The sequence below is a fragment of the Cryptomeria japonica genome, chromosome 2, assembly GCF_030272615.1.
Source record: "Cryptomeria japonica chromosome 2, Sugi_1.0, whole genome shotgun sequence".
NCBI lineage: Eukaryota > Viridiplantae > Streptophyta > Pinopsida > Cupressales > Cupressaceae > Cryptomeria > Cryptomeria japonica.
This window is the reverse complement of record NC_081406.1, coordinates 323,333,901-323,622,258: the sequence shown is the minus strand read 5'-3', so window position 1 is coordinate 323,622,258 and position 288,358 is coordinate 323,333,901. Positions and strand designations below refer to the sequence as shown.

Genomic DNA, 288,358 nt, shown 5'->3' with positions numbered 1-288,358 from the left:
CAATACATGCAACCTAACTCATCGAGTTTATCAATTTCAACCTTCAGGGTCAATCAAATTTTCAATTGTTCTTAAAATGCAGGCCTGGTTTTACCAACAAAGCAAACTTATAAAATCTTCTACATCAATCCAATTTTGTCAATTTGCATTGTTTTTTTTTCTCTAAGTATTACAAAATGGAATTTTTTGGCATTTGATTTTTTCTTTTTGATATTATATAGAGATTATAGAATCTCTTCACAAAGCAAATGTTTTCTATTAAATAATTTTTTCTCCTTATTACATGCATCTTAGATTCGTAAGAAGCAAGAATGTGGAAAGGCTTACACATATCCTTTAATGAAGGATATTTGTATTTTGAAGTGTAATAACTTTAATTCCATAGAGTCATGTCTACAATATCATGCCTTTTAGATCTTGGACATGGACTTAAAATAAAACTTCAACATAAGGTATTCATGGATTTTTCCAATATTCTACTCAAACCTCCATAATTTATACTTAGCTTATTAGACTCTACTTTGCGTAATTTAATTTTTGCACACATGTCTTAATTTAAAATTTTGCATAGTATTCAAGTCGACTCTATTGATTGCATGTTCTATAGGGATTATAGAATTTCTTTAAGAAGCCAATTTTTTCTTTTCAATAATATTTTCTCCTCTTTATGATGACCTAGGTAATGAATCCTTCAAAAAATCCATATGATCACCCAATTGTTGCACAAAATTACATACCTACAAGAATCATTCCTACTGCAGCATTGAATCCGTACCAAAATAGATTGACAATAAAGGCGAGAGTCGCTACAAAGGGTACACTTCGCCATTTTAATAACACCAAAGGAAATGGAAAAGTTTTCAGTTTTGACTTGATAGATTCCGATGGTAGAAAAATAAGAGTAAAAAGTTTTAATGTTGTTGCAGAACAATTTTATGATCACATAGAAATTGGGAGAGTGTTTACCATTTTGAAAGGGAGACTCAAACCTACATAAAATAATTTCAACCATTTAAAAAATGACTGGGAAATTTTTCTAGAAAGTAATTCAATAGTTGAGTTGTGTTTGGAGGAGAATATCTTAATACCAAAATAATTGTTCCATTTTACACCAATAAGTGAACTTGAGAACATGAAAAGCAATTCTATGGTTGATATCATTGGTGTTGTTTTATCAACTAATCCAGTAAGCATAATATTTAGAAAGAATGCCACCCAAATTGAGAGGAGAACTATTCAATTGAAAGAAATGTCAGATTGTATGGTGGAGTTAACAATGTGGGGTGGTTTCTACAATAAGGAAGACCAACAACTCCAAGAAATGTGTGTTTCGGGAATTACCCCATTCTCTCTATAAAGGCTGAACGAATTAGTGATTTTGGAGGAAAATCTTTGGGAACAATTACCACAACCCAACTTCTTATAAATCTATATCTTATAGAGTCAAAGCAATTGAGATCTTGGTTTGATACAAAAGAAAACAATCTCAATTCTCATTCTATTACAGGAAACCTCATCTTCAATGCAAGCTAGAATGGTTAAAAATATTGTAGAAATTGAAGATGACGAACAGGGTAAATTTGATAAACCTTATTGGACAATAATAAAAGCTACCTTATCTTTCATAAAGGTGGACATTTTTTGTACTAACACCTAAAGGGTTTCCCAATGTGATTACTTGGTTCATCACTAACTCAACTCACACTAATTAATCCAATTAAGTTGATTAACTTAATGACATAATTATACTTAATCAATGGTTCAATTCATTCGATGGGTTAAAATGTGGGTAACATGATTAAGTTCATTCATTGCAATTTAACCATACATGACATCCATTCTTAAATTAAAACACATGCCATACATTTAATTTCCATACATACTATATTTACATTAAAAGATAATGAATATTTTACATTACACTAAACCTACATTCTTCACGATCCATATTACTGTATCTAATTAGATAACTTCATACATGCATTTAAGATTAATATCATCTAATCCACATTAGACATTTTTAACCATAATAACATTCATACATTCAAAATAAAAAGGAACTGGATGAACACAAACACCACATAACACCAAATTGATATCAGAGTTCACCCCTAATGGGCTACATCTTCAGGTTTGCTCAACTACAAGACCCCTCTAATAATTAATAGGGTGAAGAATACATAAGGTTCACATCAATTACATTTGGCCAATAAGGCATACAGAAAAAATAGTACATATGACCACATCGATCCAAAAGATACATGGATGATCCAAGAAGAAGAAAAATGATCCATCTGAATCATGATATGGAGCAAATACAAAAGAGCAACTGGAGCACCGACGAAACTAAATCCTCGCAACCCATCATAAGCAACCCATGGTCTAACATGAATATCAAGTACTCTCAAAGGCATAAACAAACAGATATGACTCTACAATAGTGCTCCAAGCGAAGGCAACACAAACTGCACACTAGTGAACATAATGGATGAGTATCATCACATAGCTTGGTATGGTTAACTTGGCAGGTCTCCATAGGTCCTGACCCCATCTACTGGGTTACCCTAGCAACCTTTCCTGAACCTCCAGCCCCATCCAAGTCTCATGTGGACCCAACACATCCTTTCATGAAGACAAGGTTGTTGGTTTATCATTTCAGGTCTTCTCACTGCATCCTAAGTCTATACTAGCACTCATCCCATGTGTGAGGCACAATTATCTTACTTAGAGTTTTCATCTACTAAACTCCCTAATAATCTATTAAGTTATCACTTATTTAGACACACTTTCGATGGGTTACCCTGCCACCACTTTGGGTGCGACCCCCACTCGAAAGCCACTCTCCCATATGACGCTTGACCACAAATCAGACGAACTCTCAAAACCAAGGTATACACAAGGACTACCATACAGAGTTCAATATGGTAGGAAAATCCACTTGGCCAAACAAGTTGTCACGCGAGGTGTACTAACTGACGATTCTCTGACTAGAGACATGACCAGCTACAGTCAACAACATCCAACACTCGCATTTAAGGACATGACTAGTTACAAATCAATCATTTGAAAACAGTCAATACTCAAGATCAAGGACATAACCAGTTACAAATTAACCACATGACAATATCCAACACTCGCAATCAAGGACTTGCCATTTTTTAAATCAAATGCGAATACAGAAAAATTAAACACGCATTAATATTAATCTATAATGACAATCATTTTTCCATATCGCTAAAAATACAAATCGATCAAAGTTTTCTAATTGATCTAAATTTCAAAATACAATATTTGAACAAAATCACCATTACATAATAATTTCAATACCAAAATTGCAATTATATGATCTTGCCTATTTTCCAATACATAAAAATAAAATATTAATAAATATATTTTCTCATCTAATGTCCATATTTCATTAAGAGAAAAAGTCATTAAATTTCTAACTATATCTATCCATCTTCAAATTTCCCAAATAATATATTATCAAATTTCAAAAATTTCCAAATAATACATTAATTAATTTTTCAAAAATTAACAAATAATATAATATTTCATTTTCCAATTTCTCGAATAATATATTATTACATTTCCAAAATTTCCAAATAACATATATTATTTCATTTTCTAAAATTTGCCAAATAACATATATTATATCCTTTTTAAAAATTTACCAAAGAACATATATTTTTTCCTTTTTCTAAAATTTGCCAAATAACATATATTATTTCCTTTTTCTAAAATTTGCCAAATAACATATATTATTTCCTTTTTCTAAAATTTTCCAAATAACATATATTATTTCATTTTCTAAAATTTTCAAATAACATATATTATTTATTTTTCTAAAATTTTCAAATAACATGTATTATTTATTTTTCTAAAATTTTCAAATAACATATATTATTTCTTTTTCTAAAATTTTCAAATAACATATATTATTTCTTTTTCTGCGAGCATATATTAAAAAAAATATACAAAACTTAATATATATTTAAAATAACATTAAATATATATATATATAGTTATTTCATATAAACATTTGGCATTAATATTTTTAAAATGGAGAGCGGGAGCGGGAGCGGGAGGGATTTCGTGCGAAGGAGTTGCAGAAGATGGGGAAGATGGTGTTGTAGATGAGGATGATTTCCTCCCTCTCCTCCTTTCACCTTCCATGTTGCGACTGTCTGATGGGGCTCTTTGTGGCTCTTCTTTGCTGGATTGGTGGGTGGAGGAGTTTGGTGTAGAGGAAGGAGTGGAGGCTACGGCAGCAATGGAAGCATTTTGGCATGGATTTTTTGTGGCCTCTATTTTTGGTCTTCAGGGGTGTGTAGTGGTTCATGTCAATGGCCTTTTTTCTGCTCTTTCTTTGGTGGGCGGTGTTCTCCTGCCTATGTCTGGGATGGTGTTTGGGAAGATCTGGGACCCTAGCGGATCTCTTGTGGAGAGGCTCTTTGTGTTCTCTCCTTTCCTCTGTGCTGAAGATTTTTTTTTGTTCTGGCCTTTGGTGCTCTGGTTCTTCAAATGAGCTTCTTTTTTTGGTTCTTCTTTGTTGGGCTACTTTGTTATTGAGGTGGAGAGTTGTCTTTGGTGTGAACCTTTGAGAGGGGTTTCTTGGCTCTTGTTCTTTTCCCCTCCTTGTCTGTTTAAAGGTGACCATATTTCCTATGGAGGTGGATATTTGGTGGAGGGGAAAGGGTTGGTTTTTGCTTGTTGCTGGAGAGTGTTGGTTGTTGTCTTTCTGCTTCATTCTTCATCCTGTAGAAGTGGAGATCTTTCCTATTGAGGTGGAGAGATGGAATGTTGGAGATTTTCAACTTTTGGTGCTCCTCTTGCTGTTGGCTATGGATGCCTGTTTCTTCTCTCAAATGTGTCTCCTTGGGTGGGTCTGGATGTTCTTTTTCCCAGACTCCCAGCTTGTCTCCTGGACTAGTTCCTTTTTGTTGTTTCTTGGTTTGGCCTCCTTCCTTCTAGTTTTTGGGGTCTTTATTCCCCCCTTTTTTCTAGTGGTGGGTTCATGGTTTATCCCACAGGCAGGCCGGTTGCTATTAGTTTTAAAGGGCCCAGTCGGTCTTTCTGTTGTCTTTGGTTTGGGGAAAATATTGTGTCTGGTGTTTTGAGCTCATTATTTAATGTTGAGGGTGCCTGGCAAAACCCCTGGTTGCTAGTTTTGGGTTCCATTTTAAAACCCAGTTTGAAGGTTGAGGGAGCCTTTCAAAACCCCTACTGGCCATATTCAAATTGTATGAATATCTGTTGTAATCTGGTGTTGTTATTGAAGGTTAGAGGTACCTTTCAAAACCCTGAAATTTGGCTAAGGGTGCTTGTTATACCCTCGATTATTACTCTTCTGTGCTATAGTTTGGAGTTGTAGCTTTGTTGGGTGTGGCGTGACTATGCCGGTTGTTGTTGGTTTTAGTCATTTTTACTGGATTTTGGCTGCGGTTTTTCATTGTTTATTTCTTTTAGTAGCCTGCTTTGTTGGGTTCTAGATCCCAGTAAAATCTATTGGGTTTCGGGTCCCTCAAAAACCTGTTGTATGGGGTTTCGGGTCCCCTCAAAACCTGCTTTTCCCCTAATCAAAAACATTAAATATATATAGAAAAAATCACTTTAAAAAAAAAGGAAGGCGGACCCCACAATCTGTGGTTACCACGGACTGTGGTTTCCACAGGTTGTGGCTTCCACAGCCGTGGAGAACCACGGTCTGTGGTTTCCACGACCATGGAGCCATAGGTTGTGGTATCCACACTGGGTTGTGGGTTGAGCCATGGCTCCCCATGCGCAACAATATATACATTCCTTTTTTTTTAAAAACAAACCCAAAACTTTCTGAGCACACAGTCACATGGATCTCTGAGAAAAATCATTTTTTCCAGAATCCCAAAATAATTAACTTTTATTTTAAAGCAACAACTTCAACACCATAAAACTGAGAAAAAGTCAGGGTGCATTTTTTTTCTGGAAAAGTACCAGCATGCCAAAATACCCAAATTGGCAAAATTTCAAGCATTCTCCACTCCCATTGAACCAAGCACAAACAAATTTCTTAGTTTAAAACCCATACCTAATTTCAATCTTGAAATCAATCTGAGCAAACCAGAAACTGATTTAGAAATGGGAAATGAATTCAAGGAGAGCTAAATTCCTATTCTCATTGCTACTCTTCCTTATTTCACAAATCTAAGAGATTTTAAAACAAAACAAACACAGATTTCTTCCAAAACAAATCAATAATTTCATTAAAACAAAGGAAATTAACAAGAATCCTACCTCCATATGCAATCCTGGAAGTGATTTGATGAAGAGCCCAACTTGCAAGCTCAATAATTTCTTCCAACAAAAAATGCCCCAAACTTTTCCATCCCAGAAAAAACTCCCCAATTTTTTTTGAAAACCTAAGTTAAAAGGGAAATTTTGACCTAAAATCTATTTTTAGGTTGAAATTATTTTCAACCAAATAAAAATCATTTCCAAACAATTTAATATCCAAAACTTGCTTTCTTCCCAAAATTAATTTTCTCAAATAAATTAAAACTAACATTTTTGTTTCAAAATGCCAAATGAGGGTAAGATATTTAATTTTCCAATTCTATTTAACCTTTCTTGCAACAATGCATATAAATCATTTAATTCACAATTTGAAAATACAATAAATCAAATTTGCTAGTAATATGCATTAAACAATTTGATTTATTGATTAATCACACAAAGGGGTGCTATCTTGTATCGAAGAAACCACGAAGGCATCTACCTAAGATGCATAAACAGAGATGAAGCACGCCAAATTATAGAGCAGTTCTATACTAAGTTTGGGACAGGTCATGGGTCAGGCTTAGCAACAGCCCACCAAATCCTCAGGGCAGGCTATTATTGGCCTACCTTATTCTGGGACACCCATGAACATGTAAAGACCTGCCATGTTTGCCAAGTAGACACAACTAAGGAGCGAACCCCAACCATGCCACTCCGACTAGTCATAGAGGTAAAACCGTTCGGCCAATGGGCTCTCGACTTCATAGGTACGATCAACCCGCCCTCCTTTGCACAGCACAGGTACATTCCAACCGCTTCTGATTATTGTACGAGGTGGTCGGAAACTCAATCTTTGAGGCAAGGCTATGCTGATGCTGTTATTAAATTTTTAGAAGAGAACATTATTACACCTTTTGGTTGTCCTCATGCTTTAGTTTGTGATAATGGTTCTGCATTTGCATCATTAAAATTTTCAAATTGGGCCTTTGATTACGGGATTACGTTAAAGTTTTCATCTAACTACTATCCCCAAGGTAACAGTTTAGCGGAGTCCACTAACAAAAACCTGGTGCAAGTGATCAAGAAGCTTCTTGATAAGAATCCGAAGGATTGGCACACCCAACTCCAATTTTCTCTTTGGGTAGACCGCACCAAATGTAAGTCCACCATCGGAACTTCACCATACCATTTGGTATATGGCCTCGACCCCATATTTCCCATACAATTGAGAATACCAACCTTGCAATTCATGAGAGAACATCTAAGAATCGACAATGTTGTAGAGGCCAGGTAGTCCCAACTACTGTATTTGGAAGAAAAGAGAGACAACTCCATAGATAATTTTGCTAAACACCAAGAAGTGGTCAAGCGTTGGTTCGACAGAAGGGCAAAGGTAAAAGCCTTCCACATTTCTGACCTTGTCCTTTGTTGGGACAAAACTCATGAGCGGAAAGGAGAGCACAACAAATTTGATAATTTGTGGCTCGGTCCTTTCCAAATTTTTGAAATTTTGAGAGAAAATGCATTCCGACTCAAGACCCTAACAGGTGACGACGTCCCCTTGCCTATGAATGGTCAATTCCTCGAGCATTATTTCCAGCCTTAGGTTTCTTTAAAGCCATTCCCTTATATATATTAGTTTAGTTTTCCATTTCCTGTTTTAGTTTAGTTTTTTGTTTCCTATTTTAGTGTTGTTTCCTGTTTTCCTATTTTGTTTTGGGACCCTTGTCAATTTTGAAAGGAAGCCTATGTCGTGTACAACTTTGGTGCGATGCTAGATTTCTGTAACCTTCTACTTCTAAGATCCAAGTTTGGGGAGGACTCTTGATTGATGGAGCGCTGCATGATGAGGTCGGGCTGATCTAGATGACCTTTCTCTACAAGATCTTGTTTTTGTCAAAACCTATCCCCGATATCATGATTACTGCACAAACACATTTTAAAATCGCATACAATTAGTTGTTAATCAAAGGGACACTACGTCGATGAAAGCTACGAAGCTCTGCTTCAGCGACCATTGTTACGCTCAATCCTAAGTAGGCTTCGCTGCCTACTATCCCAAAAAATGAAAGAGAGAGAAAGAATCCCGAGTAAAGACATTCTGAAATCAACTTGATATCAAGCTTAAGATTGGCAAATGGGAATGCAGGCATCTTTGCGGGTACAGAGCAAAAAAAAAGTAAAACTTTCTTGTCAGAAACAGAGCAATCTCTGTGAGCTAATAGGCGATAACTCTGTCAGGGCTATGAATGCTCGCTGGTAGCAGGGCTCTATCCAGGTTGCTTTTGAAGTATCAGCTCGCTGGGCATCTTGACACTGTGAAACATTGATGCCTCAACTTTTTCTAGGCTGGAATGAACTCCACTTGCACACACTAGTTAATCCAATTTGTGTGTGATTCGATTTGACCCTTGACATTATCTCGTTTTGAAAGGCCTTTTCTCCCTTTTTCGTTTGAATTGTGGTGGTTAACCGGAGATTCTGGGTTCGATTCGGACTTGCGTCCCCAAAATGACTGGAAGCATTTCTCCAGCAGAGTCGCCATTTGTTGTGCGTTGCACACGCTTCTTATTGCCGACAGGGTCCCCCTTCCTTTTTTTGGGTCTTTCTATCTTCGCCCTATTGAGTTTTGCGCAGAGCCTCTCGCGTCCTTTCAAGCGAGCCCACGTTCAGTCCGTAAGATGGGGATGTTGAACGAAGAAGCCGATGATTCCATTAGGCTAGTCGAGCCCTCGAACATGAATTCCAAAAGATTGTTCAAACTTGTGAAATCGTCTTGAATGGGCATGTGATGATGGAGATTGGCGAATTCTGCCAAGTAAAGAACATCGCGTCCGAAGGTCGCATAAGGACCCAAGTTGTCGATTTTTGCATAAGATCGATGAGAGAGATTACATGAGGTTTGTTTTTACATAGTTTACGAGATTTGAATGAATGACGATTTTCAGCAGCTGGAAGAGAAGGAGCAGTGATTTTTTTTTGCAAAGTGCCAACGTTGACAAAATCGCCAAAAATGCCCAAAAGGGGCGAATTTCGGACTTTCAGGCCGAAATGAGAGAAAACTTAAAAAATCGCCAAAATGCCCAAAAGGGGTGAATTTTGGAATTTCAGGACAAAATGAGAGAAAACTTAAAAGTTGGCAAAAGTGCCCAAAGGTCCGAAAATGTTCAAAAGTTGGCAAAAGTGCCTAAAGGTCCGAAAATGTTCAAAAGCTGGCAAAAGTGCCCAAAGGTCCGAAAAAGTTAAAAGGTTGCCAAAACGTTTAAAAGGTCCAAAATTTGCAAAAAGGGAAAAAGTGTCAAAGTTCGCACTTTAGGTGAAGACAAAGTTTAAGTTTTAAAAGGAGCTCCATATCCCCGAAAATCGCGAGTTGGAGGAGGAGCACGAGAAAAGCAAAGTTGGAAATCGGCAAAGTGACCAAATGGTGCGGAATTGGAAAATGACCATAAAGTTCTGAAGCTCGCAAACTCCTCAAAGGGTCCGAAATTCGCCATCTAGGGAAAAGTCACAATTTGGGGGGCAAATGTGAGGAATGCGAAATTGACAAAGGCCCCAAATCTCCGAAAGTTGCAGTTCAGGTGAGAATCGCGATTTAAAGGGCTTTCCGCCCCCTCCTAAACCTTGAAATTGCGAGTCAAGGTGTGGGTATGGATCTTTATAGTCTGTAAGAAGCAATAGAAAACACGTAAGGTGAATGTAAGGAGAGTCGCGGATTTACTTGGTGCAATTTTCCTTCAAGTTCAAACGCGTAAGGCAAATGTAAGGAGAATCCCATTAACCTGAAACCCCCCCAACCCCCAGCCTTTTTTTTTCTTCAGTTGCTAAAATTTCCCAAGGTAAAAACGCTAACATAAACCCTTTCAAACATTCAAGTTCAATTACCATTTCATCCAAGGTAAAAATCACTAAGTTTAAAATTCAAAATTGCAAATTCTTTTCAAACCGCAACCACGAAAATTTGAATTAGAAAGTTAACCATTGGAATTCAAAATTGCAGACCCTCCCATTAAAAATTTGCAGAACTATCCATCCGTTCTTGCACGGCAAATCGGGCAATTTCTTGCCATCCATTTTCACCAGGTAAGTACGCTTTACCTCTCACGATCGTATGAAATATTTAAAAATTGGATGGATGTCTGTGCAAAAATTGATTAAAATGCTTACTCCTAAGAATTAGAACTTACTCCTAAGAATCAGCTAGAAAATGCATTTCAAACTTAGGAAAGTTTCTCAATCTTTGTCCATTTTGAAAATCAATCCCGAAAATGCTTAAGTATAAATTCGCGATCAAAAGCTTCATAAATACTTTGGTTTAAATCAATCAAGCTTTTAGCTAGCAATATCGCGCTGTTTCCAATTCAATTTTTGAACTAGTCCTTGAATGCTGGCATATTCTCTATCTAACCCAACTTACTTCTTTTATATCACCTCGTAATCCACATCCGACTGTGCAGGATAAATGCCTAAATCGATGGTAGAATCATCAAAGACGCCCGCTATAGCCGAGACGTCGAGAGCATCCAAATCAGATATCCCACGCAAAGTTGAAAGGATGAAGTACCAGTATCAAAGAGGGGGATTGAGGGAGTCAAAAGTTCAGAGTGTCTGGGACAGTGTCGGTGATGCTGACCTGGGCCATATTGATATCCAAGATTTCAGGAATCAGGTCTTCTCCCCTAACGCCTATGGCGGGCCCAGAGAGATGGTGGAAAGTGGCATCACCCAAGCAGCGGGATTTCCTCCAGCAGTGCAAAACTATGAGTTAATGGTAGGAGTTGCCCGACATTACCAGCCAGATTCCAGATTGGTGCTCCTCGAGAACATGACCCTCGCCAACTTCACTCCTAAGGCCATTGGTGACGCATTTGACATTCCCTTTCCAAACAACCCTATAACAACAACTATGGACGAAGCACAGGGGGTGTATGATATGAATCCCGCCAAGTGCAGAAAACTAATGAATGAAGAGTGGCACAAGGAGAGAAGACCTCCAGGCGTCATAATTGGGAAAAAGACCCCTAGAAGCGACTTTCACAATGAGCATGGGGACATGGTCACACTGCTCAGCAGGATTATGGGACTTCCCCAATCTAACTATTTTGAAGAATGGATGTTTTACTTCATAGAGTAGGTCTTCGCTGGGAAATCCAAGTTTGACTAGGCCCAGATCATAAGTGACAACATCCACACTCAGCTGATAGAACTTGAAACAAAGAAATACTTCACTATGACCTCCTATTTGGTCTACATGCTTGCCAAGAACCAGCCACTGCCAGGTTTAATAATGAAAGGTCAAATTGGGAATGGGCCTGGTCAGGTAAAAGTTTATGATTGCTACCCACAGCTGCATTATCAAGATATAGCTCAAAGATAAAAGAACAGCCCGGCCTATGCGGTTGGTCAATATGAGCGTGTCAATGACGCCTTCACAATGTGCCCAGTTAGGCTAATGCAAGGAGGATTGCATCTAAGGTTCTAGGAGCAAGCTATTGTTCTGGTACAGAGATATAGAGCCTAGTTCATCCAGTTCCCAAGGTTCTCCTACATCCGGATAGTTGGCTTTGATGGTGCCCCTCTCCGGCTTCCACGGTACCCAACCGACAAGATAGTTCTTATGGAGGTCGCAAGGCAATCACGTCCGACAGGCAACTTACTTGGAGACAAGAAGCTAGCTGAATTTGCATTCCCCATGATTTTAGGCAATCAAGACGTCCATCTAAAAACCCCATCTTAGATGGAGGAATCCTTCGCAGAGCTAGCCTCGTATGGCCTACAAGAGCATTTTCTGAGGAAATGCTTTGATCGCGATAATCTGGCAAAGAGATCCTATGGCACGTGGTACAGAGCAAAGGAATCGGTTGAAGATTATTGGAAAAACTGCTCTGATGACTATGAGGTCCGAGGGCGTGAATATTCTAGGTTGAGTGTGTAGCAAATGCGACTCTTTGAATATTGTCGGGTCCCAGATCAACTCATAGATTCAGGGAATTGTTTGCAAGTCCCAGAATTTGAGGCAGTAAGGCATCTTTTGCCAAGCGTTGATTGGTCGCAAGACCCAATCATTGATTTTGAGGCAGTCATGGCAACCCCAGCAAGATATACAGACCAATGGTTGCATCAGCAGATTGAGCGACTAATTCATGAAGGAGTCAGTTCACCTACCACTTAATGGGTAGCCTCGATTCTTAGTCCTCCGAAGATGAGGGAACTTCCAGTGCACCCAGGGAAGAAATTGAAAAGCCCAAGAAGAGGAAGAAGGCTAAGGCTTGCAGAGGGACTTGGACATCCAAGAGAACAAGAAGGGAGAAGATTCCCATTAGGAGGCCAGAGGTCACTTCATCATCAAAGGACCTCAGTTCATCTGATGATGTAGTAGAATTGGATTATATACCTGCTCCTCCTTCCCAGAGTGACATCGATGCATTTGGAGTTGATTATCCTCCCGCACCCGACATGCTAGACGTCGAGCTAAGAGTCATTGAATCAGCGCAGCTGGGTAACCAAATTGAGGAAGGAGAGATTCCATCCATTCAAGAGATCAAAGTACATGAAACCACCCAACAGAGTCGCCATGAACTGCTACTCCATAACATTGCCAAAGATGACTCTACTGTTGAAGGAGTGCAAGAGAAAGAGGAGACCCGCGAGCTCGAAAAGACTGAAGAGCTACCATCACACGAAGGCACCAAACAATTGTTCAGTGAAGTAGGAGAAAACTTTGCTGCAAGCAATGAGCTTGACACCTCCTCCACTCCTCTGATAATGGAACAACTGCAAATTTGTGGTGAGATGGCTGAAAACATCAAAGAACAGAGTGAAAATTCAACCATAGCCTCAGCCTAGACTGTACCTCAGGAATGGTTGATTGCCCAAGCTCAGCGCAAGGCCGCTACCAAACCACCTAGCGATTTGGAGGACATCTTTTCAAGCATAGACCAAGCTAAAGCTAAGGGGAAGAAAAAGCCCAAGGCATATTCTAGGATGACCAAAGATGAGCAAAGGAACCGTACTGTTCACATTGCCACCCCGCCTGTAGACAAGCTAGCAGATCAGATTACACTGGTAGATTATAGCATCACGACTGTCCCCATCGGACAAGCCACTAAGGAGCAAGAAAAAGAGGAATTCAAAGATTCAGTGTAGAATATACTCAAGCAACTTGAAGAAATAACAACTGAGAAGGATATGTATCGAGCTCATGCTGAGCAGGCCGAAGGATACATTGATCAACTCCTGAGACCATTACACAATGCTTCTAAATCCCATATTCCCCCGACAACATTGGCATAGAGAACCACAACAGAATTTGAATGAGTACGGGACACCGTGAGGGTCGTCAAGAAATGGATACAAAGCATCAAAGGAAGGGGAGAACAAATCCTTGAGGAAGTAAAAGAGATGGCCCACCATCAAGAAATCACTCTGGTCAAGCTATTAGAGGTTAAGAGGAAATCCCTTAGAATGCATGAAGTGGCTGCCACTACTCTTCCCCTCATGAGAGCTATCTTCTGGACCCATGCACAGATTCCTACATTATCCACCATCCTAGATCCTTATAACATCAGCACTCTTAAGGAATGGTACTGGACTATCACCATGGAGAATGACACAAGATAAATCATTGATAAAGAACACGATGCATGCGAGACAATTCTGAACACCATGCAGGAACTCGGCAAAATGATGTTCCAATCAATGGTCTCAAGATGTTAAAATGCCCAGACCGATGAAGTGATACATCCGGACTGGAAGGAAAGACTAGGGATGGATAGGATCATCTATTCCGCTAAGGACCTAAGTTTTTTTGGTCAATTCCAGTCAGACATGTGGTGCTTCGAGCATAATCGTTCCATCTAGAAGGATGGTTTGAAGCACGTGGACCAGTACCTCGAAGACATGCAATATAAAATTCATCATCCTCCTATGCCTCCATTCAATCTGTTGTTCCAATTATGCATCAGGTTCCAGGAATATGTTCGTGTGGAACATGCGGCAGGTCGTGATCTTTGGCAGGAATATTTGCATGGTGAAGATGAGTTCTTGGAAAAGGAATCTACAAATGGAAAAAAGAAAATGCTTTCCTAGAAAGTGCTTTTTCCTTTTAAATCTTGAAAGTGCACTTTTTGGCCAAAGGGTCATGTTTGACTTCCAAGTCAACTAAATGTAAAACTTTGTGTATGCACCTTTTTGGATTATTTTTGGATAAGTTCTAATTACCTTTTGGGGTAGTTATTACTATTAGGGTTTCAAGCAGATCTGAAGCAAATATGAACTAACAATTATATGCAGATTTAAATACAAAAGATAAAGAAATAAAACAAGACACAGATAACACAGAGATTTAATGTGGTTCACCCAGAATGGGTTACGTCCACCATACACAGTCGTCCAATCTTTCTTATTATCCAGCAAAAACAGTACATCAACCTTACAATGCCTTAAGCATCCCAGCCGCTTATAACATGCGTTTTTAGGGCAACAAACAAAGTCGATCTTTTTAGGGTTTTATTACAATGTCGGTTTTCATCAACGAAAAAATGGCAAAAAAAATTTTCTCAAGGGCGTGAGTGTTCAGTACTTTGCTGATCAGTCGCCACATTTCAACAATCTCCCACTTGGAGACTGATACTACACGACACCATTGTACATGCAGCATCCACTGGATAAAACACTAAGACTTGACTGGTATAAATTCCATAATTATCAATCAAGAAGACCAACAAAAACTGATGAAGAAATCAACTTCTCTTGTGGAACTGCCTTCATGAACATATTGGCAGGATTCTCACTTGTGTGAATCTTCTCAAGCCATAACTGACCCTCCTCCAAAACAGTCTGGATGAAGTGGTACCTGAGCTGAATGTGCTTTGTCCTTGAATGAAAAGCAGAGTTCTTCGCAAGATGAATGGCACTCTGGCTATCAGTATACAATGGGCTATCCTCTTGTGTCTGACCCAATTCCTCCAGAAAACATTGCAACCAAATCATCTCCTTGCTGGCTTTTGTAGCAGCAACATACTCAGTTTCAGTGGTTGAAAGTGCAACAACCTTTTGCAGCCTAAAAATCCAACTGACTGCAGTCCCCCCTATAGTAAAAATATACCCTGTAGTACTCCTCCGTGAATCAATATCACCCGCCAGATTAGAGTCAACAAATCCACTCAGAGCAGCATTAGATCCTTTGAAACATAATGCCTTCGTAGTAGTTCCTTTTAAATATCGAAGAATCCATTTCACAACATTCCAATGTGGAGTTACTGGAACTGTCTTCTGCTTTCTAATCCATTTAAGGAGCAGTAATCTTCAAATGCTTTGCTGCAATACTCACCTCCATTATCCGATCTGAGACACTTCAACTTTTTTTCTGTCTCATTCTCAACCAAAGCTTTCCATTTCTTAAAAGTTTCAAAAACATCTGATTTTTGTTTTAGGAAATATACCCATGTTTTTCTGGTTGAGTCATCAATAAAAATAACATAATAACAAGAGCCACCAAGAGATGATACCTGAGCCGGTCCCCATACATCTGAATGCACAAACTCTAACTTCTCACTCTTCTTCTCTTTCCCAACCTTAAGAAATCTGACTTTTTTCTGTTTGCCATAAACACAGTTTTCACAGAACTCTAAATCAATCTTCTTTAGTCCTGGCAATAGATTTTTGGAGTGAAGGATTTTCATCCCTTTCTCACTCATGTGCCCAAGCCTATGGTGCCACATTATCGAATCTGTTCTTGCAACATCTATTGTTGTTGTCCCTGTAGTAACTTTATCTGTAGCAACTAAGGTAGAGTAAGTGTTAACAGTACACAGATATAATGTGCCTACCTTCGCACCTTTAGCTACTACTAATGATCCTTTAGTGACCTTCCACATACTGTCTAAGAAGGTAACTATGCAACCTTTACTACCTAGTTGCCCTACAGAAATTAAATTTCTTCTTAAATTAGGAACATGTCTTACCTCCTGCAGAAACCAGTCATTACCATTCTGTAACTTGATCTTTATCTTTCCTTTTCCAACAATTTGACAGGGCTCATCATCACCTAACTATACCTATCCAAAATCACCTTGAACATAATCTAGAAAATATTTTCTATGGGGTGTAGCATGAAATGAAGCCCCAGAATCTATTACCCAGGAATCATTAACATTATCCAAACATAAGATTAAAACATCTTGTAAAGTATTACTTGCAATATTAGCTTCCTTACTGTCATTTTCATTTTTGTCTCCTTCTTTGTTTTTCCAAGACCAACAGTCTTTCTTTAGATGACCAGGCTTTCCGCAGTACCAACAATCTTTCTTTCCTCTAGATTGAGAGCGTCATTTTTTTGACTTCCCTCGTGACTTCTCATTCCTAGGGCCTTTTCCTCTTTCCTTTGATCTTCGTCTGTTCTCCACATTCAAAACACTACCCAATGATGTTGGAGTCTCACCTGTGCTTTTCCTTCGCATTTCCTCGCTTAGGATAACACCAACAATATCATCAAATACCAAAGTATTTTTACCAAAGACAGAGTTACTTACAGCCATAACAAGCTATTTCAGCTTTCTGGCAAAGAACATAAAATCAAGAGAGCCCTAACCTCTTCTGCAAAGGTAATTTTTACCGAAGACAATTGACTGGTAATTGTATTAAATTTATTTAAGTGCTCCGCTATAGATCCTCCCTCACTCATTTTCAAATTAAACAAACGCTTCATAAGAAATACCTTATTCGAAGCCGAGGGTTTCTCATACAACATAGCCAATGTTGCCATCAAATCTACAGCCGTTTTTGCTTCTATTATATTGAATGCTACAAATGGCGCAAGACACAATCGAATTGATCCCAGTGCCTTTCTATCTAAAATGTCCCACTCTTCATTTGACATTGTGTTCGCTTTCTTTGCCTTTTCTTCCAATGGCCGCCACAAATCCTTTTGATACAGGTAATCTTCCATCTGCATTTTCCATAACTGATAATTCTGACTATTAAACTTTTTGACCTTGAATTTGGAATCCTCCATTGCTCCCACTCAAATCTGAGAGTCCTGCCAATTTACAGAATACCTCACTCTGATACCAATTGTTAGGGTTTCAAGCAGATCTGAAGCAAATATGAACTAACAATTATATGCAGATTTAAATACAAAAGATAAAGAAAGAAAACAGGACACAGATAACACAGAGATTTAACGTGGTTCACCCAGAATGGGTTACGTCCACCATACACAGTCGTCTAATCTTTTTTATTATCCAACAAAAATAGTACATCAACCTTACAATGCCTTAAGCATCCTAGCAGCTTATAACATGCGTTTTTAGGGCAACAAACAAAGTCAGTCTTTTTAGAGTTTTATTACAATGTCGGTTTTCATCAACGAAAAACGGCGAAAAAAATTGGGTGATGATGAGCCCTGTCAAATTGTTGGAAAAGGAAAGATAAAGATTTAGCTGTATCAGTTTTCCAACTATTGCGCTAGAAGGAGGGTCATATGATGAATGTCTAAACAGCTAAATCCGCATCATATTAGTCTATATTTGTGAAGAGTAACTTTATAGCTTTTTCTTTTTTTACCCTTCTCCGCGCGCAACAGAATTGGCGCTAGAAGGAGGGTCGCATAATAATGCAATATGGTATTGTTGCATGAATTCTCGCTCAACCTTCCCCTTGAACAGCCAGATCAAGGACTGAACCAGTCATATATTGCAGACTAGTTACAAACCCTTGCTTGGAAATCAGAAGCAGACCACCCTCTTTTCAGACAAGTAAGTCGCACTATTAATCAAGAAGAAGAAAAGGGTTTGCAAATAGAGATTGTGATTAGGGAAAATTTAGAAAGACAAAGGATCGCTGCCCTTCGCAAGCAAGTTCTTAAGGAAGTCCAACAGTTTTCTTTCTAGTTCGCTAATATGGTAAGTAATGGGTCTGCCCATTAATCCTCCTCAGCGAGGAAGAGACCCCGGACCAGTGATACAACTAGATTTGAATTTCAGCGACAAACAAGAAAACCTTATCACTGAATTATATAGCTTGGCGTGGTTTGTAAAAAGAAATTATCCCGACTGGTCTCGAATGTGTTTTATCCTTGAGCAGGAACAAGAAATTGCTGACCGCATCGACGCACATAATCAAAGAGATCAAGAAGAGGCTAATTAAGTTCCTACACCTGCTCTCGCACCACATCAACAAAATTGACATTGGAAATAACTCACGCTGGAATGAATTGGATCTTTCTCTTTGCAGAGATTCGAAAGAGTCCTAAGGTCTAGCCCAGAGTGGGAAAGATTTGCTGGATTTCACTTTTACAAACGCAAAAGTTATCGCTGGGTTGCAGACCCCAGTGAGTCCAGTTCTTCAAATCAGTAGTTTGTTATTTTAGCAAGTACAGTTTTCACAGCTCCAACAGTTATAACTCTAATTTCTATTATAACTCAAGTAAATCAGCCACAGATGGCACACAATCCACCTGCTCCAAATGGTGCCACTTAGTTGGTAGACAACCCATCACCCATCATTTTCCCAGCTTACCATGATATACCTAAAGCTCGGACATGTTTTGTTCTATTTTTCATGCAAATGATCCAAACAAAACAGCAGAAGAACATATCAAAATATTTGAAGATGCGTTACGCAATAGATAGATTGAGTATGCAGATGTTGCATGCAGACTGTTCCCTTATTCATTGGGGGAAGATGCATTTTACTGGTTTATCCACTTGCCAGTATCTTGTATTGACTCTTGGGAGAAGCTAAAGACAGCTTTTACGGGAAAGTATGGTATCCCTGTAACCCCTACGGAGCTATATAGACAATTTGTAGAAGTCAAAAGATAGGGACATGAGCCAATCAGCTCTTTTAACAACAGGTTTCATAAGGTCTTTACCCGATTGCAAGACCCGTATGTGGTAAGCGATGCTTCAGCAAGAGAAATCTACTATTCAGCTCTAGACTATTTAACAACTATGTTTGTCCGACAGTCACACCCCACACCGACCACGTTAACTAAAGCCTATGCTAAGGTTATGGAGATCAGTAAGGGACTAGGCCAAAACATCGCTGGACCATTGGTGCAATTAGGACCTTCTGCTATGCCTAACCAAATTCAAGAAATCAGCCAGACTTTGGCTCACCAAACGCCTATTATGAATCCAATTTCACAATTGACATATCAGCCTCAACAACCTACAAATCAATTAGTGCTCCACCCAGGACCGCCTATATCTCAACTCCCTCCCAAGCAGCTCATATACCTGTAGAATACTATAGTATCATCTAGAACCCAAGAGGAGAAGGATGAGATGCGGGAGTTGACTGACCAAATGAAGAAGTTTTCTTCTGAAGTCATTTATCTGTGAAATCAGAATAACCAACTGCAGAGTAGTCAGAGAAATCAGCAGCAAGGTCAGCACCAAAGTCAATACCAAAACTAAGGATATCAATGACCTACAATGACGTGGAACACCCGTCCTAACAATAGAGGAGTCCCTACTCCACTGGATAACCCACCGGCATCAAAAAACGGGCCAACAAACAGGGTATTCCTGGCAAAGGCAACTCTATCTAATTGGTGCAGATTGCATAACACTAACCAGCACTCAGAGCTGCAATGTGACGAGTTTCAAGTGGCAGCAAATATATTCCAGCGAGAAGTTGAGAACACAATGCCTCAACCAATACTTCCTCCCACTGGGTTTGAAATAGTGTCGTTGCCAATGTATGATACAACGCTTGTCTTAGAGACCTACATTCCCCCATTTTTCTTCTCTAACCAGGATAAAAATGAGGTGGCAGACCCAAACCAGCCCACTGATGTGAATGCATTTCAGCAGTACCAACGTGGCAATCAAGGGTATTACAATAATAACAACTAGAACAACAATAGTGGCCCTTATACTACTTCCACGCCTCCCAAAGACATTCAAGTCCCTCCAGATCAGAATGCCAATAACAACCCAAGTTATCCTAAGGCATCGCAGCAGTATGTGAGCCAAAGTCAGCCGCAGAAGATGCAGGCCCCTCCAAGAGTACTTGTTTCTCAAAATCAGCCGACCGCTGCCACAAATCAGGGCTCCAGTGATAAGCCATCTAGCAATATAGAGATTACCAAACTAGGCCAATTGGTAGCAGATGAATTCAAGAAGATTAAAATTAGCTTATCCCTTGCTAAACTAATGAAAGTTTCTGAGGTTAGGGACATGGCCTTGGGCAGCCTTAGGGAACCCTCGCCAGTTTAGTCCAAAGGGACCGATGAGAATTTCGGACAAAGAATGCCACCAGGGCAGCCCCAAAAGATCAGCAATGAGGTAAGAGGACCAACAAATCCCAAGGGTGCAACAATAAATTATGTTGCACTGCTTGAGTCCTCAAATGATCAGCCCATGGAAACTGGTTTTGGAGTACATGCACGAAGAAGAACTCAAGATATCTCAATCATGAACAATGACACCCGCCCATCCAAGCCTACTATCAATTTGTTACTGAAAAGCTAGAACCCCCACATTTCCTATTAACTCTCAGAATCTTTGGTAAGAACTTGCACAATTGTCTAATAGATTCAGGAGCTTCAGCTAATGTTATGCCTCTATCAGTATGCACTGCTCTAGACCTAACCCCCACCAAGACTAATCGAAAAGTTACTCAATTAGATAAATTTGAAGTGATAGTATTGGGAGAGTTAAATGATATACACATGCAGTTGACAGCAGATCCGCGTATCCAGATGTATATTGACATTCAGGTAGTAGACATCCCAGGAGCATATGGCATGTTGCTAAGCCGAGACTGGACCCGTGTCCTTAACGGCTGGCTGCATTCCAGTTTCACTCATATGTGGCTGCCATGGAGAGGGGTAGCGAATCAAATCCGGATTGAGTCCGAACCTAGGCTCAAAGTGATGATCACCGAATATAACCAGGCCAATGAGACCTTGTTTTTAGAATCAGATATGGGCACTTATAGGGCTCACACAGACTCAACAAATCAAGTTTTGTTGGTACAATGCTCAAATCCAGTCCAAAATCTGGAAGGAATTGCAGAGAATTATGATAAAGAGATCCCGTCATCAGAGGAAAATGAGATGTTCAGCAACTTTAAAGAGTTTTTCTGCAAATACACAGAGCAGATGCAGCATCTAAACCGTCAAGATTCTATTAAGGATTTGCTTTTAACCGGCTGGTGCAGAGTTTACAATGCCACCCATTCAAAAATAACATGTTAATTATGTAGAACAACTTTGAACCAAATATGGAAAAGACATTCAGAGGTGCTGGAAGCCCATACTCTTAGGCCAGAAAGCGCAGCTTTCTCCGAGATTCCTGAAATAAGACCCCCTAAACAAGAAAAAAATGAAGTAACGAGCTCGGGAACCACAACTAGTAAGCTTCTCGACCTGAATCAGACGTGGACTCTAAGGTTTGATGGTTCAAAATCCAAGTGAGGAGCTGGAGCAGGACTAGAACTCATAAGTCCTACCAGTGAAACCTATTTGGCCTCCCACCGACTACAGTTTCACTGTACTAACAACGTAGCAGAGTATGAATCTTTGATTCACGGTTTGCTGCTAGCCATCAAGAAGGGAGCTCAGGTCCTACACTGCTTCAAAGATTCAGAGGTGGTAGTCTGGCAAGTTCGAAAGCAGCACACATGCCATGATAAAAGACTTTGTGTTTATCACAACCATGTGTGGGATATAATTGAGAGTTTTGACGCTTTCAACATGAAAGTCATCTTCCAATCACATAATCAAGTTGCTGATTCATTGGCACAGGCCGCAAGTACGCTCGAGCCTCTGTCAATGCAAAGTTTTAAAAAATTCCTAGTAGAGTTAACATCAGTCCCATCTGTTTCGGACAATGTCACTAATTTTTCAGGTATTTGATGATGATAAGCACATCATTGATTTTATTACAAGCTCAGATGTGTTTGCGACACAGATTATTAACGAGGAAGAACCTCAAGAAGCCGAGATCAACATAGAAGGAGTCTTGAATCTCAGGACAAATACCATTCCTAGAGGTATGGTGCAGTTAGAAAGGATCTTCGATTGGGACCAGCTCAAATCTCGCAAGGAAGGTACTTCTGAAGGAGGCGCCTACGATAAGATCAACATAGACACACAAGAGAATCAAAAGAACTTGTTGATTGGCAAAGTATGTACATCTCAGGAAAGAGACTAAATCCTCAAGAACATGAGGGAATTCCCAGATATCATCGCTTGGGGGTATGATGATCTCAAAACTTATGACACTTCAGTAATAACTCATACCATACCCCTTAAGCCAGACTCAAAACCTTTCAGACAGAGGCAGCGGCCAGTGAATGCCCTCCTCAAGCCTTTAATCTATCAAGAAGTAAAAAAATTACTGGTTGCTCACATCATCTTTCCAGTACGACATTCTACCTGGGTCGCTAACCTAGTTCCTGTGAGGAAAAAGAGTGGTGAAATCAGACTGTGTCGATTTCTGCAATTTGAATAAAGCATCAGAGAAAGATAACTATCTGATGCCTTCACTTGATGAAGTCTTGCAGATGGTCAATGGTTCCTAGATGATGTCTTTTCTAGATGGATATTCTGGGTACAACCAAGTAATGGTCGAGTAAGAGGACCGACTGAAGACCGCATTCACCACCAAGTGGAGAATATTTGCTTATAGAAGGATGCTTTTTGGTTTGATTAACGCAGGAGCCACATTTCAGCGCGCCATGGACATCGCCTTTAAAGACCTTGTAGGTCGGTGCATCATTATCTATATGGATGATTTGACTGTTTTCTCCAAGCAAACAAAAGATCATTTGAATGATCTGCGAAAAGTTTTTCAGCGTTGTCGCCAATTTGGGATATCTCTAAATCCCAAGAAATGTATGTTTGGTGTGACCGAAGGTAAACTTCTCGGCCATGTTATTTCAGAAAGGGGGATCTCAATCGATCCTGATAGAATCACAGCCATATTGCAAATCAATCTCCCCGCAAGCAAGAAGGAACTTAAATCATACTTTGGGAAGATAAATTTTGTTAGAAAATTTATAACTGGATTTGCTGAAATAGTTCGCCCGCTCAATGACATGCTCAAGAAAGATGCTAAGATAGAGTGGACCCCAGTGACCAAGAAGACGTTTGAAGAGATCAAACAAGCTATCGTCCAAGCGCTAGTTTTGGTAAGCCCAAACTATCTAAGGCCATTCTACATATATTCTTTCGCTTCTGAACACACCTGTGCAACAATTTTGACTTAGCAAAAGGAAGAGGAAGGAGAGCACCCAATAGCATTCATGAGCACTCCGCTGAAAGAAGCTAAGTTGAGATACCCCAATATTGAGAAGCAAGCTTATGCACTAGTCAAAGCTATTAGGAAATTCTGCATTATATACTAAGGAGTAAGATATATGCCATAGTGTCGGATGTCGCAATAAAGACATTGTTGATGCAGAACGAGCTAGGTGAAAGGAGAGGCAAATGGGTGACCATCATCCAGGAGTATGACATTGAAATTCAACCCATGAAGCTAGTACGAGGTCACGCTTTGACGCAGACTCTTGCATCCGAATGCTTAGGAATCGTACATCAGCAATACCCGATTGAACAAGTCTCGCCAGACGAGTGGTATGATGACATAACCTTCTATCTTCTTAATAAAAAATGTCCATCACACCTTAACCTAGTACAGAAAAGGGCACTGAGGATGAAGAGCAGTCGTTTCATGCTGCAAGGTGTTGTCTTGTATCGAAGAAACCACAAGGGCATCTACCTAAGATGCGTAAACAGAGATGAAGCACGACAAATTATAGAGCAGTTCCATACTAAGTTTGGGACAGGTCATGGGTTAGGCTTAACAACAGCCCACCAAATCCTCAGGCCAGGCTATTATTGGCCTACCTTATTCTGGGACACCCACGAACATGTAAAGACCTGCCATGTTTGCCAAGTAGCTGCAACTAAGGAGTGAACCCCAGCCATGCCACTCCGACTAGTCATAGAGGTAAAATCGTTCGGTCAGTGGGCTCTCGACTTCATAGGTACGATCAACCCACCCTTCTTTGCGCAACATAGGTACATTCTAACTGCTTTTGATTATTGTACGAGGTGGTCTGAAGCTCAATCTTTGAGGCAATGCAATGTTGATGCTGTTATTAAATTTTTAGAAGAGAACATTATTACACCTTTTGGTTGTCCTCATGCTTTAGTTTGTGATAATGGTTTTGCATTTGCATCATTAAAATTTTCAAATTGGGCCTTTGATTACGGGATTACGTTAAAGTTTTCATCTAACTACTATCCCCAAGGTAACAGTTTAGCGGATTCCACTAACAAAAACCTGCTGCAAGTGATCAAGAAGCTTCTTGATAAGAATCTGAAGGATTGGCACACCCAACTCCGATTTGCCCTTTGGGCAGACCGCACCAAATGTAAGTCCACCATCGGAACTTCACCATACCATTTGGTATATGGCCTCGACCCCGTCTTTCCCATACAATTAAGAATACCAACCTTGCAATTCATGAGAGAATATCTAGGAATCAACAATGTTGTAGAGGCCAGGTTGTCCCAACTGCTGTATTTGGAAGAAAGAGAGACAACGCCATAGATAATTTTGTTAAACACCAAGAAGTGGTCAAGCGTTGGTTCGACAAAAGGGAAAAGGTAAAAGTCTTCCACATTTTTGACCTTGTCCTTTGTTGGGACAAAGCTCATGATCGGAAAGGAGAGTACGACAAATTTGATAATTTGTGGCTCGGTCCTTTCCAGATTTTTGAAATTTTGGTAGAAAATCCATTCCGACTCAAGACCCTAACAGGTGAGGACATCTCCTTGCCTATGAATGGTCAATTCCTCAAGCATTATTTCCAACCTTAGGTTTCTCTGAAGCCATTCCCCTGTATATATTAGTTTAGTTTTCCGTTTCTTGTTTTAGTTTAGTTTTCCGTTTCCTGTTTTAGTGTAGTTTCCTATTTTCCTGTTTTGTTTTGGGACCCCTGTCAATTTTGAAAGGAAGCCTATGTCGTGTACAACTTTGGTGCGATGCTAGATTTTTGTAACCTTCTACTTCTAGGATCCAAGTTCGGGGAGGACTCTTGATTGATGGAGCGCCCCGTGATGAGGTCGGACTGATCTAGATGACCTTTCTCTGCAAGATCTTGTTTTTGTCAAAACACATCCCCGATATCGTGATTACTACACAAACAGATTTTAAAATCGCATACAATTAGTTGTTAATCAAAGGGACACTATGTCGACGAAAGGTCCGAAGCTCTGCTTCAGCGACCATTGTTACGCTCAATCCTGCGTAAGCTTCGCTGCCTACTATCCCCCTCAAAAAAAGTAGAGAAAGAATCCTGAGTAAAGACATTCTGAAATCAACTTGATATCAAGCATAAGATTGGCAAATGAGAATGCAGGCATCTCTACCGGTACAGAGCAAAAAAAAAGTAAAACTTTCTTGCCGGAAACAGAGCAATCTTTGTGAGCTAACAAGCAATAACTCCATCGGGGCTATGAACGCTCGCTGGCAGCGGGGCTCTATCCAGGTTGCTTTTGAAGTATCAGCCGTTGGGCATCTCGACACTGTGAAACATTGATGCCTCAACTTTTTCTAAGCTGGAATGAACTCCACTTGCACACTAGTTAATCTAATTTGCGTGTGATTCGATTTGACCCTTGACATTATCTCATTTTGAAAGGCCTTTTCTCCCTTTTTCGTCTGAATTGTGGTGGTGTTGACGTGTATTTTGTACACTATCAAACACAGAATAAAATACCCAAGGGTACGTTATCCTCTCTTGAATAAAGCCTCTGATTGCTGAAGATGTCGCGAAAAAGGATCAATCAAGATGACTCCAAGGTTCTTCGTTGTAGGATCTCTACGTGTGGATAAGCTCTCTGTGGTATGATGTGATTTGCTGGAATCACAAGGGGACTTACATTTGATGATTGAACGGCTGATCTGCTTTGAATATTGCTGGAACACAAGCTCTTAGTAGCTTAGACTTGAAAAAAAAGGAAAAAAGGATGAGGGCGAGGAAAGGATCTAATTCTAACACTAAGAATGTAAGAGCAATGAATGATCTTTGATGAAATTCTACCTAAGTCTTGTTTTGACATCCCAAGACCATCTCCACAAGGTTAGTGCGATCTTTGAAGGAAAGCTTTATGATGTTCAAATCATCACTGCAGGCATAGACACCATCAGGTTGATGCATATCAATGAAGAAGTGACAATTGAAGTTAAGCTTAAGCTGAATGATTCCAGTTGACTACGCAAGGCAAGTCCACAATCAACAAACTGCTAGTAGTATGGATGTACAAATTCCACCATCAATCAAGCGCATTTCTTCCACTCATCTAATAACATGAAATCAAATATGAGAAGTATAAAGACCATGCAAATTGTTGAATCGACCCATAAATTTCACCATTTCTTCAATGAAGTTACAAGTATTTTACAACAACATCTTGGCAACAATCTTTGCCTTCTCTCTCTACTCTACTCTAATTGCTATTCTATCAACTAGCTAATCACCTTCTAACTACTCTCTATCTATCTTCTAACTGCTTCCAACTATATTCTAACTATATATCTTTACAAAATGAAATGCCAGGGCTTATATAGTGCCCTCAATACAATTCGATGGCTTAGATCAATTCGAGATCAATGGCCAAGATTCAACAATGAAAACCCTAATTAGGGTTTGTTACAACCATTACATAACATTTAATGCTTGACCAATGATAAAATTGTATTGCTTGGACACATGTCCTCTCTAGAAAATTCCACCACTAGATAGCTGGGGTAGGTACATCAGAGTTTGTGCCACCTTCCATGAGTTAGGTACATTGAATCTGGAAATGCTGAGGTGGACCACACTGACTGGAGAAGTGATGACTAGGATGCCACCTCGTCCGACACTTGTAACTTGGTAAATATTCAACTTGATGTTGTTGAGAAGCTAGCTTTAATTAATTCATTTGGTACTATCTGCTTCTTCAACGAACCCTTGTTCTAACTTCTTGTGTCCTTGATGTGCAGGATGATTGATGTACCTCACCTTGGAATACTGGATTGGAGAAGTTGCCCTTGATGACGTTAGTCCAAAGAAGGTCGTCCTTGTCGATGCTAGGCTAGAGGAGGTCGCCCTTGTCCTTGCTTGATCGTCCTTGGAGGAGACCGTCCTTGATCTGGCTTGATTTTACAACTCCGGGATCTCCATTTGATGCCTACACAATATTAAAGTTAGTCTTTTGAGCATCAAACCTCAAAGCATGAAATTTAAGACCTTTCAACGGTAAAACTTAAGATATTAATTTGAAAAAAGTCATGATAAATCAAGAACTACACATTTTCAAATTAATAATGAATGGAATTTGGATCTTCAAGACTTAGACTTTACAAAATTGCAATGGGATCATAATAAGTCTTGAATAAGAACTTCAAAAAAATGATTCTTCATACCTTCCCTTTGAGTATTTAAGTACAAAACCTTGAAAAATGAAGGAAGAGGACCGGATTTTGTTGGGAAAGATTTATAGTCCTTCCTTGGATGAAGTATGCCTCCTCTAGTTTGAAAAAGAATAAACTCCACTAGCCTCTTAAAAAATCTGGAAATTCGCCTTCAAATGTCTTCAAAAAATCTGGAAATTATCCTTCAATCTAGCTAGAAATTCGCCTCTCCAATAGCTTTCAAGATGAATTTCACCCTCCACTAGCCTCTCCACACTTAGTAGAAATTCGCTCCACTCCTCTGGATTTCGCTCCTCAAATTGCTCTCCAATTTCGCACTTGAAAGGATGATTGAATGATTTGAATTGTGAAACAACACCTCCAATATATAGAGCGCTCACCTTCTACATCTCCCATAGGCCGACTTGACAAAATAAGCCAAAAAATAAAATATGAAAAAAAACACTAAGAAGAAGGCCGACTTGATAAATAAAGACAAAATAATGCCTTGTGCTCAACTTTTAATTTTTTATTTCACAAAAATTAATTTTAAATGCCTTTATAATAGAAATTTGATTTTTTTGAGGCCCAAAATCAATTTATTAAATGCCAATTTAATTTAATTTTTTCAAATATTTCAAAGTTTTTAGCGAACTTGGCATCTAATGCGATTTGTAGGATATTAACGCCCAAGCATGGTAAAAAAATAACGAATGTCAATAACCTCACTCTGGTTCCTTGGAGAGGGACAGGAGCGCTCTTGCATTTTAGACCTTGTATTCCTTGCTTTCACGTTCAAAACCTCATCCTTGGCGTCCAAAATGGCATTGTTATTTGGAACTTTGAGTTTAATTCACTTGATCTTTAGAAGGAGCGTGCCTTAGAACATTTTCGCCCTGGTCCCTTGGTGAGGGACAGGAGCGATTTTCTACCTTTGTCCTCAATCCTTCATTTTTTAATTGCCAATTCACGTTGTGGGGCTAGCAATGATCCCTTTCATCCCTTCAGTGCATGTTCAACTCATTTTTTGCAAGGCAAAATTGATGTTCTAGAGATTTTCGCCCTGGTCCTTCAGTGAGGGACAGGAGCGCCTTTTGCATCCATTGCGCAAATTCTTGATCATATCAACCTCAAGGCATTTTAAACATCATTTCAAATTCGCACCTTGGCCTAGACTTGTCCAAACTTGGCGAGAAGGACTAGATATTAGGTTTTTCGCCCTAGTCCCTTGGAGAGGAACAGGAGCAATTTTGCAAATCCAAGCTTATCTGTCCTTTGTTAGCCTTCCAAATTATATTCAATGGATAAATCATGTTTTCCTTGGTCTCTTCAAATCATAAAATTGTCTTGATCCTGCAAGAACAGTGCAAATTTGAAATTCAAGCTCCGGTCCTTCAGCGAGGGACAGGAGCGAATTCTGCCCTCTAGGCCAAATCTTTCCACTTTTCATCTCGAAATTCCTTTGCTAGGGAAGATTTCACCTTACTTCATGCTATGAATAAAAGTTAATGTCCAAAAAAGGTCTAAAATTGTGCATATAAAGAAAATCGCTTTGGTCCCTTGGTGAGGGACAGGAGCGCCTTTACCTTTGTAGACAAAAACCCCATCATTTCATTGTCTTTGATCAAATCTGGATGCTCTATCATGTTCATTTCGTCCTCCACCATGCCTTTGATGTTTCAATTTGACCAAACAAGGTCAGGAATGACTCAAATAAGCCTTTTCGCCCTGGACCCTTGGTGAGGGACAGGAGCGCTTTGCCTTGGTCCCTTGGAGAGGGATAGGAGCGAAATTCGCTCTGGATCCTTAGTGAAGGACAGGAGCGAAATTTGACTTTTTGAACTCTTTATCAGGATAATTTTTATGGAATATAACATTTAAGTATAAGAAAGAAGAAAGATACTTATACTTTAAGTTATATTCCATATATACTTTCAGGATGTTTGAGAGTGGTTTCAGACCTCCAGGAGTTATATTGCAAAATCTAGTTTTTTGAGGTTTTTCAGTTTCCAGACTTAGTCAAATTTCAGGATCAGGACATTCCAGACTTAGCCAAATTTTTAGGATCAGGTCTTCAGACTTAGCCAAATTTCAGGATCAGGACTTTCAGACTTAGCCAAATTTCAGGACTAGGACATCACTCAAGCCGGACTTGCTATCCTATTGATCTTCCCGACAGCACTCAAAATGCAAAGGCTAACTAACAAAACCCTAAAAGACCAAAAAACAAACCCTAAAAAGCAAAAAAGCAAGGGTCCCCATTTGCAATGGGGCAATGTGTGAAAACGTCACAATAGGTGGTTAACCGGAGATTCTGGGTTCGATCCGGACTTGCATCCCCGAAATGAATGGAAGCATTTCTCCAGCAGAGTCGCCATTTGTTGTGCGTTGCACACGCTCCCTGTTGTCGACAGGGTCCCCCTTCCTTTTTTTGGGCCTTTCTGTCTTCGCCCTGTTGAGTTTCGCGCAGAGCCTCTCGCGTCCTTTCGAGCGAGCCCGCGTTTAGTTCGTAAGATGGGGATGTTGAACGAAAAAGCCAGTGATTCCATTAGGCTAGTCGAGCCCTCGGGCATGAATTCCAAAAGATTGTTCAAACTTGTGAAATCGCCTTGAATGGGCGTGTGATGATGGAGACTGGCGAATTCCGCCAAGTAAAGAACAACGCATTCGGAGGTCGCATAAGTACCCAAGTTGTCGATTTTCGCATAAGAACGATGAGAGAGATTACATGAGGTTTGTTTTTACAGAGTTTACGAGATTTGAATGAATGACGATTTTCGCCAGCTGGAAGAGGAGCGATTGTTTTTTGCAAAGTACCAAGGTTGACAAAATTGCCAAAATGCTTAAAAGGGGAGAATTTCGGACTTTCAGGCCGAAATGAGAGAAAAGTTAAAAAATCGCCAAAATGCCCAAAAGGGGCGAATTTTGGAATTTCAGGCCGAAATGAGAGAACTTAAAAGTTGGCAAAAAAGCCTGTTGACGTGTATTTTGTACACAATCATACACAGAATAAAATACCCAAAGGTACCTTATCCTCTCTTGAATAAAGTCTCTGATTGCTGAAGATGTCGCAAAAAAGGATCAATCAGGGTGACTCCAATGTTCTTTTATGTAGGGTCTCTACGTGTGGATAAGCACTAGTGGTCGTTGTGATTGTTGTTTCATCAAGGGGACTTACGTATCTGAATTGCAGGAACAAGATTTTCCTAATACTAATGAGTTCCAAAAAGATCAAAAGAGTAGGGTTTGCAAGAGGTAAACTCTACTCTTTTGATCTTTTTGGAACTCATTAGTATTAGGAAAATCTTGTTCCTGCAATTCGGATACGTAAGTCCCCTTGATGAAACAACAATCACAACAACCACTGGTGCTTATCCACACGTAGAGACCCTACATAAAAGAACATTGGAGTCACCCTGATTGATCCTTTTTTGCGACATCTTCAGCAATCAGAGACTTTATTCAAGAGAGGATAAGGTACCTTTGGGTATTTTATTTTGTGTATGATTGTGTACAAAATACACGTCAACAGAATTGGCGCTAGAGGGAGGGGTCTCGAATATCCGAAATCCGAAGATTTAAAGAAGAATACATTTCAAGCATGATGATGAATCACGATGGTGTTGCCGCATGAGGGATTGAATCAAGTAGTGCAACCTAATTTGGAGATAGGCAACATTCAAGAAGATATTATTTCGGGATTGAATCACCTAGCGTGGAACACAAGGAGAAGTGAAGCTGAGTATAACAGAGTGAGAATTATTTTGGAACAAGAAGAAGATAGGGCTGAAGAACACCAAAGAGTCGCAGCTAGAGAGCTTCGCAATCAAAGGAACCTACAATAATCTCCGTAAGGCAAAAACTTCACGTTGGATCGCATTGGTTCTTTCTCGCCCGAGAAACATCAAAAGATATTGAGGTCAACACCAGGCATCAAGAATCTAAGTGAGCTTCAGTTTACTTCAAGGTCGAAGCGAGTCAAAAGAGAAGACCCTCCCAAAGAATTTGAACTAAGATTGGAGGAATCTCTTGAGTCATCCCAAGCTCCGTCTCTTCAAGAACAAGTACAAGCGGTGATCCAAACAAGTATCCAAGCAATTTCTCAAACAACAAGCCATGCTAGTTCATCAAGCCCCTTGTCAAGTTTTCAAGCCTCAAAAGGTACGATGGCTCACAATGCTCCGCCTCCTCCTCCTCCTCCTCATGTACTTAATGGCGCAACTTGGCTAATCAACAACCCATCACCATTGGAATTTGCGGTCTATCATGATATGCCAAAGAATCCAGAGCATTTCTGTTCCAAGTTCAATGTCAGTGATTTCAATCGCACAACGAAGGATCATATCAAGATGTTTGAAGACCTTCTTCGTAACAGACGAATCGAATATGGGGATGTAGCATGTAGAATTTTCCCCTACTCATTAGGAGAAGAAGCATACTTCTGGTTTATTCACTTGCCTACAGGGTCAATCAGGACTTGGGACGTGATGAAAGATGCATTTATTGCCAAATTTGGTATACCAACCACACCAGCTGAGTTGTATAGACAATTTGTTGAAGTCCGAAGGAGAGAACATGAGCCCATCACTTCCTTTAACAACAGGTTTCACCGCGCATACACGATGTTATGACATCCTTATCTCATTGTGGACCCAAGGGAGATCTACTATGGGGCTTTGGATCATCTCACTGCTATGTTTGTAAGGACACATCCTATCCCAAATGATCTAAACACAGCATATTCAAAGGCTATTGAAGCTAGTAAGCACATGGGACAGAATATCACTAGGCCACCACTACACATGGGACCTGTCGCAGCTCCAAATCAAATGCAAACGGTTGGAATGGCGTTGGCCAACCAGACTCCAGTTATGAATCCGATTCCACAAGCAACATATCCGAGCGTGCAACCGACAAACCAGTTGGTCCTTCATCCTGGAGTTCTGATTTCACAAGCTCCACCAGCACAACCTGTGTACCTGCAAAATGCAACAAACTCATCAAGAACACAGGAAGAGAAGGATGAAATGAAAGAGTTGATTGAACAAGTCAAGAAACTATCAACCGAAGTAACTCATCTAAGGAATCAGAATAATCAACTCCAAAGCATGCAGAGGGCCAACCATGGACAACATACAAACAATCAAAATTTCCAAGGAAACAACAATCAAGGTTTCAGAAATAATTATCAGGGAAATAATAACCAAGGCTTTCAGAGGAGACCGTGGAATACGGCTCCCAATAATGGAAACGTGGTGACGCCACTAGATAATCCACCAAATTCTCAGAATCAAGAAAATCATTCTACTAGTAAAGTGTTTCTAGTAGAGGCAACCTTGTCCAGTTGGTGTAGACTCCACAATACGAACCAACATTCTGAGTTGCAGTGTCCTGAGTTCAAAATTGCAGCCGACATATTCCAGCAAGAGATGCGCAGTAATGATTCACCTGAAAATCCACCAACAACTGGATACGAAATGGTCCCAACCACGCGGTATGATCAATCCATGATTGTGGAAACTTGCAAGTATTCACAAGGGGAAGATAATCAAGCACAAAATGGGAGGTTTCCACCAGAATCGGCTAATGGACCGATGGTACCCCCGGGTTCCCAGTTCCCACCTGCATCTGCAAATGGACCCATTGGAGACTCAGAGTATTATTTTCCACCTTTGAACAATAGTGTCCTAGTCGAGGGAATAAAGGAGGTATTCCACCATTCTTTAGGAGGCGTAAACCAAAGGGTTTACCATAGAAATCAGAGAAATCAAGAACCCCTAACTACATCGATCCCTCCGAACAATTTCTCTACTCCTCCGGACCCACAAGCCAGCAACAACCCAGAATATCCACAACACACGCAAGGATACAAACAAAGGAATATTGCACCCCCCATGAGCAATGAAATGAAAAGACTAGCCACGTTGGTTTAGAAGAACTCAAGAAAGTTAAAGTTAGTCTACCACTCTATGAGCTACTCAAGATCTCAGAAATAAAAGATGCAGTGATCAATAGCTTAGGTGAATCTAGTACAGTAAGGTCAAATGTTCAGGACTTGACCAACAAAGCTCAAGCTACCATCAATGTGACCCAAGAGGAAGCCGATGACAAAGGGCAATCTGAACAAGACGAATGCATGGTCCAGACCATAACCTTCCCAGCCAAAAAGGAAGACATGTTAGAGGGAAAGGTGTTACTCAAAAGAGGCGAGACTAAGAAAACTCAACCTACTATCAAAGAAGGCCTCACCACTAGTCAGATCCTTCCGGAAAAGGAGATTGCCGTTAAAAAGAATGTGGTCAAGAAAGGAAAATCTCTAAACAAAACTGATCACTCGAAAGAAGAGGGTCTAGTAAAGGATGACAATTCGAAGGTCAATGAAGTGAAACATCAAGAACACAGTGGGGATTCTTCAGCCCTTTCCCATGGAAAAGATGAACCAGCCCCGTTCTTGCTGTCAGTTAGAATTTTTGGGAAATTATTACACAATTGCCTCTATGACTCAGGAGCTTCCAATAATGTGATGCCCCTAGCTGTCTGTCAAAGACTAGGTATAACTCCCGCTCCCACCAAAAGAAAGGTCACCCAGTTAGACAAGACAGAAGTTCCAGTCATGGGCGAGTTGAATAACATCCACATGCAATTGGCCGCGGATCCGAGGGTCTAGAATTTTATAGACATATCAGTAGTGGATATTCCTGATTCGTATGGGATGCTCCTGAGTAGAGATTGGTCACGAAAATTGAATGGATATGTGTCGACTGATTTCGCACATATGTGGCTACCATGGAGAGGAGTCCCAAATCAAATCAAGATCGACAGCACTCCAAGGTTGAGACTTATGATAACCGAGTATGGGGAAGACAATGAAGTCCTGTTCTTAGAATTGGATTTAGGGACATACAAACCTAAAGTAGGTGAGGTCTTGATGATACAGAACATCCAAGATAAAGATGGTCAGCAAGAGGTGATGGAGTCTACAGAAATTGTCGTCGAAAGTGATCAAGGATCCGACCAAGACGATGATGGAATGTTCAAAAATTTCAGAAGGTTCGTACATAGAAACATACAGCAAAGTGTGCAACTTGGTAACTTGGCATTTGTTTGAGATCTGCTCCTTCCCAACTGGTGTAGGATACACAACACCGTCCATTCAGAACTATCTTGTGCTTTATGTCAGACCACATTAGAACAAGTATACAAAAGAGCCCCGCAAACGTTGATTTTGGAAGAGGTTCAAGATTCAGAAGTGGAAAGCTCCTCAGAAGATGATACTTTATCCGACACATCAACCGAAAGCCAAGATGACTTAGAGACGGAAGATCAAGGAAATGCAATATGGACATTGAGGTTCAATGGTTCTAAGTCCAAACAAGGATCTGGAGCAGGTTATGAATTAATTAGCCCGACAGGAGAAACTTACCTTGCCGCTCACAGATTGCAATTTCCTTGCACCAACAATGTGGCTGAATATGAATCCTTGATTCATGGGTTATTGTTAGCTATCAAAAGGAAGGCAAAAATACTACAAGTATATGGAGATTCAGAAATAGCCATAAGACAAATCAGAAGACAGTATGCCTGCCATGACAAAAGGTTGACCAGATACCGGAACCGAGTCTGGGACCTCATCGAAAGTTTTGAGGCCTTCAACATCCAATCAATATACAGGCATCAGAATCAAGTGGCTAATTCCCTTGCACAAGCCGCCAGCTCGTTGATACCATTAGCAATGGAAGGATTAAAGAAGTTCATAGTTGAGTTAACATCAGTCCCTTCGGTCCCAAATAACATCACCAATTTTCAAGTTTTCGAAGATGACAAGCACATATTGGATTTCTTAACCAACACAGATGTCTTCCTAGCCCAGATCATTGATGAGGAAGAAGTGGGAGAAGCAGAATTTGATGCCGAAGGAGTTTTGAATTTAAAGACAAACACTATTCCAAAAGGGATGGTATAACTAGAAAGAATTTTTGATCCTGACAAATTGAAAGAGATGAAAAACCACAGCATGGAAGGAAACATGTGCGACACAATCAACGTAGGTGATGACATACAAACTAAAAATGTGTTTATTGGAAAGTCCTGCACCGCAGCTGAAAGAAATGGAATCCTGAAAAACATGAGAGATTTCCCGAATGTCATTGCATGGAGTTATGAAGATCTCAAGACTTATGACACCGCAATTATTACTCACACAATCCCTTTGAAGCCAGGAAGTAAGCCATTTAGGTAGAGACAAAGACCGGTTAATCCTTTATTGGAACCCCTGATATATCAAGAAGTTAAGAAGCTGCTCTCAGCCAAGATCATCTTCCCAGTAAGGCATTCGACGTGGGTCGCCAACCTGGTTCCTGTTAGAAAGAAAAATGGAGAGATTAGATTGTGTGTTGATTTCAGAAATCTCAACCGGGCTTTAGAAAAGGACAATTATCCGTTACCATCACTAGATGAGGTATTGTAGATTGTCAACGGGTCGCAGATGATGTCTTTTCTAGATGGATATTCAGGATATAATCAAGTTTTAGTTGAGCCTGAAGATCGACTAAAGACCGCGTTTACCACCAAGTGGGGAACATTTGCATACAAGAGAATGCCTTTTGGACTTATCAATGCCGGGGCCACATTCCAGAGAGCCATGGATATCGCATTCAGGGACTTAATTGGAAAATGCATTATTATATATATGGATGACATCACAGTTTTCTCCAGGCAAAGAGAAGATCATGTGGATGATTTAAGAAGAGTCTTCCAAAGGTGCAGAGGATATGGTGTATCTCTCAACCCGAAGAAATGCATATTTGGGGTAACAGAAGGAAAACTTTTAGGACATGTCATTTCAGAGAGAGGAATCTCCATCGATCCTGAAAGAGTAAAATCTATATCCACCATCAATTCGCCGGCTAGTAAGAAGGAACTCAAATCATTTTTCGGCAAGATCAACTTTGTTAGAAAATTCATTACCGGATTTGCTGAGATAGTCAGACCCTTGAACGAAATGCTGAAGAAAGATGCAAAGATCGAGTGGTCGCCACAGGCAAAAAGGGCATTCGAGGAGATAAAGACGGCAATTTCAGAAGCACCAGTATTGATCAGTCCAGATTACCTCAAGCCCTTCTACTTGTATTCCTTCGCTTCTGACTACACTTGTGCTGCTATTCTCACCTAGAGAAGTGAAGAAAAGGACGAGAATCCAATTGCATTCATGAGCACTCTGCTAAAAGATGCAGAACTCCAGTATCCCAATATTGAGAAACAAGCATACGCGTTGGTAAAGGTCGTTAAAAAGTTCAGACATTACCTCCTAAGGGCCAAAATTTATGCAATAGTACCAGATGCAATAGTCAAGACTCTCCTCATGCAAAATGAACTAGGAGAAAGAAGAGGCAAGTGGGTTGCCATTATCCAAGAGTTCGATATCGAAATCCAGCCTATGAAACTTGTTCGAGGACAAGCTTTGGCGCAGACATTGGCAATTGACGGACCAGGATTAGTCCAACAAATTTATGAATTAGAGGAGGTCACCCCCGATGAATGGTACAAAGATATTGTGACATACCTGCTTAATCACAGATGTCCTGCTCGCATGACACCCACCCAGAAAAGAGCATTAAGAATAAAGTGTCAACATTATATGCTTCAAGGATCCGTTCTATATCGCGGAAATCACGAAGGTATATATCTGAGGTGTGTTGGTAAAGATGAGGCCAAACAGATAATTGAACATTTTCATTCCAAATTTGGGACCGGACATGGAGCCAACCTCGCTACAGCGCACCAGATCCTAAGGGCAGGGTACTACTGGCCTACACTTTTCAAAGATACATTTGATCATATCAGGACTTGCCACACTTGCCAGGTCGCAGCCTTCAGAGAAAGAAATCCTGCTATGCCACTGAATCCAGTGATTGAAGCTAGACCATTTGCCAAATGGGGAATGGACTTTATTGGTGTCATCAACCCCGCATCTTCGGCACAACACAAGTATATCATCACAACTACTGATTATTGTACCAGATGGTCAGAAGCACAAGCTCTCAAAATATGCACTACTGAAGCCGTAATCAAATTCCTGGAGGAAAACATCATCACAAGGTTTGGATGTCCTTATGCGTTGGTTTGCGACAATGGCTCGGCATTCACATCATTGAGATTCTCGAATTGGGCATTTAAATATGGGATAACCCTCAAATTTTCATCAAATTATTATCCTCAGGGTAATGGGTTAGCTGAGTCAACTAACAAGAACCTGCTCAGTGTTATCAAGAAGCTGCTAGAAAGAAGTCCGAGAGAGTGGCATACCCAACTGAGATTCGCCTTATGGGCAGACCGAATCAGGACCAAGAACGCATTAGGGATTTCGCCTTATTTTCTGGTTTATGGCCAAGATCCAGTTTTCCCCATGCAACTCAGGATCCCGACCCTGAGATTTATTCAGGAATATATGGAAGACACTGATGCTATTCAAGCCCGATTAACACAATTAATGAATCTGGAAGAGAAGAGAGATCAAGCATTGGAGAAATTCGCAAAACACCAAGGAGTGGTAAAGAGACGGTTCGATCAGCAAGCTAAAGTCAAGGCGTTCCGGATCTCAGATCTTGTCTTGTACTGGGATAAAGCGCACGAGAAAAGGGGAGAACATGACAAGTTTGATAAGCTTTGGAAGGGCCCTTATCAAATTTCAGAGATTTTAGGAGAAAATGCATTTAGGTTGAAGACATTAACTGGAGAAGACATCCCATTGCCTGTCAATGGGAGGTATCTCAAACATTATTTCCAGTCCTAGGATGCCTACGGCCTTCCCTTGTACATAGCTAGTTTAGTTTGCTTTCGTTGTTTCTCGTTTGTTTGCTTTTCTTTCGTTTTGGTTTGCCTTTTGCTTTCTTTTCATTCTTAGTTTAGGTGTTTTGTCTTAGGTTAGTTGTTTGTCCTAAGGGGTATCCATTTGAAATTGGGTGATATTGTTATGTAACACTCTGACTTCTCGCTAGGTTGTTGGTTGCATTTGGACAATCATGAAGTCTTTTGGAATTACAAAGGGGGTTTCTTTTGATAAAACTTTGAGTCAGGTCGTATTTGCAATGAAGCAAGATTAGCTTATTGAACTCACGTATTTTTGTCCTCCAGTTATTATATCTTTTCACACTTATAATCTCCGAGTCATTATGGTTTCCAGGCGAAGCTGTGATTGGTGAAAAATCTAAAATCTGACTTCAGCGCCACCGCAATCCTCAAACCCTGGTGAGCTTTACTGCTCACAAGCCAAAAGAATTGACGGAACTGAAAAGCAGTATCAAGAGAAAAAATGATAAAAAATAAATAAAAAAAGGTCAAAAGAAAAGAAAAATGAGCTGACAAAGAGATATCAAATTGGCTAAAAGGGAATTTACGGATAACTCCATCGGGGCTATAGACGCCTGGCTGGCAATGGAGCAATGTTCGTGAGCTTGCGGCGATAACCTCGTCGGGACTATGGACGTCTGACTGGCAGCGAGGCTCTATCCAGGATGCTTTTGGAGTCCAGATAAACTACGTAGCTTATCACAGGGGAACCTGAAGATCATGATTGTCTTGTCGAGGGAAATTAACGCATTTGCACACACATGGGTAACTGTGGACTTGATACTTTGTCTCAATATGATGGTCTCTTCTTGTAAGTGTTTCTTAACTCCTAGTTTTGTTGAGGGAGGTTTTCTAAGTTTTCTTCTAGAAAGATTGATTCCCAAATGTTTTCCAACATTTCTCAGTGGTGTTGCCAGATGTTGTGACCATTTCACACATCGCCCCATTTAAATGGGGACCCCCTTTTTTTTTGCTCGGTTTTGCCTGTTCTTCTCTCTGCTTTTAGGGTTTTGGGTAAGTGAGCGAGTCATCTGGACTAGGGTTAAGCCTTAGGGTTTCCATTTTGATATTTTCAAGCCGAAGTCCAGTCATTTTTGAATGATTATTGAGCATCCTCGCGTAGGTTGCAATTTTGAAATAGGACGAGTCCGTCAGGATGTCGGGTGTGTCTGTCTAGGTTCAGTCGGAATTTTGAAAGCAAGTCCAAATTTTGCCTAAGTGTTAATGATGGAATTATAAGATTTTGTCCGGGTGATTTTTGACCAAATTTTGGAAAGTTTGATAATTGACCCCTGGCCTCGGAGATGACCTAGTAATGCCTTGTGAAGTGACTGAAAGCCTAAATTCTTGATATTTTGACCTATAGGGGTAAAATCGCTCCTGTCCTTCAGTCAAGGACTAGGGCGAAGTTGGTATTTTATACCTCTTGGTTATTAACTTGTTTCATTTGTCTTGTGCAGGGTCGCCAGGAGATGCAGTTGAACATAAATAGGGGGTTTTTGAAGATTTTGAGACTCAAAAATGGCAAGTTTCAAGGTTTAAGGTTAAATCGCTCCTGTCCCTCAGTCAGGGACCAGGGCGAAATGGCCTACTTAGACCATTTTTGGTCTTAGTTGATCAAAATTAAGGCATCAAGGACGCAATAAGAGATAAAATCAACCTAATGGAGCATCCAGACTTAGTCATTTGCAATGAAAGTTGAACATTTGGCCTTAAGGACAAAAATCGCTCCTGTCCCTCACTGAAGGACCGGAGCTTGTTTCTCAAAATTGCACTGTCTTCGCAGGACCAAGACGATTTTTGGATTGGAAGAGATCAAGGAGGGCATCTTTTGTCCATTGAATATAGTTTGAAGTAATTTGCAAGCAAGGAAATATGCTAAAATGACAAAATCGCTCCTGTCCCTCACTGAAGGACCGGAGCTCGAACACCAAGTTTGCCTTATTCTTGCAGGATTAAATGATTTCGCAATGTGGAAGAGATCAAGGAAGGTGCGTTTTGCCTATTGAATATAACTTGAATGGATCCCGAAAGAGAAAATTTACCCAAAAAGTCAAGTTCGCTCCTGTCCCTCTGTTAGGGACCAAGGCAAATTTTAAAGATAGCTCCTGTCCCTCTCCAAGGGACCAGAGCGACTTTCTCAAAGGACAGGTTTTGGACCAAGGAAAAGCGAATTTCAAGCTAGAGATGAATGAAGGGTGACCCAACCAATCCGTCAAAGATGAATTTTGAAAGTTGGCGAAACACAATTGAGCTAATAAATACAAAATCGCTCCTGTCCTTCAGTCAAGGACCAGGGCGAAATATACATTATCTAGCATTCCCTTCCGAATTTGGTTAAGTCTAGGCCAAGGGGCAGGATGGTAAAGATGTTTGGAATGCCTCAAAAAAGAACGAAGTTGTAAATAACTCGAGAACTTGATGAAATTACCCAGATAGCTCCTGTCCCTCTCCAAGGGACCAGAGGGATTTTCTTAGAGAATAATTTTTTGGCGAAGAGGAAGAAAGTTTTAAGTTTGAGGCAAATAAAAGAAGGCGTAGTCGTTCCATTGAAGATAATTTTGAAGGTTGCAAGACGCAAAGTGAAACATATTTTGTCCTAGGCGCTCCTGTCCCTCTCCAAGGGACCAGAGCGATTTCCTCATGAAGCAAATTTCCCGCAAAGTTAGAACAAGTTTCATGTTGGAGATGAGTGAAGGGGAGCATAATGAATCCATTGAAGATAGTTTTAAACGTTGGCAATGAATGACTTAGCCTATAGAGGTAAAATCGCTCCTGTCCCTCTGCCAGGGACCAGGGCGAAATTTAGATTATCAAGTTGTCCCTTCCAAGTTTGGTCGGATCCAAGCCAAGGCACAAGGTGGCGAAGATGTTGGAGGTGCTTCGAAGGAAAGCAAGGTTACAGAGACCACGAAAAGTGATGAGAAATGACTAAGGCGCTCTTGTCCCTCTCCAAGGGACTAGAGCGAAATATGCAAGTGTGCCCAATTTTGAGGTGTCACTTCCGTTTCAAACGTTCAAGAAGGAGTAAGAGACACTATTTTACATTTTGAAAGCAATTGAAAGTTGATATGATCAAGGATTAGAGCAAGGAACAAAAGTTCGCTCCTGTCCTTCACTGGAGGACCAGGGCGATATTCATTGAAACAATCATTTCCTTCCTAGACCACGTCAAGGCAAGGACATGCAAGATCGAAAATGTCTTTAGGAAGATGATGAACAAGGGGTTAACGTCGAAAGTCAACAATTTTGAGCTCAAACACAAAGTTCGCTCCTGTCCCTCTCCCAGGGACCAAAGCGATATTGTTAATATTCCAAAATCCTCCCATGATTAGGCGCCAATATTTTTGAAATGCATTAAATGCTAGAAATCGATAAAACTTGAAATATTTAATTGAATTAGCATTTAAAAATAGCGCATGAGGCATTTAATGATTAATTTAGCCTTTTTTAAAAAATTGAAATTATTAAATACAAAGGCATTAAAATTAATTAATTATTAAATTAAATAAAAAGAGAGCGCTTGGGTTTTATTTTAATGTTTTTACAAAAGTCGGCCTCCTCTTTTTATTTTTTGTTATTATTTGCCTTATTTCCAAGTCGGCCTATAGGGATTGCAAAGAGGTGAGCGCCTATATAATGAAGGTATGTGAGCATGTTTTAACCATCATTCAATCATTGTTCATATGTGATTTGGAGAGGCGAATAGGGAAGTGCGAGATCTCATCAAGAGGAGTGCGAACTTTGTTTATGGTGGAGCGAATTTGCCCTCAAGGTGGTAAAGTTAATAAAGGAGACGCATTTGCTAGAGGAAGCTCACGTTGAAGACTTCAATCTTCATTTTGCTTAGGCAAATTTCCTAATTTTGCATCCTTTTGTTAGAGTTAGCTCTCAAAGTGAGGTATGACGAAGTTCCCTTGTTCAAATTTTGAATTTTAATCGTCCTAGTCTCAGTCTTGAATTTTGAATTTTGAATTTTGAAATTTTGAATTTCCAGTAGCTCAATCGTATTTAGGAAATGATAACTCAAAGACTTATCATGAAGTTTCCTAAATTCTATCTTTAATGTAGTCTATATTTCTATATTGCAAAATCTATTACTCATTTTGAAATGTTGTGTAGGTATCAAGATGGCGACTCCCAAACTCGAAGGATCTACAAGTCGGAAGGCTCTCATCAAGGAAAATCAAGCCAGATCAAGGACGGTCTCCTCAAGGACGATCAAGCAAGGACAAGGACGGCCTTCTTTGGACTAACGTCATGAAGGGCGACTTCTCCAATCCAGTATTCCAGGGCAAGGTACATCAATCATCCTGCACATCAAGGACACAAGAAGTCAAAGCAAAGGGTTCGTTGAAGAAGCAGATAGTACCAGATTAATTAATTAAAGCTAGCTTCTCAACAACATCAAGTTGAATATTTACCAAGTTACAAGTGTCAGACGAGGTGGCATCCTAGTCATCACTTCTCCAGTCAGTGTGGTCCACCTTAGCATGTCCAGATTCAATGTACCTAACTCATGGAAGGTGGCACAAACTCCGATGTACCTACCCCGGCTATCCATTGGTCGATTTTTCCAGAGAGGACATGTGTCCAAGCGATACAATTTTATCATTGGTCAAGCATTAAATGTTATGTAATAGTTGTAAAAAACCCTAATTAGGGTTTTTCATTGTTGAATCTTGGCCATTGATCTTCTTCTGATCTGGACCGTTCATTGTAATTGAGGATGCTATTTATACCCTCATTCATTTTCATTTTGATAGATATAGATAGATAGATATAGAATTCAGAGAGAGCAATAAGAAATAGTTAGAGTTTTTGAGAAGCAAGTTATTTTGTAGCAAGATTGAGCTTTGAAGAAGGAATTTCAAACAATTGTTGTTCATGATGGCTTTGAGATCAATAAAATATTGAAGTTATGGTGTTTTATTGCAATTCTTGTGGTTATCTTCATGGTTGTTTGCTTTCTTGAATCATTCTCAGTCAAAGTAGTATTTAAATTTGAAGGACCGAGTGTTGGGCTAGATCTTTGGTGAGATTCATACTCCAAACCACTAGCTTCTTACTGAGTGTAAGGACGCCTTGTGTGGTCGACTGGAAATATTTGGATTGCAAAAACCTTCATTCATCATTGAGTCATTGATATGTACCTTCATGGTAGTACCTATGATTCTTGATGATTTGAAAAATCATTATTCACCTTAGAAGATCGCATCAGTTTCAGTAAAGTTGTAATTCCTTGGCGATATTGAAGTTGGTAGAATCTTGCCAAGATTAGTCCACGTTGGGTCATTCTTAGGATTAGATTAGAGTTTACCTCTTGCAAACCCTACTCTTTTGATCTTTTTTGGGAACTCATTAGTATTAGGAAAATCTTGTTCCTGCAATTCGGATACGTAAGTCCCCTTGATGAAACAGCAATCACAACGACCACTGGTGCTTATCCACACGTAGAGACCCTACATAAAAGAACATTGGAGTCACCCTGATTGATCCTTTTTTGCGACATCTTCAGCAATTAGAGACTTTATTCAAGAGAGGATAAGGTACCTTTGGGTATTTTATTTTGTGTATGATTGTGTACAAAATACACGTCAACAAAGCCCAAAGGTCCGAAAATGTTCAAAAGTTGGCAAAAGTGCCCAAAGGTTCGTAAAAGTTAAAAGGTTGCCAAAATGTTCAAAAGGTCCGAAATTTGCAAAAAGGGAAAAAGTGTCCAAGTTCGCACTTTAGGTGAAGACAAAGTTTAAGTTTTAAGAGGACCTCCATATCCTCGAAAATCGCGAGTTGGAGGAGGAGCACGAGAAAAGCAAAGTTGGAAATCGGCAAAGTGACCAAATGTTGCGGAATTGGAAAATGACCATAAAGTTCTAAAGCTCGCAAACTCCTCAAAGGGTCCGAAATTCGCCATCTAGGGCAAAGTCACAATTTGGGGGGCAAATGTGAGGAATGCGAAATTGACAAAGGCCCCAAATCTTTGAAAGTTGCAATTCAGACGAGAATTGCGATTTAAGGGGCTTTCCGCCCCCTCCTAAACCCTGAAATTGCGAGTCAAGGTGTGGGTATGGATCTTTATAGTCTGTAAGAAGCAATAGAAAACGCGTAAGGCGAATGTAAGGAGAGCCGCGGATTTACTTGGTGCGATTTTCCTTCAAGTTCAAACGCGTAAGGCAAATGTAAGGAGAATCCTATTAACCTGAAACCCCCCCCCCCCCGCCGCTTTTTTTCCCTTTAGTTGCTAAAATTTCCCAAGATAAAAACGCTGACATAAACCCTTTCAAACATTCAAGTTCAATTACCATTTCGTCCAAGGTAAAAATCGCTAAGTCTAAAATTCAAAATTGCAAATTCTTTTCAAACCGCAACTGCGAAAATTTGAATTAGAAAGTTAACCGTTGGAATTCAAAATTGCAGACCCTCCCATTCAAAATTTGCAGAACTATCCATCCATTCTTGCACGGCAAATCGGGCAATTTCTTGCCATCCATTTTCACCAGGTAAGTACGCTTTACCTCTCTCGATCATATGAAATATTTACAAATTGGATGGATGTCTGTGCAAAAATTGATTAAAATGCTTAAATCTTCAAAATTTGCATCTTTTTCCGCTTGTAAGGCATCATGCAAAGCAGTTGAAATAAGAACTTACTCCTAAGAATCAGCTAGAAAATGCATTTTCAAACTTAGGAAAGTTTCTCAAGCTTTGTCCATTTTGAAAATTAATCCCGAAATGCTTAAGTATAAATTCGCGATCAAAAGCTTCATAAATACTTTGGTTTAAATCAATCAAGCTTTTAGCTAGTAATATCACGTTGTTTCCAATTCAATTTTTGAACTAGTCCTTGAATGTTGGCATATTCTCTATCTAACCTACCTTACTTGTTTTATATCGCCTCGTAATCTGCATCCGATTGTGCAGGATAAATGCCTAAGTCGGCGGTAGAATCATCAAAGACGCCCGCTACAACCGAGACATCGTGAGCATCCAAATCAGATATCCCACGCAAAGTTGAAAGGATGAAGTACCAGTATCAAAGAGGGGGATTGAGGGAGTCAAAAGTTCAGAGTGTCTGGGACAGTGTTGGTGATACTGACTTGGGCCATATTGATATCCAAGATTTCAGGAATCAGGTCTTCGCCCCTAACGCCCATGGCAGGCCCAGAGAGATGGTGTAAAGTGGCATCGCCCAAGTGGCAGGATTTCCTCCGGTAGTGCAAAACTATGAGTTAGTGGTAGGAGCTACCTGACATTACCAGCCAGGTTTCAGATTGGTGCTCCTTGAGAACATGACCCTTGCCAACTTCACTCCTGAGGCTATTGGTGACGCATTTGGCATTCCCTTTCCAAACAACCCTATAACAACAACTATGGACGAAGCATAGAGGGTGTATGATATGAATCCCGCCAGGTGCAAAACACTAATGAATAAAGAGTGGCACAAGGAGAGAAGACCTCCAAGCGCCAGAATTGGGAAAAGGACCCCTAGAAGCGACTTTCACAACGAGCATGGGGACATGGTCACACTGCTCAGCAAGATTATGGGACTTCCCCAATCTAACTATTTTGAAGAATGGATGTTTTACTTCACAGAGCAGGTCTTCACTGGGAAATCCAAGTTTGACTAGGCCCAAATCAGAAGCGACAACATCCAAACTTAGCTGATAGAACTTGAAACAAAGAAATATTTCACTATGACCTCCTATTTGGTCTACATGTTCGCCAAGAACCAGCCACTGCCAGGTTTAATAATGAAAGGTCAAAGTGGGAATGGGCCTGGTCAGGTAAAAGTGTATGATTGCTACCCATAGCTGCATTATCAAGATATAGCTCAAAGAGAAAAGAATGGCCCGGCCTATGCGGTTGGTCAATATGAGCGCGTCAATGACGCCTTCACAATGCACCTAGTTAGGCTAATGCAGGGAGGATTGCATATAAGGCTCTCGGAGAAAGCTACTGTTTTGGTATAGAGATATGGAGGCTGGTTCATCCAGTTCCCAAGGTTCTCCTACATCCAGATAGTTGGCCTTGATGGTGCCCCTCTCCGGCTTCCACGGTACCCAACCGACAAGATAGTTCTTATAGAGGTCGCAAGGCAGTCGCGTCCGGCAGGCAACTTACTTAGAGACAGGAAGCTAGCTGGATTTGCATTCCCCATGATTTTAGGCAATCAAGACGTCCATCTAAAAACCCCATCTCAGACGAAGGAATCCTTCGCAGAGCTAGCCTCATTTGGCCTACAAGAGCATTTTCCGAGGAAATGCTTTGATCATGATAATCTGGCAAAGAGAGCCTATGGCAGATGGTACAGAGCAAAGGAATCAGTTGAAGATTATTGGAAAAACTGCTCTGATGACTATGAGGTCCGAGGGCGTGAATATTCTAGGCTGAGTGTGCAGCAAATGCGACTTTTTGAATACTGCTGGGTCCCAGATCAACTCACAGATTCAAGGAATTGTCTGCAAGTCCGGGAATTTGAGGTAGTAAGGCATCTTTTGCCAGGTGTTGATTGGTCGCAAGACCCGATCACTGATTTTGAGGCAGTCATGGCAGCCCCAACAAGATATACAGACCAATGGTTGCATCAACAGATTGAGCGACTAATTCATGAAGGAGTCCAGTTCACCTACCACTTAATGGGTAGCCTCGATTCTCAGTCCTCCGAAGATGAGGGAACTTCCAGTGCACCCAGGGAAGAAATTGAAAAGCCCGAGAAGAGGAAGAAGGCTAAGGCTTGCAGAGGGACTCAAACATCCAAGAGAACAAGAAGGGAGAAGATTCCCATTAGGAGGCTAGAGGTCACTTCATCGTCAAAGGACCCCAGTTCATCCGACGATGTAGTAGAACTGGAGTATATACTTGCTCCTCCTTCCCAGAGTGACATCGATGCATTTGGAGTTGATGATCCTCCCGCACCCGACATGCTAGACGTCGAGCTAAGAGTCATTGAATCAGCACAGTCGGGTAACCAAATTGAGGAAGGAGAGATTCCATCCATTCAGGAGATCAAAGTACAAGAACCCACCCAACATAGTCGCCATGAACTGCTGCTCCATAACACTACCAAAGATGACTCTATCGTTGAAGGAGAGGAAGAGATAGAGGAGACCCGCAAGCTCGAAAAGACTGAAGAGCTACCATCACATGAAGGCGTCAGACAATTGTTCAGTGAAGTAGGAGAAAACTTTGCTGTGCAAGCAAAGAGCTTGACACCTCCTCCACTCCTCCCGTAACAGAACAACTGCAAATTTGTGGTGAGATGGCTGAAAACATCAAAGAACAAAGTGAAAATTTAACCATAGCATCAGCCCAGACTGTACCTCAGGAATGGTTGATTGCTCGAGCTTAGCGCAAGGCCGCTACCAAACCACCTATCGATTTGGAGGACATCTTCTCACGCATAGACCAAGCTAAAGCTAAGGGGAAGAAAAAGCCCAAGGCATATTCTAGGATGACCAAAGATGAGCAAAGGAACCGTATTGTTCACATCGCCACCCCGCCTGTAGACAAGCTAGCAGATCAGATTACACTAGCAAATTATAGCATCACGACTGTCCCCATCGGACGAGCCACTAAGGAACAAGAAAATGAGGAATTCAAGGATTCAGTGCAGAACATACTCAGGCAACTTGAAAAAATAACAGTTGAGAAGGATATTTATCGAGCTCGTGCTGAGCAGGCCGAAGGATACATTGATCAACTCCTGAGACCATTACACAATGCTTCCGAATCTCATATTCCCCTGACAGCATTGGCACAGAGAACCACAACAGAATTTGAAGGAGTATGGGACACTGCAAGGGCTGTCAAGGAATGGATACAAGGCATCAAAGGAAGGGGAGAACAAATCCTTGAGGAAGTAAAAGAGATGGCCCACCATCGAGAAATCACTCTGGTCAAGCTATTAGAGGTAAAGAGGGAATCCCTTAGAATGCATGAAGTGGCTGCCACTACTCTTCCCCTCATGAGAGCTCTCTTCTGGATCCATGCACATATTCCTACATTATCCACCATGCTAGATCCTTATAACATCAACACTCTTAAGGAATGGTATTGGACTATCACCATGAAGAATGACACAAGAGAAATCATTGATAAAAAACACAATGCATGCAAGACAATTCTGAACACCATGCAGGAACTCGGCAAAATGATCCTCCGATCAATGGTTTCGGGATGGCAAAATGCCCTGTCCGATGAAGTGATACAGCCGGACTGGGGGGAAAGACTAGGGACGGATAGGATCACCTATTCCGCTAAGGACCTAAGTTTTGTTGGTCAGTTCCAGTTAGACATGTGGTGCTTCGAGCGTAATCGTTCTAGCTGGAAGGATGGTTTGAAGCACGTGGACCAGTACTTCAAAGGCATGCAATATAAAATTCGACATCCTCCTATGCCTCCATTCAGTCTGCTATTCCAATTATGCATTAGGTTCCAGGAATATGTTCGTGTGGAACGTGCGGCAAGTCGCGATCTTTGGTAGGAATATTTGCATGGTGAAGATGAGTTCTTGGAAAATGAATCTACAAATGGAAAAGAGAAAGTGTATTTTCCTTTTAAATCTTGAAAGTGCACTTTTTGGCCAAAGGGTCATTTTGACTTCCAAGTCAACTAAATGTAAAACTTTATGTGTATGCACCTTTTTGGATTATTTTTGGATAAGTTCTAATTACCTTTTGGGGTAGTTATTACTCCCTTTGGGGTAGTTGTTGATATTTGCCTCCCATTTATGGGTATGGGCAGCCATGTTTTATGGATGAATCTGGGCCACTTGTTTAGATTAAATCTTGGCCATTCATCCATTTTTGAAGCCTATTTAAGGGACTGGTTTTCTCTTATTTTTGTAAGAAGTTCTTGGATTGTTGCTGAAGCTCTGGCGAAATTTACAGGATTTAATGCAAAGTTAAAATGTTTCAAATTTCCTTGTGAGTGCATGGTGTCCTTCATTAATTTAGAATTTTTTAGTCATGTTTCTTTCCTTTATATAGCATTTTCAGATAAATATCTGATAGAATCCTCATTGTTCACACCATTAGGGAATGGCTAATTGTCTTTCCTTCTGCATGGTTAATCTGAACCTTTCATATGCTTAGTTCGGTTATTGAATGCTCACTGAATGAATGTAAAAAATTCTGATGTTGTATTTGATAGCATGAAAATTCAATTTTCCCTTGAAGATCGCACTAGATTGTTGCAAGTATTGTGCTTAAATGGCTGGTAATGCTTAGTCTAGTTATTTGGAGGTGTCTGTTTGTTTACCGAATCTGTTATCTTAGTTAAAATTTATATTTTCCGTAGCTCTCTCTCTCTCTCTCTCCTTTTTCCACCTTTTTTACCAAGAGAATCTGCAGTCCTGCTAAAAACAGTATCGACCCGGACTTAAACCATTTGATGAGAAAGACCATTAAAATTCTGGGGAACTCATCCAGCAATTGCCTATTTCACCGTAAGTCCCCCTTGTGTTCCAACAAAAACACATCAAACCACTGAGCAATCCCGCAATCAAGACCTAACAAACGAAACCTTGAGGTTATCCCCTTTGATCAAACGTAGAAAATAGCACTAGGGATTTCCTTATCTCAAGAGAGGATAGGATACTCAACGGGTTTATTCTATTCTGTGTTGGCCGTATGGAGTTTGTAGCAATGCGACTTTAAACACGTCAACAGACTGTTAGACCTGGGACAGCTATGTTCCTATGATTTGACTTCATGAAATGATGTGCCCTTATCTGATGACTGTTAAGGGTTGTTGTTACTACTGCCATAAATGTTCACAAAAAATAAAAATTGGGTAGTAAACAGGGGTATTATTAGATTGTGTTGGATGTTTTAGGGACCCAGAGACACAGAGGGCTATTCCTTCTATGTCGCCAATTTTTTCACATTCCTCAGACGTCTTGAAATTTATTGGGAAACCCAGAGACTTGATATATTTCTCGATGTTTAGTGTTACTGTATTCTCTAAAGGTATATGCAATTGACAACTTTTGTTTTTAATTGGGTGCATACTGCTTTATGTGATTATTCTGTATTGCAGCTGTGAAATCTCATCTAAGATTTTTTGGTGTAGTTCTTAAACATTTTGCATTCACTGGCATGACATAAGTCTTGCAGCCAATCAATTTAGTTATGAATGAATTTTTTTTAATGAATTGACTGGCTGCAACACAAGTGGCATACCAATGGATACAATTTAATATTGAAGGACCACACAGAAAAAGGCCAGACAATATTTCACAACTGTAATACATGACATGAATTGATTGGCTGCATGTCAAGTGACACAAAAAATTTAAGCACTACGCAGAAGAAGCCTGGGCAAGATTAAAAACTCCAATGGCACAAAAATCAAAGAAAATGGTGTGTAAAAAAAGTCTTAGCAATTAAGAAAAGTTGTCAATTGCAGGTACCTTGAGAGAATACAATAAGAGTGTCACATATCTTTGCAGAGTAGGGTTTTAGGCCCTACCTCAACATAGATATTCGCTTTACTGAAGCCTTTTTACAATCGCCTTACTATCCCTGGAATCTTATAACACATGGTTGCCATCTGATGTAACCTCCACAACACTCTTGTTGTCTATACAAGGTGCCATGCTTCTCTTCTAAGTCGGTGCAACATGTTCATTATTGTTCCTTTCACTCAAGGCCACCACCATAGTTGCAATCTAAAAGAAAGAGAGTGAACTTAGGGTTTTTCCTCTCTTCACGTGAGAACCAATCGAACTGCCATGGTTAACTAAAAACCAGGGATAACTCAATGCTAACAGCAATTAGATAGCAAACTTTTCTCTTGTTCAACTCTCCCTCCAAATATTGAATTAAATGAGTGTAAAACTCATTATTGACTTGATGTAATGTGGAGATTTAATTTTGAGCCTCTAAACTCCTCACACAACATGGGAAAAATGCTTTTGGAGTACTTGAATCAACAAGGAAAAAGACCTTTTGGATGCAGCTCTTTTAATATTAAAGACTCCTGATATGTCATTGCCTACTTCAACGCCAGAATGTTTTTGAAATCCTATGGGTTATTTTTCCTAGAGTGCTACTGGTTTATTCAATGGCAGGAATACTATTTTTTAGCTTCTTTTATGCCCAGTACAGCACCATCATTGTTGGGTAATTGTTATCTATTTTGACCGTGATACTCAGCATAATGTACTCTACTAACCAAACTCTTCTGCAGTCATCCTTCTTGAAAATAATGCTTCGACTGCCTTAAGGATTTCTCTTTGTACTTTCTTGACTGAGTCTCTTAAAGAAGCAGACTCCCTGCTGAACCATGAATACCTAGCACTTTTAATTCCTTAGTCACTTATTCTCCCTTTAATAAAACCATGAATACCTAGGACCCTATGTGGAAACTATTTTTGTTCTTGAAGATGAAAAACACTAATCAATAATGGAAAATTTCATTTTCTTTTAAAATTTCAATTCCTTTTAATACTACCTATTCATGAGTAGACATGAATTGTTCAACATGGGAAACCTCTTGATAGCTTTTGATAGCTTTTAAGACCTTAAACTAAGACCAAAACATTATTTGCCCCATCTCTTATTTATTTTAACAACATAATCAAAGGTTTTTTTAAAGAAAATTTTAATTTTCTTTAACAATTAACTCCTCTAAATCTCTCATTAATGGCCTAAGACCTTATGTGAGTCTATTTTTAGTCGGAAGGTGTAAAAATAGGTAACATCAGTGATCAAACAATGAAGATTGATATGAATGTGGAAACGTAAGTAGAGTTTGAGGGTTACTTTAACACATCGGTCTTCTTTGCCCTACTCTTCTTCTGCACTTGGAAATTGGGTTACAATAACCCACTTTGGTTTTTCCACTTTGACCTATGTCAAAATTTTACTTATCGCCATTCTTCTACTTGTTGCCACCTATTGCAAAATGCATGTTTCCTTTCTCTTGATTTTTTAATTTAAGACAATTAAAATAGTTTTAATTTTTAATCTTAGATCATTAAAATAATAATTTAAATGTTTAAGATGAAATATTGTTTTATCTAAAACAAATGTTCTAAATTGTCCTCTTATGTACTAGTGTTTTCGTACACAACAACAAAAAAGATTCTTCGATCGCGAAAATGATTTTCCTTTACTCGTCCCCAATTAGGGTTCCGATCATAAATTAACAAAGCCATGCCAAAATAACAAAAACATGCTTAAAAGTTTATTTCTCGTCATTCCTCTGTCTTTCCCGCCTATTGAAAAATGATGTTTCTTTTGTCTTAATCTTTAATTTAAGATAATTAAATAGTTTTTATTTTAAATTTAAGATAATTAAAATAATAATTTAATTTTTTAAGACAAAATACTAATTGCGTCTTAAAAAACGTCTTAAACTGCCCTCTTATGGAGCAGTGTCTCCAGCTTACTTACCAAATTACTAATAGTCATTTATTAAGTCATTCTTGTTTGTGTGACTAATTTTTAGTCATGATTGTACCCCATGATCAAATTGGTCATTTATTTAGTCATTTATAGTTGTGTTGCAAAAAATGACTAGAATTTTACTTGTCGTGACTAAAAGTTTTAGTCACTTGGTCATTTATTTGCCATTTTTCTACTAATGTAGTATTTTTGAGCATCTAATTTGGTCTCCATATTTCTTGAAGAGCATGACTATTTTTAGTAAGTATCAATGTTTTTCTTCATCACTGGGCCAGGAGAAAGTGAAATTATACTTTGGAGGAAGTGTAGTGGTGAGAGAAGACGATATTACAGTATTACAGTAAGATTTATTTCTATTATGATCTACAAACTTTAGAAGAAACTTGCAACAAAAATAATAGTGAGTTCAAACTTATAATTGTTATTTTGAGCCTTGCTTGGTGTCGGGGATTAAGTTGGGCACATTCATATACTATAGTTGCATGCTTGGGGGCACTGATTCAATGATAGAATGTTAATTCGAAGTTTGGTTGAAGGCTATCATTATATTCGTCCTGTTATAACAAACTTGTAACTTGATATTTTTGCTCTAACCAAGGTATTCATTGGTGAATTTGGTTGAGTGTTTATGTGGTTAAAGTGTATCCTTTATGAATGTTTAGTCATTTCCAATTTGTAATAGCAAAAAGGGAGACATTATGCTATAGAATATTAGTTTGAACAATAAGACAAAACATATTGCTGACTAAATCAAAATATGTAAATTTGCAAGGTTTTTCATATGCTTATTACTGGGTTCTTATTGTGGTTGTAATTGATAATAATTAAAAAATAATATAAGGGTGTTTTTACATTTTCTTCTTGACATCTTAGCCAAAACCTACAAATACCCTCCTCTCCCTCATTTTAACATATGAAACTATCATTTCCGTATCATTTTAACATTGCCATTGTTTGAGCTATTATATATTTTTAGTAGTTTTGTGGTTTCCTTTGAATCCCTAAAATAGTTCTTTAAGGCTCATAGACATTGCATCAAGCATTTTTCTCTCTTTGGGTCCTTATTTCTTATATTTTATCCTACCCTAGCTAGTTTCTCTTCCCAAATCCATTAAATCACTTCTTTTTTTTCCTCATGATCTCTTTCTCCAGGCTCATCCCTAATTTATTCATAAATTTTTTGTTGCCATTTGGTATCCTTTTCCTTCTTTTCATCTCTCTTTCCACCTGTTAGTTCAATTACCATTTGACTTTCAATTTGTATGCCTTGAATTTGCATGCTTCCATAGTATAGATTTGAATTGTCTTGTCTGTTTTACCACTATTATATTATGTGGTTCACATTTGAATATCTAGAAGGGGACTAATTGAGACAAACCCCCCTCTAATTATTTTATTTTACATGGTTTTCTATATTGAATTTGTGTTTGTAATTAAAATTTTATATAAGAAAATGTGAAGATCCAATAGGTGTACTTGAAGATAAAAGTGCCCAAGTTCAAGAAATGAAGGTCCTAATTTTTGTTTTCTGATATTTTCTTAGCATTAGATTGAATCGCCCCTAGGCACCTGCCATTTAATTAGATGATCTTGTGCTTTCATCAAACTGCTCCCAAATTCCATATGCACCCTTCATTAATTATTTACAATCTAGTTTAATAGTTGTAGTCTATCTTTGCTAGGTGAAATCCTGTCAACTAGTCAATTTTTTATTCTATTTTTGATACTTAGGTTAGCAACATATCTCCAATCATGTAGTTCATACGACATTTCTTGATGGTTGTCCATTAGAATAATTGGTCAAAACTCTCCCATAGACTTATTCAGTAAATTTCCAACATTTTATAGTCAAAGACTAGGTTCCTCTCTTGGACACTCTACTTTTTCCTTGGTGATATAGGTCCCATCTTATATTATTTCTAGATTCTTTTCATAAGTTCTACTTAGTTTTTCCAAGTATTTTCTTTCAAAGTCATCTCTATCTATATGTCAACTTGAATACTCTTTTTCATTGTTTCTTGCTTATTAGTCATAAATTTGCAAGTGTTTCATTTTCATTTTATGTATTATTATTCATAGTCTCTAATATTTCATCAATCTCACTTTGGTGTTTAGTTTCTCACTTCTTATTTTCTTTTTCTTTCTTTTAACACCCTAAATCCTAGTTAGTCATAAAAGCCAAAAGCATGTTTTAAAACAAGTAAAAATAATGCCTATATATATATGAAAGCTTTCTCCATCAAACTCAAAACATTCATTATTTGTTGCTCACAACAAGGAGAGTCCCATTTTCATTAATGTTATTTCATAATGACTTGGAAATTAATATTACATAAATACTTGCATCAAGAATGCGTAAAATATAAAAAAATAAACAAAAATGAAAAAATGTATTGAAAAAATAAATTATAAATAATTTCTTGTTCTAACAAGATTTCTCTTTTTAGTTACACAAGGATATTTATTACAATTCTTAATTACTTACATCTAGGTCAAGAGTACTTTGATATCTAGCACCTTCAGTGCTTCATTAAACATCTAATCTTTATTAGATTTTCAATTTTGGTTAGCAATTGCTATAAACCCAAAAAGCCCAACAAGAATGAGGGAGACCTTTAGAATGAATAATTAAAACTATCCACCTCTACTTAACAAACACACAATAAGATCAATCTACTAAGAAGATCCTTATACTAATAACAAATATAATTAAATGATTTTTTTTTTTTTTTTTTAACTTCCCCACACTCTAAAAATAAATAAACTGCATTTTCCTATCTATACTATATTAAGATTCGAAGTAATTAGAAGATAACTTTAGTAAAATATATATATTTTTTTGAAAAAACTAAAATTAAAGGAAAAAAAAAAGCAAAAATATATTTCACCGTTTCATGTACTAGTAACAATAATAACTGAATCCAAAGAAAAGGAGGGCCATCTTTTTGCTCGGAGCGCTCTCTCGAACTTCTGGCGCCACATTCCGTTCTCCAATCATCTCCGAATACAAATTTAGCAAAGCTTCTTACAGATTGCCTCTGTTTGCCTCTGCTTTAGTTTTTGGTGATGCCTCGAACCAGAGTAACAAGAGGAGGAGGTCACACTCGTTGCAGTATAGGCTATGGTGCGTTTATTCATTTTCTTCGCTATAAATCTGACTAAAGTTCAAGGGAGGGATTTTTTATTTGTATTTTCTTAAAGCCAAGTATAGGACTTTTAACGAATCTTTAATGTCCCGGACAATAAGTAGGTGATTTTCGAAGAGGTATATGATTTACTGCAAATTTTTGTGGAGTTCTACATATACAAATTATTAGAAGTTCTGCATATTTTACAAACATTGTGAAAAGTTTGCCAATTACTTAAAAATATTCCAAAGTAATACTCTATATTGAATCCGAAGTATTATTCTACATTCACCATAAGTTTACAGTAGTTTGGTTTCGGTCTTAGCTTTCGTGTCAATTTTCATAAAGTTCATCTCTCGTTTCAGTGGAAAGAGGGCACGTTAAAGCTATTCTTTCATGGAGAAAGAGAGCTTCTTATACAATTGTTTAGATGTGATCTCCAGCAAGGGGGAAAACTTTCAGTCATCTTAGATTATCCCAATGTTTATGTCAAAACCAATTCTTATACAAGGAGGATAGTTCTTAGAAGCACTATCTGAATAGAGTTGATTCTTCTTAGAGAGCTGGACAAATTAAAAACCAAGCTAAAGCCAGTCGAAGACATCAAATTACCATCATCCAAAACATCAAAAAATGAAGAAATTTTAACTCCTTTCGTCAACCAAGATCTTGCAAGATATTCTCGATAGATTTTACGGGTTTCTTCTTGTAAGAAAGATTTCATTAAATAATTCTTAAATCTTGACAATCAGATTTGGACTAGGAGGAGCCTTCATGGCCAACTAGAAACTTAAAACTGATTCTTAGGTCCTCCAAATTGAGAAAAAGATACTAGTGTTATCACCAAGATTGCATCCGAGATGCTTAAGCTGAAAGCTCAGCAATCTTGTGAAACATTGGAAGATTTTCAGGCCTGTGGGTTGCTTATGGTGGAAATCAACCTCCAGAATGAGCTGGTTCTCTTTGATGAATCTCCTGCGAATGAATTTTTGGGAAAAGGGATAGGAAGAATTGCTTGAATTGGAACCTATCCTAAGAGGTGATGCACCAAATATTTTATCTGAGATTTGCAACCTACTTAACTCACAAAACCTTCCAACAAAATAGACTTGAATCTCTCACAACCCAACTAAACAATCAGATGCATAAGTATTTCCTAGAAAGAACTGAATCCAAAGCTTGCTTGAAGGAAAACAATATGTTTTCACAGCTACAAACTACTAAAAACAGCTAGCACAACCTAAGACCTGCACCTTTTATGTATCTTCCTACACCAACCATATTTGAATGAGACATATTTAAAGGATTAAGCATAAACCACAATAAAACATCAAATCATTCATCCATGATAGGAAAAACAAAGTATTAAGAAGGAATATTGCTGCTATTTTATTAAAAAATAAAGGAACACTGTTGTTACAAAAACTCAGAAATTGAGTTACAATGCCTCATGCTTTGCCGCTGAAAGCAAAAGGCAGAGAGAAAAGGAAAACTAACTGAGAAAAAGAGAGGAGAAACAAACTTATAGAGAACAAGTCTTTGAAAGAGTAGAGAAAGAACTGCTGTGACTCCTCAATCTTAGCTTGAACTGCTGATGCTAACTTGGTCTTCTTCCTTGAAATCTCCACCAACTTGTATGAAATATCTTCCTTGGGTCGAATCTGAGAAGAAATCATGCAAAAAGGGCTTTGTAACTGCTGGAAAGTGAAGTCTAACTGCTTGGAAAGCCAACTCAAGTGATAACCAACCCTTCAAGGGTCCAAAATTGAGCATAAACTGCTATTTACTGCTCCAAAGCTCCCTTTTTCAAGGGATGAACTGATGAGGAACTGGAACTCTGCCTCTTGAACTGATTGAAAGGATAGGGTTGGATAGAAATGATTTTGCATAAATAAAACCTTTCAAATGTTTCAAAAATGAGATATTTGGGCCTCAAGCTGCTGCTAATATGTTTATTTAAGACTGTCAACTCTATTATTTCTGTTTGTACCCCTTTAAAATGCTTATCAGCTGAGGCTGCTCGGTGTTATAGCTGTAGATGCATTAGGTTGCTCTAAGGTACTGGGATTATTTTGATACTGTGCTTGTAGGTGTAATGAAGATGCTCATTGTCTCTTTTGACAGTCACTATTCCTTTGGCATTGCAACTCATCATTGACTTTAGGTCTATGCAACCCTTACCTTCTAATGTTTACCGTCTCTGTCAATGTACTGAAATCTTATCATCCTTGTATTGATCTCTTCATACTTATCTTGGATTTCTTGAAGCTCCAACTCTACTCGTGTTGTTTGTGCCCTTTGAAGGATTCTATTAAGACTGTGTTTGGTTCTTTTTATGCCTGTGTATGCACTACTCCGAAGATTCATCACTCTACTGATCACTGTCAATACTTATTGACTGTTTTCTCACCTCTGTCAAGGGCTTAGACTGTGACTGTTCACTGTGTCCTCCATGACTGCTACGTTGTAAAAAACCCTTCTATTTTACCCATTGGCCTATTCAGGAGTGACTAATGATATGAACTTCTGTCCATTCACTGTCCCTTTACATCATATGTGAGATGTGCCTTCACTCAAAACAGTGTTTTATCCTTTGGTAAACTGTGTCTATCTATCATTGTTCTTATTAAAACCTAGATCTCTTCAAACCTGGGACAATCATTTAATCCTCCACTAGTAGATACAGTCCCTTTGCTTGATATGATACTTTCACTGTAAAACAGTCCCAAATGACTGTTCTTAAAGGTTTTACTCAAAAACCCTTGTCTTTACCTTATAGATTGAAACCTCTGTCTTATTGACTTGAGGTTGCTCTTTTGCTATCACTGTCTTTGGCTGCAATATCACTGCTGCATGTGATTCTTTGATGGATGCATTTGATGCTCTTTAGAGGTTCTTGTTATAGACCTTGCTCTGTATCTTTAATGGCACTATTCTCTATGGCTATGACAAGCTCTCTAGGGTTGTAATGAATCACACTATTGCTCATGATGCGCTGTTATGAATATGTCTGTCCACCATAGGTCTTCTATGACTGTGTGATGCAAGTTTGACTCACTGTCATCCAAAATTGCTACTGCTCTTGATGTTCTTTTACTGTGTATTTCACTGCTCCATACTGTTGCATAAATGATAAGACCTGTTGACAGGGTACTGATCTTTTCATGTCAGTTCTACTTGTTTGCATATGAAGATCTTAGACCTTTTGTTACTGCTTAAATGCTTATGAAAGTCATGTTTTGGAAGATCTTCCTTAAATGGACTGTGGTTGTCACTGTGTGTCATTTGTTATTTTCATCTTTTGTTTGGATACATCTGTCTAACAATGGTATCAAGCTCTCGTTTGGGTCTGATTTTGACTGTGGACTCCTAGCTGAGACTCTGTCCTTTTGGTGATCATTCACTGTTCTATTCACTACTGTCCTTTTGGGTGTCAATGAAAGAGAAGCACCACCGAAAGAGAAGCTGCCCTTACTGACTGTCACAAGGCTGCTCACTGTTCTTGAAGGATGCAACCTTGAGAATGGTTGCTTGACTGTGCATTGGTGTGCAATAATCCCTTTTGCATGATACATGCTCATGACTATTCTTGGCCATGATGATGCTTTATCTTCATGACTGTGTTCATTATGCCTAAAACCCTTATGATTTACTGTCATATATCTTTCACCCTTTGCTTGAGTAATCACTCTTGATCTGATTTTAAACTTCTTAGATGTCTGCCATTATTACGAAGGCTGCTCTCACTGTGTATTCATGTATTGGAAATGTATGAATACTTCTGTTGTGACTGCATTGATCTTGGATTAAGCCTCATCACTGTGATGTCTTAACAGGGACTGCTATCATATTCTCAAACCACTGTATTTTCTATATAGGCTGTATCTTCTAGATAGGCTGTCTTTGTTGCCCTTTGTTCTATGACCTCTTTTTGACAGTCTTAAATCCCTCTAAAGACAGCCCTCTTGTCAAATTCCATTCCTTTAGCACTGATGTGGTTATCTTTTGAACTTTATCACTGTACTTTTCTTTGTATGGACTGCCATCTCATTGCACTTTGGAACTTATTTTGACAGAAGTAATATTGCTTTGACCATTTTGATCTCTTTGACTGGTGATTACCACCTGTAGCCTCTTATTTATTGATGCTTTAGGTCATTAATCAAAGAAATAAATCACTGTCCTTGATTGATTTGTGTTCTATCTGGGCCTTATGACTGTGACATCTTTTCCTTTTCTTTGTGTTTGTGCCTTCTCACGGTGACCTTGATGAGGTCTATGGCTTCTGATTGAAGCCTCCCTTGACTGTTTCTCATATGCACTGAGACTGATTTGATGCTCAATGTTATCTTTTTGCCAAATGGCTCTCTGTTTTGAATGCATTGAATATTGCCCTTAAGCTGTCACTGTTTATAATAACACAGTCCTTCATTATCTTAGATCACTATCAAGAAGCTTTGACAGAAACTTTGTTTCACTGTGCTGAAGCTGAATTTGTGGACTGCATCATATTTTCAATGATTACTTTGTTCTCACAAGGATCATTCACAGTATCAAACTCAGATTTGCACTTCACCTTGCCATTGTCCATTATTGTTTGGACTGCTCTTTCTTCAAAACACAGTCTTCTTTTGGACAAAAACATTAAGACCTAAAAGGATGCAAATAACAATCCTTTCTCTACAATGTAGGCATCAATCATGGTTTGATAAACCCTACCTCGGTGTGAGAGTCGACTGAAGCCTCTTTTGTTTGCTTTACTAGGTGTTTGAATGAAATTGCCCCTCCAATGCATGGATATCTGCCTGAATCTGCTACGGGTCCAAGTGAAGCTTCTCCACATGCACTTTGCATTCACAACCTATTCCTCACGTCCAATCCTTTAAAACAGACAACTAATGCCTCCAACTTGCCAATGAATCTGTAAGAACTTCCTGATAACTAAAGCATATACCAGATCCAAACACAAATCTGCTCTTTAAGCTCTTGTTGGAATTGTAAATCTTGTAGCAGCCATGCATCTCTCTGCAACAAGAAGAACAGTCCCAAAGAATAGGGTTTTCCTCCTGCTACTTGGAAATCTTTCTTTCTCTTCAATGCATGACTTTAGTTTTAAATTTTTATCCTTCCTTAATTCCCTCCAACCCTAATGCATGCTTTTCTCGATTCATTCAACGTGAAAGTTCTTTTAGAAAGCTTTTTTTTTCACTAAGCAAAGAAGAACAAATATATATTACTCACTTTATTAAATCAAAGACACTTGATTTAATCTTTTGCCTTGTTTGGAATATTTGAAAAAACTCTTATAATTTACCCAATAAGAATCAGAAACTTGAGTAACGCCATTTTTTGCCTGGAAGTCAAAAATAGGCAACAACTAGAACGTGCAAGATTAAGTTGAAAGCTACCAAACAACAGATCAATAGGGTGAAGTCCTTTCCGATTCTTTTTCTCCTTAGGGAAATGTGGATAGTATTGTAATTTATATGTAATGAAAATTTTCTAAGAATTGAAGGATCTCAAGACCTCTTTGATTGCAAGAGAGACCTTTGAATCCTAATATAATTGAGAGAAAGGTCACCAACTTTTCTAGGTTTAGAACATATATTCCAATTTATAGTGTCTTTTGTAACCTCTTCTCCATCAAACCACAAATCCTTGATCAATTTGTGCATTTTCTCCATGCAAGAGATAGAAAAAAGTCAACATGAAGTATAATAGATGCTATATAAGAGGAGAACACTTTTGACAAACGTGAAACCTCTCTTGCCAATTGCCAACCTTTTTGATATTCTTATGAAATAAGCACTACTATATTCCTTTGAAAGAAGTAATAAAGGCAATGGAAATTCTTAGATACCTAACAATATGATTTGTGCCAGCTTAAGTCCAGCCTGATTGAATAAGATTGCCTCCACCCAAGAAGTATATACCTAGTAATAAAGAGCTTGGAACCATAAGCTATTCAATAGATATCCATTCTCTTATTTATAACTATTTAATTTATCCTCATCTAGATGAAGAAATAAGTATCTTTTGCAAATTGTAGCTCGAGGATCTTTGTTATTTGGCAAAACAAGTCCCCTCGCTACAGGCCTTAAAGAAGAGTCTTTTACAAAATAGTGAAGCGATTTAGTAGTGATTAAAAAAAAGAATTGAGATAAGAGAGAATCTTGTTTGGTGGACATCTATCTAACAAAAGGATCTATGAACTTCCCATTGACCTTTACCTGATCCAAGGATTCTTGAAAGAAAACTTTAACCATTCTACAAAAGTGCTCCTTAAACCTAGGAGCTGTAAGTGTCAAAATAATAAAAGGCCACTCTATCCTATCATAAGATTTCTCAAAATTTACTTAAGCCATATAAATTTTCTGCCCAAAACTTGTTTTCCAATGCATACTCTTTCAGTAGTGATGAGATTATCAAGAATAAACATTGTTTCAACAAATCCTATATTGGTAAATGAAATCAACTGGGAAGGACTCTATTTCACCAATTAGCCAAGACATTAGACAATTTTGTGGGAATGATATAAAACTATCATAGCCCCCAATTCTTGACTTGAGTTCTACCCCCTTAGGAATGAGCTTGATAAATCGCCTATTTATGCTCTTACCAAGAAAGCCCACCATAATGGGTTTTCTATGAAGCTCTTAACAACCCATCTCTTCATCAATATTATGGGGTTTTGTAGAAATCCATCATAGCTAGATAATGATTTTTCTTCCTTCAAATGCTCAATCACAATCTCCATCTCAATCTCCAAGGCCTCATTAGAAGGACTCTTTCGAGGGACAACTTTGGTACAAATCTTCCTAATTTCAATCAGACTGCATAAGAAATATGTGAATATATGAGACCTTTATAGAAATTAAAAAAGACATTTCTAACTTTACTCTTGTTAGAAGATGCCCCACTATCAAAATCAATTTCCACAAGTATCTCTCTACTATACCTGGCTTTTAAAGTTTGAAAGAAGTATTTAATCAAAGTAATTGAAATCAATGTTTGGCTGTTTGGGCCACATAATTCTTTTAGATTCTAAGCTCACACTCATATTTTATTAATTGTTCTTGCAATGCACTAGAATTTGGATTATTTTTAATTTCTTTTTCCAAGAAGATTGATTTTTCCCACATGGTGCTGCTGAATCTTTTTCCTCATCAACTCCTTACTCTTACCCTAAACCCTGGGGAACCTTTGAGAGGCCTCTACATCCATTTTACAAGATTTTTTTAGATGAATTAGTTAGAGAGGGCTTGTTGAGGTTCCATAGAACTTTGATCCCATCTAAACAATCCTCATCCTTAAGGTGAGAGACATAAAGCTTATAGAGACCTTTAAATTGAACATTACTAGTCTCACTTGGGTGATTGTCAAAACGAATACAAGGGAGACCACTCATAACATTATCCTTATCCATAGGAGGGGTGATGAAAAATTCTTTGCTCATAAAACCTATCCAATTTGAAATACAATCTTTTAGCCCCATTTTGGTTGTTAATTGGTTACCTCTCCATAAAGGTTCAATAAATCTTGAAGTAGTTTTCTTATTAGACTAGAAAAATTATTCATTGTCCTTCTAGTCAAGCTTAAACCTTCCTAGCTTATAACTTTTGTTCTTGAGCACATTGAGGTCTCCCCAAAGAATCCATAGGACCTTCATATTCGAACTTAACCGATTTCAAAGCTCAGTTCTCTCTCTATAATCATTAAAAGCATAGACAATAACAATCCCAAATTCTCTTCATCATCCATGATGCTCATACCACTCCATTACTATAAGGAGAACATCAAAATTCTAGAATATTTTTTTTTTTATTAATGACCGGTAAAACCACAACCTGTCTTTTTCCTTTAGTATGACTAGTGTAGAAAGAGGAAGCTTTAAGAACAAAATCCACAAATTCTACTTCTTGAAGCAACAAAAACTCTAATGATTTCTTGAAGCATTAAAATCCTAACAATGGCCTTATTATGGGCCTCAAGCTCATTTGTTTGGAGTTAGGCATGTGAGGGGAATTTTACCCCTTTATACAAGTTTTCAAAACAATTGCAAAGCTTTTCGTTTTTTCTTTTCTTAGCACCTCTGCCCAACCTCTATAAAAATTCCTCAAATTTCCATTTCTTACTTTCACACTCTAAATCTCCATTCCAATTCATTGGCTTTGTACCACCATTATCTGTCTCTTTATTTTCCATGGTTACAACCACTTTTAACATCTTGATGCTACCTCTATCAGGCACAAAGATTTTTTTCCTAAATTCTATATGAACCTTAGAATTCTAGGGCTTAGTAGTAGTTAAGGAGTCTAAATTGGTAATGTTAATGTGTTTTTTATGACACCTCGAACACAAAATAAAATACTAAGTATTCTATCCTCTCTTGAACAAGGAAACCTCAAATGCTAAGATTCATGATCAAACAAGGCAACCCCAAGGTTTACGATGCGAACAATTGACTTTAATGATGGATAGACTCAGTGAATATGATGTGATTTTGCTGGTTAACACAAAGGGACTTACGTTTTGCTGGAACTGGAATCCTTAACTTCTAACAAAACAAAGATTAAAAGGAAAGAGATAGAGAGTCTAATCTAAAACCTAACAATGCAAGAAATGACTGCTGATTTGATGAAACCAAACCAAAATTTTCTTTGCCATGAGAAAACAACTACACAAAGATGGTGCAATCTCCTAAGGGTATGCAAATGATTTTCACATCACTTATGCACATCAACACCATGAACAATGAGCATAGAGTAATTGAAGTTAAGCTTTCAATATGAGTTCAGACTAACCATGCATTGCAATTTGCAATCAACAAATCACAAATCGTATGAACATATAGGCTTCGCCATTAATCAACAATATGATCTTCCATTCAACTAATCAATTCCATTTAACAAATCTAAAACTTGAGAAGCAGAAACCATGCAATATGTGGAAACAACACACAAAATCCACCATCTCTTCAATGAAATCAAATGTGTATTCCAACATAGCCTTGGCAACAATTCTTGTCTCTTCCTACTCTACTTAAGTCTATTAATGCTATCAACTATTGCTCTATTAACCTTTACAAATGAGAAGAGCAAGCTTTTTATAGAGCACTATGTTACAAATGAATGGCTAGGATTGATTACAAATCAATGGTCGAAATAACTCAAGACAAACCCTAATTAGGGTTAGTTACAACTACCAACTGATTGAGCAATGAGAGAATTACAACATTTGGGACACATGTCCCTTTTTATAATGGACCAATGAGAGATGAGGTAAGGTATAATGAATAATATTTGATGTAGTGCCACATGTCACTTGCTCTTCCTTTGATGAGTTAGGTTCAATGCACCTAGACATGCTGACTTGGCATCACTTGATTGGTTGATAATGATTGGGCGCTACCTTAGTGTAGATATCCTTTGATACTTAACACAATCACCTTTCTTGAGGGGTTGTGATGGTTCATATTTCCAAATTGCATCATCTTGATCAAGTTTCTAACTTTGATTAACTCTTTTGAAACTATCTTCTTTCCTCAATCACATTTCACTTTCGTGCTTTGGAATCCTTTGTTTTGAACGTCCTCTTGCCTTCATCTTTATGATGTCTTGAACTTGTCTTTCCTTGGTGTAGTTCTTGACTTCATGTTGTAATGTCTTTCCTTTGAAATATCTTGAATGTCTTGATGTCTATCTCGCGTTCTTGAGGTGTTCCCCTTCATGTCGTAAGCTTAAGGTGTTGATGTTCTCTTTTGCATTGTGAAGTTCTTCTTTGCCATCTTTTGAGTTTCTTAACTTCCCTTGCATGATTAAATCCTTCATGATGAATTTATCTTCTTTATGTTGTTGTGGTATATCCCATGTAGTTTTCCTCTTTCGCATTATTGTGTTCCTTTCCTTTGATCTTGGTCGATGTAGAGTCTTCCTTGTGATCCAATGTCTCGAAACACCTCCTTGCATGACTTGATCCTTTGTGAATATCTCGAAGTCCTTGTAGGGCCTTTAATTGGATGCTTTGATATTCTTGAATGTCTTGATGAAGTTTAGATCTTGATGTTGTAAGTCCTCCAAGTTGTACCTTCATCTCTCTTGAACTTGAACTTTGATTCGTCTTGTTGTCATTGTTGTAGAGTCCTTGCATCCACCTCCTTGCATAATTTGAAACCTGACTCCTCGAGCTGGTACTTGTATCCTTTATGCTGAGATATCTTCTCTCCACTATTCCACACATTCATTCCCTGCATCAGACCTGGAAAAGACAAAGGAAACACTTAAATACTGATTATAAATGAAACCATAAGCTAATGAAATGCAAGAGATTGACAGTAAGATAATGAAAATGGATAATCTCACATTCCATATTCACTTTAGCCTCACAAAACCCTTCTCACAAATCTGGAAATGCACTTTCAGGCCTGATTTCCCTTGATTTGCTTGTGGTTTTACCTGGAAAATGATGTTTTAACCTTCCTTTATGTGCACTCAGCAAATGATTTTGAAATCTGATCTCATCATTTGATCTGCTCTGTCATGAAATTCGTCCCTAACTGCTGCTGGTCTGCCTTCTTACTCTTGGATTTTACCTCTGATCCCTCCTTATTTCGCTTTAGGTCTGCTCTGCTCCTACTTCGGTCTTGATCTCTGCCTATAAAATTTGCTTGAAATTGAATTGCATTTTGATCTTAGAATGAGGTTTTAATCTCTCTTTTTCTATAGCGCTCCCATGTTTGTATCCACAACACTCCAATAAGGTCGACCCAGTCTTAAACAGTTGCAAATTTAATCAATTTAAACTACTTTAGGTGGGCCATGCCTTGTTCCTTGAATTTTATTTCATCGTAAGTCAGGTCGGCTGGCTCAATTTATGAATTTTGCCTTGCTTGAGGGTATAAATATAAGGTTGAGCACTATCACCCTTCAATCACCCAATTCCAACTTGTAATGTCCCCAAATTAGAGATACACAATTTCTGCCTTAAGTGAAGTGGGATAGGGGTTAGTGATACCAGTTACTTTGATTGAAACCCTGTGAGTAAGTTAGAAAATATACAATAATCATATTTCATTAAATAGATCTATTAATTAGGAAATACCAGTCATACATATGTAAGACATTGTCCTAATTACAAGATTAAATTATGCTTGAGAGAGTTCAATCATAGAGGGGCATAGAATAGGGTGACTAGATAGGGTGCCCTAGAGACCCTCTTCCCTAGGCCCAAAGGCGGATCTCATTCCCCTTTGGCCTTATGTGGCCCATGTCATATGAGGTGCAATACCCAGTGAGGTATCCTATAACGGTTCCCCTTAATCTTGTCATCCCTATCCAATGTCTCATGATTAACGCATTCATTCACCATGATAGAGAGCATGAGGGCAATCACAATAGGGTGCCCAGATTGTCTATCCTTCATATGCCCAAAGGCAGCACCCTTTGTACCCCTTTGCCTCATGGGAATCCCTGGTCTTATACCATGAGGTAGCATGCCTAGAAGGTAACCCCAACACCATTCCCCTACTTGTATTCCTCTCTCCCTCTATCATGGCTGGAAATGTTCAGAATATATGCAAGTATACAGGTAGACATTTGAGAACATATGCAGGAATTCATCTGACCAATAATTAACCAATTACAGAATATAATTATTCAGATTCCTATTTACTGATTTATATATGAATTAACAGTCATAGAGCATTACATCATAAATCATGAATAATGTAGTAATAATGTATAACATTTTATGCTATGCACAGAAATTCATACCAACTGTAGAGGTAGGTCGGACTACTGAGAGGAAATAATTAATGATTATATAGAATCAGAAAGCTTCGATGCTTCCCTTGGACAATGGAATGATTTCTTATATCCTTCCTCCAATGCTGAGAGGTCGTGTTCTTCCCCAAGGTTATGTGTCATTTGTGAAGAGACACCTTTTTGTGGTCAACTGTTGTCTTTTCATAATCCATGCTCAGCGTTATTAAACCGATTCACTAATTAACCAATTAACTAATCTTGATGGATTTATTAATTCGATTCAGTAATCAACCCATTCGTTACACCCTTGATTGTTAAGCAAACCCGATATGGGTCAGGACGATTGAGCCATGGGATTTGATGCCATGAAATTGTGATGTCTTACTTTGTAAGACAATTTCATGGCCTAGGTTGGTTCGCTTGTTATGACTGCTAACTCGGGGGCATGACACCTCATGCATTCAATTAATTCTCTGTTCTGCTTTTAGGTCTGATTCGTACCTAAGATGAGGTTTTGATTCCACCCTTATAGCATTTAACATGTTTGAAATTAGCCCTCCTCCAACTAGGCTGACCTAGGTGTAAAAGATTTGCAATTTAAACTTAAATTTGTCTTAATTTGAGCTGATCTAGACACTAACACTCCCTTGGTGGTTTTGAAGGGCACCGAAGAACAATGAAATGGCATGTTTGATGCCCTCTTAAGGACAAGGACAAGGGCGGGATTTCATGTTCCATAGGGACTGCTATGGGCGCATTTCCATGTGGCCCCTGGAAAATTACTAGAGTGGGGTTTAGGGGTGAAGAGGGATTCAGTTGGGCAGCTTTAAGGTGAGGAGGAGGACTGGCATAGACGGGATTAAGGTGGTGATAAGGACTTAACATGAGTGGGTTTTTAAGGGGTGTAGGGACTAATGAAGGCGAGAGTTAGCATCATGCTAGGACAACCAAAGTGCAACTTCAAAATGCCTAAGGACAAGCACTAATGAGATATGTTCAAGGACTTTATTGAGTGGACTTGAGAGATCAACAAGGACTAGGTTATGTTTGGCGCAAGTGCAATGTTGTTAGGGACTTCATGGGTGGGATTCCTTGATGAGCAAGGACTAATGAAGAGCGCTTTTGAGGTAGTGTTAGGGACAAACATGAAGGCAATTTTCCATGATGCAAAGGGATAAAGACAAGGGTGGTATTTCTGAGTGCACAAGGACAAGTGCCAGGCGTGAGTTCATGATGCATAAGGACTAACATGTTAGGTGAAATTTTAATGTTGCTAAGGACAATGCAAATGTAAAATGGAGAAGTGCTTAGGATGGGCGCATTTCACCCTCTTCATGGACAAGAAAGGGTGGAAATTCCATGTTACCAGGTACAAAGATAGGTGCAAGTGAAGGCTAGTCAAGGACAGAATGCATTCCACACTTCTACCTTGGATTTGAATTGTAACTTTGAACCTCCATACTTAGACAAGGATTTTCATAAATTTCCCATTATTTCCTATCCTGTCAAGGTCGGAAAATTGACCTTGACAAGGAATTTTCCTTGTCAAAACATCACATCCTCAAAATTTTCCTCATTTTTCAAATCTCAATCCTCCTGACAACCTTCTTGACAACTTTTGCAACATTCCTCGCACTTTTGACAACTATGACAACATTTTGCAACATTGACAACATTGACAATTTTGACAACCTTGACCTCAATTCTCAATCTTGACACTTCAATCACGATCTCCAGACTCGAAAGTTGAATTCTTGACTTGATCACACCCTAAGGATGAACTTTGCACTCTCTGTCACTTCAAGTGTCACTCAACACTTTTACTCGAACTGACAAGACGAAAACCTTTCTCACAAAAAAAGGCTAAAGACTACTAAACTATTGCCAAGCTAAGCAACTAAGCAAAAAACACTAAGCTAGAAACTGAAAAAGTGGGAATCCCCATTTGCAATGGGGCGTGTATGTTTGCAACATAACAGTAGCGCCAATTCAAAAAAATGTTCTGTTGTGCCTTGCACACTCCCCATCGTTGACAGGGTCCCCCTTTTCTTTTTGTTTTTTCGTCTCGTCCTCGCTCAGGTTCTGAGTAGGGAGTTCCGATAATTCGCAGGGAGGATGTAGTAGCTAAGAAATTCTTGAATGATGAGAGGATGACTAGCCTAAGTTCTAGGTACTGGAGTGTTTACATCTTGGAAAAAAATAGGCAAACTTTTGCATCTAAGTCAGATGACCAAGCCACCAAGGGGGTTTTGAAAATTCAGAGTTTGCGAAATAATCCTGAGGCCGAGTTGAAAATGTCTTTAGGACCTCTCAAGAGCCAAAATCGGCCCCTAGGGCCAAAATGCGAATTCAAAATCTTTAAGGCCCAAAACGTTACAATGTAAAGTTCAAAATTTGGGCTATAAAGCTGAAGTTGGGGGTCATTTAAAGAAAACTCACAAAATTGCCTCCTAGCCCGAAATAAGAGATTAGTTTGATAATCGACTTATTAGCCCGGAGTGCAAGGGGAAGTTCAAAATTCGGCCAACTAGCCTGAAAACGAAATCAAGTTTAACATCGTGCAAAAGGCTTAGTTGGGCCAAAAACAAGAGAGTCTAAATTGCGAAAAAGGAGTGTTACAACCCGAAAAACTCATAAAGGCTTAACTTGCAAAAAATAAGACCAAGGGGTAAATCGCGCAATTCGACCCATTTGGCCGAAAAGATGACATTTTGAAACTTTGCAAAATGGCTAAGTTAGCCGAAAACGTTAAACTTCACAAAGTGCCTTCTAAGCTGAAATTCATTAAGAAGCTCACAAATTGCCTTCGGAGCCGAAAGTCACCAAATCTTGCAAAGGAGTGTTACAACCCAAAAATTCACTCAAAACTCGCAAAAGAGGCCTTTAGGCCGAAAACCGAGCTATTAAGGTAAATCACACAAAGTCTTCATTTTTTCCCAAAAATGGATCAAAGGTAAAAGCTCGCAAATAGGCCAAGATGTTGAAAAGGTAGAAGGGGCGTTTATCTAAGTCATCGTAGAACTGGCCCCTAAGGCAAAGATGGAGAAATAAGAAGATCGCGAAAGAGAGGATGGAGAGCCTAAAAGGTAAAGTTCACAAAAATTTGTTTTTGTCCGAAAAAATTTCTAAAGCTTTCGAAATAGTCCTATAGGCCAAAAAACATTAAAACTCACAAACTCGGCTTATAACCTGAAATTCGCAAGTAAGTAAAAATCTCGCAAAACTCCTCAAATCGCTGAAAAGGGATGGAAGGTGATTTCAAGTTAACAAAATGTCTTTCCAGGCCGAAATTGGCGAAATAACCTAAGTCGTGCATTTCCTTGTTTTAGGCCGAAAAGATGTAAGGCTTCAAAATCCCTAAAACGACCCATATAGGCCGAAAAAGTGGAAAATGTTCAAAACATGAATATCGCCGAATTTGCCGAAGTCATTTCAAAGGGCCAAAAACTTCAAATAGTTTTCTAGATCACGCGAAACACTTTATAGGGCCGAGAATAACCAAAGCATTAGAGAATCATGAAAGGAAGTTTTAGGCCAAAAATCCACAAGATTCAAATTTCGCATTCTGGCTTTAGAAGCCGAAGATCACGAAACTCATTCACAGAGAAAATCGCGTTATTTGCCAATGGGCCAAAGATAAAACCAAGAGCTTCATCACGCGTTATACTTCAAACATCGGGCAAAGAAGGGGGCTTTTAGCTAGAAAGGGAGAAGGCTTCAAATCCCCCAAAATCTTTATAGGGGCCGAAATTCACAGAATCCCCAAGCAAGCTGAAGATCGCTCCAGATTCGTAATCGCTCAGGAGAAATATATTGGACAAAGCTATTTTCACTAGGCGAGGTTGAATCTTTTTTCTTCAAATGATTAAAATCTGAGCAAAATGAGCATGGTAGTTTACCTAAGGTTAGAATGTAAATGTAAATGAGTGAAAACTTTCAAGGTTATAAGTTAAAGAAATATCAACACAACATACAACAACAACCAACTGTCAAAATCGGCTCTCCAGCCGAAAATGTAAACTTAGAGAAATTCTAGAAGTTTCGATTTCAAACTGAAAACTTAAAATGTTGAGTCAAGCGATCCAATAACACTGGCAACTTTCATCGTCAACATCATAAATAGCAGTATCTTGAAATTCGTTCAAACCAACCGTTAACCAAACCAACTTGATTTTCAACTTTAAATTGCATTCATTTCCCAAGCGCAAAATTCCAAATGTTTAAAGAGCCTGCTTCGAAACGCTTTCAAGATTTAAATTGGCTGGCTGTTCAAACGATTTTAATGCTAACGCCGTCTTCTGGCACTACTAACCCCTATTTTTTTGCATCAAGGCCTACCTCGTAATCCATGTCCGTTTGTGCAGGATAGATGCCTAAATCGGCGACAGAGTCCTCAAAAGCACCTGATGCAACTCGAATATCCCGGATTTCCAAAGCTGATATTCCCCGCGAGGTCGAAAAAATGAGGTACTAGTACCAGGGAGGAAGAGTTAGGGAGTCAAAGGTCCAGAGTGTGTGGGAAAACATAGGAGATACAGACCTAAGACATATTGATATTCAAGAATCGAGTGTACTCTCCGAATGCCTATGGCAAGCCTAGACGGATGATGGAGAGTGGTATTGCTTAGGCAGCTGGTTTCCCTCTGGCCGTGCAAAATTATGAATTAGTGGTTGAGGCTGCCAAACATTATCAGTTGGAAACCAGATTAGTGGTATTGAAGGGGATGGTACTAGCTTCACGCTTGAAGCCCTTGGGGAAGCATTTGATATCCCGTTTCCCGATGATCCCATTGCCACAACTATCGATGAGGCTCAGGTGGTTTATGACATGAATCCTGCTAAGTGCAAAACATTGATAAACGAGGAATGGTTCAGTGAGAGAAGACCACCAAGCACTAGAATTAGTAAAAAGACCCCCAAAAGCGATTTTCACAATGAGTATGCTGATATGGTTACCTCACGCAGCCGGGTGATGGGACTTAATCTAATCTCTGCGAGGAATGGATGTTTTACTTCACTGAGCAAGTCTTCGCTGGGAAGTCTAAGTTCGATTGGGCTCAGATCATCAACGACAATATTCATACACAGTTGGTTGAGCTTGAAGAAAAAAAGTACTTTGCCATGACTTCCTACTTGGTCTACATGTTTGCTCGATACCAGCCGCTGATGGGATTAATTAAGAAAGGTCAGATTGGGAACGGGCCGAATCAGGTGAAGGTATACGATTGCTATCCTCAATTGCATTACTATGACATTGCCCAAAGAAAAAAGAATAATATCGCATATGCAATTGGTCAGTACTAGCTTGTTAATGACGCTATTACAATGCGCGTGGTTAGATTAATGCAAGGAGGATTGCATATAAGGCTGTCAAAACAGGCTACCACCTTGATTCGGAAATACGGTGCATGGTTCATCCAGTTCCCCAGGTTCACCTACATCAGAATAGTAGGCTTTGAGGGAACACCATATCGGCTTCCGCGCTATCTGTCAGACAGAGTAGTCCTTATGGAGGTAGAAAGACAGGCACACTCAACAGGTAGCTTACTCAGAGATAAAAAGCAATTGGGGTTCACCTTCCCCATGATTTTGGGCAATCTTGATGCGCACTTCAAAATTCGGTGCAAGCTGAAGAGTCATTTGCTGAATTGGCATCCTATTGCTTACAGGAGCATTTCCCCAGGAAATGCTTTGACCATGAGGGATTGGGAAAAAGGGCCCACGACAAGCATTACAGGGCCAATGCATAGATAGAGGACTATTGGAGAATTGTTTCCTGATGACTTTGAGGTCTGTCGGCGGGAATATTCCAGGTTGAGTGTTCAGCAAATGCGGCTTTATGAGTACCGCCAGGTCCCAGATCAAGTGACGGACTATGGAAATTGCTTACAAGTTTGGGAATTTGAAGTAGTCAAAGACCTCCCGCCAGCCATTGATTGGACTCAGGACCCAATCATAGATTTTGAAGTAGTCATGGAAGGTCAAAGAAGGTACACAGATAACTGGTTATCCCAACAAATTGAGAGGCTGACCCATGAAGGGACCCAATTCACATACAATTTGATGGGTAGTCTCGATTCCTAGTCTTCAAAGGATGAAGGAACCTCAAGCGCGCCGAAGGAAGAGGTTGAGAAACTTGAAAAGAAGAGAAAGAAAGCAAGGGCCAATAGAGGGACTCAAACATCGAAAAGAACAAGAGAAAAGATCCCAATCAGGAGGCCAAAGGTTACTTCCTCATCCAAGGACCCCAGTTCGGAGGATGATGTGGTTGAACTTGATTACATACCCACTCCACCTTCACAAAATGATCTTGTTGCATTCGAGGCAAATAATCCTCAAATACAAAATGAGCAAGAGGCAGAGGTGAGGATCATTGGCTTGGATGAACCTGGAAATCAGGTCGAGTAGGGAGAGATTGTACCTGATCAAGGGATTGGTAAACAGGAGCTCACGCAAGAGAGAAGGCATGAGTTGCAGCAGGAAGGTGGCAACAAAGATGACACCACGGTTGAGGGAGAATAGAAAGAAGATGCAACTCAAGATCCCAACAAAATTGAAGAGCAACCATTACTAGAGGATACCCAGCAGTTGCTCAGTGAGGTGGGGGAGAACTCAGCCATGAGTAAAGGATTAGATACTGCACCTATTCCTCCTATGCCCGATCAGTTACAGATAGGTAGTAAGTTAGCTGAGGCCTCCAAAGAACAGAGTGAGAATCTGGCAATTACATCTGGACAGACCATTCCTCAGGACTAGTTAATAGCTCGTGTAGAGCGGAAGGCAGTTGCCAAGCCACCAATTAACCTGGAGGATATTTTCTCTCTAATAGGGGAAATAAAATCCAAAGGAAGGAAAAAGCCGAAGACTTACTCCAGAATTACCCAAGATGAGCAAAGGAATCGCACAATTCATATTACTACCCCACCTACAGACAAACCAACAGAACAGATTGCATTGGCTGATTACAACGTCACGACCATCCCGATAGGGCGAGCAACCAAAGAGTAGGAGAGGGAAGAATTCAAAGATTCCGTGCAGAATATGCTCAGACAGCTCGACGAAATGACTGCTGAGAGAGATATGTACCAGGCTCGTGCTGAGCAAGCTGAGGTGTACATAGATCACCTGTTGAAACCGCTGCAACATGCCGCTGAATCCCATGTTCCCCCATTGGTGCTAGCATAAAAGACTATAACCAAATTTGAAGGAGTGCGTGACACTGCCAAGGCTGTTAGGGAATGGATCCGGGGCATCAAAATAAAAAGGAAAGAAGATTATTAATGATGTATTTGAAGTAACAATCAAAATACAAGCAGCACGGATAAAGATGCTGGAGGTGCAAAGGGAGTACGCCAAAATTTAGGAAGTGGTTGCCTTAGCTCAACCACTCATGAGGGCTCTTTTCTGGACTCACACTCGGATTTTGGCACTACATTCTATCCTAGATCCCTATAATGTCAATACTTTGAAAGAGTGGTATTGGATCGTCAGCATGAAGATAGACATGGCCGACATCGTTAAGAAAATTCGGGAGGAATGTGAGATGGACTTATCCCATATTGAAAATGGCAGTGAAAATATCCATAAGGCATTGGTCATTGGTTGGACAGATACCATGGAGGATGCTGATGTAGTATCACGATGGAATGCTAGGTTGAAGCCCGATAAAACTGCATACTTTGTGGAGGACATAGAGTGCATCAACAACCTACATATAGATATATTGCGCTTCGAAGATCAACAATCAGATTGGCGTGAGCGGCTAGGGATAGTCGACTCTCATCTTGAAGGCACATAGTTCAAAATGCGCAATCCTCCTTTTCCCCCTAATGAGGAATTGTTCCTCGTTTGTATAAAATTTCAAGAATATGTTCGGGAAGAACGTGCGGCACACTGGGACATTTAGAAAGGTTACTTGCATGAAGAGGATGAATTTTTGGAGAAAAAGTCCACCATGGGGAAGGAAAAAGTACTTTATTGAAAACATCTATTTCTTTCAAATTCTAAGTGCACTTTTTCAACATAAAGTTTCTTTCCAACTACCAAAGTCATTGTAAATTTTTGAGCTCCGTGCAAGTGCACTTTTTGGAGCATCTTTATGTTTGGTAGTTGGTAATTATTAGTTACTTTATGGTTGGTGTTGATATTTTGTTTTCCATTTATGGGTATGGGCAGCCTTGTTTTAGGGGATGAATCTAGGCCACTTGTTTAAGTTTAATCTTGGCCATTCATCTATTTTGAAACCCTATATAAGGGAGTTGGTTTCTCTCTTATTAGTAGTAAGAGATTGTAGATTGTTGCGAAAGCTCTACAGAAAGATATTCAGACAATGGAAATTAAAGCTGTGATTATTTCATGTGAGTGCATGGTCTATTTCTTCACTCTTTAAATTTATGTATGCATTTTGCTTTACAGATAATATATGCAAGTTGATATCTGATAGAAATCTTCGTTCATACCATTAAGAATTGGCTGATTGCCAGTTCCTCTGCATGGCTAGTCTGAACTTATTAATATGCTTAGTTCGGTTTTTGAACATGGAATGTATGAATCTCTCAAATTCAGTGTTTATGTTTAAAAACTTGAAAATTTGTTTACCCTTTGGAGATTGCATCAATTTTATGTAGTTGTGCGAATTGCTGGTGAAATAAAATTTGATTATTGCAAGATTTCTGTTTATCAGCTTGAAGGTGTTATTTTTAGGTAGATTAATTAGGCATTTTCTCCCTCTTTCCTCTTCCTTTTTCCCCCTTTTTTACCAGAGTTGAAGTCCGAATAGCATCGTATTAAGGCAAAATTGGCTGAAATAAAAACTGTAGGATCTTAGGGAACCTGTATGAACAAACCAATTTTGTCTAACCGTAAGTCCTCTTTGTGTTTCCGGCAAAACACACACATCAATTGTTGAGCTATCCTGCAGTCAAGACCTGACAATCGAAACCTTGAGGTCGTCTCCATTTATCAACTAAAACATCATTAGGGATTTCCTTATCTCAAGAGAGGATAGGATACTTAGCATTCTATTCTGCGTTGATTGGAGAGAGTTGTAGCAACACGACTTTAGCCACGTCAACATGTTCCTGAACTTTTCAAAGATAAAGATTCATTCTGCACCTAGAACCTTTGGATAATTCCTTCCAACCTATCAAGTGACTAAGAAACATAATTGAAAGGGAAGAAAAAATCACAAATTGGATCAAGGCATCTCATCTTTGATTACCTAGGTGTGTGCAAATGTATTTACTCCGTCTCACAAGACAATTGTAACCCTTAGAATCCACCATGATGAGCTATGTGAGTATTCCTAACTTCAAAAGCATCCTGGATATTGCCCCGTTGCTAGTTAGGCGTCCATAGCCCTGACGAGGTTATTGAGTTTGCAAGCAAAGATTTGAGTGAGTTTACAAGCTCATTGAAATGTTGATACAGGTTTCCAAGGGATGGTAGATGCCGACAAAGCTTAGGATCAACATTTTCAAGGCTCATGTGTGGTTTGCAAGTATGCGAAATTGTCAATATGGCGACAAGTAATATGGATTATGTGTTATCCTTGGTCCTCAGCTCTTGATAATTTCCTTCATATATCTTTTTGGAGTGAGTGATGTAGAGATATTTTGATTTCTTGTTTTTGGTATGAGTTATGGGGTATACTTGGCTCCAAATTCTCAAAACTCCAAAACTCCCACATTTGCATTGTTCATTCCTACCTACCTCTCTACATGACCTAGAGCACCATTAATGACTAGATTTGACATTGGAACTACTCCAAGGGACTTTTCTTTCCTAGGAATAGTTGTTTTATCTTAAGGATGTAGATTCACATGTACTTTTAGCACTGAAGGAGGACTCCATGCTGCCACTAATGTGATGGTTGATTTTCTAACACATATTGATTCTACACAAGCTCCAAAGTACCATTCCAATGAATTTTGTGGGATTTTGAATTTTTCCACATGCAACATTGATGACATCCTTTTCTCAGCTGATTTTTGAAGGGATTCAACAACCAAAGTGCTATATATACTAGTTCATCTTCTAGAACAAAGGTCAGTCATTTATCCATTTCCACATGACTATAATATTGAGCAAGATCTAGGGTTCAATCCATGCATGTCTAGTCACAATTAGAGAAGCTTATTTTGCAAATCACAAGGAGGTAGTTATCTTGTAGCAGATATTTGTAATTGAATGTCTCCTTGGACAGTTGTATATTTTTAGGGGAACTTCTAAGTGATGAAGTGTGACAGGTTCTTCTTAGCTTGGGGTTCTCTCTTGCCACATTTGCTAGTGTGAATGCAATATTGATTTGATAAGTGCTGCAACACTTCAATGCAAATTGAAAATGTTATTTGAAATGGCCTTTCCAATATTGCATATGGATTTTTGGAAGTTTGGAGAAAGATTATCAAGCATGTGTTATTTCTTTGTGTTATGTCTTTTGTCTTTTGTCACTTCTATGTGTTATGTCTTGTGATAATTGCAACTTTGTAATCCTATATAAGGCATTGGTCTTGGAAGTGTTTGACCTTCTATGCACCATTAAAATAAACAATATATCAACTAGTAGTTAGGAGTAGGAAGTTAGTTTATATGCAATTTATGATTGATTATTATTCCTAGGAAAAATATTTGAAGCAAGCCATAGCAATTTTTCATCTTGAAGAATCATGTCTCACTCATCTTCATCAACTTAATAGAGGTTATATTGCAGTAGGTTAACAAATTTTGGGACCAAGTGTACACTAGATATTACTATAACTATCTCAATTTGTATATCTTTAGTTGTCACTAAATCGTGTTATAGATTGCATTTAGGTACACCCTCTTGGGCCTAGTTTAGGCCACAGTGAAGGAAAAATTATCCACTCTGCAATTGGCTTGTCATCACTCACATTTTGTTGATGAGCTGGTCTATGTTTACTTGGGTAGTATTATGCTACTTAACATATAGAGAGAACATAATGTAACTTAAAGAACATAGAAATACCAAGTACAATATAACTTTAGAAAGATGGAGCATTTATTCCAATATGCCATGTGTACATGACAATGATAAGAGGTTCCTCACACACATAAAATGAGTACATAAATAGTTGTCCGTGGTTGGTTAAGATTACCAACTGCCAAGAACTATCAAGTAACAACTGCCCGTCGGCAACAATGAACACAATTACATAACATAGATTTATTTACCAAATAGCCGACTAACTTCTACACATTTTATATCTTCAACTAACTAGTATTTATTTATTACAATCTTGGCACACTTGGCCGACTACATCAATCCCCCCAAAATAAAATTGTCTTCTAGATGACTAATAAAACTAGGAGCTGAAACACACAACAAAACTGAAGGAAATGTCATTGAGAGGGGTGAGAAGACGTCCCTGGATGGATGAAGGATGTTGGAGTAGATGCTTAAGAGTGCTGTTGTTGGAGGCATTGGTTGGCCACCAATTCCCTATCCTTGGCTGCCTTAACCATATAGGTGGCCTCCATCAATTGCTTTTTAGTCTTCTTGAGCTCCTGGTCCTTTACCATTACCTTTTTGTCCCTCTCTAACAATTGCCATATAAGCTGCATAGTCTTCTTCATCAATTGTCTATCCTTCTTGTCTAGCTGGTGCTCTTTGTCAGCCATGGTCTTCTCCAATGTGGTAACGCAAGCATGCTCTTGGGACATTTGCTCTCGGGACTTCTGGAACTGATCTAGCAAGGCCTTCCAAGCTTGCTTGGCCTAGTGAAGGGCCCTATCCTGTGACTGAGTGGCGTCCTCTATGGAAGCCACAAGCCTACAGTAGTGAAGGAAAAGGTCTTTGAAGCACAACGCTATGCCATGGAGTGTGTTGATGTGTTTTTATGACACCTGAAACACAAAAAAAAATACCAAGTATTCTATCCTCTCTTGAACAAGGATACTTTATATGCTAAATATTGTGATCAAGTAAGGCTACCCCAAGGTTTCTTTAGTTAGGTCTTGACATTGTACATGGATAGACTTAGTGTATATGATGTGATATTGTTGCTATCACAAAGGGACTTACATTTATGAATTGCAAATGGAACTTGCAAACTAACTTCTCGCAAACAAAGAAATATCAAAAGGGAAAGGGTTTAGAGAATCTATGCTAATCCTAAGGACAATGATAATAATGGATGATGCTTAGATAGACAAACTCCTTATGGAACTACTTTCTACTTGACTAGAGATAGCTCATAGTGCCATAGAAAGAGTATAGTCTCCTAAGGTAATGAAAGATTTTCACATTGTAAACATTCATTTAAATACCCAATATTGGCGCAACTTGAACAAATACCCACAATCAAATTTAGCAACAATAATTAGGCTTAGACTAACTTTACATTGTAGCTTACAATCAACAAACCACAAAAAATATGAAACAAGGAATTCATCACATATCATCGCATTGCTCCATTAAGATCAATGAACTTTATCTGAAACTTGAATTGAAACTTGAGAAGTAGAAACCATGCAACATGTTGAAATAACACACAAAATGCACCATATCTTCAATGAAAGTAGTATGTTTATTCCATGAAGCCTTGGCAACAATTTTTGTCTTCTCTTCTACTCTACTCCTACTTAGCCAACTATTCTTCTACTACTGAACTACTAACCTTTTACAAATGAGAAGGTGAGGCCTTTTATAGCTCTTCGATTACAAATGAATGGCTCTAATTGATTTGGAATCAATGGCTAAGATTACAAGATGAAACCCTAATTAGAGTTAGTTATAACTTATAACTAACTCCTCTTCGACCAATGAGAAAATTACATTTGCTTGATTACACATGCTTTTAGGTAAAGGACCAATGAGAAATAAGGTTAGGTACACGAATTCAGTTGCTTCCACATGTGTAGTTTGTTGATGAGTCAGGTACATTGAACTTGGACACCTTGATTTGTCATGCTTTGATTGGCTTGATGATGATTAGATACCACCTCAACATGTATGTCTTGTAGACTTGATATCCCATCGCAAGCAATATCTCTTGATATTCAACATCATCCAATCCCTTGACAAATGTGATGGTTCATATTCCCAAATTGTATCATCTTCTAGCTTTGATTAACACTTCTGAAAGTATCGGCTTGAGTGATGCATTCCTTGCTATTCTTCTTCTTCCTTCATCACCTTCATGATGCCAATCCTTGTAGTTGTAGAGCCTTTCGTTGTGTAATATTGTTCTTTACTCGCATTGTTGATGAATCCTTCTTCATGTTGCAATGTCTTGACTTTGCCTTCTCTCTCATTCTTTTGAAATTTCATCTCCACCTCTTGCATTGTTGAGATGTCTTTCTTTTCCACATGTCTATCCCTTGCATGGTCTAGTCTCCTCATCTTGATCTCTTTCTCACGTTCTTGAGGTGTTCCTCGTCTTTGATTCATCATCATCTTGAATGTCTTCGATCTTTGAACGTCTTGATGAAGTGTGAACCTTGATTTCTTCACGATGTTGAGCCTTCATGTGATTATTGAATCTTTCATCCGCATCTTTGAACATGAACACCTTGAGCTGATCCCTTGTATGACTTGACCTCCCTCAATTTGGAAAATTCTCCCTCATCATGATGCCACGTTGTAGAGCTATCATGATGCCACGTTGTTATACAGGCAGTAACATCCTTGTACTCGATGATATGCAACAACGACTTGTATGCAACCAAGCATCTAATCACTTTATACAATATCAAATTGATAATCAATTATACACTAATCGATATTGTAATAAAAAGGCACAAGTTAACTAATTGTCTGTAATTATAATGATCAAGACACCGATCAAGTAAAGCAAACAAAATATATGTTAAGATATGTAATTAGTTTATAATGGGAAAAACACGATCCATTAATGAAGGGTTACAACTCTCAACGAAAAGGCAGAATGATAGTATATAGTGAAGATGGAATTCATTCAAACGGGTGCAATTTATATTTTGGATCCTCTTCGAATCTATCCTCTTCAAGAGCAGATTACCAACCATCAATTCTGGTGCAAGCATATAAAGGCAAACCATAGATCGTATCTAAGGAGTGCAAAGACCAAGAGTTATATATCAGATCTGTAATGTTCCCTACGAGGAGGCTGCCAATTCCTGTAACTTAATAATAGTTCTGATCTGATCTGATCTGATCGATGATCATGTCACTAGATGCTTTTGACTCCTTTCCTTTATATCTCTCAATGTGAGGGAGAGGTCACACCTCTTCATTATGGATGCCCTTTGGCAAGAGATGCACTCTTTCACCATTAGCACCCTTTGAAAGTGTGCAACTCTTCATTACTTCTGCCCTTTGAAAGGGACGCAACCTTTCACAATCATATCTGCATTTATTTAAATCAGATTTGCACTTCTGATTCCCAAATTATCCCCTTCTCAAAATGAGGTTCTCTTCTCCCTTTTACATCCCATGTTTGAGGGAGTCGCAACTTTTCCTTCCATGTCTTTTGACCATTCATTAAATTAATGAAATTTTAATGATATTTAATTATATTATTTTATATTTTAATTTTAATTTTTTTTTATTCTTTTCTATTTTAATATTATTATTATTTATTATTAAATTCTATTCCAAAGTGGGGACATTACAGTCCACCCCACTCAAGATTGCTTGTCCTCAAGCAATGATCATGGAATGTTCAAAATGATTCCCAATATAAATGGTTTTCCAAACACTCATAGAATAAACATGCTGCTACTTTTTTTTGTAAAAACTCTAGTTCTTGCCCTAAATCACCATTTTATGTAAAACTACAAATGAACAAGATGTGTACCTGATTGATATCCTGCAATAGGCTAGGAAACCATTGGAACTAATAATATAAATCTCTAAAGAAAGATAATTAAGCATAAATTAACTTAACTAGGTTCTGGTCCAACTCCCTATAGGATCTCAATCATAAGAAAGTGGGAGTAAGAGGAATGATGAGGTGTCCAAGAGACCCTTTACCCTAGGCCCAAGAGTGGAGTGAAAGCCAGAGTCCTCTTGGCCTCATGGGACCATCAGTCAAACTACCATGAGGTGGGCTACCCAGTGAGGTATCCTATCACCGTTCCCCTTCATCACTTCCATCCTTATCCCCTTGTTAATAATCAATTATGATAGAGTTCGGAAAGATGCAACAGGGTGTCCTGAATGTCCTTCCCCTCTAAGTCTAAGAGCGGTGGACTCTGTCTTACACCCCCTTGGCCTCATGGGACCATCGGTCAACTACCATGAGGTGGGCTACCTAGAGGAAGACCTCATCACCATTCTCCCTCTTTGTACTTCCTTATATTACTACCATGGCAGTTCGCTCAACATATGCATCATAGGGTATTCTTCATCCAAAAGATAATATGAATTACATATACATTTCATAATTATTTAATTTTAAGACAAGTTTTCTCTCATCCTTGTCTCACATCACTTCTTAAGTGGTTTGCACAATATCATAGATATCACTTAATGTTAAGAATTTATGATTAGAAGCGTGACACACATCTATAACCTCAAATACAATGTTCCTAAATAAATATGTCTATAGTAATCATAGACACTCATGGAGCAAACAATCACATCAGATATGAATCAAACACGGAGCATACACTTGAAAACACGAAGCATACATATGGATATATGCAAGCACGGAGCATACACTCAAATACTCATATTGTTAGATTCTTTCTTATTGACTGAAATGATTCATTGATTCATCTTTACCTTGAAGGATGGCAAGATCATAGCTCTGATACCATTGTAATGTCCCCTACGAGGAGGCTGCCAATTCCTGTAACTTAATAATAGTTCCGATCTGATCTGATCGATGATCATGTCACTAGATGGTTTTGACTCCTTTCCTTTATATCTCTCAATGTGAGGGAGAGGTCACACCTCTTCATTATGGATGCCCTTTGGCAAGAGATGCACCCTTTCACCATTAGCACCCTTTGAAAGAGTGCAACTCTTCATTACTTCTGCCCTTTGAAAGGGACGCAACCTTTCACAATCAGATCTGCACTTCTTATTTAAATCAGATTTGCACTTCTGATTCCCAAATTATCGCCTTCTCAAAATGAGGTTCTCTTTGTTAATGTTATAGCTATGGTCGGATCCTTCAGGCCGACATAGCAAATGAAAAATGTGTGAGTGGCCTATTGGCCTTACACATTTAATAAAGTTCGATCTCTATGCATTGCCGACCTTCATACTTATATTGAAACGATTTGCTAACTAAACATAACTAATATATGTTCCTCTACCTTGGAAGGCATGTCAATTATAATATAATTGATTCTAATAAAGAGACGTGTTGGTTGGTAAGAGGCCAACTTTTGATATAAGTCGTGTTGCTTGATCAAGACGTGTTTGGGTATATAGATCGATTCACTCCATCACCTTTAGCAATTTGATTTTCATCATTAAGCAGATCGCGTTCTTCTTCAGCAGCATAGTGATATCATTAAGGAGATCGTGTTCTTCTTCAGCAGCATAGTGATATCCTTCAGCAGTTCGTGTTCTTCTTCTAACTGATCGACTTCTTGTTCAGCATTGTGCTCTCATCTTCAAGACATATTAATTGATATAGAAATCAGATTGATCTAGATAAATCATCATACAGCATTCCTACAACAGTTCGAATTGTATACAGCAGTCTAAGTCAATCTATACCATAATATAGCTTCAAAGTGTGAAGCAATTCTTGTAAAGATACTTGCCATATTTGAAACAATAAAGATATACTTCATTGCTGGGTTTTTTACCTTCAAGAGGAAGGTTTTCCCAGGGTAAATTCTGTGCATTTGTGTTTGAATTATCTCCATCTAATCTGATCACTAAAACTAAACACTCTTCTCCCTTTTATATCCCATGTTTGAGGGCGTCACAACTTTTCCTTCCATGTCTTTTGACCATTCATTAAATTAATTATTTTATATTTTAATTTAAATTTTATTTTTTATTCTTTTCTATTTTAATATTAATATTATTATTATTTATTATTAAATTCTATTCCAAAGTGGGGACATTACAAGATCAGCATCCGTTATAAAAGTGCAAGCATCCCGGCAACCATTTGAGTCAGCATAGATCACTTTGGGCAATAATACAAAGTGGCATATTAACGTGATAAATCAGAAATTGCAGTTACTGCTGAAAGTATTATCACCAGTTGCATATTTGTGTTATTCTGAACAGACATAGCACAGTTATAGGAAACATCATATACAGGGTTTATCCCTTAATATCATAATTATATCAGACATTGCTGTTAAAACATTAATATCCATAATATCTGCATATACTATTTTATTTACATCAGAAATAACAGTTGATAATTTGAATTCTATCCATTACTAAATCCAAGTGCAAGTATTTGATAGAGTAGGTTATAGGGCAGATCAGAAAGGGAACATCACAATGGTATCAGAGCTAAGTATCCTGCCATTTTGTGGGAACCTAGTTAATGCAAACTTATCAATGTAGAAGGAGCCAATCGGCCATGGCAGAGCAGTTGGCAAATGAACTAAGGACATTCATGGAGCAGACTAATGACAAATTCGAGAAGACAAACCAATTAATCCATCGAGCTATCCAAAGCATGAACAACAACAACACGAGCTAATCCGAATCATAGAAGAGATACCCACTCTAATCATTTGGAAAATGACCACTCAACTCAAGCTTTCTATTCTTAGGCGGCCATCATTCTTGCCTAGAGAAGAACCTATGCCTGATGAAGAAGAACCAATAACTAAAATTGTAGAAGAACTAGCAGAAATTTATGCAAGATTCACTCGAGGTACAAGGGTGTATCCCCTTTAAGGAATACTATGAAGGCAAGACACAAGCTAACTCCAATAGAAGAATAAGACACATAGACAAAGATCTCAAGGCAAGGATAAGCAAAATGACTTTGCCCTACTTCAATGGTTCAGGAGAATTTACCGCTCAATCACGAGTCTAGAAACTGGATACATATCTTTCATTAAGTCCTATGATGGAGGAAAATGCCATCAAATTTGCTACACTTCATCTAGCTGGGATAGCACACGATTGGTGGCATCACGGCCTTATCACTCAAGGTCATCAAAACATCACAACCTATAGTGAATTCACTCAAAGGCTCATCAAGAGATTTGATCAAAGGCACCCGGAATGGTACTTCAAAGAATTAACTCTACTCACACAGCAAGGGACTGTAGAAAATTATGCCAATGAATTTCAAAGATTAGCAGTCATGGTTCCCAATCTCTCTCAAGGAAGGCTTACCTATCTATTTGTGGAAGGACTCAAGGAGTCAATTAAAAAAATAGTAAACCCCTTGGATCCCCAAAGTTTGGGTGAAGCAATACAAAGGGCCATTAAAGTTGAAGCCAACTACTCCAAAGAAAAACCAAAATATATGAATTCCAAAACATATGCAAAGAATCCTTGTAGAGATGAAGACCATAAAGAGAGAGGGATGCCATGCTATTTCTACAAAGAAACTTGGAAACCGGGACATAGATGCCAAACCAAAGATGGCCTAGGGCAAAGAGAGGACTTGAGAAGAGAAAATCTATGTTTCAAATGCAAAGAACCATGGAGGCCTGATCATCAATGCAAAAGAGGTCAAATACACCTAATAAAAGAAACTGAGGATGAAGGGACTAAAGGGAATCTATACAAAAGGGCAAGATTAGAAGAGGAAGAGCATGGAACATTGGTAGTTATTTCACGTGAATACAAACCTAGACCTTTAAGACTAAAAGGAATTCTAAAAGGGCAGAAAGTAATTGCTTTGGTGGATAGTGGGGCCTCCCACAACTTCATAAATAATAATTTAGTGGCAAAAGAAAGCTGGAAACCAAATAATTTAAAGGGTTCAAAGTGGTCTTAGCCAATTGAACTATAGCACATTGTATCACCATGATTCCACAACTAAAAATTAAGGTGGGAGATCATACAATACAAGGAAACTTCTATGTACTACATTGGGAAATGATGTAATACTTGGGATACCTTGGATCCACTCATTGGGTCGTTTCACCATGGATCTTCCAAATCTAGAGATATGTTTTCAGCATGATGGACGAGAGGTAACTTTAAAGGGACTATCAAATGGAGCTTCGAGAGTAGTTTCATGCAAAAACATGGAGATAATCATTCGACATGGACAAGGGGAATGGATTGCACAATGTGTGGTCTTAGACAAATCTGGCCCCAACAAACCAATGATCCATATAGACATTCATCCCATATTGGGGAAGCATAAGAAGGTCTTTGAAGATATCCCACCAGGAATTCCGCCAAGGAGAGGGTTTGAACACTCCATAGAACTTGAAGAAGGAGCCAAGCCGATGATTTCCACTCCCTATAGGCACCCTCAAAGATTCAAGGAGGAGATTGAGAAAACTATCAAAGAGCAACTAGAAATGGGGCACATTCAACCAAGTTGCAGCCCCTTTGCATCTTTAGTTTGAAGAGCACACGGTTATACTAAGAGAGAGGGGGGGGGGGCGTGAATCAGTATAACAACAAATTTTACCAAATTAAACTTTTTCAACTTTAATCACAAGTATATAACTTATCTCATTAACATGTTCATTGCATACCAACATTCATATGTGATCTAATTAATATGAACGCAAGTAGAACACAAGATGTATACGTGGAAACCCTTACAGGAGAAAACCACGGCAAATCAATGCTTTTATACAATTCTTCTTTTACAATGTTTGTAGGCACCAACCCACTAGAGGCACTAACCCTAAGTTTGTTTGTGAGCACCAATCCACTGGAAGCACCATCTCCCACTTATAAATTTGTAGGCACCAACTCCCACAACAAAGCACCAACTCAGCAAGAGACACTAATCTCTTCTTTAGGAAGCACTGACTTCCAAATTATGATTCCACCTTTTAATTTGTCGCTTCTTCAACGGATGATGGACCCACTATATTACTATAAATCTTTTCACAAATCTGCTATAAAGTTTTCTTTAAATCTGTTATGAAGTCTTCCATAAATCTGTCAAAACTGATCACTATCCCTTCTTAAATCTGCAACAAAGCTTTCTCAAAATCTCCTCCTCAATACTGAAAACTATATCCTCATATATGTGTATTTTCCTTTGACAATCTTCTTTTCAACTGACCTCAGTGCATAAGCCTTTAGCTTAATTACACACATCACTTATATCTTATTCAATAATTCTACCTAAAAAGGAGATATTTCATTGTTCACTTTATATTCTTCCTTCAAATAATCTTTTCTCTACACATGAGACTGCTGGCGCATATGAAATATATTCCTTTTATGACACCACACCCATTTCTTCCCTATCACACATCCACTCTCTAAAATATATTCTTTTTATTTCTATAGTCCATACTTCTCTAATTTTTTTTTAAATGTTTTTAATCCCTTTATATATCTTCTTAAATAAAAGGTTGTATCTTTTCAATATATACCCAATCATTCATTTATTGTGACTAAATAAGCCATAATCATACCATTTGAAATAAAGTACATGTTTTATTTTTTAAAATATGATCGCACCTTTCATATGCCACATAATCATCATTGTTTATGACAAACACGTAATCCTCTTGCAATTGCTGAATTATACCTTGCTTAACAAAGTCACAGTTTCTTTCTTATTATATGTATTACGTAATACGCAAAAAGAGTCGCTGTCCATATTTGGATGAATGTTGTCCATGATTCAATCATTGTTTTATGCAATGCTGTTCAAGTAATTTCTATCATGATGATTTGTTTCTCACTTCGAATTCTGTAGAATGTCTTCATTACTTCCACATAAATCCTATTTACAAAATAATGTTTTGTTATCAAATGGAAACAACCGCTCCCTCCAAATTGAAGTCGCACCATTCTAAAATAAAATCACACCAAAGAAGATTGACTCCTTAATATTTTATTGCTGCCTTGAAACTTATTTGCAGGTTTGTTACCTTGGCCACTTTGAAAATCTCTATACAGAGATAAAGGGAGAGATACAGTATTCCTATTGAATCACTGTTCTAAATGAATGGTTCGATAACTAAGTTTCCGGTTCTTCCCCTTTTGGCTTGGGTCCGGGTCCTAGTTCTTGCATGGTCTTGGTTCTCCCCAGGTTCTCCCTGGATTCCACCCGGGTCCTTCCCAGATGGCCGGGTTCCCTGTGGGTCCTGCTTGTGGGAACCCGGCCATCTGGGAAGGACCCGGGTGGAACCCAGGGAGAACCCAAGAGGACCCGGGTGAACCCAGGAGGACCTGCGTGAACCCAAGCCCGTGGGTTCCCAAAAACGGGGCCCACGGGTCAAAAAAACAATAAAAAACAATAAAAACCAATAAAAAAAGACTTTTTAAAATAGTTTTTTAATAATAAAACTTTAATTCGCCCCTTTATGACTTTTTAAAAAAGACTTGAAACTTGAATATTATCTTTTTTGCAAATCATGAATATGATATTAGACTTTAGTTATTAGTTTACTGATTACATTTGTGATATATGAATATTTATTGGCATTGGCAATTATGGATTTATGATTTATCATTTATGTATGGAAAGTCACATTGTATATTTTATTTTTGTATGGATTGTATGGAAAGTCACATTGTTTATATATATATATATATGTATGGACGAACCCGTACCCGTACCCGTACCCAAGATTTTTATTTTTTGCCGAATCCGCAAATCCGAACCCGAACCGGTAACTTAGTTCGATAACTAACATGAAGATTTGATCACCCCTTAATGAAGTCTTCTGATTTCCCAATCATGGACATGGATGAAGTTGGCTTGGATGGCTTGCAGATTTGCATTGTAATTGCTGTCTAGATTATTGTCTCTTTTATGTCTTAATTGCTGATCATATAAACATATGAATTAAATCATTGCTTTGTATAATTGCTGCTATAGTTACAAAGAGTCGATCATTTGTTTCCAGATCGCTGTCACTTTAGAATTACTGCTCCAATGCTAATGCTGAGTCGGTCACCATGCTGTGTATTCTTCATTAAGTCTACAATACTAAATAATTCTTTTCATGAGGTCGCTGTCTGGTACTCTAATCTCTGTGTACGGATCACTGTAATGCAGATCACTGTCATATTCGTTGAGTATTATGTTGCTGTTTAATGAAGTTGACCATGACTCATCCAAACATGACTATAATACATTATTTTTGTGTTCTTTTTCTGAGACAATTCGCACACTCCACAAGTTTTATTCAATGTTCAATACATTGGATGTAATTGACTTTAATACTGTCAAACTCTTCTCACTGATATCTGGCATCACTTTATGTGCAATCTAGAATAATTCTCCAGGCTTACGCCTCTTCACACTACCATCTTTGGTAATTGGAATAGCATTCTTTGAACTCATCATATCTATCAAATGTGAACCCCCATTTATTTGTCAATGCAGAACCATTAACTATGGTTATTAATAGTATGATGCTCACTCTCTCAAGTGTATAGTCTAAAATATATTCCATAGACTCAAACTGATACACAACATTCTAATCAAATGGTTATCATCATAACTTATTTCATCCAATCTATCTTCATAACCCTTTGACATTGATGGTAGTCTTCTCATGGCATTATTTCTTATATCCATCGTCTTCATTCTTTTTGACATCAATGACAATATTTCCAACATAGTTGTTCTAGTCAAGAAGAAGGACGACACCATGAGGATGTGCATAGACCATTGAACCCTCAACAAAAAAACAATTAAGAACAGGTACCCTATACCAAGGATAGATGAGTTGATTGATGAGCTTCATAGGGCACAGTATTTCTCAAAAATCGATTTACGGACAGGTTACCATCAACGAAGATGTACCCAAGACAGCCTTCCGGTGCCATTATGGGAACTTCGAATTTTTAGTTATGATTTTTGGCCTTACAAATGCACTGACCACCTTCCAATCATGTATGAACCATATTTTCCGTCAACGATTGAGGTAATTATTACTTGTATTTTTTGTGACATTCTCATTTACAGCAAAACTTGGGAAGAGCATCTCCAACACATCAAAGAAGTCCTAAGCATATTAGAAACAAAATTTTTATACGTTGAGGAGTCAAAATGTGAATTTGTCATGAAGGAAATACTCTACTTAGGCCATACGATTAAAGAAGATGGTGTGAGCATTGATGAGGAAAGATCAAAGCTATTAAGGAGTGGTCCATACCCAAAAGATTTACCCAACTTAGGGGGTTTGTGGGGTTATGCATTATAGGTGCTTTGTAAAGGGCTTCTCCAAAACAACAACCCCTTTCACCGACCTAACTAAGGAAGGAGCCTTCATGTGGAATGATAAAGCACAAGAAGCATTTGAACAGTTGAAAGAAACCATGAGTTCGTGCCTAGTTCTAGCTATTCCAGATTTCACCCTACCATTCGAATTACAATGTGATGCTTTAGGAGAAGGCATCAGAGTATTCTTGCAAAAGAAACATCTTATAGCATTTGAAGGCAGGAAGCTGACGGAAGTGGAAAGACACCATTCAATTTATGACAAAGAGATGCTAGCCATCGTGCATGCCTTAGCAAAGTTTAGACAATATCTAGTATGTGCGAAATTCCATGTCAAGACGGACCACAATAGTTTACGCTATTTTATGAATCAAAAGGATTTAAATGATCGCCAATAGAAATTGGTAAGTGTTGTGAGGTATTCACACATCGCCCCATTGCAAATGGGTACCCCACTTTTTTGCTTTCTCGGTTGTGTTAGAGTCTTTGCTATTAGTCTTTGCATTGAAGAGATAGAGTTTCTCAAGTATCTAGAGGGCCATCATGTTAGGTTGGTTTCCTGAGTGGAGTGAAGTAAGTCATCAAGCATGTGGTAGGAATGATTTATGGGTAAAAGACTTGAGGATTGAACAAATTGAGCAAAGTCAGGTGAAAGGACTAAGTCAAGAGTCTTTCTTAAGGATGTGCACCTTGCTCCTTCAGTGAAGCGAGATTTGCCTAAATTCCTTGACCCCGTACCTTGCTAAGGACGTAGACTCCTGTACCTTCCGAAGGATCGAGAGTGAACTCATGCCTTGTCCTTAGAAGGGTCCTAGAGCGAATTTCATGCCTTGTCCTTCTAAAGGTCCTAGGGCGAATGTCCTTGTCAAGGATCCAAAGCAAATTTTGAAGTGATGTCCTTGGAGAGGTCTTGGAGCGAACTTGTTCCTTGTCCTTGCTAAGGACATAGAGCGAACTTTCTCACCTTGACCTTGTCCTTGGAAAGGATATGGAGCGAATTTCTCCAAATCATGTACCTTGCCTCAAACTTGGAGCAAATTTTCATCTTAAGACAATGTACCTTGGCCACCACATAAAGCGAATTATATTTTAGGTCTTGTCCTTGCCAAGGTCAGAGAGCAAAATTCTTTCACCAAGGTGATGTACCTTGCAAAGGTACAAGAGTGAACTTCATCATTTGAGCGTACCTTAGAAAGGTCTTAGAGCGAAATTCTTTTGAAAGGTCCTAAGGTGAAGTTGAATTGATGTCCTTGGAGAAGACATAGAGCGAAAATTTTTACTTAGGTCCTGTCCTCCCGAAGGACATGGAGCGAAAATTTCACTAAGGTCGCGTACCTTCCAGGGGTCACAAAGCGAATTCTACTTTTAGGTCCTGTCCTTGCTAAGGATGAAGAGCGGAATCCTTATCAAACAGTCTTGTCCTTGCTAAGGACATGAAGCGAACTTTTAACTTGACCTTGTCTTTCCAAGGGTCCTAGAGCCAATTTCATGCCTTGTCCTTCCAAAGGACCTTGAGTGGATTTCATGCCTTGTCCTTCCAAGGGTCCTAGAGTGAACTTCATGCCCTATCCTTCCAGGGGTCCTAAAGTGATCTCCTCTAATTCACATGTTTTGGTGCCAAAAATTCATTCAATTTTCAAAATTCTAAAAAGGAGAGGATCAAGTCGGCTGGCATGATTGTAATATCCCTACATTAATAATAGCATTTCTACTATTTCTTTCCCCTTGCACTTAATATATGTATTAATGATTCAATAGGTTATAAATGAATTATTACTATTATTGTATATGAAATGATTATAACATTAGGTATTCATATCAATACTAATAATAATATTTATTAATCTTAATATTAACATTAATTAATCTTAATATTAACATTAATGTATGTGAACTAACAATATCAATAATATTACCATATCTACATTGAACTAAGAAATGATATTAAAATATTATCATTAAACATATATAAACCTTACATTAAGAAATAACATAGAAAAATAAAAAGACAAAGAAATATTAATAATGGTCATACACGAAACAGCACATTAGTATCTATTTTTAAGATGTGTTCTTTCCTAAAAGAAGTCACACCCATATTCAAAAAGGAAGGTGTGACTTTTCAAACACCGACGGGTATATTAAGATGGGCAAATTTCCAACCAAGGAAAAAGGAGGGAAAAGATAAGAGAAGAAGATCGCAGGACTGGGCACAAAGGGTGACAGGCTAGAGCGATCTTATTGGTGAGTATCCCTTCCTCAGTTGTTGACTGTATTCAACAGCAACTTAACTCAGTACTTTCATTAAATATGATTCTATTCTTTGTGAAGATTTTCTCATTAATAATATTAATAATGAAAACAAAGCAATAATAATGATAATAATAATTTATATATGTATTTATATAAGAATATTGGGAAGAACAATGGAAATCTGAGCAAATATATGTATATGTAAACAAATTAGAGATCTGTTCTGCACAACAAATAAACAGAATTAAAGATTCACCAATCTAATAAATACAATGGATTAAAATACCTGAAATGTGACTACAGTAATTAACTATAACATTCTGAGATAAGACTGAAAAGTCAGTCCACGGAGTCTTGTAAATAGAATTTCTTAAAACTAATCTAATCTTCAAACTAATTACGTATTTCTCCACATCCCCAAGGGAGATGGGGGCTGCTAGGGAGGGGTGGAGTAATTCCATCCAATAGGATGCCCCAAGGGTGAAAGACGACTCCTGAAATCTGGGCTGCATGCCCCAAGGGTGAATGGACTGAGTTCAGTAATCTGGGCTAACTTGAGAGTTGGTTTCAAGCGCCCTAGACAGCCAAACCCTCTTCTGGGAATAGGGACGGAACAGTAGGAAATTAGAGGATGATTTTTTGAGAAGTTCTCTTATAAGATGTGGTTAATTATGCCTAATTAAGGTAGTAACATAGATATTGTTTGGATAATTGGCAGAGTATAATTAGGGGACATTACAATTGGTATCAGAGCACCGTTCCTGCCAGCCTAAGGAGCAAAATAATTTATGCTACGTACTAGGAGGGCTACATCCACCATGAATGAACAAATGATCAATGAAATAAGAGCCTTCATGGAGAAAACAAATCAAACATTCATAGATCAGAATGCAAAAAATGCAAAAAACAAACCAAGCACTACTTCAGGCCCTACAAAATATAGGGAATACAACCTACAAAAACAATCCCTCCAATGAGAGAGATGTCAGTTCAAATCAGTCAAGAAATAATAACGGATCATCTATACCTAGAGTACCCCAACCACCGTTCCTACCCAGGGAAGATACTCCAAGGGAAGAAGATGAAATTGACCCTCCTTCCAATAGCACAAAGGAAATTGCTAGAGCATATAGAGACTTGGACCCGGAGGTTAGGGAACTCATAACATTTAGGGAGTTTTGTGAAGCTAAGAGACAAGAGGTACCTAGGAAAAGAAAAAAACAACCAAATAAGGAATTGAGGCATAAGGTGAATAAGGTAACACTTCCTAGCTTTGATTGGACAAATAAAATCACAGCTCACGCTTGGTTACAAAAACTAAACACCTATCTCACACTCAGCCCAATGAGAGAAGAAGATGCCCTCCAATTTGCTATCCTACACTTGGAAGGTTTGACCCACGATTGGTGGCACCATGGACTCCTCACCCAAGGGCATCAAAATATAACCTCGTATGAAGAATTCTCACAAAAACTCATCAAGAGGTTTGAAAGGAGACACCCTCAAGAAGATTTTAAAAGGTTGACACAATTAAAACAACAAGGATCAATAGAAGACTATATAACAGAATTCCAGAAAATATTAGTTCGGGTCTCTAGAATAGAAGAAGACAGACTTACCTACCTATTCTTAGAAGGCTTAAAGGACTCACTCAAGGGGTTAGTGAGTGCACTCAATCCACTATCCTTAGAAGATGCCATTGAGAAGGCATTAAAACTGGAAGTAACATCAGCTAGCAGCAAACCCTCTTTCAACCATGGCAAACCCTTTTCCAAAAAGAATGAAGCACACAAACCCTCCCAATCTAAGGAAGGTCATAATGAACTCAAGAAAAAGAACTTATGTTACACATGTAAAGAGCCTTGGGAATGAGGACATTCCTGCCAAAAGAAGGAAAAACTATGTTATAGCTGTAAAGAAAAATGGGAACCGGGTCACAGATGTACCAAAAGGGGTAGAGCCCAAATGATGGAAGCAACCTCTGAGGATGAAATGGAGGAAAATGATAACAAAAGAGCTAGGGCCGAAGAAGATGAACACGTAACCTTAGGCACCATCACTCATACTTGCAAAAATCAATTATTTCGCATCAGAAGTACACTTAGAGGGCAAAGAGTTATCGTCCTAGTGGACAGTGGGGCGTCCCACAATTTCATCAGTGAAGCATTAGTGGCAAGAAGAAAGATCAAAACTGAAAATTTTAGAGGGTTTACAGCAGCAACAACCACCAGAGACATGATCCAATGCAACAAAATAGTTCCACAACTGGAGGTACTCTTAGGCAAACATCCCATCAAGGAAGATTTGTATGTCGTACCTTTAGATGCTGATATAATCCTAGGTTCACCATGGATATACTCCTTGGGATGTTACATGACGGATCTTCCCAACCTAACAATCCGCTTTCAGCATGAAGGGAAGGAAGTTACATTGCAGGGTATACCTAACGGGACCTCAAAGGTAGTTTCTTGCAAAAAGATGGAAATAATTTTTGGGTAAGTTTGGGGGCACAAATATTATTAATAAAGTCAAACTATTGTTTCTTGGTAAACAAACTTAGAAGTTTATTTTTGTTGTAATATTTAGGAAAGGTCAAGGACAATGGGTAGCACAATGTTTGGTCCTTGACAAGTCTACTTCCCAAGGAAGAGTTGTGCACATTGACATAAAACCCATTCTCAAGAAGCACACAAAGGTCTTTGATGACATCCCTCCAGGATTACCCCCCAAAAGAGGATTTGAACACATAATAGAATTAGAGAAGGGAGCACAGCTAGTAATCACCACTCCATATAGACATCCCCAAAAGTTTAAAGAGGAAATAGAGAAAGCTATAAATGAATTACTTGAGATGGGACACATTCAACCTAGTTCCAACCCTTTTGCATCATCCGTGGTACTTGTCAAAAAGAAGGATGGAACAATGAGAATGTGTATAGATTACAGGGCATTGAATAAGAAAACTATTAAAAATCGGTATCCTATTCCTAGGGTGGATGAGCTTATAGATGAACTCCATGGGGCCATACCACCAAATCAGAATGAGGGAGGAAGATATTCCTAAGACAGCATTCAGATGCCACTATGGACACTTTGAATTCCTAGTCCTTCCCTTCGGGTTAACCAATGCCTCGGCCACATTTCAGTCTTGTATGAACCTTACTTTCAGGAAACAACTTAGGAAGTTTTTGTTAATATTCTTTGACGATATCCTGATATATAGTAAAACATGGGAGGACCATCTTAAGCATATTGATGAAGTATTGGGAATACTGGAGCAAGAATCTCTATATGCCAAAGCTTCAAAATGTGAATTTGGATTAAAGGAAATCCTATACCTAGGCCACAAGATCAGCGAACAAGGTGTAAGCGTTGACGAAGAAAAAATCAAGGCTATTAAGGAATGGCCTAGACCCAAAACCTTAACTCAACTAAGAGGGTTTTTGGGGCTATGTAGTTATTACTGGAGGTTTGTGAAAGGATTCTCCAAGATTGCAGCTCCCCTCACGGACCTAACCAAAAAGGGAACTTTTGGATGGAATGAACAAGCCCAACAAGCCTTTGACAGCCTCAAAGTGGCAATGAGTACATGTCCTGTTTTGGCCATCCCCGACTTTGGCTTACCTTTTGAACTACAATGTGATGCATTGGGAGAAGGCATTGGTGTAGTCCTCATGTAGAACAAGCATCCAATTGCTTTTGAAAGTAGGAAACTCACCACGACCGAGAGGTTCTACTCCATATATGACAAGGAAATGTTGGCTATTATGCATGCCTTGGCAAAATTCAGGCAATACCTTGTTTGTGGGAAGTTCTTGGTTAAAACAGATCATAATAGCCTACAGTTCTTCCTACAACAAAGGGATCTTAACGATCGACAACAGAAATGGGTAAGCAAACTACAAGCCTACAATTTTGATATAGAATATGTTAAGGGAAAAAACAATATGGTAGCTGATGTATTATCCAAAAGACCCTATCTATGTACCATAATGGATATCACGGCCGATTGGAAGCACTCCATTATTGTAGAATATGCCAAAGATCCTCATGCAAATGACATCATCGAAGGCAACATACAACACGAAGACTATAAAGTGGTAGAGGAACTCATCCTCTATAAGAATATAATATATCTTACACCAGGTTCAAAAATGAAGGAAAGAATTATTAGGGAATACCATGACAACCCTATGGCAGGACATCCAAGATATTATAAAACATATAAACAGGTGAGAGAAAAATATTCTTGGAAAGGTCTTAAGAAGGATGTATTGAAACATGTCCAAGAGTGCATAACCTGCCAACAAAATAAGTTAGAGCAAACTCATCCAGCAGGACTACTTCAGCCTTTGCCGGTGCCATATCAGAAATGGGAAAGTATTTCCATGGACTTCATAATAGGCCTCCCAAAAATTCAAGGGAAAGATTGCATATACGTAGTAGTGGATCGATTGACCAAATATGCACATTTTATGGCCATATCCACAGAATCTAGAGCCCCTCAAATTGCCGAAGTCTTCTTTAAAGAAGTGTTTAGACTACATGGGTTGCCTAAGAACATTGTCAGTGACAGGGATAGCAGATTTCTTAGCATGTTCTGGCAAGAACTCTTCCGTCTAGTGGGCACCGAATTGACACCTAGTACAAGTTATCACCCTCAAACCGATGGACAAATCGAAATTGTTAATAAGTGGATAGAAGGATATTTGAGGAATTATGGTATGGGACAGCAAAATGCATGGGTAAAATGGCTACACCTTGGCGAACATTGCTATAATACTACATACCATCTATCCATTGGAATGAGCCCCTTCAAAGCACTATATAGTTATGAACCTACTTCTTTTGGGAGTTTAATCCATCTAGACAACAGAGTACCAGGGGCTAAGGATTTTGCACAACAGAATATTGATATCATGAATGCTCTCAAAGATAACTTACATCATGCTCAGAACCAACAAAAGCTATATGCAGATCAGAATTGAACTGAACGAACATTTGAGGTTGGAGATTTGGTTTTCCTACGACTGCAACCATATAAGCAATCATCTATCAAAACTAGTGGAGCTGAAAAACTTAAACAACAATTCTATGGCTCCTATAAAATATTGAGGAGAATTGGTGAAGTAGCGTATGAACTGGAATTGCCGGGAAACAGTAGAATTCACAATGTCTTCCATGTTTCACGACTTAAGAGAGTTCTTGGACAACATACTATACGGTGTGAAGAATTGCCCCCACTTGATGATGAGGGTAAGCTCATATTAGAACCAGAAAGGGTCCTCAACATGAGGGAAAAGAGGTTGAGGAATAAGATAATTCCAGAATATTTGATCAAATGGAAGGGGCTACCTGAAGAAGATGCAACATGGGAAGGAGCAGAATTTTTTGAGCATGCTAACCTTAAATTGCTTGAGGACAAGCAATATTAGGGAAGGGCGGACTGTAATATCCCTACATTAATAAGACCATTATTACCATTTCTTTCCCCTTGCACTTAATATATGTATTAATGATTCAATAGGTTATAAATGAATTATTACTATTATTGTATATAAAATGATTATAACATTAGGTATTCATATCAATACTAATATTAATATTTATTAATCTTAATATTAACATTAATTAATCTTAATATTAACATTAATGTATGTGATTTAACAATATTAATAATATTACCATATCTACATTGAACTAAGAAATGATATTAAAATATTATCATTAAACATATATAAACCTTATATTAAGAAATAACATAGAAAAATAAAAAGAAAGAAATATTAATAATGGTAATACACGAAATGGCACATTAGTATCTATTTTTAAGATGTGTTCTTTCCTAAAAGAAGTCACACCCATATTCAAAAAGGAAGGTGTGACTTTTCAAACACCGACGGGTATATTAAGATGGGCAAATTTCCAACCAAGGAAAAAGGAGGGAAAAGACAAGACAAGAAGATCGCAGGACTGGGCACAAAGGGTGACAGGCTGGAGCGATCTTATTGGTGAGTATCCCTTCCTCAGTTGCTGACTGTATTCAACAGCAACTTAACTCAGTACTTTCATTAAATACGATTCTATTCTTTGTGAAGATTTTCTTATTAATAATATTAATAATGAAAACAAAGCAATAATAATGATAATAATAATATATATATGTATCTATATAAGAATATTGGGAAGAACAATGGAAATCTGAGCAAATATATGTATATGTAAACAAATTAGAGATCTGTTCTGCACAGCAAATAAACAGAATTAAAGATTCACCAATCTAATAAATACAATGGATTAAAATACCTGAAATGTGACTACAGTAATTAACTATAACATTCTGAGATAAGACTGAAAAGTCAGTCCACGGAGTCTTGTAAATAGGATTTCTTAAAACTAATCTAATCTTCAAACTAATTACGTATTTCTCCACATCCCCAAGGGAGATGGGGGCTGCTAGGGAGGGGTGGAGTAATTCCATCCAACAGGATGCCCCAAGGGTGAAAGACGACTCCTGAAATCTGGGCTGCATGCCCCAAGGGTGAATGGACTGAGTTCAGTAATCTGGGCTAACTTGAGAGTTGGTTTCAAGCGCCCTAGACAGCCAAACCCTCTTTTGGGAATAGGGACGGAACAATAGGAAATTGGAGGATGATTTTTTAAGAAGTTCTCTTATAAGATGTGGTTAATTATGCCTAATTAAGATAGTAACATAGATATTGTTTGGATAATTGGCAGAGTATAATTAGGGGACATTACAATTGGTATCAGAGCACCGTTCCTGCCAGCCTAAGGAGCAAAATAATTTATGCTACGTACTAGGAGGGCTACATCCACCATGAATGAACAAATGATCAATGAAATAAGAGCCTTCATGGAGAAAACAAATCAAACATTCATAGATCAGAATGCAAAAAATGCAAAAACAAACCAAGCACTACTTTAGGCCCTACAAAATATAGGGAATACAACCTACAAAAACAATCCCTCCAATGAGAGAGATGTCAGTTCAAATCAGTCAAGAAATAATAACGGATCATCTATACCTAGAGTACCCCAACCACCGTTCCTACCCAGGGAAGATACTCCAAGGGAAGAAGATGAAATTGACCCTCCTTCCAATAGCACAGAGGAAATTGCTAGAGCATATAGAGACTTGGACTCGGAGGTTAGGGAACTCATAACATTTAGGGAGTTTTGTGAAGCTAAGAGACAAGAGGTACCTAGGAAAAGAAAAAAACAACCAAATAAGGAATTGAGGCATAAGGTGAATAAGGTAACACTTCCTAACTTTGATGGGACAAATAAAATCACAGCTCATGCTTGGTTACAAAAACTAAACACCTATCTCACACTCAGCCCAATGACAGAAGAAGATGCACTCCAATTTGCTATCCTACACTTGGAAGGTTTGACCCACGATTGGTGGCACCATGGACTCCTCACCCAAGGGCATCAAAATATAACCTCGTATGAAGAATTCTCACAAAAAATCATCAAGAGGTTTGAAAGGAGACACCCTCAAGAAGATTTTAAAAGGTTGACACAATTAAAACAGCAAGGATCAATAGAAGACTATATAACAGAATTCCAGAAAATCTCAGTCCGGGTCTCTGGAATAGAAGAAGATAGACTTACCTACCTATTCGTAGAAGGCTTAAAGGACTCACTCAAGGGGTTAGTGAGTGCACTCAATCCACTATCCTTAGATATACCTGAAATGTGACTACAATCTAATAAATACAATGGATTAAAATACCTGAAATGTGACTACAGTAATTAACTATAACATTCTGAGATAAGACTGAAAAGTCAGTCCACGGAGTCTTGTAAATAGAATTTCTTAAAATGTAATATCCCTTGGCTAATCTGACCCTGTTTTGCTTATATGAACACCAAGGAATATTGTCAAACATTTGGCATACAACGTTTGAAGCCGCTGTAGTGAATTCTTTATTTGTCTTCTTTGGGTTTGTAGGCTGCAAATGAAGTTATGGAAAGCTTCTAACAATGCAAAGTTGTTATAGAAATGATATACTAGCTGTTTTAGACCTTTCCACACATATGTAATGACTTAAATTAACTAGTACAGCTAGTTGACATTAAGACAAACACTTGTCATGCATCCGAAAGTACACCTACAGCCATTAGGCATTTAAGCAAACAATTGGCATGAAAGCTAAATGGCTGATCAATGTTGAATGTGGAATATGCAAATTATATCTCCATTAAACATATGCAACCTCCAAATATTTCATGATATAATCATAATAGAAAATGATGCAATGAAGTAATGATTTTCTAATACAATGACCATAGATAGAAAACCTGGTATTTCAATGGCTGCCTTGATATATTGGTTTGATTCTCCTCATATGCAAATCCCTTGTCACATATATATAGCTGTTCAACCTCTCTAAATCCCCTTCTATAGAACTCCAACTACTGTAGCGCACTGTTCATGCGCACTGTTCACGGCACTGTAGCGCACTATTCACGGCACTGTTCATGGCACTGTAGCGCACTGTTCACGGCACTGTTCACGCGCACTGTTCACGTGCACTGTAGCAGCAAGAACAAACTTGCAATCTGCTCTTAAAACCTTGAATAATTTGTTGCCAAATAAGGATGATTCACAACCAACTAGAAATGTTCTTCAACAATAAACTTCAAACCCTTGTAGAAAACTTCACCAATTTGCACAAATGAAAGAACTGAAGTATTCTTTCCCACAACTGCAATAATTCAGATGTTATTTCACACCTTCAAAATTGCTATCAATAGGAAGTTTTCGTGTCCTATGATCAAAGAAGAAAATTGCGAAAGCCCTAGGCTCCACAATAAAAATCAATCAAAATACTATTCATCAACTGGATGCCGAGAATGAACTCTTGCCTTTCCTTTTATTCTTTCCTCAAGAGAGCTCAAACACCTTCCTGGCCAATGTGGGATAAAAGATTTATTCCCACATTAAATTATTCACTTAATGCACTTTATTATATTAAAGTGACTTTATTATTATAAAGTTACTTTAGAACTTTATAATAATATTAAATAAATCACTTAAGTCACTTAAACTTTAATATCTCTTGATGTACTTGTCTGATTGCTAAGCCGTTTGAGCCAGGAGTCGACTCTCCCTATTCTCCATGTGATTGGATGCCTGTCTAAAAATAGAAACCCTGAATAGTGACTTACTATAAATAGTAAGTATGTGGAACTGAGTCTAGAAATAGCTGCAAAGGCCCAATCAAGGTTGACACTGCCAATAAGCTCTGCTCAGCTGTCTTTCTATTAATAGGAACCCTGACTCTCCCAAAATAGTAACTTACTATAAATAGTAAGTGTGCCAATCTGAGTCAAATAACCTGTGCAAAGGCCAAAACCTGAATCCAGTTGAAGAGTAATGTCTCAAATCACCAAGTAACTGCCACACGAGGCCCTCTATCAATAATTATTAGCCTACGAGGGTCAAATAATAGGCTAATTCTTACAAACTCTGATGCTCGCAAAATGGGGACATTACAGTCTGCCCTCCCTGAAATTGCTTTTCCCCAAGCAATCTCCACTGCAAAGAAACTGCAATCCTTGGGAGGCCCAAAAGAAGAATTGTGAAATGTCCCACACATCCTTAACCGACTCCTGTAGCACCAACATAAACATAGTTGCGCACAATATCCCTGGATCCCAAACCCGGAATGGAAGTCTGCCAAGCCTAATATCCTCTGACTTCCTCTGCGCTACTCTGATCTCAACTTCACCATGCCAGAAGTGGTGAAGCAAACCAATGGGACCCATCCAATACACTGTGCCAAACCTGTCGCCTCCTGGATCCCAAAACAACTGAACCCCACATCCATTCGCCATATAGAGATAAAAATATCTGGAAGCGTCTATAACACAATATCTCTCTACAGCTCTCGGTAAACTCCCATGGATGTGATAACCAAACAAACCATCATGCCCACCGACACCATAGTCATCCTGTAACCATGTACCCATAAGAAAACTTTGTGACATAGAAGTAGCAAACCCTGTTGGATACATATCAGCATGATGTATAACTGACAGCTGTCCCTGCAAGTAATCCCCCATATACTGCTGAGTCGGGCGCTCGCAACTGCTAATTCCATCTTCTGAAGATGATGAATACCCATCCCACAAAGGATGGCATCTCGGAGCCAATCCACACGGATGCATCATCAAGTCCTCTGTGTGTGGATCAAAAGAAAAATGATGAGCACTCCTTACTGTGTAGTCGCGGTAAAATGCTCCAACCTCTGTCAATGGCTCATCACTAACAACACTTGAATCGAGCAGCTGATCCCTTTGATTCTGAAAAACAACAAGTTGGCATCCAAAATCAGCTGCATGGGATGAAGTGACAGATTTGCTTCTAGGAGATGGAAACAAATCAACATGGGAGCCATACTCCCAACTAGATGACACTCTGCAAATGCCCTGTGAGGACGGAGTAGCGTTGTGTACTACCACACAACTCTCAAGAGAATCCACCATTGTGACACAAGAGCTACCAATAAACTGTCCTGCATCAACTGTCACAGTACCGACCTCAGGAGAACTTGATGCAACTAGTGGTTCTCTACTGCTCTCAACCAAGGTACTCATCCCAGCTGAAACTTTCGTACCTATATCTGTGATAGATGTAACCACATCCTCACTACAACCAGTGGATATAAAATCCTCATTAACTGCCTCTGTATATAACTGTACTATATCTGCAGTTGGTGGAGACTGTGCCAAACTCAATTCCTCGGTAAGCTTCTCAATCTGTAACTGTGACTCTTGAAGAGCCAACTCGGCACTCTGCAATGAGTCCATAGTCACCTCAAGCTCATGAGTGAGCTCATCGACCTGCTCCTCCTTTCCCTTCAATGCATCATAACAAATGCAATCCCACTCGAGAAGAAAATCCCTATCCGCAAGTAGTTTTAGGTAATTTTGTTTCATTTCCAATTGCTTCTCGAAGTGCATGTATCTCTGCAAGGGAAAAACCACTATCACCATGCTCATCTGTCAAAGGAGTACTCCAACCATAGGTAGCCAACATCTGACGAGCAACATTAAAATGCTCAATGGTTGTGGCAATCATATTGTCATTCACTTTTAGTTGCCCAACCAAATGATGAGGATTCTGTAGCTTATGACCCCCATACAAGTTTTCCGGTTCACAATATGCACTATGATATGAGGCTGATTCGTCATCACTCACTACATGATAAGCAGCATCATGTGTGCTTTCATCCATGCACACCTCAACATCTAAGGTACTGCTGCTTTGTACCTCAAAGGATGGCTCAACTGATAAGGTAGAAGTTGCTGGTATGACAGTATCTTCACACACCTCCACTCTCAAAGTAACTGCATGCCCATCCAAAGCACGATCTTGGGATTCCGTATCAACATATGAATCTTCTACCTTGTTTTCAAAGGTCTGATCTGGAAAATCAGACTCACCACGACATGAATTCTCCACATACAATGCATCATTAGTACCCAATTTCTGAGTACTTTCATGTGACAATTCAATAGGATCATTTTGCACATGTGAAAACACTACTGTCTCATGCTCATGCAAAGTTTCATTATCGCTGTCATGAAAATCAGAAGTAGCTTCTATATTAGAAACTTCTTGAGTCACCTCTTGCAAGGATGATGTAGATAAATCATTACCCAAAGCTGTGCTAGTGTCTTCTTGAATCAAATCAGCATGTCTATCAAATTCATCATATAAATTTCTGCATACTTCATAGGAATTTGAAGATACCAAATCATTTTGATGAAGAGTTGTATCATCCTTATGTGTAGATTCTCTATCCATTTCATGTGTAAACAATTCATGAGCTATAGTGTGATATTTCTTCCTTGCAAACTCTGTCTTATGGCAAAGACTCGGGTGCAAATCCATGTAACTCATGAAAGGAAGTTCTTTCTTAATTTTTTGAGGAAGAGTGCTATACTCCTTAAACATGCTAATCACTTCTTCTTCTTTGTTTTGTGGTGTTCGACCTTTGCTGGTAGGAAGTGAATTGAATCTTTTAGGCAACCCAAACTTTGAAAGCGTTTGCTCTAAACGCAACAACTCTCGGCTGAGCTTGTATTGTGATTGTTCAAGTTCTTTCAGTGCCTGTTTATCGCTGAACAATGTTGTCATGGAGCCCATTTTCACTACCCAACTGAAAATCAAATCAAAACTGATTTGTACACGGATGATTTTCCCACCAATTGAATGCAACCATCACCCAACAGGTTGGCAGGAAACCGCTCTGATACCACTGTAATATCCCTTGGCTAATCTGACCCTGTTTTGCTTATATAAACACCAAGGAATATTGTCAAACATTTGGCATACAACGTTTGAAGCCGCTGTAGTGAATTCTTTATTTGTCTTCTTTGGGTTTGTAGGCTGCAAATGAAGTTATGGAAAGCTTCTAACAATGCAAAGTTGTTATAGAAATGATATACTAGCTGTTTTAGACCTTTCCACACATGTAATGACTTAAATTAACTAGTACAGCTAGTTGACATTAAGACAAACACTTGTCATGCATCCGAAAGTACACCTACAGCCATTAGGCATTTAAGCAAACAATTGGCATGAAAGCTAAATGGCTGATCAATGTTGAATGTGGAATATGCAAATTATATCTCCATTAAACATATGCAACCTCCAAATATTTCATGATATAATCATAATAGAAAATGATGCAATGAAGTAATGATTTTCTAATACAATGACCATAGATAGAAAACCTGGTATTTCAATGGCTGCCTTGATATATTGGTTTGATTCTCCTCATATGCAAATCCCTTGTCACATATATATAGCTGTTCAACCTCTCTAAATCCCCTTCTATAGAACTCCAACTACTGTAGCGCACTGTTCATGCGCACTGTTCACGGCACTGTAGCGCACTATTCACGGCATTGTTCATGTGCACTGTTCATGGCACTGTAGCGCACTGTTCACGGCACTGTTCACGCGCACTGTTCACGTGCACTGTAGCAGCAAGAACAAACTTGCAATCCGCTCTTACAACCTTGAATAATTTGTTGCCAAATAAGGATGATTCACAACCAACTAGAAATGTTCTTCAACAATAAACTTCAAACCCTTGTAGAAAACTTCACCAATTTGCACAAATGAAAGAACTGAAGTATTCTTTCCCACAACTGCAATAATTCAGATGTTATTTCACACCTTCAAAATTGTTATCAATAGGAAGTTTTCGTTTCCTATGATCAAAGAAGAAAATTGCGAAAGCCCTAGGCTCCACAATAAAAATCAATCAAAATACTATTCATCAACTGGATGCCGAGAATGAACTCTTGCCTTTCCTTTTATTCTTTCCTTAAGAGAGCTCAAACACCTTCCTGGCCAATGTGGGATAAAAGATTTATTCCCACATTAAATTATTCACTTAATGCACTTTATTATATTAAAGTGACTTTATTATTATAAAGTTACTTTAGAACTTTATAATAATATTAAATAAATCACTTAAGTCACTTAAACTTTAATATCTCTTGATGTACTTGTCTGATTGCTAAGCCGTTTGAGCCAGGAGTCGACTCTCCCTATTCTCCATGTGATTGGATGCCTGTCTAAAAATAGAAACCCTGAATAGTGACTTACTATAAATAGTAAGTATGTGGAACTGAGTCTAGAAATAGCTGCAAAGGCCCAATCAAGGTTGACACTGCCAATAAGCTCTGCTCAGCTGTCTTTCTATTAATAGGAACCCTGACTCTCCCAAAATAGTAACTTACTATAAATAGTAAGTGTGCCAATCTGAGTCAAAAAACCTGTGCAAAGGCCAAAACCTGAATCCAGTTGAAGAGTAATGTCTCAAATCACCAAGTAACTGCCACACGAGGCCCTCTATCAATAATTATTAGCCTACGAGGGTCAAATGATAGGCTAATTCTTACAAACTCTGATGCTCGCAAAATGGGGACATTACATAAAACTAATGTAATCTTCAAACTAATTACGTATTTCTCCACATCCCCAAGGGAGATGGGGGCTGCTAGGGAGGGGCAGAGTAATTCCATCCGATAGGATGCCCCAAGTGTGAAAGACTCCTCTTGAAATCTGGGCTGCATGCCCCAAGGGTGAATGGACTGAGTTCAGTAATCTGGACTCACTTGAGAGTTGGTTTCAAGCGCCCTAGACAGCCAAACCCTCTTTTGGGAATAGGGACGGAACAGTAGGAAATTAGAGGATGATTTTTTAAAAGTTCTCTTATAAGATGCGGTTAATTATGCCTAATTAAGGTAGTAACATAGACATTGTTTGGATAATTGGCAGAGAATAGTTAGGGGACATTACAATGATAGAAGCAATTTTTTTTTTTACTAAATCAAGTCGACCATGCACTCAAGGGACATGGCTCTTGCTTTAAGAACCTATAAAGGAAGGGTTAAAACATTCATTTCAACCATTAATTCAAGTATATTCTTCTCTCCTAGTGCGAATTTGAGAGTAGACCTACTGAATCTGACCAGCAAGACAACGAATTTTTCCAGCTAGACATCAAATTTTGTCAGCACTTAAGCGAATTTTATCAGAATATGGGTGAGTTGCTACGGCACAAGGGCGAAATTAGACATTGAAGGTGCGGACCTGATGATCAAGGAAGACAAATTCAAGCATTGAAGATGTGGATCTGATGTTTAGGGGGACAAATTCATCATAGAGCATCAAAATTAAACAAAGAAGGAGCGAATTTGTCAAAAGGGAAGCGAATTTCACTATTGAGCAGTCCAAATTCATCTAAAGAGCAGCAAATTCATCTTCCACAAGGCAAAATCCCTTCAGCTACAACAAGTTGCTTGATTATTATCAATCCTCTTTGATCAGATTTAGAGAAAATCACATAAATTCAGAATGAGGGATTAAGTCAAAATGGTAGTATGTAAAGTTTATATACCATCTATGTTTGATGCCCAATTGTTTATTTTGCAGGAGGTAAGGAAAGAGATCAAAAGGATCAGGTTGGAAGAAGATTGGAGTGAGGATCTTAAGGAGAAGTCATACAATCACTCCAAGGCAAGAAAGCAAGGATGGAAGGACTCAGCTACATCAATAATTCTCATCACCACTACTTTGAGCAAGCTAGAGAATGTTGAGTATCAAGAGATATCTCTTGATATCCCTTCATGATGATGAATCAAATCAAGTCTACAAAGTGCAAGATTGAGGTGGCATCCCAGTCGCTACTCCACCAATCAGAGAGGTCCACATCAACACGTTTTGATTCAATGAACCAAGCTCACCCATGGATGCACAAACTCCGATGTACCTATCCCTGATACCTATTGGTCCACACTCTCTGAAAGTAATTTTCTCATTGGCTAAGGAGATTTTGTTGTAACCAACCCTAACTAGGGTTTCATTGGCCATTGATGGAGAATCAATCCTGGCCGTTCATTGTAAATGAGCTCTCTATATAAAGCTCAAACTCTTCATTTGTAAAGGTTAATAGTTAATAGTTGGAGAATAGTTAATACTGAGTAGAATAGTGAATAGAATAGCAATTAGAATAGAAGTTAGAGTAAGAGAAGGCAAAGATTGTTGCCAAACATGGTTGTAAAGAACAATTGATTTCATTGAAGTTATGGTGAATTTGATTTGTTACTTCAACAACTCGCATGGGTCTTTGCTTCTGAATTTACTTTTATGTTGATTAGATTGAGTGGGAGAATTTGTTGAATGTATTCATGTGGAATCCACCTAATCCATACCACTAGCCTCTTGCTGTTTGTAAGTGTGCCTTGTCTGGTCAACTGGAATGATATGACCTTAACTTTGAATCGTTCTGCACTCGTTGCTTATGCATTAGCTTGAATGGTGATCAATGATTGATGGTATTGATTCGAACATCTTTGAAACGTCCTTAGAAGATTGCATTGAGCTTGTGTCAAATTGTTTAGTTTGATGGTGAGACCGCGCTCAATAGGATTCCACCTAGTCATTCATCTATATTCTTACATTCTAGGTTTTAGAATAGACTCTCTCAACCCTTTCCTTTTGCCCTTTTTTTCAATTCAAGTTAGTTCAGGATCAAAAAGCATCACCATATTGTAACATCAGATGATCTAAGTTCTAGCAAATCAAGCATTCAGGCATTCGAATGTAAGTCCCCTTGTGATTCCAGCATAATCACATCAAACCAATGAGCTTATCCACATGTAGTGACCCTACATTCATGAACCTTGGAGTCTTCTCAAGTGATCCTTAAGCTAATCTTCAACATTTGAGAGATTTTGTTCAAGAGAGGATAAGATACTTGAGGTATTTTATTCTGTGTTCGCATGTGCATAAAAAACACATCAATAGTAAGATCCAAGCTTATGATTTTGACATTGAATATGTCAAAGGATCCAATAATATGGTAGCAGATGCACTATCAAGGCGACCTTGCGTAAACACCATCACTAGCATTTCAGAATGGTGGAAAAATGACATCGTTGCAGAATATGCCAAAGACCCCCAAACCAATGGAATATTAGAAGGAAAGATGCCAAATGACGAATACAAGGTATGTGAAGACATTATCCTATACAAAGGTAGAGTATACCTTCTGTCACAATCAAAGATGAAAAGTAAAGCCCTAAAGGAATACAATGACAATCACTTGGCGGGGCATCAGGGCTACTACAGGACATACAAAAAGGTTAGGGAAAGATATTCATGGAAGGGATTAAAGAAGGATGTCCTTAAGAATGTGCAAGAATGTATGAAATGCCCACAAAACAAGACGAAACAAGGCCACCCAACAGGTCTATTACACCCACTACTCATTCCCAATCAAAAGTGGGATAACATTTCCATAGATTTTATAATGGGTCTACCCAAGGTGCATGGTAAAGATTGCATTTTTGTAATAGTAGATAAAATTACAAAGTATGCTCATTTCTTTGCAATATTTACATATTACAAAGCTGTTCAAGTAGCATAAGTGTTTTTTAAGGAGATTTTTAGACAGTGGCAGGGACAACCGCTGTTTAGTCCTAAATGTATAGTTGGTGAATAATCAGATAACACAGTAGTTCCTGCACATACCAAGTATTCATGGAACAAAACAATTGTACATCATAACATAAGTGACAAATGATAATAATTAGACCAGAAAGTTATATCTTTATTCCAATGTCCCGAATTGTCCACACACACTCCCCCTACTGAGGTTCCAACCAAACAATATATAGACCCGATGGTTGGTCAAGATGCCAACCGTCACCAACTCCCAACTAGCCGACAGGAACCTCTCGACAACAACATAAACATAACATAACACACTTATAACTATTATTCTTACTAACATATGCTTTTACCCCTAATATTAGCCCCCCCAAAAACGTAGTCGTCTTCCAGACGACTTAGACAAGAAAACTGAATTATATAAAAAACATAGCTAAGACCGAGAAGAGGGAGGAGGCGTCCCTATAGTGGCTGCAGTAGGAGGCTGCTGTCTGGCTTGAAGTTTCAGGTTCTTTTTTGCCATCAACTGTCGTTCCCATGCTTTCTTTACCATGTGAGTAGCTTCTAGTAGCTTTTTATCTTTCTGTTCCAGCTGTATGGTGAGCTCTGTCACCTGGGCTGCCAATGCCTGTGCCTCCTTCTCCTACAACTTGTAACGGGCCTCATAGGTAGTCATCTTCATTTCCATCTCCTTCCGCAAGCTCCTCTCCACTGTGACCAACTGTGCCTGCTTCTCGCCTTCCTTTTCCAGTGTTGTTATGTACATCTGTTGGGCCTCTTTTTCCACTTGGTGCTGCTGCATCTGTAAGTACAACTCCCGGAAGGCCCTCTCCATGCTGCGAAAGGTGGTGCCTAGGGTGCGTGTGCCTCCTATCATGTGCCTGTGGGTCCAATTCTGAATCATCTCAAGCGTACCATGTGCCGGCCAACCTTGCTACTCAAAGTGGTGCGTGAACTTCTCCTTGCACCCCTCGGGTATGAAGTGACACAGTTGTGTAGCGTCGGCTGATTTGCCTGCCTTCATCTGTCCCGTAAGCTGAGCCATGCTGTGTGCAACATCAAAGAGCCCTTGTAGCTACTCTAGGAATTGTCCGAGTGAGCCTGTTGGGTCATTCGGGTCGGGTGGTGTGATATGGAGTCCTGCGAGAGCTCCTCCGGTCCACTGCTCTGCTTGTCCCTTCCCTGCTGTTCCTGATCAGTGGATCTCTCTCTGTCCAGGTCTGGGACAGTGATCTCTGTATCGGTGGTCATGCCTGGCCCAATGGCCATGTTATGTGGTGTAGGGGAGGGGGGAAGGTGTAGGGGAGGGGGGAAGGTGTGGGGCGAGTGCGAACTGCCCTAGCCATCCATCCAGCGAGGCGTCTATATCTTCATCTGTCAGAGAATCCAAGGCTACGTCTAAGTTAGTTGGTACTGTACCAGTTCCTGCTGACACCGTACCAGTTCCTGCTAACACCGTACCAGTTTCTGCTGGCATCGTAACGGTTTCTGCTGGAACCGTACTAGTTCCTATTTCTGCTTCAAGTACGACCAAGCTTATCTGCAACAACGATACCCGTCGCTATGTCAATGGTTCCCCCTCTCCAATCTTCTGGAATAGTACCCCCACTGGTCGTACATCTCCCACTGGGCTGGCTACTGCAAGCACCTCCTGAGGTACTAGGTGTGCCGAGGATAGTTTCGAGGTTGCATATTTTACCTTCGTACTTTTCCATTGAGCCTGCAATCCTCCCTATTGCTCCTCTTCCTCTTCTTCCTGTTGCCATGACTCTATTTCCTCTTCCTCCTCTACAGTTGTGTGTCCTAACAGGTGGAACCCCTCATCACCGCTTTCCCATTCTTCCGTTTCTTCGACCTCCTCCGAATCCTCTGCGCTGCTAACCTCTTCAATCTCCACGGATGTGTCTAGTTTCCTCCTCTTCTGTGTGGGCTGCGCTGTGTCGCCAAGGGTGTCCAGGTGGATATAGTAGTACATGGTGGGTTTATTTGGTTCTACCCTTCCGCATGGTTCAAATGTCCCCCATACTTCTGGTGGTACCTGCAGGCGTACGACATCTAGGAACAAACTAATAGCATGATGGCACATGTAGAACGTTTTGTGTTCTAGTCTCAAGAAGTCATGGATGCGTTCTGCCAGGAGTTGTCCCCAATTGTACACCTTCCCTCATCTGATCCCGTTCATTAATCCTATTATCCATATAGCTATGTCAGAGGCGTGACTGGCTCCCGTAAGGTGGCTTTTGACCAGGTCCATTAACATCCTCCATTCGCCAGGTGCGATAAAGGCCCGCTTCATTCCTCTGCTGTCGGCCCAGGCACTTTTCCACTGTTCCTCCGTGAGGTCATCTCTGCACACCAAATCCATCAACCACTTCTTTTCTCTGGTGAGTTTTTTGGTTGGCTTGGCCGTGGATGCTCCTTTCTCCGGTATGCCAAATACCTGCCTAAAGTCCTCGGTTTTGAACGAAACTCGCACCGTGCGCCCTTGGAACTGGATGACTAAAGCTCTTTCTTGTGGATTATAACCCGATACCATGGTTCGCAGGACTAGCTCGAACTCTTTAATGTTGAATGTGGGCATTTGGACGACGTGGTCGACCTGTGCCCTCCTGAGAGATTCCTTCGTCACATGGTCTGGAGGGTTTTCCTCCCACCAAGTACGACATTCATTGCCAGTCACACTCTTAAATGCTACATTTGCCGCTGTGAGTCCTTCTGAGTCCTTTGGTGTCTTCAGTCTGCTCTTGGTTTTCTTGCTGCTGGCGGGGTCTGTGGCAGTCATGGCTGCACTGCAACTGCCTTTCTTTGTTCTTCTTCCCATACCCCTACCTGAGTTGTTATTATAACTGTTTGACAGATTGTCTCGTCAATTTGTACGGCCCATTGTGTCACTCTCAGTTTCCTTGCTGTACGGCTTCTTCCTTGTGTTCTGGCAGACAGGCCCTTTGCCTCTTATACCTGCGTGTTGCCTCCTTGATTGGCCTGTCAAGTACCTGTCGTACGGATAGGGTGTTGCTGCCGTATGCCGTACTCTTCTCTGTCTGCTACCGTACGGATTATGTCTTGTACGAATTCTTCTGCATGTGCTGGTGGGCACGAACCGTACACCGTACAATGAAGATATGTCTCTTCTTCGAGCTATGTTCCTACAGTAACACCGTACGCCATACGGTACCACACGTTGGCTCTTTCGTGGTTTTCTTATGCCGTACACGTATGACGAACAATAGCCTCCACCCCATGCTCCGTATGCGCCGTACGCTATATACGTACATGTGTGTGTCGTATGCCGTATGGTGATCTTTTCTCACGCTTGCACGAACTCCGTACGACGTACACGTACGATAAAATTGTGCTCTTCCTCATGCTTCGTATGCTGTACGGTGACTTGTTCTCCGACTCGCTTGTACCCTGAATCCGTACGCCATACGGTATGATTTGTTAGCAACTCTCTATAATCCGTACGTCATACGGTGCAGCTTCCTGGCGCTCGTGATTTCCTGACTGTGCAATCCGTACACCATACGGATTGATCAACTCCTCCTGGCTTTCCTTGGCGTCTGTACAAGTGGTTCTGCTGAATTCCGTCTGGCTGCCGGGTTAACCCTGCTCTCTTTCCTGCGCTGTGCCTAATGGGGTCTCGTGGAAACTTTTATAAGCACTTTTCTTGGCCAAGATTAGGGTTAGGTATACATGTTTTATTAATTTAACATAAAATAATTGCTTTTCAGCAGTCTTAATTTTTCCTTACTGTTTTTGCTTGTACTTGCCTTGACATTCCAATTTTTTAATACCTGCTGACTTGGACTTCCTTTCTTTTTTCCTGTATTTCTTCCCTGGTTCTTTGTTCCTTGCCTTGTCTTCCTTCCATTTCTTGTTTGGTTCCTGTTCAGAGTCTCCATCCCCATTGTTCCTCCTTTTTACTCCTGAGGTATTGTTGGGCGTCCTCATTCTTATTTCTGAGTCGTGTAACCATGTACACACATGTGGTAGTCTTCTGTAGCATTCTTGTGCACAACACGTCCCTACGTATTCCAGGTCCCATATCTTGTCCACTAGTGGGGTGGGTCCCACACCCTTGTAGCGGCCGTCAATGTATCAATCCCCATACTGGTGCTACCATTTTACTCTGTCTCCGTCAATCTTCGGTGGCCCAGCTGGGTTAGGAATCACCTGGTACAATGAGTTAGGTCCGGCCTCTACCTCGCCTGCTTCGGAAGCGATGACGAATAGGTCCTTTGTTTTCAGTACCATTTTTAAACATAGGCCTAGGGTTGCCCCATATTCTTCCAGGTTGAGCTCTTCCTCCAGGTCCACCGGCTCCACCTCTTTAATTATGTTCTCAGCTTTCCTCCAGGCTTCTACTTCTTCATCAATGTCATATGCTACGTATCCCTCCCGAGCTCCTTCGTATGGGGCCCGTTTTTTCCAATATCCTTAAACTCGCACCCACACAGTTGGGTCTCCAAAATACGCATTCGTGAGATGTTTGTGGGTCCTGGGAACCGCCACACCTTCCACCCTTTTTGGTACAAGTCGTTCTTCCATGGCCGCCAAGGGCTTCACCCAGTCGTCATCCCTCCGATAGGGTTCTCCTTTTACTACTGGGTCTTCCTCGACCTCCTTGCTTTGACCAATGGTCCAATGCCCTCTTGTGGTGTATCCTAGCACGTTGATCCCAATCACAGGTTTATTTCTTTCCCTGTAGATTTTTAACTTGGAACCGTTCACCAGGCCCCTGATCAGATTGTTATCCAAAGTTGCGAGCTTTATTGCTCCATTCCTACCGACCTCTCTGATTTTATAGGGTCAGAGCCAACGGACGTTGAACTTCCCTGGTCGAAGTTCGTTCCGCTCGTTATACTTCAAAACTAACTGTCTCGGCTGGAAGTTGGCCTTCCGCAAATGCTGGTCGTGCCAATGCTTTCGCCGACGTTGTGCCACCTCAGTTACCCATTGTGCCATCAGTCTCCTTTCATCCAGCTTTATCAACCCGTCAAGCCTTGCATTCAAGCTTTGTGTGTCCCCAAGTCAATTTTCCACTGCCACCCGAAGGCTCGGCACGGTGTACTCGGCTGGTACACTGCCTCCTACCCGTACATGAGCTGAAACGGGGTATGCTCGGTAGTGACTTTGTATGTTGTACGATAGGCCCATAGTACGGCTGGTATTCTTTCCTCCCAGTTGTCCTGTTCCACCCCACATGATTTGTAGATTATTGATACCAACACCTTGTTGGTTGCTTCTGCTTGACCATTAGCGCGGGGATAGTACGAACTGGTTAGGTTATGGAATATTTTAAATTCCACGGTCATGGTACGGATTACTTGATTGACAAAGTGCACTCCTCTGTCACTGGTGATTTGAAGTGGTATCCCGTACCTGGTGACAATCTGTTCGTATAAGAACCGTGCCGTACTCAGAGTCGTGTTATTCGGTAAGGCCCTAGCTTCTCCCCACTTGGTGAGATATTCCGTGGCAACTACAATATATTTACACTGGTGTAGGTTACTTGGCTTTGGAGGTCCCACAAAGTCCAAACCCCATCGTTCGAATAGTTCTTGCGGCTGCGAAGGGAAGAGAGGCATGAAGTCCCTCTTGAGAGGTTTTCCCGCTCGTTGGCAAGTGTCACATCCGATCACCCATTCTCGGGCGTCGGTGTGTAGGGTTGGCCACCATAGTCCTGCCAGAAGCACTTTCTTGGCAGTTGCATCTGGTCCCATATGCCCGCCTGCTAATCTGTCGTGTGCCTCCTTTAGTACACCGTGAATTTCCTCCTCCATGACACACCTCAAGATTTGATCAGGACCCATCTTATATAAAAGCCCATTAATTAGTTGGAAGGTTTTTCTCTTCATTGCCAGCTTCCTCCATTCTCCTAAAGGCATCTCGCTTGGAAATGTGGAGGTAGATAGGTACTGGCCTAGCTTTTCATACCAGGTTGGTAGTATTGCAATTTGGAACAAGTGTGCATCTGGAAAGTATTCGTTTACCCCCTCGACCGGTTCCCCTGATCTGATCCTTGATAGTTGGTCGGCTATTACATGGGACTTCCCCGACCGTACGACAATGGTGAAAGTGAATTCCTGTAAGAGCAGTAGCCATCGACTTACCCTCCCTTGGATGATTGGTTTATTCACTAGATACATTAGTGCCTGGTGGTCCACATAAAATGTGAACGACATAGCCAACAAGTAGTGCCAGAACTTTTGTACTGCGTACACCATCCCTAGTGCCTCTCGCTCCGTTGTGCTATAGTTCCGTTTGGCCTTTGACAGAAGTCGGCTTGCAAAGAAGACGAAACGGTCTAGTCCTTGCACCCCTACCTAGGCGAGGGTAGCACCAATTGCAAAGTTGGAGGCGTCAATGTGTACGTGAAATTCCTTGTTCCAGTCAGGGTACACCAATATCAGTGCACTCACCAGCTGGTCCTTCAATTCCTTGAAGGCTTCTTCTTGCTCTGAACCCCACACAAATGACTCTTCCTTCCTTGTCAACTTGTCTAAGGGCCAGGACACCTGCGCAAAGCCTTTGATGAATCTCCGTTAGTAGCCGACATGGCCGAGGAATGATTTCACCCCTCTTACATTCGTTGGGCTCTCCATGTTGACAATTACTCCTATCTTGTCTGGGTCTGTCTTCAATCCTTCTTTACAAACGATGTGACATAGGAGTTTCCCTTGTGGTACCATAAACTTGCACTTCTTTGGATTCAGGGCTAACCTAGCCTTCCGATGCATTCCCCCAAAGGCTTCAAATGGGTGTCCTGATTGCTAAAAATTGACCAGTCATCCAGAAATGCTCTAAAATTCCCCACTGACATCTTGTCAAAAATGTGCAGAATTATTCGCTGGAAGGTAGCGGGCGCGTTGCATAGCCCGAAGGGCATACAATTATAGGCATACACTCCTTCCACCACGAATGTGGTCTTCAGCTTATCCTCTTCCGCAATACTTATCTGATTGTACTCGGAGAATCCATCCAAAAATGTGTATATTTCGTGCCCAGAAATCCACACATATCCTTATCTGATTAGCCTCTTTTTTAAGGGAGATGACTATTGGGGAAACCCAGTCACTTGTTTCCACTTTGAATATAACCCTGCTTCTAACATTTTATTGATCTCCTCATTTACTTTGGCTGCGTAGTTTTTGTTCATCCTGTACGGCCTCCTTCGTACCAGTTGGGCTCCTGGTACGAGGGTTATGCAATGCACGCATAGCTCCGACGGTACCCCCTTCAAGTCTTTGTAGGTCCAGGCAAAAACATCTTTATATTCCAGAAATATCTTGAAGGCTGTTGCCTTCAGTACAGGGTTCCATTCATCTCCTACCAATATCACTTGTGGTTCTGCCTCATTGCCTAGATTAATCTTCTCCACACCCCATTCCTCGTACTTGATGGGTTTATCCCTTTCAAACTGGTGGGCTGGCGTGTCATCCATTCTTGCCATTCCCTCTTGGTATCTACCGTACTCTGGGGGAAAGGATTGTTCTTCCATCCCGCCGCTTGATTCTCCTATCTCACATATTTGCAGCATGTGACACTCCGGGTGGAAGACCTCATAGTCCTCCATTTGCCAATGAAAAAGTCCTGCCAGTGAACTGGTTCCATCCTGGGAATACCTGTCCAATTCCAACACTCCTTCCTCGTCGGGCTCTTTCCCTCCTCTGTCTCCTTCAGAACCCCACTCCCATCGATTTGAATCTTTTGAGTCGGAGTTCGATGACGCGAGCTCTTCGCTGACGGACTGGTTCCTTAGATCAATTACATACTTATGGCTGTCATTCTCGATTGAGAGCGTATTCCTTTTCTAGTTGTGGTTAGCTTTGGCCATGATTAGCCACCCCCTTCCTAGAAGAGCGTCGTACGCTTTCCTTTCCAGAGGAATGACTACAAAATCCAGAAGGAATTGCTGTGTCCCAATTACCACCTTTTGTGCCATGAGGGTGCCAAGGGGTTTGATACCATGTTGATCCGCACCGACCAGGTGGAAGGTTGGTGGCCAGAGTGTCGGCTTGGCGAGGCTTCGCCAAGTTTCTTTCGGCAGTACGTTGACTCCGGACCCACCATCAACAATGGTGTTTGTAAGCTTTTGTCCCAATATATCCATCTCTACCACTATGGGTTTCCGTCCGACGCCCATCGCGAGTAGCATAGGGTTCATGGCATCCGTACCAGATCCCTTCACTGGGTTCGTACCTGACTTTGCCATTGTTTGGTGTTCCTGACCGATGGTAGTGTCCTCGGTTACATTCGTTAGAGCCACCCTTAACTGTGGCATGGTCTGTAGAAGGTTAGACACTCGTACGGGTATTGTGGTTTGTAACATCTGCTTGATGATAGTCTTCTCTAGTTCCGACCGGACTAGTGTATCGGCAGCCAGGTGTGAGGCCCTCTGCTCTCCAGCCATTGCCCGCTCGATATCCGCCCTTGTCTCCTAGAGCCTTTCTTTTTCTGTGCGAGGGTCCAGGTACATGGCTTTCTTGTTCTGCAACCTTGTGATTGCCAGTACGTCTTCTCTTGATCCCTCCACATCGAGCATGTTCACCCCTTTTTGCTTTGGACAATCTATGTCCTCGTGATTTCCTGGACTGTACCAGCTGCACAACAAACTTCCTGCATCACTTCCGTTTTGGCATTCTCGGGCAAAGTGACCCCATTCGTTGCACTTCCTGCACTAAATCATGGGTCGCCCCTTCCCGTCATATTGAATTCTGCTCCTTGGTGTGTTATTATTGGATCTGTTGTTACCCCGCCAATTGTTTCTGTACCCTCAAGGTGATTGGCTTTGGAGGTGTCGCCGACGGTGTGGCTTGGTCAGGTTGGGCGTAGAGCACTTGTGTGCTCCGTGCTTTCAAGTTGTATGGGCATTCCTTAGTGGAATGTCCCATTACTTGGCAGATGTCACAAAAAACTTTATGGGACAACTTTTTTTAGTGTGTCCTTCAGTCTTGCAGTCAGTACACCATAGTTCTTTTCCTTCCCTACCACTTTCTTTGTCACCTTTTAACTCCATCATCCTCATCATATCCTTTCGGAGTGCTTGCACGGTTTTGGATCCCCCGTCGCTGTCTTCGTCCGTGCTGTCACCATTACTGGTCCGTCGCTTCCCCCGAGATGTCTTGTTTTCACTTTCAATGTCCATGGCGCGGTTGTATGCTTCATCGTACGATGGCGAAGGGACCACTTTCATTGTCCTTCTCAAGGATGGTACCAATCCTTCCACGAACCACCGCTTCTTGAGGCCATCTGTCGGCTGGTTCTCCATTTTGTTAAGTAGTTCCCTCAGCCTTCTGTTATATGTGCGTAGACTTTCGTTTTTTCCTTGTTTGGTGTTGTAAATTTCTGCCACAATTTCGTTGTCATCCTGTAGGAGTTTGAATTTTTCCTTGAAGGCCTTCTTCAGATTGCTCCAGGATGTTCTATGCTGAGCCTCGAGGTTTGTGTACTAGTCAATATCTATTCCTTGCAGAGTGGCCGGGAATGCCTTCACCCAGTAGTCCCGGTCGTCTTGGCCATTTGCCTCCCACATGGTGACGCATGTCTTGCAATGCCGTACAGGGTCCTCTGACCCGTCGCCCATGAATTTTGGGAGTTTCTGCTTCTCCAGGGTGTGTGCCATCATTCTTTTCTGTGCGGTTTTATGCAGTGCCTGGAAATAGCTATATGTTGGGAAGGTACTATGTGTCTGGGAGGTACTGTACGCTCCTGGTTTGGTCGGGCCCTTGCCAACCGGGCTTTGGTCACCTTCGCTTCTATAGTCCCTCCTTCTCGGGGTTTCCGGGTTTGATCTTCCTATTTTGATGCCCTCTGACAAGGACAAATTTTAAATGCTAGACAATGTTGCTTCAAAAATAGTGGCAATTTCCTCGTGCAGGTCTCGTACCGCCTCCTCTCCTTGTTCGGAAAATTCCGATTGGGTGCTTTGTGATTCGGCTTTGGAGTCTTCTTCACTTGACGTCGAGTGTGGGGCTTGGCCGACGAGATCTTCTTCCGCTACATCTGGAAGTGGCAGGTTCCTGGTGACCTCGACCAACTCCTTCCACGTACACGGTTTTTGCCTCTCCCGACTACGACACCGACTCACACTCCGACTTCTGCTGTGTTTCTCCGGACTCCTCGAGTTGGCAACCTCCCTTAGTCGCTGTCTCCTATCGGCCTATTCTTTTATGTGGAGAGATCTCCGTACAGTTCCCTCGTTTACTCCTTCGGTAGCAGTGGTACGTCTGTCTTTATTCGGCCGTAGGGGCATCAAGTGCCAGAGGTATGACGCCAACTAGCCTCCCTCTCCTCTTCCTCCCTACGACTCCGTTCCTCGTACTGTCGGAGAACTTGTTGCCGCCGAAGTTCCTTTGCCGTTTTCTCCCTTTGGTCTTGGAGTGCAATCAAATTCTTGGCGAGTAACCTTGGAATACTCCCGAGTAGGTCAAAGATGAGGGTGTTGACGGTGAGTTCACCACGTACCGTACCTTCCGAGACGGCTCTCTCCTGAGCCTCTCGCCGTACGTACTGCGTGACCGACACGTTCCACAACTCCACCAAGTCTGCCGTCAACTGATCCTCTCGTTCCTCTTCTGCGGTACTCTCTTCGTGCATGTCGCTGTCCACGACAATTAATTGTTGGTTAAATGATCGGCCCATTAATTGCTTCTGCCTGCTGCCATGGTTATCTCCAGGTTCGTTCAGGCAACAACACCAAAATGTTTAGTCCTAAATGTATAGTTGGTGAATAATCAGATAACACAGTAGTTCTTGCACGCACCAAGTATTCATGGAACAGAACAATTGTACATCATAACATAAATGACAAATGATAATAATTAGACCAAAAAGTTATATCTTTATTCCAATGTCCCGAATTGTCCACACACACTCCCCCTGCCAAGGTTCCAACCAAACAATATATAGACCCGACGGTTGGTCAAGATGCCAACCGTCACCAACTCCCAACTACCCAATGGGAACCTCTCGGCAACAACATAAACATAACATAACACACTTATAACTATTATTCTTACTAACATACGCTTTTACCCCTAACAACCACTTTCTTAGTCAATTCTGGCAAGAACACTTCCGGTTATCAAGAACATAACATACTCCTAGCACTAGCTACCATCCACAAACGGATGGGCAAATGGAGATTGCCAATAAATGGATAGAGGGATATCTAAGGAATTACGTTACAGGACAGCAAAAAGCATGGATTAAATGGCTACATCTTGGAGAGTATTGTTACAACATCACTCATCACATGTTCATAGGGATGAGTCCATTCAAGGCATTGTATGTGTATGAAGCCATCTATGAGCATTTTTATAGAAAATCTCAATCTAGTTGAAACCCTTGGGTGATCAAAATTAATAAATAGAAATGGGTGTAGTGTTGTGTAGAAAAGAAGATCCTTCTTTTAATTGGTTAGAGTAGCAGAAATCTTTGGTTCAACTTCTTGATGACACCATTGCCATGTTAAGGGATCAAAAGATTAGACTTGATGAGATTGGGCAGCATATTGCCACCTTCATGACTTTCATTCCTCGTGCTTTAATTGATGGAAAATGAAAGGGAATTTGAATATGATAAAGTATAGGAAAATTTTCAAAGGTTGGTGAAGGATACACTTCTAGGAGCATAACATATGGTCAATATAGATCAATTAGTTTTCGTTGTCAAGAATCTTTAGTTCGGAGAGGAGGGATTGGTAAAATAGCGACTAAGAGCAGCTATGTTTTAGATTTGTAGGTTCTTTGAATGGATTCTATGCCATTGATAGACAAGTCTTCGGTGTAGCAATTAGTACAAAAGTAGATCCTTCTTTTAGTTCGCTAAAATAGAACTTATTTTGGTTCAACGTCTTGATGATGCTATTCCCATATTAATCAAAGATTAGAGTTGGTGAGATTGGGCAGGATATTTCCACTCTCGTGACTTCCATTCCTTGTGCTTTTGTTGATGGATAATGGTAAGAGAATTGAGCATGATGAGTATAGGCAGAATTTGAAAGACTTGTAAAGGATACACTTGGAGGAGCACAACATATGGAGAATATAAACAAATTAGTTTTCATTGCCAAGCATGTTCAGTTTGGAGAGGAGGGATTGGTTAAGGTTGATATATTAGTGACTGAGAGAAGCTATGTTTTAGATATCTTGGTTCTTCATTTGTATTCTATGCCATTGCTGGATGAGTCTTGAGTGTAAGGATTCATCGATAGGTTCCAATTTTCTTAGGATGCTGCTGCTGCTGCATTAGCTTTGTCAGTCAGGGTCTAGAGTAGCTATTTTAATTCTCACTATTTTTAGATTACAACTATATAATGTCTATACATGGAGATTTTGTATTTTTGAAAGAAAACCAGGTGACAACATAATAGTGTATTCCATTTTTTGGTAGCTTGGGGCCACTAAAGTCAACATTTTTCTGCATTTATCACATTTTGTCAATTATAACAAACAATCAAACATTTAAGGACGATTCAAGCAAATAATTTGTGACATTTTCTATGTAAATTCAATGTATAATTATTTTGAATATTCAAAAACTATTGTTATCATATTTGTTTAGTTTTTCTCAATAGTTTTCTTCTTATATTTTACTATTTTTAGTAACATTTTACCATAACACATAATTTGAACTACTAATAAAATCTTTTCATGATTTCTTGGATACAAATCATTAGCTACAATATTATTGCATGGATATTTTGGTAATTTTTGTTGAATATTTTATTTATTGTTAATACCATAAATTGAGACTTTTTTAGCAATATGTTTCTCTATGTATACATCAATTTTCTATATTGTAACAATGACATCAATATTTAGCTGTAGAGAATTTTTTTGACATGGTTTATTATTTTTTCTAGTGTGTTGATTAAAGGCCCTTAATTTTTTGAATGGATCTATGTTGGTTAAATTTTTTTAAGAAATATAATATTAAAAAAACAGAAAACATGTTATAATTTTTCAAAAGCTGACACTGAGAGCTACATATTGTTGACGTGTCTAAAGTCGGTCTTGACTGTGGGATTACTTAGTGGTTTGATGTGTTTTGCTGGAAACACAAAGGGGACTTACGATGAGATGAACAACTTTCGGGTGAGTTCCCTGAAATTTAACAATCTTGTTATCAGTTGATTTTAGTTGGATTGATACTAATTCAGCTGGACTGTGGGGTTTCTTGGTTAAAAAAAGGAAAAAAGAGGGATAGGGAAAAGAGATACAAAAAATCTAATTACTTAACTAAGATAGCATGTTCAAGAAAAACAAACAGACACCTCCAAATAACCAGATTTAACACTATCAGCTATTTAAGCACAATGTTTGTAAGAATCTAGTGCGATCTTCAAGGAAAACTAGATTTTCATGCTATTAAACATAAATTCTGAATTTTAACATTCATTCACTAATTGTTTAATAACCGAACTGAGCATATGAGAGGGTTCAGATTAACCATGCAAAGGGAATGACAATCAGTCAGTCCTTAATGGTATGAACAACAAGGATTCTATCAGATGTTTATCCTAAAAATGCTATTGAAAAATAAAAGACATAATGGAATAATTTAAATGGTGAAGAAGGAGACCATGCACTCACAAAGAAATGAAAACAGCCTTAATTTTCCAATAATCCTGTGTAAATTTCGCCAGAGCTTCAGCAAAAATCCTTGAACTTACAAAAATAAGGGAAAACCAGTCCCTTTAAATAGATTTTCAGAAATAGATGAATGGCCAAGATTTAAACTAAGCAAGTGGCCCAGATTCATCTGTACAAAAAGGTACCCATACCCATAAATAGAAGGTAAATATTAGCAACCACTCAAAGGGGAGCAATAACTACCTAAAAAAGGTAATTAAAAACTATCCATAACAACTCAAAAAGTGCACATGCACAGAGTTTAAAGTTTACAGCTGACTTGGCACTCAAATATGAACTTTTGGCCAAAAAGTGCTTTTTCAAATTTGAAAGAAAAATGCATTTTAAGAAAGCACTTTTTCCTTTCCAGCTGCATATCCCTTTACTAAAAATTCATCTTCGCCATGCAAATACTCTTTCCAAAGGTCTTGCTGCACGTTCTTCACGAACATACTCTTGAAACCTGATGCAAAGTTGGAACAACACCGTGAACTGAGGCATAGGGGGGTGACGTATCTTATATTGCATGCCTTCTAGATGACGATCTATGTGTTTTAAACCATCTTGCCAGTTGGACCGATTAACCTCAAAACGCAAAATGTCTGAATGTAATTTACCAGCAAAATTCAGGTCCTCAATGGAGTAGGCGATCTTATCTGTTCTCAATTTTTCCTCCCAGTCTGGTTGCACTATGTCATCGAACAAATCATTCTTCCAACCCAAAACCATTGATCAGAGGATTATCTTACCGAGTTCCTCCATGTTCTTCAAAATTTGGTTGCATTCCGCCTGCTCTTTGTCAATGGTTTCTCTTGTCGCGCTCTTCATGGTGATGGTCCAGTACCATTCTTTAAAAATGTTGATGTCGTGGGGGTCCAGGATAGCGGGCAATGTAGGAATCTGTGCTTGGGTCCAGAAGAGAGCCCTTATGAGAGGAAGAGTTGTAGCGATTACCTCATGAACTTTGAGGCACTCCCGCTTCACTTCGAGTAGCTTGACCAAAATGGTCTCTCGGTAGTGGGCCATTTCCTTTACCTCTCCAATGATTTGTTCTCCCCTCTCTTTAATGCTTCGCATCCATTCCTTGACTGCCTTGGTGGTATCTAGTACTCCTTCAAATTCTGTGGTGGTCCTTTGCACCAATGCTGTCGAGGGAATATGGGATTCGGGGGCATTATGCAGTGGTCTCAGTAGTTGATCAATGTACCCCTCAGCCTGCTCAGCACGAACTCGATACATGTCCTTTTCAGCCGTTATCTCTTCAAGTTGTCTAAGCAAGTTTTGCACGGAGTCCTTGAACTCCTCCCTTTCCTGTTCCTTGGTGGCTCGTCCGATTGGGACGGTTGTGATGCTATAATTAGCCAGTGTAATTTGATTTGCTGGCTTATCGATAGGCGGGGTGGCAATATGGAGGGTACAGTTCCTTTGTTCATCCCTGGTTATTCAGGAATATGCTTTAGGCTTTTTCTTTCCCTTGGACTTGGCTTCACCTATGCACGAGAAGATATTTTCCAAGTCGATGGGTGGCTTGGTGGCTTCCTTTTGTTGAGCTCGAGCAACTAACCAATCTTGAGGTATGGTCTGCCCTAATGCTATGGTTAAATTCCCACTTTGCTCTTTAATGTTTTCAGCTGGCTCACTGCATATTTGTAGATGCTCTATTACAGGAGTCGAGCAAGTGTCAAGTCCTTTGCTTGCAGCTGAATTCTCTCCTACTTCACTGAACAATTGTTTGGTATCTTCATGTGATGGTTGTTCTTCAGTCCTTTCAGGCTCACGCGTCTCATCTGTCCTTTGCTCTCCTTCAATAGTGGTGTCATCTTTGGCAGCACTATGCAATTGCAATTCATGGCGGCTCCCCTGGGTGGGTTCATGCACCTCAAGCCCTTGAGTGGACGGAATTTCTCCTTCCTCCACTTGATTCTCAAGTTCGACAGGCTCAATGACCTTCACCTCTGCATTTAGCATGTCTTGTGCAGGAGGATCATCAGCTCCGAATGCATCAACATCGCTCTGGGAAGGTGGAGCAAGTATATAATCAAGTTCAATTACATCATCAGATGAACTGGGGTTTTTTGATGATGAAGTGACATCCGATCTCCTAATAGGGATCTTCTCCCTTCTTGTTCTTTTAGATGTCCAAGTCCCCTGTTGGCTTTAGCTTTCTTCCCTTTTTCGGGCTTTTCAACCTCTTCCTTTGGTGCACTCGAAGTTCCCTCATCTTCAGAGGACTGAGAATCAAGGCTACCCATCATGTGGTAGGTGAATTGGACTCCCTCTTGAATTAAACGCTCAATCTGCTGGTGTAACCACTGATCAGTGTATCTCCCTGGGGCTGCCATGACTGCCTCAAAATCATTGATTGGATCTTGTGACCAATCGATGCCTAGCAAGAGATGTCTTACTGTCTCAAATTCCCGGACGTGTAAGCAATTTCCAGAATCCGTTAGCTGATCCGGGACCCGACGGTATTCATAGAGTCGCATTTGCTACACACTCAACCTTGAATATTCGCGCCGTCGGACTTCGTAGTCATCAGAGGAATTCTTCCAGTAATCTTCAACTGACTCCTTTGCTCTGTAGCGCTTGCCGTAGGCTCTCTTTGCCAGATTGTCATGATCAAAACATTTCCTTGGGAAATGTTCCTGTAGGCCATAGGAGGCTAACTCAGCAAGGGATTCTTCGGCATGAGTTGGATTCTTCAGATGGACATCAAGGTTACCTATAATCACAGGGAAGGTGAATCCGGACTGCTTCTTGTCTTTGAGTAAACTGTTCATCGGACGTGCCTGCCTTGCAACTTCCAGAAGAACTATTTTGTGGGTTGGGTATCATGGAAGTCGGAAAGGAGCGCCCTCAAAGCTAGCTATTCAGATGTAGGAGAATCTTGGGAACTGAATGAACCGGGCACCATACCTCTGTACCAGAATGGTAGCTTGCTCTGAAAACCTTGTGTAGTCCCCCTTGCATCAGCCTGACCAGGCGCATTGTGAAGGCGTCATTGACATGCTCATACTCGCCAACCGCATAGGCAGGGCTGTTCTTTTCCCTCTGAGCTATGTCCTGATAGTGTAATTGTGGATAACAATCGTACACCTTCACCTGATTGGGCCCATTCCCAATTTCACCCTTCATGATTAAACCTAGTAGTGGCTAGTTTCGGGCAAACATATAGACTAGATAGGATGTCATGGTAAAGTACTTTTTCTCCTCAAGTTCGACCAACTGGGTATAGATGTTGTCACTTATGATCTGGGCCCAATCGAACTTAGATTTCCCGGCGAAGACTTGCTCTGTAAAATAGAACATCCACTCTTCAAAATAGTTAGATTGGGGGAGTCCTATAACCCTGCTGAGCAATGTGACCATATCTCCATGCTCATTGTGAAAGTCGCTTTTGGGGGTCTTTTTCCCAATTCTGATGGTTGGAGGTCTTCTCTCCTTGTACCACTCATTTATCAATGTTTTGCATTTGGCAGGGTTCATATCATACGCCACTTGTGCTTCATCTATAGTTGTTGCTATGGGGTTGTTCGGGAAGGGGATCTCAAACGCGTTGCCAATGGCTTTAGGAGTGAAGTCAGCGAGAACCATATTCTCAAGGAGCACCAATCTGGTGTTTGGTTGGTAATGCCGAGTAGCCTCTACTACTAGCTCATAATTTTGCATTGATGGGGGAAATCCTGCTGCCTGGGCGATGCCACTTTCCATCATCCGCCTAGGCCTGCCATAGGCATTAGGGGAGAATACTCTGTTTCTGAAATCCTGAATATCAATGTTGCCTAGGTCAGTATCACCTACATTTTCCCATATACTTTGAACTTTTGATTCCCTAAGTCCTCTCTGATACTGATATTTCATCTTTTCGACTCTGCGAGGGATGTCTGATTTGGATGCTCAGGATGTTTCGGCTGCACTAGGTGTCTTTGAGGACTCTACCACAGATTTAGACATCTATCCTGAATAGCCGGACACGGATTATGAGACGAGATAAAGGAAACAAAATGGGTTAGATAAAAGGGATACGTTAGCATACAAGGATTAATTGAAAACCGAATTTTGAAGAAAGCACGATACTTTAGCTAAAGAGATTGATTGATTTAGACATGAACATTACTAAGCTCTTTGATTAAAAAATTTACTTATTCGGCTGTGGTTCAAGGACTTGGGCGATTTCGACTGCTAAATTTGCACTTAGACATTTTAAGATCAATTTTCAAATATGGATGAGGTTTAAATATTCCCTAAGTCTGAAAATGCATTTCTGGTTAACTCCTAGGAACAGACTCTGATTTCAATTGCTTTGCCTGATGCCTTTCAAACGGGAAAAGATGCGGTTTAAGGATTTAATCATTTGATCAATTTTGCACAAACACATCTATCCAATTTTGCATACATTTTAAACGATTCTAAGAGAGACAAAGCAAAATTACCTAGCGAAATAAATGATGTCAATCCGCACAATCACAATCTGGCCTGCAGGAATGATTTCCTTTGAAATTTGAAAATGCCCCTCTTATGCCCTATGCTTTGAAAAAACAAATGCACAACTTGCAAATTTGGAATGGGAGAGTTCTGCAATTTCAAATTTTAACGGTTAACTCCCTATTTCTTATTTCGCACCTAAGTTTAGAGAAGAATGTAGTTTTGAAGACTTAGATTTAGCAACTTACCTTGGACGAAACTTCAGCGATTTTGACTCCTTCTGCAAGCTCTTACTTTGCAATTTTAGTGGTAATCTTCGGGGTTATTGCAATGTTTTTAAACTTTAACAAAGTTTGAAATCGCGATTTTCTTCTTTAGACGTTGAAAATGGGGGGTGTGGCGTTTTGAACTTTGCAAGGTTTATAAACTTCGAGATTCTACCTTACGCGAACTTCAGCGAATGAGGGAAATTTTGGTGACTTTGCGTTTTATGCTAATGATATAAACTTCGCGACTTTTCTGTTGCATGCGAATTTTGGGGTTTGGGGGGGGGTTTCAAACTTCAAACTCTGCGATCTTTGCCCTAGTTGCCGAACTTCGGCGACTCTATGACTTTTGCAAACTATGAAAATCTCGTGACTTCGCCTTGGAAAGTGGATTTCAAAAGTTTGGAAGGTTTTGGAAACTTTAAAACTTCCGCGATTTACCTCATAGCACGAACTTCGGCATTTGGAGTCTCTTTTTAATTTTGTCGAAAATCGTGATTTTACCTCTTGGAATGTAAATTTAGGAGTTTTGAAGAGGATTGCAAAGTTTCATTTTCTTGCAATTTTCCTTCTTAGTCGCCGAACTTTGGGATTTCTATTGCCTTTTCAAACTTTAACAAAAATCGCGATTTTACCTCTAGGCGCTGAATTTCGGCGATCTCAGCCACTTTGCAAACTTTAAAACTTTTAACACTTCACTCTCCGTCAGTGAAAATCGGGACTTTGGGCGGTTTTGAAAACTTTAAATTTTTTTGACACTTACCCTCCATAGTGCGATTTTCGGGGTTTGGGGATGGTTTGAAAACTTTTCATTTTCTCTTGCAATTACCCTCTATAATGCGATTTTCGGCGATTGGAGGCTCTTTTTTAACTTTGGCGAAATAGACCATTTCTTAAACTTTTAAAACATTTCGCACTTTTACCTTAGTTGCTGAACTTCGGCATTTCTGGAGGGTTTTGCCAATTTCTAGAAACCTTTGCAATTTACCCTTGATTGTCGAAAATCGGGATTTTCACCCATTTTGCAAACTTTTAAAAAACTCTTGTAATTTTCCCCCTTAGTGCGAATTTCGGGATTTTGGGAGGTTTTGTAAACTTTTGACACCTTAACATTTTTTCTCCCCTCTATATCCTTTGGCAAAAATCGACACTTTGGGTCCTTCTGCAACCTTTAGACGTTTCATCTTTTGGGGGATTTTGCAAGCTTCTGCCATTCCTTACCTAACATAGGTGATCTTACAAGTTTAAACGATCTCTTGGAATTTTAACGCCCGAACGTTAAACTCATCTTGCGGATTCCCAGGCTTCCGCTCATGACATCATCATTTCCTGGACTGATTACGGGCACGCTTAAAAGGACGCAAGACATCCTGCGCAGGACTCAACAGGGTGAAGACGAAAAGACAAAAGAGGGGGACCCTGTCGGCGACAGGGAGCGTCTGCAACGCACAACACATACCTACCAGGAACTTATACTCCAAATAACAATGACTGAAATGATAAACTCTTTGCTTCTGTACATCTCCCATTTCATTGCTGAAACCCTTGCAAATGGTACAAAAAACACTCTAGCAAGTACAAAATCACTGTAGAAAGTAAATCATTGTAGCAGATACAAAATCACTGTAGCAAGTATGAACATCATTGTGGCAGGTACATAATCACTGTAGCAAGTATTGTCACTTGTGTCTTTTCCTTCAAATCCCTTTTATAATTTACTTTGTCATCTCCAATAATTTCTGCAAACTTTCATTTCAAACTGGAAATAATATGCAACATGAATCTTCACATAAACTAAATACATTCAGCATGTCTGTGAACTTTGGATGAATTCACCAAATTCACCAAGGTTTGGCTAGGGGTTTTTTGCCCACTAAACCAATATTCTCAGGGTTTTTATCTTAGGTTGAATAGCTGAACAACAACACAGACTATCAAAGAGGGTTTCACCAAAATGAACAACCAAGAATGCCTCAAATGAGTCTCCTCAACCTCCTTTTATAAACCCTAATGGAACTTTCCGAAAATTATACTTAAAAGTCACTCTTTAAATAATAATTCTTTCTGCTTTGTACAACTTGAGTTGGCCTAGTGGTGGAGAACTTGTGCTCTTGAAATAGAGGTCACAAGTTCAAATCACACAAAGGGGGTAGGGTATGTACACCTTATCGGCTTCGGCCTATTACCTATCAAAAAAAAAAAAAAAAATTCTTTCTGCTCCATAAAGTAACTTTATACTCCAATTTAATAATTAACATGAGTTGTCTTTTAATTTTTTCTTTTTTGACAACTTAGCATTTATTATTTAATTATTAAATTATTTTTTCGTATCTCCAGCCAAGGTTATGAAAAATATTAAAATGATCTGGAAATAAAATCTAGCCATGCCAACAAATTCTTAAATGCTCAAGAAATTGAACCTTGTAAAAATGGGCGCTTTCCATAGATAGTAGGCTTCTCCAAAACTGTGGAGAGCTCCCAAAAAGTTGAAACTACATATGGAAATAGTGTTGGGTTCATTTGGTATATTTGAACTCAGCCACTGTCAGATTCCTTTTTTGATAAAGTTGGCATTCTCCAAGAATCTTGGAACTTTTCAAGGATGTTGGAATGGATTGAAAAGGGGACAGTCATCAGTTGTATCACTATCATCAGCCAATAGAGATATATGGTCACGCATGTATCCATCCATGCTGCACATGGCATCCTGCCTTCACACCTTTTCTAATACAAGGGCTAAGATAGTACTCTTTATAGCTTGGAAGACACTGTTTAGGATTGATGAACATAAATAATGAAGTAATTATTACTAATGTTCTTGTAGATGGAGGATTGAGAAAGGTTATTTGTTGATTGTTTTATTTTGCAAGCTAAATAAATTATTTGGGATGTTTTAGTAGTTGAATGGCGATCATGTCATTGTCCTCAAAAGTTAGCCATTAAATAATGAGTAATTGGTTATGCATGCAAATTTTGAGTAATTCTTGTTTTGGTCAGTATGATGAGTTGAACACTCGAGTGTGTTTTTTCCAATTTATGGTCCACTTTAGGGCATTTCGGTGAATCTTTGAAGACTCATTGAATCTTCTCATCATGAATGCTAAAATTATAATGATTGCATAGTAGGTTCCTTTAACTCTAGATTTGGGACCATATATTCAACACTATCAAAATTTGTCAAAGACTTTTTGAATCTCATCAAATGGAAGCTGATAGTATTAATGAAAATGGTAGGTTCTTATAACACTAGCTTAGGGACCATAGGTTCTAGGTCATAGAGAAGAAAATCAAATGCTCACACAAATAAATGCCACGAGACTATTACTTATCCCAAAAGAAGCAAAGGCTACCTCACTGGATCGGTTCATACCTATAGTATCATACAACAGATAATATGGGAAAACAAATTGGCATTTGTTTTTTTTTTAGGCAAAGGGCGAAGGCCCATAATATATATTAGATAATAGAAAATATAAGATTACAAATAGGAATAATGCTATGTTGAAGGAAAGAAACCACTTCAACAACTGAACCCAAAAAGAATTCCACTCTAGAATTCCATGAACTCAATCCTAAACCCAACATTTGCAGTTCGGAATTCAGCCTTTCCCTTAGATACAGATACATTACAATTCTTTGAACCCAAAAGGCACAAGAAAATAGAGTGCCCCCTATAAATGTTGGCACTTACAAAATAGAACTCCTACATCCACTAGGAGTGTAGAGCCACTGATTACAACCAAAGGGATGACAGAGGGGCCAAAAAATAGGGTCTTCAGATATATTGAACATCCCCATGGCTGTCAAAAAGAGCTCGTGAATGGCTCCCACCAACTGCAATCTGAGCAAAGGGAATCCTCTGGGCCGGATCCAACTTGAGTAAACCACTACCAACTGGATGAGCAAAACAATTCTTATTGCCCTTGATCCCCATGAAATCTTAATTTTTTTGCCAAGACACACAACATCCTCAATGACATGTTCTTTTTCGGCATGAAACATGCCTTCGGTTGTCACATTAACATGTCTCACTGAAGTCTTAAGTCACATCGAAAACCACAAATTGTCGCCAAGATCCCACAAAAGTCTCACCGACATGGGTCTTCATCGGCAAAGGAAAGTTACTTCGGCTAGCCCCATGAAATGTCTTGCCGAACAAGAATGTTATATTGAAAGCAGCTTAGCGCCAAGACGAGCCCCTTGTCACATTGAACAAAGCTAATCGACCAAAGGGCACAACATCGGTAGTCTCCTTGGCAAGTCTTGACGAAGCTTGTTGTCACAACAAAATCACAACCTGTCGCCATGCCACGTCAAATGTCTCAGCAAAATCATATTATGTCGCGAAGACCACACAAAATTCATGACGATATCGAGGAGAACCATCACATCGAATAACTGCTCATTTTTTCTCGCTAAAATCCGAAGTCAGATCAACAAGAGACACCTGTCAGCAAGACTCCCAATTCATCATTGTGAAATGAACACATTCGCCAGGACCCCAGCAGTAACCCACCGAAATCAAGCACGTCGTCAAGATAAAGTGACTTCGGCAACCGGCATGAAGGGTCATGTCGAATTGCAAGGTCATGACGAAATGGTCATTTCACCAAGATCACACCAAAGACTCACCGAAAGCAACACCTTAATCAATGTGACAAACAAGACCGTAGAGACAAAAAAGAGGCATCACAGCAAGCGATGCACAGTTCGAAGACACCCAAACAGGTCCATGATCTCACCCAATAGAACTCGAACTCCGAAGTCGCCCAGACAGCTCCATATACACATCAAGTTGACCAGAGCATTGCCAAAATACAATCCTATGACGAACCAAGGATATGAGAGATAGAAGTGTGGCTTCACAGAAGTCACATCTCTGACCAAAGTCACCCAGACAGAATAGAATAACAGCAATCATCTCCCTGCAGAATCCTCTGCTTCTTGATTATACCGCAATCTTCAAAATCGTGCGAACTTCCATCAACCAGCCATGAGGAATGCTCATCATACTCCCGATCCTTGCAAGTCAGCCACCAAGACTGCCATGTGTCAACACATAAATGCCCCTCTTTCCCCAAGGACATCCAATCAAAGTTCCCATCCATAAACAATCAAAATCCACATGAGGCATTTGTTTCAAGAAGTCAAATCGAGAATAAATTTAATAGCAATACAAGAATTGCTTAATTCAAATAAAAACCAATGTTTACTAGAAGTCTTCCATCAAATTGGATATTTCCTAAGCTTTGGATAGATGCAATTGGTCTTTGCTCCATAAAACACTAGAAGGCTGCGGCTTTAGTGACAAAGTAATCAAATGATACATACAATTGTGTCTCTACATCCAAACTCTCCGTTACCATCAGTGGACATTACGAACCTTGGTTCAACAAGAGTAGTTATGTAAGGAAATCCATGAATTTCTTACCTCTTCATCATAATGGGGGAAGCGTCCTCTGATTGCTCTAAGATTAGAGACATGAAGGTATTAATGTTATAGTATACTCATTTTTACATAATTTTTTTTGTATGCAAATCTCCACTATATGAAAAGGTTTGCATTTCAGTGTTTTCTAGGATGATTAAAATATCATTATGAAATATCATAGTTTGTCATGTCCCCTTTCTAGAGTGGACATCGGAGACGGAGGAGTTGGCCTATCATTGGAGTCTCGTAGGCTAGCAGAGGTTGATTGGGACTCATTCAGTGCATATAGTGATTGGATTTTGGCTTTACAGGCAGTTTGGAGCCAGTTTGGAGCAGTTCCTAGATTTTAGGGGGTATCCCTAAATTTTAGGAGGTCGTGACAGTTGCCAGTCGTGAGGTTATTCATGACCTTTTAGATGGTTTCAGTTTCAAAGAGATTGGGCTTGTTTCCTAAATTTTAGGAACATCCCTAGATTTTAGGGATGAGACTACCAGTGAATCCTTGATTTCCGACTTCAGTCACAGACAGGTGACAGGATGATTTTAGGGTTTGTAATGTCAGTTGGGCATTTTGTGGCTATTTGGGTTATATTTTTAATATTTCCTAAGTTAGCGTTTAATAATTAAATAAGGCTAAGTTGTTAGCCAGTTTGGAGTAATAAGGGGATTTTTGGTCTCATCTGGATGCGCATCCTATTGTGTGATAGCTTGTTGGAAAGATCTTGAAATTCTTTAAATCTTTCTCTTTGGTCTCAGGGCAATTCAGTGAGCGGATTTCTGTCTATGGGGAAAAAGGTCATTTTCTAGTAACATGACCACTTTAAAATAAGAAATTATAACATTTCCACTAGACCACGCCACTTGGAGACAATTAGGGTTCGATTTGCAATTGAGAGGGGTTATAAGGGGATAGGAGCTTCATTCTATGATTATCTTTTTACACATTTTACATCTTGGATTTGAGATTTGGCTCTGGAAGAGCTTTTCAGCATCTGGGACGCCAACCCCAATGCCTTGCCTGTTTGGGACGTAGCCCCCAATACAGTGGTTTGGATTTGTTTGCAGCTATTAGCATCTTGGAGATTGTACGGCATTCTTTCTGGAGGTTCAGCAATTCTGACAGAGTTCAGCGTGGGGTTTGGGGTTTCTAACCAGTTGGTTGTACTTGGCAGCCGTACGGCTGTACCTGGCAGCCACTTTCCTTCCCACGTGCAGCACTTGGAGGGCTGGAATCTTGCCACAACTTCATTCCTAGTTATGTTACTCTTTCAGCATCCAAGTTGGAATTATTCCTGATTGTAATCTTCCTGAAATTATTGGAAATCTTCAGCTGGTCAAATATTTGATTTTATATTCAGAAATCTGCCTTGAATCGAATTTGTTTTGGCTGTATATGAACTTCATTTTCAGTACTTTGTTCATGTACTTGTACTTCATTATTTACTTGTTGAAAAATCATCAAAATACAAAAAGAATTCAACCCTTCTGCAACTTCTGTCTATTTCTGAAAGAAAATATTAATAAGCAGGAAAAATCAATTTAAATAAATAAAAATTACAGCAGATTGGTAAAAGAGATCCATCAGGGATCTTTCATAGTTTATAGGTGGGGATACATTTTTCTTGATATTGGAGGCTACAATATATAATAAATATTATACTATAGAGTTTCTCCTCTATTGTGAAGGAAAGAGTCATCTGCTTGTGGAAGGCAGGCAGTCCCAGCATGGGAAGGAGTATTCTTCATCATATGTAGATAATGTTTTTGCACTCACTTGAAAAAAATCTATAAGGTGAAAGTTCCAATTCTTCGTTCAAATAGCATCTAAGTGTCAGCTTTGTATAGTTTAATGATACGCGTATTTTAGGTGTAGTTCGGGTAGAAGCATATTTGCTAGGTTATGATTTCAAGATTTGAGATATAAATGTATCTGTCGAGCTGCATATGATTAGGAATGGCAAGGAAAGTTTTAAAAATATCTTTAATAACAAAACATTAAGTGATAAACTATGACATGATGATATTGATAAGGAAAACTACAGTGTAGACAATAACTAACTGATTCATATATGATAATGGTAGGTAATGAAACACAAAAGGTCCATTTATAATGATCTGAAACAACAAATGGCACATTATCAAAGGCTTAAAAAATTCAAAAAACTTATACTCAATTTTCAATTGCTGAACTATATTTTGGAATCTCATGATGAATTATTAGGAGTTACAAGCGGACAAAATTCAACATTGATGATGACAATATGAGCAACATAATGTTGACCAGCTTAGATATGACAGGATCAATGATGAAAGATAGAATTATGCGTCTTTTAATTATTGAAGATTACATTAGATGATTCATATGCAGGATGATGTGTTTGCTCAATTGGGAAAGAAGCAATATTTTTCATCAAATATGGTATTTACTATGGTTTAATATAGTCAGAACCTTAGTAGTATTGATGTTGGGAGAGGAAAGATCTTGTCCTCATCTCCCTCCCTCATTAGGGAAGTACCTTTTTTTCCTTGTTGCTCTCTTTTATTGGTCAAGCATTTCTTTGTGGGACTTCTCTCATATTGATCAAGCTGGAGAGTCCGCACCCATTAGTACTGCAAAAATATATTGGTGCATTTTGACGTGTCATCAGCTTATATTAGTAATATTTCTTTATAGTTGGGATTTAGGATATGGTATTAGCTGACATTTTGGACTCTTCTCTAAATTCACCAATAAGTAAAGTAGAAATTGATTTTTCAATATTTATCCTAAAAATCAAGTGATAAATTGTTCACACCAATTTTTTTTTTAGTTTTTATTTTTTTCAATTTGGATGGATTTCCCATTATATTTTTGGCATGTTGTTTTATAATTTTTTTACATGGCTTACCTTTTTCCCTAAATTACTCTTTTTTTCGCAGCCTAATTAATTTTTTTGCTAATAGATTTTATAGCTGAGGTACAAAGAAGGTACATATGAACAGAGATCTGACATAGGCTCACTACAAGAATTACAAAAATAAAAGAGAGTTTATATGTAATTATTGTGGCAAGAAGATATATGCAAGTACAATAGGATGAAATACTATATTGAATGGTTCTATCACGGAATGAAGTGCCATCTTGGAAGAATCTCTCTTGGGCTAAGATGTGAGGCTTTGTCCAAAAATTTGACTCAAGATGGTCAACAAAAGAATTCAGGAATGCATTATTGGAAGGCTTATAAGAAAAATTACCAAACAAAAGAATGTGGACTAAGATTATTGATTTGTTTTCTTGTGAGCTATTACCGAATGTAATAGATTAATGACTCTCCTGATTTGCAATTGCTTTGACTCTAGTATTGTTCTCATGAAAAAACACTCATTCGAAAGCCTTACTTGGAATTGGGCCTATTGAATTTTCAAAGCTTTGATAGCATGTTGAAGTAAAGATTGAGCTCTGGTAGCATGCTGAAGTTTCAAAGCTCTGATACCATGTTGAATTTTTAAAGATCTGATATCATGTTGAATTTTGCACCACAAAAGATCGTAACACAACCCTGCAAGATCAAATGGCAAACAAAACACCTTCCACAAACGAGAGCTACACAAACGAATGCTATATTACTTATAAGCAAAGAATACATAATGAATTACAATTGTACAATGAGGTGCTTATTAAAAAATCACGAGCTAAAATTAGGAGAACTAAAGTGCAAGCATGAGGAGCTAAATAAAGCTCAACTCTAGTTAAACTAGAGCACAAATGCTAAATTAGAAGCAAGATTTCCTAAGTGAAGTTAAGCAAAAAAGCATAACTGGTTGTTTAAAGGCAACTAATACCTAAATATGCTCTAACAGGGCCAGAATTAGCAAGCAAGGTAAGAAGTAAGCTTTTTTTGGTACTATTTCCATATGCGGTAAGCTCTCAATATTGGCAGGTGATGGTTGATGCTAATATTATTTGTATTGTGGATTTAAAATTCCTAACTTCTGGTGATTTTAGAGCAATGCACGATGAATTTATGGCAGATGTGGGTAGATTAATTGGGGTTGGGGTTGGACTTGCATTTCAGAAATTGAAGGTCTGTGCAATTGTTTTGGATGGGTATTTTGATGGAAAATTTAGAAAACATTATTTTTTGTATTCCAACTTCAGTATTATGTTTTGGAAGGCCTTTGATACTTCAGATAAGAAGATAAGATAAAAATTGCAGAATTCTTGGGTGGTCCAATGATGAAAGTTATGTTAGGTATAAATATACTATGCTTAATTATGGATGATGCTGCAAACTATGTGGCTACATGAATATTTTACCATGGACAAAGCCCCACTAGCTCTTTGTTTCATTTGACAGCTGTACACATGGGTTCAATTTTGGAAGACATTGCAATTTGGCAAGTAAAGGGAGGTCTGCTATTGTTGGATGGATGTACTGATGGGACAATTAGACTGCCAGTAATTTTGTCTATTCTATGGTCAGTACTTTGCTGGCAAACACTATTGATGCTGTAGATAAGATGATGAGATAAACAATGCAGAATTTTGAAAAAATATTGGTAAAGGTTGTGTTGGAGGTGGCCGTATAAACTGTAGTCCAAATAATTATGGATGATGCTGCAAATTAGATGTTAACAGGAAAATTTGTTATGGAAAATGTCCTACCAATTTTGATCTCCTTTAGGAGCCCAATATCATTCTAATGCTGGAGGACATTGGCAATCAAAGTTGGGTTGAACCAGTTGTGAACAAGGAAATTTACATCTACAACTTTGTGTAATGAACTTGATGAGGAAGCACACCGACAAAAGAGAGCTTATTTGACCTTCCATCATACAGTATGCTTAAAGTTTCATTTCTTTGCATGCTTTTTATGACCCAAAAATGTTTTTTAGTGAAGAATGGATAACTTCCATCTATGCCAAGTTGACAAATAAAATTGATGAAAGATGAATTATTTACAGTTGTTAACCAGGTTGTTAAGGTGAATTCATTATATTATTAACTTCTTTCTCCTGAATTCTTCTGATTGCAGTCTAAATTTGACCAGCTTTCAGATTTTGAACCAATTTTGTAAAATTAGTAATTGAATAAGGAAACAATATGATAAAAGAAGTCATGACTTGAGCAAAGAGAGCAAGACTTCTAGATGAACTTTACAGTTCATTCCTGCTAGGATAGCTCTAAGTCCTTTGTATTTGTCAAGAGACTGAAGATCTTTTGAGAATGCCTCAAACAAAATGCTTTTAATGGTGTTCTTTGGCTCTAGTATGTTGAAATAGTAGCTAGCTCGGATACCTATCTATTGTATTTTAATGTTGTCAATGACAATTAAAATACACATGTATTATCTATTATGTAAATCGAACTTAGGGCTGGGCCCAAATACATGTAACTTGTAATTATGTCTTGCTTGGGCAAGACCTATATATAATGTAACTTGTGGATAGGACATGCCCTATAAATGTAACTTGTAATTTGGTCTGACCCTAATTGCGCGATGTAACTTGTGGTCCTATATTGAATGTAACTTGTAGATAGGGTAGGCCCAATATGTATTTTGAGAGATTATGTAATTGGGTTGGGCCCAAACTCATGTAGCGTGTGGTAAAGGCAATCAAGCAATAATGTGTTAATAGGTCAAGACCTATTTGGACGATATACATAATATTATTATTAAATTAACAAGGCAGGCCGACTTGAGACTTAACACCACAAGTCTAGTATATAAGCAAGTCATTTGCATAGCATAATGAATCAATTTACATACAAGGCGAATCATTCTTAAGGTTGTCAACACATGTAATCTTCTCTCCAACATTTGGCGATCTCTCTCTCTCTCTTGTGCGAACTTGCTCCTCATCCATTGAGATAATACACATTGTACTTTGTGGCTGGGTTTTTCACCTCCAAGAGGGAGGTTTTCCCAGGGTATTGGTGTGTCTTGTTTTGTGTTTTTTATTGTTGTTACTGTTCTGTTATAACCTGATTATTTAAGATTAATATCTGATTGCTTAAAATTAACATGGTATCAGAGCTTTAGGTTCATTCTTAATAATCAGATTATTAGTTGTTCTCCACTTTTAGTTTGTTGTTAGTTTTGCAAGATGGTTACAGGTCTGAAAGTCGAGGACAGACTTGAAGGTGCCCTAAATTTTACACCATGGAAGGTTCGTTACAGTTTGTGAAAGATAAGGATCTAACTGAACCTTTGGATATGGATGAGCTAAAGCAATTCAAGAAGTCTACTTTGAATCAGAAAGTTCAACAACAATTTCTGCCTGACAAATTAAAGGCATCGATGGGACGATAGCAAGAATAAGATTTTAGGTGCTCTCATTCCTCTATTCTCAATTATAGGGTCCACTTGGTTGGAGATTTGCATCTGATTACCTTATTGTTATTAGTGTCTTATCTAGTGCACAAGGTTCTCTTGCTTGTTAACTACTTCATCTGAGGGTGCTTTCATATGTCGGTTTGTGCATTTGTTTTCAGATCTTAGTATTGCATAACTTTCTTCCTAAGGTTTGGAACAATCACCCTAGTTCGAGCCTTGTTCTTGTGTTAAGAATTTGTTCTAATCCAGTTTGAACTATTGAAGATAGTTATGCCCTACTCTCTATTTTAAGTATGTTTAGCTCTCAACCTATTTGATGTGGTGATCCAAATTGATGCATTGATCTAAATACATCCTTGGCACTTAAGACTTCAGCATGTGTATTCAGATATAAATCTAGGAGTATTATGATGGATATAACAACATGCACAAATAGAAAGATGAATAAATTTATAGGAGATTCAGAAACATGGAACATCAGTCATTGGTGTGATAGACATCCTACTTAGTATCTATGCCCAATGTTGACCTTACTATCTTCATATTATGATTTGATCCCTTATGATACTTGCTGCATAGTTTTGATGCACTGTATTCTATCTAAGTCTTGAAATGCTCAATAGTTTTGCTGCTCTGGAATTATATACTCTTATGGTGTGTCTCTTGATTTGCATCAAATCTCTTAACATCGTATGGACTGCATTTTCTGTTCTGTTTTATGTTTGGATAAGGTTGTCATGTAGGGCTGTGACTGTGTAACGCTTGGTTCTCTTCAGCTCTTCATAATAGGCCCTCATGTTCTTTGTTATGTTGTTATTATAACCTTGCTGTGCTCCTCTTGTGTAGAGGATTGCCTTTAGCTCTAATGCATTTTCTGTCATGGCTTTCATCATCCTTACATAATATTCATTGCGATACTATCTCTTCAATTTAAGCATACTGCCTATTACATTCTTTGAAGTAAGTATTCTCTTGATGATGAAACCTAAGATGAATGAGATATCTAACTTATTGAAGTTGGCTTTCGATCATACGTTTGTGCTCAACTACAATGTGTATCCTTTTGAGTGGTCGATACTCATATCTGATTTTACGCATTGGCTGGAAAGACAATTAGGCTTATATACCTTGCTTATGGATTTTGTAAAATGTTTTCTGAAGTCATACACTTGCCTTAGTTTTCTAATATAAGCTAACTCTCTGTTATTCAACTATGGAAAACAATTTTAGAATGTTGTGTAGCTTTACACTATGGTTGAAGTTGATCATAGACTTGCAATATCCTTTTGAGCAATCTTGGCATATGTTGTCAATGGTGGAAGTCTAGATAAGTTACTTTACATGTTAATTCATTCTATTGGGATATTTTCTCTTCAAGAGTTTCTTGAATTACCATGCCTTCAAGCTTAAGAGGGAGCTTGGTTTCTTCACTTGAAGGTATGCTTTGATCATAATGATTGTACTATAGGTCCATTTTGCAAAAGTGAAGTAGGGAAAAGGTTGGCATTTCTCATCTTTGATTTATGGCTGCCTTCCTTGATTGATTCTTAGTTTATGCAACTTTCATGAGACTTGATTACCACAATTTTATATTAAGAATCAAAAGAGAGTTCCATATGGAAGTTTTTAAAAATATGAAGCTAGATGTAGTTAGAAGGAAACATTTGCTCTTGCTGCTAGATATACTAATATTGTAAATGATGTTCAATTTACATTCAATATGCAAGTTATATTCTATTACAATAATCTTGTTGTATTTATTATTGTCTTAATGTATGAATCTGACTATCTTCTTGTTTGTGGTAGGTGAGAGGAACATTTAATATTTTCTATGTCCTATCTCACAAATGCCACTCAATATAAGTATATAACAAATGGGGTACGATCAAGCAATGCCTTGATCGGTCATAACCGATCAAGACATTACTTGATCGTGCCTCTTTGTTTATACTAAACAAATGCATGTTCATCGTTAATACCAATTGGTGTGGAAGTATTATAACAATCGATGTCTATCGGTGTTCGCACAATGCTAACAGCCGATAGTTATCGGCATGTTAGCCTTAACAACCGATAACTATCGGTGTAGGCTTAACACCCGATAACTATCGGTTACTTTTTTATTATGCCACCCGATATATCATATGCAGCCCGATATTAAATGGTGTTTTGATTAATCATTTATTTATCATTAATTATGTTAATCGATATAAATTGAAATACAAGATTTTAGTAATTGATGAACATAAACAAAATATATAGTATGATTATCAATGAATAGGTTATTTATATGCAAATGTAGAATGACTATCAAAGAGGAATTAATTGCTTGAAGGTTTTATCATAGTTATCGATATGATAAATGATTGAATGAGAGACTTCATTTATCTCTCATTCAATCATTTATCTTACCGAAGCTATCATGCATTAACACTCCCTCTTAGCTAGGTAAGATGAATGTAGACAATATATTCAAGCATCACAATTCAATTGATAGTTAGCATTTTACATATTTTTAGGAAATCATACCACCAAATCATATGATATGAAGTATCACCTAAACACGTGATACTGAAGTCCATCACATCAATCTTGTGATTGACAGGATATCACCTAAGCATGTGATATCAGTATTGCCTACACATGCAATACTTAAGGATAATCATATGAGAAAGATTAACTTCTCATCTTTTCCAAGTTGTGATATGTGCACTAACACTTTATACAAATGTTTTATCACAACACAATCATGGCACATCCATGACACACCAGAGATCCAACATGATAACTGGTTTGGACATTATAAGATCGTTACCTTATAATGTCCCCATACAAGTGTTCCCTATCTTGAGAGATCGTCACCTCTTAGATATGAACCTAGGGGATAGAATCCAAAAATTGTGCTATCATTACAACACAAATTACCTTTCTATCATACCAAAACCTTTTCTGAAGTGATCAACCTTCACTCTGGAAAGAGGTTTGGTCAGAATGTCTGCAGTTTGATCTCCTGTACAAACATATTCCAGTTGGATTGCATTCCTATCTACCATATCTCGCACATAGTGGTATGGAATCTCAATATGCTTGGATCTGTCATGAAACACTAGGTTTACTGAAAGTTTTATGCAGCTCTGGTTGTCACCGTGTATAACAGTGGGTTTCATAGGTTCTCCAAACAACCCCATAGGCAACTTCCTAAGCCATACTGCCTCTCAGGCAACCATAGAAGCTGCAATGTATTCTTCTTCGGTGGAGCTTTGAGCTACAAAAGACTGCTTCCTGCTGATCCAAGATATCATAGCTGAACCTAGACTGAAGCAACACCCTGAAGTGCTTTTCCTGTCTGTCACACTTCCAACCCAATCTGAATCTGTAAATCCATGTAGGTCTATATCAACTTTCTCATATTTGAGACCAAGGTTTAGGGTACCTTGTAGGTATCTCATAATGTGTTTTACTGCAACCAGGTGTATCTCCTTCAGTTCACACATAAACTGACTTAGAGTATTAACTGCATAACAGATATCTGCTCTTGTATTTACCAGGTACATCAGGGACCCAACCATCTGTCTGTATAGAGTAGGATCAATGGGTTGTGACTATGCTGCTGCTTCTTTAAGTTTATGTAAGTTGGTTTCCATAGGAGAGGTCATGGGTCTACAGTTTAGCATTCTAAATCTCTTCAAAATATCCAAGGTGTACTTTCCTTGGTTTAGTATAATGTTGTCAGAATTCTACCATACTTCCAATCCTAGGAAGTAATGAAGGAGTCCTAAGTCCTTCATATCAAATTCTTTGGATAGATCATTCTTGCATTGATCTATAAGGTGATCATTTCTTGTGATTAATAAGTCATCAACATATAAAATCAATATTAGCATATCACCTTTATTTCTTTTGTAGTAGAGATTAGGATCTGCATCATTTTTGGAGAAGCCTAGTCTTGAGAGATAGGTGTCAATTCTTTCATACCAGGCCCTGGGAGCCTGTTTGAGCCCATAGAGAGCTTTCTTGAGTCTACACACATGAGACTCTGCATCATGAATTTCAAAACCTTCAGGTTGCTCTAGGTAGACTTCTTCTGAGATCTCACCATTTAGAAAAGATGTCTTAACATTCATTTGGTGTACCTTCCACCCCTTTGTTGCTGCAATGGCTAATACAACTCTTACTGATGTATACCTGGCAACAGGTGCAAAAGTTTCTTCATAATCTATTCCCTCCTTTGTGAGAAGCCTTTGGCTACAAATTTGGCCTTGTGTTTTTCAATACTGCCGTCTGTAGCATGTTTGATTTTGAAAAGCCATTTAGATGAAACCACAAATTTCTTGGTTGGCCTAGGAACAATCTCCCAAACATCATTTTTCATAATGGACTGATACTCTTCAGACATGGCATCCTTCCATACTTGATGTTCAAGTGCATCTGATACATTGTTTGGTTCAGCTTTAGAGAGATCATTTTTAAGGGCAACATAGCTAGTGAATTTATTAGGCCTTTTGCTTTCTCTGAAGGTTCCTAAGGGAGCAACAAACTTCTGAGCTTCTTCTACAGTTTTGGTGGCCCATAGTGGTCTTTTCTTGAGGTTTTCTCTAGGTTGACTTTGAGTTTCACTCATAGTTTCCTCAAGATTCTCCCTCTGAAGCTCATGAGTAGGATCTCTATCTAAGCTAGGGTTGGGAGTATAGACTTCAGGGTCTAGAGAGCTTTGGGCTCTTTTGAAGGCTAAGTTTTCTTCAAAGATCACATCCCTACTTAGTTCAATATTCTTTTGACCAGGTATATATATCCTGTAGGCTTTGGAGGTTTCACTATATCCTACAAAGATTCCCCCTTTTCCAGAAGGCTCTAATTTTAATCTTTTCTCCGTAGGTACATGAATCTAGACAGGGCATCCAAAAATCCTAAGGTGGCTTATATCCGGTTTTGATTTAGTAAAGACTTCCTCAGGGGTCTTATCTTCAAGATGAGAGTGAGGACATTTGTTTTGAATATATACAGCAGTGCTAGTTGTTTCTGGCCAAAGATTGATATTTAGATTCTGATCAAGAATCATAGCTTTGGCAGCTTCAATGATTGTCCTATTTTTCCTTTCTGCTATCCCATTTTGTTGAGGTTTGTAAGGTATTGTTAACTCACTCTTAATCCCTGAATTTTTACAAAACTCTTTAAATAATTCTGATGTGTTTTCCCCCCCATTATCAGTTCTTAGGGTTTTAATTTTGTTTCCTGAGCAATTTTCTGTTAATGATTTGAATTCTTTAAACCTGTTAAGGATCTCTTCTGATTCTTTACATTTCAGAAAGTAGATCCAGGTTTTCCTAGAGTAGTCATCAATAAATATTACATAATATAGAAATCCCCCCAATGAATTTACAGACATAGGTCCACATACATCAGAATGAACTAACTCTAAAATTTTACTTGTTTTCCTAGTACTACTCTGAAAAGCACCCTTAGTATTTTTACCTAGGGCACATCCTGTGCATGCCCCTGAATGATATTGCTTTAGCTTAGGTAGACCTGTGACAAGGTCTCCCATTGATGATAAAGCTCTAAAATTTAGGTGGCCTAGTCTTCTATGCCAGATTTCATTGGCATCTGTAGTTTCATGAATTAGGGCTAAGTTGGGCTCTGTGCATAGCTCATACAAGTAGCCTTGTCTGTGACCAATTGTTTAAGCTTTCTTGATGGATGAGTTCTTTGGCCAAGCCAACACTTACTTTCCATGAAGGTCACTCTGTATCCATTGTCCTCCAGTGCTGATATTGAGACAAGATTCCTCTCAATGCCTTGAACATATAGCACTCCTCTAAGTTGTAATGATACACCTGACTTTAGTTTGATGGTGCAGTTTTCAACTCCTTTGACAGGGTGTGTAGAGTCATCTTCGATGGTTACCTCCTCATAATTCTCCTCTTTCATGGAGTCTAGTACTTCTCTGAATCTTGTGATGTGTCTGGATGAGCCACTGTCAATCACCCAGGAGTTCACTTTGTTTGATGCTTGATTTGGGAGTTAATTCTAAAGCAATGAGGGTTAATTCTTTGCTTTGGATCTCATATCCAAGGGTTGCCAGTTCATCCCTTAAGGTAGATATTCGCATGAAGTAGGCATTGATTGATTCCCCTTTTATCATGGCTATATGATTTATCTCTCTTTTTAGAGCCAAGGTTCTACTGGCATTGGATATCTCAAAAGCGTCTTCAAGTGCTTTGAACATGTTGAAGGCTGTTTCATGTTTCTTTATAATGGGCATAATATTGTTCCTTACCCCATCAACTATGATTTTGATAGCCTTATCATTTCCTTCTCTCCAAATTGCTTTGTCAGGTTCAGTCTTAGGTTCTTTAGTTTCAGTCTTTACAAATGATTCAACTTTATTTTCTGTTAGAATCATATGAATTCTGAATTTCCATGCAGAGAAGTCATCACCCCCTGCGAGTCTGTCTTCAAATCTGATAGCGCTAGGCATTGATAGGATTGTGATGTTGAATATATACTTGATTTGAATTTTACGTAAAATTGAACAGCCTCAGGTTCGATTTAACTATAGCTCTGATACCATGTAAATGATGTTCAATTTACATTCAATATGCAAGTTATATTCTATTAAAATAATCTTGTTGTATATATTATTGTCTTAATGTATGAATTTGACTATCTTCTTGATTGTGGCAGGTGAGAGGAACATTTAATATTTTCTATGTCCTATCTCACGAATGCCACTCAATATAAGTATATAACAAATGGGGTACGATCAAGCAATGCCTTGATCGGTCATGACCGATCAAGACATTACTTGATCGTGCCTCTTTGTTTATACTAAACAAATGCATGTTCATCGTTAATACCAATCGGTGTGGAAGTATTATAACAACCAATGTCTATCGGTGTTCGCACAATGCTAACAACCGATAGTTATTGGCATGTCAGCCTTAACAACCGATAACTATCGGTGTAGGCTTAACACTCGATAACTATTGGTAACTTTTATTATTATGCCACCCGATATATCATATGCAACCCGATATTAATCAGTGTTTTGATTAATCATTTATTTATCATAATTAATGTTAATCGATATAAATTGAAATACAAGATTTTAGTAATCGATGAACATAAACAAAATATATAGTATGATTATCAATGAATAGGTTATTTGTATGCAAATGTAGAATGACTATCAAAGAGGAATTAATTGTTTGAAGGTTTTATCATAGTTATCGATATGATAAATGATTAAATGAGAGACTTCATTTATCTCTCATTCAATCATTTATCTTACCGAAGCTATCATGCATTAACAAATATTAGAACCACTATAGCTAATGCTACAGGCTGGAAGTTAGATATAAAGACTGTTTCCTTAATGTTGTCTATATTGAACAACCTGAAGGTTATGAGATTCATAATAGAGAAACTCACGTGTGCAAACTGAAGAAAGCTCTCTAGGGTCTCAAGCAAGCTCCTAGGGCTTGGTATGAACGAATTGATAAGTACTTAGTTAGTTTAGAGTTTTATAAGAATGATGCTGATCCTAACATGTACTTTAAATTATTTAATGGTGAAATCTTAATTCTGGTTTTATATGTGGATGATTTATTTCTAACTGGTGAAGATAGTCTCATCATTAGGTGTAAGAAAGAATTAGCTATTGAATTTGAAATGAAGAATCTAGGTCTAATGCATTACTTTCTAGGGTTAGAAGTGTGGCAAAGACCTAATGAAATTATTCTAAGTCAAGGAAAATATACTATTGATATATTGAAAAGATTTGGTATGATGGATTGTAAATCTATGTCTACTCCTATGGAAACTAACTTGAAGAAGTTGAGTATTTTTGTAGCTAACCCTGATTTTGCAGATGCTTCAGAGTACAGGCAGTTGATTGGATCCTGGATGTATCTAGTCAACACTAATTTGCTATGCAGTGAGTGCACTTAGCCAATTCATGAACCAGCCGAAGCATGTTCACTTGGTGGCAGCCAAGCACATCTTGAGATACTTGCGTGGAACAGTTGGCTATGGAATAAAGTATCCAATCAACACAGTAATCAATTTGGAAGCCTACTCTGATTCTAATTGGGCCGGAAGTGTTATTGGTAAAAAAAACACTTCAGGAATGTGATTCAGCTTGGGTTCCGCTATGATCTCTTGGGCCAGTAGGAAATAGTCCTCAGTTGCATTGAGTACTGCAGAACCTGAATACATTGCTTCAAGTGTGGCAACTAGAGAAGCAGTTTGGCTTCGCAAGCTTCTTGCTGGGTTGTTTGGACAACCTTGGGAATCCACTGTTATTTATTATGATAATCAGAGTTGTATTAAAATGTCTAATAATCCCGTGTTTCATGACAGGTCAAAACACATGGAAACTCATTATCACTATATTCGTGATATGGCACAAAAAGGAGCCTTCTAGCTGAAATATATCAGCACTGATGAACAGGTTTCTGATGTTCTCACCAAGCCTCTAGCTTGAGTGAAGTTTGAGTACTTCAGAGAGAAGCTTGGAATTGTGGAGAACACAATATTGATTGAGAGGGAGTCTCAATCCTAGTGATGCAATTTAGACTGCATTTTCCACCCTCTGCGGGCAATGCAAGGTGACAGTGTATCCTTCTCTGGGAGAAGGCTGAGGTGTAAGACCTCTTCCACCCTCTGCGGGAAATGCAAGGTGGATCCATCCTCTGCGGGCAATGCAAGATGGACATCATGAAATGAGTTCATGATATTTATGTATTTTGTTGCAGGTATACTCTATGGAGCTTATGCATTCATCCTTGCGGGCAATGCAAGATGAAGGTCATGAATAGATCATGACAAGTGGCAGCTATCCTCCCTAGCTAAGAGGGAGTGTTGAAATAGTAGCTAGCTTAGATACCTATCTATTGTATTTTAATGTTGTCAATGACAATTAAAATACACATGTATTATCTATTATGTAAATTGAACTTAGGGCTGGGCCCAAATACATGTAACTTGTACTTATGTCTTGCTTGGGCAAGATCTATATATAATGTAACTTGTGGATAGGACTGTTGGGCCTTCTTATTTCTATCCTTATTTAATAAGTTGGGCATTAATTCCCATACATAATGTAGGAGTGTTCTTTATTCTGCCCCTGAGGCTCAAGGTTCAAGTTTCTCGTCATCGCTTGCGATTACGCTCCTCTTCCCAGCGACGGTTGTTTTCTTTGTACTCCTAGAGGACCTATTGGCGTCGCTCCTCACACTGGGTTTCCTCCCTTCGGTGTTGGTGGGCAAGGGTTGCTTGGGCTAGGAGACGTGGGAGTTGGTGCAACAACCTATTTGCCACCAGAGTGACGTTGAGAGCGTCCCAGACTACACCCTCGGGTACCTCTTCCTGTGTAGCCTCCCCTCGTACGAAAGTCTCTATAGCCGCTTGGAATTGGGTCACGAAGTCGCTTGTCAATGCGTTCTCCCCTTCGTAAAGTTCTCTCAGTTGGCTATCATCCCCCTCGATGTTATTGCCAATGGGCTGGCCCATTATCCTACGTAGGCCATTCACGCTCCATGGCTACCCAGATTCAGACAGCAACGGCGCCAGATGTTTACCCCCCTGGGGTGTGTTATTAATATTGCATATCAATAGTCAGATGATAACCATAGGAGAGAATAGTAACTAGAAACTCAAAGCAATGCTTTCATTAATGCCAAAATGTCTAGTACAATAACCATTCTCTGCATCAGTGTCTCCAACAAGAAGTAGAAGAGCATATATAAAGACACGATCGAGGGTTGTGGTTACCACCCGTGGGGAACCGTCGTGCAATGGACAACTGCCCTCGACGACACTAACATACTTAATCAACGTAGCTTAACAAGTAGTACAAAGCCCATTTTACGACCAACACCCCCCCCCCCCCCCCCCCAAAAGAAAAGTGGTCTCCGGATGACAAGGACAAAAATCCGGGACTAACACAACAAAATGGGGATGAAGTACATTGTATACAATAAGAAAATCACTGAGAAGAAGGGGCTGAGGGGGCGTCCCTGAAGGAGGTAGTTGCATCGCCGATGAAGAAGATGCAGGAACTGCTGATGCCAGTCGAGCCCGGAACTCATACATCTGCTGCGTCCTCGCCTGAAAACCCTTTTTTGCTACCATCCGATGCTCAAGTGCGGATTTCACCATTATTGCTTCCACAAGGAGTTGTTTTTTCCTTGACATCACAGTCCTCCTGTGCCTAAACCAAACTTGTCTGCAAACACGCTTTTCTGTCTCAGCCTCCACAAACTGCTACTCAAATGATACTGTCTCTCTAGCCAATTTGTCCTCAATAGCCACCTGCGCTGGCCTCTCAGCATCCAACTCTTGGGTACGCTGAGCTAAGTCTCACACGACTACTGCCTCCAACCTAGTGGTCAGCTCCTCCCGATCCCTCTTTGCATCCACCAAGGCAACCTCACGTCCAGTCGAGACATACTCCGGGTTCCTCAAAGCGTACCATTCATGCCTGGAAGTGGCCACAACCCTCTGGCACAAAGGCTAGGAGACGCCTCAAATCCTCCATCACTCTCCCCAAAGGCTGATAACTGAATTGAATAACTCCTTGGTGCCATACGACTTCGGCTTATGGCTTCCCTGCCAATGCTTAGCTTCAGGCTTCTTTCTTATAGTACAAAACAACCCCAACACTTACCGTGACTTCTTTGATGCCCTTCGCCCAACTCAAAAGTGTATTGTTGCTAAAAAATAAATTGGGGGTCTGGGGCAGTGCCCTAGTGGGGTCAACACCAATTTACAACCTTCAGAACCACATGGAAGTCCATGGCGCACATCATTTTTGTGATATTTTAAGATGCCAAAAACCTTCTTCTCCACTCTAATTTTTTTAGCGTCTTGGCTCCAGACTCCATCGAATGATTTTTCAATTTGGTCGTCATTTTTTTTTTTAAAAATCAAATGCACGCTTGTTTGAATGTCGACGCATTTTTCTTTTCATGTGCCATCACCACCGTTTATCCCTGCCGTGCCGTGGTATTTTTCCTTTCACCCTTTTTTAAACCACCGCCGCCGTCACCGTGCTCCTTCAGGGCTACGGTGGTATTCCACCGCCGGTGACCTCCGTTGACGGTGGTCTCACCATGGTGGTTCCATCGTATGGTGGCCCCCCCGACGGTGGTCCCACCGCACGGCGGTTCTACCGTGGCCACCGATTTTTTTTTTTTTTTAAAAAATTTAATTTCCTAATCTAATTGTCCAGAGAGTCTTCGGCTTGGGTCCCGTGCCTCTGGGATCACCCTTCATCCTTCTCGGTTTGCCTCGCTCGAGAGTCTCCCGCTTTGGTCCTGTGCCTCTCGAGTCGCCTGCTCGGCCTCTCGGGTCCCCTTCCATCCTCTCAGGTCCCCCTCTGGACTCTCGGGTGTCCTTTCGGCCTCTCGGGTCCCTTGCGCGCTTCTCATGGTAGGGTTTCAATTTGGACCCGTTGATGGCAAGTCTATTTTCAATGGCCATCCAAAGACATGGAACCATAAATTCTACAGGGGCCACGATCTCCTTCTTGTACAAAAGAAGAATAAAGATTTTGAAGGCTGCGGCCTTCCACACAGGGTTCCAATCGTTGCCGACATGAATGATCTTGGGATTATCTACATCATCGAGGTTTGTCTCCTTCAATTTTACCTCTTGATACTTGATGGGTTCTTCCTTTGGGAACTGGTGTGCGGTGGTGTCACTCACACGGGCGTCTCCCTTCCAATATTCTCTGTATTCTGGCAAGTACACCTCCTCTGTTACTTGCTCTAGTTCCTCTACTTCGAGCCTGTAGCTCTGGAACATTTTGTAATCCTCTATCTGCCAATGGAAGAGCCCGTTCAATGACCCCATCTCATCCTCAGAGCACTCTCCTAGTTTGAGAATCCCTTCGTCGTTGGGCTCCATGCAGCCCTGTCCTTCGTCTCTCAGGTTGCCTTCTCCTTCACCCTCCGATTCCGAAGATGAAGCCAGTTCCTCACTAACCAACTGCGTCCCAAGGTCTATGATAAACTTCCTTCCCCCATTCTCCATAGACAAAGTGTTCTTCTTCCAGTTGTGGGTGGCCTTGGCTGCCACCAACCACCCTCTCCCTAAGATCGCATCATACCCTTTTTCCTTTAGTGGGATTACCATGAAGTCTAGTATGAAGGGTTGCGCCCCGATGGTAACTTGCTGGCCCATCAGTGTCCCGATGTGTTTGATTCCATGTTGATCTGCTCCCAGTAGATTGAATGTAGATGGCCACAGCATTGGCTTCCCCAGCTTCTGCCAGGTTTCTTTTGGAAGAACATTTACTCCCAATCCACCATCGATGAAGGTATCGGTTAGAATGGTGCCAAGGATACCCATCTGCACAATGGCCGGGTTCCTTCCACTGTTAACTGCCAGAAGCCTGGGGTCTATTGCAGACCCCCCAAGAACATCCGTGCGGTTGTTGGTATTGGTGCGTGGTTGGGAGAGATTATTTAGCAATGCCGTTCCTAATTGAGGCATCGTCTGGAGGAGATCGTGTACCTTCACAGGCACCTCCAGTTTTAAAATTTGATTTAGTATAACCTCCTCCGCCTCCGGTCGGCTGGAAGTATCCGTCGTACCCTTCGCCTTTGCCCTCTCTCGTATCTCTTTCTCAATTTCTTCCCGTGTTTCCCGTACCCTTCGCTTCTCCGTCTTTGGGTTTGGGCACATTGCTTGTCTGGCTTCGGTGCGGGTTACGGCCGGCACTTCCTCTTCTTTGGTTTCCTCGATATTGAGCAAGTTGATGGCGGACTTCGGGCAAGTGGCGTCTTCATGGTCTCCTGGTCCGCACCATTTGCACAAATATTGTGTGGCCTCTCCCTTCGGGCAGTCTCGAGCGAAGTGCCCCCACTGGCTGCACGCTCTGCATTGTATCATCGGTCAGCCTTTGGAGTCATACTGGATCCGTCTCCTTGTGTTGTTATTGTTGTTTCGTCCTCCCCACTGGTTATCTCGGTAGCCTCCCGATGTTGCATTGTTGTTCGCCTAGGAGCTGTCGGTACCGCCCGATGTAGTTGGTTGTTCCTGCGTAAGCAGTACTTGTTGGTTTCGTGTTTTCATGTTGTAGGGGCATTCGCTGGTGGGATGCCCCATCAATTGGCATATATCACAATAGGCCTTCTTTGGGCAGGAGCCTTTCGTGTGGCCGTCTGTCTTACATTCCGTGCACCAAAGCTCCCCTTCGTCGGTCTTGCTCGGACCTCCCTTCATAACCTTCAACTCTTTCATCATCCTCAGCATGTCCTTTTGCAGGGCTTGCACCTTTTTGCCGGACTCGCCATCGCTGCTGCTTCCCTTGGAAGAGTCATCATCCTCGGACAAGCTATCCTTCTTTTTCTTCTTGGATGTCTTGGTCTCGCTCTCGAGATCCATCGCTCTATTATATGCATCTTCGTACGAGGTTGGTGGAACAATTTTCATCTTCTTCCGGAGGGAGTGTTTCAGTACCTCCACGAACCATCTCTTTTTCAACCGATCTGCTGGTTGACTTTCCATTTTCCCCAACAGTTCCTTGAGCCGCCGACTATAGGCTCAAACCGTCTCGTTCTTGTTCTACTTTGTGCCATAGATTTCGGCTACTATTTCATTGTCGTCTCTGAGGAAGCGAAACTCAATCTCGAACTCCTTCAAGTTGGGCCATGTGCCGACTTTGGCCTTATCCGTATCAGAGTACCAGTCGATGGCCACCCCTTAAGGTTGCTGGAAATTGTGTTACCCATTCGTCCTAGTCGGTAACACTGTTCGTTGACCATATGGTTTCGCAAGTGTGGAAATGGCGGACGAGATCTTCCTTCCCGTTGCTGTTGAACTTCGACAACTTCTGTTTACTGGCCATTGATGGGGGTCGTGTCGCTTGTCGTGCACTTGCACCACTCCCACCCATGCCGGTGGTGTTTGTTGTTTGAGTGACTGGGGGTACGGTGGTTTGTACCCGCATGCTTGGTGTGATGGGTCCCAAGAGGGGGTCCTGCTTGCCGTGTGCCTGTGCCTCCTCCACACCTATGGTCGTACAGTTGCCCTCCCTTCCGTTCTCACCCTCGTCGTCTGTTCGCTCCCTTCGGTGGTCCTCCGTGTGTGGTGTAAGGGGTAAATTCTTGAACTGATCCCGGGTCTCTTCGACCAGATTTCTTCGTAGCCTTGTTTCCTCCAAAAATTCTTCATAGCTTCTCACCCTACAGTGTTCTGGCGACACGTAGAAATCTCCTTCGGCTTCTGCTTCTGCACCCTCTGTGACACCTCCTTGGTTCCCTTCGGGCAACCCTTGGACAGGTCGTCCTTCGGCAAGTTGCCTCAGCCTCCATCTACGTTCTACTTGTTGTTCCAGAATCGGGGCTCTCTGTGCGGCCTCCCACTCCTCACTTTGTGCCTTCTTATTTCTATCCTTATTTAATAAGTTGGGCATTAATTCCCGGACATAATGTAGGAGTGTTCTTTATTTTGCCCCTGAGGCTCAAGGTTCAAGTTTCTCGTCGTCGCTTGCCATTACGCTCCTCTTCCCAGCGACGGTTGTTTTCTTCGTACTCTCGGAGGACCTATTGGCATCGCTCCTCACGCTGGGTTTCCTCCCTTCGGTGCTGGTGGGCAAGGGTTGTTTGGGCTAGGAGATGTGGGAGTTGGTGCAACAACCTATTTGCCGCCGGATTGACGTTGAGAGCGTCCCAGACTACACCCTCGGGTACCTCTTCCTGTGTAGCCTCCCCTCGTACGAAAGTCTCTATAGCTGCTTGGAACCAGGTCACAAAGTCGCTTGTCAATGCGTTCTCCCCTTCGTAAAGTTCTCTCAGTCGGCTATCATCCCCCTCGATGCTATTGCCAATGGGCTGGCCCATTATCCTACGTAGGCCATTCACGCTCTGTGGCTACCCTGATTCAGACGGCAACGACGCTAGATGTTTAACCCCCTGGGGTGTGTTATTAATATTGCATGTCAACAGTCAGATGATAACCATAGGATAGAATAGTAACCAAGAACTCAGAGCAATGCTTTCATTAATGCCAAAATGTCTAGTACAATAACCATTCTCTGCATCAGTGTCTCCAACAACAAGTACAAGAGCATATATAAAGACACGGACGAGGGTTGCGGTTACCACCCATGGGGAACCGTCGTGCAAATGACAACTACCCTCGACGACACTAACATACTTAACCAACGTAGCTTAACAAGTAGTACAAAGCCCATTTTACGACCAACAAGGACAGGCCCTATAAATGTAACTTGTAATTGGTCTGACCCTAATTGGGTGATGTAACTTGTGGTCCTATATTGAATGTAACTTGTAGATAGGGTAGGCCCAATATGTATTTTGAGCGATTATGTAATTGGGTTGGGCCCAAACTCATATAGCGTGTGGTAAAGGCAATGAAGCAATAACGTCTTTATAGGTCAAGACTTATTTGGACGATATACATAATATTATTATTAAATTAACAAGGCATGCTGACTTGAGACTTGACACCACAAGTCTAGTATATAAGCAAGTCATTTGCATAGCATAATGAATCAATTTACATACAAGGCGAATCATTCTTAAGGCTGTCAACACATGTAATCTGCTCTCCAACATTTGGCGATCTCTCTCTCTCTCTCTCTCTCTTGTGCGAACTTGCTCCTCATCCATTGTGTGAAGGCTGGCTGTTAGGTGATGCTATCAAGATCTTGCGAAGCTAATGAAGACTTGCCTTGAGCGAATTTGATGCTGATGATAAGGGCTGCAATCTCCATTTTCATATAAAGAGGAATTCAGATCTGCTATCTTGCTGGTTGAACAACAATCTGAGATAAGCACACTTGCCTTGTAATTGCCTACATTTGAGATAATACACATTGTACTTTGTGGCTGGGTTTTTTACCTCCAAGAGGGATGTTTTCCTAGGGTATTGGTGTGTCTTGTTTTGTGTTTTTTATTGCTGTTACTGTTCTGTTATAACCTGATTATTTAAGATTAACATCTGATTGCTTAAAATTAACATAGTAGAACTCTTGTGATGCCAATATTTATTTCCTCTGTATATTCTTTTAACATATATGCCATTTGAAATATTTTGTAAATTTCAAGATGCATTGAATGGAGGAGTTGTTTTTGTTTGTATTGTCATCTTAGATTTATTTTAGTGGTTGTTCAATTTGCATACAAAATGATGTATTCAACAACTGTGAAGCTAAGTATTTTTATTCTCATTTTGTCATGAAAGGGAACTTATTCTGCATCGGGACTTGTTCTAAATCTAGACAAGCTTTTGGATCATGTCATACTTGCGTAATAATTTGTTTCTATAGGTTGATCCTATTATGATTCAATAGATATATTTGCTCTTTACGATTTAAAGTTCACATCAGAAAAATTGCTAATTATATCTTATGTACACAGATCAAGTAGGTGATCATAATGATTACCATGAAGAATTGCCAAGGCTACAAAGAAATCTTAAGAAATTAAAGAGGAAAGCTTATAAAGGATTAATATGGGCATTGAGGATGGATCATCAAAAAATTAATTGGGTAATAACCCATACTTACATTTTTTCAGTTTTAGTTTGTGTAATTCAACATTGTCGGGATCCATAATATTTTGTTGTTTAATGTATATCTACTCGGTGTTTCCATGTATATGTAGATGTATATGTTGTTGATGTTTTCTTATTTATTTAAACTTATGCATGGATGTATTCTTGGCAAATGCTATACATGCTCACCTTATGCACAAACATATTTATTACTTATACACATGCATTGCTGGATATGTATGTAAATATTTTCCTATCTCTACCTCTTTGTCTCTTTACACATGCAAGTACAATTTTGGATCATACATATGTCAAGATTTTAGGATAATGTCCTATGAATAATAAGAAAATCAATTTTCTCAAACACAATTGGGAGAATACTCTTCAGTAGCATTGTACATGGAGTTCAAACATACTAGGGAGGTTGTGTATTGTGTCTAGGTTGAATGCTCCCTAATTATCAAAGAAAGAAGGGTTAATACAATCCTATAGCTGCAAGCATTCATAAACATAATCTCGTAAGGTCTTATAGAATTAGGACATGAGGAAATGAAATTTAACTTAGTTCCAAAAGAGGCATTTAGGGTCTTCTAGTATTGGGATGTGAGCAACTCATCCCTATTAGATGTTATTTGCTTTTTATGACCACAGATCGATACTATCTGTTTCACAAATCTCTTTGCTACATCTGAAGTCTTATATCATAGCTTGCTAGGAAGATATTCACAACCTTGATAGATTTATAAAAGACCACCTAGCTTGCATAGTGATCTGTGATAAAAGCCATAGGTATCACTACTCATTTGTGTTCTATAATGTCATGAGTATAAAGTTCTTTGCAAAGATGATGCTTCTTAACCCTAGACAATTTGAAGAGAATCATCAGCAATGGATTAAATAATTTTCAAATATGAGGAGAGGCTATTGATATCAAGGAGAATGAGAAGTAACAAGCTCAATTCCATGTAGAAAATGAGCTATCACTAGAAAATTAATTTGATACCCAAAGCTGAGTATGCAGTGGAGTTGGAGAGGTGTTCAACTAGAGTGGAAAGTCATCAGTAACTCTTTGATAACAAGTGGATCAAGATTGTTAGACAACTTCCTCTTCTAATGGAGGAGTTGTGGACCTACCTGATTAGATCGTGTTGGAAAGTTCTTTAGAGGAATCAACCATTGATAGTCAGCCCAACTGGCAAGAGGTTAGTGCCTGTCCCAAGATGCAGCCTAATGACTTCTTCATGGGTGAGTAGAGTGATGCATATGCTAATAAAGAAAGGTGTATTTAAGACTTTCTAATTAGCAATTAATGATAACCAAGAACTTCAGTCCAACGAAAAAGGACAAAGTAGATTGAGAGATATTAGAGTCAAAATATGTTTAGTGAAGTGTTGTGCCCATATGATCGGTTGAGGGAAGGGTCTAAGGTTTAGGCATATCAACTAGTATTAAAAGCATTCAAACATGCAAGGTAGACCTTTGAAAGGATGCGTAGGATGAGAATCATCTAGAGAACCACATAGAGAATCAAGAAAGTGCAAGAGTAATTGCTAATTTGTTTAGTCAGAAATCTGAGAGGCAAACATTGCTGAAGTTCATTATTGAAGTGTAAGAGGCTTAGAGGATCCTTTTTGAAATTGTAGAAATGGCATAGCAAATTGGATTGCCAAACAAACGTTGTTGGTAGGAATCATGTTTTACCTTATTTGAAGGTGTGGCAATTGATTTGTATAATGACATCCTAGAAAATTCAAAAACCTTCAAAAGTTTTTTTTTCAATTTTTGCACCTGTTTACACTGAACATTTTGTCAAACAGTTTGCATGTATGTAGATGTGAAGGGTTTCTTTGCTGTGCTTTAAAACTTGGAGTGGGATAATAATGGTACTATTTAAAACAATATACATTGCATTGAACATTTGTAAATGACACAACAACAATCACACTTTTCTGAAAGAAATGATAATATCAATTTTTTTCAATTCAAACTGCTACAAAAAACTTCAGAGTACAAGAGGGGCATTAATAACTAATGGGCTTCAAAGAGATAGATACAAATGAACTGAGCATTAGTGACTAAGTGTGGAACTTCAAATGAGGCCCAACGTCCCTTCAATCAGCACAAACATCTTCACCACAAATCTGAGAATGGAATTTATCAACAACAATGACTGCTCCAGGTTTGCACTATACATAGGGTTTTAACCCCACACAAGTCCACCAAGGCTTAGGCAATATGATTCTAGAGTCTAGGTCCACGTACAAAGAGTAGTAGCCAGCAAATGCCCTTCAAATGTCACCAAATGACAAATTTAAATGCCTTTTCACCCCTGTGGCCTGTTCCCCTGTTGCCACCTCCATCCTTCAAGTGATTTGACCATTATAATGAATCCCTAGCACCTCAAATTTGCATTCCAGGTAATGCCTCAGTTGGAGTAAAATACTCATGCCAATCCTAGTAAAACCTATGCCTCCACACCCAACAAAGTATGGCAAACTCACATCCAACAACAATATAATCCATGCCAATATTATAATGCCTTTCATCTAACATGAATAGTTTTTCACACATAGCAAGTATGATAATGCCAATCACCCAAGATCCACCATAAGTTAAGCGCCTAGAAATTGTCAAACTGTAGTCATGGCGTCCATACTTTGAGGCTTGTAGAACTCTCTGCAAATAATAGATAAATTCTCTTGCCTACTAGATTCCACAATTTATAAGTCTCAAATCGATTATTCCAATGGGTGAAATCCGAGTGATTCTACTAGCAACCAGATATGGAGGACATTTCACCATCAAAACTGATTTTCCTTAGGGTTTTCATCCTAGGATTTCCACTTTGAGAATAATCTCCTAAATCCACAATAGAGGAAAGATAACCAAGCATATGGAAATGAGCTTTAAAGTCTTCTTTTATACTTTCCCTTAGAGCATACTTGAAGGACTGTTAAAAAATTCACACTTTAAAATACGTTAATGCACATTAATAAAATGACTTTTAATATTTCCTTTTAATTTCCACTTAAGCCACTTTATTAAATTAAGTAAAATAAAGCTATCCAAAAAATATACTTTATTGGACAACTATAATTACTTAATTTAATTTATTCCCTGATATATTGACATTGGCATACAGGAATTAAATAGGCTAAACATGTCATCCCTGCTACTCCTCAGAAGGGGACATTACAGTTCTCCCTTCTTGAGATTGCTTGTCCTTAAGCAATAAAAAATTAGGATGTTCCAGAATTTGCCTGCCTTCACAAGTAGCATCCTCCATAGGAAAATCCTTCTATTTGGTGAGATACTCCTTTAGCACCCTGCTCCTCAACTTCCTCTCTTTGACATCCAAGATAGCATCAAGAATCAAAACCAATCTCTACCCCCGTCATCCAATGGTGGAAGCTTTGATGATAAAGTGATATGCTGAGGCAAGAGACATGAAACACATAATGAATCTTATTGTTCTCAGGCAGCTGCAATTCGTAAGCTACTTCAGCAACCCTACATGCAATCGGGTAAGGGCCATCTATGCGAGGCTTCAGCTTCTCAGCACCACTCTTCTTCACAAAAGACTATTTGTATGATTGTAGATGCAAGAAGAATAAATCTTCCCCCTCAAAACTTCTCTCAACTCTGCCTATTTGCATAAATTTTCTGCCGATTTTGGGCACTTTGAAGATTATCCTTAAGTGATTTAAGCATGTTTGTGTTGTTTTATGATTAGATTAATAGCAATTAAGCGAATTAACACAATGAACACTGAAACACACCAAGATACCCTGGGAAAACCCTCCTACTCGAGGGAGAAAAACCCAACAATAATTTCTCTTCTATATTGAACCAATTCAATTACAATGTGGCCAAATGATGGGGCCAATCACAGTATTCTGATCTGCAATAATGATCAGAATATTAATCTGTTCTTAATGATATTTGCTCTGCCTTTGTTTATCTGTTCGCCCTTCAATGGAGTCAATCTGCCTTTCAATATCAGACTGTAATATTCTTCTCTTGAATCAGATCTGCACTTGTATTGGTCCTGCTCCTTATTTTGCTGAATGAATAATGAATTGATTGAGCCAAGAACAATTTCCACCTTGTATATATAGAGGGAAGGAGTCCCAATATCCAAGGGTCGTCCCTCTACATGAGTTGGCTCTCTCAACAATAAACAATATATTATATATTTAATTGTTCCTTTAAATGACTAAGGCCAAAGGTCAATTAGGCATTTTTGCTGGGTCGGCCTTAGAAGGCTCCGACCTAGCTACAAAAAATCAATAGTTTGGATCTCCTAAATCCAATCCTTTTCCTTAGGAGCTTTGTTATCCCTAAATGCCAAGTCTACAAAAGACATAGTGTCATATCCATACAATGCTCAAAAAGAATTCATCTCAATTGACATATGATAGGTGGTATTGTAGCATTGCTCCCCCAAATGTAACCATCTAATCCAAGCCTTCTGCTACCTCACAACAAAATTGCATAAATATCCTTCCACCCATTTGTTGACAATCTTTGTCTATCCATTTGTTTGGGGGTGGTAACTGGTGCTCGAGGTCAACTCTGTGTCGACCAACTTGAATAGACCCTGCCATAAGACGCTAAGAAATTTGCTATTTTGATCACTTACAATGTTCCTCAGTGACCCATGGAGTCTAAACACTTCCTTGAAGAATGAAGAACAACTCTGCAACTTGAGGTGCCTTCTACTTGGATGATAGGGAAAAGAAATGCGCATATTTTGTCAACCAATCAACTACCACATAGATGCAATCCATGTCCTACACTGTAGGAAGACCTATAATAAAATCAATGTATATATTTTCCCACTTTTGCTTAGGAATAGATAATGGCTGCAATAAACCTTTTGGGAAAGTATGCCCTAACTTATCTAGTTGACAAGTCATACATTCACGAACATGTCGCAAGAGATCATACTTGGGACCCTTTCAAGAGAATCTCTATCTAACTTGCTTGTAGGTTTTGAAGTAACCTGGATGTCCTGCAAGAGTTGTACCATGAATGGCCCTCAATTTTCTCCTCCACCTTCGATTTAGGCACCAAATAAATCCTACTCTTCTAGTAGATGACATTGTTCATGACTCTGTACTTGTCATCTTGAACCTTGCCATCCATCAATTTGCATGCAAAAGTGTTTTTGGAATACTCAACTAAGAGATGAGCTTTCTAATTAGTTGAAATCTTTGCCAGGGAACAAATATTGGGATTCCTAGAAAGTGCATATACAATAATGTTGTTCTGCCCCTTCACATATTGTATCAAAATTATATGCTTAAATTTTATTGACCCACTTTTGTTGATGCTCTTTCAGATTCTTCTGCTCCAAGAAGTATTTCAAGCTATTGTGATTTGTTCTGACAACAAATTTTCTAGCTACCAAATACTATCTAAACTTTGCCAACTCATCCATGATGGCAAGCATTTTCTTAGTAGATGGAATACAATTGCTCAGTATCATGGAGCTTCTTGCTCTCATAGGCAGTATAATACCTATTTTGCATAAGAACTGCTTCAATTCATTCCCTCACTTGAAGCATCAAACTCCAAAACAAACTAAGAGAAATCAGGTAATGCCAAAATGGGACAAGTGCTCGTTACCACCTTGAGTCTATCAAATGTGTGCTGAGCCTCATCACCCCTTCCCAAAGCTCTTGTAGTAACTGCACAAACCGATCCCCTCAATTTTGTCAATGTCCTCGACGGTGGCCAATCCAAAATAGCCTCTATCTTCTCTTGTTGAACCTTGATGCTATTTGCATTGATCACATGCCCCAAGGAAAGAATCTTTGTCAATCCAAATAGACACTTGGAAGCTTCGAAAAACAAGGACTGTGCCTTCATGATGCCCAACACCTCTTCAAAAAGCCTAAGTTCATCCTCTCAAATCTTGCCATAAATGAGAATATCATCAAAGAATACTAGAAGGATATTTCACAGCTATTTATTAAAGATGTGGTTCATGCAAGACTAGAAGGTTGCGAGAGCATTGGTCGACCCAAAGGGCATGAATTGAAACTTATAGTGCTCATAGTGACACTTGAATTCTATGTTGTGTATATCCTTCTCCCTAACTCTAATTTGGTAGTATCTTGAACGAAGATCAATCTTTGAAAAATACACTACACCATGTAACTCATCTAGAAGCTCATCAATCCTGAGGATAGGATACACATTTTTGATAGTCTTCTTATTTACTACATGGTAGTCAATGCACATTCACATACTCCCATCCCTCTTCACTAGGTCAACAAAAGAAGCAAAGGGGCTCAAGCTAGGTCTGATGTGACTCATATCTAGTATCTCCCTAATTGCCTTTTCAATCTCACTGTTGAACCTCTTAGGATTCCTATAAGGAGTAGTAATCACAGGCTAATCACAGGTTTAGGTCCTTCCTCTAGTTCAATCACATGCTTAAAACCCTTGTTTGGTGATCTCCTTGGAGGAATGCCACTAAAAAGTGAAAACCATGTTGTGTTTGTTTATAACTGTTTGGATGTCCACATGATGCTGCCCATCACTATTCGAAGAGGTTTTGGAAGAAATCAAATATTGGGTTGCCCAAGCAACCTCACATGTCTTAAAATGCTCTCCATCCACTTAGCTGTCATGACCTTGGGTGCTCCACTTGACATACCTCTTAAGACCTCTTTCTTCCCATCAACTTTGAATTTGGATTCTAGGGCTTTGAAGTTCTCATAATACTTCCTACTAAGTGCAACCATTGAACACTCAAAATAGCATTAGTATCTCTAATTTCTGCTACATAGAAATCATCTGCGACGGTATAGTTTCGTAAGGAAACGTTTAACTAAGTTACTTGTGTAGAAAAAGTCATGGTGAAGCCATCTACAACCACTACATGTAAGCCCTCAAACTCTACCTATAGGCCCCTCTTGGCCAGTAAGGCTGCATCAATGAAATTGTGAGTTGCCCCATTGTTCACTAATATTGTAATTTGCTTCCTCTGCAAGAATCCTGGTACCTTGAAAGAATTGTACTTAGGGGTAGTAGAAAGAGTAGCAATGGTTCCTCTTTTCACCTCCTTGGGTGATTGCTCATTTGTTTCTCTATGTAATGAACCCTTTTCCCAAACACCTATGGCTAGGCTCCCAAGGATCCTTACAAAAAAAGCACAACTTTTTCCTATGTAACTCATTTCTAGCCTCATCATCCAAGTTGTTCCTCTTTGGAAAATCATTTTGGAAGGGTTTCTTGTATTTCTTTGGAGGAAATGGATTGAGCTGGAATTGGTTTTTAGAAGCTAAACTCTCCATGTTACCATCCCTTTTGATGGCATCTAGTAAAGTATTTGGATCAAACGCCTTTACTCAACCATGAAGAGATTCTATCAAACCCTCCGTAAACAAAACAATCAACCTATGGTCAAAAATACTTGTCATAATAATCGAGAGTTTTTGGAAATTTGATATGTACTTGTCAACTAACCCTACTTGTCTCAGGTGTGCCAACTCCCTGAAATGCAACTCAAGATACGTCTTGTCAAACCTGTAAATCAATCTCCAAGTAAAGTTAGCATAAGATGTGATATTGGCATGACCCAAAGTAACCAATCCATGGTACCACCACTCATGCTCCTCTCCATCCAGATCCAAGGTTGCACATTTGATGGCGTTTGATTCTGCCATGGGATCTAGGTGAAACTATGTACTTAACGTCTACACCCATTAACGTGAAGTGCATCTGCTAGAACCATTAAAGCTAGGAATGGTTAATTTTCCTACCTTAAGTTGCAAATCTTGATTAAACCTCTGCCACCTGTCTCCTCTTGGTCTATTTCTATATTTGACTTGGCAAAAGTTAGCAAAGGACATAGCTGCATGAAATTCATCCCCCAAGTTGATACTCTCTCAAATAATCTGCCCAACGTTTACCACCTTCCTACTGTCCTACTTGGTCTCTTAGTGGTGCCTTTAAGAACTCAGGCGTTAAGGGTCTAGGAATAGTTCTGCTGGTTGTCCCCTCTCCTTGGTTGCCATTGTTTCCATTATTGCCATTATTATCGCTGTTGCCATTATTTCCATGATCACCTTGGTTTTTGTTATTCATTGTTTGCATCATTTGGATCATTAGCTGAATTAATTGTTGTCCTCTAGCCAAATCATTTGAAATTTCCATGGTAATAGGATTCTGCTGTTCATGTATATTGTAATGATGCCATTTTCAATCATTTCAATATTGTAGCTGCCTCCGAGTTTTTCAGCGACTGTCAGTTGTGCCAGAAGGGGTTATTTTGATGTTGCTAGGGAGCTCAGTTGGACTTGAGGATACTTATGACACTTTTCGAAGTCATTTTTAGCTTCTAGTGTGTTCTCCAATATTCTTGGATAGAGTGTCTATCTATAGTAAGCCACCCAGTCAACCTCGATCTTCATTATTCATCATTGGTATCACTCCAGTGTGGTTAGTTTTAAATTCCAACGCTTTCTGACAATTTCCGCAACTTGGGTGTAATATTGAGCTATGAATTTAATTATATACTAAGGTTGAGCTTATTTTTATTAAAATAATTTAAAGGCACCTTAGTACAATATGATGTGGTGTGGCTCATTTAGAGTTGTAGGTTGTGTGGAAAAGAGTTATTGCAGGAGAACTCATTTAGCTTTACCGCTTGGTTTCAATGATTAAAGATTTGTTGGAATTTGTGACGTCTTATTCCAAGACAAATTCTAGTGCTTTGCAGATTCGAAACATTGCTAGAAGATTTTTTTAAGTTGCAAGGTTTGAACTTCTTATCAAGTTGATATTTTTTGGGCTGACACATGTGATTGTCAGTGGCTGTTTGGGTTGAGGGTTTTAGGCAAGAGCTAGGCATGGAATTTTTCTCAGGTCAACTCCATTTCTGGCCCTTTTTCACATCATATCTGGGCGTAAGGGTTAACTCTAGCAAGGGCAGATTGTGTGCACAGTTTGGTGGCATGGGAACTCTGAGATTTTTGGTCGAATGCCCTTGGAGGATGATGAGACTGTTATGGAAACATGTTAAGGCTGTTTGAAGCATTCATTTCTTTGTCTTTAGACATATTTCAGGGGTGCTTGGCTGTAGCAGCAGGTCGTGGGTATATTATGACTAAAATCAGATATTAATTTCTGCAGACTGGTTGACTGAGGGAGCAACCCGAGGTGTGGGAATCCTTCTTAATTTGTTGTCATCCTTTTCTATAGCTATCAAGAATAAATGTTCAAGTTTGATACCTATCAAGAGACAAGTGATCTGCTAAAGAGGGATGGATTATGGGGACTCAACTTCATTGGGATGTTGAAGGTGAGTAAGATGCACCATTTTAGATAAATATTAGTGGCCACAAAATATCTAACCAAGTGGAAAGAAGCAAGACTTGTTTGATAATAGTGATTAGAGCATGGCTTTCTTTATAATTGAATAGATAGATAGATAGCATGCTTAGAAAACCAAGAGAAATCACAAACAACTGAGGTAGACACTTTGTAAACCATAAGATTCAACCTTTGATGATAGGATTTAGGACATTCCTCATGCAAATTTTGTACTACCCAAGAGACTGCCCAAATTTATGCTAAAAACAATGTGTTTATTTCTGTAATGCAAAAAAAACACGCAGAATTGAAGGAACATGTTAGGAAAGATGGATTCCATCTATAATATGGGCCTATGGTACAAGGTACAAGATAACAATTGGCTACACACCCTTATCTTTCTCTTGTACAATCTGTAAGCTAAAATACCAATTGAGTATCTAGTATCAAGTTTGAGAATTGCAGTTGAGAATAATCTTGGTGATGAAGAATGTCTCAAAGAAAGACTAATAAGTTTGATTATGGTGTAGTGGGAAGCTAGGGTCATGCAATGGTATAGGAAGAATAGGAATGAAAAACATTTGCAACATCAATTTCTAGCCCCAAGCACTTGCTTTAAATTAGTAAAACTAGGTAAATATAATTTTTGTGGGAAGCACCATTTCAAATAAACAAGATTATTGAGAATAGATTTGTAAGGTTGGCAAATTTAGATGGAACTATTTGCAAGGACATAATCAATAAATCACAGCTAAAGATAAATGAATTCTTTTAAGGGGAATTCATGTGACTATCATTAGCCAATTTCCCTTATCATTATTTTATCTAAAACATAAGTTACTGCTCCTCATTGCAAGATCATACATTACATCATCTAAATTTCTTCATTGATTCTTTCACCTCAGACATTCCTTGTGTAGTCAAGATGTAAGATGAATTTCTCTAGGGCTTATTAGTGTGTCTTTAGTCTTATTGTTGTTTTCATGGTAGAATTTTTTCAACATATTAATTTAGTTCAGCCATTGAGTATGCGGCATCATCCATATATAAAGAATATCAACACAAACAAATATCAAGAAACTAGTTGACAAATGAAAATCTCACATGCAATACTTTGTAAGCTTGAAGTTACCAATTTGGAGGTGGATTAACTACCTTCGCATTATGAAGCAATAGACTCTTATCATCAATGCATGCTTCTCATCTTGGTAGAAAATCTCTCCTAGTAGATGGTAACTCATGCAAAAGTTCTCAACTTCTACTTGCAACTTAGATTTGAATACTATTCATTTTGTTATAAGTGCAAACAAAGCCTATTTTTCTATGAGGTTATAGTTCATACTCTACATCAATATTAAACAAGTTTTGACTTGTCAAAGTTAGACCACAGATCTTGCTTGGACATCACCATAGCCTGAGCTATAAGTGGCCTCTCTCCTAACATTGTGAAGTTAACAATTTGGAAACTATGAAGCATTATATTCTTGACGAGCTAGAACCGATCTCAAAAGCGAGCCACTCTCTTTCTAAGGTAGTAGTGGGGCTTTGAGGTATTTTTGTGCAAGTCACTCTATATACTTACAGTCAGGGGATGTGTAGGTTTAACCAAAAGGACTTAGGGCTAAAATAAAATGACATTCCCCACCCATGAGGAAATTAGAATTAAATTTTGATGGGTGGCTTGGGTCAACCCAAGTTTTTTTGGTGTTCGGTTTGTAGGCTATGATTGCAATGGTAATTAATTATGGTCGCTCCTAGAAAAATCCCTCTAGCCATGAAAAATGAAGCCAAAATGTAGTCTCTATTATTGGGACTATAGTTGTGTGAAATAAAAAATATCCAAGATAATCAACTCAAAGGGGATTCCATGATAATTATTAGCACAATCAAAAGTCAAGGGACACCAAATTGGAAACTGAGGAATATTTTGGAATTTTACTAGAATTGGATGGATTAAGGTCCCACACAATTCAACTTTATTATAGAGAGAAGAAAATGGCTGACCTTGGCCAATCACACCATTGATCACATGGAGTACATAGCAGTCAATGATATTGACAAATGGGATGGAATAAATATTAGTTGAGGCCTAAGGATGGAACTATAGATATTGTCATCATGATATTGTACAAAATTTCAAGCTACTCTCCTATATGCATAAAGGAATTGCTTCACATGCTCCAGGGATTTTTGGATTTCCATAGAAATATTTTCGGTATTGCTTGTGTAATTAATTTGAGATTCCCAAATTTCCAATAAAGCTAGTAGCCATTTTCAATCTTTCCATAGTAGGAAAAATAAACAATTGCATTTGTATGCCTATAGGTAAATGGGGGGTGAGGTGCATTGGTGAATAAGATATTGGTTATATTGCATTAGCCTTCTATATTAGGTCTCCCATGGAAGCAAGAGCGTTAAGGGTGGTGATAGGATATGAAATTATGGACCAAATAGAGAATGTATTACTTTATAGTGAGGTTATTGTGACCTTTCTCACCACTTCCATGATTATGACTCAAGATGTTGGCATAGTGAAAGTATTGGCAAAAACTTATTTGCACCAAAATTAAGGTTACTAGTAATCGCATTGTGGAAGAATAAGATCTTCAAGCTAGTGAAGATGACATTGGAGGAGAATATGCAATTGATGAAATGGCATCATCAAAAGGCATAACGAAATTAGATTGAATCTTCCAAGAAGGGCTTATGGTGGGCGGTCTCAATGGCTTTTGTAAGTTGACCATGTAATGTCCTTTTCTTCAACCTAGGCATTTGAGGAGGACCCTTTAGCCTATTTCATTCCCATAGGTTAATGTGGCAATTTGGAGACGCAATATTCTAATTAATTAAATTTTAGTTGTCTTAAATTATAATTTTACAAAACTTTAGTTTAATTAATAATTTTATTTAAAAGATGACCATTTGTATTAAAGCAACTGTTTAGGGACCCAAAAATGAATTAAAAGTTAAAAGGGTCACTTCATGCAAAGTAAAATTTCTGGAAAGTTCATATGAGAGATATAAATGGGAGTTGCAAAAACGAAATTTCATATCTTAGATCATTTCATATTTTCCCAATTTGAAGTTTCGACTTTGTCAACTTAAACCTTAGGAGAAAAACAAAGGGTATTTGTCTTTGGAGAAGTGATTTCTTTCTAGTCAAATTTGGAGGTGGATTTAGACAGGATTAACAGTTACACTAAAATGGAGAAGCAGAGGTTTCTAGCCAGATTGCCCTATATTTACGAATTTACAGGATTAATAGGCAACAAATTTGTTGAAGTTTGGCAAGCAAAAATAAATTTGTAGAGCTTTCGTCTTCCATTGTGTAGGTTGATTTATGTTGAATTCACAAGCTTTAAGTTTCCTACTACAATTGTTTGGGAGACATCTTATTGGTCATAATGAATATTACTCATTCTTAATATGCTCTAAGTCAGCCACAACTTTGCATAAAGGAGGCATCTGAGTTTGGGGGCGGGGGGGCATGAGAGGTTTCTAGAGGGCATGGCCATAAATGGAAGGCGTCCAGTGTGTGAGGGTCTCCTAAGACCTAAATGCTAGCCATAGCTCTTCATGCTAACAAAAAGGGGAACCACACCTGTGTATGAAGAAATAAAAAGGGATGTGAGAAGGAGTAAAGGCAGTTGCAGGTCTGTAGACAGCTATTAATTTGAAGGAAATTCATAAGGGACAGCTCTACAAAGATTGCTAGTCACTGTCACAAGTTTTGTGTCAGATGCCTTATTCAGGATGCTTTGAACAGGGAATTTGTATAAGGTCAGACTTGTTTTAACTCTGATTTTGCATCAAATCTGTTCCATTTAGTGTTCAATGAAATCAGAAGTTTATAGGAGAAATTGTTAAGTTGAATAGATATATTTCAAAGAAGTGTCACTGCTTTCAATATTGCACAAATTTATCCAAGGTAATTTTGTCAAACATTCATGCATTATTCCTGAAAACTTACAAACTAAAAAGGAAAACATTATATGAACACAAAGAATCTAGTAAGGGTCATCACAGATCAACCATATCCCTCCTATGCTAGGATGCAAAAGATTGAAGAAAATAGCTTGGGGCCTAAACTATCTGACACCCAGCATTCCCACCCATGGTGGCTACAACTCTTCCACTAATAGTGAGGAATGCTGAATTCCTTTTTTACCTTTTATCTCATAGAAAAGAATTTGTATTGTGGGCTTGTGTGCCTTAGATCTTATGTGAACTTTAGTGCTCTAGTATCGAAGTGACTACTATAATGGCTGCACCTGTTTTGGATGTAGGGGAAAGCAATGTAAATTTTTATATACTTATTAAATATAAAGGGAGCTGATCCCAAGTCAGCATATTGTGTATCTATCTATCTACCTATCTATATGATTTGGAAAATCGTCTAATTTTTATCAATGTTCTACTAGATTGGATTCTTTGATTAGTATAACTATAAATTGCATTGAAAATTTGAATATGATTGTTATTTCTTTGGTGCAAAATCTAATAAATAGTATATATAATTCAGCAAATCATCCAGTTGTTATCAATGTTCTACTATATTGCATTGTATATGATTGTTAATTCTTTTGCAAAATCTAACAAATAGATTAGTGAGTATAGATTGAGCTGAGGAAATTAACAATCTGTAGTAGCAGAATATATACCAAAATGTATTTGTGTGCTATTTTGAATTTATACTAACTTCAATTTATGTGTGTCTGGGCACATGCTTAAATGGGCTGGATAAAGTAGGGATTATGGGATGAGATTATTAACTTTTGACCTGTTTACTGCAATGTGATTCACAACAATCTTTATTTTAAAAAATGTGTTCCTAGGGGCTTGAGTTAGCAATAGAGGAAATCAAGAAGGCACTTGATATCCCTCAAGAGGATCATAATAAAATTGTGCAAGAGCTTGAAGATGATTTCAGGTTGTTCCTGTTGCTGCTATTTTCTCTTACTTTTGTTACCATATTAGTGAAAATTCTTTATTTGTAGGACAGGTTCTGCTTACTAAACTCTGATGCTTGCAGATATTAACAATCTGCAGATTAAAACCCGTACAATCTGTGGAATGTGCCATTTCTCTAGAGTATTGCATTTTAGTCCTAGGCATATGCAATTTTTCCTTTAAGATATCTAACAAGTCTCATAGCATTCTTTCAACCCTGTTTATTTTCAGTGAATTGCTCCTTCCAACAAGCTGTAATGTTTTCTCTTCATACGTTTTTCAAAAAGTTATTTACTACCTGCAAGCAAACTCTATTTCAATCTGACAACTTATTCAAGATATATTTCATGGATGCATTTTAATCAGTTGATATAAAATGTGATCAGACAGATTGAAATAGAAGCTTATAGAAGGGAAGAAGTTTATGGAGATGATCATGGAATGAATATATATGTAATATTCTCACTGTCTCTTTTTGATGCATGTGTAACATTTATTGTTTATCTTGTATATGGTAATAAGAACATTAAAGCTTTTGGGGTTGTCTCAATACTTAATCTAGATAAAATTATTTATCTTTAACGTTTTAATTTTATCTCAGCATTTTTGGTTTCTATCTCTTCCACATTTTCCTGTAGGGATAACATATAATGGTAAAGTTCCCCATTTATTAAGTGTTTCTTTTTTCTATATTTCTTTTTTAGCACTCTAATCTTGATATTTCATTTTAGGAGGATGAAGGTGAAAATTCAAAATGTTACAATCAGAATATTGTAGGCAAATATGCATGGATAAAGTGGGCAGCAGATGGTAAATTTAAGAAGGTTCTCATCATTGACTATGATTTGGAAAATGTATGTGCATTTATCTTCATTTATTCTTCAACTTTTTTTATTTCTATTATACCCTTTTCATCATATTTGACTCTGTATTATAAAAAAGATATGTGATAAGATGATCTAATATTTCATTGAATTTAGCTTTAATTAATACATACTGGTAACAGAATGGATGAGTTCATATTACCTAACATTTATTTTTAATTTTTCAAATTTTGAGTACAATATCGACTTTCAATACATGTAGACTATACAATTTGCTTTGATTTGCTAGTGTGTAGCTTGATTTTCCTCAAATTACTAAAGTTCTTTGTCAAGTAAAAGTGTAATAACCACCCTATAGTTTTTTGAAAAATAGTGCAACTGGAAATAAGATACAAATCAACTTACTTTCCACTTTCTGATCACCCGTTTCTCAAGATGGGCAAGATGAGACCATATGTTGTTCAAGATTACAATTAAATTGAAATGTAGTGCTGAAAGGACGGCATTAGGCGGCAAGCCAACCAATACCACTTGTTTAGTGGGGTGCAAATGCATTACTAGAAATTAAAATATGCATTTTCCACTTGTCCAATGGTGAGTGAAGGGGCACATCCACTTATTTAGTGGGAAAGCTTATGGGCACATCCACTTATCCAGTGCGAAAGGTTATACAATATTGAATTGTTAAAACAAGCTTCTTCCACTTATCTGGTGGTGAGAAATATTAATGAAGCCACTTATTCAGTGGGGTAAGTATCAACAACATAAGATCCCCTACTAGGATATTCCTTATCAAACTCAAAATGTCACAATCCTAACATATAACCATTTTGTTAAACATTTCACATGCAATTGCTCACTGTGAGTTTTTTGATTTGCAACTACTTGGGGGAATGTAACAGGCTTCTTAGAACAACATTTCAACATACTTTCATCATAAAATGAGTTGGGAGATTATACCAAACAGTTGTCTTTCATTGTTTGTATTTTTTGACATAAGAAGTATGAATGCTCAATAAACTGATCTGAATCAACAAATACAAAATATATATAATGATTTTTTCTGACCTCTTTGGAGAGATGATAGAAATGTTAAGGTTAATCAGATTTTGAAATTAGAAGATTTTAATTTTATTCTTTATTGCTGTTACTGCTGATGAGAGATGAATACTAATAATTTAAATGAATTCAACTTGATCTGGTGTATATCTGAGTATCAATGTCTTTGACTTGCACTTTCGATTACTGTACTTACCAATGAATCGATACTCATCTCCATATATATATTATTTGGAGGAGCCATGTCTTCAAAGAGTCATGCCTCCACGTGAATCAGATTTGCATGGAGTCATGCCTCTTTGATGAGGCATGCTCCTCTAAATTAATCGGCTGTGATTAGACAGCGATTTAATTACATAATCGAACATCATCTTTAATATAAGATCGATACATAATCGATTCTCATGATAACGATTAGTTCTCTTCATCGATTTATATATGATCGATTTAATATAATTGTAGTATACATCACCGATTCTCTTAATCGGTTTATATGATCAAAGTGGATTAATACATGATTAGTTTATATAATCGATTCTCATAATCGATTTTCATAATCAGCATGATTAACAATTACATATAATACAATTCTAAGTTATGTATATATGTGCTTACATACATACACACACACATATATATATATAATAACACACACACACTATATATATCTATGCGCATCAATTATTAATCATGCTGACTATGATCAGTAATAGAGATCAATCATGTATATGATTTCATCGATGGTTTTACTCCGACCGAAGCTACAAATCATTAACACTCCCTCTTAGCTAGGGAGGATGATCATAAAGTATACACAAAAGAACCACACAAGGAGTGGTGAAGATATCATCTTGTGATATCAGGAGCAATGGTCTACAAATATCAACACTTATGACATTCACCAATGGCTCACAATATCCAATATGGTATGTGCACTAGCATCAACCATATGATGCCTACCATAGGGATCTAAATTTCATGGTATATCCACGGATTATAAAACACTTAACATCCACCATGACATATCTCAGTAATACAACTAATAGATATCAATCTCCATGATACCCATCACTTAGTTGATATTGTTTTAAGAGATATGAACTATCATGACATGTTCACAGATATCAACCATATGATATCTATCATGATAGATAGTAAAGTTATTGTAAAGTCGTCACTTTGCAATAACTACCAAGAGAATACAAGTGATTATCATTCAGAAGTCGTCACTTCTCAACGATGCACACAGGGATCCATAAAGTCATGAAATGACAAAAGAGTTTATATTAAACATCTTTAGAATATATTAGCACAATAATAATGCCGAGACTCAATCTCAAAATTTACATTTCAATCATACCAAGCTTACCTCTGAAGTGTTCGATCTTTGTTTTGGCAAGAGGCTTGGTGAGAATGTCTGCTGTTTGATCTTCAATACTAATATACCTCAACTGGATTACCTTTCTCTCCACCATGTTTGTAACATAGTGATAAGGTATTTCAATATGTTTGGATCTGTCATGAAATATTGGATTTACTGAAAGCTTTATACAACTCTGGTTGTCACAGTGGATAATGGTAGGATCCAAGGATTGTCCAAACAATCCTACAAGGAGTTTCCTCAACCATACTACTTCTCATGCTCCCATAGATGCCGCAATGTACTTTGCTTCTGTGGACCTCTGAGCAACTGAAGATTGCTTCCTACTAAACCAGGATATCATAGCTGATCCTAAATTGAAGCAACACCTTGATGTGCTTTTACGATCCACCACACTTCCAGCCCAATCTGAGTTTGTATATCCATTTAAGCTTAGATTTACATCTTTATACTTTAAGCCATATCCAATTGTTCCACGAAGATATCTCAAGATGTGTTTTGTTGCAACTATATGTAACTACTTCGGTTCACACATGAACTGACTGAGTGCATTCACAGCATAATAAATATCTGGTCTAGTATTGATCAAATACATCAATGATCCAATCATCTGCCAGTACAGGGTGGAATCTGCTGATTCAGAACTTGCAGCTGCCTCTCTTAACTTGTGTAAGTTTGTTTCCATGGGAGTGGACATAGGCTTACAATCCATCATTACAACCTTTTCAGAATGTCAATAGTGTATTTCCATTGATTGAGGATAATCCCATCAGTCTGTTGCCATACTTCTAAACCGAGAAAATAGTGTAGAAGCCCTAAGTCCTTCATGTCAAATTCGGATGCAAGGTCTTGTTTACACTTGATGATGAGATGCTCTTTGCCTGTGATTAACAAGTCATCAACATAAATAATAATAATTAACATATCTCCATTTATTACCTTGAAGTAAAGGTTCGGATTTGCATCATTCTTCGAGAAGCCAAGTTCTGATAGATAGTGATCTATCCTTTCATACCAGGCTTGAGGAGCCTGTTTGAGCCCATACAAGGCTTTCTTCAATTTGCAAATATGAGAGTGTTGTCCATGCACTACAAATCCTTCAGGTGTTCCAGATAGACTTCCTCCTCTATTACGCCGTTTAGTAATGCAGTCTTTACATCCATTTGATAGATTTTCCATCCCTTTGATGTAGCAATAGCAATCACAGCTCTGACAGAAGTGTATCGGGGAACAGGAGCAAATGTCTCTTCATAATCAATTCCCTCCTTTTGAGAGAAACCTCTGGCAACAAACCTTGCTTTGTATTTTTCAATACTTCCATTTGCCGCATGTTTGATTTTGAAAAGCCACTTAGAAGACACCACTGATTTGTCCTTAGGCCTAGGCACAATGTCCCAGACATCATTCTTGAGAATAGACTTATACTCTTCTGTCATGGCTTCTTTCCAGGCTTGATGTTGGAAGGCTTCCTCAACATTAGAAGGTTCTAAATTTATGATTTCACTCATTAGTGCAACATAGTTGGAGAATCTATTTGGTCTTTTACTTTCCCTGAAAGTTCCTTTTGGAGCTGTATAATTTTCAGCCTCCTCAATCATCTTCCTGGCCCATAGTGGTCTTTTCTTAGTCACATTAGTGTCTCTAGGTTCATCAGTACAGTCCATAGGTTCAATGTGATTGTTCCCTTCAATTGATTCGTGAGTCTCCCTCTGAATTTCAGAGGAGTGATCCTTTTCACTGTATTGAGGAGATTCATCATCTTTTTCATTAACATCTTTAGATATTTTGAATGCAATATCCTCTTCAAATATTACATCCCTGCTTAGTTCAATTTGTCTTTGACGAGGAATATAGACCCTATAGGCTTTAGAAGTTTCACTATACCTGACAAAGATTCCCTTTTTTCCAGAGGGTTCTAATTTAGGTCTTTTCTCCTTAGGGATGTGAATGTAAACAAGACAGCCAAAAATTCTTAAGTAACCTATGTCAGGTTTGATTCCTGTGAATGCTTCTTCAGGAGTTTTGTTATCAAGTTAGGAATGTGGACATCTGTTTTGGATATACACAGCAACACTAGAGGCTTCAGCCCAGAATGAGGTATGAAGGTTCTGGTCATGCATCATGGCTTTGGTTGCTTCTACTATAGGTCTATTTTTCCTTTTTGCTACCCCATTTTGTTGAGGGTTGTAAGGAATAGTGAACTCCCTCTTAATCTCAGCATTATTACAAAAAGTTTCAAAGTTTTCAGAGATGTATTCCCCCCCATTATCTGATCTAAGGGTCTTAATACTTTTACCAAATATATTTTCTACTAGAGCCTTGAATTCCTTAAACCTTTTAAGGACTTCATCAGACTCTTTACACTTTAGAAAATATATCCATGTCTTCCTAGAATAATCATCTACAAAAATAACATAATACAAAAATCCTCCTAACGAGGATATTGACATAGGTCCACATAAATCAGATCGAACAATTTCTAATACATTTTTGGATTTACTTTCACTACTATGAAATGTGCCCTTGGTATTCTTTCCTAAGGCACACCCTTTGCAAATTCCTTCATGTTCTTGAGTCAGCTTAGGTATCCTTGTCACCATTTTCTCTATAGAGGGTAAAGCACGAAAATGAAGATGCCCTAATCTTCTATGCCATAATTCACAAGTGTTAGAAGATTCATGAGTAAGTGCTTGTGAAGGAGAGGTGCAAAGTTTGTACAGACACCCATGTTGAACTCCGACGGTGTGTGCCTTCTTGATATTTGAGTTCTTAGGCCAAGCTAAGACTTTTCCATCCATGAAGGTGATTCTGTATCCCTTGTCTTCAAGAGCTGATATGGAAACCAAGTTGCGTGTGATGCCCGACACAAATAGTACACCTGTTAATTTAAGGGAGATGCTTGATTTTAGTTGAATGTTACAGGTTCCAATCCCTTTTACTGGGTAGTTTGAATCATCTCCAATTGTGACTTCCTCATCAAAATTTTCTACAATGGTGTCTAGGTGCTCTCTAAATCCTGTCATATGTCGGGATGCCCCACTGTCTATTACCCAGGTGTTAAGGCTGTAGATACTTGACCAGAGAGAGCTGAGTAGAATACAAGTCTTTCGGAATCTGAGTTGGCCTTACTGACTTCTACAATTGAGGCTTGAGGCTTGATCCTATCTGGGCACTTTACAACAATATGACCATATTTAAAGCATTGAACTTTAGATAGGTCCCTTCTCCTTTTGAATGAACGCTTCCCGGTTGAGTCCTTGCCTTTCTTCTTCTTGAAGATATTTTTCTTTCCTCTTTTGTGCGACTGAGAGCTTAGAACTTGCATGTCTTCATTTGTAGAATTTATTCCAATCCCTCTAGTGATCAATCTTGATTCTTCTTATATGCAATTGGTTTTTAATCGATCAAATTTGGGAAGTTTGGATCGTGCACTAATCCCTTGAATAAATGTTTCCCAAGAGGTAGGAAGCCACTTGAGTGCCAGCATGGTTAACTCCTTGCTATCGAATGTGTGACCAATTGTAGATAGTTGGTTCCTTAGCTCCGTTATCCTCATGAAATATGAAGTGATAGTTTCTCCTTGGTTCATCTTGATATGGTGGGGCTGCTGTTTCAGAGCAACAGCCCTGCTAGTATTATTTATCTCAAACATGTTCTCTAGAGTTGAAAACATTAGATAGGCTGTATTTAACTTTGAGATAATAGGGACGATATGATCTTTCACTCCAGCCACCAGTAATTTCATGGCTTTGTTGTTATTCCTTGTCCGTTGAAGTTTTTCGTCTTCTTCATCGGGTTCGGGTATAGCCTTCTCCACAAACATGTTCAATTCGTGTTCCTTTAGTGCGAGCATCATCCTAAACTTCCATGATACAAAATTTACAGCTCCTTCAAGACGATCCTCGGGTCTAACTCCATACACCATTTTGTTGAATATACAATTCTAGAAAATTTAATGGAAGTTAGTTGTTTCTTCTTGTAAATCTGATCAGATCTTTCCTCACACTAGCTCTGATACCATGTTAATGTTGATCAGATTTTGAAAGTAGAAGATTTTAATTTTATTCTTTATTGCTGTTACTGCTGATGAGAGATGAATACTAATAATTCAAATGAATTCAACTTGATCTGATGTATATCTGAGTATCAATGTCTTTGACTTGCACTTTCGATTACTATACTTACCAATGAATTGATACTCATCTCCATATATATATTATTTGGAGGAGCCATGTCTTCAAAGAGTCATGCCTCCACATGAATCAGATTCGCGTGGAGTCATGCCTCTTCGACGAGGCATGCTCCTCTAAATTAATCGGCTGTGATTAGACAGCGATTTAATTACATAATCGAACAGCATCTTTAATATAAGATCGATTCATAATTAATATAATATCAGATCAATACATAATTGATTCTCATGATAACGATTAGTTCTCTTCATCAATTTATATATGATCGATTTAATATAATGCTAGTATACATCACCGATTCTCTTAATCGGTTTATATGATCAAAGTGGATCAATACATGATTAGTTTATATAATCGATTCTCATAATTGATTTTCATAATCAGCATGATTAACAATTACATATAATACAATTCTAAGTTATGTATATATGTGCTTACATATATATATATAATAACACACACACACTATATATATATATATATCTATGCGCATTAATTATTAATCATGCTGACTATGATCAGTAATAGAGATCAATCATGTATATGATTTCATCGATAGTTTTACTCCGACCGAAGCTACAAATCATTAACAAGAAGCAATTAGGATCTATTGCAGCTTGTACCTCCCCTGCAAACTTGAGACGGCAGTCAAATCCCTGGCCAATTATTTCAATCTTCCTATAGCTATTTCAATGTTTGTGCTAGCACTAGGAATGGTTCCCAAGATCCATGCTCCTCTATGTTCAGCTCCAGACTGCAACAATTCCCACGTTCTCCTGCTGGAATGAGTCGACCAGCAATTTTATCTCTTAAACTTCTTAATCTGCCTCCATTTGGAATGCCTAGTTGTCTGAGGTTGGACGACCTGCCAAATAAACTCTATATGTCATTTCCCAAGAGCATAGCGATCAACAATCATAAACTAAATGCCTGGCTATTGATTTGAATTCTCATGCCTTATCATATGCAGCTCACATGGCAACAATAAGAGTTGGCAGTAGATGAATCCCACACCTAGCACATGAGACACCACGTCCAGACCATTCGCACCCAATTTTCCTTAGGAACGAAGCTGTATATTAAAAATTGCCTCACATTTCTTCCTCCTTTGTACAACAATCCAATTACTTGCTATGGCTCCCTTCTCCTAGTCCACATCAGCTACCTATGGGATTTTCTTCTCCTTCAATAGGCAAAATCCCAGAGCCCTCAACTTGCTTGGCCTCTCTCCTAATTGAAGCCAAAATAGATTTCTCACTGTCACACCTCGATGGAGAGGGGGCAGCCAATGACCTAGGTGAGTGTAACACCTTTCCTGGGGTAGACAGTTGTTCCCATCATCAGTGACATTTTTAGGAGTCTTATCACCAGACTTTCCTTTTAATCTTGATTTCATTTTTTCCATAGTATAATGATGTGGGGCGACATCCTTCCACCAAGTAGCCTTCTTGTCATTCTTCTGTTTGGTGCATTGAGTAGCTAAAATGACTAGTGCAGAAGCATTTGTGACATCGGAATGGGATGCCTTCATAGTTTAAAATCTAATAAAGTCCCATTGATAATCATAGAGAACAGTGCGACAGTCCCAAAAGTTGTCAAAACTACTACAAAAGACCCTTGCACACATGGATAGATTTGGAGACGGTCCTTCAAAATGGGCTGCCAAGTACTTATAATCCATTGATGAAGCTCCACCAAACTTGGCCACAAACCCAAGAATCTTTCGATCAACTTGTGTCTGACAAAGAATGCCACATTTTCATCTACTTTTGTAGTATATCCTCACCCAAATCCACTTTCATAGGATCCTTGTTTGGTAGGAGCAAATGTGGTGAATCAAGGATATCCGGGCTTGCATTTCCTTGCCCCTTCCATGCACACTTATCATCCAATCCTAAGGGCGGACGCCTATCAACACCAGCCACTGTGCCTATTGATGTGTTTTTTATGCACTATGCAACACAGAATAAAATACTAAGTATTCTATCCTCTCTTGAACAAAATCCTCTCTTGAACAAAATCCTCCCATGTGCTAAACAGCGTGATCAAATGGGGTGACTCCAAGGTTTCGAATGTCAGGTCTTGATGTGCTCTTGGATAGACTCAGTGTTATGATGTGATTTGTTGGAATCACAAGGTGGACTTACATTGAATCTTGAATGCTTGAAATGCTGTTGGAACATGGAAACTAACTTGATTTGAAAAAAAGGGAAAAAGGGATAAAGGGTTTAGAAAGCTATTCTAACTCTAAGAATGTAAGAGTGATGGAAAATCTTTGGTGAAACTCAACTAGACTTGTCTTTCCCATGCAGAGCAACTACTCTGCAAAGTTTAGTGTGATCTTCTAAGGTAAGCCTATGAAGTTCAAATCACCACCACGAACATAGATACCATCAAAGCAATGCATATGAATGAGGAAGTAGTAATTAAAGTTAAGCTTGGCTAAAATAAGTTCAGTTGACTACGTAAGGTACTTCACAATCAATCAAATACTAGCAGTATGAAGCATAGTAGCATTAATCGTTTGGGGAATTAATCGGCAAAATAAAAGTATAAGATTTTTTGAAAAAATCGGATATTTAAAAAATGTAAAAAATTATAGAAAAAGAGCAAAAATCTACTTTTTTTTAAAACATTTTTTAGGGCATTTCCATAGCATAGAGATATTGTAACCAAATAAAATAGAGACTTCAACATATGAATTGTAAAAAATAGATTTTCATTGTTTATATTCGTGTACAATAATATTAAATTCATACAAATATTTTAAATTTAATTATACAATATGTCTCTATTTATATTTAGTATTTACTTATCCATTTCAAATCAACTTAATTCTCTCTCCCCCACACATATATATTAAGACATATTACTCTAATATTAGTGAAATTGCTAATTTAATCAGTAATATTAAATAAATTACTGTAATATTTAATATTACAATAATATTTAATAAATTGCAGTATATTACAGTGATATTACAATAATATAAAATAAATTACAGCATATTACCGTAATATTTTATCTTAAAAGATTAAATTACTGATTTAATATTTTAAGATAAATTATTGTAATATAATGTAACTTATTTAATATTATTGTAAATTTATCTAATATTGTAAGTTTTTTTAAAAATCAGTAATCTATTTTAAAATATATTGCAATTTAATAAATAACAATATATTAAAGAAATTACTGATTTAAAATAATTTATATTAAAAAAATAACTTTACTATTTTTTAAAAAAATTATTAAATAATTATAATAAAATAAATTATAAATAAATTTAAATCAGTAATACATGTTAAAATATTTTACAATTTAAAAAATTACAATATACTAAAGAAATTACTGAGACTAAATAATCTATATAAAAAAATTAAACTTTATATTAAAAATTTCTTAAATTATTATAATATAATAAATAACATATTATGATCAGACAAATTTTTTGAGAACATTAGGAAAAATAAAAAAAATCTATACATTCAAAAAAAAGCATTCATGGTCCAAGGGGTTGAGCTTAACTGGTTAAAACACTGGGTTCTCAATGTGGAGACCCAAGTTCAATTCCCAATAGGGACATCTGAAGTGGAATTCTAAGTTGTGACTCTTGGCCTTCCATAGGATGGGGAAGGTCTTGGGGTCAATCTAATCAAACATAATAATAATAATAATAATAATTCAAAGATATGTAATGGGGATGGGGCCCCCTGCTGTGTCCCCATTGGTTCATAGCTCCAGTCAAAAACTATTCAAGGTTCAGCCAATTACAGATCAAAAAAAAAAAAAGCATTCATGTACAAACATTCAGAAAACATTTCAATAATTTCACCCGTTTTTGTCAACTGGGGAGGAGTTCGCCCATTCGTTCATTCCCAACCCGTCGAATGGTTCGTATCCGATGGAATTGAGGGTAGCTGGATTGGAGCTGTTCACTCGCACTCATTCCCGTCGAGTCGCGGATTCAGTCGATTCTCTCTCGTGTCTTCCCCTTGCGGCGCTACTCATTGGTGTGCCCTCACATTCAACTTGATATCCTTTTTGCTGCTGGAATGTGCTTTAACCCATGCATGCGATCTCATCTTCAAAAATTTTGCAGCATTGTTTTCCGGGTTTTTGAGCGTTTTAGGTTTTCCTTTCAAATCGGATTTTAATTGGGTTTTAACTGCATTTTTTTTTATGATTTCAATGAAAAAATCATTGACCGGGGTTGACCGATTTCTGCCGAGGCATCTCCTCGACTCCCGATTAATCGCGATTTTTTGCAGATGTTTGCTTCTTTGGTATGAACATAGGAATTCCACCATTAATCATTCACGAAGTTCTTCCATCCATCTAATGAACATGAAAATAAAGAAGTATAGACCAGGCAAATTGTTGAATAAACATATGAAGTTCACCATATCTTCAATGAAATTAATATGCTTCTTACAACAATGTCTTACTCTTGACAACAATCTCTTTTTCTCATACTCTACTCTAGCTTTTTGCTACTTCTCTACTAACTATCAACTATTCACTATTAACTATTAACCTTTACAAATCAAGAAATAGAGCCTTATATGGTGCTCCCATTAAAATCACATCAATGGCCAAGATTGAAAGATGAAAACCCTAATTAGGGTGTTTATACCCATTACAAAGCATTTAATGCTTGACCAATAATATAATTACATTTTATAGGACATATGTCCTTTGGATTTTCGACCAATAGATGGTGAGGGTAGGTACATCGGATTTTGTGTCCATGTGGTAGGTATCTACCTCGTTGGATGAGTCAGGTGCATTGAGCTTGGATGCCTTATCTTGAAGTGATGTGTGAAGGTGAATTAGTGATGACTGGGCACGACCTCAGCTTAGTTGTACACCTTGTAACTCATCACAAAGGTAAGTGATTGAGGCATATCTCTTGATACTCAACATTTCCAAGCGTTGCAATGAAAAATGGGATGATGGTGGTGTTGACGTGGCTAAAGTCGCATCACTGCAACTCTATCCGGCCAATGCAAAATAGAATGTTCTCGCCGAGTATCCTATCCTCTCTTGTATAAGGAAGCCCTAATGCTGTTTTTAATCGATCAAAGGGGACAACCTCAAGGTTCCAAATGTCAGTTCTTGACTGCGGGATGACTCAACGGTGGATGTGTTTTGCGAGAAGCACAAGGGGCCTTACGCTTTGCAACAAGCTGGTTTGCATTTTAAGATTGCGAAATAAAAGCAAAAGGGAAGGGTCTAGGAAACCTAAAATTAACTAGGCTAGTATGCGGGTAGACAGATTCAACATAACCGATCCCTGCTTGGTCAGAATGGCTCACAATCTCGCAGGAACGATGCAATCTTTAAGAGGACTAGGAAGATTTTCAAACTGCAGGAGAATGGCTAAGCACCTAATTCTGGCGCAGCTCAGACGGACACCTGCAATTGAACTAAACGCAATTAAAGGCTCAGGGTAACCATACACAAGAACATACAATCAGTATTCCTCAATGGTATGAGCTTGAATCCATCAAATACTTGCACACCCAAAAAAGAAAGATCTATCAAAATTGCTGAAAGAAACCATGCAAATAGACTAAAACCAAGATGATAAACACCAAATCAATGTCCATTATATTGATTCCAGCTGCCTATTACAACAATTTCTATAGCATCTCTATGCTATTCCTAAAATCTATCTTTCTACAAAACTCTAACCTATTCTAACTGCCTAAAAATCTAACCATAATCTAACAGTCTAACTAGAGTCTCACCCTTTACAAAAGAAAGGCCTCTACCTTTTACATATTTTACAATTCGAACCGCCAGTCAGGATTGACTGCATCCAAGGGTTGCAATCTACCTTCCAGAAGCATGGCAGCTTTAACCCATGCCTACTCAATTCTCAGTCATCCACCCAACCATTATCTCAACTACCTACAACTATTTGGCTTCAATTTGGGTCTATCCGGTAGTTGAACATAACTGACCTGTGTCCCTTTGTTTTAAAATATCTTGAGCGGGACCCACCGACAACTCTTTACAATAAAACAGTTTCAGTCTTTTAAACTAAATTTCTAGAATTTCTTCCAGCAGTGTAACCTTCTTGGAATGTGCATTTGCTGCATTCTGAATGTTCTTCGGTCTTTGGTCTAGGTGGTGGACTTCAATTTGGGGTCCATCAGCACGCTTCCCAATGCTTGGTTTTGATCTCACACTCTGCAGTGCGTTATGCATCTTTGCTCCTCGGTGTCAATCGCGATCAGGCCTCCAATTTGAACTTCAGGTTGACGCTTTAGCTCTTCTTGACGCCGTCCTGCAAACAATCAATTTCACCTTTAATCAATCAATTTGAAAAATTAATTAAATTAATTTGACAAATATTAAATTTTATTTAATGTCTGGCTTCGTCTCGGGGGAGTTTGGGCTTGAGAAGCTCTTTGTGAAATGTATCTTTAAAATGTCCCCCTTCAAACGTGAAATCTGATCCTTCGTCTTGATTCGCTCTCCAACTGAGACGAAATTCAGGCCTGAGAGGCAAACTGCGAGATGTTAAGTTTAAGCCTTTTTAAAGCATATCTAATTTCGAACGCTTCACCTAAAATTGTGAGATTTTGGCTTTCCATTTTAACACCACCCTTGGTGAAATCCAGGCTCTGGAGAAGAAAGCAAGACTTACATTTCACTTTTCAATTTTAATGAAATAGCCAAACTTTAAAACTTTCCCCTTTATAAAACTCGACAATTTTAGTTGAAATGAATGACCCTTTTTTTTATCTTGGGAATTTGGCCGTTTAGCTCTCTCCCGCGCGATTTTAACTCTCTCTATGATTTTAGGCTTATTAAGCCGAAATGTGAACTTAGGCTTTTGAAATTTTTCGGCTAAATGAACATGTTTGCGTGATTTTCGTTCTCCTAGCCCTAATGGTTTGCACGATTTTACTGAAACACCTCCATATTGAATTTGTGAGCTTGGCCATTTAAAGGAAAATACACGACCTCAAAGCCTTTCGGCCTTTTAGACCATTCTGCGAAGTCAGGATGAAGGTTCTAGGTTTGGCGCGATTTGGAAATTCTTTATCATTTTCGGCCTACCTATACGTTTTGCGAGCTTTGGCTTAATGATTTTCAACCTATTGAAATTATTGTGCAAACGCGTCTTCTTTGTTTATCTTCTATCAAACTCGGGCCTATGGGCAAATCCCGATTTTTGGGGACCTCTGTGTTTTTCGGCCCTAGAGACCGATTTGAAAGTTTTTAAGTGGTTTTCGGCCTAAATGGCTAGAATGTGTGATTTCCTCCCTTTCGGCATTTTTGGCTCATTAGCCGATTTGGCGAGTTTTCTTCTACTTTCGGCCAAATGAAGTTAAAATGTGAACTTAACTCTTCCTTTTATTTTCAGCCTACTGAAGTGTTTTGCGCGATTTATATTTGGTGTTCGTTTTCTTTCTCGCAAATCACAAGGAAAGGCCGAGTTTGGGTTCTTTGAGAGGAATGACAGACGCCTAGTGAATTCGGGATGCCAAACAAAATGTGCGATTTTGTTGAATCTCCTCATCTCTCCAAGTTTATGCAAACTTGGTTCAAAATGCCTCTCTCAATTTCGGGAAGACATGGGGTCCCCTGAAATAGGGTGGGGTGTGCAATACGCACAACAGGTGGGAGATACTCCCAAATTGCATCATCTTCTTGGGGATCAATCTTTCTAACTTTGATTAACTCTTTTGGAACTATCTCCTTGATGTATTGGAAATAACTCTTGGATTTTTGGAGGAAATTCAAGATTGTGACTTTTTTGTTCTTTTAGCACATGCACTTCCATGCTTGCTCTTGCATTCATCTCCATTCTATACTTTCTTCATCTTAAACTCTCATCTGTTGCAATCACCTTGAATGTACGGATCTTGCCCTTAGCATTTCTTCTTCTTGCATGATCTCCTTGTTAAGATGTTTGAGTCTTGGAGTGTTGCAATGTCTCGGATGGTGTGATCTTGATGTTGTAAGTGAGCTGATGAACCTTCACCTTTCCTTTCCATATGCTTTGCCAGCTTAAGCATGCTGCTCTGATCTCCTTCCAGTTAGATCTGCCTGCAAAACAAGCAAACGAATCATCAAATATGCCTGATAGAGACATGTTTCTCAAATCTTTTAATCTGAAATGCATTAAGTGTTTTAATCTCTTATTTTGTGCCTGATTCTGATTTGAACTTTCTTTCAGGTCTGGTTTGTTTGATTTTACTCGATTTCAGGTCTGAGACCTGCCCTTCCTCATTACCTTTCTAAGCTATGGATTAGAAGTACCTTCCCAAGAAGTTTAGACTTTTCAATGAGCACTAACTGAGGTGTCAAGTAGGATGGAGATCTAAGGGGTCACCGACTGAGCAAGAAAGAGATCAGACTTTTCCTACCCCACTAACTAAGAGAGGTCAGAATTTTCATACCCCTCTGACTGAGAGAGCTCAGACTTTTGAGGGGGCACTGATTGTGAGCTAAGGCAAGGCGGGGTTTTGGGGAGTCACTAACAGTGACTCAACTTTGCTCAAATTTGTGAGTAGTAGCACTTACCTCACCAACTCAGAGGGTCCGTCATCATCATCAAAGTTCTCTCATGTGGTTTAAGCCTTCATTTTGCATATATCATCTCAATTCTCATGATTGATCTACATACTTGTACTCATTATTTCCATTTCTAATGATGATGATCAAAGGAAATGATCATCATATCATTCATGGCCAAGCCTTGAGGGCTATCCAACCCCAATTCCACCTAAAGAGACAAACATGACATGATTACTTCCTGACAACCTAAGATATTGCACACCCTCAAGGGAAAGGTTAATAGCTAAAGACAACAACTAACCTAGAAAGCAGAAAAAAGTGGGGGTCCCCATTTGCAATGGGGCGATGTGTGAAAACGTCACAACAATGCCCAATGGTGGAAGCTGCCTTGCATGGGAGCTACATGGAGGCCTTCACCCAACAACCTCGACTCCATCCCATCCTACCGCAACATCTTGGAAAGACTTTGAATTAGATAGACCTCTACCTTTGCTCACTAGCTCGTAGAGAGCCATGGAGTCGCCCAAGGGGAAATTACATAGTCCACCCAAAGTTTTGGTAAAAAATGCTAGCTGCGGTAGTATTTTGGAGCCGCAACATCGGTTGCCAATTGAATAGTCTCTTATCTCTTTTGATATGCTATTTAATTTATTTTTATTTACTTAAGAGTAATGTTATTTTATTTTACAATTATTATATTTTATTTACATTATTTGCTTTATTTTTTATTTGAAGAATTGTTTTTAATTTACTTAAGAATTATTTGTTTTACTTAATAGTTTTAATTTTTTAACATACATCAGTTGTTATTTTAATTTTTATGTACACATATATGACATGAGACTCCTTACTGTCTGTGAAACCTGTTGTCATTTTATGACACCTTTGGTCCATTAGTAAGAACCAAAGTTCCCAGACTTGGACTTAGCTCGGACTCGGCAAGGCCGACTTGACTCGTGACTCGGCTATGACTCAGCAATGACTCGGCAAAATAAAAAAACCCTTGAAATTAAGAGTTTTAACAATTTAAAACTTGTTTCATGCACCCATTATTGAATAAAGCCCAATTATAATGTGTGCTAGCTTGTTATGCCATGAAAGGCATGCTGGTAGAGTATCTACTTGTTTGGGGCTTCTGTTTAGTATTTTCTTTGGCCAAATTGAAATTTTGGGAGCACCAACATGAGACATCATGAACATCTTCACTTGGAAACTGTAAGGAGTGCTTGTGTATGGTAGCATTAAATAGTGTGCTTGTTGAACTTAGGTTTTACCTTGGGACTATAGTTGACCTTGGTCTTTTTTGGACCTCTTAGTTTTTAGGCTATATATATGTTGGATGGAAGGGGGAATTGTGAGGCCAAAAGGGTTTGAAAATATGCTCCTCAGAGACATGTCCCTTGCCAAAAATAACCTTGTGCCCCATGGTGGGATTTTTTGGGATGTGGGGACAGGTAGGAAATGTCCCCAACTCACCCCCTTTTTTCCAAATTTTAAGAAACATCCCTGTTGTGAGGTACTCACACATCGCCCCATTGCAAATGAAGACCCCCACTTTTTGCTTTCTAGGGTTAGCTCTTTTAGTTTGGTTGTTGGTCGTTTTAGTGTCTTAGCCTTTGCATTAAAGGGATTGAGTTTCTCAAAGGTCATCAAATCAGGTGGATCTCCTCAAGGTGGAGTGAAGGAGGTTAGGTCAGTTGAGTGATTAGGGGTTATTTAGATCATTCCTGGGGTTTTTGTGTACTATCTGGTCACGCTTCAAGTTGCTAAATCAAACCTTGGTTGAATGCATAGTGTCCTCCTAGGTCCCGTCCCTTACATCAAGGTCAGAGTGAACTCACCTTAAAAGTCTAGAATGTCATCCTGATCCTGAAATGGCTTGAAATTTGACTAAGTCTAGAAATTTGAAGGATCTTCCAAAAACTAGATTTTGCATTATAACTCATGGAGGTCCGAAACCACTCTCAAACATCCTGACAATATATATGGAATATAACTTAAAGTATGTCTTTTCTCTTTCTTATACTTAAATGTTATATTCCATATATGAATCCTGATAGAGAGACTAACTTGTCAAACAAGTCAAAACATTGACCTATCGTGGCCGAGTATTGGAGCTTGGACTCGGCGAGTTTTGCCATAACTCGCTTGACTCGCGAGTCGGGCGAGTTATGGTCAAAACTCGCCGAGTCCGAGTCCTGAGTTAGCAAAACTCGCCGAGCTTGGCTCGACTCGCCTGACTTGCGGCGAGCTTGGGAACTCTACTAAGAACCGATCAGAGATACGATCCATGGACCAGCGCTGCCCCAGTTGATCAAGGAGAAAAGAAGAAGAATTATGAAGTGTGAGTTGTTGCCTTGCCCGGAGGAAGTTCTTCCCTTAGCCTTTTCTTCCTTCCCCGGAACTCTGGAACCTTGAGGTTCTGAAGTTCCTTCTCTTTGCCTTCTCTTGTTTTTCTTTTGCGGAACTCCGGAATCTCGAGGTTCCGAAGTTCCCTCTTCGTTTTCTTCATTCCTGCAACTCCGGAACCCCGAGGTTCCAAAGTTCCTTCCCTTTGCTGCCTCTCCTTTCTTTTCCCAGAACTTCGGAACCTCGAGGTTCCGAAGTTGCTCCTTTTCTTTCCCCCTCCTCTTTTGTTCCCTGAAACTCTAGAACGCCGAGGTTCCGAAGTTCCTTTCTCTTCTTCTTCCCTTCCTCGGAACTCCGGAACCCTGAGGTTCCGAAGTTCCTTTGCTAAGTCTCGCCTTTTCCTTGCCTCCTCCTCAGTTCCTTGGAACTCCGGAATCCTGAGGTTCCGAAGTTCCTTTCCCTTGTCTTCTCCGGAACTCCGGAACCCCGAGGTTCCGAAGTTCTCTTCCTTTGCTTCCCTTCTTCTTTCCTGGAACTCCAGAACCCCGAGGTTTCGAAGTTCCTTCCTTAGCCCTTTTTTTAGTTCTCCAGAACTCCGGAACCCTGAGGTTCCGAAGTTCCCTGCTGCTCTCCTTTCTCCTTCCCGGAACCTCGAGGTTCCGAGGTTCTTTCCTTGTCTTTCCCACTTCGGGAACCCGAGTTTTCGCAGTCCTCGGACTTCTTTCCGGCTGGCAACACTTCTGGATGGTGTGATCAACACTCAAAGCTTTAAATGCTTCAATGACTTTTGTGACTTGTGCACTTTCTTTTGTGGAGCTACAGGGGTGCATTTAATGATTTTGGCAGGATTTCCATCAAGGGAGGTATAGGGCCATGCTTGTTGTGGTAACTTGTGTCATGTCTGCATGCTCTGACTTTGGAAGGTCAGTCAATCCACCCTTCTCAGGATTGCATTTTCAGGGTATGGCTTGGTTGCTTGCATGTACAAAAAGTTAGGTGCATGCACTTCCCTACACTCCCAGATTGACATTTCCTTAAACACACAAGGGTCATAATCACTCTTGTAACCAATTTTCTATATAAAGGCTGTTAAGCCTCATTGTAAAGGGTTCTCTCCCTGTTGGCTTGAGCTATTCTATGCTCTTTCACTTCTCTTGTATTTATCTTGCATTTGTGCAACTGTAAGTTTGGCCATTGGCCTTATAATGAATTGAAATCACCATTCTTGCCTTCCTTCAACTTATGTATGCTGTGTATGTTCCCTTACCTTCATCATAGGTGTATGTTTTGTGGCTCTTCTCTCATATATGTTGTGCTAATTTATTTCTGAGTGTGACTTGTGGGAAACCTTCTCCCCTCTTGACATTCAGTGAATTCTAACCTCCATACATGTATTGGGGTCACTCATACAACTGAAGTTTGTGCATCTCTTGGGTATTTAAATTGATTCTTTGTGTCATTTCGGGTAGGGAGAGAAACAATCTCTTCTTGGTGCATCACCTTTTTTCATTTTAAGTATTTCCCTCTTCCCTTTTCTTCTGCAAGTTGTTAGGATAGGCTTAGGAGTAAGTTTTGAAGTGTTGAGTTGGTTCAACATCTGCACCTGGATTGAGAAGGAAGCCAACCTTCTTCAGAGATTCAACCCCTCGCGCAAGGTCCCACACTTCGGGGTTGTTTCCATGTTTCACAAGGTTGCGGAGTTGATAGCTCAGCAAGGGTGCAAGCTTTTGTGATAATAGTTTTTGGCATGCCCGGTGGGACTCGATTTCAACATACAGGCTAAGGATTCAGTGTTGCTCTTAGTGTCTCAGCCTTTACAGCTCGTTATTTCTCAAGCACTTGGCGACTCTGCTTAACAAGTCCATTTTCTTGTTCGTAACTAGTTTCTAACTCTGGGACCCTGAAACCCCCAGGTTCCCAAGCCATCGCAACACTTGCAACTCCAGAGGTTCAGAACCCCCATGTTCCGAAGTTCGCAACTCTTCGAACTTCGGAACCCCCAGGTTCCGAAGTGCCTAAGTCCGAAACCCCGGAACCCTAAGGTTCCAAAGTCTCTGCTCACAGGTCCACTGCCTTTCATGACTTGCTCCGGATTTCATGCCCAAAATTCATACAAGGGCGTCTTCTAGAGGTAGTTTCCAGATCGAGGAACTCTCATCTCAGGCACTAGAAGACAGAGAGGTAGACCTTCATTATCACCAGTAAGGGAGGTCAGGGTTGTAAACACTCCATCTCCCAGGTCTCATTCTACCTCTCCATTTACAAGACCATTACTATCAAGGGCTCCCACCACTCATATCAATAGACCATTGTTTCACATGGCAAGAAATCAGGTTTTTGTTACCTTCAATGGGGGGAGTTCCCTTATTTTGACTCAATGGAATGATATACTAGTGGCTGTGTTAAAGAGTATACCATACTTCACTGGTGAAACAACTACTATGCCCATTGAACACATTCAAGACATTGCGAACATCTGCTCCGTCCATAATATCACTCAGGATGATGTTGCTGTCAGACTCAGCCACATCTTTGAAAGGCAAAGCTTTGTAGTGGTATAGAGGATTGCCGTCTAGCTCAATTCACAATTGGGATGAATTGGGGGAGAGGTTGTGCAATCATTTCGAAGACAAAAGTGATCACCTATCACTTGTGGAGTAGTTGACTGCGATCAAGAGGGCATCTCATGAGTTCATGGGAGATTTCAATTTCAGATTCCATAAGACATGGAATAGAATTCCTGCTCTAGTGAAGCCTTCTCCAAATCATGCCTTCTTGTATTATCTTAGAGCTCTCAACAACGATATAGCTGTCATGGTACAATCAATGGGTGGAGCCTCTTTATCGGGTGCATATGACATAGCCATAAGGGCAGAAAATTGTTTGATTCAGGCTGGGAAGATAGCTCTAAGGCCTCCAATGCCTCTATTCCCAGAATCTCCTACTCAACAACCCACCTTGGCTCCTATCCCCATGGCGCCCACAGGACAATCATCCACACCATCTACATCCTCCAATGAGCTCCATAAGGTCAAGGCTCTATTGCCAAATTTTAGCAATGAGTTGGTGACACTAAAGAGGCAACAAGCCCAGCATAGCAGACCTTATCAAGCACAAAATCAGAACTATCAATAGAATAGGCCACCCTTTCAAGGGCAAAACCAATGGAGCAATGCCAGGCCTTTGAATAGTGTGAACCCCACAGCTGCAAGTAACTCAAAGGCGATAGTTCCAATGCAAAATAACCTCGCTCAAGAGCAAGATTGGTGTCAACCATGCAATCAGCCACACAACCAAGGTGCATGCCAAAATGGACGGTTTGTCCAAGCCTTAGTAGTGCAGGATGAATCGACCACTTCTGGCCAGCAATATGACCCAAATCAGCCTAGTGTTGGCACTCGGGCTTACTTGCAGGGTGATTCTACCTTTGTCAATTGGCAGGAGCCATAATTCTATGGTTTGAACCAAACAAATGGTGAGTCTATGCTGCAGTATACAAGGTCAAAGAAGAGAGCCATGGAGGCTGCCTCACCTTCAACATCAGCCCAAGCTCTAACACCCAATGTAGCTGTCCAAGATACAAGCCAAAATACCATGCAAGGGAGCAAGAGGCAAGAAGAGGCCCAAGTCGTCCAAAGAGTAAAAGTAGACCTTGTAGCCTCAAAGGGGCCTCTAAAATCAGCTGGTGCCCCTTTCAACATAGTTGATTAGATGAAGAAGGCCAACCTCAACGTCACTATGTGGGAGGCTCTTTCAATCCCATCTCAAAGGGATTTTCTTAAAGAGGCATTGAAAGACATCAACCAGTCAGGTGATGAGGCAGCAGTCATTAGGAAGGCAGTCTCCACTAGTTTGATGCAACCCATGGAGGAGGAGGATTCAAGTAAGATCAGCAAGCCTCCTCCCTTCTATCTCTCCTTAATCATAGGAGATAACTTAGTCCACAACTGCATGATAGATTCAAGAGCTAGTAGGTCAATTATGCCTAAGAAGGTAGCTGATCTTCTTGGCGTAGAATATGAACCAGTGACTAAAGGGGTGGTCCAATTAGATGGCACTTTTATTAAAACAGTGTGGGTTGTAAAATAATTGAATTTAACCTTGCATGCATGTCCTGGTTGCACTATTTTGCAAGACGTATCAATCATCGACCTCCCTGCCTTCTTTGCCATCTGCTTGTCTAGAGACTTCACCGCCAAGATAGGTGGATACCTGTCTTTTGATTGGTCCCACATGCTATTTCGAACAAGGTATGGTACCAAGGTTACCATAATGGCATAGCCCATTGTGCAAAACCACATTGAGCCCTACACTCCCAACCCTATAAACATGAATTGCACTTTGCATGAAGAGGGGGAGGAATGCACTGTCCGTGAGCTTGCTCGTCTTTTTCAAGAGGTCCCTGATTGTTTGCTAGACGAATGGGCCAATGCTTTTCAGTTTCATCCGTTATATGAGACTGAAGAGACTGGGCTTGGCACTTATTGTATCCATGAAGAGGATACTCCTATCCCTACCCTCGTCAAGACACAAGGAGATTCAGAGGGGTTATGGAGCATGTTTTTTGATGGTTCAAGAAACAAGAACAATGCAGGTACTGGTGTGATGCTTGTTTCTCCTGAGCAAGAGAAATATTTCTTCTCTTTTAGGCTTCAATTTGGTTGCACCAACAATGTCGCTAAGTATGAAGCCTTGATCCAAGGCCTCCAACTTGCACAAAGCAGAAAGATCAGATCTTTGCAAGTATTTGGAGATAGTGAGTTGGTTGTTAATCACATCCGAGCTCAAAGTATAACAAAGATCAACCTGCTCAAATCATACAAACATAGGGTTTGGGACTTGATTGAAGGATTCGAAGCCTTCAACATCCAGAGCATCCCTAGAAATCAGAACAAGCATGCTAATAGGCTTGCAGCGGTTGGTGCTCAATTTGACATACCAATGCATGTTACAAATGAGAAGGAACAACACATCAGGCTTGTTGTGATGCCTGCTGTCCCAGACAATCAGGTAAACTGGCAAGTGTTCGAAAGTGATCAGCAAATTGTCAACTTCTTGCAAAATGAAGCACAATTTTCTGCTAAAAATCAGTCTAAGTTGCAAGACCAGTATGGAGATCAAATCATGTAGCTCAACTCCAACAAGTTGCCTAAAGGTCTAGTTACCTTGGAAGGCATTTTCAACTCGGATGATCAATTGAAGAAGAAGATGAACTTGGCTGCAAAGAGGGGTGATTACAAAGCAGTTGTTGTTGCTGAAGGTAGGTCTCTAAACTTAGGCAAGGTGTGTTCCTCAATTGAATATGAGGCCTTTGTTGAGCTTTGCCAAAAATACGATGACATAGTCGCTTGGACCTATGAGGACTTGAAGGGTTTTGACCCTAGCTTAGCCCAGCATACTATAGAGCTAAACCCGGATGCAAAGCCAGTTAGACAAAGGCAAAGGCCAATAAACCCCAAGATTGAGCTACTAATGAGGAAGGAGTTGACCAAGCTCATAGAAGCCAATGTCATCTTCCCTATCAAGCACTCCTCCTAGGTGGCCAACCTTGTCCCTGTAAGAAAGAAGAATGGGGAAATCAGACTATGTGTAGACTTTAGGGACCTCAATAGAGCCTCCCTCAAGGATCACTATCCCCTTCCCTCTTTGGAGCAGATTCTCCAAAAGGTCAATGGCTCGGAAATATTTTCATTCTTGGATGGGTATTCAGGCTACAATCAGATCTTGGTCCAAGAATCAGACCAATACAAGACTGCATTTACTACTAAGTGTGGTAGGCTAACCAATGCAGGTGCCACGTTTCAAAGAGCAATGGACATGGCTTTCAAGGGTGTATTAGCAAAATTTGTGCTTATATACCTTGACGACATAACTATCTATTCAAAGCATGCAGCTGACCATCTTGGTCATCTTGAGCAGGTGTTCATGAAATGCAGGGAGTATGGTGTATCCTTGAACCCTAGCAAGTGTGTATTTGCTACTGATTAAGGAAGATTGCTAGGACACATTGTATCCAAGGAGGGTTTGAGTTCTAAAATTATATATAGTAGCACCTAGAGGATGCACAACAACAAACAATGCTTTAGTATAAAGCAGATTTGTTGTGCAATACACTATAGTTCTTCAACAAAACTACCTTACAAACTTAGAAATGTTCCACACCACTACTATAATTCTCACATCTCGATCTAGCATGAAGACATCCCAACACTTCAACCAATCAGCTTCAATGGCAACCTTAAGATTCACATGGTTCACATAGATGCTCACAAGTTGCAGCAATATGAAGGAAGCCACACCAAAATGAAGGAAGCCCGTGCCAAGACTACCCAAGACAAATTGAGCCCACGCCAAGATGAAAGTCAAATTGAGCCCATGCCAAGATGAAAGTCAAATTGACTTCCAACATAACCACAACGGCAGAAACTGAGGAGGATGCAAGAAACTCCAATCTGATTTCCTATGCCAAGGTCATAAAGATAAACTTTCTTCCATTGAGTGTAAAAGTTATGATGTCCAAGTCCTGAACCATCCATGCAGCTTAGGATGAGATAATGCTCGACAAGAAGAGTATATCTTTCCTCATTTTAACTTCATTCGTCCAGGTCCATATCTGAAGCCTCATGTCATGATCATAGCCTTCGTTCCTCCAACTTCAACCCAATCACCCAAACTTATAAATACAACTAAACTTAAGCAATGTGTTTAAACTGTAATTCTTGTACAACTCAAATAAATCCACAACTCTATAAATTTTGTCTTGAAAGGAGCCTTCACAAATTTGATGAACTTTGCTTGTTGAATCCATTGTGAGATCTCTGGGTGAAATCTCCAAAAACTAGCTAGGATAGATAGTTCCACTACAAAAACCAACAATCCTTTAGGGTTTTTGTCCTAGGGTTTCTAGCTCCTTAAGAAGCTCTCCAAATCCAATAAGAGAAAATAACCAAGCATGCCTCAAATGAAACTTGCATTGCTCTTTTATAACATTGTGGGGAAGCTTCTAGAACATATTACAATTTTCTTGCACTTTATAATATTTAACTTCAGCCTTAGGAAATAAAGTGACTTTGTTAAATTCTTTCATAAATAACGACTAAATTCACTTTATACAACTTATTAAATTAATTAAATAATATTACCCATAGACTAAACTTTTGTTGGATAATATTAAGTAATTAAATTAGTGAATTCCCTTTTCCAGACTATAGCCTATACGAATTAAATAGGCTAATAAGTCCTCCTGGATTACTTTATAGAAAGGGACATTACACTATCATTGTAGAATGCCTCTTCGTGTAATTCAACTATGTTTCATCTATTTCCCCTATTTCAATTTCATCTATAATTAATTTGTAATTTTCTTATATTCGAATTTGAAGTTTATATGTATTGAAAATTTGAATTGGTCTTTTGGTCTATGAGTGTATTGAACTCCAATTTTGATCTATATCAGTAATATGTGCATAAATTCAGTAATATGCATGTTTTTAAAGAATTGTTTTGTAAATTTATATTTTTTAATGTTTGATAGATTTGCCAAGTGTTTCCCCATTTTTATCTAAATCTCAAGTTTAAAATTTTATGAATCAATTGAGTAATTTGTTGAATCCCAATTTTTAAACTATAGTATGAGATTTCTCGGTGATGTCTTTCTTTCTATGACACCTGCTTATCTTGTACTGTGACCCTTATCTATCACAAATTCCTAAGCTGTAATGAGCTTATCTAAACTTCTCTCGAGTAGGGTCAAATGTTTGATAAAATGCCAATGGTTTAATGCTGTGTATTCTCTATATTCTGATTTTTGCTTTCCTGTATATTGTTTCAAAGTTCTATTGGCATTATGTTCATATCATAGAACTGTAAAAATAACAAATTGCTATAGAAATTTGCTCACAGCTGAATGAAGGATAACTATTCAATTTTTATTAACTCATAGAGCTGCTACAAAGAGACAAAAGACAGCAATAAACTAACCTTCATGAATGCACAAATATTAAATTGCACAATAGTCTTGATCGTTGGTCATTGCTTTCATCATAAGAATTTCAAAATGTTTTTTTTTTGTTTGGGGTCCTGTTGTGACTTTTTCACACATCGCCCCATTGCAAACGGGGCCCTGTTGGTGTACGTTTTATCATATACCGAACATTAGAATAAAATATCCAAGGATACTCTATCCTCTCCTGAACAAAATCACTACTTGTGCCAAGATTGTGAGAAAGACCACAAGGCGACTCCAAGGTCTATATGTGCGAACAAGCTACTTTATGTGGATAGCTTCTTGGGTAGTGTGTGCTGAAATACAAGGGGGACTTATGCTTAACAACTTGTATCATCCTGTTGACGTGTATTTTGTACACCATCATACACAGAATAAAATACCTAAAGGCATCTTATCCTCTCTTGAATAAAGTCTCTAACTGCTGAAGATTCGCATGAAGGATCAGTTAGGATGACTCCAATGTTCTAGTTAGTAGGGTCTCTACGTGTGGATAAGCTCCAGCGGTATGATGTGATTTGCTGTGTTCTTAAGGGGCCTTATACTCCGAAAGTCTTACTAAACTAAAGAAGCTTTTCAAAAAAAATAACAAAAGGATAGGGCTTGCAAGAGGTCTAATCTAATCTAACCCTAAGAATGACTTCATGTGGACAAGACTTGGCAAGATTCTACCAACTTCAATTTTGCCATAAAATAACAACTCAATTGAAATTGATGCGATCTTCTAAGGTAACAAATGATTTTCAACGCATCAAAGATCAAAGACACTACCACGAAGGTACATATCCAAGATACAATAATGATTGAAGGTTAAGTGATTCAAATATCTCCAGTCGACCACGCAAGGCGTTCCTACAATCAGCAAGAAGCTAGTGGTTTGGATTACGAATCCTACCAAAGATTAAGTCTCACACTATGTCCTTCAAATTAACACACTACTTTGATTGAGCATGATTCAAATGAATTGAACAACCATGAAGATAACCAAGAAATTTGCAACAAAACACCATAACTTCAATATTTCATTGATTTCAAAGTCATCATGTACAACAATTGCTTGAATTCCTTTCCTCAAACTCAATCTTGCTACAAAAATAAATTGCTTCTAAACTCTAATCTCTCTAATACATCAAACTCTCTCTCTAATCTCTTAACTATCTCTATTTTCTAATTACCAAATGAAATGAAAATGAGGGTATAAATAGCATCCTCAATTACAATGAATGGTCCAGATTGAAAGCAGATCAATGGTTAAGATCATGACACCTAAACCCTAATTAGGGTTTGTTACAAATGGCCTCCTTTTTACTGAACAATATTAAATGCATAGCCAAATATTAAATTTGGCACAAAAACCTAGGAGACATAAACCAATGACAATTAAGGTGCCATGTCATCTATAACAACCTCTCATCTAGAATCTTATTCCCTTTCCAATGTTCCTTTTTAGCATATGCAATGAATCTTGATACGATTCCTTCAATCTCAGCAATTGGAATCTCGGGAAGATTCTTCATACTTTCTTCCAAGTGGATGACCTGATCGAATGCATCTAGAAGAGCTGCGTCCCATGAAGATTCAAGTTCCTTTGTTCTTTCAATCAGGAGCATGGTGGCAAACATCTGATCATATTGCTCGTCTGTGACATTAGCGTCCTTACAAAAGATGACCTTGATTCTATCCTCTAATTCTTGCATATCCACATCTGTCTCGACCTCGATCCTCCTGCCAAGAATGGTACGTAGTACCTCAAATGCTCTGTCCTGGATCGGATTGATCACCTCTTCGACTTGGCTACATCTAGTACTGATGTCCTCAAAGAAAACACTCTTCATATGAAGTAAGGTTGACCACTGAAGCAAACTGTGAGGTCCTCCATCCATGATCTTTTCCTGCGCTAAGACCTTCCTTGATGTGTGTCTAATTACTTTCAAGACAGGAATGATAACATCTTTAGTATGAGCAAATGCGGCTACTGTTATCATCTAATTGTGGATTATCTCAAGAACCTGGATAGCTTGATGAATAATTTTCATCATCCTTGTTACAAATTCTATGGCAACTGTATGAGATTTATCCATCCAAGTACTCGTACGCTGGACCATATTCCTGAATCTTTCTGCCTCATTAATTGATTGAAGGGGAAGTGCCTGCACTGGTGATCTAGCTGGATCCTGACGTCCCAAAGGTTCATTGAGATGACTGAAATATGTCCTCCATGCACCGACCTCTCTCTCAAGCTTTCTACTCTTCTCCATTTCTTCTCTAAGCTTGTCCTTCAATGCCTCAAAGGAATCTGTGGCATCATCTAGTGTCTGCTCAGCTGTGGATGGACCTAGCTCAAATGTCTCTACATCATATTCCTCTGCTAAGATCTCACCTTCGTACTTGTCTACTGCCGGTGTAGCTATCTGTAATTTTCTGGATCCAGTCTCATCTCTAATCATCTTGGACATCTTGGTAGCCTTTCTCTTCTCTGTCACTTCCTGGGAATTTCCAACAAGGCTCTCTAAATCAATCACATTGTCTTCGTCCTCGATCACAATCACCTTCGTTAATCTTTCCTTCAACCAATCTGGGATGGCTGATCTTGTCTCTTTGACCTGTATTTCCTTATGCACTATTTCTTCTTCTTTGTGAGGAGATGTTACTTCGTCATTATTCTTGTCTTCATGTAATTCATAATCTTGGAGAGATCCACTTGGTGACCCTTGAGGTACCTGTCCTTCTTCCTGCCTATCGTTCTGTACCATCGACTCCATGGATTCTTCCACTTGAAGTGTTCTCTTCTCTGGTCTAGAAGATGTACCGGATGAACGATCTCGGCTGGCCTCTTGTTTCTTCTTGGAAGATTCTCTCTTTCCAGGTCTTTCTTTCCTCTTTGAGCCTCTTGGATGGAGATTGCCTTCACTTGCACTTCGAAAGTTGCCTTCATTTGCATTTCTGGGATTAGGATTACCCTCGCTTATACTAGCTCCACCCTCGGCTGGTTTCTCTTCCAAAGTGAAAGTCATAACTATGCCTTGCTCTCTCAACTTCTGATGCTGTACGTCAACCCATCTGCGAGTACAAGACAAGATTGGAGCTATCAAAGCATCTAAATCCACGACCTCGGGCTCATTCCAATCTAACCTTATTGATTTGCTTTCTCGATCATAGGATGACTGGATATGTCTGCCACTGTCCTGAGCTTGGTCGGCCACTCTGTAAATCCTGCATTTCCTGATGAAATCCAAAGGCAATCTAGAATGCATTTTTCGTTTCACTTCAAGATCATCTAAGAGATTCATCATAAAATCTTCAATTTGGTACTCATGTTTAAACTTCCTACCGACTGTCTCTTCTAAATATCCATGTGGATCAAAGCTTTCTCTCAAAGCAAAGGATGAAAAAGAATACAAAGCTAACTCCTTCTCTGCGTCATCCATGGCTAAAGCATTAGGACATACCTCAACTGAATTGCCCAATATGATAGGTACCGGAACTCCATTTCCATGTCTGTGTCTGAATGCCTTCGCATATGCTGCCAACTGTCTTGTTACTTCAAGTAACACAATTCTGTCTGTCGGATATCTCGGCAACATGTATGGAGGTAAAGGACATCCATGTACTCTAATATAAGTAAACTTCGGAAATTGAATAAACCAAGCACCATACCTCTTTATTAATTCCTGTGCATCCTGAGATAATCTGTTGTGAATCCCACCTTGCAACATCCTTGTGATGTTCATCGTGAAGGTATCATTAACTAGCTTGTAGTTGCTTCCTGGTGGATGATGCAAGTGAACATAGGAATCACAAACTCTGACCTCGCCGGGTCCTCTTCCAATCACTCCTCTGTGAGGTAGTCCTGCGTACTCAAAGCTCCTAATCAAAGCATATATGACGTATGAACTCATGTGGAAGGACTTGGTAGCTTTTAGTCTCCTCAACTGTACGTCCAAGCAATGGCTAATCATCCTAGCCCAATGAATTGTTCCTTTACCCTGAACTATCAACTGGATGAAGTAGAACATCCACTTTTCAAAGTAAAAAGCTTGAGGTGCACCTGTGACTCGGTTGAGCATTGTAATCAAATCTCTCTACTCCTCCTGGAAATCAATCCTGTGTGGTGTGTTCCGTACCTTACTCAGGCGAGGACGACTCGAGTAACCAGTTCTTGTTGATGATGCTTAGGCAAGCATCTGGATCATCTTCGTACATCGACCTGGCTCCTTCGATGCTCTTGTATACCATATCCCTGTGCTTTGGAAGATGGAAAGCCTCACTTATAGCTTCCTCTTTAGCCAATTTGATATTTCCTTTTAGCCAATTTGATATTTCCTTTTAGCTCATCTTCTTTCTTTTTCTCTTTCATTTTTTTTTATTCTTTCATCTTTTCTTTTTGATACTACTTTTCAGTTCCGTCAATTCTTTGGCTCGTGAGTAGTAAAACTCACTAGGGTTTGAGGATTGCTGTGGCGCTGAAGTCAGACTTTAGATTTTTCACTGATCACAGCTTCGCCTGGAAACCATAATGACTCGGAGATTATAAGTGTGTAAAAATATAATAACTGGAGGACAAAAATACGTGAGTTCAATAAGCTAATCTTGCTTCAATGCAAATACATCCTGACTCAAAGCTTTATTAAAAGAAACTCCCTTTGCAATTCCAAAAGACCTCATGATTTTCCAAATGCAACCAACAACCTAGCGGGAAGTCAGAGCGTTACATAACAAAATCACCCAATGTCAAATGGATACCCCTCAGGACAAAACAACTAACCTAAAACAAAACACCTAAACTAAGAAAACGAAAAGGCAAACCAAAGCGAAAAGAAAAACAAACAAACGGAAAACAACGAAAGCAAACTAAACTAGCTATGTACAAGGGAAGGCCTTGGGCATCTTAGGACTGGAAATAATGTTTGAGATACCTCCCATTGACAGGCAACGAGATGTCTTCTCCAGTTAAAGTTTGCAACCTAAATGCATTTTCTCCCAATATCTCTGAAATTTGATAAGGACCTTTCCAAAGCTTATCAAACTTATCATGTTCTCCTCTTTTTTCATGTGCTTTGTCAAATTTTAATTGCTTGTTTCAGATCTGATTTCTATTTCAAAATTGCAATTCAAATCTGTCTCTTTATTATGAAAATTCAGTGGTAAAATCATAAAACCCTAATTTTTAAGATCTTTTTATTTTCAACCTTTGGCTACAATTTTGACTGATCTGGAGATCTCCAAATCGGCTGTTTTTTTGGATTCTGCATTAAAATCATAATCTCTATCATCCCTAAAAATTTCGAAAAAAGTTGGTCAGATCGTGTGAGTTCCCGCCACGATCATCGACTTTTTTCCAGAAATTTCGGGAAATGGAATTGACTGTATTTTTTGCTCATATCCAAAAAATCAGCGTACTTTATCAATTTTAACACTCTCTAAAGTCAAACACAAATTGAAATTTCATCAAATTCACATCTTAAAATTAATTTTCATAAAAGGGTCCTACTTTTAGATTTGCTTTTCTAGCAAATTCAGATTTCACTTAAGAGACTTTTAATGGCAATTAATAAATTGGATTTAGTTGCTCTTTCACATGTGATTACATTAATTTTTGCATATATTTATCACGTGTCGGATAAAAGTTTCTTCCATTTTTTGTTGCTTCTCTTTCTTCATAGCACTTGGTCATATTGTGTTGTTAGGATTTCCAAATTATTAGATCTCAAAGCTTTCATGTATTATTTATGTTGCATTATGGTGATATTGTTAACAAAATGCATTTCCTACTTTAATCACCTTAAAGCTTTTGTAGATCCTAACCTTTGTATCTCTCCTAGGGTATCTTGTGTGAAAGAAATGAGATTTAATGCTTTACCCAATGATTTTTCTACAAGAGAGCAAGCATTGAAAAGTAATATGGATCCATCTTCTTCTTCTACACACACCCTTGAGCAAGGGGGGCAATATGACAACATCAACAATCTTACATCTTTAGATCCTCCTTATTCTCCTAGGACCTATCTTCAACATCAAAGTCTATGTAGGGTCACCCACGCTGCTCCTTTGTACTATACTTCTCTCATACATTGAATAGTGGGACATTCTTGGAACCAGAGGGAAACCTCTTAGAGCAAGATGTTGTCACTTTTTGTATAGTGGGTCATTCTCGGAACCAGAGCACGGTCTCTTAGAGCGAGATGTCTTCACTTTTTCTTGTCTTGTACAGTGAGACATTCTTGGAACTAGAGGGAAACTTCTTAGAGCAAGATGAACTGCAAAAATAGCATCTGCTAATGCTTGATGACAGTTGCAATTAAGCACATTTGTTTGCTTTGCAACAATCTCCACTCAACACACCATACCGAAGGATAAATTCGCTTATGCACATACACCACTCTCTGATAATGTAGACACCACATCCACACACAAATTACATGAATCTAACACCTATTTATACAATTCATCAACCTTGACTACAAGGTTGGCCAGACCTTCAACCCTCAATTACAAAATTAAATTACATGACACATAAATCAACCACTAGACCAATACAATGCCATAGACAACATATCATGGACCTAAATCAACTCCTTAACGCGCACCACCACCAGAAATCTCGCTAAGATCAACCGCAACATGTTACACTATCAAAAATACTGCATAACACAAAGAATATCACTTGATTAGCAAAATCACCAATACCGCGCACAAAGATCAATGCGGACCACCTAAACAAATAGGACACGATCAGGAAACACCAACAAGCACGTTAAAACCATCCGCAATAGCTACACCAACACCCTTTACTCAAATCTTCATTGATCAACACGCTAACTCTCAAGAACACCAAACAACAACAATTCGGACTAGAAAGATAACCTGCGGAGCACCAAATCACGAACCATCTAAAATGAAAATATGCATGAACATCAAAACATTCTCCCAAATCCGCAACCAAAGATATGATCATATCGGAGCACAATGGATCAAGTACCAAATTCTGCCAACCATTGAATAGAAAGACTAAACTTCAAACCGGATCAAATGATATGATCAAGTAAACTTCCGGATCACTGAAACCAATAAGGAACGAAGTATTTCAGCATCCCAAACAGATAAACCAACCATATCAACTCAATGCAATCATCGGAACACCAAACAACTCTTTGCAACACCAGAACACAGGAATATGTTGACATCAATGACAACAACATATCCTAGCAGCAACAATATCCAACAATCTTCCCCTTTGACATTGATGGCAACATATGAATGTGAAAAACAGTCAATGCAAAGGAATAGATCAACACTAGCAATCTGCAACAGACTCCCCCTAAGATCATGCTTACAAAGCTTCAAAGATAAAACAGTTTTTCACATGCTTCTCTCCCTCTTTGACAACAATGCCAAAGACAAAATACAAATTATGTTCTCTCCCTCAAAACTTACCCTCTAAGAAGGACAATCTCCCCCTTAGGATAAACTCACAATTCTGAACATCTGAACAACATACTAACTACTTCGGCTGAATAGCACCACCAACTCATCAACTTGAATAAAAGATAAGACTCTAAAGTCCACTAGATTGATGCAACTCCATGCATCTACATCTCATCAAGAGGGGTAGAGACCCCTAACTTGTCTCTCAAATAGACAAATGTATCTGCAAGCAAAGGCTTAGTGAAAATATCTGCAATCTGATCCTTTGTAGATACAAATTCCAATCCGACTTCCTCATCACTGACTTTCTCACTCAAGAAATGATACTTTATTGATACATACTTTGTTTTAGAATGCACTAACAGATTCTTAGAAATATTGATAGCACTTGAATTGTCAAAATAAATAATAGTAGGCTCATCATAAATCACTCTAATATCCTTCAACATCTGCTTCATCCAAACTACCTGAGTACAATTGCTAGTAGTAGCAATGTTTTCAGCTTTGGTAATAGGTAGAGATATAGCATCTTGTTTCTCACTGGACTATGAAATTAACTTCTTTCCCAAAAAGAAAGCTCCACCGATAGTGCTCTTTCGGTCATCATCACCTGCCCAATCAACATTAGTGTAGGCACACCGTAGGAAATCATTATTCTTCGGATACCACAAACCATAGTCAACAGTTCCCTTCAGATATCTGAAAATCCTCTTCACAACGGTAACATGAGTCTCTTTAGGATCAACTTGAAATCTAGCACAAAGACAAACAACGTGCATAATATATGGTCGAGTCTGAGTTAAGTACAACAATCCACCAACCATAGATCTATATGAAGTCTGATTAACTTTCTGAGATTCATCATTCTTAGACAATTTGCATCCAGTCACCATAGGAGTTCCAACAGGTTTAGAATCAGCTAACCCAAACTTCTTCAACAATTCCTTTACATGTTTAGATTGAGAAATGAAAATACCTTTACTGGTCTGAGTAATCTGTAATCCTAAGAAGAATTTCTTTTCACCAATCATAGACATCTCAAATTCCTTTTGCATACCATCAACAAACTTCATACTCAAATCATCATCTCCTCCAAAAATGATATCATCAACAAAGAATTCAACAATCAAAATGTTATCATTCTCAACCTTATACATCAAAATGTTATCATTCTCAACCTTAAAGTATAAATTACTATCAGCAGTACCTTTATAGAATCCCAACTTCAACAAATACTTATCCAATCTAGCATACTTGGCTCTAGGGGCTTGCTTAAGTCAATATAGTGTTTTCTTCAATTTGCATACAATATCTCCTTCATCTAATAATGGAAATCCATCTGGTTGCTCAATGTAGACTTCCTCCTCAAGATCACCATTCAAAAAGGCTGACTTGACATCCATCTGATATACCTTGAAATTCTTGTAAGCAGCATATGCAAGCAGCAATCTAACAACTTCAATTCTAGCTACAGGAGCAAAAGTCTCCTCATAGTCAATACCTTTCATCTGAGAACACCTTTTACATACCAATCTTGCTTTGTTTCTGGCCACTTCACCAGCTTCATTCAGTTTATTCCGAAACACCCACTTAGTGCCAATTACATTCTTCTCTTTAGGTCTCAGAACAAGCTCCCAAGTGTTATTCTTCTCAATCTGATTCAGCTCTTCTTCCATTGCTTTTATCCAATTCTCATCTTTACATGCTTCTGCAACATCTTTAGGCTCAATCTTTGAAATCAAACATATCTCTTCAGCAACAATCCTTCTCCTAGTCATCACACCTTTATTCTTATCACCACTAATCTTATTTTCTGAATGATTCAATCTTACATACCCAAGAGTCTTCTGATTGTTCCGATTCTCATGCTCTTGCACTTTTTCACCAACAGAAGCAATATCCGGATTAACTGTCTCCACCAGATCATTCTGCTTAAGGATCTCAGTCTGCACAGGCTTGGAAACAACATCTTCATCATCAAAATCATATCCGCATGCTCTGATCCATTTTCCAAGACATTCATCAACCTTTATATTTGCACTCCCCACTATCTTCTTCATTCTCTTATTGTAACACCAGTAGGCCTTGCTCTTAGTAGGATATCCCAAGAAGATTCCTTCATCACATCTTGCATCAAACTTTCCTATATCCTCATCTCTTTTGATATAACACTTACTTCCAAAAACTCTGAAATATCTAACTGTAGGAACATGACCAAACCATAACTCATAAGGAGTCTTACCGGAATCACCTTTAATGTGCACCCAATTGAATGTGTAAACAACAGTGCTAACAACTTCTCTCCAAAAGGTTTGTGCAACATTTCCTTCAATCAACATAGTCCTGACAGCATCCAAAATAGTTTTGTTCTTCCTTTCAACAACTCCATTTTGTTGAGGGGTTCTAGGAGTAGATAATTGTCTTCTAATTCCATTCCTCTCACAAAATGTATCAAACTCTCCTGATGTAAATTCTCCTCCTCTGTCCGATCTCAGGCACTTCAACTTCAATCTTGTTTTAGTCTCCACTCTAGCTTTGAATATCTTGAATTTCTCCAACGCTTGTGATTTTTCCCTTAGAAAGGTATAACCCACATCATCCTTGAATAGTCATCAATCAACAACATGAAATATTTGTCACCCTACATGCTTCTCACTCTTGTAGGACCACATAAGTTAGTATGCACAAGAATTAACAATCCATTAGATGAATACAACTTACTCTTAAATGTTCTTGTTTGCTTTCCCATCTAACACTCCTTACATATCAGATTAGTAGACTTCACAATCTTAGGCAAATCTCTAACAGCTTGAGTAGAACTTATCCTTACCATGCAATCAAAATTAACATGACACATCCTCCTATGCCATAACCAACTTTCATCAATCTGAGCAATCAAACAACTTTTCTGACCAGCATTCAAGTGAAAGATATTACCTTTAGTCTTAGTCCCTGATGCAATCTTTATACCAGAGGCATTTAGGATCTTGCACTTACCATTCTTGAATTGCAAATTATATGCCTTCTCAACCATCTGTCCAACACTCAATAGATTATGCTTCAAACCTTCAACATACAAGACATCATCAGTATTATGCTTACCATTAAAAGATATAGAACCTCTACCACGAATCACACAAGGTTTATCATCTTTAAATCTCACTATTCCACCATCATACCTTTCCATACTCACAAATTTACTTTTATCACCTGTCATATAATGTGAACAACCGCTGTCAATTACCCATTCATCTTTCTCTTCAATCTTAGCAGCCAAAACTTTCTCCTCAACAATGCAGCTTGTAGGATTCAGTGGTACCAGATCATCTTCCTTGATAGCAATAAATACAAACTCATCTTTTGAATTCCCATTCTCTGATTCTTCATTTGTTATACCTTCATCAGTAGCATAATAGCATCTCTTCTAATTTCTGAACTTCTGGTAGGGCTTATAATTCTTATCATGCTTCTCATATCTATCATACTTATTAGATCTATCATGCCTTTCAAATTTAAACCAATTAAGCACAATCTCATATTTCAATCATCTGCAGCAAGAGTAAAGATAAACACAATAACACCAAGATTTTGACGAGGAAAACCTGGTTAAGGGAAAAACCACGGTTGGAACCTACCCACAATAAGATGATACTCTGCAATAGTATGTGTAAATATTACAATGGGGAATGCACTTGCATTCAGGCACATTGCCTAGAGCTCACTGGTCAAAATATAATGACCTAGAAGTCTCCAACACTCAGGGAAGGTTCACTACCTTACAATAATATTTGGACTACAATCCGGATTACATGAATTGCAAAAATAGCATTTGCTAATGCTTGATGACAGTTCTGGTTAAGCACATTTGTCTACTCTGCAACAATCTTTGCTCAACACACCATACTGAAGGATAAATTTGCTTATGCACATACACCACTCTTTGATAATGCAGACACCACATCCACACACAAATCACATGAATCTAACACCTATTTATACAATTCATCAACCTTGACTACAAGGTCGACCAAACCCTCAACCCTTAATTATAAAATTACATCACACAATACATAAATCAAACACCGAACCAATACAATGCCATAGACAACATATCATGGACCTAAGTCAACTCCTCAAACGTGCACCACCACCGGAAATCTTGCCAAGATCAACCGTAACATGTTACACCATCAGAAATACCACATAACACGAAAAATATCACCGGATCAGCAAAATCACCAATATCGCTCACAAAGATCAATACGAACCACCTAAACAAATAGGAAACGATCAAGAAACACCAACAAGCATGTTAGAACTATCCGCAATAGCTGCACTAGCACCCCTTATTGAAATCTTCATGAATCAACACGCTAACTCTCAAGAACACCAAACAACAACAATTCGGACTAGAAAGATAACCTGCGTAGGACCAAATCACGAACCATCTGAAATGAAGATACGCATGAACATCCAAAACATTCTCCCAAATCCGCAACCAAAGATATGATCATGTTGGAGCACAATGGATCAAGTACCAAACTCTGCCAACCATTGAACAGAAAGACTAAACTTCAAACCGGATCAAATGATATGATCAAGTAAACTTCCAGATCACTGAAACCAATAAGGAATGAAGTATTTCAGCTTCCCAAACAAATAAACCAACCATATCAACTCAATGTAATCATCAAAACACCAAACAACGCTATGCAACACCAGAACACAGGAATATGTTGACATTAATGACAACAACATATCCTAGCAACAACAGTATCCAACAGGTAGTCTGGAACATAGTCTTTTCCTGATGTCAAATTCATCTGCAGCATTTGCCCAAAAATCCTCTATGTCCACTCTATTACTGCCTTCTTTCTTATTATTTTGAATCCCTGATATGTTTCCAATTGTTTGAGAACTACAAGTAGGACCATCCTGTTGGTCGGATAGATCGGAAGTCGATAAGGACGACCGTAAAACCCTTGAACTCTTATGTATGTAAATTTTGGAAACTGGATGAACTAGGATCCATACTTCCTAATTACACTTTTAGCTTCAGGAGACAGCCTTTAGTGAGTCCCTCCTTGTAATGTCCTTGTGATGTACATTAGGAATGCATCATTCACTCGCTTGAAGTGGGTTTTCTCCTCATGTTGTGACTGAAGATAACAGCGGTAAGACTTAAATTCATTTTCTCCATTGCCAACTACACCTCTATAGATCAGTTCGGAATATCTAAAATTTCGGGCCAGTGAGTAGATAATGTAAGAGCTCATGTAGAATGTCTATCTTTTCCAAATTTATCAACGGTTCATGAAGATTATTGTTGATTATGTGGGACCAATTGAACATATCGACTCCCAAAGTAATTTCATCTATGAAGTAGTACATCCATGTCTCAAATGGCGCACCTTGAGGGCTGCCCATTACTCTATTCAGCTGTAGGATGATATCATCATATTCTTCTTTGAAGTATGGACGCAACAGATACTTTGGCACTTTTCCCCAAGGTCTTTTCTTTTCCAACCAAGACTTGTTAATATTTGCTGCACAGAGTTCGGACTGATTATCATAGATCCCTTGGGTGTCTTCTTTGGTCTTGTAGGAGGTTTTATTGTAGTTTGGAATTGCAAACGTCTCTTGAATGGCTAACTCCGAAAGATTGGCTAAAACCCTTCCATCAGGTGCAATGATCTCTCTTGATTGTGCATTCTAATGAATAGCAAATTCAACTATTAGCTCAGCACACTCCTCAGCCGAAGGAAATCCAGTTGCGTGGACGATGCCATTTCTCCTCATCCGGCAAGCAATGGGTGTCGGGAGGTGTCCATCATGCCCGTACATTCTCTTTCTGAATTCTTTCATATCTACATGTCCAAGGTCAGTGTCTATGACGTTCTTCCATTTAGATTTCATCTTGAATTTTGGCTGCACTCCCTTACTGGCGAACTTCATTGGCACTTTTCTGGAAGGTGCTTCTTTGGTGGTCATTAACCTGCAAAACACATGAAAATTCAATATTATTTCTAAGGTTTTAATTCTGATTTTTGATCCTTTTTTTCTTGTGATTCTCACTTTCAGCCTGTCAAAAAGCTATATTTCTGTGAAAAAAAACAGACTGAAAGTGAAGAATTTGGTCTAAAAATCGGTAAATTTGATAAGAAATAAGACAGATAGGTAGAAGAATTCAGTCAAATTCAGATTTTGGATCACTGAAATTGTTCTTTGTGACTGAAATTCCAAATTTGTGACTTGATCAAATTTCTTAGATGTTTGGACAATCTTCCTTGGGAAATTTGTCTTCCTTTAGGCACATTTTCATGTCTTCTTGGTCTTTGCCATGTCTTGGCGAACCTTTTTATCTTTATCCTTAGCCTAGGCGGACTTCATGTCTTAGCCAACTTAGTCTTGTTTTATTCCACTATGTCTAGGCGGACTTGGCTAAGTCTTTGACAAGGCAGACTTTGTCATGTCTTAGACAAGGATGCTCTGTGCCAACTTGTGTTGTATCTAACTTCCAAAGTGTTTGGACAATTTATTTTGGCAAAATTTATTTTCTTCTTAAAGTGTCTTCATTGCCAATGTCTTGCTAGAGAGGGTGGACCTTGATCATGTTTGGACATCCATCAAAAGGGCAGACTTTGAACTCTCTTAGACACACTTCCTTATGGCAGACTTCACATGTCTTTTGACATTGCTTAGCTTTGTGTTTGCTCTTGGTGAACTTAGAAGAAGTCATGCCATCTTTGCCTTGATCAACTTGTGATTTTCTTTAATCCTTCTCCTAGAGGGCGGACTTCTTGAGTTTTATTCCAAGTTGAATGTTCTTTTCTAAGCTTGGGCAGACTTCAAATGTGCTCTGCCAATTTATGTTTTTCTTTTGTCTTGTGATTGGCGGACTTCATGCTCCACTAGCCAAGGGCGGACTTTGATGTGTTTGTGCCATCCATACTTGCCAAACATCCCTTAGAGAAGGAGGACTTTGGTCTTCATGTGCCATGCTTTATTTTGTTTTAGATTTTATCTTTATCCCTTAGGCTGGGCAGACTTTGATGAAGCTTGGACATGTTGGACTTGTGCCTAGGCGGACTTGGCACTTACTTTGCCATTTACCTCTTATGCCTTGGCGGACTTTGGCAATCCTTTTCCACATAGCATGGGCGGACTTCAAGGGGTCTTGGACAATATGCAAATTGCAGACTTAAAGTCTCCTTAGACATGTTCTCAAATACCAATATAGGGCGAACTTGGAAGCCTCTTGGACAGTCCAAGGGTGGACTTTATACGTCTTGTGCCATTTCAACTTTTCCTCTTGGGCGGACTTGGAAGACATCATTCCATCTTCATTTGTTGGACTTTAACCACAGGTAGGAGTTTGCTTGACCCTCGCCACGAGTTAGCTAACTGAAGGTAGGAGTTTAGCAAGTGTCAAACAACTTTGCTTCTTGCCTTGGGTGGACTTGAGAGGTCTCCTGCCATGTATGCTTGGGTGGACTTAATGCTTTGTCTGCCATCTTCCTTGCTTCTAGACATTCGAATTTTATTTGGACAACCATGCTTTCACCCTTATTCAAACTGTCATGCCCATCTCTAACTTGCCATGTCCATCTCTAACCTGCCATGTTCAATATTTGGATCATTTGGAACGAAAACCCTAATTGAGGTTTTACCTTGCTTTTTGCAGTTAAAGACATAATTTTTTAAATCTGAGGAGATGGGCACTGATCATATGGCTAATCTTCTAGAACAAAACCCTAATTAGGGTTTCCATCTTTCTTTTTACCCCTAGAGACCAAATTTTTCAATTTTGACAACATGGCCAGTAATGATATGGCCTAAGGACCAAAACCCTGATCTTAGAAAAAAACAAAAAAAACATAGCCCTGCTTTTTGTACTTAGAGGCAAGATTTTCCAAATCTGACAACATGTGCAGTGATCAAATGACATGAGGAACAAAACCCAGGTTCTACTTTCAAAAAAGCAGAAAAAGCAGAAAGCAAAAAACAAGCCAAAAAACTTGCTTCCATGAATGTGCCCAAAGTGCCAAAAACAAAACTTTCCATGTTTAGAAAAAAACAAAAAAGCAAAAATTCCTAAAAATAGAAAGTTGTCAGAAATGACCCAAAGCAATTGTGATCCTCGTCCTTCAAACTTTCTAAGCACTTTGACAACGTTCAAACGCAATTTTGAGCAAGACTTCTTAACTTGGCTCGAGACGACTTCAGAAACTCTAACTCAAAACTCTCCAAAAATGAACTTATGAAATTGTAGAGCGAGGATAAAAACCCTAAAAAGTAAAAACAGGGGGTCCCCATCTCCGATGGGATGATGTGTGAAATAGGTCACAATAGGAACCCCCTCTTCTTCCTTCATTTTGATAGTTTAGGGTTTTTGGCAATCAGGCGGCAATTTTGAGTTCCCAAGTCTCATTTTTTGATGTAATCATACCCAAAGGTCTTCAACGTGCAAGTAATGTTAAAATTTTAATTTTGAAGTCAATAGGATCAAGTGTTAGGAAAATGTTAAAATGTCAAGGTGATTCTAAATTTTGCCTAAGCGTTGAGGTTGCAACAAATTTTAAATTTGAGCGTAAAATGTGTTTAAGTGTTGCAAATTGGTGTGAATTTTGTGCTAAAGCATCAAAAGTCCCCATAGGATTCATTTTTCCACTCCTAAGAGGTTAAATATGTCAAGTGTGCACAAAGTCCCAATGGACCCCAATTTTCCACCCCTCAAATCTAGTTAAAATGTTAAAAGTCCCAATGGAAATAGTATTTCCATTGAGTGAAATGATAAAATTTTGATAAGTTTGGGACTTTGTAGTGTGAAAATCATCACAGTCCCGATGGAAGATGTTTTTCCCCCATGAAATTGAGGCATAAAAGTCAGTTGTCCCGATGGGAGGTGTTTTTCCATTGAGTTTTAAAGGTGAAAATGGACTTTGTCTCGATGGAGCATGATTTTCCACTATGTTTTGAGCACAAGGAAGTGATTTTTCTGATGAAAATGGTCTCTGTCTAGATGAGGTGCGTTTTTACCTTCTTGGACAATGTTTTTTGGGAAAATCCCGATGCATCTGGATTCTCCATTGTGGTTGTCCCGATGGAGGTCGTTTTTCCACTAGGTCTTCAAGAACGAAAATGTACAAGGAAAGTGAGTCCAGATGATCCACGTTTTTCCACCAGGAGGTAAATGACCAAGTTAAGTGCAATTATTGTGTTTAGATGAGGTTCGAAACTCCATCAGAGGGAAAATAAGTGAAACAAAGTGAAGTGTGGACAAATTTATGTTGTCCCAATGAGGTGTGTTTTTCCATTGGAGGTAAAATGATGAACTTTGGTTGAATTTGAGTGTCCAGATGGAGTTCGAATTTCCCCTGGAAGGTATTTTGATGAAAATATAATGAGATTTTGGTTTCTAGATGAGGGTCGATTTTCCCCTCAAGGGTATATGTGGTGAATGGAGATGAATTTAAGTGAATTAATTTGTCCAAATGGGGTGCGATTTTCCCCTGGGTGGCTGGAATTGAATTCAAGTGAAATTTTAATGACAAAGTGTGCCCAAATGATATTAATTTTTGCCTTACCACAAACATTTAATGATCAAACGAAATGAATTTAATGATAAGTGTGGAAACCCTATGCAAATTGTTTTTTCATCAGGCTGATAAGAAGAGAAGTTTTGTCCCACATTGGCTGTGTGGTGATTTTATAAGGCAAAAAGAAGAATAAAAGACCCAGCCCAACACTTAGATAACATTATATTGCCATTGATGTGACTGTTTGGAGCTAATTGGAGGTGCGCCATCATTCAAAGGGGGGTGCGATTTTGCTAAGTGGCTGATTGCACCACCATTGAAGAGGATTTGTGAGCATTTTGTGTGGTGCCATTGCTGGTTTTGCCCAAGTGTGTGTTTGGCGCCATTGTTAGAGAGTTGTGACATCATTCAAGGGGGCGCCTTTGCTGATCCAAGGTCTGAAATTCCATTCCCAGCATCATTTTCAGACCAGCGATCATTTCCAGCTATCAACTTTGTGACAAGGCATGGTCATTTTCAAGTTTAAAGGGGCAAATCGCCTTGTGTGTGGAGGTGTGCCATGGCTGTGATCACTTCCAGCAATTGAAATGTGATTCAAATGTGTTTCTCAGACTTCAAAGTGACAAAATCAGACCTGAGATATTCTAAAGGCATCAAGGTTCTATATTTCCCAGTCATTTGGGGGCCTATTCAGACATTATATTCAGAGGATCAGACCTGATACACCATTTTGACATCCAAAATCAGTCATTCTCTGAGCGTTGACAAGTGTGTTCAGACCTGGAAATATATTTTGGATATCAAATACTCCAATTTCTGAGTGTTTGTAGGGTGTCCTCAAACTTACCAATTGTGATCAGACTTGTATTAAGTCTGAAAATCAGGTTTAAAGAGAGGCAATACGCCTCATGTGATTGAAATTCATTTATTTTTCAGAATTTATGTTCCTTATTGTTGAAATTTTTTATTTTGAACCCATAAATGTGAAAAATCTTTAAAATCAGAACTTCGAAAATTCTGAAAATAAATTGTTAGAGCTATTTTTACCATGATATTAACTTCCAGCTTCATACAGGTACTATGTCTAAGGCAGGGATATCGGCGAGGGAGAATCAATTGAAGATAGGAGGGTTACTATTCGGAGTCCTAGATAACATCCCAATGGAAGAAGGTTGAAGACACGAACATGGAATACCTGGACATGAAGCGGATGGGGCAAAGAATGTTTGGAATGAAGAATCATCTTCCATCCACTTTGGCAGCTAATATCATGAAGAGTGGAATCTACCAAGCGGCTGGCTTCCCACCATCCATTCAGTGCTATGAGCTCATTGTCGAGTGTGCGATGCATTATGATCCTCTAACTAGAATGATCAAAACACCCAAGGGGATAGTGCTTGCCTACTTAGCCGAGGAATCAATAGGGGAAGTATTTGGAATCCCTAGATATACAAACATGCAAGAGAGAACCAAGGAAGAAGTGCAAGCAAAATTTGAAAGAAGATTGGAGTCATGTATGACAATTATCAACAGCGAGTGGGTTCTTGAGACAAGATGTCACCACTCCAGGTTACCCAAGAGGCTCTTAAGCTTGGACTTCAAGGAACAGTACAACGATCTAATATTTCTACTCAACCAAGTCATGGGAGCACCTCACGGGGTGTTATTTGAGACATAAAGGTACTATTTTATTGAGGAGATAGCGGGGAGAACAGTGATCGATTGGGCAAAGATAATAAGTGATAATGTTGACATCCAGTTGAGAGGTTTGGAGAAAACAAGGACATTCGATATGACTTCCTACCTTGTCTACATACTTGCTAGATATGTTGTGTACAAAGGATTGATATGCAAGGGCGAAGTTGGGAACAATCTAGGACAATATAGAGTTTATGAGTGCTATCCGCAACTCCATCTACATGAAATTGAACATTACAGAAGGGTGAATGATGTTTTCACCATGTACATCACAAGGTTGCTGCAAGGTGGAATACATAAACGGTTGTCTAAGGAGGCAACAACACTTATAGAGAAGTACGGATCGTGGTATATCAAATTTTCTACCTTCATGTACCTAAGGATTCAAGGATTCACATTGGAACCATACAAGCTTCCTAGGTATCTGACAGACAAGATGGTTCTACTTGAGGTAGTGAGACAACTTTTAGAATATGATTTCATCCAGAAGATGAAGCACAAAACGGGGATAACTCTTCCTATCTCGCTTGGGAAGATGAAGGAGGTATGCCACACCGCAACTGCAGTAGAGACGGTCAATGAGGAATTGGAATTCTATCATCTTGGAATATATAGAGGCAGGGATCGATTCGATCCATTTTAGAGAATTGTAACAATGAAGGGAGGGAAGTTTATACACAAGATTGACATCAAAGACTATTGGGCTAATCTCATGGATGAGTTTGTAGTTAGAAGAAATATGTGGTCTCGTATGTCAGTGGACTTCATGAGGAAGTGTAACTTCTTCTCCATTCCAAATTAGGTGCAAGATGATGGGCATCACATCCATCTGCAGTATGAAAACAAGAAAGACAAGCGTATGTGGTTGCCTAGTTGGACGCAACTTGAATTGGTAAATTTGAATGTTTTGATGAGAGATGTGAATGATTACTCTAGGGAATGGGTGGACAAGTACACGAACGAGTTGAGAAAACTAAAGGTCATCTTTACCTATGAGAAGATGAGAAATGAGGAGTCCTCTTTCAATGATGATGAGAGAATGATAAGCAACATTAGAACACGTAACGATGAGGAGAGTCAGGCTCCCAAAAGGAGAAAAGGTATGCTTGTATGTTTACAAACAAAAGGCAAGGAGATGGTTAGCCAGGAGTCAATGCACACCAAAAAAAGTCTAACACTCCTCAATCTACCATGAGTTCCTCATTTGTGAAGGAGAATGATATGATAGAGAAGGATAATGAGTCTGAACGAGGTTCCGACATGGAAATCCTACCGAGCAATGACTGAGATTTACATGCTACAACACAATCGGCACCACATGAAGATGATAAAGAACAACCAGGATCTCCCATAGTTCAGTTGGAGGTTGATTTGGGCAACAATGTGGTAGATTTGACTAAGGATAAGGATACGGATATGGATGATGATGTTATTTCAGCCTTGAGATGACTTGATCAAGACTTGAACCTTGAGGATGGGATGGGATTCTCTACCATTCCTGATTGGTTGTTGAGTAGCTTGGAGAAGAAGAAAGTGATAGAGGCGCAACTCGCAGAAGATATTGATGACTTCCTAGTCAGGGTTGGCAAGGAAAAGGAGCATAAGAAAGCGAAGATGTTGTCTACGATTACTTGAGATGATACAGGAGCACGTATTGCACAAGTGGCTGTCCCGATAGGTGACAAGACTAGAGATGTGGTCACTCTTATGGATTATTAGGTTACCACAATTGACCTTGGACCTACTACGAAGAATCAAGAGTTCTAGGAGCTTGTTGATATAGTCAACACAATTGAGGCGCAATTGGATAGGACTATTGAAAAGAAAGAGATGCTTGAGAGTGAGAATAGGAGACTCAAGGAGTATATTGAAGGGATGAATTCCCTAAGGAGTGAGGATCCTACCTTTGTCTCACCCATTGCTATTGCTCATGGATCCCCCTTTGATCATGAGGCAATAAGGAATACATATCAAGAGGTTGGGAAATGGGTAGAAGATGTTTCAAAGCAAGGGGATGATTTCCTAGCTCAGTTTGTCCAAGAATTTGACAAGACAGCGATGCTTATATGTCAAATGCAGTACTTGGAAGGAGTTTGGGAAGACTTCCAACCAAGGCAAGAGAAGACTATTCCTCGCCTCAAGGTGTTGAAGCGAATTCGTATGTCTACATTGATCCAGGAGGGAGTTGTTCAGGAAGGCAATGTTTATGATTTTCATGGTTGGTATTGTTCTTTGGCCATGCGAAAGTCAGTGTATGATCATGCGAAGTAGGAGTGCATTGAGATGGAAGGATTGATCCAAGAGATACAATCCAAAATCCTTACATCTATTGAAGAATTATTGGGACAGGATGTACATGCTTCCAGCAGTTTGAACTTAGAAGAATTGAAAGAAAAGATGAAGTTCATTTACTTCAAGTAGTTGGAATCTTTAAGGAAGAATCAGCTAGATGACTTGGTTTCTCTCATGATTCACATCAACAACTTGCAAAAGCTTATGCCAGATCGGGAAAACATTTTCGATGCTTGCTCAAATGCCTTGGATGTGATTGATTTGTAGCAAGAAGGTCTACCCAGTGTTATGATGGAGGAACTCAACGCGGTCTTTAGCTAGATTCGTTGAGTATGCAGCTAGAGAGAGGGATACAAGCCAGAATCTTCTAGAAGATTCCCTACTTGATGACTAGGCGTCATCCCATTGGACCTCCTTTTTTACTCCATTTTTTTGATGTAAACCCTAATTAGGGTAATGTTGGCATGATCTAGGCCCTTGATTCCAAAATGAATCTTGGCCATTCATTTCTATATGAGACTCCATATAAACCCTTTTGCCTCTCATTTGTAAGAGAGATTTTTGAGAATTGTCGTCTATATGCTACAAGTTTGAATATAATCATTGAAGTTTGGTGATTTTGTTGAGATTTGAAGCATTTGTGGTTCTCATTTCCTCCAAATCTAGATTAGAATTTGTTTCAAGTATTTTAGATTGGATGAAAGAAGTGTTGAATGCATTTGAATGAAATTCGTTTAATCCATACCAGTAGCTTCTTGTTGATTGTAAGTTTGCCTTGTGTGGTCAACTGGAATTGGAATTGAACTTAACTTCAATTATTGCTCATCCATTGGTATGTATTGCCTTGATGGTAGTAATTTGAACATCTATAAATTTACCTTAGATGATTGCACTAAGCTTGTGTTGAATTGTTCTTTGATGGTGAAACTTGGCCTAGTTGAATTTCATTGAATCACTCATTACCTCTTGCATTCTAGGTTAGATAGGATTAGATTAGAATTTTGAAACCCTCATCCTTTTGCATTTTATTTAAAATCTTTGTTAGAATAGATTGAAAGCTCAATTGCAAAATCATAAGTCATTTGAAATCATTGGCAAATCCATCTCCATTCATGATAAGTTTGAAATTGTCAAGAACAATTGCGTAAGTCCCCAAGTGAAAACAACAATTCACATTAAACCATTGAGGTACCCACATGTCAAGAACTAACCGTAGAAACCTTGGAATCGTCTTAGTTGATCAAATATTTAGCATCTGAGGTGATTTTGTTCAAGAGAGGGTAATATACTTTGATATTTTATTCTGTGTTTGATTGTGCATAAAAACACATCAACAAGTCCCATGTCTTCTATTGTTGACGTGGTTGGCAAAATCCAACTATAATCAACTATTGCCTTTAAAAAAAGTTGTGATACATTTTTTCTAACCTTTCAACACTCCTAACAACATACAACGCTACCAAAGTTGGGCATTCTCTTTTCCTAGCTCAATAACACTTAAAAAGGTAGTTGGCATGCTTGAAGAGTCTATTGAAAGCCAACTTCTTCAATAATCCCAATCACAACTCTAACATACTGTTAAAACAAAAGTTTGCACCCCTGGTGAGCAGGCTTGACCACCAACCTTGTGAAACATTGAATCAACCTCTCAAGTGTGGGACCTTGCATTGTTGTGAGGTTGAATCTCCGGAGAAGGCCGGCTTCCTCTTCAATCTGAATGTAGAGTGTTGGACCAACCCAACTCTGATAAAACTAATCTATGGTTTGACAGGTGTAATGTCCCCTACTAGGGTTTGGTCTAACTAAACCATAATTAATCTACTTCTATACATTTTGACTTAAAACTAACTTGAGTAGGAGATGAATCTAACTTAACACACCAACTATTACAACCCTTGCCAAAACAACACACGTAAAAATCTCTTCGAAGCACAATTGCAAACAATGATAAAGTATACAAATTATACATCATTATGTTTTATTACATTAATAGTATTTAACATTCCCCTCTTATGTCATATTAATTATATTGAATTAACAATATTATATTATATTATCAGCATCATATTGTATTAACAATATTATTATATTAACAGCAGATTATTGTATTAACAATATTATATTATATTAATAGCAGCTTATTATTAAATTGCTTTAATAATATTAAATTGTTTTAATAATATTACCAGCAAACCTCATATTCATACCCGTAGTGTTTCCCAGTCAATGTGATGGCTGATGTGTTCCTTATTTCCTCTTTTTTCTTATTCTCCAAAGAGATCTCAATCTCTTCTTAAAAATTCTGCTTACTCTCTTGGTGTATGCACTTACCTTCTTTTTTCACACCCAACACCCCACCGTATAGAAAATGGATTTGATATCCATTATATATGTTATCATGCTGAAGGGTTGCAATCCTTTAGACGTAAGAGATGTATTTTTTGTTAAGTGCACCTCTTCATGGCTATCTGATTAATTATCCCTTATCGCATCTTTTATGTTTAACTACGATTTGTTATTTTTTACTTGCTTTTGACTAATCACTATTGTTTGCTTCCATATAGTAATCGCTGATTATTATGGGCCATAATATGGTTGTTTGAATAGTAGCATACCAATAAATATTAAGATATAATTCTTTTCTTCGCTAATTCTTTGTGGGCCAACGTTACTTTGGCGGAGTGGCATTAATTGATGGCCCTTGCTTTTGGACTTTGACAAATCATTGTTTACGTGTATGGTTATATATCCTTATTATTCTTGATAATGTTTTATACGAACTTGCCTATGGTTATTTAAATATTATTTAACAGTAATTATTACTAATGTAAGTTAATATTTACTGTGGCTATTAATAATTATTGTGAATATTAGTTAATAATAATTATTGATTGTGATTATAAATGCAAATTAATATTTATTTAATAATTATTGTGAATGTTAGTTAACAATAATAATTATAGATTATGATTATAAAATGCAAATCAATATCTATTTAATAATTATTATGAATACTGGTTTGTGAACAAATAAATAGTTTAGATCTTCTTCAAATAGAATGTATATACTCAAAATATAAGGGATATTACAAACTCAAAAACTTGGAGAAAATTGTAAAATTCCTCAACTTATATTTGTTTGAATGCCTCAGAAACATATCAGGAATTGTTTAATGCATGCAATCATTGTTGGTGTATTGTTGAACAGGAAACATTAATACACAGTTCTGGAGTAATACTAATATCTCAAGCCAAAGTCCACAAGTTACAGTCTCGGACTTAATTGTTCATTGAAATTACCTTAATATTATATATTAAATTATATATTAATATTATTAATTACATAATAAATGATAATTTATTATTATGATGAAGAATCACAAAATCTATTATTGATTACATCACTAGGATGTGGGTTTATGACAACCCTCTCACTTTAGAGGAAAATCGTGAAGTCTCATAAATGAGACGATTTTCCAATCTTATTCAATGTTAATTAATAAATGTTTTAATTATCGTATTTAGCTAATCACAATAATCCAATGTCAAAAGAGGGGTTATGACAACAGGGAAAAGGGAGAAAGAGAAGGGTTGTTGGAAAGAAGGGAAAAGGGTTTGCACCCAGACTGAAATAATGATCCATCTTTGCCTATAGCTGCACAAAACATTAATGAAAACTACCCAAGGATGCACAAAATTCTATTCTACTTAGCCATTTAAGTGTGAGTGAAGGCTGGGAATCAACATGGTCACTTACACTGCAGAAAACCAAAGGAGAAAGCATTCAAACAAAGAGGTAAACACTTACACAGATTGCAAGAATCAAATAAAGGCAAGAAAGATAATTTTATTGATGAAAGGGCAAGGCAAATTTACAGATGCAGAGAGACATAAGAATTCTGTATGAGAAAAGAAGGGAGAGGATCCTGAGAAAAATGTACAAAATTGCCTTTATAGTTCAGGCATAACTCAAATGGTTACATTTGAGAAAACCCTAACCCCACCTGGGTTAGGTTACAAAAACATCAGAGGAGAGGGAGAGATCGGATCCAAGATCTGATGGCATGCTACAACTAGCTCTGGGAGCGTCGTCTGCTTCTGGAAGAGCAAATATCTCCACAAATCAGGGAAAACCCTGCATCTGGATGCGTCTCTGTGTACTAGATGGCATCTGTAGGCACAAAAAGTCTTCAAACCGCGTTGAAGAGGCATGGGTTGCATTTGAAATCATCAGCAGGCATCATGTTTAGCATATGGCATCGAAATCTGGTGGTTGCAGTGAGATCGGGTCCAAAATCGAGCATCGACTGAGCAAAAAACAACCTCGACCATTGGGTCGACAATCACTGCCTGCAAAAGAGTTAAATGCCAGCGATAGTTGCAAGTTTGAAAATCGACCGTTGATCTAAGATCTCGCGTGCAGATGGACGCGCGAGATCTCGCCATGTAAGCATGCTCAAAAGCCCAATCGAAGATTAAAACATCGTCGTTAGATCGGGCTTTATGAAGATCCAACAATCGTGGGTGGCTGACGTGGCACCCCGGATCCATGCTTCCTTGGCTATGTTGACCGCTGACGGCACTATATTCTTACCCCACAACATCTCTACGGGTCCCTTTTAACTTCGCGGGATAAGAATTTTGCTTTGATTTTGCTTGGCTTTTGTTATCTCGCGGGACCACTTGTGTCTTTGTTTCCTCCCACGGGATAAGAGTTTCTTTGATTTACTCTTGTTTCCTTATCTCGTAGGACCTTTGATGCCTTTGCTCAACCTCACGGGATAAGCCTTAAGGTCTTTGCTTGCTTTGTTCTTATCCTGCGGGCCATTTGTGTCCTCGAATTTACCCCGCGGGATAAGCAAAATGCTTTGTAGTCTCTGTTTGCTTCTTATCCCGTGCCATCGCTTTGTGCCCATCTTTGCCCTGCGAGATAAGAGAAAACCTTCCACTTTACTTTGTCTTCTTTGTTTCCTTATCCTGCAAGACCTTATCCCACGAGATAAGGTTTTCTCTTTGTTTCACCTCGCGGGATAAGCCAAAAGTCTACCCACCTTTGACTTCTCTTATCCCACGGCCTCTGCTTGCTGCGTTCGAAAATCTAGTGACCGGTAAGAGGAAGGGGGAAATCCGCCCGCTGACGACCAGGAGCCCCTCCAGCCAGTGGTCAATAAAACGACCCGGTATTGACACATCATATAACCCTCATGTTATATGACTTTGCAAAACTATGAAGAAGCAACTAACTCTGCTGAGACCGATAACATGACATGTTACCGGTATTGACTTAACACGAAATGTTAGTTACATTGAATTCCCAGAATTGATCCTTGCAAGGTTTGGTACAAAAAATGCCAACACATACCTTGCCATGTCTTCCATACAACCCATGACTACGAAGAAAGTGCAGTGATTTCTCACTAAGTGTCAATGGTGGGTTTAGTAAAGTCTTTTTTATATTAGGATTCTTCAAAGATTGCGATGACTTTCAAATATTCTCCAGCTTACTCCACTGTTAAATTTTAGTGATCAGATTAGATAGATAAAAAATTCACACAAAATGCACAGAGTATACCCTAGGAAAACCTTCCTCTTGAAGGTGAAAAACCCTGCTACTAATCTCTTGAAATGTATTAGCAAAATGTCTTTCCAAATGCTTCACACTTTGACGCTTTACAATGAGGAGATTCACTCTAGAATCAATCAATATAATGAAGATTACAATTTGCTGAATAAGAGACTTGATATGCTGAATACAATACACAATTCACTGAAGTATGTGTTCTCCAATATGCTGTAGGTGATTATCAATGAACTGCTGAAGGTAGACTTGTCGGAGATATACACGATCTGCTAGGATATGAATCGCTGAAGATAGAGAAGATTCGAACTGCAGTGATGATTAATTCGATGCCTTGAAGGAGACAGAACGATTCTATATACCCATACACAAGATGGTGCCAAGCAACACATCTTCTTGGAAAGTCGGCTCTCTATCAACACGTCTTCATTAAGAACCAATTAATGCCAAAAGTCACTTATTAATCAGCGGTTATGTTATGATTAATCCGAACATTCACTAAGCATGCGAGGTTTCATTTAGTTATAATATTAAATATAAAATCTGCAAGTGTGAATAAGTATTAGGTTGATGCACATATAAATCGATCTCCTAAAATGTCCAAGGCCGGAAGGCCAATTAGACATTTGGATTTTGCACAATTGGTTTAGAGAAGAATCTGACCGACGCTATAAACATCAACATCCACATGGTATGACACATGTTCAATCAGATTAATTCACATGTACAAACTGGTAACACCCAAGAAAGGTGGAGGCAAGAAAAATAGAAGCATATAGTTTGAAAAGCTAACACAAGAGATACCTCTCCTTGCAAATTTATTTTTTCTTCCAAAATTTAATAAATTTATTACCTATAAACTTAGCAAAAATTGGAAATAAAATCTCAAAACCAAAACACTATAGAATCAAATGGCACAAACATTCAGTACAACAGTGAACTCCATATGAATCCACTCAATCAGCTAGGTGGGTTTTCGTCCATGAAACTGATGGCCAAAATGATTTTCGTCCTTTAGCTAAAGAATGAACTTGGTTCAATCTCCCAAATAATCAAGTGTTTGAAAAAATATTCAGAATGAGCTTTCTCTCCTCAAAGCCCCCTTTTATAAGCACTTTTTGGAATAATAAAATATTATTATTTGTGTCTTTTTATTTTCCCTTCAAAAATTGACTTTAGACTCCTTTTAAATAATTAAATATAAGTCTTTTAATTTTTACTTTTTTGACAATTTGACATTTAACTATTTAATCATATTTTGCACATCCATCCACAGTTACAAAAATATTGAGGTGGACCAAATATGAATTCCGACCATGCCAAAATATTCTCAAGCTCTCAAGATATCAAACTTTCTGAAGTGATTTCTGATTTTTGGTGTGTTCTCCAAGATTATTGGAGAGAACGTCTATCTATAATAAGTTAGCTGATCAGGGTCAATTCTCATTATTCATCATTGGTATCACTCTAGTGCAGTTAGATTACAATTCCAATGCTTTTTGGTAGTTTATGCAACTTGGTGTATTAATTATTATACTAAGGTAGCTTAATTTTTATTAAAATATTTTAAAAGCACCATAGTATAATAGCTTGTTGGAATGAGAATTGAAAGTTTTAAATGTTGGACATTGATGAAGTGACTAGTGTTGAGAATGTTTAAATAATAAAATAAATCACTTTTTGGAGTAATAAGGGTTATTTTAATTTATAAAATGTTTTTATATTATATTTTCCGAAAAGTTCCCGGAAAGGTTATAAAAGGGGTTTGTGAGCTCATTTGGTATTATGTAGAGTATTTGATTTCTCTGTGAAACCGAGGTTCTTGGGATTGAACTTGGTTCGTCTCAGCCTTCTTGAGGACAAAAACCCTCTCGAAGAAGATTGGTCATAGTCATGAAAGATCCTCTTCAGTTAATTCAACACGGTTCATTCAAGAAACAAGATCATGGATTGTTCTGAAAGAGTTTTTGGAATGATGTGGAGTTGAAGTTTTATCATTTGCACAGGTTTGCTAGGTTCATAGGAACAGTTTGATTAAGATTTTCAAGCCATTGATAATTATATGTGTTGTATGTACAAGTGCGGAAAAGATCAATTTTTTCTTGTACTGGTGTGTGTTGGTGAAAATACAAGTAAAAATATAATTATTATTTTATTATTGGGTTTAATACCCAGTCATACTCTATTCTCCGAAGTGTCGTACACTACAAATTTTAGGCAAGGCCTGAAAACATTGTTTAAGGCTTGATAGCCATTTCCTACACTTGCAACCTCCAATATTAGCCGTTGCCCCTAAAAAAAGGTTTCAAACCATATTTATTTGGAAGAATTTGGGTGACATGGAGTATGTTGAAGATTCAAGACATTTAAAGCTTGTTATAGGCCGTACTATATAAGGGAGTTTCTTTGTTTAAAAGGTAAGGTGGCGTTGAAAATCCCTTGGAAGATTTTCATACAATATTGAAAGGAGTTGCTGAGTTGGACATAGACCTAAGTCCCACAGTCTTGGAGGAGATATTTGAATTTGTTTTCTTTGTTTGTCCCACTACCCCTAGCTGCTCCAAAAGAAAAATTAATTAAAGAACAACCTAGTTGAGCCATCACTGACATATGCTGAGGAAAAAGACAAAATCAAAGGCAATCAGAAATCAACGTATTCACAAGTTTGGAAGATGGCTGCAAAAAATAATTTATTGTGTTTTTTTGAGCCAGCTGCACTACCCTGTGGGGGCCACGACCCTCAGCAAATTCCAGCACAAGTCTGAAATATTGAAGAGGGACAGCTAATGAGGAGATCGCTGGTGGGAAGTTATAAGAAATTTGGTGGAGTTGTTTGCATTCTCAGGTCACCAATTTTAATCTTAAAATAATGTTATTCAGGTCAGCAATTTTAAGCTTAAAATAATGTTATTTAATTGCTGTATTAAAACTGTGTATAATATTTTGTAACAGCAGAGCTTAAAAATAATTGAATGATATTTGATGCATATATTATTCAATGATCTTGGTAAAAATGAAGTACTATCGAACTTCAGAGATTGATAAATCAATGTCATGTGATCATTATGATCTCTTAAAGTCATGTTGAAAGCTCAAACTTAGACCTGCTGAATTCAACTGTTTGATGAAATGCCTATACATTGAAAGATTGGGAATTTGCAAGAAAATTGGTTTAGAATTTGGGACAGGTATCTTACACCCTCAAATTCTTAGCCTAGCGGAACTAAGTACGCTTGAGTAGAGGGGAGCAAAAAATCAACATTCACTGTACCAATCCATCTAAATGACCATGGCCTCGCTCTCTAAAAAGAACTTCTGAGTACATGGCTATGTTCCTGTTTCTTTGTCTAGATGTCGTAGAATATCCTTGTGCAAAGTTTACCTTGTTATAAATTTCTATTGGATGTGTCTACCAGAAAAGTCTCCCTATGCTCTATTGAATTGTCTTTTGCATCCCAGAGGTGGAAATTTTGTTTTAAGTTTTCCTATCACCAAAACATTTTTATTGTAAAATGACATTTTTCAATAAAATTATAATTATATAATATAAAAAATGCTCTGAATTTCCATTTGTTCTTTTATTTGGTCAATGTTTAAGGAGTTCTCTAATTATTTTTAAAGTATACACTTTCATCCTTGAATTTAACTATCATCAATTATTTACCAGGGGGCACATGAACTCTTGCATGTGGAAGAAAAGTTGTATGAGTGGTTGAATTTGAATGAGGTACTATGATTGATCTTATCAAATTCTTAAATTGTTGAATTCATTAAACTTCTAATTTATGTGTCTTGTTAATCACATCTCAATACAGCTTCTGACTGAAGATGTTCTATGGGAAAGTCCTAAAGAAGATAATGAAAAACATGTGGTTTCACGAGAGGCTATATATCTCTATGAAACTAGTCAGTTGATGGAAACGGTATGTATCATATCAAGTGATTTTATTCCTTTCATTTTTCATTTGATTGACATTGATTTCTTCTCAAATTTCTTCAGCTACTCTTAAATGAGCAACTGTTACTAAGTGGATGTTATGACAATCTATCATTTAAAATTTAAATTGGGTCCCTTGGAGTTTGATTATAAACAACGACCTTTCTTCAGATTATCTCCAATTTAATCTTGCACTTTGTCGCTTCTAAAAACCGATTTTGGTCGTTGAGTAATTGAAAATGATCAGAGTAACAATATTAATGGGTCACCATAGGATGAGAAAGAAAAGTCCAAAGTCAAACTAGTTTATTTTGATCTGGAATAATACTCTTAAAATAATGAAATAAGTTGTATGCCTGAAAATATATTTTAGTCTTTTAACAAACAAATTACTCAATGGGATAAGTTGCGTAGTCTTATCACTAATACTGATATGAGTATGTTGTGTTGGTATAATGATGTCCACTTGTATAGCTGATCTGTTGAAAAATAGTGCTTTGAACATTTGTTTATTTTTAAAAAAATCACGGGACTTGAATCTATTGTAAGAAGTGATAAACAATGTTACCTTGTTGTAGAGCCCTTGGCCATATGATAAGGAGAGGAAGCTACAGAAAACATTTTGAAATTCAAAGCTGAATTGATTTGGTAAGTTTAACCCATTGTTTTGGCATTATATGTTGCCATAGAACAAATATCTGTGTTGACAAGATTCTTAACGTCTAGTGTCAACTACCTATGTTTATTGAGTGATGAAGGTTTTTATTAGTATTATTCAGTACTATAAATACACAATAATGAAATATAGTTTTATATAAAGTGAATACAAAATGAGTCTTCATTAGGTATCGCATTGTCATCTGTATTGATCTGTCTTTGTTTTTCATTTTGTTGAGGATTAAGGTTTTTTATTATGAAGTTTTGTTTTCATTATTATAGCTATGTAAATTCTGTCATTTTTTACCATTGTATTTGTGTAATGTCTCAATGAAACATTTCCTTAACATTTCCTTCATGATAAACAATCAGATCTATTTTGAATCTACATTTATGTAACCAGAGCCTTGAAAAATATTCCTCTCTTGCTTTTATATACACACACATGAAAATATAGGAAATGGCAATCTTCTTACAATAAATTCTAAAATAGATTGCCACCTATTTATTTCTAAAGATACTTCGACAACAAACTTCTCCTTTTCCTATCTCAGCTCTACTTAGACGAGGCGATTACTTGCGAAACGAAGGCACTCACTTGTCAACAAAATGAATTTCTTACACAGCCTAAGAGATACGTTTCTGCAATAGGGAACAATGTCTTCTGCACCAAAGTTAACTGTCTTCTAGTCTTGCACAGAAGCTCCATTACTTCTTTGAGAAGCTCACAATAACAACAGTATAAAAAACTTACTCATACCAAATCTAGTATATTAGTCCATTTCACCACTTTCTACTTAAAGAATAATCAATTTATCTACAAGAATCCTAATGTAACACAAGTCACTTCAAGGGTATATTTATATAGAATAGATGGAAAAAGGCATTAGTCAAGTGCATTTCCAGGTTACAAAATCGTGTTCACAGATAGGTAAAGGTTATATTAATCATATGCATTTCTGAGGCTCATCAACTGGAGTCACTATATCAAAGGTTAACATTAGTAGGATTTTTTTCCCTCGTGTGGAAAATACCATTCTAAGCCCAAGGAGTGAATCTGCAGGCACGGTTAGATTGTTATCAAACATTTAACCTAGCTTTTCTATACTAATTCCTTTTGTAGTAAAAGCATAGTTTTGGCATCGTTAAAGAAATCCCCATTCTCAATGTATGATGTAATAAATGCTATTTTGGTAAATTATTGTAAATTGATTCTAGATATGACAAATTTCAGTGTTTTTGATGTTTTTTAAGGGGTTTATGCATTTGATAAGGGCTAATATTTGAGGAAACCACGTTGCTTTTGAACAGGTGGAACAGGTTTTAAGTGAACCCATTGATCCTAATCTTCTAGATGAAGCGTTGAATTGCTTGGAAGTAAGAACTATGCTTTCTATGTGTTTTCATAATATACACCCTCGCGAATAAGAATAATGTGTTGTATATATTCATTATTATAAATTATTGATTGCTTCTAATGTACTCAAAATAGGTCTGTAATTGATATTTCTTATAAATATGTGCACATTGTGAGGCACAAATTCTTAAGTCTAGCAGTTTGATGGGTTTTTTCATTATACAGGAACAAAAGCATTTCGTTGACATGGCTCTAGAAACAATTACCGACAAGATTGACCAGCTTAGAGGTACATATTGGGAAAAAATCATTGGATACAATTTATAAATTTCTTCATTTTAGTATGTCATAATTGAGTGTATTTCTTTTGATTTTGATTTAAGAAATGCTAATGATTAAATAATCATTAAGCCTATATATAGATTTAAAGCATATCCAGAACATTAAGCCAAATAAACATGATTGTGCATGTATCAAAGAACTAATAAAAAAAAAGTTGTTTTTAATGGTAAAGATAAAAATGAACCTAAAACTGAGGAAGGTTTTGTCTATGATTATGATAAAGATGGTGGCAATAATCCAAGTCCCGAAGAGACAGATGACTTATTAGTAGAAGAAGCAATTGGAGAAGATGAAGAAGGTGGCGATAATGGAATTAAAGGTGCTCACAATAAAGGCACTGACGATTCTGGTGGCGGCAGCTATGACAGTAGTGCTGAGTGGAGATAGTAGCAGTAATTGAAGTGGTAGCGGTGATTTTTTGTATAACTCAGATGATTAACAATGACTTTGCATTGCTTAGAATATGATTTCGCACTGAGTATTTATTTGACATTTCATGAAATATGATTTCGCATTGAGCATTTATTTAACATTTAATGGAAGTTTTGATTGCTTTTGGCATAACTTTCTTTGCAAATTTGGTGGATCGACTCAATAGAAATGTTCTTTCAAGGTATTTTTTGAAAGGTTGACATTGCACATTCTGAAGCCAATAACAATCTTACAATATTTTTTCTGAAATATATGGTTTTCTTTAACCTCTATGATGTTTGTGTATGTTGTTTTGATTTGTGTTACTAAGAGAGCAAGTGTATTCTGTATGTTCTATTACCACCTTTGTATTAGACTCTAGATTTGCATTGTGTTTCCTTAACTAAGGGATAAGTTTTACTGAAGTGGAAATGTTCAAATTTATATATAAGTAAAATAAATCTGTTATCAAAATACTAAGATCTGAGGATCTTTGGTGCAAGGGAACTCAGGTGAATCATCACTGGTAGTAAGAATAAAATTGAAATTTTTTTACATTTGCAATATTATTTTGGAAGATGGATAGGTGTTTTGTTATTATAGTTGAATCTATTTCAGTAATAGTTGTATTGTAAGTTGAATAAGTTAGTTGTAAACATAAGCAATGAATTAAGATATTTTAGGAAAAAAGTTGCATCAATATTTTGGATTATTCATGACGTATCATTAGAAAAATAAAAAAATATTGATAAATCAAAGAGTGTACAAAACATTGATACATAAATTTAACATAGTTTTCTTTTAAAAATATTCTAATTCATATTTATAAACTATAAAATACCATATCTTTAACATAAACAATCTGATTCTTTAAGACATATATATATATAACAAATTATCATACTTACATTTCCTTGTCACTTGAATAAAGAGCTAATAAAACTAACTTCCTTATAAGATATGTATAAGCTCCAATACTTTTTTTATTTGCACCAACTACAATTATTACCATTCTAATTAACCACTAAAACAAGCTTTTACACTTTAAATGTTCTACGCTACTTGAAAGGCTCTAGGAATAAGGTTTGTCTAATTCCTTTCTTAAGGATGAGACTATTGTTCCTTAATTAGGGCAAGGTAAATCAGCTTGAGATTTGATTTTATCCCTAAATCTTGGGTGGTTGAGACTATTGAGCTTGGCTTGTTTGATTTGGTGCAACCAAGTCTTGCCCTATCCTTTAAAATGTTTTAAAAAGTGAATTTAAGTGGGGCATATCTTACCTTTTGATGCATAGAATTTTGGAATTTTTGCATTAGAATATAATTTTGCAGGTTTAATCATAACAATTGGATATTCATAATCAAATAAAATATATATATTAAAAAATAACATAATAGAATAAAGAAAATCAAGAGATTATTTAAAGAATTGTTTTACAATTTTTCAAATATAAAAATTTAAAGGCATACATATAATCTAGTGTTGAACACACATTTCATCGGTTAGGAAATATTGTCAAAGTTACCAATGTTCTAATGCCTGCCAAAATACCCTAGAGAAAATAACTAATCTAACTAACAAATAGAGACAAATTTTTCAAAAAAAAAAACTTCTAATACAACATTTATAACCATCTACTCATATGATTAAGGCAGATTTGAAGCATCTTGAAGATGTGGTGAGAATCATCAAAGAAAAGGGAGAGGTTGATAATGATCTTATAAACAACCGGATTACAAAAACTGAGAAGGCCTTGAAGAAATTCATGGAGCATAGTCTGGCGGTGTTGAAGGTGTCTTCTCAAAACATGAACGCTTTGGTTGCTTGTCTGGAGAAGAACAAGCAGAATAAAGATACGGTGATCATTGATGATGAGTCGGCTTCTAGTTCTGTTCTACACTCTTCCAGACGCAGAACCAAGCAAACTACCAGTGAGTTGGAGTTGAAGACCAAAGACACCCATCAGATGCAGGAAAACAAATATCTGAAAGAGGCAGCTAATGCGATGATGATGCTAGTTAAGGATGCGGAAGAGCCTATAAAGATTTTCATCTGATATATAATCTAGTTTTAGGTTGCCAGTTTCTCGCTGGCTTTATGCTGTTCTTTTCCTTGGCTGTTGTTTTTTTCTGTTGTTCTTTTGCAACCTTTCTATCTTTGTTATGTTCTTTGTAGTTTCTCTTTTGCTTATCTCCTCGTTATGTAAGCGGGTTTCGGGTCCCTTAAAATCTGATTTTCCTTAATAAAAAACATCCATTATCATGTTATTCATATATATCCATCAAGAACATAAACATAAAACATAACCATATAAACTCATTACACAAGCAGAAATAAACACAATTCTACAACAATCCTCCCTAGGGTATCTCAACGCCATTACTTACGTCTTCAAAAACATATCCAAATAAGCTTAACATCATAATTACTACCATAATGCAATGCAATCTAGCTCAACTAACATTTATCTTTTCATGCATACATTTAAGAATTCTTCATCATTCTAACTATCATGATTTCATTCATTATTAATGTAAACACCATTATCCCCTTCTATTGTTCATGTAAGAGCACCAAACCAAATGTTCCTAACATCATTATTCCATTCCAACATATCTACTACATTCCTAATCCTTTTCTTTAACACAACAGACATTTTCATCACACTAAATGCATATCCATAAAACCAATTACATTACTCCCATTAATGAACTATATCCAAGATACAACATGATACAACAATGATCATATCACAACGACTACATCTTTTCCATTGCATATAAATACAAAATCTCACTATATCAAGATACATGGTCTCTTTCTTACTAATGCAACCATCTCATAAGTCCTACTAATACAAATGCCACATGAATCATACTACAACAATTTGCTCCAAGAATCCATCCATAGCTGAAGGAAGATAATGAATCCACATCCACGCACAAGAGCATCCAAAGAAGAACATCCCAATGGAAGAAGGCATCAAACCACCCGACAATGTGGAACCATAATGAACCACCCCCCATGCTAGGAGATGACACAAGGTCCCACACACACTCTAGACCTAGGTTGACACCTAATAACCAAAGAGATATAACAACACTCAAGCCTCAATTGAAAAGCACCCACATAAATAACAAGCCAACCACATCACAAGGCTGAATCGAAAACCACAAAACATAAGACCATCCAAAGGCTATCCATCAATAAAGGCATAAGGAGCTAGGATAAACATGTAGGGAAAAGTGTCATCACATGCTATCACAATCGAAGGATATCCTAGAACTTTGTAATGTCCCCTTCTCAGTGAGGAATAATCAGTGGTCCATTGGCCTATCCCAGAGACCCGTAGGCTGATCCGAATGAAGAAATAGGGTTTCCTATTTTTGTGGAGCTTTGTATGATCTAATTGGTTCTTATTCGGTAGGAATTATGTAACTTCATTCATGGATTCCTTCTAGGTTTTTCGAGAGCTTCACAGTGGTATAGCATGCATTTAGTTTTGAGAGGAATTTCAAACTTACAATTTTTAGTAAGTTGGTGGCAGTTGTTAGGGTTTTGAGATTATTTTGAGTTTTTTGAGCTTCTTCTCATGGTTCAAAAAGCGGGTTGTTTGGAGTTATTTTCGGGACTTAGTATTTTTAGTGTCATTTCAAGCATTTCTATTTTTAGCAGTGCAGTTCAGAGCCCTGACCTAGTCCAGTTGTTGGTTTTTGGCATTTCAACCCATCGATTCAATTTGGCACAATCAATATTTGATTTTCAGCGATTTATTTAATATTATTACTTTATGCTAAAGTTAATATTTTATGTGTTTTTGGATGACTTATGGAAACATACTTTGCACCTAAAAAATATGATTTTCTCTCTAAGTCGATGGCGTGAGAAAAGGAGGCATATTTCATGAGTTTATTATGTTTTAAGTTGTAAGTCATACACCAAGGAAAAAGTTTGAACTTTTTGCCTAGGAGTTGGATGCCAAACACATGAGGGAGTGGGAAATGAAATGCAAATGAAGAAGTTGTAATTTGGACACCATTTCGAGGTGAATTTGGGGTCCCAGAATCTATAAATATGAGAGTTTGGTCTCTCATATGGGATCTTTGAACATTTTCATAACGAAGTGTTGCCAAAATTGTGCCAAACCTTTGCTTCGAAGTTGTGTGCTTCCTAGCTTGTATCAGTTTCGTGCTTGAGAGATAGCACCTAGCTGTGGGAGAGCCTAATCCTCATTCAGAGGAGCAAATTGAGCTTGAAAGTGATGGTGTTTGCTATTATATTTTTAGTTTTCTGATTGTTGTTGTGTTTTTGGTGTGTGTTGGGCATATAGTGGTTGAAGCAATCTTTCATTCGTACCTCCCTGCTTGTTGAGTGTTTCAATATGGGTATTGGCTTTGATCTTCTCTTTGCCATAGGCGATGAAGTACTCCAAATCGCAAAAGATAGTTTGTTGATCTGATTTTTATATTGTTGGTCAATTTTTTCTATCGGGACGCCCCTTCCCTAATTGCCTTGGGATGCATGCAACTGGTTTCAGACTTTGAAGTTGCAAGTTTAAGGTTCTAAAATGTTTTCTCATGTCATATTAGTCATTTTCTTTTGATTTGGTGTGATTTTGAGTATATTTGAGTTATGAGCATTTTGGTGTTTCTGGTAGTGGTTGGTTTGTGTGTTATGGACTTTTAGAATAAAGAACAACAGTAGTTGCTTTATGTTTGAGTTGGTTTTAGAGGTAGTTATCATTTGCGATCAACATTGTTCTTCTATTCTAATCATTTCTCTCTATATCGTAAGGTTGAATAGTAGTACTATCAACCACTTCTGGATTGTAAAGCATACCCTGCTGAAAAGTGGAAGAGGTTGGCTTGCCGCCTACATTTGATATTTGTAATTCTATCCTCCCGCTGCATAAGTGGTCAAGTGATTTTTGTTTGTAATGGTCCTCCCACTGCATAAGCGGTTGAGTTGAGCTTTGTTGTTTGTGTTCATCCTCCCGCTGAGATATGCATTAGAGTGATTCGTGCTTGGTTATGATCTTGCTTCTCTTTGGCTAGTTTATTGCCACGCTTTCTTGTTTCTACCCTGCTAGAAAGTGGAAGGGGCTGGTTTGCCGCCCATTGTTGTAATTGGTACTTTCAACAGTTTGCAACTAACGATCCCCTGCTACTGTATGCTCTCACCCTCCCAGTTTGGGCTCTCGATGATCAAAAGGTGTATGGTTCTTTTTCAGTTGGTTTGGATTTCATTTCTCTAACCCTAACGGGTGTTGTTGTGCTTCTAATCTTGTTGAAAAATAAAAAAAAAGTTGGGGATATTACAGTGGTATTAGAGCCCTGCTAGCCTATGTGACAGAAGGGTTCCATGAGTGATAGAGAGATCAAATACTACAATCGAGAACAAAGAAGGCAGCAGTTTCAGATACCGTTAGTGCTAGTAGAGGAAACTTTTTCAGAAGTTTTGAGAAACAAAGACCAGAGGTTGATTCAACAGATTAAGTGGATTCAATGGGAGAGAGAATATTTGGTCAGAATGATGCAAATGTGGTTGTGGCGAGAGTTGAGAAAAAGTTTGATACCATGATGGACATGATGTCCCAATTGTTGGCCACTTTTAATTAGAATGTTGGAGGAGGTCATAGTCAAAACCAGAATCAACATACCAATGGAAATAATGCCAACACTTCCAACAATTCTGGTGGTAATGGGAATGGCAACAACCATTGTAGCAACAATGGTGGAATGCCTGTTGTATCGGTGTCAAGACCTTTGCAACCAGTTTTCCTTCCAAAGGAAGCACTGCCCCCTGGAGTAGAAATCCCTGTGGTTGATGAGCGGAGTTTACTTTAGTTGCGAATATTCGCCAATGGTGAATATTTCACGTCAGCGACCTAGAAAATGGCAAATATATTGTATCGATCGGGGGTGGCCATGTCGCCCAGACTTTATAAATATCCGTCAAATGCACGACCCAATCGCCCATTGTTTTATGTAATTAATTGTATCTCTATCAATATTTCGCCAATAGAATCTACGTTTTCCATGCGATAAATTCAATATTTTCGCCTACACTTTCTAAGGTTGTCTTAATAGATGACCATAATTCGCCAATAGCCATATAAAGATTTATTGGCAAGGAGGACCCAATTCACTTGGCATTTTGCGGAAGCGTGTCTCAATTCATCCCAATTTTTGCCAACACTATTATAATTGCCAATTAATTGGACGACCCATAATCACCTTGAAAATTACATAAGACATGTTATAGTTAAGCGTGATTCGCCAAATATTTATATACAATATAAAATTCCCACCGAAATCACCAAATAAGGATTGGTATAAATACAATCAAAGATTAGATTTATCTCTACACAATTTGGTCGGTTCTGAGCTCTCAATTGGGATCACTAGCGAAGTTTTAGACCAGGAACAACCATTGTTGTTGACTGCATTGGCGATTGCTAGTGACCTAAAGGTAAGTGATCATATTTTTGAAGTGTTATACTATTATTCTGAATTCATCTCCATCTGTTTGCATTGTTGAGTTCATTCTGTATTTCTCTCAGGAACTTACCGAAAATTTGAATTTGAAACAACTTTCTTGCACCCTCGAATCTGGATTCTAATTTCTGAATCTCCCTAGTTAACTGGTTTTTTTTTTGTTAAGTGCTATCTTTATGGGGATAGCTCCCTATATTAAAATCAAACCAAGTTACATAGAGATTTACGTCATATTTTCCTAACACACTACCCATTACAACCAACCTCCATTGTTAACAGACCCTCCTATGTTAGAGACCACCCCCTCCCAATACATAGAAAAACACATATCCTCATCCCCCTTATATATATTGCAGAATGATGGCCAACTGCTCTCCAATTTCCATCACAGCTCCAGTGAAAGCCTCCAAGAGCCAATTATCCCCCTATCGATCATCCTCTGAAATGGAGCCAAGTTATTGTTTATCACTCCTACCTGATAAACCTCCCAAGCTCCTTGAATGAACGATATTTTATGTATCTTTTATGCCTTATGCTTAACAACCTCCTCATCGTCCTCCTTGGACCCAACAGACCCATCCTCCTCCAAATCATCCTTGGAGTTCGACGAAACATAGTTGTCGAGGTTGAAAAAGGTGCGAAACACGCTAGCCCCCAAGTCAGCCTCCTCCATAATGGCATTGGATACTGCATGCCCATCAACTGCTTAAATGAACATGTCAATCCTCTGGATGCACACCTCCCTGGAATCCTGAACATCTACCAATGGGCTAATTACTGCCTCATACATGAATCCATTGCACCAGTGTCTGCCTACACCAAGCATGCATTCAAATAAGCTCTTCACCGTTACAAACACTCTTTCATCCGTATGGAATAACCATCTGCATTGCATTCGTAGAGTTTCATCTCTGCACATACAACTCACCCCGAAATGATGAACCATGCTTCCCCTGTGATGACTCCTTTCCTCTACAACAAGCTTCCTGATGTCTGCCTCCAACGTGGCTCTCCCAATCAATCTGGATAACTTTCAGATCCATCTTCCCTCCCATTTATAGCCCAACTCCTCCTGGATTCTTCCATGGATAGCGCTGGGAAAGGAAAAAGTATCATAAACCTCTGTTCTAGACCTAAGAGACATCCCTTCCAAATCACCCATAATCAACTTCCTGATACAACTGTCAAAACCAACAAAGGCCATAGTGGTACTGATATTCCTTATTTGACTAAATCCCCTATTCAACTCCTACGCATGCTCGATCATCTTTGCCCGACTTCCACCAATCCTATTCTCTGGACTATCCTCCCATTTCCACATGATATCTCAAGTCTAAACCAGAGCATATCCTCTGAGTAAAACAACTATGGATTGTTGATGCTAACCAATCCCCTGCCTTGGAAGTGGAGATGAATCTCCACTCTCCATGACACCTATCTCCCTTAATTTCAATAGCTTCCTCAAAGGGAAAAACCGTAGTTAAAATTCATTTCTTTTTCTTTCTTTCTTTTATTAAAAACATTCATTTATTAAAACCTTTCATTCCTGACAATGCTTACACGTGTCTCTAAGTCTATTCCGGGGACTTTTTGAAGAAACATGTGTCCTTCACAAGTTCGGCCAAAAATAGAGCTTATGTCGTTGATTAAAATTAATTAAGTATAGACTTGGATTTAATTAAGTATACAATTTATAATAGTTAATTAATAATTAGACAATGCTCAGACCTGTCTCTATTTCAGTGACTTTTTGAAGAAACCTTTGTCCTTCAGAACTTCGGGCCAAAATAGGGCTTATGTCGTTGATCTGCAATCATCCAACGGTCATTAAGTTGACTAATTATTTTAATATTTAAATATAAGTAATAAATAAATTTATACTTTGTTTATTTTATTTTTATTTGCATGTATTTTTAGTTCTCTACTGGTTAATTGTTGAACTAGTTTGTAGATCTAGGGTTAGTGGTTGGATCTTTTACAAATAGGTCAATATTTAGCATACATAGATGTATGTACCTATTATGTGATAGTTACACACACACACACACAGATATATATATATACTATGATGTTATAGATGATTATGGATGTATTTATGATGCCTATATGTAATAATTTTAATCCATATGCTTGTGAATATGATGCTATGGATTATGACCTAACCTTTATGTTGAAAACACCACAAGATTGAGAGGGGGGTGAATTAGTCTAAACCAAATCCTAAACTTCTTTAATCACAAGTACTTATCAATTATCATTAACAAATTAAACATCAATGCAAGATGAAACAAAAAAACACCAAACACATGAAAACCCTAATTTTTTACTTGGAAAACCAAGTGTGGAAAAAACCACAGTGAGAACCACACTCACAATATAAGTATAATAAAAATTAAAATTAATGACTTTCATATTTTACCCTTCGTGCACTTCCTTTGATATCAACGGTCCAAATCTTTGTGCGACTACACATTCAGATCAAGATGTTCTTTCACCTTAACTCTGCAACGCCGCTGCACACATGGCACATGGGCCCTGCTAATGTTAAAATCTTCTGAAGTGGACCAATAAGATTATGAATGTTGGAGGTCAAAGGACACGTCGGAAAGGGTTGGCACAATTTATAATAGTTAATTAGACAATGCGCAAACGTATCTCTATTTTGGTGACTTTTTTAAGAAACCTTTGCCATTCAGAATTTCAGGTCGAAATAGAGCTTATGTAATTGATTTGCGATCATCCAGTGGTCATCAAGTTTATTGATTAATTAATTGCAGACTTATAGTTAACTAGCACTTGCAACTCATTATATGGATAGCCGAAAGAAAATTAAAGATAAAATTTAATGTAGTTTAATATTAAAAGTGAATAAATTAATCTAGTATTTAAATCCAAGTAATTAATAAATTTAAAATCAAAAAGTGCCTCATTGACACTTATAGAGGTGGAATTAATGTTGAATCATGCAAATTGATTGTAGAACAAAGCTTAGACAACACATTGATGGTAGAGCATGGGGATTAGAATTTGAAGAGGATGCAGTCAAGGTGAAGAGGGCCTTGCAAACTTTAATTGCGGTAGAATACCTAGGAGGGATGGATTCAATTTGGGAGTGGGTTGTTCCAGGAGTGGGTTTGATCATTTCTGAAGGGTCGACGGAGCCTACAGGGCCACTACCCTTTGTTCGCTGGTAAGAGGATGAGATGAAGGTGAGATATAGAGATCTCGCAAGAGGATGGGAGGTGGGTATTAGGGTTTGTTTCAGAGTTGGCTTCGGTGGTGGCAGGTATAGATAGATGGATTGGATGGAGGTTATTTGATGACTCCAATCTTTTTGTAATCTTTTTTGAAGCTTTAAATCAATAAAATATCATATTACCTACTAGTAGGTCCAGAAAATGACAATCTGATAAACCCTAACAGTAAATAGTTGCGCAAGGCCAACACCCATTATAATATATTCCAATTCCCCCAAAATAATGAAAGATTCGCCAAAATAAATCATTTGAACAATTTTTTTTTGATAAGTGAATAGCTGGGTAGGGCCAACACCCATTATATTAAGGTTAAAAAAAAAGATACAATATTATTTGGCTTGTAGCCGAAAATACATTCTCGGTAGCATTTCCAATGATCACCCATAACAACCCACAATACAAAATTCAAGCATCAAAATAGAACGAAGCATCTGCACCATACTTCAGGGCTAAGAGACATTCCTAGCCTACCTTGCCGCCTTCTTAACTTCACGTTCCTCCCTAACTTTCTTGGCTTGTAAGATGAGTAGGCAATCCTATCTACAATTAGCATGAGCTTCACCTGCTGCGATTTCCTCCACACTGTGTCTGTCATCCTCACTCCATTCCTCTCCACTCCCCAGCTCCAACGCCCCTACAATCTTAGCCGCATCCTTCTCATCAATTTTATCTTCATCTACCAACCTTTCAGTGCTCAAGTAGTCCCAATGCCAATCATCCTCCTCAGGTTCCTTGATTTTGGCTATATACATGAGGAAATTGATACTGCATAGTATATCACTCTTTTGTACCTGCAACAACTACGCATCTTGTGTTTGCACAATCGGAAATTTAAAAACCCTTCCAATGTAATAATTATGTGGGAGGGGAATGAGGAGATTCTCATCCACATTGTCGATGACCACATCAATGTCGTGCAAATATGCATGCTCAAACACCATCTGGGTGAGTTTTTTCACCCACTCCTTGGAAACCTTGACATATAACAACATGGCAAGAAAAAAGGTCAGAATGTCCGAACTGACCCTATGCCTGTGATACACCATTAGAAATTCCAACCCTAGCACTATCTTGATTGCATGCATTATGTATGGGTGTCCATTCACCAAGACCCCCCTAACCATTTATCTGTGACTTCACCTACAAATGTTGTCTGTGGTTTCATTTCCCTAAGCATAATTGGTGTGTCCATCACTCCCACCTCAGTGTTTCCAACTTGAACATGTAATGTGAAAATACAGTAATACCCCAATGCCCAATTTAAAGGCATTCAATCAGCTTCAACATAAATATCTCATTAAATGTACACTTACCATAAGTTGCCTTGCACGATATATATTAATAGTATATATATCTTTTTTTTTCTAATTTTTTGATACAAATACATAAACCCACAAACAAAATTTCACTTTCAAAAGAGATTTGCAAAGACAAATAATAAAACCATTGATATTATTCTTCATGTGAGATCAAGAAGTACATTCTACAGACTATATTTGTAGTAATTGTCATGACAGATCATAAAATAATTAATATTATTGAAGGAGTATATACATTCTTCACTGTGGAAGACTCCACATTCTAACTTGGACACTACTACTATACCCTTTTCCAAAGAGACCAAGATTCCCTCCAAAAAATTCTCTTAATTATAGCGTTGGAATTCCTTTTATAAGAGTAAGGAATGCAACAAGCTTCAGTCTGTATACAACTACCATGTTCTCATTTGACATATGTTTGTTTTATACGCATGGAAATGATATATTCCCAATATGAAACCTAAAATAGAACAGGATAACTTTTTAAACCATATGACTAAAACTATCATGAAACTCTCATGGACCACGGTGAAGAATAAAATACTATTGAAATTCAACTGCTTGAGTCGTGCCACCATCACATAATGAATGCAAGATTCTAACTATAAAAACTAGAGGAGTAGTTTTACGGATGCAAGTTTCTAGCTATAAAAGCTAATGGATGAGCTCCACAAAAAACTACTGGATGAGCTCCAGAGATGGGTATTGTAATTAGAACAGGGTTCCAACTTTAGTTATCAATTTTAACTAAACAGGCTCTTTGCTAGAGCTGACTCTTCCCTGTCCTCATTGTTCTCCTCCCTGCTCCCTCTCACTCTTAGGCTTCAGGAGACGAGGGGGTGAATGTAGGCAGCCAGGGAAAGCCCATTTGCAGCTGCAGATGGCCTTTGAAAATCCCTTTAGCTACCTCCTTCGATTTGAAAGTCCCTTTAGCTACAAAGCAATATGTTGTGCTTCTATAAACACACCCTTCCTGAAATATTATCCACCCAGTGTCATTAAACCTATATCTTATGAACACACAAGAAACATCTAGATATGGGCATTCCATTTCTGATATTATTCTTGAACAAGTGTAGAGGGAAATATTTATAATGCTCCTTGATCAACTCAATGGCTACCAATTTATGAAAAACCTCGAAGATCTAAATTTAGAAGTTCTAAATATTCATTTTCACCTTTTTGCCTTTCCAAAGAATTAGATCCCTCCATGCTAACATGCAACTCTTCATTCCACCTAATGAAAGGATCAAAACTCATTAGTCTGCTATAATCATTTAACCACCAATTCAATATTTTCTTCAAGAACAAGCTAACATCCGTACCCATGCAGCTCTTCATCAAAATGACAAACATAAAGTCCTTTGACATGAGTGTTTTCTATGCGAAAAGATCGCTTAGAATCTGAGATGAAGATTTCATATGTGCTAAAAAGTACATTTCTAATTCCAATGGATATGCAATACACTTTCTATATGGGTTATTTTCCAAAACAAATGTGAAAGATGTGCCTTAATCATTCTACATTTAATTGGACTTTGATTTTGATGTATTTCTAAAACAAAGGAAATTGCACTTTGATTTTGATGTATTTCTGAAACAGATCTCAGAATCGAATATGAGATCAAGAATGCAAACCCAAGCAACAGATAATTTCATAATAGTGAGTCACTTGAGCATTAATGCCTAGCGTTAAAACAACTTCATGTGTAGTTGCACAAATTATTCTTATAGATCCATTACATTACTCGAGACTTACAGTAACTTGCAAATAGAATGTAATTCCTTCCTTGAAGGAAATCCACATTCACACTAAGCAGTCAAACATTGACAATGAAATTTTCAAGACAAATCAAAATATCCTTAATATTACGATTCACCATTCATGTAATATCTGAAAGTACAAATGAAGACAATGTTAGCAACAATAATAAATATATTAGTCTATTCATGAACTAATTGAAAAAATACTGAAAGAAAGTGTACACTCTTTCACCATGAAACCATCCTACACACTAGACAAGACAAAGCCCCATTTCTAGTTCTACTCTCTCTGAAGATAAGAAAATTACAAAATCCTTCTTTACGGCCTTGATATTCCTTTTATAATCATAAGGAATGCAACAAGCTGCCGGCCTTTTACAGGAATGTGTAACATGTATTGCAATGTCGTAAAACCTCCAGGCCAGTATTCATGAAAGATTTGGTTTAGAGACATAGGAAGCTTCCATGAATGTGAACTACCTTATGAGCCATGCCACTATCACACATTTGTGGTTATTGGTGCGGAGAATACCAGGATACAAGATTCTCATTGCATTTCTTGGTAGGGGAGAACTTTCAGAGTTTTGATCAAGTAGGGATGCTTGACTTCAAAACCGCATCTCATGTGTCTTCACCCAACTTTCTCTCTGCATTCTACCCAGTATAAGGGAAACATGGTGGTTGCCAGAGAGATCAGAATTATTTGCAACTGCAGAAGCCTGCAGTTGCACTCGAGCCTTTTAATAACCCTCTGGTTATTTTTGACTATTTTAATAACCCTCTGGCTACAAGGTAAGTCATCAATTTTCTTTACTTCATGGCATCTACAAAACTTCAACCATATCTCCTTATGCCAGAATTCAGCTACACCTTCTATGCACTTTATTTTAAAATCTCTGCAAGCAAAACAACAACACTTCCTAAAAACTTATCTCTAGAAAATGTCTATCTTCTACATTCTAAAATGCAACATGCAAATGATATAACTTCTATCTTCTACATTTTGAAATGCAACATGCAAATAATGACCCTATTTCTCGATTTATGAAGTGGTTAAAATTGACTGTCAGGTCTATACTTTGGATTATTCCATATACTATATTAATCTGTGTGAGATGTACTTTTCTCTCATTCCACAAGAAATCTTTCATTCCATTAGTCCTGACACCTGTACATGACTCACAAACCTCAACATAGATTAATACTTGTAGCTTCTCATTGAATATTAAATATGCGCTATCCTCCATATTTTTCTTCCTCTGACACACGCAGTGTTTTGAGTTTTCTATGCAAAAGGATAGCAGAGAATCCTCGATCAAGATTTCATACGGATATGCGGGACACTTACAACTAAGATGTGATGTGTTTGCTATATTAGTATTTTTCTCCAATTAGTAATGGAAGATTAGCCTTAATCTTTCTACATTTTTTATGTGATTGAAAAACATTCGCCAATGTAATTATTATTTTCCCCCAAAAATAAGGAATGATTCTCCTTAATTTTTCCACATTTTTCAATGCAATATGAACAAAATCGCCAATGTAATTATTATTTTTCCCCAAAAATAATGAAATATTCATCTTAATTTTTCAAAAAATTTCATGCAAAAGAAAAAGATTCGCCAATAAAATTAATATTTTTTCCCAAAAAGAATGAAACATTCACCTTAATTTTCGTACAATTCTTACGCAACTAAGAAAAATTCACCAACGGAATTTAATAGTTTTCCCCTATTAAACAAAATCATTAAAATAATATTTTCCCCCAAAATATTGAAAGATTCACCAGGATTTTACACCTTTACCCAGGGGGGTTTCTTAAAGTTATCCCTGTTGATGAGATCCGAGCTAGTTTCGTGGAGTATGCATCACTTCCCTCAGAGATCCAAAATATCTTGTCTCTTGACCAATTCATGAATCAAAAGAAGAGGAGGGAAGGAATATATGATAATTGATACTCCACTCCAAGAGACTATCAACAAGCTCTTGGGAAGGTTACTCTAGCACATTTTGATGGAAGCTGTAAGAGTACAACTAGAGCATGGGTGCAAAAGTTGGACACTTATTTGTCCTTAAGACCTATGCCTGAAGAAAATGCCTTCAAGTTCGCTACATTGCACTTGGATGGTGTTGCTCACGAATGGTGGTACCATGGGTTGATCACCCTTGGCCACAACTTGATCACTACCTATGCTGAATTCATAAACCAACTGATTGAGAGGTTTGATTCAAATGATCCGGAGGTTAAGCTCATAGATCTTTCTCAACTTAAACAACAAGGCTCCTTGGACAATTACATAACTCAGTTCCAAAATCTCTCAGTTATGGTTAGTAGCATTTCAGAGAAGAGGCTAGTTGTTCTATTCACAGAAGGCCTTGAAGAGCCCTTGAAAGGATGGGTCAAAGCATTCGATCTATCTACCTTGGTGGAGGCCATCAAGAAGTCTAGGAGTGTGGAGTTGGCTGCCCCAAATAGTTTCCAAATCAGACCAAGAATTTTCCTTCTTGGATAGATGATGAGCTTTTTCAAGAGCTCCAGAGGAAGAATCTTTGCTACTCTTGTAGAGAACCTTGGGTCCCAGGACATAAATGTCATGGGAAGGGAAATTTACATCAAATGGAGTCCTATTCAGCCGATGGACCAGATTCTGAAATTTTAGACCAGCAAACTAAAAATGAGGACAACGAGTATGAAGAGGCTTCAGAAGGGCCTGAAAGTGAGCCAGAAGATAGAGGGGTGGTTGCTCAACTCTCGAGCATTCACAAGAATGGGTCCTTTAGAGTTCGGGGAGTGTTGGGAGAACATTGTGTCATTTCTCTCATTGACACAAGGGTGACTCATAACTTCATTGATGAGAGAATTGTTGCGAAGAGGGGGCTAGTGGCTGAGGAAGTAGAAGGCTTCAAAGTCATGGTAGCTAGTGGCTCCACTATATCATGTAATCGAATGATTTACAACATGTCTCTGAAGTTGGGAAATCATGAAATTAGAGATGACTTCTTTGTGGTTAGCATTGGAGGGACTGATGATACAATCCTTAGGATTCATTGGCTGAGATCTCTTGGTGAGATCACATTAAATCTGCAAACCATGGAGCTGAAATTCATGTCTAATGGGAAGAAGGTAGTATTAAGAGGAATGTCCAATTGTGGTCTTAGATTTGTATCATTGAAGAGGATGGAGAGGCTGATCCACCATGACCAAGTGGAGTGGGCAGCAGAGTGCTTAGTGATAACATCAAGTCCACTTGAGGAGAAAAGGAGCTACCCCACAGACATCCAAGCTCTAATCACTAAAAGGAGTAAGGTTTTTGAGAATCCAGCCCCTAGTAGGCCTCCTGAGTGTGGCACCGAACACATTATTGAGCCTGAAGAAGGACCTAAACCTATCATGACTACTCCTTACCGGTACCCCAATAAGCATAAGGATGAGATTGAAAAGGCCATTAAGGAGCTGTTGGACACGGGTTACATTAGGTCAAGAAAGAGCCCTTTATCTTCAGCTGTTGTATTGGTGAAAAATAAGGATGGGACCATGCATATGTGCGTGGATTACCGAGCACTAAATCAGAAAACCATCAAGAATTGGTACCCTATTCCGAGGATTGATGAGCTCATTGACAAGCTACATGGTGCAGTGTTCTTCTCAAAGATAGATCTAAGATTGGGATACCATCAAATCAGGATGAGAGCATCAAATGTTGAGAAGACCACACTCAGATGTCACTTTGGGCATTTTGAATTCCTAGTCACGCCCTTTGGCTTGACTAATGCTCCTACCACATTCTAGTCTTGCATGAAAAAGATCTTTCAAAAGGAGTTGAGGAAGTTTGTACTCATATTTTTTGATGATATCTTCATCTTCAAAAAGTATTGGAAGGAGCACTTGCAACACTTAGATGAAGTGCTCAGTATACTGGAGTTTGAATCCTTGTTTGCTAAGGAGTTCAAATGTGAATTTGGAATGAGAGAGCTACTCTATCTTGGTCACATGATTAGTGCAGAAGGTGTGAAGGTGGATCCTGAAAAGATTAGAGCTATCATTAATTCGCCACCACCTGAGAACATAACACACTTGAAGGGATTTTAGAGTCTATGTGGTTTTTACAGAAGATTTGTGAAGGGATACTCTCAGTTGGCTACCTCCCTCACAAATTTCACTAGGAAATGAGTTTTTGAGTGGTCAGAAAAGGCACACATAGTGTTTCATTGGTTCAAGGAGATTATAAGCTCATGCCCTGTTTTGACCTTACCATATTTCACCAAGCCTTTTGAACTACAGTGTGATGCATCAAGAGAAGGTGTTGGTGCGATCCTTATGAAAGACAAGCATCCTATTATTTTTGAAAATAGAAAATTGAGAGGTGCTGAAAGATTATATTCCATATATGATAAAGAGATGCTTGCCATAATGCATGCTCTTGTGAAGTTTAGGCAGTACCTTGTGGGGAGTAATTTTGTTGTTAAGATTGATCACAACAGTCTTAAGCACTTCATGCATCAGAGGGACTTGAATGAGAGACAACAGAAATGGGTGAGTATGCTACAGGATTACGACTTTGTCATTGAGTATGTTAGAGGGAGGAATAACATTGTGGTTGATTCTCTATCTAGAAGACCCCACTTGAGCTCTTTGTGTGATCTTATTGCAGATTGGAGACAGTTGTTGCTTGCTTATTATACCAAAAATCAATTTTTAACCAACATTATTGAGGGTACTTTTTATGATGAAAAGTACAAATTGGTTGAGGGGTTGATCTTATACAAGGGAGGGATCTTCATTGTGGCTGAATCTAAGCTTAAGGAGAAGATTTTGCAAACGTTCCATGACATTCCCCTTGCTAGTCACCAAGGTTATTTCAAGACTTACAGGCAGATCCGAGAAAGATTTTCTTGGAAGGGGTTGAAAAATGATGTCTTGAGATACCTTAAGGAGTGTCATACATGTCAGAAGAACAAAATGAGAACAGTCTACCAACTGGTCTATTACAACCTTTTCCCATTCCCACTCAGAAATGGAAAATTATATCCATGGAGTTCATCACTGGGTTTCCACGAGCTCAGGGGAAGGATTGTGTATATGTTGAGGTGGATAGATTGACTAATTTTTCTCACTTTTTCGCCATTACCAGCTCATTTACAACAACACAAGTTGCTGATGTGTTTTTTCGAGAGGTGTTTAGATTATATAGATTATAGAAGAACATTGTAAGTGATAGGGCCATCAAGTTCCTAAGTGATTTTTGGCAGGAGATCTTCAAACTATGTGGTATTGTGCTCACTCCAAGCACAAGTAATCACCCTCAGACTGATGGGTAGACTGAGATAGTCAATAAGTGGTTAGAGGGATATCTCAGAAACTATGTCTCGGAGCAGCAGAGCTCATGGGTGAGGTGGCTTCACCTAGGGGAGTATTGTTACAACTCCTCCTATCACATGTCCATCAAGATGTCACCATTCATGGTAATGTATGGTTATGAAGCTCCTAGCTTTGTTGATTTGATATTTGGTGACAACAGAACCCCTCAAGTGAAGGATATGATACAATAGAGTTAAATTTTGAGATCTTTGAGGGACAATATCTAGCATGCACAAAATCAGAAGAAGTTGTATGTTGATCAACAACAGATTGAGCGCACCTTTCAGGTGGGCGACATGGTTTACTTGAGGCTCCAGCCTTACAAAAAATCTACTCTCAAGAAGAGCGGGGTTGAGAAATTGAAGCCATGTTTCTATGGGTCTTTCAGAGTCATCTAGAGAGTTGGGGAAGTGACGTATGAGTTGGAAATTCCAGTGAGCAACAAGATTCATAATGAATTTCATGTATCTCCCCTTAAGAAGCCTCTAGGGCATAATGTTGTAGCTTCAACAAAGTTACCTCCACTTGATGAGGAGGGAGAGTTGGTTTTGATTCCTAAAGCTATCCTTGATTTAAAGGAGTGTTCTTTGAGAGGGGTGATCAAGTGGAAAAATCTACCAACAGAGGATGCTACGTGGGAAAACGAGGAGATTTTATTGCATACAACCTTACAGTTTCTTGAGGACAAGCAATTTTGGGAAGGGCGAACAGTAATGTCCCCTTATCAGTGAGGAATAATCAATGGTCCATTGGCCTATCTCAGAGACTCGTAGTCTGATTAGAATGAAGAATTAAGGTTTCCTATTTTTGTGGAGCTTTGTATGATCTAATTGGTGCTTATCTGATAGGGCTTCTACAACTTTATTCGTGGATTACTTCTGGTTTTTTTGAGAGCTTCACAGTCGTATAACATGCATTTAGTTTTGGGAGGAATTATGAACTTGTAGACACCTAAAATTGTCATGTCTAATTAAATAAATATTTTTTATTTATTTAATTATTTAAGCCTAATTCTTCTATTAATTAAATAAATCTTTATTTATTTAATTAATTCATTTATCCTCTTCTAAGCCTTTCCTCATTTAAATAAATACTTTTATTTATTTAAATTATCCTTTTTCTTAAATTAAATAAATATATTATTTATTTAATTGATCCCACTTCTTCTATTAATTAAATGAATCTTTATTTATTTAATTAATTCATTATCCTTTTCTACCCATGACACATGTCATTCATCTCATAATTCCTACACTACCTACCCTCTCATTATTTTCTTATTTCTTTTACCTATCCTCTAATTCTAGCCTACCATTTATCTTTTACACCTCTCAATCTTATCCCTCCATTTCTTACAATGTCTTCTATATAAGGAGATACTTCCTTCATTATCAATCCTCCCAAGAATTCTAGCATTCGAACTTTCATATGCGATCAAGCCTACTTGCAATCACATTTTTGTTCTTTATCGAGCTCTTGTGTACACATAAGTCTGAGAGCAAATATATCAAGCAAGATCAATGGAGATAGGAAGAATGGAGATTCAAACCCTATTGGACATGTGATGGTATAATCTTTGTGATTTTTGTGGATTTGCATTTGTCTTAGGTAATCTTCATATGTTTATGGTGGATCTTTGTTGTTGTTAGCCTAGGGTTTCGTGGTTGAATTTATTTAGTCTTTCAATATTGTTGTTTCCATTTTTACCATATACATTTTGGCACGCCCGATGGGACTCTTGTCCTTTTTGCATTTAACATCTTGGTTGCAGATTTTATGCTTTTAAAGTTACAGATCTGACATTTCTGACAACATTTCAACATTTTCGTGTCTGTGCATTCTAGAACCACGTTTTTGCTTTTATGCTGCATTTGTGACATCTGGAATCGCGTCTACATCTTCGACATTATTTTACATTTTTCAAATTGCAGAGTCGCATTTGTGTTCCTGAATCACGTTTATGAACCTTTTAACCACGTCTGTGTTGCAGAGCTACGTATGTGTGGTTTAAAGGCGTGTCTGTGTCTCAGAACCGTGTCTTTATTTGGTTCTTGCAATTTTTGTTTTTTGGTTTAGTTTTTAGGGCTTCATTTTGTCATTTTGGTTTCAGATCTGGTTTTTTTTTGAGCTAATATCTTGTGATCTAGCTAACAAATTGGTGCAGCTGGTCCTTGAAGCAAATCGCATTGTCGAAGGCCCCTTTTTCACAGTCTTTTGGATTAAAATTTACCTAACTTGTGTGCTTGCAGGAGGGTTATTATTGCAAAACTACTAACAAATCTTTATTGCAGGAGGGGTTTCCTTTTGATCTTCATCGTGTGCCTTGTTTTTATAGACTAGAAAATACTTCAATTGGTGCACTAAAATTGAACCACCACCTCTTTTGAACCACTATATATAATTGTATCTATGGTGAAAGCCATGGGTAACGTGTGCTGATTAGTTCATACTGACACTATGTCTCCCCATAAACCCATTTGATCAAATTTATTTGATCAATAATAGGGCGTAACCCCTACCGGCTGGGAGCCTTTTGTATTTATAGAGCTGAAAGTGTTGCATGCATGGCCACACGAGCGGATGCCCTTACTAGCACCTTTTTGTTTTAGAAAGCCAAAATCCTTCTAGTTGTTGGGGCAGGAGGTCGGACCTCTAGACCAGCCCACACACATACGGTTCTTAGTAGAGATACAAGGTTCATCACAGGGAGTTTTTGTGGGGACTGATGCTTGGTTGCCCCAGAGAAGTGAGTGTTGAGGGTGGAGCTAGTGGGGTTGAGCATCTAAGTATCTACTTTGAATAGTGTAGCCTTGGGGGAACTCCATGTGGGATCAACAACTATTATCCTGGCCAACCATAAGAATTGTGCTTGTCTTCTTGTAAACATTCAAACATTCAAGATCAAACATCAAAACATTTTGTCTTTTATGTCTTCAAGTGTATGCAAAAGCATTTTTACATCAAACAACACACTTTCTTTTGAGTCATTTTGAGTCCAAACACTTGCAAACATAGAGTCCTCATCAACATTATGTCCTCTTGTCACGAAAAATGGTCAAAAATTCAGATTTGGTCACAACAACAACTTTACAAATTGGAAAAATTGCACTCAAATTCTAGAAATGCATATGTGTCTGATAGAAACATGTTTGTGTCCTATAACCGCGTCTATGTAGGACATAATAGCATCTGTGTTATCATAAGCAAAACTATATTCACAAAATTCTCAGAAACACATATGTGCAGTGTCTAATCATGTCTGTGTTGGGTAACCGTGTCTGTGAAGTATACAGGCATGTTTGTGATCAGTATTGGAAAAAACTTATAGTCCAACAAACAAGAGCAATCAATTTTTGAACTCTTGAGGTTCCTAGGTTATTTCTCTGGGTTTTCATCTAGAATTCAGCCTATTTCTGGGTCGCACAAAGTTCATCATTGCTTTACACCTTGCATTACATTCACATTTGTCTAAACTTGAGTCAAAAGGTCACTTGATTGTCCTTATCTTTCTTTGTCAACACACTACATACAACAACATTTTGCTAAGTGGTCCCTCATCAAGGTCTATCACCTTTGGGTCTCATTTAGTCTTACTTAGAGTCAAGGTCAACTTACCTCATCAAGAGAATCTATCATCTCTTTGGAAGTCACATCTACTCTACTACATACATACTTGGTCTTACACTTTTGACATTGCAAGTACACCTCAAATTCATTTATATTCCATCCAACTCTTGGTCTTCCATACTTTTTCATTTTCATATAGTCTCATACATCTTGGTCAAGACCTAGTTCATGGTTGAAACTCATTCCCAAAAATCTAGGAGGGTAGCTAAAGAGGCTCAAGAGTCTGCAAACATGAGTGGCTATGAGTACGACAATGATATCTTTTTCAATTATGATCATACCATATTACCTAACATGGACATCTATAGAAATATTCAGAATGTTGAGAACATGGATAATATAAACAACAATGATACACACAATGACAATGTGGACAACATTTCAGTACATTCAACAAAAGTGGAAGACTCTATTATGGATCCCCATTTTAATAGATTGGTTGAGGAAATCATGAGAAGAGATAGACAATATTTTCTACAAGTGATGGCACAAAGTGGAACTAAGATGCCTCATGATTTTGACATGTCTCAAATAGTGGAAAATTGACCTATGCAAGAAACTCAACTCAACATGGATCAAAGGAGACCTAATAGTGGAGGTACTAGAGGACCACGTTTCGTTCCTGAGTCACCATCATCCTTGTTTAAAAAACCTAAGGTCCCAAATACACATGGTCAAGCTTATGATACTCATGAAAGAGCATCTCATGAACAACTCCGTCTACGCAGACCATTATGGAAGTCTTATGCAGAAAAACACACTCAATCACATACTAATGCTAAGGACCAACCTCCAAAGCAATTGGATATCCAAAGGCATGCTCAAATTTTGGACACAAAAAAACCTCGTGTAAAATTTTGAGGCACTACACAAGAACAAACTCATGACATACCTGTAGAATATGATATACATGGACAAAGCAGATGTTCCATTCCTCATTATGATTCTGAACCGGGTGGTTCCTATATGCAGTATCATTATAGACCTCCTCCATATGAACATGTTTATGATCAATACCATCCATTTATGTAGTATCCTCCTCCTCCACTTGGTGGCTTAGGCATGGGATATGGTCCAAGAAGTCAGTCTCGACCTAAGAACAATTTGGAACAACAAATAAAGGACTTACAAAATAAACTGGAGGACATTAATACACCAAATCCAGCTTACACAATGAGAGACATATTTCCTTGCCCATTTGACAAAAGCATTCCAATGCCTCCATTTCCTACACATTTTGTAACACCTAAGTTTGATAAGTATAGAGGCAAAGGAGACCCTAAGGCACATATAAGACAGTTTTTCATAGCTTGCATTGAGGTAGCAGCAGAAGAAACATACTTGATGAGACTATTCCCACAAAGCTTAGGTGATCAAGCTATGGAATGGTTCTCCCAACTTCCACCTAGAATTAAGTCACGGGGTAATCTAGCAAAAGATTTCATACAACATTTCTCATATAACATAGAGACAGATATATCAGTTACCACTTTGTGCAACACCAAACAGAAAGATGGGGGGTCATTTTCATCATTCTTACAAAGATGGAGGAATTTAGCCAGTAGATGCTCTTGTGAAATTCCACAAAAAACAAATGGTAGAGATGTTCACTCAGAATGTCAACAGAGAAATTGGTTATGACTTGAGAAAAGCTTGTTTGTCCACTTTCAAGGATGTCATTGAGAAAGGATTAGAAACTAAGAAGGTCTTAATTGAGCAAGGAGTCATTAAGATATTCAAAGAAAACAACGAGGACTTTAAAGGAAAAGACAAGCCACGATTTTGGAACAAGAACAAGAACACAATAAATGATGGTGTTGTTGATGCTAACATAGTGAGACCCAAAATCATTCTTTCTAGATCAAGTTCTATAAACCACCAAGTGAATAATCAAACAACTTCCAAACCATGAAGGAAATATACCCCATTAGAAGAACCACTTGAATCAGCTTTCAAGAAGCTAGTGGCAAACAAGATAATAACAATTCCAGACAATCCTCCATATGAGCCAAAGGTCAAACCAAATTGGTGGAATGATGATGAGTACTGTGAATATCACAAGAGAAAGGGACATAAAACAAGAAATTATCATCGGCTGAAGAAAATTATACAATATCTTATTGATAGAGGTGACATTGAGATCGAAGGACATTCATCCAATCAAGAACATGAGATTTTTAAGGAACCATTCCCTAAACATGACAAGGGAAAAGACAAAGCCACAGATGAGAAAGCCAACTATACCAAAGCGTCCTATAATTATGATTCAATTGTTAATCATATTTTGATGGACAATTATGTCTCTACCATTATCATAAAGGATAAAACGCTAGAAAATTCTACCCAAAGACCCAAAGTTGTCCTAAAAGATATTGAACCTTCTGAATCTACCTCCGAATGTAATGTCACAACTCATCAAGGTAAGGTCACTTTGAAAGGTGCTCTAGCTAAAACCACCACTTCCTAATTAGCCAAACCTAAGTATGACCTAGTAGAACAGTTAGGGAGGACGCCCACACTTATCTCCATCATTGAACTTTTACGCATATCCCCTGCACATAAATCCATCCTTGATAAAACTTTAAGAGAAAATTATGTCCCCACTTATCTGAACGTGGACCAGTTTCAAGCCATGGTGGGATACCTTTCCATTCCACATTCTCTCACATTCACAGAAGCTGACGATGCCTTCATAATCCAACCACATAATGCACCTTTACACATTGAAGCCTTCCTACACAAACATCAAATAAAATGAGTCCTGATAGATGGAGGAGCTGGTCTCAATATATGTACTTTGAACACAATAATACAATTGGGATATTCAGATAAAGTTATTAATGCTTCAAACAAAATTACCATCAAGCATCAAGGCATATGATGATGAAGAGCGTTCATCCAAAGGCACAATCACCTTACCTCTCAGAGTAGGGCCAATTACAAAGGATGTGGTTTGTCAAGTCCTAGACCTCGATCTCACATACAACATATTGCTAGGACGTCCATGGATTCATGAGATGAGAGTAGTCTCATCTACATACCATCAGCGCATTAAGTTTCCTCATAATGGAGTTGAAGTAACCATTAATGGTGATCCTAATCCATTTATATACTGCAATAATTTGAGGCCAAAAGTCGAGACAATAATTCTAATTAATAGAGAAGCTATCCCATCTTCTACATATATTGATCCTGAATCATTAAAACATTCAACATCAAAGCAAGGTGAGCTTAAAGGGAAATATCAGGAGAAAGGCATGGGTGAATACACTCTAAATCAAACCATGTCCTTACGACAAGTTATGAGTTCACCAAAAGAATATGGACGACCACATCCTTCTAAACAAGTATCTACCATTACACTAAAATGGGATCCTACTATATCCCAAAAGTGGGATGAAATGGAAGAAGAAGACTTATACAAAATTCTTTAAAAAGACCCTAAAGATGGTACAGAAGATCACATCAAGATACCATGTGAAAAATATGGCAAAGGATTCAAGATCCTACAAAAGTTTGGGTATGATCATAAAAGTCCTCTGGGATTAAGAAAAGAGGGTATCACCCAACCTTTGCAACCATAATTGACATTTAAAAATCAGCACTCAAAAGGGCTTGGTTTCATATCTTCCAAGGTAAACACTCGCAAATCAGAAGAAGCATTACAAATCATAATTTCCAATGATCATCAAGAGAACCGCTATTCCACCGAATCTAATGAATGGGAATGGGGTTCAGACAAATCCTCCAGTGATTATGAACTCACTAAGACATTTAGAAAACCAGGTGAACCCACAGAAGAAGAGGAATTTCATAGAAAATTCAGAGTTGGTCAAGAAAAAACCCTTGATGATCCCAACCAGTCTTTGTCTTTAGGTTCTAGGTTGAAATCACGAAGGATGAGGACACCTGTTCCGAACTGTACTTTTAGTGATGACAATGTGGACTCGTTCACAATCAAGACAGATGAGGAGAGTTCCAACAGTAACCTCGACAACTACCTTGACATACCTGAATATAATTGTATATGCACCCTAACACCTGCTGACTTTGAAAACATTGAAGGCCTTCCCCTTGTTCACCACCAACTTATTGACTAGGACCATGAAGGACCTTTACAATTTGACACATTCCAAAATGATGAGGCCTTCATCGACTATTTAGGCATACGAGATAATCTTCCACTTGGGGACCATAAGGCAGGATACACTATAGAACTCAACAACATGGCATATTTTGGTGAGGGTGTTGGGCCTTCCAATCTCTAAAATGTCAAAATAAAAATAAATCATGGGTTTTACGGTGAAAACCACATTGTGGCATTGTCTGACCCCCAAAAAGTTAAAAGAAATGACGTATTTGAGGGTAAAAACCTCTCTGAGGTGCCCGAAGATGGAAGGCTCTACATTCTCCTGACATTATATAAAGAAAAATAATCCATGTTAGTAGAGGAGACCATCAAAACAAACATCGGTACAGAAGAGATTCCACATAACATATTCCTAGCACAATCTTTGACAGAGAGAGAAAGACCAAAGTTCATAAATTTTTTCACAGAGCGACAAATCAATTTTGCATGGTCATATGTCGATATGCGTGAATTGGATCTAGACTTGGTAATGCATCATTTGACAGTTAAACTAGAAGCAAAGCCAGTCAAACAAAAATTAAGAAAGATGCATCCACAAGAGGCATTATTAGTAAAGGCGGAGCTTGAAAAATTATTGGATTTCGGATTCATATGACCAATTGATTATCTTGAATGGATCTCCAACTTAGTACCAGTCAATAAGCCAGATCACAACATCAGAATATGCATAGATTTAAGAGACATCAACAAAGCTTGTCCTAAAGATGACTTTCCATTGCTAAACATCGACCTGATCGTAGATCTCACAATAAGTCATGTGATGTTATCATTGATGGACAGATTCTCTGGCCAAATAAAAATCACATCTGAATATCAGCATAAAACAACGTTTACTTGTCCTTGAGGAACTTTCTATTGGAATGTCATGCCCTTCGGGCTAAAGAATGTAGGCACTACATACCAACGAGCCATGACCACTATCTTTCATGATCTATGCACATAACTGTAGAAGATTATGTTGATGAACTCGAAAAATCATTAGACAGAGACACACATTTGGACATCCTTTTAGTCGTTTTTGATCGGTTGGAAAAATACAAATTGTGACTGAATCCCAAGAAATGTGTCTTTGGAGTAACCTTCAGGAAGCTCATTGGATACATTATTTCAAAAAGAGGAATTGAAGCCAATCCAACAAAAGTCAAAGCGATCCTAGAAATGCCACCACCAAGAAATATCAGTCAACTTTGATCTTTACAAGGAAGACTCCAGTCCATACGAAGATTCATAGCACAACTTGTGGATAAATGTCATCCTTTTCAGCACTTGCTACACAAAAATATCAAATTCAAATGGGATGATAACTGTCAACAGGATTTTCAGATACCCAAAGATTATCTTCTGAATCCACCAGTCTTGATACCACTGGTCCCAAAATAACCCTCGTTACTCTACATATCAGCTACACCAACAACACTGGGGGAACTATTGGTGCAACAAGATGCTGAAGGCAAACAAAAGACAATTTATTACATCAATTGTACTTTGGTCGGTTATGAGATAAACTACACACCAATTGAGCGTGTGTGTCTCATTGTGGTTTTTTCTTCACAGAAATGACAACATTACATGCTAACTCATAAAACTAAGCTAGTCGCAAGGATCGATCCATTGAAATATCTTCTCAATAAGGTGACGCTTACTGGCAAACTAGCCAAATGGGTGTTGCTCTTGAGTGAATTCAACATTGAATATGTGGACAGAAAAGCAATAAACGGACAAGCTATCACAAATCAGTTAGCAGATGCACCCATGATAGATGATGCTCCTCTAATTTTAGAATTTCCAGATGAATCCATCCCGGTAGTATCACACACAAAGCCTTGGCAACTGTACTTTGATGGCTCGTACATGCAGCATGGTGCAAGAGCTGGAATCCTCTTTATCACACCTCAAGGGAATTCCATTCTCAAATCATATCAATTGTCATTTCCTTGCACTAATAACATAGCAGAATACGAGGCATTAACAACTGGATTACGAATTGCAGTTCAATGGAAGATCTAGGAACTTCATGTTTTTGGGGACTCTCAACTTGTAATTCGTCAAGCACCCGATGACTACCAAACAAAGGATGAAAAATTAATGCCTTAGAAGAACATGGTAGATGACTTCAAGCAATATTTCATAAAGATAACCTTTGAGCAGATACCAAGAGAGAAGAATCGAGCCACAAATGCCATGGATACTATTGCCTCACTAATTGATCTACTATAGAATGAAACCCGTTATGAGTTCTTGGTGGATAACCTTTTGGTTCCCTCACATGAGATTACTCCTGCTAAGATAATATGTGTTGTTGGTCCTGATTCCTAGTTATACGGATCCATTTTCACATACCTTCATAACAACAACCAACACCGCACTTTCATTTGCCAATATTCCTGATACATCATTTTAGCCAATATCCTATACCGTCGAGGTCTAGATGGCACTCTCCTTAAATGTTTAGAAAGGGACGAAGCTCAGATTGTGTTACGCAAAGTTCATGAAGGTATAGATGGTCCACATTCTAGTGGTCCTACCTTAGCCAAGAAACTCATCAGGACTGGATATTACTGGCCCAATATGGGAAAAGATTCATATTAGTTTGTCAAGAAATGTAAGCAATGTCAAATTCATGGAGACCTTATTCATGCACTAGCGCAAGAACTTCAACCAATTGCAACTCCCTGGCCCTTTTGTCAGTGGGGACTTGATCTCATATGCAAGATTCACCCTCCTTCTTGCAATGGCCACAAATTCATTATCACTGCCACATATTATTTCACAAAATGGATTAAATTTGTGCCTCTTACACAAGTCACTGGAAAATAGATTGCTACATTCATTCTTAACTATACCATTTATTGGTATGGTATTCCTCTTTCCATCATCACTGATAACAGACGTCCCTTCAAAAACCAAGATGTTCATGAACTTTGTGATCGCTTCCATATTAACCATTGTTTCTCCACTCCCTATTACCCCCAAGGTAATGGTCAAGCTAAGGTGTCTAATAAAACCATTCTTAAAATCCTCAAAAAGGCAGTCGATGATGTTGGCCGAAATTGGCATATCCAACTTAATCTTGCACTTTGGGCTTATCGCACAAGTGTTCACACACCTATAGGAGCCACACCTTATTCACTTGTCTATGGCGTCGAAGCTATCTTGCCTATTGAGGTCGAGTTACCATCTTTACGAGTCTCTTTGCACAACATTATCAGTGATGAAGACTACAAAGTCTCTCGCTTACAAAAACTAGAACTATTGGATGAATGAAGACAAATTTCTTTTAATCATCTCAAGGATTATCAATAATGAATGAGTCGCAGTTACAATCACAAGGTAAAGCCTTGAACATTTGAGGTAGGTGACTTAGTTCTCAAAGAAAATCCTAAAAATCAGCAAGAAAGAGAGAAGAAGGGCAAGTTCGAACCAAATTGGCTTGGTTCTTACATCATTATAGCAATCTATGGATCCGGTGCATATTAGCTCTCAATCTTAGAGGGAGAACCTTTGAAGGATCCTATCAATAGCATGCACCTTTGCAGGTTTTACACATAGCTCTTCAGAATATCCTAATTAAAAAATACAAAGAAAAATAATAAAAATCAAAAACAAAAAACAAAACAAAAAAAAAATTGAAAAAAGTAAAGAGAAATAAATTCGTCCAACAGTGAAAACCTTTTTGGTGGTGCCCTAGGAAAGTACTATGGTGAAAACCGGGTCACCTATGCCATGTGTAGAGACATTGCTCCTCCCTCCTTCAGGATTCCATTTCATCTTTTCACTTTGCACACATTCACAACCTATCCATCCATAATAAACTTACCCATTCCCATCATGGCTTGTTATTGATCTACCTCAGATTGGTTAGCCATTCATAATGATCCCTTCCTTTTCACCCCTTTCCATCCATAATAAATTAGCTCCTATTTGTAGCTAATCCAAATCCTAAGTCTAGTGATGGGTGTGGAACTAAGAGCATCACACGTTTTGAGGAGTACAATTTCTTCAAGTTTTCTCCAGTCTATTCGCGTATAATCCATAATAAAGGAACACTTGCATCACCAATCTGTAATAAATTTCTATCTTCTCTGCAATAAAGTATCAGTTTTATGGATTCAGTCAGTTTCAGATGAGACACATCAGCAATGGGCTTCAACAAATCAAATCTTTCAATAGACTCAGACAACATTATTGTTCAGTGCTATTTATCCTTTTGTGAACAAAAACATTGTGACCACAATCAAATAGACTTATACAAGTGACAAGAGACACTAAACTTGAGGGCTACAATAGATGTTGGTTTCAAGTCTTGGTTTTTTGTTTTATTTTATCTTTTGGTGACATGTCTTTCAGCTTTTTCGGGATGTCTCTGTCTAGAGATTTTATCTCCAGGATGTCTTTGACTAGAAAGGCAAGGATGGGGTATCATCACCTTTTTTTTTTGTTTTATGTGGATTGTCTCGTAGTAATGCTATGACTTGTCCAAGGATATGAGGACACTGAGAGTCTAGTATGAACTGAGGAATTCCTTGTTTGCAATTGTCTGATCTCCATGCAAACAGGTACAGTGACTTTCTGGGTCGAACATATACCTCGATTGCCATAACCTATTTTCCATAATAAAGCTCAATGATGATAATAGCAGAAGAAGCTCTTTCACTTCCATATCTTCTATCTTTCATCCCCCTTTCTTGATTGACCTCCATCGTCCTTCTGGAGTCCATGTAACTTGCTATCACATGACTGAGTATAATGACATGACTAAAAACATTTGCATTTCATATAGTTTGCACCTACATTACCACATATAAGCATTCCATACATATAGATATCACAATTGCATCATATCCTACACACAACACATGTTAGCACATTTTACATTCTCATCATGTAGATAGTTATTTGCATTATCATATTCATCTGCATTTCATACATTCACATTCACATTTACATAACATATAAAACATAAAAGAACAAAAATATTACATTTCATCATGTACATATTTGCATCCATATAATAACCATCATATAGCAACATGCTGCACATAGAACCAACATCACATAGGTACACATGCATATAGCTTCCGCAAGGATGAATCATCTCATATATATATCAAAAAATCATAAGTGTCATGATACAATGATGTCAAAATACATATGGTTACAAAATCACCCAAAGGTGTCATCATACAAAAATGGTACAAAACTGATACATAGGGAGCCCTCTAAGGCTATGATGAACTCCCTCCCTCGGAGCCAGTTGGACTTGATAGAGTCTGAGCCCTGGAAGTCCCCACCCCAGGATCATCTCTCCTGCCCCCTCTATCTAGTGGTGGTGGAGGATCCATGACCCCACCACTAGATGCCTGTCTCCTATCTCTCCCTCTAGTGGTCGTCGTAGTCCACGATGATCTTCGGAAGCTCCTTGCCCACTGATCTGGTGGCACCACTCCATAGTATAGGTCTCTCCAGTAGGCTATCTCCTCCCCTGCCTGCAGAACATAGGTGTATCTGGCTCCTGTGTCCTCTGTTGCCTGCCTGCTCGCCCTCAGTTTTGTCTCAACCTCTGTATAGCGCTGAATGGCCTAATCTCTCTCCTGCTCAGTGTCCCTCACCTATCTCCTAAGCCTAGCCCCATCCCTCTCCAGATCCTGGATCTCATCTGCCTGTCCTTGATAGATCTCCCTCAAGGATAGTAGCTCATCCTCCTCCTCCCCTACCCCCTCACCCTATCCCTAAGGCTTCTCCTTTGGCTACTCTTGTCCCTATCCCTGTCCCTGTACCTATTTGGGAACCTATGTTGCTGGCACCTGTAACGACAATCCACCTCTACCCCTCACTACAAGCACCTGTCTCTCCTCTCCTCCATCTCTCCTCTAAACCACTCTCCTCTCTACCACTACCCCTCACCTCCATCGTCAGCCTCTACCTCCACCATCTCCACTATCATCTCCACCATCTCCACCATCCCCCTCTATCGGCTCCCTTGGATCTGTCAGCCGTGGAAATGGATGCTCTACCCAATATGCGCTATACTCAACATCCATCTCTGCATCCTCCACATCTGCCCAAATATCCCAAGGCATGGGAACCATCTCCTTCATCTATGCCAATGCTTGAACATAAGACAGTAATGGACCTAAATGTGCTTGATCTCTCACTATTCGCGCATACATTCCTAATCCATGTGGCATCTGCTGTATCCTGCCAGCATCGCCGTAGAGCCAATCCTATAGTTGTCATGGTGTCCCAGGCCACATGTCCTGCCCTCATCTCCAGTCTTGGATCCTAGAACACTCATCTCAGTGCCTCCTAATCTCCCTCTTGGTCATACGAAACCAACTCCCCATCAATCGATATCCTCATTATCTTGTACACATCCTCTAAGGTGACTGTCATCTCACCCATCGCCAAATGAAAAGTGCATGTCTCTAAGTGCCATCTCTTAGCTAATGTAGTTAGCAATCCCATGCTCACCCGAAACTCAAGCACATACATAATGTATCACAAGCCCATGGCGTCAACTGTTGCTCTATCCTCGAATGTCAGCTCTACTTGCAAACTCTAAGTCGAAGGGAATCTATCTCATGACTCCAGCATAGGTAGGTTCTCTTGCAGTCAAGCAAATGAACTATGTCAATCCTAGTAGTACTCTTTGTTCATCATAAAGTGTTTCTTTTTATCCTAGTGCTTATGTCTATCATATGGCACTCTATCCTAGTGGTACTCCCTGTTCATCACAAAGTGTTGTTTTTTTATCCTAGTGCTTATATCTATCATATGACACTCTATCCTAGTGGTACTCCCTGTTGATCACAAAGTACTACTTTTATATTTTAAGGCACCCACTTGAGTGCATCCTCTTGAGTAGCTTATCCAATTGACAATGTATGTTCTATCACAAAATTGTCAATTTCAGCCTAATCCAATTAACAATGTATGTTCATCATAGAATTGTTAATTTCTTTGGTACTCCCTGTTCATCTCAAAGTGCCTCACTCTATCCTATCTTTTAGGGCACATACTTGAGTGTATCCTCTTGAGTAGTGTCCTAATTGGCAATGTATGTTCTATCACAGAATTGTCAATCCCAGTCTTCCATAGAGGACTTGTTTGAGTGTATCCTCTCAGCAGTTTATCCAATCGACAGCGTATGTTTATCACAAAATTGTTGGTTCGACCTTGAAGACAAATGCGCATTCATGACACAAATGTGTTTACATACTTCAGAAATGTTTCTGCATTTCATAGACGCGCTTGAAACACATAGACGTGCCTCTATTCTGCACAAACGTGCCTAACCTACCCAGATGCACCTGGCATGAACACAGACGTGCCTTCCCGTCTTTTGACCCGCTTGACATTTTTTTGCAACATATCTAATATGCATTTATTGACCTACCTAACATGCATTTATGACAACAATCAATGCAACAAGGTAAAAGGAGTTTTTGTGGTACTTACCGGCTCTCCTACATCTTTTGACCTCTGATATCGGCAAACACGATCAAATCCGTGCACCAATGCCATCACAGCTAACTACTCTCTGCTCTCTCTGCACTCTAATCTCTTAGGTGTGTGGATGACAATGAGGATGTTTTCCCTCATAGTCTATCTTATAGACTACCCTAGCTCTAGTCTCCCGAGCCAGTCATCTTTATCCCGTGACTCTGTCACTCTATCCTATCCTTTCAGTCCTTTCTAGGCTTTCTTTCTTATCGAGAGATTGTCTGTGATCTTTTTTAGACATTTTCATCCAATCTCTTGAGGGGGCATATCATTCCCATCTTGGGGAAACTTTGTATCAGTTCATCTTATCTTCTTTGAAACAACATGACAAGTTGCATTGTCTCAAAGAGGGGCAAAATGTAGACACCTAAAAGTGTCCTGTCTAATTAAATAAATATTTTTTATTTATTTAATTATTTAAGTCTAATTCTTCTATTAATTAAATAAATCTTTATTTATTTAATTAATTCATTTATCCTCTTCTAAGCCTTTCCTCATTTAAATAAATACTTTTATTTATTTAAATTATCATTTTTCTTAAATTAAATAAATATCTTATTTATTTAATTGATCCCACTTCTTCTAATAATTAAATGGATCTTTATTTATTTAATTAATTCATTAGCCTTTTCTACCCATGACACATTTCATTCATCTCTTAATTCCTACACTACCTACCCTCTCATTATTTTCTTATTTCTTTTACATACCCTCTAATCCTAGCCAACCATTTATCTTTTACACCTCTCAATCTTATCCCTCTATTTCTTACAGTGTCTTCTATATAAGGAGATACTTCCTTCATTATCAATCCTCCCAAGCATTCTAGCATTTTAACTTTCATATGCGATCAAGCCTACTTGCAACCACATTTCCATTCTTTGTTGAGCTCTTGTGCACACATAAAATCTGAGAGCAAATATATCAAGCAAGATCAATGGAGATAGGAAGAATGGAGATTCAAACCCCATTGGACATGTGATGGTATAATCTTTGTGATTTTTGTGGATTTGCATTTGTCTTAGGTAATCTTCATATGTTTATGGTGGATCTTTGTTGTTGTTAGCCTAGGGTTTCGTGGTTGAATTTATTTAGTCTTTCAATATTGTTGTTTCCATTTTTACCATATACATTTTGGCACGCCCGATGGGACTCTTGTCCTTTTTGCATTTAACATCTTGGTTGCAGATTTTATGCTTTTAAAGTTACAGATCTGACATTTCTGACAACATTTCAACATTTTCGTGTCTGTGCATTCTAGAACCACGTTTTTTCTTTTATGCTGCATTTGTGACATCTGGAATCGCGTCTACATCTTCGACATTATTTTACATTTTTCAAATTGCAGAGTCGCATTTGTGTTCCTGAATCACGTTTATGAACCTTTTAACCACGTCTGTGTTGCAGAGCTACGTATGTGTGGTTTAAAGGCGTGTCTGTGTCTCAGAACCGTGTCTTTATTTGGTTCTTGCAATTTTTGTTTTTTGGTTTAGTTTTTAGGGCTTCATTTTGTCATTTTGGTTTCAGATCTGGTTTTTTTTTGAGCTAATATCTTGTGATCTAGCTAACAAATTGGTGCAGCTGGTCCTTGAAGCAAATCGCATTGTCGAAGGCCCCTTTTTCATATGTTATGGTGGATCTTTGTTGTTGTTAGGCTAGGGTTTCATGGTTGAATTCATTTAGTCTTTCAATATTGTTGTTTCCATCTTTACCATATACAAAAATTACTATTTTTAGTAAGTTGGTGACAACTGTTAGGTTTTTGAGATTATTTTGAGTTTTCTGAGCTTCTTCTCATGGTTCGAAAAGCAGGTTGTTTGGAGTTATTTTTGGGGCTTAATATTTTTAGTAAGTGCCATTTTAGGCAGTTCTATTTTTAGCAGTGTAGTTCAGAGCCCCGGGCTAGTCCAACGGTTGGTTTTGGGCATTTCAACCCATTAATTCAATTTGGCACAATTAGTATTTGATTTTCAGCGATTTATTTAATATTATTACTTTATGTTAAAGTTAATATTTAATGTGTTTTTGGACGACTTATGGAAAAATAATTTGCACCTAAAAAATATTTTTTTTCCCTAAGTGGCGTGAGAAAAGGAGGCATATTTCATGAGTTTATTATGTTTTAAGTTGTAAGTCATACACCAAGGAAAAAGTTTGAACTTTTTGCTGAGGAGTTGGACACCAAACACATGAGGGAGTGGGAAATGAAATACAAATGAAGTTGTAATTTGGATGCCATTTGGAGTTGAATTTGGGGTCCCAGAATCTATAAATATGAGAGCTTGTTCTCTCATTTGGGATCTTTGAACATTTTCATAACGAAGTACTGCCAAAATTGTGCTAGACCTTTTCTTCGAAGTTGTGTGCTTACTAGCTTGTATTAGTTTCGTTCTTGAGAGATAACACCTAGCTGTGAGAGAGCCTATTTCTCATTCAAAGGAGTAGATTGAGCTTGAAGTGATGGAGTTTGCTATTATATTTTTATTTTTCTGATTGCTGTTGTGTTTTTGGTGTGTGTTGGGCATATAGTGGCTGAAGCAAACTTTCATTCATACCTCCCTGCCTGTTGAGTGTTTCAATATGGGTATTGGCTTTGATCTTCTCTTTACCATAGGCGATGAAGTAATCCAAATCATAGAAGATAGTTTTCTGATCTAATTTTTATATTGTTGGTCGAACTTTTATGTTGGGACGCCCCTTCCCTAGATGCCTTGGGATGTGTGCATCTCATTTCAGACTTTGAAGTTACAGGTTTGAGGTTCTAAAATGTTTTCTCATGTCGTATTAGTCATTTTTTTTTAATTTGGTGTGATTTCGAGTAAATTTGAGTTATTTATGAGCATTTTGGAGTTTTCGATAGTGGTTGGTTTGTGTGTTATTGAATTTCATAATAAAGAGCAGTAGTAGTTGCTTTATGTTTGAGTTGGTTTTAGAGGTAGCTATCATTTGTGATCAACATTGTTTTTATATTCTAATCATTTCTCTCTATATTGTAAGGTTGAATAGTAGTACTATCAGCCACTTCTAGATTGTAAAGCATACCTCACTAAAAAGTGGAAGAGGCTGGTTTGCCACCTACATTTGATATTTGTAATTATGTCCTCCTGCTGCATAAGCAGATGAGTGATTTTTTTTGTAATGGTCCTCTCGTTGCATAAGTGGTTGAGTTGAGCTTTGTTGTTTGTGTTCATCCTCCTGCTGAGATATGCAGTAGAGTGATTTGATCTTGGTTATGTTCTTGCTTCTCCTTGGCTGGTTTACCGCTAGGCTTTCTTGTTTCTACCCCTCTAGAAAGTGGAAGGGGTTGGCTTGCCACCCCTTATTGTAATCAATACTTTCAACAGTTTGTAACTAGCGACCCCCTGATACCGTATGCTCTCACCCTCCCAGTTTGGGCTCTTGGTGATCAAAAGGTGTAGGGTTCTTTCTAGTTGGTTTGGATTTCATTTCTCTAACCCTTACGGGTGTTATTGTGCTTTTAATCTTGTTGAAAAATAAAAAAAAATTGTTGGGGATATTACAAACTCCATCTCAACATCTGTGATACACATGTAGAACCGTCTCAACCTTTGAGAAAATCAAGGGAGTTTAGTTTATTAGGTTACCGGATCTGCCCATACCTCACTTCGACTGCACTAGCAATCTAGCCATGAGATGGGGTACCATATATACATATTTCTTATCTTATTAAAATGAGTTACTACTACCTAACCCACCTATGATTCACTTGATTATACAACAAAACCTCTAGTGAGATATCCCAACAGTTTAGACCTTAGCTCCATAACTCAAGAATCCTAGAGGTCTATTCCTCATGACTTTGATAGACTCAAGGAAGCCTACTTCCCTTAATCATGCACCTAGACCTTAGGGTAAACATACACAACAAGAAAAAGGACAAGGGCTCTCAATGCAGCATCGCTCAAATAACCAAGGTCTCCATTACAAGATAATCAACAAAGAATATAAAACAATACCATTGCCATATCATTCAGCCATATATTAGCCAATAATCACAAAACCAAGTATAATCCACTGGGCCCAATCATCACAACAAGGCATAATACATCTTGCCAGATCAATAAACTCAATAACACAGTGCCAGATCACCTCTGGACACTCAAAACATACATACCTTGCTTCTGGACAGACGAAAATATCAAAACAGAGACTTAGAAAACACTAGAAATGACTCAGAAATCCAATTAAAGCATAATAGTGCATATGTTCTACATAGTCAGATAATTTAGTGCATATGACCAATGAAACAGTGTTGCTGACCATTGTATCAGTGCATATACATAACTGAACACTGCATTTGACAGACCAAATAGCACCTTTGACCCTCAGTTTAGTGCATATAAACGGTAATGCAATGCTTATGACAAATTAGGTAGCACAAATTACCAACATACTAGCACATACAAATGATAAAGCAACACATATACAACAGGGTTCTACACATACAGAGTATTAGCACTTTCAACAAGGACAACTCAGAAAATAGAAATAGAAAATACGATTAAGGCATAGAATAATAAATACAAACTCTCAAGTATGAAATCACGTCGATAACCAATTCAGACAAAGCCTAAAACCAATTAAATAAAGGAAAAGGATGAACCAAAACAAATACGACTAAATCAAGGCTCTGAAAATATTTTTGACAATACACAGAGAGGGGAACAAAACCATTCACGACATTCAAAGAACACACACTAAAAATCAAATCCCCAATATATATATAAATATACCTTCTTTAACTATATGAATAATTCTACAACATTATCAATTTTTCCCAAGCCCAACAAACAATATTTCATAGACATGATGCATACATGCCTTTCAAATTCAAATGAAGAGAATAAGAATCTCCAACTTGGAAATTGAAGAAATGGTCTATGAAATCTAATGAAGAGAAATCCAACCAAGTCAATCCAAGCTCCAAGCAAACTCCAAAATCCAAATCATAGAAAAATCCTCTGACAACCAACCCCCAGACAATCTCAGAAAACTCAATATAGAGAAAATTATTCAAAAACTATAGAAAACATGTCGGCCAATCATAAAATTACATAAAAATATATTTCAGACCAACCCTCTCAAATACCAAGGTAAAATATATAAAATATTATTTAAATAACTTACCCCAATATCTCAGTCAATAGTAAAATAAGGTAGGTAGAATAAATATAATATTTAATCAACCTAATAGGTAAATAGGTAAATAATAATAAACAACCAATAATAAATTAAACCATGGGCACAATTAATTATAAAAGCCCAGTAATTAAAATAGCCAAGGGTATATAAATAAATATCCACATTAATATTAAAGTCTCAACTATATAAATGGATAAAATTCCAAAAGACTTAATTAATAAAATAATAAAATAATAAATATACAATAAACACTAAATCAATAAATAAATATTAAAGTGCACCAATAAACCAAAGCTTAGTAAATATTAATAAATTCCCCAACCAATAATAAGATATCAAAACTATACATTAATTTAATTTAACATTAATAAACTATATAAATCAATTATTAATTATTTAAATAATCAAATACTCACAACACCGCACAAGACAACCCTACATTGGGTCAACATCACCACACAAGACTCTAGCCACTAACTCAAGCCAAGATGCATAAACTGACAAGGATGACAACTTAAGCCTAGAGTGTATAGAAGGAACTCATGCCACCTTCAACAACTTGCCATTGGGGTAAAGACACTCTTAGACCTATGAGGCCAGATGGAGTTGATGTCTAGTACCTACAAAACTATCACCACCAATACATATACAATAACATATATCATAAATGATCAGTTAAGCGAAGACAATCACAACATCATATCATGCTCACAATGAGTGATATGACATCATCTCTATCACGATTACAATAATAATATAGTTGTCTCTATCCTCTATCTCCTTTTCTCTTTAGTATCATGGTAGAAGCTTTCAGTAGGTTGATAAACCTTAATCATGATAGAGGTGTCTAGCAAGGCATTCACATACCTAACACTCTTATTTCTATTGCACACTCTCTTTTTGCGGATGACACATTTTTATATGGCAAATAATCATATCAAGAGGCCATTCAAATTAACAAAGTGTTAGTACTATACACTTAAGTCTTAGGCCAACATATCAACCCACTCAAATCCAAAATTTTCATTTTCAACACTAAGGTTGTCATCAGGAAAAGAATCATTAAAACTTTGGGTTTTCAAGTAGATGACCTACCAAGTGCACACTTGGGTATTCCACTTTTCATGGGTCTAAACAAGATTTATTTTTGGAAAAATGTTATTGACAGAATCAAGAATAGGATATCAACATGGAAAGTTAGATGGTTGTCTCTATCTGGTCGTATTCTCCTCATCAAATCTATCCTAGTTGCTATCCACAATTACTATATTTCAGTGCTCAAAGCTCCCAAGTTTGTTCTACTTCAAGTATATAAAATTATTAGGACTTTCTTCTGGAAAGGCAACTTATCAGAAGAGAACAAGATCCCTTTAGTCTCCTTGAGTTCTATGTCAAGCGGGAAGAGAACAGGAGGAGTAGACTTTCCTGATCTGACCAAGCGCAATATAGCTTTTGGAGGAAAACTTGTTTGGAAAATGTACTCAAAATCATATTCAAAATGGTGTCAAATAATGCAAGCCAAGTACCTTGATTCAAATGACCAGACTAGGGTCTTCAGAAATGTAGTATCATGGTTAAAATACTTTGTTAGTGAAGCAGCCACCGAGGTTCAAACCCTTGTTGGGCCATTGCGCTCACAGGCCTTGTGTCTTCGTTGGGTTGTTGTGCTCACAGGTTTGAACAAGTGAAGTGTGGGGATGAGGTCCCCCGGTTGTGGCCTCACCAGTTCATAGCTCCGGGTCAAAAGAATTTCACATGGAGCTGGAGGGCATGTCATGCCAACGTTGTCGGTCACGTTAAAATTTTTACTAGGTATTAAAAAAAAAAAGTGTGACCATACTAGGTTTTTCACTATTTCTAATCCACCGGAAGGCTCTGTTATGTGGAACTTCATGATGTCCTCCAGAAATGTGGTAACTCAATACATTTATTGGCAAGTGCATAATGGGGGGTCGATCAACTTTTGGCTTGATTCATGGAATGGTTTTCCACCATTAGCCCAAACTTCTCAATTATAGTTAGCAATACCAATTTTCACACTTAAATGGGGTTCTTAGCTAGTAGACTATGTGAGTGGAATCAACTTATACTCAAAGTCAGTCATATGGAAGGATTTTTCTATTGATGGGATTGAAGATGTAGCCTCTAGACTTATTCAACAACTCCTTTCACAACGAATGGTTTTTTTGACAAATAAAGAGGACAAAATCATATGGGCTCCCTCCAAAGATGGAATTTTCTCAGTAAAAAATGGTTACACAGCTTTACAACACATGGAAAATCAACAACAGGAGCAACAAACCTTCCTTTTCTGTTGGAACAATGTAGTCATGCCAAAAGCAGGTACCTTCTCTTGGTTAGCTTTGAGAAATAGAATTTTAACCAATGATAAATTAGTAAAACTTCAAATATCCCAACAGTTCAATTCTGTCATGTGATCAAGAATCTAAAACTATTGATCACTTGCTCATTAAATGCCCCTTTGCACAACAATGTTGGAAGTTTGCTATGAATAAATTTCATTTACAAATGCCTTTGTTAAACACAATATGGGATTTATTTCAACCCTATCATGTTCTCTTTAAGTCATCACTTTTTCATGCATTCAGAAAATCATCCCATCCTCGGTTTTGTGGTCTATCTCGTGGGAACGCAAAAAGAGAATTTTTAGAAAAATCTCTTCCTCTGCAGAGACTGTTTGTATGGAAATTGAAAAATCAGTCTTTGAATTGGTTAATGTCTTTGTGCAAAGTCATCATAAATGCAACTCACCCTTCACCTCTTGGGGTGGGTCTTTTCTAAAAGAGTGGAAATCTATTTGTATTTCTTCCATTGGTAACATGCCCACTCACCCTTGCAATCCTAAAAGTGACAGATGACTCAATATTTGGCTTCCCCCAATTCAAGATTATATCAAACTCAATTTTTATGGCTCATCTTGAGGTAACCCAGGTATCTATGGAGCATAAGCTTGCATTAGAAATCACTTGGTCGAACTAGTAGCTTTTAAATCTTCATCATTGTCACAGGGTACTAATAATATTGGAGAAGCCCAAGCTCTATTGCTTGCTTATCGTTGGCCAAGAAATTTGGTTTTAAGAAAATCCATGTTGAAGGGGATTCCACTTTGATTATCAATGCATGTAAAACCAGAATGTCTTACAATTGGAATATAAGCTATCCTCTATCTAAATCTTGGGCTCTACTAGACTCCTTCAAAGGTTTTATTGTCTCCCATACATTTAGAGAAGGCAAAAAATTGGCAAAAAAATTGGCTAATATGGGTTGTGACAATTATGAAATTGACTCAAGCATTGGGGTCATGGACTTAGATTCTTTTCCGTATCTAAAGGAAATTGTAACTGATGACATTCAGAAGTTAAATAGGGAAATAGCGACATCATTCTTTCGAGGCTGAGAAGTTGTAGAAAATGATGAGTGTCCCTAGATGTGAGATCAGACTGGTTAGAGTTTTTTTTAGTTTGACTGAAGTGGTGTTGCTAAGACGTTGATGAAGAGAAGATTAGTTCATGTTGGCATAGCTGAGCAAGATACACAAGTGATCAAATTGGGATAGCTATACCGATAAAGTTTTGTGTTATTTCAATTATCATATCGAGATAACTTATACTGATCAAGTGTTGTGTAGGTGATAACTGCTCACATGGTCGTATCGAAATAGCTAGACTGATGCCGAGTTGTGTGGAGGAAATTGCTATCGACATAAGTCGGGTCAATGGCGAGTTGTGTGGAGTTTCCATTGTGTTTTGTCAGATTGGGATAGCAATGTCGAATGTCAAGGCAAAGTCACTTATCGGGATAGTTGAACATAGGCAGAGTAGCGATTTTATATAAAATTGATAGAACAAACTACTCTGATATTAGTATATCATAATAGCTATGTCAACCAGGAGACCGAGGATACCTATCGGAGTAGCTATTGAAAGTGGATTGACACATACTTTCTATGTCAATAGTGTAAACTATTCTGATAGAGGAGTATGAAGAAAAGTCCCCTTGGTAAGTTCATCATAATAACATATGTCAATATGTTGAAGGACTGTGGGTATGCAATTTCAGAGTAACTATGCCGATGGAGGTTCAAGTTGGATCATTGGAATAGGTTTTTATTGACGGGTTAGTGCCCAGAAGCTAATCTAATAGTGTTGGCTATTCCGATGGAAGTTCTCATCGGAGTAACCTATGTTGATGGGGATAGCAATGTCGAATGTCAAGAGAAAGTCACTTATCAGGATAGCTGAGCATAGGCGCAATAGTGATTTTATGTAAAACCAATAGAACAAACTACTTTGATATCAGTATATCAGAATAGCTATGCCGACCAAGAGACCGAGGATACCTATCGGAGTAGCTATTGAAGGTGGATCGACACATTCTTGCTATGTTGATAGTATAAACTATTCCGACAAAGGAGCATGAAGAGAAGTCCCCTTAGTAAGTTCATCGGAATAACATATGCCGATATGTTGAAGGACTGAGGGTATGCGATTTTAGAGTAACTATGACGATGGAGGTTTATATTGGGTCATTTGAATAGGTTTGTATTGACGAGTTAGTGTCCATAAGCTAATCCAATAGTGTTGGTTGTTCTGATGCAAGTTCTCATTGAAGTAATCTATGCCGATGAATTTTGTCACTATGGAGCTTGAACTTCGGAATACCTATGTCAATAAAGGCGAGTTGATAGTTTGGCATCATAACATCTTGTTCGATCGATCTAGCATGATTTTTCTATGCCGATAGTTATGTTTATTATGATGAATAGTCATTTGGCTTGAAGCTTTTTAGTTTGGGATAACCTAATCTGACAAGGTTTGTCATTGTGCTTCGGGATAGCCAAGGGAAATCAAATGTGAGTTTCCCATCGGAGTAACTCATGCCGATGAAAGGAACTAAAGGCATCACAAGGTCATCGGGATAGGTTGTGAAGGCAATATAGATGCGAGAGGTCTGCCCGACAATGATTGTTATGTTGATGAAGGGACAAGGTGTGACTTCGGGATAACTATGGCGATGGACATGAGGGTAGAAAAATCCAATTGACAGAGTCGTGTTTAACTGTAAACCTGATATGTGCAACATGGTTGCATAACACGAAGGCTAGTCATGGCATGGAGATCAATTGATCTGAGCTGCCCAATTGTCCACATGGTAGTTGACCTATCTTGATCAAGTAACCTAGATGACTAATGTGAAGACATGTGTACCCCAAGTGATCAAGCAGATATGCTAGGATGCTAAATGAGGCAGTTGGTCGATCAAATCAATGCAGAGGTTGAAGGACAAATCAGATATGTCTGCAAGTCGGTAGACTCACAATCCGACGATGGCTACCTTGTTCTTAATAATGAGGTGAATGTTGGCTATGTAATATGTTTCATGTTAGAGGGCTATGGGATATATCTATATAAATCTCTTGCCCCCCCTTTTTAGTTTAGTCTTGCAAAACAAAGCGCATCGACCACGTAATATTTCCTTCTTTGTTTTAGTTAGGTTAATATGGTGTATTTTGGGCCTTTAACCGAAGGTTTTCTTACTAGCTCTTTCCTCCCAGGTTGCCCTTTGAACTAGTTTTTGTACTCTTATTTATAAATTAATATATTAGTGGCTTGCCACTTTTGCCCCAAAAAAAAAAAAAGAAATTTGTGACAATCATAGCATCAACTCATCCAATGCAATCATGAAGTGGGGTTAGCACATAGTAAGATATCATCAAATCACCATAAACAAATATAAACCACACATATAAAATGAGTACATATAGATCATCGAATAAGAGTCCATCATCATGATAATCTATTAATATCATCATCCGCACAAAACCATAATGTCAACTGCAAATACAATATGCCTATCATCAATAATGAAGTATCCAAATCATAAATAAATCCATAAACATGTATCAAAAGCATCACAAAGTAGTCTAAGCTATATCAATATAGTCTATCGAGGCACAAAAAGGAAGATGAATCAGGGAGAGGCACTACAAATGTGACGCATAATAAAATGTTTGTTTTTTCTTTATCAAAATAAATCAAGTTTAATACTTAAATGGTTTGTATTATAGATATATTTTATATTTTAAAAGTAGTATAATTTAATCAAATTGATTCAAATTATTTTTAAATAGTTGTAAAACTATTTACATATAAAGCATTTAAATTTACTTTAAATTGTTTATACATGTTCATTTTTTATATGTTAGAATTTTACATTACTACTCTCAACTGTTACACTACTTTCAAATAGCTTGTCTATATTAGCAAGGTCTTGCTTCTTTTTGCCTAGTGTCTTGAAACATTTGAATACTTACAGTTTGATTTGACAAAGTTAAGGATTGTCTCTTATATATAAAAGAGAGTTATCATCCATTAATCTAGTTTTATCCTTTTCATAATTATTTTAATCTAGTTTTATCCTTTTTCATAATTTTTTTAATAATTGAATGTAGTCTAGCTTGTAATAAGAACTATTTAAAAGTAATAAATTTCAATTCAACTTATTAAAATTATTAGATATATAATTTACCTCAACATCTAATAAGAAAAGGTATTTTTATTGTGTGGAATCATGCCCTTAAATGTGACCATATAGTTGATATTATTGACAATGTATATGGCTTATTTAGTGGTGTGTGATGCAATTATTTTGGGCAGTTTATATATGCGTTGGCATATTTTGTTTGTAGGTTGAAAGACCTCATTATAGTGTTATGCATTGTATATTGACAAAATGCTTAGTTTATTCATAATGCCACGGACTTGATTTTGCCTTTTTGGCATTAAAGGCAATTCTTTCTTTGTTGTTTCAACAAATTTTCTATGTATTTTGGTTGAATTTTTTTAAATATGTTTAAAAATCTTGTTTAAAGTAGAGGTATAGTATTAAAGCTTTTATTTAGTACTTGGAAGATGGAAAATCGGTAATACTAGAATATGAAAGTTGTAAATAATATGTTCTACAATATAATAGAGAAAAGAAGGAAAAACTAATATTGCATTAAAGAAAACATGTAAAGTATTGGTTTATATTGTGTATGTGTTTATGTTTATATTACTAATGTTTTTTAACATGTGTGTTTAGAAGACATTTCATAGTTATGTTAAGGAAGGACTTCTTAGAAATATCAAACTAAAATTTTGGAAAGCAATTTAAATGGGCAACATGGAAGATGGTATGAAAGATCATATTTTACAATTTATTTCACATGAATGTTTCTATATTTTAACATTTGTCATTTTAATATATCAATTTTACAATATTTAATGATTTTCAAACCTTCCCTAAATATGTATGTTATATTCAAAGTTTGGAGGTGATGATAATTTAAGAGATAGAACTCTAGTTTGTTGTGTGCCAATTTATGATTTTGATTTAGTATGGCTTAGTATTTTTAATTTTTCCTATCAGTTATGTAGGATAATATAGAGGTTTCCATATTATTTTTTCTTTTTATCTTACCCTTAGGGTGGATTACAATTATTATAATGGCTCTTGCATTTGTTGAGATCCAAGAACATTGAGAGGGGGGATGAATCAGTGTTCTCTTGGAATGATGAATTTCAACCTTATTAACACAACAACTCAACAACCGGTAAACATAAAAGCATATAACAATAAGCAACAATGCAACCACAAAGATGAACATCATAACACCACATATTTATACGTGGAAAACCTCAAAGAGGAAATACCACGGTGGGATTGGAGACCCACAATATCTATCCACTAATCAGATGACTAGATATTGCAATAAGGAACCTGCACATGCAGGAAGGCCAATATCCTAGAGCACACTGCTCATCATAAAAGGAGCCTCACTGACTGCATAAACATCAGATTACAATCCGGAATGAAGAGTGAACTGCAAGAATAACATCTCCTATGCCTGAGTGCAGTTCCAATTAAGCTCAGTACCAGAGGTCTTAAACCTCTTTCACCAACCCAATTCGATCACCTATGATCGACCAAAACCTCTGCATATGATTACAACATTATTTGCATATAGATAATCCCATAACCCATACCTTGATCTACAAAGAGATCTTACATCATATTTATACCAACTTGGACCTAAACAGTTAGGTCGGCCACCTAAAAGATGATAAAATAAATCTGTTGCATAATCCCACAAACCACTGATAAACCAAGTCGGCCTAAGACCGAAATAAAATAATCTAATCAATAGATCCAACCAATAACACATCAGGATCATCCACCAACACATTATATAAACCAGTCCATAACCTAGCAGAATAAGATAGCATTAGGTCCGTTCCTAAATGCAACACCACTGATCAACAGGAACACGAACAAGATAACCAACAACATCCCGAAAGCCATATAGAAACAACACCAATGCCACTTATCACATGCATCAAAAGATATTCAACAAAGCTTTGCCGGTAAACCCCTTACTGGTGACCAAAAGGCTTACTAGAACAAATGATAGCTCTTGAGTCATCAAATCCCAAACCAACTGATTGTGATACACATCTGAATAGTATGAATGGCAAATCCAAACTAATTCCACAAACCAAAGCATACCAGATCAATATCATAATCCAACCGCTCTACCAGAAACCGGTAAACAACCAAAATAGTCGGTGTTGCCATCAATGAAAAAACATCAATGCAACACAATCAATTCCTCTAATTTGCCAACAATCTCTCCCTTTGGCATTGATGGCAACACTAGATGTTAAAAACATCCAAGTGCCAAAAATTCCAAACAAGTCTTCCCCAAAGGAAGACAACCAACAATCTCTAATAAGATGATATTATAATGAAGTTAAAAAAATCCCCCTATGAATGATATCCATGTTAAGCTCAGATCTCTCCCCTTTGATTGATATTTTGTTAAGCTCTATTTTTCACATATATCTCTCCCCCTTTGACATCAATGCCAAAAATCTGACATAAACATCAAAGAAAAATCATAAATCCACTGAACCACATAGATGACTACTCCCCCTGAGTAGTAGCACCAACACATTAATCCAGAATGAATAGTAGCTCTATAAATGCATACCGGACTGGTGCTAATCAGCATCACTCAAGTCTCTACCGGAGGGGCAGAAACCCCCAATTTGTCTCTGAAGTACTCAAATGATTCCTTAGGCAAGGGTTTAGTGAAGGTATCTGCAATCTTCTCTTTAGTGTTCACAAAAACCAGTCTGACTTCATTTGGTTCCACCTTCTCCTTCAAAAAGTTATACTTGATAGATATGTGCTTTGTATTATAATGAATTGCTAGATTCTTTGATAAGTCAATAGCATCAGACTTATCATGGTGAATAACTAGTGGTTCATTACTGTCCACCCTTATATCCTTCAACATTTGCTTCATCCATAGAACTTGTGCACAACTAGTAGCAGCAGCAACATACTTAGATTCAGTAGTAGATAAAGAAGTACATGACCGTTTCTTGTTGATCCATGAAACAAGTTTCTTTCCAAGAAAGAAAGCTCTGTCGAATGTGCTTTTCCGGACATCTATATCTCTAGCCCAATTTGCATTTGAATATGCACATAATGTAAAATAATCATAAATCATAAACCATACCTGAAAAATCCTTGAAAATATCTAAAAATCCTAGCTACCGGAGCAAGGATTCAACATAATCAATTCCTTCCTTTTAAAAATATCCTTTGCAAACCAATCAAGCCTAGTTCCAATAACATCCAAGTCCATGTCTTGTTCTTTTCTATCTGATCCAATTCCTCTTCCATAACTTTTATCCAACATCCATCCTTACATGCTTCAATAACTGATGCTGGTTCAATTAAATAAATTAAGCATACCTCATCAGCTGTCAACCTTCTCCTTGTCCAATTATCTAATCTTTTGAATGATTAACCTTACATACCTAGGAGTCTTCTGACTTTTTATTTCTCTGCTTTGATCTTCAATTACTGTTGATTTTTTTGATACTGCCGAAGTAATTAGTTTAACATTCTATTTTGGTACAGGTGTTATCAGTTTAGTTATGACCGTTTCCACTTCTGGTTCTCTCTCATAAGTTCTGATTTTATCTCGGTATTGCTCATCCACCTTGACATTAGGGCTTTCCACAATTCTCTGCGTCTCTTGTTATAACATCGATAAACCAAATCAGATCCAAGATCCAACAAATCTTCACCGGTTAACCTTCAAACTTACTTCTCCATAGTCTGAATCAGGCTTTCAGACCACTACTAGGGGTAATGCAAGATCTATCATCAATTTACCTCCCCCAGGTAATGCAAGATCTATCATCAATTTACCTCCCCCTAAGGCTAATGCCTTAGATATCAGATGGGTTTTTTGCCAGTGTAGGAACATTCTACTCTGTCAGTTGAGTAACTGAGGTATATGCTTCAGCCAGATGAACATCTGGGGCATTTAATTATGTTGATTGATCCCCAAACTTCATAACCCACTTCTTCTCATGCTCCTTCCGAATATCATCAACCTTCCATTTTCCTTTCTCATCATTTCCTACCGGATTGTTCTTGCTTCTGCAGAATTTAGCAATATGTCCAATTTTGTTGCATGCATAACAAGTGATATTATTTTTTTGAATTGCCTTGTTGAGTCATTGACCATTTCTTGACCTACATTGATTAGCCATATGTCCAAATTTTCCACATGCATGACATCTCACATTCATTCTACAATTTTATGTCCTTTGACCATACTTTTTACAATTTGAACACTGACCGAGAACTGCATTATTATTTTGATTTGCTCTATTCTTGCATTGACCTTCTCTATACCAAAATTATTACAAACAAAGCATCTACCATTAAATTTATGTGCATTGGGTTGTCTTACTAGTGATCTCTGATTTTGGTTGTCCTTCTGACCGGATGTGTCATCCTAATTTGTAGTACCAGAGCTTTCACCATGCTCAAATCCAAGACCTCTAGTGTCTTCAGTGTCTCTTTTAACCTTCAATATCTCATCAAGCTTCACAAAACTAACCTTGAACTTATGTTTGTATTCATTTTAAGCATCCAAATCACCTCTTATGATTATCATCATTCTTTCCAACTCTTGCTCATTGTTCTGTGATTGCACCACTTCAGTTCTCAACACATCATTCTCATATGCCAACCTAATGCATTCTTTAGATCTATCTTTCAAAGATTTAGCAATATTTTCTTCATTCTTCCGATCTTCAATCTCCTTGGACATGCTCATAGTTAGGACTTGCATCTCATTCTTCATGACACTATTCTCCCAACTCGGCTTCTGACACAATTCCTTTAAAGCATTCTTCTCTCCATCATATTGATTTTGTAGTTGATCACAAAGTTCCTTCCTTTTAGCTTGGGTAGATGACAACCTCTCTTGCAAAGTAAAAATGAATTCCTTCATAGATCTCAACTCATCTTGCAACTTCATGTTCCTCAACCTTTCAGCATCATAGTCTTCAAGAGCTACTTGAAGTTCCTTCCTCAAACTTATCTCCATGGATTCCAAATACAAGATCTTTCTGAAGCTGTTAGACTTACTCCAAGACACCAGGCTCTGATACCAATTGTTGGGATCCAAGAACACTGAGAGGGGGGTGAATCAGTGTTGTGTCGGAATGATGAATTTTAACCTTATTAACACAACTTAGCAACCAGTAAACATAAAATCATATAACAATAAGCAACGATGCAACCACAAATATGAACACCATAACACCATAGATTTATACATGGAAAATGTCAAAGAGGAAAAACCACGATGGGACTGGAGACCCATAATATCTATCCATTGATCAGATGAATAAATATTACAATAAGGGGCCTGCACATGCACTGCACATGCATGAAGGCCAACAGTCTAGAACATACTGCTCATCACAAAAGGAGCCTCACTAACTATAGAAAACATCAGACTACAATTTGGAATGAAGAGTGAACTCCAAGAATATGTTCTCCTATGCCTGAGTATAGCTCCAGTTAAGCTCAGTATCAGAGGTATTAAACCTCTTTCACCAACCCAATTAAATCACCTATGATCGACCAAAACCTCTACATATGATTACAACATTATTCACACACAGATAATGCCATAACCCATACCCTAATCTACAAAGAAATCTTACATCATATTTATACCAACCCGAGACCTAAATAATTAGGTCGGCCACCTAAAAGATGATACAATAAATATGTTACATAATCCCACAAACCAATGATAAACCAAGTCGGCCTAAGACCGAAATAATATAATCCAATCAATAGATCCAACCGGTAATGTTTCAGGAGCATCCACCAACACGTTACATAAACCAGTCCATAACCTACCAGAATAAGATAGCATTAGGTCCGGTCCTAAATACAACACCAATGATCAACATGAACATGAACAAGATAACCAACAACATCCTGAAAGCCATCTAGAAGCCGCACCAATACCACTTATCACATGCATCAAAATATCTTCAACAAATCTCTGTCGGTAAAACCCTTACCGGTGACCAAAATGTTTATTAGAACAAATGATAGCTCCTGAGTCATCAAATCCTGAACCAACTGATTGTGATATGCATCTGAATAGCATGAATGACAAATCCAAACCAATTTCACAAACCAAAGTATATCGGAGCATACCAGATCAATATCATAATCCAACCACTCTACTAGAAACCAATAAACAACTAAAACAGTCGGTGTTGCCATGAATGACAAAACATCAATGCAACACATAATCAATTCCTCCAATTTGCCAACAACATTGCCTTCTATAATTGTTTTGTAAACAACAATGAAAATGAGTTGAAGAGAGCTCAAAAATTAATCCCAAGGTTTATAGGAAGATAACAAATATAATACCATGTTTCTCTTTCGACAAATAAATATTTATTTTACTATTGGTATGAAAAATATAGCTTGATAGCATGTTATATTAGTTGTATCCCTTTAGATTGGTCTTTTACCACTTTATTAAGCACACTTAGGAGCCTTGTGACATTAACTCTATTAAGACTTGTAAGAGTAAGGCTAAGGTTTCCACCCCCTCATACTAGTCACCGTTTAAATCCACAAACCCATTTTTATTCAAAATCAAGTGTGTTCCCTTAACTTTTCTCTCACCCCCACTTTCCTCGTATTGCTCCCATTAACCGTAAAGCTTGATTATGAAGGTTTAGTGGCTATGAGTACTTAATATTTAGTTTTAGTTCACATTTCACTACTTTATCTAGTTTTACATCAGAAGGCATGTTCCCCCTCTAACCCTTATTGTTGTAGAGACCTCTTCAAAAGACTTGTGCTTATAAGTCCATTTTTAAAGATTATAGACATTCAAAGAAATGAAAGAAAGCACCATTCAAATCTATTTTTTCAAGTACACGTAAAATTTCAAGTCCTTTTTTTATAAGGACCAAGCTACCCTTATGTTGGATCTCAAATCAACAGATTGGATAGGTTCTAAGGAAATGCCAACTCCCATGATCAAACCTTCCAATTGACCTGGCCAACTTATAGAGTGAACTTATTCGGTTACTAACTCCCTCACTTTAGGCTTTGCACGACCCAAGCATGTATACCTATTCACTAGTGGCTTTTGATGACTAATGCATTTTATAGCAGATTGAGTATCTTGGTCTAAATTCTTCCTTGCCTCAGGATGACATGGCTTCCTGGGAGAGGCGATTTTAGATGAGTTCAAGATTTTTTTTGTAAAAGCTATTTGATCTTTGTACTTGAAATATATATATATGTATACTATTTCTAGTTGGTCATGTGAATCCTACTCACTTATCCTATAATTTTAATACAAAGGTAATTAATATGGTAATGGTTGGGATTTGTGAACGACCAGTGGCTTATCTATTATTTGGGCTACAGAGTCTTATATTTCTTTAGGACTTAATGTATGATTTGTGAGACAGTTTTTAAACCTACCACCTTTGGTAAATCTGTCAGTTACTGTTTCTTATTATATCTGCTAAATGTTTATATCATAAATTGCTTGAACGATTTTAACCTTAACCTTAAAGGACCATTCAAGGAAGAAATACAAGGAACAATTACAATTCGCAAGTAGATCCTTTTAATCTGATTTTATAACATAGAAACATAAAATTCACTGTAATTATATCTGCTAAATGTTTATATCATAAATTCCATCAATATCATTCTTTACTTCAGTGAAATTGACATCATCGTCAGCACGTTTCTTGGTCTCATCGATATCTTTACTTCATTGAAACCTTGCTATAAGTGTTTGTATCAGTGTAATGTTTTATCAATTCATCAAAATCTTGCTTTTCGATGAAAATCCTTTCATTGCTAAGTCCCTCCATCATCTTATCGATGTTAGAGTTCCATCGAAATAGTTCTTTATTATCTGGCCTTTGTACTAGCATCGATGAAATTTCCCCTTTCGGTTAAAGAAAAATAATCTCCTTCAACTCTTTATGTTCGGCCGATAACAAATCATCGATGGAAAATTCTCGTGTTTCATCGATCCTTTATTCTTCGATGAGAAAGCTATCTTTGGTCAACATCTTTTGTGCCTCTTCGATATGCTCTTTTCCTTGAAATAGCTTCATCAATAAAATATCTGTTGGTTCCTTCTATATTACTCTTTCGGCCAAACTTCTTCCCTCGGCGAGCTATTCACATGTCTCATCGATACTGTAGTTTCATCAAAACTCTTTATTTTATCGGTGGGACCACTTCTAATTTCCTTGATGTACTTTAGGTCGATGGAACTAATGTTTTCGGTGAATCCTTTTAGAGGTCCATCATGGCCAAGGTTTGTTTGATAAGTCACTTTATCGATAGGATAATGGTAGGCTTCTTCGATAGAGTCATTTCGGTTAGACTGGGTGTTTCGGTGAAGGATGGACACCTATTACCGACAGCTTTAGGTAATGTCTTAGGGGTTTTTTGGTATCATTGGAGTTTTTAGGGTTTCTATCGAGATTATCAAGGGCATATTTATCCTTTTATTACTCTTTTCAAAATCATCTTAACTCCTAACAAAACCATGGATTTTTTACATTTTTTAAATTTGATGCTCAATAATGGCTCTGACTGGGGATGAGGGTATGTCACAAATACCTTCAATAACCTCGACTCTTTGGTGAATAGGACCTACTAATGGTGGTTGGTGGTATATGCAATGGAAAATGAATCCTAATCTACTGTAAATGGAATAATATTTTAAGAGAAAAATCTCTTCAGGTACTGTCCATGTACTGGTAGTTCTTGATTGTATCCTGTAGCACTCTGTATGTAATATGCATTTTCCCCTGCTTTCTCCATAATCACATATGGCCCATGCCAAAGGGCCTCAAACTTTCCATGCTTACCTTTGTCCTAGTTTCTGGCATCCCACATCACAACCCAATCACCTATCTCAAACTTCCTATATGTCACCCTTTTGTCATATAACCTTTTCATTTGATTATGTGCCTTAACATTCTTCTTCTGGGCTTTTGTTCTGATCTCATCAAGCTCGACTAGCTGAACCAGCCTCTCCTACAAAGGATCTTCCACATCAATTTCTTCTTGTATCATAAATTTGTGGATAGGTAGAAGATTATCCAATTAAATTCTATCTTTCTTTCCATCAACCAATTCAAACAAAGACTTTCCTATGGACTTCTTGATTGTTATACTATCAAACCAAAGTGCCATACTCAATTTTGAATCCCATCCTTTTTTATTTTGTCCTAGCATCTTTTTGATGATCTTGAGGATATTTTTATTGCTGGATTCAGCTTGCCCATTACCTTGGGGATGATATGGAGACGAATGGGATATTTTGATGCCATACTCCTCACAGAAGGTATTGAATTCCTCAGATCTGAAGCACATTCCATTATCAACAATAATCCTAGCAGGGACACCGAATCTGGTAATGATATTTTCTATCATGAATTTGATGACTACTTTGCTAGTAGCCTGCTTGATAGGAATTGCTTCTACCCATTTGGTTAAGTAATCAGTGGCTACCAATACCCACCTGTGACCTCCACTAGATTTGTCTAATATCTCCCCAATGAAATCCAACCCCCATTGCTGAAAAAGGTTCTTCAACCTACATAGGTCTTAATGGGAGAGCCCCCTGATACTTCAATTTTCTAGAGAACTTCTGGCACACTTCACAGTTCCTAACATATGTATAGCCATCATTGAATACATGTGGCCAATAATATCTAGCCTTCAGTATCTTATGAGTCATGGTTTTAGCCGAAAAATGACCATCACATACCCCACAATGCATTTCCTGTAAGATTCTTTTTTCTTGATATTCATCCAAGCAAAGCAACAAGATCCCATCTCTGTTTTTCCAATACAAGTCATCATTAATGATCACATATTTTAATGATTTCAACTTCAAGGTCCTCTTTTGATTATTAGTCATATTGTCTGGACATACACTTCATTTGTTTAAGATAATACACAACATTTGTGTACCATGTTGTGTGCTCGATGTTGAAACTGGTTTCCTCAAGCCCAACTTCATTTACTTTAAATCCTTCAGAATCTACTTCTACCATGAATTTAGCTAATCCTTGACCCTTAATGACTTGCAAAATCTTAAGCTCAATGTTAAACTCCTAGATTTGATTGATCCATTTGCACCTTTTTCCTGTTACTTTTGTTTGTTTGAAAATATCTTTCATTGTTACATTAGGAACATATGTTGTGATCTCTGCCCCTACCAAGTATGGTCTGAAGTGTTTTACCGCTTTCACTAGAGCATAGGCCTGTTTCTCATTTATATCATACTTGATCTCAGATGGGCTCAATGATTTGCTAAAGTATGCAATGGGTTGCTCACAACTATTTTGGTTCCTCTATAATAATACTGCTGCTATCGTGTTACAAGAGGCAAAAGAAAAGATTAGAAATGGTTTGCTAAAATCTCGTAATATCAGTATTGGTGCCTCAGATATTTCCTTCTTGATTACTACAAAGGAATCCAATGCTTTTGCATCCCAATCTATCTTGGCTCCTTTCTTCAACATCTGCACTATAGGTTTTACAATATCTACAAAGTTTAAGGTGAATCTTCTGACAAAGTTGATTTACCCCAGAAATGACTGAATGGCTTTAACAGTTTTTGGAATGGGGACTTCATTGATTGCAGCCACTCTTTCAGGATCAATTTTTACTCCCTCCTTAGATACTATGTGTCCTAGGATCTTTCCTTCCTCAACTCCAAAATGACATTTCTTTGGGTTAAGAGAGATCCCATATTCTAAATTTTTTATGAATATCCTTTTAAGGTGATTGCAGTGGTCTTCAGCCTTTTTTGAGTAAGCAGTTAGATCATCTTGATACACCACCATTATCACATCTATTAGCTCTGCAAATGCTACATCCATTTCTCTTTGGAAAGTTGCCCCAACATTAGTTAGGCCAAATGGAATCCTTGCATACATATAAGTACCCCATGGTGTTGTAAAGGTTGTCTTGTATTGCTCAGTGTCCCTGACTTTCACTTGGTTATAACCTGAGAATCCATCCATCATAGATAATAGTTCACATCCAGTCACCTTCTGCAACATGATATCCATATTTGGTAATGGGTAGTTATCTTTCAAGGATGATATATTCAAGTTCTTGAAGTCTACACATAGTCTTATGTCTCCATTCTTTTTTCTGATAGGCACTAGGTTTGAAACCCAAGTGGAATACCTACAAGGTTTGATTATTCCCGCATCTTTCATTTTTATTATTTCTTCTTTCATCTTAGGTAGAAAGGTAGGATTTATAGATCTTTGTTGTTGTCTAAATGGCTTGGCATCAGGTTTAAGGGGTATTTCATGCTAGAAAAGATCTTCTCTATATGCTTTGAGGTCATCATATGACCATGCAGAAACATGCCTATACTTTCTGAGCAATATTATCATTTTTTGTTTCCTTTTAGGGGTTAATTTATTTCCAACAAACACATGCCTTGCTGATTCCTCGTTTCCCAAGTTAATTTGTTCAACATCACTTTCTCTAACTGCAGTCACTTTAGTTTATATTTTGTCCCATGCATTGAAATTCCTTTCTAATGCAACCAAACCTCTTGGTAGTTTGTTCGATTTCAGCTATATGATCTCCTGTCCAAACAAGGTTTCTTTCCCATCAGTCTCTTCTACAAAGTCATTAAAGTTAATAGTCTGTGCCTGATAATGATCCACACACTGCAAGAAGTTTAGCAAGTTAGCATCATCTTGAAATTTTTTCCAGTTGTATAGTTTGTCAGGGATAGAAGGACCAACTTTTATCTCCACTTCCAATATCCCATTCACTGTCACATCACTTTCCTTTAGTGCAATATTTGCCAGAAAGTCAGCCATTATGTTCTTTAACCTGCCAATCCAATTTATCTAAAAGGCATCAAACAATTCAATGGTGTCCCAGACTGCATTCCTGTATTGCTCAACCTCATATGTTTAGAGGCATATTTTTCTTTAATTTGGGACACTATCAATTTTGAATCCCCAAATACACTAAGGACTTTAAGTCCATGCTTAACTACTAGGTTCAGTCCTTTGATTGAAGCCTCATACTTAGCAATATTGTTGGTACATTCAAACATTAACTTGAAAGAATACTTAAATATTTCTCCACTTGGTGAAATGAATAGAATCCCAGCCCCACTTCCTTCCTTACTGCACTATCCATCAAAGTACATGTGCCACACTTGATCATTAGTTTCTTTGATGCAAGACTCAATTGGAGATAAATCCTCAATCACTAGATTTGTCAATTGTACTTTAAAATTATCTATGTCTGACTGAATAAAACATATCGCCTCAGGATTTTCCACATCCTCTCTTAATTCTCACTTCATCCCCATTCACTAGTATGGTAGCATATGATAAATCCAATTGGGCATGTCGCCTTATCAGGTTTGACCACTGTTTGGATAATAACATTCCATAATTA

General features: G+C 38.3%; 1 protein-coding gene across 2 annotated transcripts; it reads left to right on the top strand.

The window, feature by feature from the left end:
* The first annotated feature begins 55,864 nt into the window (after nucleotides 1-55,864).
* Nucleotides 55,865-231,082, top strand: LOC131027206 (protein EMSY-LIKE 2). Of its 2 annotated transcripts, XM_057957209.2 has the most exons (11): nucleotides 55,865-56,057; nucleotides 140,205-140,417; nucleotides 156,816-156,946; nucleotides 171,114-171,208; nucleotides 171,615-171,681; nucleotides 171,960-172,082; nucleotides 227,776-227,835; nucleotides 227,924-228,031; nucleotides 230,014-230,079; nucleotides 230,285-230,348; nucleotides 230,625-231,082. In XM_057957209.2, the coding sequence occupies exons 3-11, from the start codon at nucleotides 156,923-156,925 to the stop codon at nucleotides 230,786-230,788; spliced, it is 771 nt and encodes a 256-aa protein (XP_057813192.2). In that variant the 5' UTR covers nucleotides 55,865-56,057; nucleotides 140,205-140,417; nucleotides 156,816-156,922; the 3' UTR covers nucleotides 230,789-231,082. The 2 variants fall into 2 exon arrangements, with proteins under 2 accessions (XP_057813192.2, XP_057813193.2); XM_057957210.2 differs by lacking the exon at nucleotides 227,776-227,835.
* The last annotated feature ends 57,276 nt before the right edge of the window (nucleotides 231,083-288,358 follow it).

Coding starts and splice junctions, on each gene's coding strand:
- LOC131027206 (XM_057957209.2), top strand. CDS start 156,923: ATGGATCATCAAAAAATTAATTGG. Junction 171,682..171,959: donor ATCATGGAATGAATATATAT/GTAATATTCTCA, acceptor ATTTCATTTTAG/GAGGATGAAGGTGAAAATTC. Junction 230,349..230,624: donor CAAGATTGACCAGCTTAGAG/GTACATATTGGG, acceptor ATTATGATAAAG/ATGGTGGCAATAATCCAAGT.